This window comes from Lathamus discolor, chromosome W (assembly GCF_037157495.1).
Source record: "Lathamus discolor isolate bLatDis1 chromosome W, bLatDis1.hap1, whole genome shotgun sequence".
In the NCBI taxonomy this organism is placed as follows: Eukaryota; Metazoa; Chordata; class Aves; order Psittaciformes; family Psittacidae; genus Lathamus; species Lathamus discolor.
The window spans coordinates 2,556,429-2,833,925 of record NC_088908.1 but is presented as its reverse complement, the minus strand read 5'-3'; the positions used below and the strand labels follow the sequence as shown (position 1 = coordinate 2,833,925).

Below are 277,497 nucleotides of genomic sequence, written 5' to 3'. Positions count from 1 at the left end.
CTTGTCTGATTGTGGAAGCTAAGCAGGGTCTAGCTCAAGTCTTACCTAGGATTAGACAACAATATAGGAGGACCACCAAGAGAATTTCCCAGAGGATGGACAGCCATGAGTGGCAGGGTGTGTGGGATAGTATGGGGAAATATCTAGTCCAGTGGGTCAGTCAAATGCTTTGGAAGCATTGGAGATGGAAGGCAGCTGTATGGAGCCCCCGAAGACAAGTTTCAGAAACTGCTGAAGGAGAGGGCGAATTGAGTCACTTTGCAGAGGTGAAAGCCATCCAGCTGGCCTTGGACATTGCTGAACGAGAAAAGGGGCCAGTACTTTATACTGACTCATGGATGGTGGCAAATGCCCTGTGGGGGTGGTTGCAGCAATGGAAGCGAAGCAACTGGCAACGCAGAGGTAAACCCATCTGGGCTGCTGCGCTGTGGCAAGATATCGCTGCCCGGGTGCAGAACCTGGTGGTGAAAGTATGCCATGTATGTGGAGAGCTTTGCAAAGGACTGGCTGCGTGGCAGAGGACATGCAGATGGTGATACACTGCAGCTGGTGCAGATCTCAGGTGGAAAAGTACAAGGGAGCAAGATGAGCGCGCCCTGGAGATAAACCGCGGCAGAAGCAGAACGATAATTAAGTTTGTGACCTTCAAGTTGCTTAATGTTTACCTTACTGACCAGACTCCTTGTCCCTGGTTCTATTTTGTGCCCTGTTTTGCTGAATTCCTTTACTGTATCTTAAACCAATAATCTTGTAACATGTAAAAGCTATAAGCCAATAATCTTTCTGTAACCAAACTATAAACATGCAAGCAAGGTATATAAGTATCCAGCTGCTTAGCAATAAACGAGACTTCTAAAGCAAGTTATGCTCGTGTCTCCCAGCTCTTTGCGACACATGTAGATGCACATGTACCCAAGAGTCGGGCCATTGAGGAACAGCAGAAGAACCAACAAGCAGATAAAGCTGCTAAGACTGAAGTGGCTCAGATGGACTTAGATTGGCAACATAAAGGTGAATTATTGTTGGCCCGGTAGGCCCATGACACTTCAGGCCATCAGGGCAGAGATGCAATATATAGATGGGCCCATGACCGAGGGGTGGACTTAACAATGGACACTATTGCCCAGGTTATTCATGAGTGTGAAACATGTGCTGCAATTAAACAAGCCAAATGGTTAAAGCCTCTCTGGTATGGAGGACGATGGCTGAAGTACAAATATGGGGAGGCCTGGCAGATTGACTATATCACACTCCCACCAACCCGCCAAGGCAAGCGCCATGTGCTCACCATGGTGGAAGCAACCACCTGGAAACATATGCTGTGCCCCACGCCACTGCCTGGAACACTATCCTGGGCCTTGAGAAACAGATTTTGTGGTGACATGGCACCCCAGAGAGAACTGAGTCAGACAATGGGACTCATATCTGGAATAACCTTATAGATACTTGGGCCAAAGAGCATGGCATTGAGTGGGTATATCACATCCCATACCATGCACCAGCCTCTGGGAAAATGGAATGGTACAATGGGCTGTTAAAAACCACACTGAGAGCAATGGGTGGGGGAACTTTCAAGCATTGGGATACACACCAAAGGCCACCTGGTTGGTCAACACCAGAAGATCTGCCAACAGAGCTGGCCCAGCCCAGTCAGAACTTTTACATATTGTAGAGGGGGTCAAAGTTCCTGTGGTGCACATGAAGAATTTGCTGGGGAAGACAGTCTGGGTTATTCCTGCTTCAGGTAAAGGCAAACCCTCTCATGGCATTGCTTTTGCTCAGGGACCCAGATATACTTGGTGGGTAATGCGGGAAGATGGGGAAGTCCAATGTATACCTCAAGATGATTTGATTTTAGGGGAAAACAGCCAATGAACTTAACTTTATGGTGTTGCCTGCTGTGTAATATTTTTATAGCCCATCAACTAGATGTCTTCAGGTCACCAGTGACTGGCCCTGACTTCTCTTCAACCATCATCCCAACAGAGAATGAACTTTGATAGAACCAGATGAGTTCTGCGGTGAAGGAACAATCAGCATCAGCAGGCAACGATCCATCACTGCACACAGCCTTTCCTGCCCTGAAAGACTATTACAAGGGATGGAACCTGACATCATGGACCGAATGGACTCGACAGCATTATAGTGATTGGTCCATGCACTAAGGAAAGATCTCTGTGTGTGTGTGTGTTGATGCGGGAGTCACGGACAACGCAGAGATGATCAATGTGATCAAGCGATTTCCAAAGTTTATTGAGCATACACTGGGTTATATACCGATCTCGTTCTTCCAGCTTGCGTCATAACCTTAGATACAGCAATTCCATTGGCTAACGTTCAAAGGCTAACTTACATCACAAGCCTAGCAACAACAATTCCATTGGCTAAAGTTCTAACATTTAAAAGTTAACAATGTTGACTTGCTAAACATTGCTATTCAACATCTTAACTATACAGCGTCAGCAATCTTACTTCCCTAATATGCCTCCCCAGATGCTCTGGTTATGTTAAGGCCCAAGATCTCTTTATTTCAATCAAAGGAGCACAAGTTTTGTCCAAGGCCTCTTGCCTCTGCTCACAGCTATGACAAACATGCCCACATGTATGTGTGTGTATGTATATACATGTATATAAATGTTGTGGTTTAAGCCCAGCCACGCAGCTCTCGCTCACTCCCCCCCACTTCATCCCCCTGCTCCGAGAGGGATGGGGAGTAGAATCGAGAGAATTTAACTCCCACAGGTTGAGATAAGGACAGTCCAGTAACTAAGGTATAACACAAACCACTACAGCTACCACCAATAATAATAATGATAAAGGAAATAACAAGGGAAGAGAATAAAATGCTACCCACCGACCAATACTTAGCCCAACCCAGCAGTGAACTCGCCCTTCTGGGTAACTCTCAGTTTACATCCTAGGCATGACATGCTGTGGTATGGAATACCTCTTTGGCTAGTTTGGGTCAGGTGTCCTGTCTCTGCTTCCTCCCGGCTTCCCCTCCTCCCTGGCAGAGCATGAGACTCACAAAGTCCTCGGTCAGAGTAAACATAACTGAGCAGTAACAAAAATCATCAGTGTTATCAGCACTGTTCCCAGGCCAAAAGTAGAAAACACAGCGCTGCACCAGCTACTAAGAAGGAGAAAAAATGAGTGCTACTGCCGAATCCAGGACACTATCCACCCCTTATTCCATACCATTCACGTCATGTTCAGATCCCACATTTTCAATAAACCATCACTCTTATCTCATATATTGTCCTGGCTCAGTAATGTTTACTCTGACCAAGGACTTTTCTGAGTCTCCTGCTCTGCCAGGGAGGAGGGGAAGCCGGGAGGAAGCAGGCACAGGACACCTGACCCAAACTAGCCAAAGAGATATTCCATACCACAGCATGTCATGCTGTGTATAGAAACTGGGGGCAGTTACCCGGAAGGGTTTGATCACTGGTCGGGTCAGGCTGTGTATCGGTCGGCGGGTCGTGATGAATGGAGCATCTGGACCTTTCACAATAGGGTGCTTTTGCTACTTCTTCCCAGTTAGGCTGATTTCAGCCTCCAGTACAGTCAACTCTTGGGATCCTCCTGTCACTCCAGAAATATAGATGGGTTCCACCCCTTGACAGCTTGATGGCGTCAGGGTACACTGCACACCGGTATCTACTAGAGCCTTATACTTCTGTGGGACTGATGTGCCAGGCCATCTGATCCACGCAGTCCAGTAAATCCGATTGTCCCCTACCTCCACCTGGCTGGAGGCAGGGCCCCTCTAATAGTCATCACAATGTTGAACACTTAAGTCATGTTGAAAGGGATTATTCTTCGTTATCACAGGAGCTGGAGTAAAATCATCTCTTCCACTCCATCTGGGAAACTGCTCCCCAGAGACTGAAGACGCAGCTCTCATGGGATGACCAGTCTTGGCCCTTGCTCCCCTCTTGAATTCATTCACCCATTCCTCCAATGCTGAAGTAGGTTTTCCATCCCACTTTGTCATGTCTTCTCCGTGATCCCGCAGGTAAAACCATAGGGTGGCCTGTGGCGTACACCTCCTGTACCTTCTCTCTCAAAGAATAGGACACCTTTTGTTAATAGCTGAGACGTGTTGGTACACGTGAGGAGCTGGATAAATCAGATAGATCGTCCCTCAATTGTTTGAGATCCTGGGACAGTTTTTCCACAGCTGAGATGATGTAAGGGATGAGATTGTCATCAAACTCTCAGAGTTTATGAATCATTTCATCCACTGTTAATGGCAGTATGTCATTCCAGGTTTCTGTTGCCAATGAATGGTCATATGATGATGGTGCATTCCGTGTTAGTTTTCACCACATGGGTCGTGTACATTTGACTTCATCTGAGTCTATGGGTATTTCCCCATTATTTGGCTCAATGTGATAGATCATCTCTACAATGGCTGATTCCCTCAGAGACTGGATGCCTTTGTATAAAGTAGTACACTTGGCCAAACGACTCATAACATCATCCTTGTATGGAAACCTTTCTTTCACAGCTGACGAGAGCCACCTCCAAAGACTGAGGGACTTTTTCCTTCTTGCAATTGCTTTGTCAATTCCCCCTTCTCTAGCAAGTGATTCCAGCTGCTTGGCTTCCCTATCTTCTAGTTCGTGACCATCAGCCCCATTGTCTCAGCATCGGAGCAACCAGGTGATGATGTGCTCCCCTGGTTGACGGGTAACTTGCTTTTTCATATTCCGTAGCTCAGTTGAGTTCCAAGGTCAAGAAATCACCTCTTCTTCTGATTCATGTGATGATGACTCCTGATCAGATGTTGTCCTGGGTAGTAAGTGCATGGCCATTGCTTCTTCATCTTGTTCCTTCATCTTTCTTCATCTTTCTTGGCTTTTTTTTTGCTTTTCCCCTCACACACAGGGGCAACCAATATTGGCACGAATTGGTCCTCTGATTTAGCTGCAGTGATTATCACTGTGGTTGGAGTGGCTGCATTATCTGTTGTCGGGGTTTGGGTAGCTGCTGTACTTGTCACTGGGGCTGGCGTAGCTGCTGTGCTTGGAGATGGAATAGCTGCGCTGTCTGTTGTGGTTGAAGTTTGAATAACTACTGTGCTTGTCTCTGGGGCTGATGTAGCTGCTGTGCTTGGAGTTGGAGTAGCTGAGGTGTCTGTTGCTTTTCCCTCGGATCTAGGGACATTTTTTTTCCTTTTGAGGGTGCTGTATAATGTTGAACAGGGCTCTGTAAGCATAGGCCAAACACCAGTACGTTACCATGATTTTTCCCTCTCTGGTATCACCAGGATGACAACACACTTCATTTAAGTGTTTTACTAATTTTTCTGGATTTTGCACTTGTTCAGTGGTTGAATTTCCAAAGCACTGGAGGGGCCTACTGGCCTTGATACTTGCTCATACTATCCCACACACCCTGCCACTCATGACTGTCCCACCTCGGGAAAAATCTCTTGGTCCTCCTATATTGTCGTCTAACCCTAGACAAGGCCCAAACCCTACTCTGCTTAACTCTTGAGATCAGACGAAATGGTCGTGGGTAAAACACACTCCGTATGCCTACCAACGTCGTGATCCCTATCACAATCAGCAGGCAGGTCTCAAGGATACCTAAAGGCCATTCAAAACCTTCAGAACACTCAAATGATGCTGTAAATGGTCTGGTTGGGGGGCTGGGAGCATAAGGGAATATCTCCTTCAAGGGCTGACCACACGAGGAGGGGAAAAAAGATGTGTAATTGCTAAGCACTTCTATTATATACCTCCCAAAGTATAGAGGTGGTGACCGCAAGCCAGATCAGTTTCATGATCAATGATTCTATTGTATTACAAGTCATTACCATAAAGTATAATGAAACAAGAACCTTAGCCCAAGGCCCCCAGCCAGTAAACACTAACACAGCAAATACCAGCTGTAAGTTAAGTACGACATACTGAAACGGTGATATCAAGAGGAATAACTTTGAGAGCCAATAAATCAGCACTGTGACAAGTGACTATTAATCCGAAACAATGAATGCTTATCACAAATACGATTAGACACACTCCAGTCAGATCTGTCATTATCTCAACCCTTCATGCCCCACTTTGGGCGCCAAAAAGAACTGTTGTGTTTTAAGCCCAGCCAGTAACTCAGAACCACATAGCTGCTTGCTCACTCCCCCCTTTCCTCCCCCCCACTCCCGGAGGGATGGGGAGGAGTGAGACAAGGGGGGCACAGTATCCCAAAATGGAATATAGGAATATATAAACCTTTAGAATCAGTTCTAAGTAATGTTAAGTTTCATGGCTTTGTAACGGTAGCAATGGAAAATTACTGAGGTGCATAATACATAGAAAAAAAAATAGAGTACAGCTAGAGAACATACTGAGAATTCTTGTACAAGATAAATCATTATAGTTGACATAGTTTTAAGAAAAATAGTCTAGAAGAACAGGACACAGGGATAAGGAGTATCTGGGAATGGCAGGTGTCCAGGATGGGCTACAGTTAAACCTACTAATAAGTAGGAGGGCAGGAGGATTATTATGTCTCTGGTGCTAATGAACCAATTAAGCTGGTATAAGCATCTACTGCGTGTGTTACAAAGGCTGCCAGAAGTGATGAAGATTGTTGGAAGAAGTAAACGACCCTCAGAGACCACCACCACAATTTTGTACGCTTGCGGGAAACTTTCTGGAAAATCATGTAATCCATATGTAACCTCATGAATATGTATGTATGTCGAGGGACTATATAAGGACGGCTTGTGTAGCAACACGGGGACACACGTTAGGAGGAGTTATTCCCCTTGTCTCCCGGTGCTGCAATAAAGAATACCTGCTTGTCAGCTTGAAAACTTTGTTGGCAAGTTTGTTCCTGGAGTTTTCTCTGAATCAGGAGAATCGAAAGAATGTAACTCCCATGGATTGAGATAAGAACAGTCCAGTACCTAAGGTATAGCACAAAGCTACTACTGCTACCAGCAATAATAATAATTATAAAGGAAATAACAAGGGAAGGGAATACAACCCCTCACCACCCGTCGACCGATACCCAGCCTGACCCAAGCAGTGAGCTAACCCTTCCAGGTAACTGCCCCCAGTTTATATAGTGGGCATGACGTGCTGTGGTATGGAATACTCCTTTGGCTAGCTTGGGTCAGGTGTCCTGTCTCTGCTTCCTCCCAGCTTCCCCTCCTCCCTGGCAGAGCATGAGACTCAGAAAGTCCTTGTTCAGAGTAAACATTCCTGAGCAGCAACTAAAAACATCGGTGTTATCAGTGCTGTTTCCAGGCTGAAAGTCAAAACCACAGCACTGCACCAGCTACTAAGAAGGAGAAAAATGACTGCTACTGCTGATCCCATGACACTTCTCCAGTTTATTGAACTGTTGTACTTAAACTGGTACTTAGAATAGCAAGACTACATTAAAATAAATTTGCATTTCATACTAGTTAGTGTTCTTATCCTTCTTTTATTTTTAAAATATTGTCGTGGTTTAAACTGGGGAGCTGGAATATCTAGTGATCCCAAAGTGCAAATTTTAGTTCATGGGAAATAATGGAAGATATGAGGGAATGAAGAGGGAATGCAGTATTAAGTATGTGTTTAATAAGATGGGAAGCGAAAGAACACAAGACCTGTAGAAATCTAGAAAATAAATGGCTTTAAATATAGTCTAGAAATATGTAATAGAAAAGTTGTCATTCAAAGGATAGTAATGGCTGATGGGGTGATTTTAGTTTGTTTTACATTTAACGAATTGAAGGGAACTAACAGCATTTGGTAAAAAGCTGACACATTAGAGATTATTCACTTCATGAAACTTGATCACTTATTAAAATGCATAGGTTCTAGTCTTTGTTCTGTAATTGTTTTAGCATGTTGTGTTTCATAGTTCTACTTTATTATTAATCTTTAGGGGGAAAGGAATAATAGCTTTGATGTTCTTTATCACAACATGAAATATGGGCATTTGTCAACAAAAGGTTTGGCAGACTTTATAAGAGAAAGGCAAATATTCATCCTTGCTAATCCTGGCTCTTTAATATACTGTTGTTTTTATTTGTTTACCATTGTGTTACAGTAACAGGCAAAATATATAAAAATCAATGAGCATTTTAAAATATTTCATATCCTACAAGAACATTTAGGTTTATTCCATTCACTTAGAACTGAATAGTGACTCTTAAGCATCAATTAATAACAAGCTTCTAATTTTTATGTTAAATTAAAAAAACAAGAGTAAAAGGCTGGAAATTTCACATTAGGTGTCCATCATTTTATTTAAATTAATCCAATTTTTTCATAATTTCTTGAAGAAAAGCAATAATTTAAGTAGCAAAAATTATCAGTCTAAGTTTTTTACCACAGATGTAGAACTAGGATATTAGCAAGTTCTAGTACGATCTTAAGAAATATATACTTTAGGTTAATGTTGAGAAACTAGGTTGGTTAAAGAAAAGTGAGTGATATGTATGGACAAGAAAATAATATTCAGAAAATGACTCAGGTTGTTCTTTATGGGATGGAAGGGACAGAACTAAAATCTGCAAATGTGACAACTTCCTAAGCAGGTATTCTTTATAAAAGACAACTGTTGCTGCTACTTTAATCTTAAGAATTTCCATTTTGGATGAAATTAATGATATGCTTGCTTCAGAATTTTGACTTATTCAGGTAACAATAACAGATGACACATGGAAAAACTTGCAAGAGGCTAATTGAGGACATGTTTCAGGGAAGGTTTCTTGCAGTAAAAGATGTCAAAAAAACCCAGCCTTTGTTTTCTGTATTTTTTCTTCAAAATTCCAGTTTTGGCCTGAAATAGACTTCAACAAAGAATTATTTTTTTTAATTTCCACAAAATGTAAGAATCATGGATCTGGCAGGTACTCAGTGACACTGACATTTGCATGTTTCAGAGTGAGTTGAAATGGAGAAAATGACAAAAATCTTTCCACTAAGTGAAACAGGTGAATTCCTGAATCTATGTGATGGGCAGTCTCCTGTTGTAAGGACTGCACAAGCCACGGGATGTTGTGTTTCAAGAATCTCTGATTCCAGAAAATGCATTATGAAGCCAGACAGGGTTCTGGATTTAGTGGAGGGATATCATGCTGTTGATGTTTAGTATTTAATGCTTAGGGCTTCAAAGGCTGCTATAAAAAAAAAATAAAATTTGAAAGGTCTTACGTAAATGGGTGAACATAACTTGATGTCATGTATTCTTTGCTTTATTTTGGTGACAAAGCACAACAGTTCGTTCTACACATAATTACCAGTAAAAAGATTGTGCATTCTAGTTTATTTTTCCACTTTATCAGCTCCTTCAAATGAATTTTTAAATTAGTTGTGCCTTTACAATCAATAAGATATATGGACCTTTCTCCACATATTAAAAGTGTTTTAGCTGAAGTTTCTGCTGCAGTTTCTGAGAGATCAAGAAATGTAATTTCTTTTGTGAATAGATCAGGACATGCCAAAAACATGTGCAGCCATCTTACAGCATTTTTTGTAAAATACATGAAAAATTTCAGTTCCAGCTAACACACTGAGATTCACTAGAATCTTAGCACTACATTTTAATTTATTTGACAAGGCTTCAATATACTTCCTTAAGAACAAATTGCCTTGGGATTGGAAAATATCTATCAGTGATGCAAACCAGCAGCAATAAGTTCCATCCTTCCCAGTGATCTTCTCCCTGACAGATATTAATCCTGATATCCTGTTCCATTGTGTTATCTTCAGCTCTGCTTTATTGATCCATCTCAGTATGCCAGGCTGCCATTAAAAAAATAATAAAATGTAAAGTTGAATAACAAATTGCTGCTTCTTTTTCAAGTCACTGACAAATCTCAGTCTAAGCTACTGGTAGTTTGTGTCATACAGTTTGTAGTTTCAAAGAAATAGATGGCCTTGAAATATTTGGTGTCCTCACTTCAGTAAAAATGTTTGAGTATCCATATCATAGAATGGTTTGGTTGGAAGGGACCTTAAAGATCATCCAGTTCCAACCCCCTGCCATGGGCAAGGATACCTTCCACTAGAACAGGCTGCTCCAAGCCCTGCCCAACCTGGCCAGGAATGCTTCCAGAGATGGGGCACCCACAGCTTCTCTGGGCAACCTGTGCCAGTGTCTCACTACCCTCACAGGGAAGAACTTCTTCCTGAAAGATCTAGGCAGTGAAGCCCTTCTGCTACCATTGTGAGGTTATTGCAGTATGTCAGTCTATTTCCCAGGAAAGGAATATGGTTCAGTAGCACACATTAACATGGGTGAAATTCTTGATCTCAAAAGAAATTGTATTGGGCAGTATTTTGCAACAGTATGATCATCTTGACCATATTCTGTTTTGCATCTTTGTTTTCTGCAAAGAAATTGAGATGCTGCACACAACTGCTTGTTCCCCTCCTGTAGTCTGAATATTATTTTGCAGTACTCTTTTCTGCTAGAATTATGTATATATTGCTCATCATGGTAATTAAAAAAACCCACACATCTCTTCTTGGTGTCTATGCATATGTGCTTGTTGCTCTGCAGCAAGCAAGAATTCCAAACCTTGGAAACTTAAACTTTTTCAGATCATCAAGTATATTTGCATATGGGGAAATAGGAGAAAGTTTTGAATTTTTTTTTTTTTTAGTGACTTTGTAGTTGTTTGTAGGTGAGAGTTAAAATGTAATTGAATTATTGCATTTGACAACTTAATCCCCTGCTCCAAATTTATTGTCTGACTGGATTTTTATTTTGGAAGTTCAGTAGGTTTAAATACATGCTCCTCTGTCAAAGTTTCAGGTGACTGCTCCTACTTAGTTTCTTATTTTCATGAGAAAATTCCTTTTACTTGGAAAGTGTTGCTGTGAATGAGAAACCAAAACACCTGTCTCAGCAATAAGTGGTTATTGTCATGGTAACTTAGAATCATAGAATAGTTCTGGTTGGAAAGGACCTCAAGATCATCTAGTTCCAACCCCCCTGCCATGGGCAGGGACACCTCACACTAAACCATCCCACACAAAGCTTCGTCCAATCTGGCCTTGAACACTGCCACAAATGGAGCACACACAACCTCCCTGGGCAACCCATTCCAGTGCCTCACCACCCTAACAGGAAAGAATTTCTCCTTATATCCAATCTAAACTTGCCCTGTTTAAGTTTTAACCAGTTACCCCTTGTCCTGTCACTACAGTCCCTGACGAAGAGACCCTCCCCAGCATCCCTATAGGCCCCCTTCAGGTACTGGAAGGCTGCTATGAGGTCTCCACGCAGCCTTCTCTTCTCCAGGCTGAATAGCCCCAACTGTCTCAGCCTATCTTCATACGGGAGGTGCTCCAGTCCCCTGATCTTCCTCGTGGCCCTCCTCTGGACTTGTTCCAAAAGTTCCATGTCCTTTTTATGTTGAGGACACCAGAACTGCACACAATACTCCTGGTGAGGTCTCACAAGAGCAGAGTAGAGGGGCATCATCACCTCATTCAACCTGCTGGTCATGCTCCTTTTGATGCGGCCCAGGATACGGTTGGCTTTCTGGGCTGCAAGCACACACATGTTCATTTCCTCATTGACCAACAGCCCCAGATCTTTCTCCAGGGCTGCTCTGAATCTCTTCTTTGCCCATCCTGTAGCTGCGCCTGATATTGCTCCAACCCAGGTGTAGGACCTTGCACTTGTCATGGTTGAACTTCATAAGGTTGGCATCAGCCCACCTCACAAGCATGTCAAGGTCCCTCTGGATGGCATCCCTTCCCTCCAGCATATCAACAGGACCACACAGCTTGGTGTCATCGGCAAATCTGCTGAGGGCGCACTCAATCCCACTTTCCATGTCAGCTATGAGGATGTTAAACAAGACCGGTCCCAACACCGATCCCTGTGGGACACCACTTTTACCGGTCTCCAGCCGGACATTGAGCCATTGACCACAAATCTTTGTGTGCGGCCATCCAGACAGTGGCCATCCAGTTATCCACCGAGTGGTCCATCCATCAAATTGATATCTCTCCAATTTAGAGACAAGGATGTTGTGTGGAACAGTGTCAAACGCTTTGCACAAGTCCAGGTAGATGACATCAACTGCTCTACCCCTGTCCATCAGTTCCATAGCCCCATCGCAGAAGGCCACCAAATTGGTCAGGCAGGATTTCCCCTTAGTGAAGCCATGCTGGCTGTCACCAAGCACCTTGTTTTTCATGTGCCTTAGCATGCCTGCCAGGAGAATGTGCTCCAGGATTTTCCCATGCACGTAGGTAAGCCTGACTGGTCTGTAATTCCCCGGGTCATCCATTTTCCCCTTCTTGAAAATGGGGGTTATATTTCCCTTTTTCCAGTTGTCGGAACTTCACCTGACTGCCATGATTTTTCAAATATGATGGGCAGTGGCTTAACAACTTCATTTGCCAGCTCCTTCAGGACCATGGATTTCATCAGGTCCCATGGACTTGTGCGCATTCAGATTTTAAAAACTGTCTCAAACCAGATCCTCTCCTACAGTGGGCCCAAGGTCTTCATTCTCACAGTCCCTGCGTCTACCTGCCAAGACTTGGGTGGTGCGGTCAGAGCCTTTGCCAGTGAAGACCATGTCAAAGAAGTCATTCAGAACCTCAGCCTTCTCCAAATCCTGTGTAGCCAGTTCGCTTGAGAGCTTCCTCAGGGGGTCTATGTTATCCCTAGTCTGTTTTTTATTTGCTACATACCTGTAGAATCCCTTCCTGTTATCCTTAACTGGGCCTTAGCCTTGCTAACCTGGTCCCTAGCTTCCTGGACAACATCCCTGTACTCTACCCAGGCCGCCTGTCCTTGCTTCCACTTATGATAAGCCTCTGTTTTCATTTTAATTTTCCTCAGCAGCTCCTTATCCATACAATGAAGTCTCCTGGCCCTCCTGCTGCACTTCCTTCTAGTTGGGATGCAGCACTCCTGAGCTTGCAGTACATGACCCTTGAATATCAACCAAGAGTCTTGGGCCCCTCTGCCCTCCAGGGCTATATCCCATGGAACCTTACTAAGCAGGTTCCTGAAGAGGCAAAAGTCTGCTCTTTTGAAGTCCAGGGCAGTCAGCTTGCTGCACGCTCTTCTCACTGTCCTGGGGATCTCAAATTCGACCATCTCGTGATCGCTGCATCCAAGGCTGCCCTGGACCGTCACATTTCCAACAAGCCCTTCCCTGTTGGTGAGCACAAGGTCAAGCATGGCACTTCTCCTTGTCGGCTCCTTTATTACTTGCAGAAGGAAGTTGTCTTCCACACAATCGAGGAACCTCCTGGATTGCTTGTGCAGGGCCGTACTATCATTCCATCAGATGTCAGGGTGGTTGAAATCCCCCATGAGAACAAGGACCTGCGAGCGTGAGGCTTTTCCTATCTGTCTATAGAGTGCTTCATCCACAGGTTCTCCTTGATCAGGTGGTCTGCAACAGATCCCCACAGTAATGTCTCCCATACCTGTTTTCCCTTTAACCCTGACCCACAAACTCTCTGTAAACTGCTCACCTGCCCCCAGACAGAGTTCCATACTCTCCAGCCTATCCCTAACATAAAGGGCAACTCCCCCTCCCCACCTGCCTGGCCTGTCTTTTCTAAAGAGCCTGTAACCTTCCATTCCAACACTCCAGTCATAGGAGCCATCACATCATATTTCTGTGATGCCTATTATATCATACCCCTGTAGATGTGCACACATCTCTAATTCCTCTTGTTTGTTCCCCATGATACGGGCATTTGTATAGAGACATCTGAGCTCCAAATGAAGCCGGCTCATTGGCTGGAGCAGCTGGAATATATCTACATTGCTCCAAGCATTTATTCTAGGTGTTGGCAACTGACTGGGTGTGTTGGGATGGAATGATGCCCCCCCTCCCCCAACACATCTAGTTTAAAGCCTCCTTGACCAGTCTGGCAAGCCTCCTATCAAAACTATTCTTCCCCTTCTTTATCATCAGACCGGCTCCACCAGCCCCCAGTAGACCTGGCCTACAAACTTCGGTCTCATGTTCAAGACACCCAAACCCCTGACTATGACACCACCCTTTTAACCATTTATTGACCTGGCCAATCCTCCTAGCTTTTTCTTGGTCCTCCCTTGTGTCCTGGAAAATTGACGAAAAGACTATCTGAGCTCCAGAGCCCCTAACCACCCCTCCCAGGGCTCTGTAGTCTTTCTTTATGGTCCCCAGTCTACTACTATCTACATCCCTAGCACCCACATGGATCACCAGGAGTGGGTAATAGTCCGTGGGACTTACTAGAGCAGGTAGCCTCTCTGTAACATCCCTGATCCGTGCCCCTGGTAGGCAGCACACCTCCCTCGAGAGGGGGTCAGGCCAACAGACGAGTGCTTCTGTCCCTTTCACAGTAGAGTCCCCTATTACTACAACCCGCCACTTTTTCTTGGCAGTGCCATTAGAGATCTTTCCCCGTGCATCAGCCGGCTGTTTCTGGTGCAAGTGCGTTTCCTCATTAGCCTCCTGCAGGACAGCAAAGCGGTTCTGGGTAGGGACAACAGATTTAGGAGGAAGCCCCTTGCTTTTAATTGTCCTTTTCCTCCTTCTTTTGTTGTTTATTTTTGTCACTAATTCCCAGCTTCCCGAGGTAACGGCCTCCTTCTTTCCTTCATGAGCTGGAGGGGAAGCTTTGCACAGTTTGGGGCTGGAGCAAGCAGCCCTGCTTCCTCTCAGCTTCCCTGACATCTTGCAGTCTATTAATAGCATCCCACAGCTCAGCCACCTGCTGCAGGAAGACCTCCAGCAGGGAGCACCAAGTGCATCCCTGCCCATTGTGTACCTTTCCCTCACAAGACCAATGCAGGCACTCTCTACACTCTGAGCTCTGCACTGCAGCCTCCCCTCTCATCAGCTCTGTCTGGGTGCCTACGCTGGCCACCGCCGGGGCAGCCAGAGCAGAACTCCCAGACCGGGCCCTGGTCATACGACGGGTGCTCACCATCCCTCTCACCATCCTGCTCACCATCCCACTCACCGCATCCACACCAACTACCTCACCTCACTCCTGGTAACTCCTGCTCCCTGGGTCAGGTTTTTAACCACTCAGAAATGGTGCCGCTGCTCCTGGCTCCGCCCCCTGTGAGTCACCTGCTCGCATCAGCTGAGCTGCAGGCTCTTGGGCAGGTCCTGTCGAGGACTTGAGGCTCCCTTGGTAGCTCTTGCCGCTTTGAGTTGAGGCTTCTGGATGCTGATCTCTCCCCCGCTCCAGTGTTGAAGGCGTCCTCTCTCGAGCTAGTCACCTCAGCAATTGACCCTAATATTTGAAATTTAAAATGCTTATAAGTAGTCTTTAACTTCTGATGTTTGAAATGTATTTTTATTTTGCATACATTTAATTTGAGTCACTGTTTTTCTCAGTTTTGAGGTTTTCTGTCAATGAATAGTGGTCACAAGGGTCATGTTATTTATTTCTAAAGCATATGCATACTGCCTTGTTGGAAGAACTTATTAACGTGTGCTTGTCCCTTTGTCAAACCAAAAAACATCACAACAGTAATGCTTTTACTGAAGCTGGTGGGAACTGTGCTAATACAGTGGTAACAGTTCACACCCTTAACTGGTGCAAGCTTAAGAGATTGCATGTCTTCCTGACATTATAGTGGGACGTATTACTGACAACTTGAGAAAATTATGTGTTACAGAAGTGGTTTAGATCAAAGAAATGGAAGTAAATCCTAGATCCGTCATCAAGCTGTATTCTTTCATTCCTCATTTGTATTTGTATTATGCACACACTTGCTAATACTAAATCAGAGAAAGGATTTCCTTGGTAAAATGTCTGTTGGTTTATTTTTTGACTCCCTGTAATATATTTGAGAGGCAAGTATTTTGAACCTTAACTTCAGAGAAAAGAACTTTTTGAAATTAATTGTATTCTTGCAGTTACTGGTTTTAAAATTCCTTTTTGTGTTGTTTGTTGGTTTGTATTTTGGTTTTGAAGGTGCATGAAGAGTTTATTAATAAAATGACAAATACTATAGTTGAGAGTTTAATACAGAAATTTGCTGAGTCAAAAGGAACTGGCAGGGAAAGACCTGGTAAGAGACTACAAATAGGAAAGTAGGAAATGTTGTAGATTTCCACTCCTAATAAAAGTTCAAACTGTATTTGTTAGTGAGTTGTAAGGGTAATGTACTTAAAATTTCAAATTCTCAGAATTCATTAGCTTTGATATTAAATGATTCATAAAAATTTAACAACATAATTTCATAGAATGGTAGAATGGTTTTTGTTGGAAGGGACCTTAAAGCTCACCTAGTTACAACCTCCTGCCATGGGCAGGGACACCTTCCACACGACCAAGTTGCTTAAAGCCCCAACCAACCTGGCCTTGAACACTTCCAGAGATAGGGCAGTGTCATGACTTAAGCCCAGCTGGTAACTCAGAACCATGCAGCCACTTGCTCACTCCCCTCCTTTTTCCCCCCAGCTCCCAGAAGAATGGGGAGGAGAATCGAAACAATGTAAATCCTACGGGTTGAGATAAGAACAGTCCAGTAACTGAGGTATAATACAAAGCCACTACTACTACCACCAATAATAATAATGATAAGGGAAATAACAAGGAGAGAGAATATAAAACTAAAAGGGGATAGGAAAAAAAGCAATAAACACGTGATGCACAACACAATTACTTATCACTCACTGACCACTATCCAGCCTGATCGGAGCAGAAATCTGAGACATCTGGGTAACTCCCCCCAGTTTCTATACTGGGCATGACGTGCTGTGGTATGGAATACCCCTTTGACTACTTTGGGTCAGTTGTCCTGTCTCTGCTGCCTCCCGGCTTCCTGTGCCCCTCCTCGCTGGCAGAGCATGAGACAGACAGTCCTTGATCAGAGTAAACATTACTTAGCAAAAGCTGAAAACATCATTGTGTTATCAGCGTTGTTCTCAAACTAAAGTCAAAAACACAGCACTGCACCAGCTACTATGAAGGAGAAAAATAACTGTTACATCTAAACCCAGGACAGTATCCACCCCTTTTTCCATACCATTCATTTCATGCTCAGATCCCACATTTTTCAATATGCCATCGCTTTTTGTCTCTTGATGTGCATTTATATATATATATATACACACACATACACATAAAGAGACAGATATCATTCCTTAGTCCATGGACCATCCCTATAAAGCTCATTGAGTTGAGTCCATGATGTCAGGCTCCATCTATTGTAACAGTCTTTCAGGGCAGGAGAAACAGTGTGTAGTGTTGGATTGTTGCCTGCTGATGGCACCACTGAACTCGTCTGGTCACTGCTCAGCTCATCTGGTTTCATTGAAGTTCAGTCTTTGTTGGGGTGATGATCAGAGAGAAGTCAGGTTCAATCGATGGTGACCTGAGGACAGTTTTGGGAGACTCCTGATACTGCTCCTGGCTTTTCCCATGACTTTATTCTCTGCTGAGGAACATGACAGCACATATCTTCTTTTCAAAGCCCAGAGTGGCAGAGATGGGCGTCTAGCTATACATAGCACATAATTGAGTTCATTGCCTGTTTTCTCCCAAAATTAAATCTCCTTGAGGTACACACCAGATTTCCCCATCTTCCCGCATTACCCAGCAAGTGCATCCAGGTCCCTGAGCAAGAGTAATCCCACGAGTGGATTTGCCTTTATCTGAAGCAGGGATAACCCAGACTGTCTTCCCCAGCAAATTCTTTTTGTGCACCACAGGAACTTTATCTCCCTCTACAGTATGTAAAAGTTCTGATTGGTCTGTACCAGCCCTGTTAGCAGATCCACTAGTGTTGACTAACCATGTGGCTTTTGGTAAATGTGTATCTCAGTGTTTGAAAGTCCCACCACCCATTGCCCCAAAGCTGATAAACACTACTGGCTGCAAAAATAAGGTATGACACGCTGAAACTCTGAGACCAAGTGCGACAACTCTGAGAGCAAATAATTCAACATTGTGATGACTGTTAATCCAAAACAGTGAATGCTTATCACAAACACATTTTGACTCACTCTGGTCAATCTTGTTATCTCAGTCCTTCGTGCCTCACGTTGGGTGCCAAAAAGAACTGTTGTGGTTTAAGACCAGCCAGTAACTCAGAACCACGTAGCCACTTGCTCACCCCCCCCCCCCCCCCCCACAGCCTGTCCAGGTATGTTGCAGAGTCTCCCTCACTGGAGACATTCAAAAGTGACCTGGTTGTTTTACTGTGCAACTTTTTCCAAGTGGCCCTGCCTTGGCAGGGGGTTTAGACTAGTTGATCTCCAGTGGTCCCTTCCAACCCTAATGATTCTGTGACATCTGTGGGATCTGACGACATTCGTCTTGCCCAGCCCAAGCCGAGCAGTGATTGGTCCCTTCTGGGTAACTCCTCACAGTTTTATATACTGGACATGACGTGCTGTGGTATGGTATATGGTATGGTATATTGCTAAGTAATGCTCAAGGACTCTTGTCTCATGCTCTGCCAGTGAGGAGGGGCACAAGAAGCCAGGAGGAAGCAGAGACAGGACACCTGATCCAAACTAATCAAAGGAATATTCCATACCACAGCATGTCATGCCCAGTACATAAACTGAAGGGAGTTTCCCAGAACGCCCAGATCACTGCTCAGAGTGGGCTGGGTATTGGTCAGTGGGTGGTGAGTAATTGTATTTGCATCACTTGTGTTTGTTGGCTGGTTTTTTTTTTTCACTTTCCCCTTTTAGTTTTATATCCTCTCCCCTTGTCATTTCCCTTAGTAGTAGTACTGTACTTTAGTTATTAAACTGTTCTAATCTCAACCTGCGGGTTTTACATTCTTTTGAAGTCCACCACTAAACCATGTCCCTAAGTGCCACCTCAACATGTCTTTTAAACTTCTTCAGGGATGGTGACACTTCCCTGGGCAGCCTGTTCCAATGCTTGACAATCCTTTCAGTGAAGACATTTTTCCTAATATCCAGTTGAAACCTCCCCTGGTGTAACTTGAGGCTCTTATCTCCAGCCCTATCATTTGTTACTTGGGAGAAGAGACAGACCCCCAACTCACTACAATATCCTTTCAGGTAGTTGTAGGGAACAATAAGGCAATGAGCCTTCTTTTCTCCAGGCTATACAACCCCTGTTCCCTCTGCTGTTCCTCATCAGACTTCTGCTCTAGGTCCTGTACCAGCTTTGTTGCCCTTCTTTGGACACTCTCCAGCACCTCAATATCTTTCTTGGAGTAAGAGGTCAAAACTGAATGCAGTGTTTGAGGCGCAGTCTCACCAGTGCTAAATCCAGAGTGAAGATCACTGCCCTAGTCCTGCTACCCACACTATTGGTGATACGAGCCACGATGCTCTTGGCCTTCTTGGCCACCTGGGCACAAGCTGGCTCACATCCAGCCAGCTGTTGACTAACGCACCCAGGTCCTTTTCTGCCAGCAGGACAATGGTTTGATATGTTGTACTACTTAAAAACAAACCGAAGTTTGTAGTGGTTGTGGTTTTCAGTTACCACCTAATTTTTTAATTAGATTATTTAATATTTTCAGGAAGTATTAGTAGTTGTTAAAATATCTTAGGGTTTGACCTTCATTTGGGATTAAATTTAACCTATTTTTTATCTTCATTTTAATTTCTTTAAGGCTGTATTGAATTTGAAGAATGGAACACATCTGGTGCAGTTGAAGGTGAGTTGTTCTAGCATAGTTATTTACTTGACAATCCCATGGATAGGACCTGAAACTGAGGAGAGAAGGATATTCACATGTGGATTCATATAACTTAAAGTTATCCTAATAGACCAAAAAGCTGTTTTTCTTTTGAGAAACAAACTTATATGAAGGTGAGACCTACAATACTTTATAAGCACAATGGTCAGAGAATGTTAATGTTTCTTATAAATATACTTTGCCTAAGACCCTGTCTTTGCAGAGGTTTGGATTTGGTTCACTTATGACCGTGTAACTTAATTTACAAGTATCAAAACATGGCCCAGGCTCTTCCTATTTTTGCTATGTTAGTTATAACAATTGTAATGCATTATTATGGTTTCAAAGCCTTACTTTGTTGGTGTAGCTTATTTTGCTTAGGGGATTGGTTTAAGTGGTTAAGAATTGCTTTATTTGCATAGGCTATATATTTACTTTTTGGACAGAGATCTTTACAGTACAGCTATAGCAGTCAACAACTTTTAAGTTGCCAAGATTGTAGCTGAGACTTAAAATCTTTTTTGACTGAAGCAGAGAAGATTCATGTTCAGAAATTACTCTTATGTTCCATTTGTCATTGTCTTGGGCTGGATAAAGTATAGAAAGGAAATGAATTCCAGACTAGCATATAAAAAATAATTTTGGAGCAATTTCTGTCTCTATTGAACCATACAAAATGTTTATAGCTATCTGATTTGTGAGAAGTTTTGAGTTATATCACCCTGAAAATTTCTAAAGATGAAGAGATTATTTATTTCCTATGTAATATTTTTTTGTAAAGGGGAATATAGTGGGTGTTCAACAATGTATTCAAATTGACAGCTGTTAAATTTTGGAAAAACAAATTACTTACACTATTTTGCTCAAGAGTTTGCTCTAGGTAGTTATCTTACATGAAATAAAAACTGTACACTAGTTGCAACAGATGCTTGCACTCAGTCATCTTGTTTAAAGTTTGGCAGTCTACTTTGATTCAGAAAAAACTGAAGCAGACATGACAGTAAGTCTAATGGAATATTTAAATGTATCTTCATTTTAGTACGTTAAATGGGTATGAAAGCAAACTTTTTTTTCTGTACTAAATCTGTATGGCTCATGCGAACCTCATTAAGTTCAATGGGTCCAAGTGCAGGGTCCTGTTCCTGGGTCAGGCAACCCCCAGTATCAATACAGGCTGGGGGATGAAGGGATTGAGAGTACCCCAGAGGAGAAGGACTTGAGGGTACTAGTAGGATGAAAGATTGGACAAGAGCCAGCAGTGTGCGCTTGCAGCCCAAAAGGCCAATTGTATCTTGGGCTGCATCCAAAGGAGCATGGCCAGCAGGTCGAGGGAGGTGATTCTGTCCCTCTACTCTGCTCTCATGAGATCCCACCTGGAGTACTGCATCCAGCTCTGGACTCCTCAGTACATGATAGACATGGACCTGTTGGAGAGGGTCAGGAGGAGGGCCACAAAAATGATCAGAGGGATGGAGCACCTCTACTATGAGGAAAGGCTGAGAGAGTTGGGGTTGTTCAGCCTGGAGAAGGCTTCAGTGAGACCTTATTGTGGCCTTTCAGTTCTTAAAAGGGGCCTATAAGAAAGAGGGGGAGACACTTTTTAGCAGGGCCTGTTGCGATAGGATGAGGGGCGATGGTTTTCAACTAAAAGAGAGGAGATTCAGGCTGGATGTGAGGAAGAAATTCTTTACAATGAGGGTGGTAAAATATTTGTTGCCCAGAGAGGTGGTGGATGTGCCATCCCTGGAGACATTCAAGGCCAGGCTGGATGTGGTTCTGGGCAACATGATCTAGTTGAAGATGTCTGCTCATTGCAGGGGTGCTGGACTAGATGACCTTTGAAGGTCCTTTCCAACCCAAACTATTTTGTGATTCTATGTTAACTAGTCATCATAGGGAACTACAGCTAGTAGTACTGTATTTCTTTTCTCTGGGCAACTCGTGTGTCATGGTTTAAACCCAATCAGTCAAACAGTTTCTACTCCCTGCCCCCCCCCCCCCCCCCCCCCCCACTACCAGAGGGATGGGGAGGAGAATTGAGAGAATGTAACTCCCACGGGTTGAGATAAGAACAGCCCAGTAAATAAGGTATAACACAAATCACTACTGCTACCACCAATGATAAAATGATAATAATGAAAAAAGAAAATAACAAGAGAAGAGAATACAGTACCACTGCCAAATGAGCACTGAGCACATGGCGCTTACCTTATCGAGATGGTGGGAGCGTGATATAGTCAATCTGCCAGGCCTCCCCATATTTATACATCAGCCATCGTCCTCCATACCAAAGAGGCTTTAAGAGTTTAGCTTGCTTAATTGCAGCACATGTTTCACACTCATGAATAACCAGGACAATAGTGTCCATCGTTAAGTACACCCCTCGGTCACGGGCCCATCTATATGTTGCATCTCTGCCCTGATGGCCTGAAGTGTCATGGGCCCACCGGGCCCAAAATAATTCACCTTTATGTTGCCAATCTAAGTCCATCTGAGCCACTTCAATCTTGGCAGCTTTATCCACTTGTTGGTTGTTCTGGTGTTCCTCAGTGGCACGACACTTGGGTACATGTGCATCTACATGGCGTACCTTCACCACCAGGTTCTGCACACAGGCAGCGATATCTTGCCACAGTGCAGCAGCCCAGATGGGTTTACCTCTGTGTTCCCAGGTGCTTTGCTTCCATTGCTGCAACCACCCCCACAGGGCATTTGCCACCATCCATGAGTCAGTGTAGAGATAAAGTATTGGCCACTTTTCTCGTTCAGCAATATCCAGGGCAAGCTGGATGGCTTTCACCTTGGCAAACTGACTTGATTCGCCCTCTCCTTCAGCAGTTTCTGCAACTTGTCGTCGAGGACTCCATACAGCTGCTTTCCATCTCTGATGCTTTCCCACAATACGGCAGGACCCATCAGTAAACAAGGCATACTGTTTTTCACTTTCTGACAGTTTGTTATATGGTGGGGACTCTTCAGCACGCATCACCTCCTCCTCTGGTGACATACCAAAATCTTTGCCCTCTGGCCAGTCCATGATGACTTCTAGAATGCCTGGATGACTGGGATTTCCTATTCAAGCTCGTTGTGTAATTAGTGCAGCCCATTTACTCCAAGTAGCATCAGTTGCATGATGTGTAGAGGAGTCCCCGCCTTTGAACATCCAGCCCAGCATGGGCAACCAGTGTGCCAGGAGGAGCTGTGCTTCAGTGCCAATCACTTCCGAAGCAGCTCGAACCCCTTCATAGGCTGCCAGTATCTCTTTCTCAGTTGGGGTATAGCTGTCCTCAGATCCTATGTACCCCCGACTCCAAAAGCAGAGGGGTCGACCTTGAGTCTCCCCTGGAGCTTTCTGCCAGAGGCTCCAGGAAGGACCATTTTCCCCAGCTGCGGTGATCAGTACATTTTTGACATCTGGCCCGGTCCAGACTGGTCTGAGGGCTACTGCATGAACTATCTCGGGTTTAATTTGCTCAAAGGCTTGTTGTTGCTGTGGGCCCCATTTAAAATCATTAATCTTCCAAGTCACATAACAGAGAGAGCTTACAATCGAACCGTAATTTGGGATGTGCATTCTCCAGAACCCCACAGCACATAAGAAAGCTTGTGTTTCCTTCTTATTAGTTGGTGGAGACATTGCTGTTATCTTGTTGATCACATCTGTGGGGTCTGTCTACATCCATCTTGCCATTTTATTCCCCAAAATTGAATCTCTTGTACAGGTCCTTTGACATTAGCCCGTTTTATGGCAAAACCGGCTTTCAGCAGGATTTGGATTATTTTCATCCCTTTCTCAAAGACTTCTTCCGCTGTATCGCCCCACACGATAATGTCTTCAATGTATTGCGGGTGTTCTGGAGCTTGCCCCTGTTCCAGTGCAGTCTGTATCAGTCCCTGGCAAATGGTAGGGCTGTGTTTCCACCCCTGGGGCAGTCGGTTCCAAGTGAACTGGACACCCCTCCAAGTGAAAGCAAACTGTGGCCTGCACTCTGCTGCCAAAGGAATTGAGAAAAATGTATTGGCAATATCAGTTGTGGCATACCACTTGGCTGCCTTTGACTCTAATTCACACTGAAGTTCTAGCATGTCCGGTACGGCAGCATTCAATGGTGGTGTGACTTCATTCAGGCCACGATAGTCTACTGTTAGTCTCCACTCTCCATTAGACTTTCGCACTGGCCATATGGGGCTATTAAAGGGTGAGCAGGTCCTGCTGATCACTCCCTGACTCTCCAGTCTACGAATCAGCTGATGGATAGGAATCAGGGAGTCTCGGTTGGTGCGATATTGCCGCCAGTGCGCTGTTGTGGTCACGATTGGCATTTGTTGTTCAACTTTTAGCAACCCCACAACAGAAGGACCCACTGAGAGACCAGGCAAGGTGGACAGCTGCTCAATTTCCTCAGTCTCCAAAGAAGCAGTACCAAAAGCCCATCGGTACCCTTTTAGGTCTTTGAAGTACCCTCTCCTGAGGTAGTTTTAGCCGAGGATGCATGGAGCCTCTGGACCAGTCACAATGGGGTGCTTTTGCCATTTCCTCCCAGTCAGGCTGATTTCAGCCTCCAGTGCAGTCAACTCTCCTGATCTCCCTGTCACTCCAGAAATATAGATGGGTTCCGCCCCTTGACAGCTTGATGGCATCAGGGTACACTGTGCACCGGTATCTACTAGAGCCTTATACTTCTGTGGGACTGATGTGCCAGGCCATCTGATCCACGCAGTCCAGTAAATCCGATTGTCCCCTACCTCCACCTGGCTGGAGGCGGGGCCCCTCTAATAGTCATCACAATGTTGAACACTTAAGTCATGTTGAAAGGGATTATTCTTCGTTATCACAGGAACTGGAGTAAAATCAGCTCTTCCACTCCATCTGGGAAACTGCTCCCCAGAGACTGAAGACGCAGCTCTCATGGGACGATCAGTCTTGGCCCTTGCTCCCCTCTTGAATTCACTCACCCATTCCTCCAATGCTGAAGTAGGTTTTCCATCCCACTTTGTCATGTCTTCTCCGTGATCCCGCAGGTAAAACCATAGGGTGGCCTGTGGCGTACACCTCCTGTACCTTCTCTCTCAAAGAATAGGACACCTTTTGTTAATAGCTGAGACGTGTGTTGGTACACGTGAGGAGCTGGATAAATCAGATAGATCGTCCCTCAATTGTTTGAGATCCTGGGACAGTTTTTCCACAGCTGAGATGATGGAAGGAGTGTGGTTGTCTTCGAACTCTCGGAGTTTATGAATCATTTCATCCGCTGTTAGTGGTAGTATGTCATTCCAGGTTTCTGTTGCCAATGAATGGCCATATGATGATGGTGCATTCAGTGTTAGTTTTCGCCACATAGGTCTTGTACATTTGACTTCATCTGAGTCTATGGGTATATCCCCGTTATTTGGCTTGATTTGATAGATCATCTCTACGATGGCTGATTCCCTCAGAGACTGGATGCCTTTGTCTAAAGAAATACACTTGGCCGAACAACTCATAACATCATCCTTGTATGGAAACCTTTCTTTCACAGCTGACAAGAGCCGCTTCCAAAGACTGAGGGACTTTTTCTCTCTTGCAATTGCTTTATCAATTCCCCCTTCTCTAGCAAGTGATCCCAGCTGCTTGGCTTCCCTACTTTCTAGTTCGTGACCATCGGCCCCATTGTCCCAGCATCGGAGCAACCAGGTGATGATGTGCTCCCCTGGTTGACGGGTAAAATCTTTTTGCATATTCCGTAGCTTGGTTGAGGTCCAAGGTTGAGAAGTCACCTCTTCTTCTTCTTCGTCATGGGATGATAACTCCTGATCAGATGCTGGACCGGGTGGAGAATACATTGTTTCTTCATCTTGATTCACCCTTCTTGCCTCTTCTTTGCTTTTTCTCTTGCGTAGAGGGGCAACTGATATTGGTACGAATTGGTCCTCTGGTTTAGCTGCAGTGATTATAACTGCAGTTTGAGTAGCAACTGTACTTGTTGCTGGGGGTGGTGTAGCTGCTGTGCTTGGAGCTGGGGTAGCGTGCTGTCTGTTGCAGTCAAAGTTTGAGTAGCTGCCACACTTGTCGCTGGAGTAGCTGCACTGTCCTTTGCAGCCAAAGTTTGGGTAGCGACTGTACTTGTCGCTGGGGGTGGTGTAGCTGCTGTGCTTGGAGCTGGAGTACCTGCGCTGATTGTTGCTTTGCCCTCCGATGCAGGGGCATTTTTTTCCTTTTGAAGGTGCTGGATAGTGTTGAACAAGGCCCTGCAAATATAGGCCAAGCCCCAGCACATTGCCATGATTTGTCCGTCTCTGGTATGGCCAGACTGACCACACACCTCATTTAAGTGTTTTACTAATTCTTTCGGATTTTGCACTTGTTCGGTGGTGAAATTCCAAAGTCCTGGAGGGGCCCACTGACCTAGATACTTGCCCAAACTTATCCCACACGCCCTGCCACTCATGGCTGTCCAGCCCCAGGGAAAATCTCTTGATCCTCCTACATGGTTGTTTAACCCCAGACAAGGCCCAAACCTGACTCTGCTTAACTCTTGAAATCAGACGAAATGGTCGTGGGCAAAACACACTCTGTATGCGTGCCAACATGGTGATCCCCATCACAATCAGCAAACAGGTCTCAACAGTATTAAAAGGCCATTCAGGAACTTCACAACTGTTATAAATTGAGACCACAACGGATCATAATCCAATTAAAATTTTATTAATTATAGCAAGTAGAATATGAGCAAAGACAGCGCTGGACGACAGGGAGTCTGCGCTCCGCCAACTGCCATACTGAGCAGTTCAAACAGTCCCTTTTTATACATCTTTACTTCCGTGTTCATGAAGTAGTGGAGGTACTCTGTGCATGCTTCAGCTGTTGTTAGGGGGTCGTTTTCTGCCTCCTGATGGTCGTTGAGGCCGAAGTAAGAAGTCTTCCTCTTTTGTCCCATTGTTGACCCCTCTACTCCTATGTCCTTATATGGAGTTGTTTGTCTTATCTCTGCCAGTTCCTGGAACATCTTGCAGTTATCTTATGTTTGCATAAGCGGTCTCTGGTTTAGTTGGTGTAAGCGATTGTGGTTATCTTATCTTGTGTATGCTGTGTCTGGTGGCTGTTTGCCTAACCTTTACATTGGGCTTAACATAAATCTTAATAAACAATACCCTAGACTATAGTTTCTCACAACAACTCTCAAATGATGCTGTAAATGGTCTGAGAAGGGGGACTGGGAGGGTAAATGAATGTCTCCTTCACAGGTTGACCACCCAAGAAAGAGAAAAAAGATGCGTAATTCCTAAGCACCAGGACTCGGAAGCTCAGCTCCCGCGAGGGGCTGACTCACAGGGGGCGGAGCCAGGAGGCTCGGTGTCAGATTCAAACCGGCCATCAACGGCCACTCTCGATCAGTTGCTGAGGTGAGTAGCTTGAGAGAGGACGCCTGCAACACCGGAGCGGAGAGGGGAGAGATCAGCGTCCAGGAGCCTCACCTCAGAGCGACAAGAGCCACTGAGGAGGGAGCCTCAAGTCCTCAACAGGACTTGCCCAGGACTCGGAAGCTCAGCTCCCGCGAGGGGCTGACTCACAGGGGGCGGAGCCAGGAGGAGTGGCACCAGCTGGGAGTGGCTAAAAAACCTTCCCAGGGAGCGCGGCGAACAGAGCCGGCAAACAGAGAGCGTCGAGGCAGTTCGCGCGGCAGTTCGCGCGGGCAGGCGAGCGGGCAGGCGAGCGGGCAGGCGAGCGGGCAGGGAAGCGGGCAGGGAAGCATTCCAACCGCCTCATCGAGAGGACTCGCCTGGAGTACAGGAGGGGGAAGGAGTGCTGAGAGACGTAGACAGATTGATTGACCAGATAGATCATGGTTACAACACGATCGAAAGCTGTAGTGAGTACTAATGTGGGTATCCAGACTGAGCCTTCCTGCAGACATGCAGCTGTGCAGGTCTCTAGCTGCAGCGAATGCCTGAGCCTGGCACTTGTATTGGAGGGAGCCAGTGATACTGCTTGTGTTCGCTGTGAGCAAATAAATGACCTGCTCAGGCAGGTGGCTGAACTGAGGGAGGAGGTAGAAAGGTTGAGAGCCATTAGAGAGTGTGAAAGTGAAATAGATTGGTGGAACCACACCCTAAGGCAAGGGCAGAGGGAAGTGGTTCAACAAGTTATGGATCCCCTTCCCTCCTACCATCAGACAGAAGGAGAGAGCTTAATGGACAAGGATGGATGGAGGGAGGTTCCTCCTCAGAGAGGTAAGCGAAAACCCTCACAATCCCTTCCTCCCTCCCAATTGCCCTTGAATAACAGGTATGAGGTCTTGGAAATTCAGGGCCAGGTGAATGGAGATGGAGAGGCAAATCTATCTAGTGAGTCACCCAGGGCTAGTCACTCACCCCCATGCCTCAGAACTTCCCCAACCAAGAAGAAAAGAAGAGTAATTGTGGTGGGTGACTCCCTTCTGAGGGGAACAGAAGGGCCCATTTGTCGACCGGATCCACCCCACAGGGAGGTCTGCTGCCTGCCTGGGGCTCGGATTAGAGATGTTAAAAAGAAACTCTCTGAACTGTTGCAGCCGTCTGACTACTATCCGCTGCTGGTTTTTCAGGTTGGCAGTGGCGAAATTATTACGAGGAACGTAAGGGCAATGAAGAGAGACTTCAGGGCCCTGGGACGGCTGGTTAAAGGGTCTGGAGCGCAAGTGGTGTTTGCCTCCATACCTGTTGCAAGCGAGGGTGAAGGGATATATAAGAAGACTCTGCAGGTTAATGTATGGCTACGTGACTGGTGCCAAAGGCAGGGGTTTGGGTTTTTCAGTCACGGGCTGCTGTATGTGATACCTGGTTTGCTGGTGACAGGCGGGATACACCAGTCCCAGAGAAGAAAAAGGGTTTTGGGGCAGGAGTTAGCAGGGCTTATTGACAGGGCTTTAAACTAGTTATGAAGGGGGGAGGGGATTTAACTGGGCCTGTTGGGGACAAGCCCAAGAGGAACATGCTAGGGATTGAAGGATGGCGGGCTAAGGAGGACTATCAATCTCTTGTTTCACTTGTGGGAAAGGATAGCTTTTTAGACCCTGTCCCGCAGGGGAAAAAGGGTACTAGGACTGGCTCCCTGAAATGCCTGTACACCAATGCACGCAGCATGGGGAATAAACAGGAGGAGTTAGAAGTCTGTGTGCAGGCTAAAGGTTATGATCTAGTGGCAATTACAGAGACATGGTGGGACAGTTCACATGACTGGAATGTGGTCATGGATGGCTATGTCCTTTTTAGGAAAGATAGGTCAGCAAAGCGAGGTGGTGGAGTTGCTCTTTACGTGAGAGAGCAACTAGAATGTATTGAGTTCTGTCTGGGGTCGGATGAGGAGCAAGTGGAATGTCTGTGGGTACGAATTAAGGGACAGACTGGCACGGGTGATACAGTTGTGGGGGTCTATTACAGACCTCCTGATCAGGACGAAGGAGTTGATGAGGCTTTCTACAGGCAACTGGAAGTAGCCTCCCAACTACATGCCTTAGTCGTCGTGGGGGACTTTAACTACCCCGATATTTGCTGGAAGACTCACACAGCCAGTCATTCACAGTCTAGGAGGTTCCTCGAGTGCATTGATGATAATTTCTTAATGCAAATGGTGGACATACCAACTAGAAGAGCAGCACTGCTAGATTTAGTACTCGCCAACAAGGAGGGTTTGGTCGAAGTGGTGACAGAATCACAGAATCACAGAATCCCAAGGGTTGAAAGGGACCTAAAAAGATAATCTAGTCCAACCCCCCTGCAAGAGCAGGGTAACCTACAGTACATCACACAGGAACTTGTCCAGGCGGGCCTTGAATATCTCCAGTGTAGGAGACTCCACAACCCCCCTGGGCAACCTGTTCCAGTGCTCTGTCACTCTTACAGTAAAGAAGTTCTTCCTGATGTTAACGTGGAACTTCCTATGTTCCAGTTTACACCCATTGCCCCTTGTCCTATCACTGGATATCACTGAAAAAAGCCTAGCTCCATCATCCTGACACCTACCCTTTACATATTTGTAAACATTGATGAGGTCACCCCTCAGTCTCCTCTTTTGCAAGCTAAAGAGACCCAGCTCCCTCAGCCTCTCCTCATAAGGGAGATGTTCCACTCCCTTAATCATCTTTGTGGCTCTGCGCTGGACTCCTTCAAGCAATTCCCTGTCCTTCTTGAACAGAGGGGCCCAGAACTGGACGCAATATTCCAGATGCGGCCTCACCAAGGCTGAGTAGAGGGGGAGGAGAACCTCTCTTGACCTACTAACCACTCCCTTTCTAATGCACCCTAAGATGCCATTTGCCTTCTTGGCCGCAAGAGCACATTGCTGGCTCATGGTCATCCTCCTATCCACCAGGACCCCCAGGTCCCTTTCCCCTTCACTACTTTCCAGCAGGTCAACCCCCAACCTGTACTGGTACATGGGGTTGTTCTTCCCCAGATGCAAGACTCTACACTTGCCCTTGTTAAATTTCATCAAGTTTCTCCCCGCCCAACTCTCCAGCCTGTCCAGGTCTCGCTGAATGGCAGCACAGTCCTCTGGTGTGTCAGCCACTCCTCCCAGTTTTGTGTCATCAGCAAACTTGCTGAGGGTGCACTCAGTTCCCTCATCCAGGTCATTGATGAAAATATTAAACAGCACCGGTCCCAGCACCGACCCCTGGGGAACTCCACTAGTCACAGACCTCCAGCTAGATTCTGCGCCATTGACCACAACTCTCTGCCTTCTTCCTTTCAACCAGTTCTCGATCCACCTCACTACTTGATCATCAAGACGGTCAATGGCAGCCTTGGCTGCAGTGACCATGAGATGGTGGAGTTTAGGATCCTGTGTGGGAGGAATAGAATACCTAGCAAAGCCACAGTTCTGGATTTCCGAAGGGCCAACTTTGGCCTCTTCAGTCAACTGCTAAGGGAAGTCTCATGGGAAAGTGTACTAGGCGGTAAAGGAGCTCAAGATAGTTGGTTAGCATTCAAAGACCACTTCTTCCAAGCTCAGGATCGGAGCGTCCCAATGAGTAGGAAGTCAAGTAAGAGATCTAGGAGACCGGCGTGGTTAAACAAGGAGCTGCTGGGCAAACTCAAGTGGAAAAGGAGAATCTATGGATTATGGAAGGAGGGGCTGGCCGCTTGGGAGGAATATAGGACAGTTGTTAGAGGATGTAGGGAGGCAATTAGGACAGCTAAGGCCTCCTTGGAACTCAATCTTGCTAGTCGGGTTAAAGACAATAGAAAGGGCTTCTTCAAATACATAGCAAATAAAACTAACACAAGAGGCAATATAGGCCCACTGCTGAACGAAGTGGGTGCTCTGGAGACAGAGGATATAAAGAAGGCAGAGGTGCTGAATGCCTTCTTTGCCTCTGTCTTTACTCCTGCAGACTCTCCCCGAGGGCCCTGGATTTCTATAGCCCCAGAAGGAGTCAGGACAAAGGAGGAGTTTGCTTTGGTAGATGAGGATTGGGTTAGGGATCAGCTATGCAATCTGGACATCTGTAAATCGATGGGTCCAGATGGAATGCACCCACGGGTGCTGAGGGAGCTGGCGGAGGTCATTGCTAGGCCACTTTCCATCATCTTTGGTAAGTCGTGGGAAACGGGCGAGGTGCCTGAGGATTGGCGGATGGCAAAGGTCACACCAGTCTATAAGAAGGGCAAGAAGGAGGACCCGGGTAATTATAGACCGGTCAGCCTTACCTCCATCCCTGGAAAGGTGATGGAACAACTTATTCTTGACTCCATCACTAGGCATATCAAGGATGAGGGGGTCATTAAGAACAGCCAACATGGTTTTATGAGGGGGAAGTCATGTATGACCAACCTTATAGACTTCTATGAGGAAGTGACTAGGTGGAGGGATGATGGTAGAGCGGTAGATGTAGTTTTTCTTGATTTCAGTAAGGCATTTGATACTGTCTCCCACAGCATCCTCATAGATAAGCTAAAGAAGTGTGGGCTTGACGATCAAGTAGTGAGGTGGATCGAGAACTGGTTGAAAGGAAGAAGGCAGAGAGTTGTGGTCAATGGGGCAGAATCTAGCTGGAGGTCTGTGACTAGTGGAGTCCCTCAGGGGTCGGTGCTGGGACCGGTGCTGTTTAATATTTTCATCAATGACCTGGATGAGGGAACTGAGTGCACCATCAGCAAGTTCACTGATGACACAAAACTGGGAGGAGTGGCTGACACACCAGAAGGCTGTGCTGCCATTCAGCGAGACCTGGACAGGCTGGAGAGTTGGGCGGGGAGAAACTTGATGAGATTTAACAAGGGCAAGTGTAGAGTCTTGCATCTGGGGAAGAACAACCCCATGTACCAGTACAGGTTGGGGGTTGACCTGCTGGAAAGTAGCGAAGGGGAAAGGGACCTGGGGGTCCTGGTGGATAGGAGGATGACCATGAGCCAGCAATGTGCTCTTGTGGCCAAGAAGGCAAATGGCATCTTAGGGTGCATTAGAAAGGGTGTGGTTAGTAGGTCAAGAGAGGTTCTCCTCCCCCTCTACTCAGCCTTGGTGAGGCCACATCTGGAATATTGCGTCCAGTTCTGGGCCCCTCTGTTCAAGAAGGACAGGGAATTGCTTGAGGGAGTCCAGCGCAGAGCCACAAAGATGATTAAGGGAGTGGAACATCTCCCTTATGAGGAGAGGCTGAGGGAGCTGGGTCTCTTTAGCTTGGAGAAGAGGAGCCTGAGGGGCGACCTCATCAATGTTTACAAATATGTAAAGGGTAGGTGTCAGGATGATGGAGCTAGGCTTTTTTCAGTGATATCCAGTGATAGGACAAGGGGCAATGGGTGTAAACTGGAGCTTAGGAAGTTCTACGTTAACATCAGGAAGAACTTCTTTACTGTAAGAGTGACAGAGCACTGGAACAGGTTGCCCAGGGGGGTTGTGGAGTCTCCTACACTGGAGATATTCAAGGCCCGCCTGGACAAGTTCCTGTGTGATGTACTGTAGGTTACCCTGCTCTTGCGGGGGGGTTGGACTAGATGATCTTTTGAGGTCCCTTCCAACCCTTGGGATTCTGTGATTCTGTGATTATATACCTCCCAAAGTATAAAGGTGGTGACCACACTGGGAACATAAGCCAGATCAGTTTCATGATAAATGATTCTATTGTATTACAAGTCATTATCATAAACTACAATGAGACAAGAACCTTAGCCCAACTCCCACACTTGGAAAACACTACCACAGCTAATACTGAGACTGTGAGATCAAGAGGAACAACTCTGAGAGCCAATAAATCAGCATTGTGACGAGTGACTATTAAGCCGGTGTCCTGGGTTTACCAGTAGCTGTCGTTATCTCAACCCTTTGTGCCTCACCTTGGGCTACAAAAAGAACTGTCGTGATTTAAACCTAGTCAGCCACACTGTTTCTTCTCCCCCCGGAGGGATGGGGAGAATTGAGATAATGTAACTCCCACGGGTTGAGATAAGTACAGCCCAGTAAATAAGGTATAACACAAATCACTATTGCTACCACCAATGATAATAATAAGGGAAAATAACAAGAGAAGAGAATACAATACCACCGCCGAAAGAGTTCAACCCCCTCCTGAAGAGACACCGTACGCTTCCGGGTAACTCCCTGTTACCTCCCTGGGCATGACGTACTGTGGTATGGTGTTGAGGGCTCTTTAACAAACAATGGGCATGTGAACGATCCAGGACTCTTGCCATTGGTTAGAGTTTGTCATAAGGATTAATGGCCTAGTTCACAGGTTACTTCAGGGCAACGTTGTGGCCACATATATAGAAGTCTTGTTCAACATCTTCATCGCTGACATGGACAGTGAGATTGAGTGCGCCCTCAGCAAGTTTGCCAATGACACCAAGCTGTGTGGTCAGGTTGATATGCTGGAGGGAAGGGATGCCATCCAGAGGGACCTTGATGCGCTTGTGAGGTGGGCTGATGCCAACCTCATGAAGTTCAACCACTACAAGTGCAAAGTCCTACACCTGGGTCGGAGCAATCCCAGGCACAGCTACAGATTGGGCAAAGAAGAGATTCAGAGCGGCCCTGTGGAGAAGGACTTGGGGGTGCTGGTCGATGAGAAAATGAACATGAGCCGGCAGTGTGCGCTCGCAGCCCAGAAAGCCAACCGTATCCTGGGCCGCATCAAAAGGAGCATGACCAGCAGGGCAAAGGAGGTAATGCTGCCCCTCTATTTTGCTCTTGTGACAGCTCACTTGGAGTATTGTGTGCAGTTCTGGTGTCCTCAACATAAAAAGGACATGGAACTCTTGGAACAAGTCCAGAGGAGGGCCACGAGGACGATCAGGGGACTGGAGCACCTCCCCTATGAAGATAGGCTGAGACAGTTGGGGCTGTACAGCCTGGAGAAGAGAAGGCTGCGTGGAGACCTCATAGCACCTTTCCAATATCTGACGGGGGCCTATAGGGATGCTGGGGAGTGACTCTTCATCAGGGACTGTAGTGACAGGACAAGGGGTAATGGGTTAAAACTCAAACAGGGGAAGTTTAGATTGGAGATAAGGAGGAAATTCTTTCCTGTTAGGGTGGTGAGGAGCTGGAATGGGTTGCCCAGGGAGGTTGTGAGTGCTCCATCCCTGGCAGTGTTCAAGGCCAGGTTGGATGAAGCCTTGTGTGGGATGGTTTAGTGTGAGGTGTCCCTGCCCATGGCAGGGGGGTTGGAACTAGATGATCTTGAGGTCCTTTGCAACCCTAACTATTCTATGATTCTATGATCCTATGATTCTATGATCCTATGATTCTAACTTCTGCAGGAGGAAAACAACTCCCAGATGCTGAAGAAGGAACCAATCAGCTGTCTTTGCATCATGTGTAGAAACCAATCATTGTAAAGCTTAAGCGCGTGACCAAGCTTGGAAGCTATAAAAGGCAGTGCTCTGAAGTGAATAAAGGTCAGTTTCTGATTACAATAATCAGTGTGCTGTCCGTTGATCTTCCGCAAATGGCGCCCAAACAGGGACCCTCTTGCTGTTGCTTGACTGAGTGAAGAAAACAGCTGAATAGGAGGGGAGTGGAAAAGCTGACTGAAGGGGGTGCTTTCCTGGCAACTGAAAAAAAGGCAGAGTGCACTCTGAGGTATCCACATGGTAAGGGAAGCATGACGAGAGAGGGAATCTCACCCTTATCAGGTGAGCGGTCAGGAAGGAGATGGGTGTCTCACTGTCAGAAGAAGAGGCGGCAGCAGTAAAGCTCCTCCAACATATCCTTTCTAAGAGAGGACTGACATATGATGACGGTACCTTAAAAGCCCTTTTAAAATGGGCTAAGGACCGGGAGCTAATTTTGGGAGTGGGTGCAGCTTTTGAGCCACACACCTGGGATCAGATTGGTTCCGCTTTCTGGGAAGAAATTAGTAAGGGATCCAAGGAGGCTCATAAATTAGCTACCTTGTGGCGACTGATTCAAGAGACTTCAGAAGAAATGAAAAGTGAAAGGGCAGCCACTGCGTCTGTGTTCACTGCACTTTCGCCGAATTCCTCTGGGACAGAATCTGCTTCAAATGAACTATTTTCCCTGATATCAGTGCCTGGACCGGCGCCGATACAAGCCTTAATCGTAAACCCCCTTCAACCATCACAATCAACAGCTCCTGAAGTGAAGAAAAAAAAAAAAATATAATGGACCCATTCCCCCCCCACCCCCCCGAACCTCCGCCAGTTGCCACTGCGGCTGCGGAGACTGAGGACAGAGATGAAGATGATCCTTTGATCCAGGCCCTATTGACCCCGAGAAGGAGCCTGTGCACATTCATAGGACTGCTGTTGTTGCTGCTCCTGAGGTTCTGATGCCTGATAATTCTGATGCTGACCTGGATGATCCTTTTGACCTGGAGCCTATTCATCCAGAAAAGGAGTCTGATTTATATCCCCCAGATCCTCATGATAAATAGGCAGCTGTAAAGGGAGAAGCGAGATGGGTGGGGGATGCAGATGTATTGTGTGCTTTCCCTGTGATGTATGTGCTGGATCAATACCTGCGGTGGGAAGGTCTCTCGTATGCTCTTATCAGGGGGATCGGGCGGACAGTGGCGGACAGTAGCAGACAGTGGACTTGGGGCCCCATATACAACTCATTTGATACAGTCCCTCTGTGATACTCATGTACTGGAAGTTGGCAAATATGTCTATATTTCTATTGACGCTTCGAGACCTTTATAGATATTGCTGGCCACTTCTTCTGACGTAGGCTGGCCACCTGTGTCGGAATGAGTGTACATTTTGGTCAGTATAAAAGCCCAAGCCTCATGCAATGTGGGGGAGGCAGAGCCTCTGCGGGGACACTCGCTAAGGTTGAGCATGCCACCTCGCACTGCGATGATGCTTCTTGGAGCTGGTTTCCTGATAGTCTTCACAGGGTCCTTGTGCCATGTTCTGTACGTGGGACTGTGTAGTGCAAGTAATGATTGTCTGGATTTTGAGTTTCAAATATTGTAGTTGTGTGGAGTGTGCTTGTGGGATCCCATAGGTGGGTGTGTGTGTGTGTGATGAGGGCAGATGGTGTTCTATGTATTTTTTTGTTGTCGGGTTCATGAAAAAGTTTTTAACAAGTAGCGGTTTAACATTTCAGGCAAGAAAGGGTTAATGCAAAAGTGTGGTCGCTGTCATGTGTTTATGGTTGCTGCTGAAGCAGGCCTGCAGCTGTAGCTGCTGCGGAGTAGGCAGGCATTTATAGCTGCTGCCGAGCAGGCCGGTGTTTGTAGCCATGTAAAGCAGGGTGAAAAACTTCGGAAAAAAAAAAAAAAACCCAAAAAAAAACCCCCAAAAACCCCAAGAAACAAAAACCAAACCTCTCCATCTATTGAAGTATTGAGGCAATTTGTAGAGACACCACAGACAAAGCCTAAAGAGCGCCTGCAACACAGTGGGCACATACAAGACTTGGAGGAACAGATCGCTTGAAACAAGAACAGCTAACTGAAAAAGCAAGAGGGGTAGTGCAACCACAAGCTTTATCAGCCGTCACCTAAGCAGCATCAGGGTGGTAGAGAAAAAAGAAAAAAAAAGGGTAATGATGCAGCAAACTCCTTGACTGTTAAAAATGTGCAGTTTACTTCTGCAGCTGCTTTACATTCCTTTTGCATCAGAATGCCTCTGCTTTAAGGAAACACTTTAACCTGTCTACTTTTCAAGAGCTTATAACCTGGAAGAGTGGGTATATTTGTGTCCTCCTACCTACAGGTCCATGGCAGCTGCCTGCAAAATTTGTCAAGCCTTGCCATGAGTCGGACAGACGAGTGGAAAAACCCAATGCCTCAGCTACAGGAGCCGACCTTGAATACCCCAAGCAGAATCAGAGAAAAAGGAGTGATTACAAAACATCACTTGGAGGCAACTGAAAATTAACAACTTGAATAAGTGTACTTGTAAAGTAGCTATTATTAGAGGCTGTGATTTTGTGTATAAAAGCACCTGTATTTACTAGCCAGTTGCTAATAAGAAACTACACCTTGTATTGTATGGATTTGTCACTTGCAAAAGAGATATCAGAGCATGCAAATTTGCAGCAGCTGCTAGAAAAATGCTAAGGCAAAAGCTAGAAAGATTCTAATATGATGGTACTGTTATAAAGCAGGTAATGAAACAAATTAAGAGGGTGGGAAAACTCCACTGGTAAGAAATTTCTTTGGCTAGTTGGAGTAAATCCTAGAGGCATTTTACCGCTACAACTTTGGCAAATGGATGTCACTCATGTTCCAGAATTTGGATGCCAAAAATACGTTCATGTCTCTGTTGACACCTTTTCCATGGCAATTTGGGCTACCGCTCAAATTGGAGAAAACTTCTCACCATGTTGTGAAACACCTTCTTTTGCCATCTTAGGTGTACCCCTATCTCTTAAAACAGACAATGCTCCAGCCTATACTTCTGCTAGGTTTCACTGCTTATGCTTGCTTTGGGGTGTGAAACATCTCACTGGACTCCCTAATTCACCCACTGGACAAGCAATTGTTGAGGGGGCTCACCAGTCCCTTAAAAACCTGTTACTTAAACAAAAAAGGGGGGAGAGCGGTGTAGGACCTATTGAACGCTTGGCAAAAGCATTATATGTGTTAAATTATTTACGCCTGGCAGGAGAAAGGGAAGAACCTCCCATGGTAATTCACGGTAGTGCCTTAAAATTAGCGTTAACAAAAAAGGAAAAGATTTTTGTTCAATACAAAGATCTCAAAACGTGAGAATGGAAGGGGCCAGTTGAGTTCTGTATGACTGGTCGAGGCTATATGTGTCTACAGGAGAAGGCCCTCATTGGATTCCAGCATGATGGGTAAAACCTTGGAAATCACTGATCGAGGGAACCTCAGAATAGCCTCAATTATAAGTTGGTGGATGATGGCCATGACTATAGGTCAAGCATTACATACCATAGAACCACGAGATAACATGTGGATCACCTGGGCAAACCAAACGAACCAGTCATCCGTCTGTCTCTCCATGGCCACTCCTGGGGACCCTTTTCGTACTTGTTTAATGGGCATCCCTTACCTGCACCTGGCGGACTGGACCAATTGGATAAATAACAGGACGGTTTTAAATAGCTCTTTCATTAATCAGACATGTCATAGAATTTATGACTGTACTGTTCCAGAAAACAAACCAGCCTGCTGTTATGGGGAAGTGAATCAAACAGGGATGGCTGGAGCAATGATCATTAATGCCTTAAACGCCACAATGCCTTGGGACCCTCAGGAGTTGGATCTCTGGGGATCCTTAGCAGGCAATGGGTCATGTTTTTATTTTGGGGGATCGGCACCTACAGGGATAAACTTTCATAAGAAATATATTTGGACACAATGGACCAATACGTCGAGTAATTATGATTATAAAAATTATAGAAAAACAGATATTGTAATGGAGCAATAGGTGCTGAGACCCTTGGTAGTAAATTTTCTATTTGGAATAATAATTCGGCAAAACAATTTCCTAAAGGATATTTTTTAATCTGTGAATTTAGAGCTTGACAAGGCTTACCAAAAAATGTTCAGGGAGGGCCATGTTATATAGGGAAGATGACTATGTTTGCTCCCAGCATGAGGGATATGCTATCATTTTATAAAATTAAAACCGAACAACGAAAAAGAAGATCAGTAGAACAACTAGGACCAAACTGTAATGATAATGTTAATATGTTAGGTAAAGTTGGAAGAGTTTTTATGCCCATTTATATTCCTGGAACTTCAGCTGGGAGGGCACTAAAAGACATAGAACGTTTAGCTTGCTGGACTGCAAAGCAGATTAATATCACATCTAATGTCTTATCAGAATTATTAGAAGATTTAGACAGTGTTAGGCATGCAGTTTTACAAAATCGTGCAGCCATTGATTTTTTGCTTTTAGCACAGGGCCGTGGTTGTGAAGATTTTGAAGGGATGTGTTGTATGAATCTATCTGACCATTCTAGTTCAATTCATCAACAACTATCCCAATTAAAAGATAACATGAAGAAATTAATGATCAATCATGGTTTGGATGGTTGGCTCCAAAGTTTAGGTATTACTGGGTGGTTTGCAGATTTGTTTAGATCAGGCATTATGATATTATTAAGCATTATAGTCTTTGTTGTTATTATGAGTATAGTATGGCATTGCTTAATGTCTGTAGTATCGTGAATGATTAAAGGGGTCTGGATCGCTCAAAATAAAGAAGGAGGATTTGTTGAGGGCTCTTTAACAAACAATGGGCATGTGAGCGATCCAGGACTCTTGCCATTGGTTAGAGTTTGTAGTAAGGATTAACGGCCTAGTTCAGGTTACTTCAGGGCAAAGTTGTGGCCACATATGCGGAAGTTCTGCAGGAGGAAAACAACTCCCAGATGCTGAAGAAGGAACCAATCAGCTGTCTTTGCATCATGTGTAGAAACCAATCATTGTAAAGCTTAAGCGCGTGACCAAGCTTGGAAGCTATAGAAGGCAGTGCTCTGAAGTGAATAAAGGTCAGTTTCTGATTACATTAATCAGCGTGCTGTCCGTTGATCTTCCGCAGTATGGAATACCTCTTTGGTACTAGCTACTAAGAAGGAGAAAAACGGCTACTGGTGAACCCAGGACACTGCCAGTGTCTCACCACCCTCACAGGGAAGAACTTCCTAAGATCTCACCTCAGTCTCCCTTATGTCAGTTTGTCGTGGTTTAAACCGAACCACAAAAGCTCGTTCACTCACCCCCCCACCACCACCCCCCCCCGACCCTCCCTGCTCCCGGAGGGATGGGGAGGAGGATCGAGAGAATGTAACTCCCAAGGGTTGAGATAAGAACAGTTTAGTAACTAAGGTATAACACAAATCACTACTGGTACCACCAGTAATAACAATGATAAAAGAAATAATAAGAGGAAAGAATACAACACCTCAATGCCAGCCGACCAATAACTCTCCCCACTCCCCCCAGCCGAGCACCAACCAATACCTCCTCCAACCCTGCAGTCCTAGCCCTTCCGGGTAACTCCCCGTTACATCCTGGGCATAACGTGCTGTGGTATGGAATACTTCTTTGGTCAGTTTGGGTCAGGTGTCCTGTCTCTGCTTCCTCCTGGCCTCCCTCCTCCCTGGCAGAGCATGAGGCTCAGAAAGTCCTTAGCCAGACCAAACATTTGAGCAGCAACTGAAAACATCGGCATTATCAGCACTGTTGCCAGGCCAAAAAATCAAAACACAGCACTGCACTAGCTACTAAGAAGGAGAAAAATAACTGTTACAGCTGAACCCAGGACACAGTTTAAAGCCATTCCCCCTTGTCCTGTTCCTACAGGCCCTTGTCAAAAGCCCCTCTTCAGGTTTCTTTTTGGATCCTTTAGGCACTGAAAGCTGCTCTGAGGTCTCCCCTGAGCCTTCTCTTCTCCAGGCTGTTTCCATAGCAGAAGTGGAAGTGCCCTTGAAGCATCTTTGTGGCGTCCTCTGGACCCACTCCAACAGGTCCATATCCTTCTTATGTTGGGGGCCCCAGAGCTGAATGCAGTAATTCAGTTAGGGTTTTACAAGAGCAGAATAGAGGGGGAGAATCCCCTCCCTCAACCTGCTGGTCACACTGCTGGGGATGCAGCCCAGCACACAGGTGGTTCTGGGATGCAACTGCACACTGCCAGCTCCTATTGAGCTTTTCGTCAGCCAACACCCCTAATTCCTCCTCCTCAAGGCTTCCCTCAATCCATTCTCCACCCAGCCGATATTTGTGCTTGGGATTACCCTGACCCAGATGCAGGACCTTGTACTTGGCCCAGGTGAAGGACCTTGTTGAACTTCGTAAGAGAAGTAGATAAAACAATTTCTATATTTCTAAACAACACAAAGCTTTGAAGACAGGGATAATAAAGATAATATTTTAAAATATATATTATTTTTCTGACAGCTGTTTAGCCTGTCTTAAAATTACCTGAATTGCAGTTCCTAAAGTGAACTAAAACCATTTGATCAGACTTCTTTATTTGCCCCTTTTATGGCCAGTGATGCAGTCTTTTATTCTGCAGTTTGGCAACCTCCTTGAGTGTGTCAATGCAACCGTTTGCGTGGTTGTGTTATTAGCTCTTCAGTCAGCACAACTGAAGGGCTGTTAACAGTCATTGGGTCTGAGACAGTTGGCAGGGCATCAAAGTGAGATTTTCTGGTGCTGCCAAAGGTCCTAGAACTGGACCTGTGAGCTGGAAGGCAGCTTGAGATATAGCAAGTCCACCTTGGCACAGCTCTGTGACATCCCATCCCTCTGAGAACTCACAGCAGGCATGTGATACAGGCTGTTTCATCAGTGGTACAAAAAATTTGTAAGATGCTCTTCACTACACTACTGCAGTAATAAAAAGATAGACTTCCCAGTATTGTCTTTTATATTCAGTACACATATAAATCACTACTGAAAAGTAAAATCCCATAACAACCAGTTTTGTCAATTGCATGCATATTTCAAAAAGCCTTAGCTGAGGTCCGAGTTGATTTTTAATGCTATGCACTGGAACTTTGTTCTGTGGGCACAGGCATCTGTGAAGGCCTGTAACACAGGCCTGGTAATTATTTTTCTTGTAAACTGCTATGTATTTCCAGGTACCTCCAAGGTGCTTCCAGAACCTTTACTACGTAAACATTAGGAAAGTTTGCAAAATACTTCTCTAACAATTTCTGCTTGGTAATTATAATCTTTGTTGGCTGAAATAGTTAAAAAAATGTTCAACAGTTCACTTATGTGGGGTAATATTAGTGTATGTGCATTTATGTTCATACATACTGTAACTGAATTCTTTGCATTTCTATGACTATTTTATCATACATTTTTCCATACTATAAGCATACAATAGGGACTTTTTAAAAAGTATTGTAGTTAACATCTAATTTCTTTTGGATCTGTTGACTGCAGTTTCATCACTAGCCATTTTAATGCAATGTTCCTCTGTCTCATGTATTTCCTTGTGTCTGTTCATTTACAAAATGTCATACTGATAGTCCTGGGTTTTTAGACTGCTAATCAATGTTTTGATTGTGTGGCTGTACTGTACTATGTTTATATTTCTCTACACACTTCTCAAGTAATACTTCAGGCTCTGCTGTGACCTTGATGGCAGTAACCTCTTGTAAAAATGACAGGTGTAGGCAACCATTCTGAAATCTATTGCTAAGCTTTTTGAAAATTAAACCTATACACTATGTATTCTAGGTGCTTCACGTGGTCCCAGCCCTGTCAGACTTGGAATCCAGGACACCTTGTCTGTTGCAGTAGCCGTTACTGAATCTGTTAATACTTACTTTAAAGGAGCAAATCTCACAAAGTCAGTTAAATAGTGAATTGTTTTGAATGCAATAAGTTACAATAAGAAAACACACTGGTTTTACTTTTAATGGTTTTGGGGAAAAACATTAGAAGGGGGATTCACAGGGTATTTTCCCCTGATATAAGTGACAGCAGTGGCCTATCACTCTCTGTTGGCCTGAATCCCACTAGGAGTTAATCTAGGAGTTTGATTTACGAAAATGAGTTCAATGAGAACACTGAAAATGAGAAGGGGTTTTATTATAGTCAGATAGGTGCTACATGTAAATTTAGGCATCTTAAAAGCACCTCATTTGCTATGGCACATTGCTTGCTATGCTACTTAGGCCTTGCCTAAGCATAGTTGTTCCATGGTTTCAAAGACTGAAAAATATCCAGCCATGCTACTGTATGCTTAACCAGCTAAACTTTTTTCTTATTTCATCTGACTTCCAATTTGAAAGTGATAGTACATTGTCATAATACCACATTACCCTTATTTGAAATTGATTTTCTGTTTTGAATTCACTTCATCAGATTGTAAAAGTACAATGATTGTTTAAAAATTAGTATTAATTAGCCATTTAATTGGTTACAATAAAACTAATGTTTTCATTCTCTTCTAGATGTATTGTGAAGATCACTGGCGATATGACAGTATCATTCCCAAAAATAGTTTGCAAATATAGCTGTATTTTTTACACACATTTTAGAAATAGAATGATTTAATAAACCACTAAAAAAAAACCCAACACTTTTTTTCCAATCAAACTGCATGATCAACAGAACTAATTACAGATACAGAGAAAAATTAGATGTCAGAAAAAAAGACACATTGTCATTGGATTTCTTTATACAGTAGTAACAATGGTAAGATTAAATTATGAAACTGTCCTGGGTTTACCAGGAGCCGTTTTGCTCTTTCTTAGTAACTGATGCAAGCTCTGTGTTTTGACTTCCAGCCTGGGCAGAGAGCTGATAATACCGATTGTTTTTTAATTGTTAAGTAATGCTTATTCTGGCCAAGGACTTTGTGAGTCTCATGCTCTGCTGGGGACGAGGGGAGGCCGGGAGGAAGCAGAGACAGGACACCTGACCTAAGCTAGCCAAAGAGGTATTCCATACCACAGCACGTCATGCCCACGTTGGTAACTGGGAGTTACCCGGAAGGGCACAGTCTCTCTTTGGGGGGGGATCGAACTCGTTCAGCAGTGGTATCGTATTCTCTTCTCTTGTTATTTTCTCTTATCAATATTATCATTGGCAGTAGCAGTAGTCATTTGTGTTATACCTTAGTTACTGGGCTGTTCTTATCTCAACCCGTGGGAGTTACATTCTCTTGATTCTCCTCCCCATCCCTCCGGGAGCGGGGAGGGTCGGGGAGGAGGGGGAAGGAAAGAAAGAGGGAGAAAGAAAAGGGGGGGGGGGGGGGGGGGAGTGAGTGAGCGAGCTTTTGTGGTTGGGTTTAAACCATGACAGTTCTTTTTGGCGCCCAACGTGGGGCTCGAAGGGTTGAGATAACGACAGACCTGACCGGATTAATAGTCACTCGTCACAATGCTGATTTATTGGCTCTCAAAGTTGTTCCTCTTGATCTCACAGGTTCAGAACTCTGTACATTACAAACAGCCGGTATTTGCTGTGGTAGTGTTTTTCAAGTGTGGGGCTTGGGCTAAGGTTTTTGTCTCATTGTACTTTATTGCTACACTGACTCATGGATGGTGGCAAATGCCCTGTGGGGGTGGTTGCAGCAATGGAAGCGAAGCAACTGGCAACGCAGAGGTAAACCCATCTGGGCTGCTGCACTGTGGCAAGATATCGCTGCCCGGGTGCAGAACCTGGTGGTGAAGGTACGCCATGTAGATGCACATGTACCCAAGAGTCGGGCCATTGAGGAACAGCAGAAGAACCAACAAGCAGATAAAGCTGCTAAGACTGAAGTGGCTCAGATGGACTTAGACTGTCAACATAAAGGTGAATTATTTTTGGCCTGGTGGGCCCATGACAATTCAGGCCATCAGGGCAGAGATGCAACATACAGATGGGCCCGTGACCGAGGGGTGGACTTAACAATTGACACTATTGCCCAGGTTATTCATGAGTGTGAAACATGTGCTGCAATTAAACAAGCCAAACAGTTAAAGCCTCTTTGGTATGGAGGATGATGGCTGAAGTACAAATATGGGGAGGCCTGGCAGATTGACTATATCACACTCCCACCAACCCGCCAAGGCAAGTGCCATGTGCTTACTATGGTGGAAGCAATCACCGGATGGCTGGAAACATACACTGTGCCCTATACCACTGCCCGGAACACTATCCTGGGCCTTGAGAAACAAATTTTGTGGCGACACGGCACCCCAGAGACAATTGAGTCAGACAATGGGACTCATTTCCGGAATAACCTTATAGACACTTGGGCCAAAGAACATGGCATTGAGTGGGTATATCCCATCCCCTACCATGCACCAGCCTCTGAGAAAATCGAACGGTACAATGGGCTGTTAAAAACCACACTGAGAGCAATGGGTGGGGGAACTTTCAAGCATTGGGATACACACTTACCAAAGGCCACCTGGTTGGTCAACACCAGAGGATCGGCCAACAGAGCTGGCCCAGCCCAGTCAGAACTTTTACATATTGTAGAGGGGGTCAAAGTTCCTGTGGTGCACATGAAGAATTTGCTGGGGAAGACAGTCTGGGTTATTCCTGCTTCAGGTAAAGGCAAACCCACTCATGGCATTGCTTTTGCTCAGGGACCCAGATATACTTGGTGGGTAATGCGGGAAGATGGGGAAATCCTATGTATACCTCAAGGGGATTTGATTTTAGGGGAAAACAGCCAATGAACTTAACTGTATGGTGTTGCCTGCTGTGTAATACTTTTATAGCCCATCAACTAGATGTCTTCAGGTCACCAGTGACTGGCCCTGACTTCTCTTCAACCATCATCCCAACAGAGAATGAATTCTGATAGAACCAGACAAGTTCTGCAGTGAAGGAACAATCAGCATCAGCAGGCAACGATCCAACACTGCACACAGCTTTTCCGGCCCTGAAAGACTGTTACAAGGGATGGAACCTGACATCATGGACCGAATGGACTCGACAGCATTATAGGGATTGGTCCATGCACTAAGAAATTATTTCTTTTTTTCTTTGTCTGTGTGTGTATGTGGATGTATATATATATATATGTAAGAGAGAGGGTATATTGAAAATGTGGGATCTGAGCATGACATGAATGGTATGGAATAAGGGGTGGATACTGTCCTGGGTTTACCAGGAGCCGTTTTGCTCTTTCTTAGTAACTGGTGCAAGCTCTGTGTTTTGACTTCCAGCCTGGGCAGAGAGCTGATAATACCGATTGTTTTTTAATTGTTGTTAAGTAATGTTTATTCTGGCCAAGGACTTTGTGAGTCTCATGCTCTGCTGGGGACGAGGGGAGGCCGGGAGGAAGCAGAGACAGGACACCTGACCTAAGCTAGCCAAAGAGGTATTCCATACCACAGCACGTCATGCCCACGTTGGTAACTGGGAGTTACCCGGAAGGGCACAGTCTCTCTTCGGGGGGGGGATCGAACTCGTTCAGCAGTGGTATCGTATTCTCTTCTCTTGTTATTTTCTCTTATCAATATTATCATTGGCAGTAGCAGTAGTCATTTGTGTTATACCTTAGTTACTGGGCTGTTCTTATCTCAACCCGTGGGAGTTACATTCTCTTGATTCTCCTCCTCATCCCTCCAGGAGCAGGGAGGGTTTGGGGGGGGGGGGAAGGAAAGATAGAGGGAGAAAGAGAAGGGGGGGGGGGAGTGAGTGAACGAGCTTTTGTGGTTGGGTTTAAACCATGACAGAAACAGTAGTCATTAATAGAAAAAAAAAAAGTAGTAGGAGTTACACCTTATCTCATTTGTCAGTTATTAGTGTATTTTCTTAAGCTGTTTAATTTCTATGGTAGATCAGGTCCATTACATAACTGTATCTCTCAAACAGCATGTTTAGGAGAATTCTTAATAAAAAAAGCCACTAGTTGAGTAGGATAATGGTTGAAATGATAGCATTTAGATGTATTAAAAAAAAAAGGAGAAAGTGATATCTGTTTCAGATGAGCAGTTTCTATTTCATTTATTGGAGAAATTTGAAAACCAGTTAAACATTTCTAGATGCTACGCTTTTTAAATTACTGAAATAACTTGAAACAATCAAACCACATGCATACATTATTTCGTATTTCATTAAATTTTGTTCATTCATACTTAATGATTCATACAAAATTATTGTTCTTTGACATGACAGTTTATAACTGAAGTGTTAGCAGAGCCATATCTGACAGTGAATTATACTGAAAATTTATATTTTGAGGAAAAGTGAAAATGCATAGTATTCTTGTTTGAGTGCTGTAGCACTTCATCTCTAATTTGAAAAGATCCATGTAATTGATATTTATGAATTTAAACCTGTATGGTAATAATTTGACTTTTCATTATATACTGCAATGACTATCATTTGCTTAATACTTGTAGAGATGGAACTTTTAATGTGAGTGATATTTGTGGAGACATCAGAATTTCTGTTTTGAATTACACTTGGTTGTGGAGCAGCAGAAGGTTTTTCTACTGGTTTCATTTGTTTAAATTTTGAAGGACTCTGTGATAAGTGTTTATATATTTTACTGAAAGTTGAAATTGCATGAACGACAACATTGTATTGAGAACCAAGTTCTAAGTAAATTAGACAGCCTACTGGTATGTATTCAACCCATTGCAGTCATATTTACTGTGTTCCAGGTGTTTGTTTTCAGCTTTCACTCTGCATGCCTCTTTAGGGATGGATGCAGTTCCTCTATGTATCCACAGATGATGGGTGGAGCTCTTTGTAAAGTGATTTGAATTTTGTTTCTGAATAAGTTTTCTTAAAAGCATCATTTTTATTAAAAAATAAACCTGATGCAACCAGAGCTAAAAATATTCTTGATCTGCAAATCACCTTTTCATGCTCCAGTAGCACCCAACCAGGATTTTGCTTCTGCAGTCATGTGCACTCTTACATATAGAAATGATATAATAAATTGTTTCTAAGATTGAATATAACTCTAAGTATCTGAGAAAAAAAATAATAATTTGAAAATCACTTTTAATTGAAAAAATTTTGAAAGCTTACAGTCTATAAATATGTGAAAGTGTGGTAACACATACAGCACAAATCTTAATTCAGTGCATTAGTGAAGCTATATCATAATAAAAACTAATTATGATTTTAGGATTTATTCCAAATTGAATAACGTTCCTTTTCAAAGACCACTTTCATCCCCACCTCCCACACTTTCTCATGGAACCTGATTGATTGTATTAAAATAGTGTTTTATTAAATGTAAAATCCAAATTTGTCATTAACTCTGTCTTGTGATGCAGATCATCAGTATAGGAAATGCATTGCTCCACAAACTGGAAGGGGGATTTTTACCAGATACAACAAGCAGTTAATTTGTCTTAATATTTAGGAATGTACAATTATGTGTTATAAAGCATTAGAACAAATTCTTGCTTGAAATAGTGAAGAAGGTTAAAGATCTAATCTTAATTTTTAGATATTCAAAATAATAAAACTTGGTATTGCCTTCTGATTCCTACCTTCCTTTTTCTTTGTAGTGATCAATCACAAAGTGACTCCAGTACTAAGGATTTTTGGATGAACATGAAAGCCATAATTGTCTACCTCAAGAAATTATCAGAGCAGAATACATCTGCATCCTATTATAATGTGGATGTCTTAAAGTATCAGGTAAACACTTTGTTCCCTTGGGAATGTTTTAGGAACTCTGGCAGATTTCATATCTGTACAGGAATTATAAGAATTGTTCTTTGCCTGTTCACATGCAGGTGAAATGTCATCCCTCCTCTAGGCTGTTTCTGGCTATGTCACTGTTACTAATGCATAGGCTCTGCCCAGGCAGAGTACATTCATGTTATGTCTTCATGTCATTCCTTGTTGTCCTGAGTTCAGCTGTAAGTTATTTTTCTCCTTCTTAGTAGCTGGTGCAGTGCTGTGTTTTCAACTTTAGCCTGAGAACACTGCTGATAACATACCGATGTTTTTAGTAGTTGCTAAGTAATGCTTACCCTGATCAAGGACCTTTCATTCTCGTGCTCTGACAGTGAGGAGGAGCACGGGAAGCTGGGAGGAAGCAAAGACAGGATACCTGACCCAAACTAGCCAAAGGGCTATTCCATACCACAGCATGTCATGCCCAGTATATAAACTGGGGGGAGTTACTTGGAAGGCCCATATCTTCTCTGCTCATGTAGGGCTGGATATTGGTTGGATTTACATTCTTTTGATTCTCCTACCCATCCCTCGGGGAGCGGGGGGGGGGGGGGGGAAGGGGTTGGTGTGTGGTGAAAGTGGGGAGTGAGTGGCTGCATGGTTCTGAATTACTGCCTGGGCTTTAAGCATGGCACCTGTTCATTAATGACCTGTTTTAGCTTGCTCACAGTTCAGTCCAATTCATGTGTGCAAGCTTCAAATGCTGCTTCTTTAGGTATTTGTTAACAAAGTCATTTTTTCCTTAAATTTAGGGGGCTTGGTGTGGGTTTGTTTGAGTTTGTAATTATATTGTATTTTGATTTTATAATTGCATAATTTGTGGATGCTATAGTTCATCAACTGTAATATATGAGAATACATGATGTTCTCACCTCTCAACGTATAATGGAATAACTCATCCTGGAAACCATTTACAGGCACATGAAGGACAAGAATGTGATCAGTAGTCAGTGTGGATTTACCAAGGGGAAGTCATGCTTGACCAACTTGATGATAACCTTCTATGATGAAATGACTGGCCTGGTAAATGAGGGGACAGTAGTGGATATTGTCTACCTAGACTTCAGGAAGGCTTTCAACACTCTCTCCCATAGCATCTTCATGGAGAGGCTGATGAAATATGGGCTGGACGAGCAGACAGTAAGGTGAATTCAAAACTGGCTGAACCACCAGACACAGAATGTGATGGTCTCTCCTCAAAAGGGAGAAGAGGAATTTTGCCAGGCCTGCATTGAGATGGCTGAACATAGAATCATACAATGATAGAATGGTTAGGGTTGGAAAGGACTTTAAGATCACCTAGTTCCGACCCTCCTCCCAACTGTCTCTACATCAAAAAACCACAAGAATGAGGTCCAGTTGAAGGCCTGTAACTATCCAGTGTACCTCAGGGTCAATACTGTGTCAGAACCTGTTTAGCATCTTGTCCTAGGTTAATCTGTAAGAGTTATTTTTCTCCCTAGGAGCTGGTGCAATGCTGTGTTTTGGCTTTAGTCTGAGAGCAATGCTGATAACACAGCAATGTTTTAGTTGTTGCTAAGTAATGCTTACCCCGATCAAGGACTTTTCAGTCTCTCATGCTCTGCCAGTGAAGAGAGGCACAGGAAGCCAGGAGGGAGCAGAGACAGGACACCTGACCCAATCTAGCCAAAGGGGTATTCTATACCACAGTACATCATGCCCAGCATATAAACTGGGGGGAGTCACCTGGAAGACCCAGATCAGTGCTCGGGTTGGGCTGGGTATTGGTCAAAGGGTGGTGAGCAACTGCATTGTGCATCACTTGTATTTACTGTTTTTTTCCTTTTCCTTTTTAGTTTTATATTCTCTCCCCTAGTTATTTCCCTTATCATTATTATTATTGGTGGTGGTAGTAGTAGTTTTGTATTATGCCTTCGTTACTGGACTGTTCTTATGTCAACCTATGGGGTTTACATTATAGAATCATAGAATAGTTAGGGTTGGAAAGGACCTCAAGATCATCTAGTTCCAGCCCCCCGGCCACGGGCAGGGACACCTCTCACTAAACCATCCCACCCAAGGCTTCATCCAACCTGGCCTTGAACACCACCAGGGATGGAGCACTCACAACCTCCCTGAGCAACCTATTCCAGCACCTCACCACCCTAACAGGAAAGAATTTCCTCCTTATCTCCAATCTAAACTTCCCCTGTTTAAGTTTTAACCCGTTACCCCTTGTCCTGTCACTACAATCCCTGGGGAGTCCCTCCCCAGCATCCCTATAGGCCCCCTTGAGGTACTGGAAGGCTGCTATGAGGTCTCCATGTAGCCTTCTCTTCTCCAGGCTGAACAGCCCCAACGTTCTGACTGTCTTCATACGGGAGGTGCTCCAGTCCCCTGATCATCCTCGTGGCCCTCCTCTGGACTTGTTCCAGCAGTTCCATGTCCTTTTTATGTTGAGGGCACCAGAAATGCACACAATACTCCAGGTGAGGTCTCACAAGAGCAGAGTAGAGGGGCAGGATTACCTCCTTTGACCTGCTGGTCACGCTCCTTTTGATGCAGCCCAGGATACGGTTGGCTTTCTGGGCTGTGAGCGCACACTGCCGGCTCATGTTCATTTTCTCATCGACCAGCACCCCCAAGTCCTTCTCCACAGGGCCGCTCTAAATCTCACCTTTGCCCAATCTGTAGCTGTGCCTGGGATTGCTCCGACTGAGGTTTAGGACCTTTCACTTGTCATGGTTGAACTTCATGAGGTTGGCATCAGCCCACCTCACAAGCGCATCAAGGTCCCTCTGGATGGCATCCCTTCCCTCCAGCGTATCAACCAGACCACACAGCTTGGTGTCATTTGATTCTCTTCCCCATCCCTCTGGGAGAGGGGTTTGGGGGGGAGAAGTGGGGGAGTGAGTGAGTGGCTGCATAGTTCTGATTTACCAGCTAGGCTTAAACCACAACACATCTTCATTAAAAATATGGATGAGGGTGCAGAGTATGCTCATAGTGTTTGTTGATGATGCCAAACTGGGAGGAGTGGCTGATAAGCCAGAGGGTCCTGTTGCCATCCAGAGGCACCTTGACAACTTTGACAGAATGAAGTAATGGGCTGATGGGAACCTTATGCAGTTCAACAAGGGGAAGTGCGAAGTCCTACCTCTGGGAAGGAACAACCCCAAGCACCAATATATGATGGGGCCACCCAGCTGGAAAGCAGCTTGGCAGAAATGGTGCTGGGGTCCCTGGTGGACAGCAGGTTAAACGTGAACCAGCAATATGCCCTTGATGCTAAGATGGATATTGGTATCCTGGGCTGTGTTGGGCACAGTATTGCCAGCAGGTTGAGGGAAGTGATCCTTCCCCTCTACTCAGCACTGGTGAGGTCTCACCTGGTGTACTGTGTCCAGTTCTGGGCTCCTCAGTACAAGAGAGATATGGAGCTACTGGAGAGAGTCCAGCAACAGGCCACAAAGTTGATGAAGGGACCGGAGCCTTTCTCATATGAGGAAAGGCTGAGAGAGCTGAGGCTGTTCATCTTGGAATAGAGAAGGCTCAGGGGGGAGGGGGGATATCTCATCCGTGTGTACAAATGCATGAAGGGAGCATGTAATGACTGAGCCAGGCTCTTTTCTGTGGTGCCTGGTGACAGAACCAGAGGAAATGGTTTCTTCTGAACATTGTGAAGCACTTATTTACTGTGAGGGTGACCAAGCACTGGAACAGATTGTCCAGAGATGTGGCAGAGTCTGGATGTGGTCCTGAGCAGCCAGCTCTAGGTGGCCCTGCTTGAGCAGGGGGGGTGGACCGGATGACCTCCAGAGGTCCCTTCCAACCTCACAGTTCTGTGAATCTGTGGGAAGATGTCAACAAAAAATCTTCATGAAAACTCAAGACAAGACAGACTCTTCTCAAAAGAGAGAACAGGGATTTTCTAGGCCTGCATTGAGACGGCTGAACATCTGAGCCAACTGTCAACCCAAAATAAACTATCAGTGTAGCTATTGATATAATTGTAGTTTTCCACATCCTCCCAAAATAGTTTAAAATCCTGGCATACCATATCTATAAAAAGCATGTTAGGTACACAGAGAATTCTGAGAAAGATGAAAGGAACAGAATTTATCCTTCAATTGCAAAAATGAGTAATGTGGAAGAATGAGATCTATTTAAGATCTTTACCTTTGGAGGAGAATGAGGCAGTGGCATGCAGAAGCCCTGGCAGAAAGGATTTTGGGCTGCCAAGATAATGTGAGAGGGGACACCAGAACGTACAAGGTTCCTCAATTAGACTAGGAAGGTGGTAGAGGTGCAGCAGGGCAGTAGCAGAAGCTCAGCTACAGAAGCAGCAGCATCCAACCCTGCTGCAGCAAGAAAACAGTACATTTAACATGTAAGAGCTGTTTTGCTGGCCGCCTGTCAATTGTTAGGTATAACCCTCTTGTCCTGGGTTGAGCAGCAGCAGTCATTTTTCTCCTTCTTAGGAGCTAGTACAGTGCTGTGTTTTGATCTTTTGGCCTGGGAAGAGAGCTGATAACCCCGATGTTTTCAGTTGCTGCTTGAATGTTTGGTCTGGGCAAGGACTTTCTGAGCCTCATGCTCTGCCAGGGAGGAGGGGAAGCCGGGAGGAAGCAGACAGGACACCTGACCCAAACTAGCCAAAGAGGTATTCCATACCACAGCACGTCATGCCCAGGAGGTAACGGGGAGTGACCCGGAAGGGCTGGGGGACTGCAGGGTTGGAGAAGGTATCGGTCGGTGCTCGGCTGGAGGGAGTGGGGCGAGTTATTGGTCGGCTGGTGTTGAGGTGTTGTATTCTTTCCTCTTGTTATTTCCTTTATCATTATTATTATTGGTGGTAGCAGTAGTGATTTGTGTTACACCTTAGTTACTAAACTGTTCTTATCTCAACCCGTGGGAGTTGCATTCTTTTCGATTCTCCTCTCCGTCCCTCCAGGAGCAGGGGGAGGGCAAGAAGTGGGGGAGTGAGTGAACGAGGTTTGTGGTTCGGTTTAAACCACGACAGTTCTTTTTGGCGCCCAACGTGGGGCACGAAGGGTTGAGATAACGACAGAGATGATCGGATTAATAGTCGTCACAATGCTGATTTATTGGCTCTCAAAGCTGTTCCTCTTGCTCTCAGAGTTTCAGAATGTAGTACATTACTTAGAGCCGGTATTTGCTGTGATAGTGTTTATCAAGTGTGGGGCTTGGGCTAAGGTTCTTGTTTCACTGTGCTTTATGGCAATGACTTGTATACGGTTGGGCTCCAGCAGCAGGGTGGGATGGCCGTGGCCGTGGACTTGTACCTGGCCGTCCTGCTGCTCTTCACCGTCCTGGGCCTTGTCCTCGCCTCCGTCTTCGTGAGGCTGCGGGGAGCCGAGGAGGAGCGGTCCCGGGAGCCGGCGGCGGCCGAAGCGGCCCTGGAGAGCGGCCCCGGGGACCAGGCGGCGGCGGGAGCGGGGCAGGAGGCCGGGAAAGAGGCGGCTGCCGAGCAGCGGGAAGAGGCAGCGGAGCAGCCGAGCCCGGCCGAGGAGCCGAGCCCAGCGGAGGAGCCGAGCCCTCCGGCCGAGCCCAGCCCCGCGGCGGCCGAGAGCTTTCCCCGGAAGCCGCCTGCCGAGCCCCAGGAGGATGCAGGAGCCCAGGCAGCATTTCCCAGCAAGGCAGAGCAGGAAGAGCTGCACCCAGGAAAAGAGAAGCTGGTGGTGGGAGAGCCGGCAAGCACAGCAGCTACACCAGCCCCAGTGACAAGCACAGCAGCATCATTTGAGAGTTCTGAAGGGTTTGAATGGCCTTTGGGTACCCTTGGGACCTGCCTGCTGATTGTGATGGGGATCAGCATGTTGGCACACACACAGAGTGTGTTCTACCCACGACCATTTTGTCTGATCTCAGAAGTTAAGCAGAGTCAGGTTTGCTTCTTGTCTGGAGTTAGACAACAATATGGGAGGACCAAGAGATCTTCCCCAAGGCTGGACAGTCATGAGTGGCAGGGTGTGTGGGACAGTATGAGCGAGTATCTGGTCCACTAGGCCCCTCCAGTGTTTTGGAAGCATTGGAGATGGAAGGCGGCTCTATGGGGTCCCCAGCAACAAGCTGCAGAAACTGCTGAAGGGGACAGTGAATTATTTTGAGCCTGGTGGGGCATGACACTTCAGGCCATCAGGGCAGAGATGCAACGTAGAGATGGACTCATGATCGAGGGGTGGACTTAGCAATGGACACTATTGCCCAGGTTATTCACGAGTGTGTACACTGCACACAGCCTCTCCTGCTCTGAGAGACTGTAACAAGAGATGGAGCCTGACATCATGGACCAGATGGACTCAGCAGCATTATAGGTCCATGCACTAAGAAATGATGTTTTTCTCTGTGTATATGTAGACGTATATATATATGTAAGAGTGATGGCATATTGAAGATGTGGGATCTGAGCATGACGTGAATGGTATGGAATAAGGGGTGGATAATGTCCTGGGTTGAGCAGCAGCAGTCATTTTTCTCCTTCTTAGGAGCTAGTACAGTGCTGTGTTTTGATCTTTTGGCCTGGGAAGAGGCTGATGTTTTCAGTTGCTGCTTGAATGTTTGGTCTGGCCAAGGACTTTCTGAGCCTCATGCTCTGCCAGGGAGGAGGGGAGGCCAGGAGGAAGCAGACAGGACACCTGACCCAAACTAGCCAAAGAGGTATTCCATACCACAGCACATCATGCCCAGGATGTAACGGAGAGTGACCCGGAAGGGCTGGGGGACTGCAGGGTTGGAGAAGGTATCGGTCGGTGCTCGGCTGGAGGGAGTGGGGCGAGTTATTGGTCGGCTGGTGTTGAGGTGTTGTATTCTTTCCTCTTGTTATTTCCTTTATCATTATTATTATTGGTGGTAGCAGTAGTGATTTGTGTTACACCTTAGTTACTAAACTGTTCTTATCTCAACCCGTGGGAGTTACATTCTTTTCGATTCTCCTCTCCGTCCCTCCAGGAGCAGGGGGAGGGCAAGAAGTGGGGGAGTGAGTGAACGAGGTTTGTGGTTCGGTTTAAACCACGACACCTCTGCTGCTGGCTGTTTGGGCAGCTGAAATGGTGTGGCACACAACTGCTAAGGATGAAGTCATTTTGCCAAAAGCAGAACACAAGACTAAAAAAAACCTGTTTTGACTTATGAAAGATAGAACAGGAGAAGCCTCATGGCCTCATGGTTAGTTGAAACATTTTTTTTAATTATTTGAATTTAAAATTAAAATAATAGGAATTACTTTAGGCTACAACAGTCTTCAGAATTATGAGATTAACGGCTCAGAGGCTGATTGTTCTCTCGGTCATTTATCAGGATTCAGAGTTATACTTGTTACCTTCATTCCCTTATTCTGCCCAAAGAGGGAATCATAGAATAGTTAGGGTCAGAAAGGACCTTAAGATCATCTAGTTCCAACCCCCCTGACATGGGCAGGGACACCACACCCTAACCCATGTCACCCAAGACTCCGTCCAACCTGGCTTTGAACACTGCCAGGGATGGAGCATTCACAACTTCCTTGGGCAACCTATTCCAGTGCCTTACCACCTTCACAGTAAATAACTTCTTCCTTATATCTAACCTAAACTTCCACTGTTTAAGTTTGAACACGTTACCTCTTGTCCTATGACTAGAGTCCCTAATGAAGAGTCCCTTCCCAGCATCCTTACAGTCCCCTTTCAGATACTGGAAGGCTGCTATGAGGTGTCCATGCAGCTTTCTCTTCTTCAGACTGAACAGCCCCAACTTTCTCAGCCTATCTTCATATGGGAGGTGCTCCAGTCCCCTGATCATCCCCGTGGCCCTCTTCTGGACTTGTTCCGACAGTTCCATGTCCTTTTTATGTTGAGGACACCAGAACTGTACACAGTACTCCAAGAGAGGTCTCATGAGAGCAGAGTAGAGGGGCAGGATCACCTCCTTCGACCTGCTGGTCACACTCCTTTTGATGCAGCCCAGGATACGGTTGGCTTTCTGGGCTGCGAGCGCACACTGCCAGCTCATGTTCATTTTCTCATCAACCAACACCCCCAAGTCCTTCTCTGCAGAGCCGCTCTGAATCTCTTCTTTGCCCAGTCTGTAGCTGTGCCTGGGATTGCTCCGACCCAGGTGTAGAACCTTGCACTTATCGTGGTTAAACTTCATAAGGTTGGCATCAGCCCACCTCACAAGTATGTCAAGGTCCCTCTGGATGGCATTCCTTCCCTCCAGCGTATCAACGGAACCACACAGCTTGGTGTCATTGGCAAACTTGCTGAGGGTGCACTCAATCCCACTGTCCACGTCAGCGACAAAGATGCTGAACAAGACTGGTCCCAACATCAATCCCTGAAGGACACCACTCGTTACTGGTCTCCAGCCGGACATTGAGCCATTGACCACAGCTCTTTGCGTGTGGGCACCCAGCCAGTTCTTTATCCACTGAGTGGTCCACCTATCAAATTGATGTCTCTCCAATTTAGAGACAAGGATGTCATGTGGGACTGTTGTGGTTTAAACAAAGTCAGCCATAATTCACGCAGTCACTCTTTCACTCCCCTCCTTCTTGACCTGCTGCTTTTTCCTCGCAGCACCAGTAGAGATCTTTACTAGTGTATCAGCCGGTTGCTCATGTTGCGAGTGCGTTTCCTCATCAGCCCCCTGCAGAACTGCAAAGTGGTTCTGGGTGGGGACAACACACTTAGGAGGAAGCCCCTTGCTTTTAATTGTCCTCTTCCTCCTGTTTTTTGTTAGCTTTTTTTGTTACTATTTCCCAGCTTCCTGGGTTAACAGCCTCCTTCTTTCCTCCATGATCTAGTGGGGAAGCTTGAGGCCCTTGCACACTTTGGGCCTGGAGGACATAGTCCTGCTTCCTCTCAGCTTTCCTGACATCTTGCAGCCTATTAATAGCATCCCGCAGCTCAGACACCTGCTGTAGGAGAACCTCCACCAGGGAGCACTGAGTGCAGCCCTGCCCATTGTGCACCTTTCCCTCACAAGACCAGTGCAGGCACTTTCTACACTCCGAGCTCTGTACTGCAGCCTCCCTGGCTCTGTCTGGGTGCCTACGCTGGCCACTGGCAGGGCAGCCAGAGCAGAACTCCCAGACCGGGCCCTGGTCATACGACGAGTGCTCACCATCCCACACAAACTGCCGCATAAGCTGCCTCAACCTGCCCTAGTCGCCACGCTCCCTGGGGCAGGTTTTTAACCAGTCAGGGCTGGTGCTGCTTCTCCTGGCTCCGCCCCCTGTGAGTCAGCCGCTTGCGTCAGCTGAGCTGCTGGCTCCTGGGCAAGTCCTGTTGAGGACTTGAGGTTCCCTCAGTGGCTCTTGCTGCTCTCAGTTGAGGCTCCTGGACGCTGAGCTTCCCCCTGCTCCAGTGTTGAAGGCATCTTCTCTCGAGCTACTCACCTTGGGAATTCAATAGTTATTGCTCCATAACTTTCCTGGTCATTAACTCTGAGCATAAAATTGAAAAGAACAAGAAATCTGAAGACTTGTTAATAAAATGCTTTCACATTACTTTACACTCCCTAATTTAGGGACAGATTCGCCCCTTGGATAGATGTGAACAGCCCCTATCAGTGAATGGCACTGTGGACATGTGGATTTGACCTCAGAAAACTCAAGGTGAGATGTCATTGAGAGAAAGTGTCCTCTCTACACTTACTTTTAAGAGGATGTGAGATTGTGGATGTATCACACACACAGGCCCACTCTTGAAAATGCAACAGAGGGTAAAATCAGGCTGTGAAAGCTGAAGGAATAAGATATTGTCATTGCCAGGAAAAAAAAAAAAAAAAGAAAAAAAAGCACTTTGTGGAGCTTTAAATACAGAGAGAAGTCTACACAACTCATTGCTGGGATTCAAAGTCATGCAAAAGAGGAATCTTTACTAAACCATGCAATGCAAACAGCAGCAAGGACTACCATGGGGTTTTTTGATGCCTGGCTAGTTTATGTCCCAGAACAGCAACATGCCAGGGGGACTCAAAGCCACACCAATGGTGTTGTGTCCTGTGTGGGACTCAGGAACTGCCTGGGCCAAGGTGCATGGGCCAGCTCCTCTCTGCTTGACCACCCTGGGCATGCTCTGCAGTGGGGCATCCACAGTGCAACAGCACCTACCTTCACCTTCCCTTCCCTTTCCTCTTCTATTCCATTCTGTTCTCATTAATAAAATGAGGCTCCAAAATGGATGACCTGCAACATCTAAGACTTACTTTTGAAATTCCATAAGCAACAGTCTAGAATGAAGCAGAAGGGTTTAAGTCCTCTCCCAAATTTTGAATTCGGGTTTTAAAAAACTGCCCGTGAAAAGATATCTCTGAAAGGTTTCCAGGGGTTTAAGTGAAAAAAAATTTTTGCACACCCATAAAAGTGTCATTAAAAAAATTATATTTTACATCATAGTATTACAAAAATTGCATTCACACTTATTGATGAACCAACTATAAAACCAACAGGAGATCTCTATGGGATTTTCCCATACAAATAAATGTTTCACATTATTCTGTTCCGGGAATGGAGTTTCTAATGACATGAGCATAACTGTGAGCACTGACTGAACAAACATCAGGTTCATACACAAGATAATTTATTATATTAATTACATCTTGCTTGAAACTCATAGAATGAGAGATACTGGGAAAAGTTTTCCTTGGAATTTGAAAACATTGATAATATTGATTAATTTTAAGTGTGGTGATAAAAATTCTTCTGCCCCCTGAAACCTGTTTTTCTTTCCCCTTATCTTTTCCATCTTCCAATATTCATCTTTCATTTTAATTTTATTCTTTTATTAAAGGCAAAACAATTTCAGTTGCATTTGTTTTGTCTCTTATGACACAACCCTTGGAAAAGCAGATTTGGTTTCTTTAATGATCCCTGTGAAGGCAATGAGATTTGGGTGTGCCATGTACTGGGAAACACCCAAAAATAGATGTGCTGGAATAATTGTTGGAATAATTGTTCCCTAAGAGTTATTTTAATATACCCCTTCATGATCTCTTGCAATTTGAAATCATTATTTTTTCCCCACCTGTATGTGGAATGAGCTAAATATGAAAAAATAATAATTACAACCTAGAATAAATTTCCACAGGGGACCTCCATTTGAATAACTTTTTGTGAATAATTAGTCCATCACTGTTCTGCTGGCAAACTTCCAAGTACAGACAAGCTTTTATAGAGTGTTATTGAATTTATTTGCTAAGCCCCGTGCCAGTCAGGGGCACAACACAACCACTAGCTGGGGATACCTAAAGGGGCTTTCAGGTTTGCCCAGATGACCCAGCAGAGCCCTGCCTGGGGGCACACCTAAAGCCTCTGCAAGCAATACCCTCTGTTAGAAGATAATTCAGAGCATTTTTATTTGGTTCCTGCCCTTGTGTGTCACCCACAAGGGCTTAATTTTCTTCAGTCGCTGCAGAGGGAGCCGGTGGGGACTCCCTGCTGCCCGACCCCTGCACTTCCCTGGGATGAGCCCAGCACCAGCGACGGCAGTACTGCCAGAGCAGTATCATGGCCATCTGCTCACTGCACTGTATGGGACTCCCAAGCACAGGTTGGGAGATGCACTCTAAAGTGCTTTAAGGGTGCAAACTGTCACCAGTGATTTTAATTGTAAAAGCCAAATGCTACTACTTTTGGACTCCCACCACTGCCACAGTAATGCATCTATTAAGTGCTTAAAGAATATCTTACATGTGTTTCTCCACTTACTCAAACAAAAACTAGTGTGGCTATATAACACGACAGCAGGTCAGATGGGGAAAGAAAGGCCACGTCCTATGAGAGACAGAATTTTGAAAAATAAGAGGCATCTCTTCGCTGGTTGTTCAGAGATGGCAGCACAAAGGGAATATAACGTGATCCTCCACCTCATCATCCACAATACGGACTTCTGCAGCAGGCCAATAACCCCAAATGCAGCAGTTACTCACCAGCCCACCATGCCCGCCTGCTACAACCTCCAATAGTGTGGCTTGGCTGAAGGCCAATGAGGTGGCCAGCCTTCTCTCTACAAAGCAATTAAATTACCAGGAAAGACAGTCATGGGCCACTGCAGTGATGTGAGACTTAAGAGATGACAGGAAGTAAGAAGGCACCATAAGACCAGCTCTTGCTAAGCTGTCAACTCTTGCCATTTTGCAGAGCCTGACAGAGTTTCTGGGTTGAAATACATAGGATTGGGGACCACCAGAGATTTAGAATCCTTTATGAAAACAGAGTAATGCTAAATTATCCCTCGAACGGCTGATCTCTGGATTTGAGGATGCAAATCTGAGGAGCTTTTTGGCACACTAACTTCCCTGGAAACCTTTGAGAAGAGGTCATCACTGACAGGGGGAGGCAAGTGCTTATTTTTTTACTACAAATCTCCCCAAGGCAAATGTCAGTATAATCACTCAGAGACTAAAATCTGTCCTGATACAGGAATCAATACTTCTGTTTCAAGCCTCATTCACAGAGAATGAGTATGTGCTAAAATAGTCCATAATGAATTGAGTGTTGGCAGTTTATCATGTCAGCAAAACATTTCAGAAATATTTCACTCACACCCCAAAGAAAGACATTGTCGTTGTTTAAACAAAGTCAGCCATGAACCACACAGCTCGTCCACTCACTCCCCAATAACTCACCCCACTCCCCCCAGCCGAGCACTGACCGATACCTCCTCCAACCCTGCAGTCCCCAGCCCTTCCGGGTAACTCCCCGTTACATCCTGGGCATGACGTGCTGTGGTATGGAATACCTCTTTGGCTAGCTTGGGTCAGGTGTCCTGTCTCTGCTTCCTCCCAGCTTCCCCTCCTCCCTGGCAGAGCATGAGGCTCAGAAAGTCCTTGGCCAGACCAAACATTTGAGCAGCAACTAAAACTATCGGTGTTATCAACACTGTTCCCAGGCCAAAAATCAAAACACAGCACTGCACTAGCTACTAAGAAGGAGAAAAATAACTGCTACTGCTGAACCCAGGACAGATATGTATTAGACTGTTGATCATTATATAGGTATAAGAAGACTATTTTTTTTTTTTTAATTTACAAAACAGATGAAGAAAAACTGAAGATTGCTTATGGTTATTTGCTGAGCTGTACACACACTCAGAAATTTGTTTTCTATCATCATTTTACACTGCAGTAAGCATTATTCCATCTGCAGGATACAGCATGGGTTGGATTGAATTTGTCCTTCAGTCCTCAGACTGAAACTTTTCAAAGTGCATTTTGGTACACAGGCAGGGCAGTGCCAGAGGGAAGCACATATGAATCACACATTCAGCCTCATGCTAATGCAATCCCCTTTTTTGTTACTTTCAAAGTTTAAATTCAGCTGCATGGTCAAAATATCAAAAAAGGGTCAAAAATATTGAAACCATTTAAGAGGTGGCATACCCATTGCACTGGTTAGTACCTTAGAAGAAAGCCATGGGGCTCCAGCTGAAGCTGGAGCAAGAATGCAGAGCAGGAACCGTTAATGGGGTCAGGTGGAAACTTTTCAGCCCCACAGGTACAACACGAGTGAGAGCTCAACAACTCCAACCATCAAACCCTGATAAAGGCATTGTCTCCCTAAGGGTAACTCAGCGGGCAGGATAAGCTCCTTTTTCTTCCCAGGGTTCTTTTGGATCACGGGTGGGGGTTGCTGCGAGCTCTTGCGCGGCCCGCACTGCTGGAATGTGGACAGGGCCGGGCGCATGGGTTGGGCTGCACCGACCTCTACAGGCTTCGGTCCCAATTGCCACCTCAGCAACGAAGATTTTTCCGGTGGAAGGAAGGGGTTGCACGGGATGGAGGGGAAGTACCCCATCCATCGTGCTCTGCTGCCTCTGCTCGCTCCCCGCACCTGCAGAGCCGAGAGCCTCCAGCAGTGCCCAGGGAGGTGCTTGGACATTTTGTGGCACAAAGTAGGAAATAGGTAAGATTCCCCTAGGGAAGCCTAGGTACAAGCAGGCTACCTGAGACGCTGCAGGTGTCTGGACACCGTGTCTGACCAGTTGATCAGTCTCCTGCTGGAAAAAATAGGTACCATCATTACACAGTCCTAGACAACATGTTGCTGTGTAGGCTTGAATTACAGGTTTAAACTAACAATAGTGTGTGTGGCTTTAAACTAACATAGTAAAATACAGCAAACTGTTCTAACTTGATGACATGTCGTAGTTTAAGCCAAGCTGGTAACTCAGAACCACGCAGCCACTCACTCACTCCCCCACCTTCTTGTGCCCCCTGCTCAAAGAGGAATGGGGAGGAGAATCGAATGAATGTAAAACCCACGGCTTGAGATAAGAACAGTCCAGTAACTAAGGTACAATACAAAACTGCTACTACCACCACTGTCGTGGTTTAAGCCCAGCCAGCAACCCAGAACCACACAGCTGTCGCTCACTCCTTCCCCTTCCTCCCCCCACTCCTGAAGGGATGGAGAGGATAATTGAAAGAATGTAAATCCCAAGGGTTGAAATAAGAACAGTCCAGTAACTAAGGAATAACACAAAACCACTACTGATACCACCAATAATAATAATGATAAGGGAAATAACGAGGGGAAAGAATACAACTGCTCACCACCCGCTGACCGATACCCAGCCCGACATGAACAGTGATCTAGCCCTTCCAGGTAACTGCCCCCAGTTTATATACTGGGCATGACGTGCTGTGGTATGGAACACCTCTTTGGCTAGCTTGGGTCAGGTGTCCAGTCTCTGCTTCCTCCCGGCTTCCCCTCCTCCCTAGCAGAGCATGAGACTCAGAAAGTCCTTGATCAGACTATATATTTGAGCAGTAACTAAAAACATCAGTGTTATCAGCGCTGTTCCCAGGCCAAAAGTCAAAAACACAGCACTGCACCAGCTACTAAGAAGGAGAAAAATGACTGCTACTGCTGAACCCAGGACACCAGTACAAGACTCCCTTTTGCTAACAGCAGTGTTAACTCCCTTATTTTCAAGGTTGTGTTCCCACAACCCATGCCAAACAGTACTATTCCATTTCTGTGTGTTTCACCACAGACCATTGTCTGTTGTCACTGACACACCAGGACACATGTAGGGAGTAAAGAATATCCGGCTGATGGGGGAAGGAACATCACAGGACTGATAACACCTAAGGAGGCAGAAAGACCAAAGATGCTAGCCTTCAAGATAACAGAGTCTGGAAGAGAACAAAAGCAAGGACATAGCACTGCTAACTCAGCGCTAGGACCTTGCAGTCATGTGCAAGCACTTAGGTAAATATGTAAATGCAGTGAGGAAGACTATTGGAAACCACCAGAGACCCCCACTCAGCAAGAAAGCACATGCATAATTAAAATGCAGATATTAGTTCCTGGAAATATCATGAATATATAAATTATTTCCTGGGAGAGCTCTAAGTAGGCATGAGTATGCTAAATATATAGTTGCTGCTTGCAAGTAACTGGTGTGCTCACCCTTGCGTAACTATTCACGTGTGTGCCCAGCGTTGCAATAAATAATGCTGCTTTCTAAAATTCCAAATTGAGTCTTGGAGGGTTTCTTTGACTGACTTTTACAGCAACAATTTGGTGCCCAAACAGGGACCTTCTGCCATGTTTCCCACTGATACAGGGAGTCTCTGGGACCTTCATGCCAGTGTTGGGGAATTTCCCTGAAAGCAACCACATATCCCTGGACCAACCCAGGACCTCTATAAGACCCCTGGTTTTATTTCTTTAAAAATGTATTCTTTCTCATCCCTTATCCCCCTTAGTCGCAGGGGACGCCCTGTGCAGTGGGTAAGGTAGTCTGATTCTGGTTGTCCGGATACTGGTATCTGGGTGGAGGTCAGGATCACAGGTACCACTGACTCCAAGGGGGGAGTCCTGAAACGGTCCCCACAGGGTTGCCTTTTACAACACTAGAAACAAATTGGTGGACCCCTGGGTGGTTCAGTTATTCAGGACGTTCTGGTAAAATACTGTAATCAGTGGTGGCAGTTGTGCAAATGGATTTTGGGGAAAAGTGGTCTGTGAACAATTAATGATAATACTTTGTTATAATTGATGCTATTCTTGAGATGAGAAGGAAAGTGGGATGAAGTAACTTATGTGGAAATGTTTTTCACTTTGAGAAATCATCTGGAATGGTGAAAGGATTGTGATTTTAATCTTGCACCCCAGGACCCGTTAGTATTGTCCTTGGAGAAAGATAGTAAAATTTGCTTAAATGCTGTTGCTCTTTGTGCAGCATAGGACAGTTATGCACCAAACATTTGAGGAATCCAAAGGAGGATTAGGATTCGATGGTAGCCCCTTGGAGAAGTATTGTGAATACGGGGGCAGAAGGTGCTGACAATGAGAATCAAGCATAAGCACAAGCACAGGCACCAGAAAGGGAGATGTTAGAGGGGGCTGAAGGATTTAGCCCTATAGCATTGTGAACTAGGGGAAAATGAGGGGAAACTGTGATTGTACCTTTAAGACAAGTTGTGGGCAATGAAATAAGGCAAGATATAAATGAATTGCCTTCTGGATTTGTGGAAAGATTAAAAGAGGCGATGCATAAATATACTATTGATCCTGAATTGGAGGAAGGAAGGAGAGAATTAGGCCATTTAATAAAAGGTCAATCCATGGAAGATATAAGGAAAAAGGTACAAAAGCTTAAGGGAGAGGACCAATGTGATTTGGGAAAAATAACGAATGTGGCCTGGGAGACCTATCATAATTAGACCACCACTGCCCTGGTGCAAGTTCTATGAAATGGCTCAAATGGCAGTGGGAAGGGGTTTGAGTCCCCAATTCTTAATATTGTTGGTTGATATAATACAATATTGTGTCCTAGCCCACACCTATCCCAGGAAATCCTGCAGTAAGATCACCTGTCTCCCCACTTTTACATCTTTGTGCAGAAAAGAGAAGAGAGACTCCAAAGGCTACAGCAAAGCTCCCCCAGCATGGGCTGCAATGCAGGATGATACCTTACTAGACCTGGAGAAGCAGATGTTATTCTAACCTTGGAACTACTCTGACCTGCCAGGCAATTTAGTCTTTAAGCCCCCAGGGAAGTTAAGCAAACCTGTTCAGTTTTTTTGATTATTTCTGGGTTTTCTGATTAACTGTGAAAGACCCAGCTCGCTTCATGTAAATCTTTGCAGTGTTGTAGGCCACCCTGACATCCTACTTGCTTTGTCTGGATAGACAGAAACAAAACCAAGTTTTGGCCCATGCTGCATTCTGCACCAGACACTTTCCTTATAGTCTCACCTTGACTTCAAAGCAGAACTCTGTGAAGTCATGACGTATCTGGCCAAGGGAACACTGAAATATGAGCAGGGACGATCTTTGCTTAATCTATCCACAACACAGCAAATTTTCAACTGCTAGATTATAATAATTTATTTGTCTTTACAGTGACGACAGAAGAATGTACAGGTGTTTTCAGCCATAGGTATAAAAATCTGTTTATATATAGAGTCACAATAATCTTTAATTAGGAAATTATTTGGTTCTTCTGATCTATTCTTACTAAAAACCACAGGAAAAACAAATATTTAGTACAGGCAATATAATTCCAGTAAGTTTGCAACCTGGCATCAAAAGCTCAGCTTTAGATTAAGGGTAACATTCGATACTTAAAAAAGGACTTTAAGTCATAGGACACAAAATAAAGTTGCTTTTCAAATAAGATATATACATCAAAAATAGAAGTATAAAAAAGGCATTGGTTTTAATGATATTAGAAAGCTATAAAAATGTGCTTGGGTCCATTTATTTTTATAACGAAAGACCGAAGGAGAAAGTGCCTCTGTCTTTTAGGAAGTTCCTCCTGGGATAAGTCAGTTAAAAGTACCTGTAAAAGAGACAGAAATAACCCCTTGTGGAAAAGTAAAGGCTGATGGTGGCATCAATTAGAATAACTTAGTTGGAGCAGTTTTAGCTGTGTTTCATTCCCACACTAAGAGCACACCATAAATAGTTCGTAAGTGGGTAACAAACAATTAATACAATGTAAGTAGCTGCTCTGTTGTTAAGAGTCCTGCAGGTGCATAGTTACTTTTTCATTAAGCACAACCTGCATATATAACATGCTTTCACCATTCAGCCTCTTTCACCACACACCTTCCTGGCACATCACCCAGGCTTCTGCAGTACTGTATTACAGCCTTAAATCCCTTTCTGAATTCTTGGGGTTTAAGTACAGCACAATGTATATGTGAAAATTTTCTTAATATAAAAAGATCGTACTGGAACATTAGTCTGTAAAAAGGAAACAAAAACTTGCATATTTCAAGATATTTTACATTAATTAATCCACTTACTCAAAAATCTTGTTCAAGTCAATAATTAAAACCACTAGGGGAAAAAAAAGCAGTTTTGCAGAACACAGCCAACACATGCATGTCTACATGTACACTGGCTACATACATGTAAAAAAATAATGAGTTTACAAGTTGACGAAACTCAAGTTCTACTGATCCAACTGATTTTTGCAGAGAACCACAGTACCAATGCAAAAATAACCACTTCTACAAACAGATTTATGACTCCATTAGAAAATAATTATTTTATTCTAAATTAAAAAAAATCAAAATGAAAATTTGATTATAAAGTGGCAAATATTTGAAATGTCACAGCTTAAACTAATGTTCTTTCTTAATGTTCTTTAAAGTTATCCATAATTAGTTTTATAGGAGAAATACTCAGGGATTAGGAGTTTAATAGTAAATAGCTGTAACAAAGTAATTAAAAGATTCCAGTAGCCCAGAAATCATCAAGATCTCTGGCCTGTTAAGTTCCCAGTAAACAACACTGGGAAATAGCTTTTGTTCACATTTAAAGACCAAGTTTTCCTTTATGTGGCATTGACACTATAAGTAATAAAAGTGACTGTACGTTTTAAACACATTTTGTTTCTAGTTATAAGAATTTACTCAAGCAACACACCCTTGTACCTGAAGCAGTAACCTAGTGCACAGTCCTGATACTGAGTGCAAAAGCAACATCTGGCTGTTGGGTGCACCAGGCTTATATTATAGCAGAGAACCAAAATGCCATGGAATTACCCCTCTATGCTATGGGTTGAATACTGGTTTGAATGTTCAACAGCCTTGCTAAACAGGTCACAGCCTGGAAACTTCCATCCTATGTCTACAAGTTACCTGAACAAAGTATTCATAGTTGTGTAAAAGTTATCTCCACTGTACCTGTCAAATAAGAAGTACATATATTATTTCCCCTTGTGGCTAGTAAATACAGAACAAAAAAAAAAAAAAAAGAAGAAATTAATTCATTTAAAATTACACAACCATCTCCAAACACAATTCTTAGTTGTTAAAATTTCAGCTAACTCTTTATGAAAAGTTCAGATCTTAAAGTTATGCACTTTCATAAATGAGCACTGTGTGCTTAACAGAAACAGGAGAATGAATTATCATTCTTCTGCAGGTGATTTTAAAAGAAAAAACAAAGTGTTTGGCAAATCCACAGATCAGTACTGTAAAGAGGTATAAGATCATAGAATCATAGAATAGTTAGGGTTGGAAAAGACCTTAAGATCATCTAATTCCAATCCCCCTGCCACAGGCAGGGACATCTCGCACTAAACCATGTCACCTAAGGCTCTGCCCAACCTGGCCTTGAACACCACCAGGGATGGAGCATTTACCACTTCTTTGGGCAACCTATTCCAGTGTCTCACCACCTTCACAGTAAAGAACTTCTTCCTTATATGTAACCTAAACTTCCCCTGTTTAAGTTTGAACCTGTTACCCCTTGTCCTACCACTACAGTCCCTCCCCAGAATCCTTATAGGCCCCCTTCAGATACTGGAAGGCTGCTATGAGGTCTCCACGCAGCCTTCTCTTCTCCAGGCTGAACAGCCCCAACTTTCTCAGCCTATCTTCATATGGGAGGTGCTCCAGTCCCCTGATCATCCCCGTGGCCCTCCTCTGGACTTGTTCCAACAGTTCCATGTCCTTTTTATGTTGAGGACACCAGAACTGCACACAATACTCCAAGTGAGGTCTCACAAGAGCAGAGTAGAGGGGCAGGATCATCTCTTTCGACCTGCTGGTCATGCTTCTTTTGATGCAGATACAAGAATATACCTTGGAAAATTAATTTGTAGAGGCATTGATCATTTAAAAATAAGCAGAAAAGTTTCAGAACTTGTTATGTAATTTTACTAAATTAAATTTGAAGAACAGAAAAAGGCCAGTTACTTTGATTGCTTTACTCCAGTTTCAAGTATTAAGTGCCAGAAAAGATACCTGCAGTAGTTTCTAGAGACTGGGTCTTTGCTGTAAAGGATTAAAATCACTGTTTTTTCCTCCCTAGTGATCTGTGTTGCTTTTAACATGAGGTTGTTCACATCTATATCTGCAAATTCACCCTTGTGTTCTGCTGATAGAGGGCATGTCAGCTAATGTGTGTGGGGAGAAAGCAGGACTGCTTGTGTGTGGGGAGAAAGCAGGACTGCTTGTGTGTGATACACTACTGTCCACCAACTGACTGCTGAGACAGCTAAATCTCAGAGATTGGACTCACCTGATTTCTTTTTATACTTCATCTCTATTATCCATTTTTACATCTGTATCTTTTGTTGTATCAGCTGCTCGTGACAAGATGTCTGCCATTAGTGCTTCCTCCAGCTTTTTACGCACTTGTTGCACCCGCTCTTCTTGTTTTCTGAAGGGAGATAAGGGAAGAAGGGACAGAAATGTCAGTCCTTCAAGTGTACTAGTAGGTTGAGAGCATAATACTTCCAACAATGACTCAGGACTGGTTTCTCAACTCTTATTTTAACTGAGAACAGAATATGATAGAATAGTTCTAGTTGGAAGGGACCTACAATGATTATCTAGTCCAACTGCCTGACCCCTCCAGGGCTCACCAAAAGTTAAAGCATATTATTAGGGGCATTGTCCAAATGCTTGGGGCATCGACCACCTCTTTAAACCCTTACTGACTAGTTCTGTTACCTTTGCACATATTCAGGGACTAAAATGAGAGCACTCTAAGCCAAAACCCACTCTGGTTTAGCATGCATGGTTTCCTTTCCCTCACACAGTGACAGAAGTACTGAATGTGACGTATGATCTTCCACTCTCAGATTAGATACTTGAAAAGACCAAACACAAAGTTAATGGAGCAGTTTCCCACTGGGCTATCTTTACTAGACTGGCTTTTTTCTTTTTCCTTTTTATTTTTTTGGCAGAGATACTTTAGGGTAGATCACTAAAAATCACAGCAGAAGATTCCTGTCACAAGCACTGTAAAGGAGATCTGAGGCAATCTCCCTCTTTCCTTGAGTAAGGGTGTGTACACCAGAAGCACCTCTACAGGATGGTGGGGCACTGAGTAGGTTTCTAAGTGCTCAAAGAACCAACTCCAAGTCCTACATAAATGCATATGCAGTGGAAGAACCTCAAGGAACTTCACCATTTCCATTTTTTATTTAATTGCTCCTACCTATCTATTCAGCCTTATCTATTAGGCTGTCTGCTTACAGAGATATCAAAATGAAGGAAAAAAAAAAAAAACATCAAAAAAAGAACAAGCTAGCAGTTCAGTACAGAACATGTTTTCTATCTTCCAGCTGTTTTCTATCCTTGATTTTTATCTTCAGTATACAGCTTACTGTCCCAGAGCTGTTAACTTTCAATGCCTAGAGAGTGATCTTTCAAACCCCACGGCACAGAACCAAACAAAACCAAAGATGCCTTATCTTTTGCAGAACCTGTGACAAAGGAGAAATAAAAGAGTAGCAAATTCAGTATCTGTTAATGGAATGAAAATGATCCCAAGAGCACACATAAGATGAAATACTTTTTTTTTTTTAAATCAGTAATAAAACATTGTTACCATCTTTTAAGATCCATTTTTTAAGTTACTGAACTAATCAACTTATCAACAGGTAAAAGAAAAATGTTCATACCTCTCTTCCAGGACTGCACTGAGCCAGGAAGGAATCTACTTTAATTGAACTTGCTTTTAATTTTACTGAAGACTTTACAAAACTTACCTAATGTCATCATCTGTGACTATGAAAGCTTTGCAGAGGGGTTGAGATGTATTAAGCCAGACAGCTGGGTTCTTCTCAACAGCTGCAGAGAGCTGTCCCGTGATAGGTGCAGAACTGGTGTGCAAAGCACTAGCAACAGCTGATAACAGGGTATTGTCATTATTCCCAGGGCCAACTCCTAAAACAAAGATAACTGAATAATTTCACATAATAATTTCACATTTCATATGTAACTACCAGTGTCAGAGGTCTTCTCAGTTTGTAAGGTTAGGTACACTCATGATATAATTGCCACTGGACATGATTGTATAATCTAAACATTTAAATGCAAGTTCTTAAAAATGGATTTGTAGTACCACAGTTCTCATTTAAGATAACATTTCAAAAGTCATCTTGTTTCTAAAATTGTTTAGGTTATTTTGCTTACACTAACAATTACAATATCATATCTTTTTTAATCAAGATGATCAGATTATTATAAATTTATCAGTCACATATTGAAATACCTTCTTTGCAGCTTCATGGTATTAATCCACAACAGCACAGTCTTTGCTTTAACACTACAAGGTATTAAATTAATTCTGGAAAATAAACACTGGAGATATTTTACAACACTCAAATTCCCAAGAAAATCTCCCAAGCAGTGGAACAAAGTTATTAATTTTGAACTGTGACTTGAACATATTTTAAATCAACTTTCATAGAATCACAGAATTGTAGAATAGTTTGGGTTGGAAGGGACCTTAAAGATCATCTAGTTCTAACCCCCCTGCCATGGGCAGGGACACCTTCCACTAGACCAGGTTACTCAAAGCCACATGCAACCTGGCCTTGAACATTTTCAGGGATGGGGCAGCCACAACTTCCTTGGGCAGCTTGTTCCAGTGTCTCACCACCCTCGCCATAAAGAATGTTTTCCTAATGTCTAATCTAAACCTACTCTCTTTCAGCTTAAAGCCATTCCCCCATGTCCTGTTGCTATAAGTCTTTGTAAAAAGTCCCTCACCAGAATTCTTGTAGGCTCCCTCTAGGTATTGGAGGACTGTTATAAGGTGTCTCCAGAGCTTTCTCTTTTCCAGGCTGAACAAGCCCAGTTCTCTCAGCTTGTCTTCACAGGAGAGGTGCTCCAGCCCTCTGATCACCTTTGTGGCCCTCCTCTGGGCTCACTCAAGCAGGTCCTTGTTCAGCTCTGAGGGCACCAGAGTTGAATGCAGTACTCCAGGTGGGGTCTCACAAGAGTGGAGTAGAGGGGGAGAGTGCAGTCCTGCAGTGCAGGTGATGTTAACTACAGAAATGAACTAAAAATAATAAATTCCTGAAGTGAGTAGCTTGAGAGAGGATGCCTTCAACACCAGAGCAGGGGGAGATCAGCATCCAGGAACTTCAACTCAGAGCAAAGAAAGCCACCGAGGGAGCCTCAAGTACTCAACAGGACTTGCACAAGACCCAGCAGCTCAGCTGACACGAGCAGCTGACTCACAGGAGGCGGAGCCAGGAGAAGCGGCACCATTTTTGAGTGGTTAAAAGCCAGGCCCAGGGAGTGCAATGAAGAGAGTGGGTAAATAGGGTGGGTTGAGGAAGTTTGCTTGGCAGTTCATGTGGACAGGTGAGTGGGATGGTGAGCACTCGTTGTATGACCAGGGCCTGGTCTGAGAGTTCTGCTCTGGCTGCCTTGCCGATGGCCAGTGTAGGCACCCAGGCAGAACAGATGAGAGGGGAAGCTGCAGTGCAGAGCTCGGAGTGTAGAGAGTGCCTGCACTGGTCTTGTGAGAGAAAGGTGCACAATGGGCAGGGCTGCACTCAGTGCTGCCTGGTGAAGGTTCTCCCACAGCAGGTGTCTGAGCTGTGGGATGCTATTAATAGGCTGCAAGATGTCAGGGAAGCTGAGAGAAAGCAGGACTATGTGCTCCAGGCCCAAAGTGTGCAGGGGCCTCAAGCTTCCCTACTAGCTCATGGAGGAAAGAAGGAGGCTGTTAACCCAGGAAGCTAGGAATTAGTAACAAAAAAAAAAAAAAAAAACAAACAACAAAAAACAGGAGGAAGAGGACAATTAAAAGCAAGGGGCTTCCTCCTAAATCTGTTGTCCCTACCCAGAACCACTTTGCTGTCCTGCAGGAGGCTGATGAGGAAATGTACTTGCACCAGAAACAGCCGGCTGATGCACAGGTAAAGAAGTTCTCTACTGGTACTGCGAGGAAAAAGCAGCAGGTCGTAGTAGTAGGGGACTGTACTTTGAAAGGGACAGAAGCACTCATCTGTCGGCCTGACCCAGTCTCAAGGGAAGTGTGTTGCCTACCTGGGGCACGGATCGGGGATGTTGCAGAGAGGCTGCCTGCTCTAGTAAGTGACAAGGACTATTACTCACTTCTAGAGATCCATGTGGGTGCTAGGGATATAGATAGTAGTGGCCTGGAAAACATAAAGAAGGACTACAGAGCCCTGGGAGAGGTGGTTAGGGGCTCTGGAGCTCAGATTGTCTTTTTGTCAATTATCCAAGAAAAAGGGTAAGACCTTAAAAAAGCTAGGAGGATTGGCCAGATTAATAAATGGTTAAAAGGTTGGTGTCATAGTCAGGGGTTTGGGTGTCTAGAACATGGGACCCAAGTTTGTAGGCCAGGTCTACTGGGAGCTGGTGGAGTTCCTCTAATAAAGAAGGGTAAGAGTGGTTTTGGTAGGAGGCTTGCCAGACTTGTCAAGGATGCTTTAAACTAGATATGTTGGGGGAGGGGGGCATCATTCCATCCCAACACACCCAGTCAGTTGCCAGCACCTATAATAAATGCTCGGAGCAATGTAGAGATGTTCCAGCCGCTCCAGCCAATGAGCCGGCTTCATTTGGAGCTCAGCTCAGATGCCTCTGTACAAACGCCCATAGCATGGGGAACAAACAAGAGGAATTAGGGATGTGTGCACGTCTACAGGGGTATGATATAATAGGCATCACAGAAACATGGTGGGATGGCTCCTATGACTGGAGTGTTGGAATGGAAGGTTACAGGCTCTTTAGAAAAGACAGGCCCGGCAGGTGGGGAGGGGGAGTTGCCCTTTATGTTAGGGATAGGCTGGAGAGTATGGAACTCTGTCTGGGGGCAGGTGAGCAGTTTACAGAGAGTTTGTGGGTCAGGATTAAAGGGAAAACAGCCGTGGGAGACATTACTGTGGGGATCTGTTACAGACTGCCTGGTCAAGAGGAACCTGTGGATGAAGCACTCTACAGACACATAGGAAAAGCTTCACGCTCACAGGCCCTTGTTCTCATGGGGGACTTCAACCACCCTGACATCTGTTGGAACGATGGTACGGCCCTGCACTAGCAATCAAGGAGGTTCCTCGATTGTGTGGAAGACAACCTCCTTCTGCAAGTAATAAAGGAGCCGACAAGGGGAGGTGCCATGCTTGACCTCATGCTCACCAACAGGGAAGGGCTTGTTGGAAATGTGATGGTCCAGGGCAGCCTTGGATGCAGCGATCACAAGATGGTCGAATTCGAGATCCTCAGGACACTGAGAAGAGCGTGCAGCAAGCTGACTGCCCTGGACTTCAAAAAAGCAAACTTTGGCATCTTCAGGAACAGGAGGAGTTTGCTTTGGTAGATGAGGATTGGGTTAGGGATCAGCTATGCAATCTGGACATCTGTAAATCGATGGGTCCGGATGGAATGCACCCACGGGTGCTGAGGGAGCTGGCGGAGGTCATTGCTAGGCCACTTTCCATCATCTTTGGTAAGTCGTGGGAAACGGGCGAGGTGCCTGAGGATTGGCGGATGGCAAAGGTCACACCAATCTATAAGAAGGGCAAGAAGGAGGACCCGGGTAATTATAGACCGGTCAGCCTTACCTCCATCCCTGGAAAGGTGATGGAACAACTTATTCTTGACTCCATCACTAGGCATATCAAGGACGAGGGGGTCATTAAGAACAGCCAACATGGTTTTATGAGGGGGAAGTCATGTATGACCAACCTTATAGCCTTCTATGAGGAAGTGACTAGGTGGAGGGATGATGGTAGAGCGGTAGATGTAGTTTTTCTTGATTTCAGTAAGGCATTTGATACTGTCTCCCACAGCATCCTCATAGATAAGCTAAAGAAGTGTGGGCTTGACGATCAAGTAGTGAGGTGGATCGAGAACTGGTTGAAAGGAAGAAGGCAGAGAGTTGTGGTCAATGGCGCAGAATCTAGCTGGAGGTCTGTGACTAGTGGAGTTCCTCAGGGGTCGGTGCTGGGACCGGTGCTGTTTAATATTTTCATCAATGACCTGGATGAGGGAACTGAGTGCACCCTCAGCAAGTTTGCTGATGACACAAAACTGGGAGGAGTGGCTGACACACCAGAGGACTGTGCTGCCATTCAGCGAGACCTGGACAGGCTGGAGAGTTGGGCGGGGAGAAACTTGATGAAATTTAACAAGGGCAAGTGTAGAGTCTTGCATCTGGGGAAGAACAACCCCATGTACCAGTACAGGTTGGGGGTTGACCTGCTGGAAAGTAGCGAAGGGGAAAGGGACCTGGGGGTCCTGGTGGATAGGAGGATGACCATGAGCCAGCTATGTGCTCTTGTGGCCAAGAAGGCAAATGGCATCTTAGGGTGCATTAGAAAGGGAGTGGTTAGTAGGTCAAGAGAGGTTCTCCTCCCCCTCTACTCAGCCTTGGTGAGGCTGCATCTGGAATATTGCGTCCAGTTCTGGGCCCCTCTGTTCAAGAAGGACAGGGAATTGCTTGAAGGAGTCCAGCGCAGAGCCACAAAGATGATTAAGGGAGTGGAACATCTCCCTTATGAGGAGAGGCTGAGGGAGCTGGGTCTCTTTAGCTTGGAGAAGAGGAGACTGAGGGGTGACCTCATCAATATTTACAAATATGTAAAGTGTAGGTGTCAGGATGATGGAGCTAGGCTTTTTCAGTGATATCCAGTGATAGGACAAGGGGCAATGGGTGTAAACTGGAGCATAGGAAGTTCCACGTTAACATCAGGAAGAACTTCTTTACTGTAAGAGTGACAGAGCACTGGAACAGGTTGCCCAGGGGGGTTGTGGAGTCTCCTACACTGGAGATATTCAAGGCCCACCTGGACAAGTTCCTGTGTGATGTACTGTAGGTTACCCTGCTCTTGCAGGGGGGTTGGACTAGATGATCTTTTGAGGTCCCTTCCAACCCTTGGGATTCTGTGATTCTGTGATTAAGGTTCCATGGGATATAGCCCTGGAGGGCAGGGGGGCCCAAGATTGTTGGTTGATATTCAAGGGTCACGTACTGCAAGCTCAGGAGTGTTGCATCCCAACTAGAAGGAAGTGCAGCAGGAGGGCCAGGAGACCTTGGATGGATAAGGAGCTGCTGAGAAAAAAATCAAAGAAAAAAACAGGCTTATAAAAGGTGGAAGCAAGGACAGGCGGCCTGGGAAGAATACAGGGATGTTTTCCGGGAAGCTAGGGACCAGGTTAGGAAGGCTAAGGCCCAGTTAGAATTAAATTTGTTTAGGGATGTTAAGGATAACAGGAAGGGATTCTACAGCTATGCAGCAAACAAAAAACAGACTAGGGACAATGTAGGCCCCCTCCGGAAGCTCTCGGGAGAACTGGCTACACAGGATTTGGAGAAGGCTGAGGTTCTGAATGACTTCTTTGACATGGTCTTCACTGGCAAAGTCTCTGACCGCACCACCCAAGTCTTGGAAGGTAGACACAGGGACTGTGAGAATGAAGACCTCAGGCCCACTGTGGGAGAGGATCTAGTTCGAGACCATCTTCAAAATCTGAACGCACACAAGTCCATGGTACCTGATGAAATCCATCCACGGGTCCTGAAGCAGCTGCTGAATGAATTTGCTAAGCCACTGTCCATCATATTTGAAAAATCATGGCAGTCAGGTGAAGTTCCCGACGACTGGAAAAAGGAAATATAACCCCCATTTTCAAGAAGGGGAAAATGGATGACCCGGGGAATTACAGACCAGTCTGTCTCACCTCTGTGCCTGGAAAAATCTTGGAGCACATTCTCCTGCAAGGCATGCAAAGGCACATGAAAAACAACAAGGTGCTTGGTGACAGCCAGCATGGCTTCACTAAGGGGAAATCCTGCCTGACCAATTTGATGGCCTTCTAGGATGGAGCTACAGAACTGATGGACAGGGGTAGAGCAGTTGATGTCATCTACCTGGCCTTGTGCAAAGCGTTCGACACTGTCCCACGTGACATCCTTGTCTCTAAATTGGAGAGACATCAGTTTGATAGATGGACCACTTGGCGGATAAAGAAATGGCTGGATGGCTGCATGCAAAGACTTGTGGTCAATGGCTCAGTGTCTGGCTGGAGACCAGTAACGAGTGGTGTCCCTCAGGGACTGGTTAAACATCTTTGTCGCTGACATGGACAGTGGGATTGAGTGTGCCCTCAGCAAGTTTGCCGATGACACCAAGCTGTGTGGTTCGGTTGACACCCTTCGGGTGCCATACAGAGGGACCTCGACACGCTTGTGAGGTGTGCTGATGACAACCTCATGAAGTTTAACCATGACAAGTGCAAGGACCTACACCTGGGTTAGTGTAATCCCAGGCACAGCTACAGGATGGGCAAAGAAGAGATTCAGAGCAGCCCTGCAGAGAAGGACTTGGGGGTGTTGGTCAATGAGGAAAAGAACATGAGCCGGCAGTGTGCGCTCTCAGCCCAGAAAGCCAACCGTATCCTGGTCTGCATCAAGAGGAGCATGACCAGCAGGTCGAAGGAAGTGATCCTGCCCCTCTACTCTGCTCTTGTGAGACCTCACCTGGAGTATTGTGTGCAGTTTTGGTGTCCTCAACATAAAAAGGACATGGAACTCTTGGAACAAGTCCAGAGGAGGGCCACGAGGATGATCAGGGGACTGGAGCACCTCCTGTATGAAGATAGGCTGTGAAAGTTGGGGCTGTTCAGCCTGGAGAAGAGAAGGCTGCGTGGAGACCTCATAGCAGCCTTCCAGTACCTGAAGGGGGCCTATAGGGATGCTGGGGAGGGACTCTTCATTAGGGACTGTAGTGACAGGACAAGGGGTAACTGGTTAAAACTTAAACAGGGGAAGTTTAGACTGGATATAAGGAGCAAGTTCTTTCCTGTTAGTGTGGTGAGGCCTTGGAATCGGTTGCCCAGGGAGGTTGTGAATGCTTCATTCCTGGCAGTGTTCAAGGCCAGGTTGGACGAAGCCTTGGGTGCTATGGTTTAGTGTGCAGTGTCCCTGCCCATGGCAGGGGGGTGGAACTAGATCATTTTAAGGTCCTTTCCAATCCTAACTATTCTATGATTCTGTATTTTTTGAGACTTGAAATTGCCAAGGTGAGTAGCTCCAGAGAGGACACCTCCAGCACCGGAGTGGGGGGAAACACAATGGCCAGGAGCCTCAATTCTGACCGGCAAGAGCCACCAAGGGAGCCTCAAGCCGTCAACAGGACTTGCCCAGGAGCTGGCAGCTCAGCTGATGTGAGCAGCTGATTCGCTAGGGATGGCACCAGGAGGAAAGGCACTAGTACTGAACAGGTAAAAATCCATCCCAGGGAGTGTGAGCAACCAGGAGTGTGACGTTAGTCGGCATGGCACGGCAGGGCGAGCGGGTAGTGAGCAGGATGGTGAGCACTCGCCTCAGGGCCACGGCCCAGCCTGGGAGCTCTGCTCTGGGTGCCCGGACAGTGACCAGCATCGGCACCCAGACAGAACTGATGAGAGGGAGGCTGCAGTGCAGACCTCGGAGTGTAGAATGTGCCTCAACTTGTCTCTTGAGGCCAGGGTAGAAAATGGCCAGAGCTCAACTCGGTGGGCCCTGGTGGAGGTCCTCCTGTAGCAGGGGGCTGAGCTGAGGGAGATTGTCGGTGAGCTAAGAGATATCAGGGAAGCTGATAGGGAGCTGGACTGCTTGCCCCAGCCCCAAACTGTGCAGGGGCCACAAGTGTCCATCATAGCTCATACAAAAAAGAAGGAGGGCATTAACCCAGGAAGATTTGAACTAGTAACAAAAAAAGCCAACAAAGAGGAAGAGGACAATTAAAAGTGAGAGACTTCCTCCTAAATCTGATGTCCCCGACCAGAACAGCTTTGCAGTTCTGCAGGGGGCTAAGGAGGAAAGGCACACCTCACCAAATGAGTAACCAGCTGATGCACCAGTAAAGAGGATCAGTACTAGTGCCTACAGGGAAAAAGCAGTGGGTCATAGTAGTAGGGGACTGTCGTGGTTTAAACCCAACCACAAAGCTTGTCCACTCACTCCCCCCCTTCTTGCCCTCCCCCTACACCCGGAGGGACGGAGAGGAGAATCAAAAAGAATGCAACTCCCACGGGTTGAGATAAGAACAGTTTAGTAACTAAGGTATAACGCAAACCACTACTGCTACCACCAATGATAATAATGATAAAGGAAATAACAAGAGGAAATAATACAACACCTCAAAACCAGCCGACCCATAACTCGCCCCACTCCCCCCAGCCGAGCACTGACCGATACCTCCTCCAACCCTGCAGTCCCCAGCCCTTCTGAGTAACTCCCCGTTACATCCTGGGCATGACGTGCTGTGGTATGGAATACCTCTTTGGCTAGTTTGGGTCAGGTGTCCTGTCTCTGCTTCCTCCCGGCTTCCCCTCCTCCCTGGCAGAGCATGAGGCTCAGAAAGTCCTTGGCCAGACCAAACATTTGAGCAGCAACTAAAACCATCGGCATTATCAGCACTGTTCCCAGGCCAAAAAACCAAAACACAGCACTGCACTAGCTACTAAGGAGAAAAGTAACTGCTACTGCTGAACCCAGGACAGGGACTCTGAAAGGCTCAAAGGCACTTATCTGGCATGACATCTGTCAGCCTGACCAAGTCTCGAGGGAGGTGTGTTGCCTACCATGGGCTCAGATCAAGGATGTTGCTGAGAGGCTACTTGGCCTAGTAGAGTCCTGCTGAGTATTACCCACTTCTTGTAGTCCATGTGGGTACTAGTGACATAGACAGCAGTAGCCTGGAGAACATTAAGGACTACAGAGCCCTGGGAGTGGCGGTTGGGGGCTCTGGAGCTCAGATAGTTTTTTTCATCAGTTCTCCAGGTCCAAGGGGAGGACCTTAAAAAGGCCATGTGGATTTGGCAGGTTAATAAATGGTTAGAACGGTGGTGCCATAGTCAGGGGTTTGGTTATTTAGAACATGGGGACTTGATTTGAGAGCCTAGGTCTACTGGAGGCTGGTGGAACTGGTCTGACAAAGGGGAAGACCTGCTTTGGTAGGAGGTTTGCCAGGCTGGTCAAGGCAGCTTTAAACTAGGTGTGTTGGGGAAGGGGAGGAATCAATCCATCCCAGCACACCCAGACAGCTGCCAGCACCTATAATAAATGCTTGGAGAGATGCAGAGATATTTCAGCTGCTCCAGCCAATGAGTCAGCTTCATTTGGAGATTGTCTCAGATGCCTCTATACAAATGCCTGTAGCATGGGGAACAAACAAGAGGAATTAGAGATGTGTGCACGTCTACAGGGGTATGATATAATAGGCATCACAGAAACATGGTGGGATGGCTCCTATGACTGGAGTGTTGGAATGGAAGGTTACAGGCTCTTTAGAAAGGACAGGCCAGGCAGGTGGGGAGGGGGAGTTGCCCTTTATGTTAGGGATAGGCTGGAGAGTATGGAACTCTGTCTGGGGGCAGGTGAGCAGTTTACAGAGAGTTTGTGGGTCAGGGTTAAAGGGAAAACAGCTGTGGGAGACATTACTGTGGGGATCTGTTACAGACCCTTGATCAGGAGGACTCTCTGGATGAAGCACTCTATAGACAGATATGAGCAGCCTCACCCTGGCAGTCCCTTGTCCTAACGGGGAACTTAAACTATCCTGATATGTGTTGGAGGGGTGGTACAGCCCTGTGGGGAGTGAAGGTGATAAGATTTGTATGAAGAACAGTTTGGGAATGAGCTCTGAGGCCTTGGTGCTTTGACAAGCCCTGGGGCGATGAGTTGGGGCCAGAGGATGTAGGGGTTGTGAGAGGGTCTGCAGTACTGTGATAGGACTGTTTACCTGGAGAGTTTTACAGGGACCAGTTAGAATGAACGTTGTATGTATGTGCAGGTTGGGAAAGTACCGAATAGGGGAATAAAAAGGGGTTGGTTGTAATAAAATTGTATTTGAGTCTCTGCATCAACTTGAGTCTGTGTCGCGAATTGCCAAAAATGGTGCCCACCACATGGGGCATGAAAAGCGACTAGTCATCGATCCAGTTGCGTGGCTCAGCTGAACTGCTTGCTGAAAGTAAGCAAAGGTGTACACTGAAAGGAAGCGAATTTGCAGTGTGCACTTGCAGCCCAGGAAGACAACCGTGTCCTGGTCTGCATCAAAAGGATCGTGACCAGCAGGTCGAAGGAGGTGATCCTGCCCCTCTGCTCTTGTGAGACCTCACCTGGAGTATTGTGTGCAGTTCTGGTGTCCTCAACATAAAAAGGACATGGAACTCTTGGAACAAGTCCAGAGGAGGGCCACGAGGACGATCAGGGGGCTGGAGAGCCTCCCATATGAAGATAGGCTGTGAAAGTTGGGGCTGTTCAGCCTGGAGAATGCTGTGTGGAGACCTCATGGCAGCCTTCCGGTACTTGAAGGAGGCCTATAGGGATGCTGGGGAGGGACTCTTCATCAGGGACTGTAGTGACAGGACAAGGGGTAATGGGTTAAAACTTAAACAGGGGAAGTTTAGATTGGATATAAGGAGGAAGTTCTTTCCTGTTAGGGTGGTGAAGCACTGGAATAGATTGCCCAGGGAGGTTGTGAATGCTCCATCCCTGGCAGTGTTCAAGGCCAGGTTGGATGAAGCCTTGGGTGGTATGTTTTAGTGTGAGGTGTCCCTTCCCATGGCAGGGGGGTTGGAACTGGATGATCTTAAGGTCCTTTCCAACCCTAACTATTCTATGATTCTATGAATTCAAACCACATGGATTGCCTCTCGCAGGATGGGGGTAAATGGCTGAGAATTACGGGGTCTGATTTATCAAAAGAGCAAGGAAATGTTCTAGAAGTTTTTGCTATAATTCTTAAGCAGTATGCGAAAAAGTTGATAAGGAAGAATCGAAACGTATCCTTCTCTGGGCATCAAAAATTGATCCATCTATTTATTCCACTGTGTTACTGGGTCAAGCTGATTTTGGCACCAATGCTGCACAAGCTAAGATTTGCCAGGTAGGCTTGCAGCAAGTTAAACAGTTGGCACTGTGGGCTTTGAAAACTGTCCCTGACTCTGGTAAACAGAGACAGCCTTTTGTCCGAATCAAACAAGAGTCAAACGAGCCGTTTATGAAGTTTTTAGACTGAATTAATGAGGCTCTGAAGAAACAGATAGATAATGAGCAAGCACGCAAATGTATTTTCAAACAACTTGCTATTGAGAATGCTAACCCTGACTGTCAGAAATCACTGTGGCTATTACGAGATCCGAGCATAGATGATATGTTAAATGCTTGTATGAATGTTGGGTCTAGACAACACCATTTGTCTCTGATTGAGACATGGTGCTGTTGGAGCAAGTCCAGAGGATGTCCAAGAGGATGATAAGGGGGCTGGAGCACCTCCCGTATGAAGACAGGCTGAGAAAGTTGGGGCTGTTCAGCCTGGAGAAGAGAAAGCTGCCTGGAAACCTCATAGCAGCCTTCCAGTATCTGAAGGGGGCCTATAAGGATGCTGAGGAGGGACTCTTCATTAGGGACTGTAGTGATAGGACAAGGGGTAAAGGGTTCAGACTTAAACAGTGGAAGTTTAGGTTAGATATAAGGAAGAAGTTCTTAACTGTGAGGGTGGTGAGACACTGAAATGGGTTGCTCAGGGAAGTTGTGAATGCTCCGTCCCTGGTGGTGTTCAAGGCCATGTTGGACAGAGCCTTGGGTGAGTGACATGTTTTAGTGTGAGGTGTCCCTGCCCATGGTAGGGGGGTTGGAACTAGATGATCTTAAGGTTCTTTCCAATGCTAAGTAGGTATTCGATGATTCTACGACTCAGGCATTTTGCCAGCAAGAACATTTACAATTTCAAGTATACTTAATCTGACTGTAAACTGAAAAATTAAGTGCACCAAAAACTCTGTCCTTTTTAAGCACAAACATGGATCTGAAGCAACTGCAGTAGGTGAACACAATACCTTGAAGACCTTTAGGTAGCTCCATGGATTTTATGATTTGTTCACTGACATCCGAGGCGCTGAGGCCTTGTAGCCTCTTCTCCCAGAAAAGCTATAAAAGAAAAAAGATTGTTTATTCAAAATCACAATAATAATAATAATCCCATAAATCAGCTCATGGAAATAAACATGATCAAAACAGCATCAGAACAATAAAAGACAGACAGTGTCTAGCAGCGTACAAAATAATCAAACTAACAGTCACGTAAGCTACCAAAAATGTAATATCCTATCTGGTGGCAGAGTTATAGTCATAAGCATGCTTGTATGGCATTATGCAGAGTGCATTGAGACACTGGAGACAGCACTGCTCCTTGGAGCAGTAGAGCTGCACCAAGACTAATGCCAATGGGCAGCTATGCCACTTCAGATATGTGCTGGCTTGATGACCTGGCCTTCTCTGACTCCATATATATCTCTTGACTTATCTGGAAATGGAATCAAATCTTTCCAATTTTAGGAAGATACATGAACTAAATTTAGGTCCACTTCTTATTGCTGAACCCAGGACACTACCTTACTAGTCTGAAGATTCATCCTGAAGTTCTCCTCTGGAGATTAGCCACACCTATTCTTTAAAATGAGCCTTTTCAATTTACTATAATGATAATGATGTGTCCTGGGTTCAGCTGTAGCAGTCATTTTTCTCCTTCTCAGTAGCTGCTGCAGTGCTGTGTTTTTGACTTTAGTCTGGGAACAATGCTGATAAGACCTAGGTTTTTAGTTGTTGCTAAGTAATGTTTACTCCGACCAATGACTTTCTGAGTCTCATGCTCTGCTGGGGAGGAGGGGAAGCTCGGAGGAAGCAGGAAAAGAACACCTGTCCCAAAGAAGCCAAAGAGATATTCCATACCACAACACGTCATGCCCAGTATATAAACTGGGGGAGTTAACCAGAAGGCCCAAATCACTGCTCGGGTCGGGCTGGGAGTTGGTTGGCGGGTGGTGAGCGGTTGTGTTCTCTTGTTATCTCCCTTTTCATGATTATTATTGGTGTTAGTAGTAGTAGTTTTGTATTATACCTTAGTTACTGGACCATTCTTAACCAGCTGGAGTTACAAGAGGTGGGGGAGTGAGTGAGCGGCTGCATGGTTCTGAGTGGCTGGCTGGGCTTAAACCACAACAGTTCTTTGAAAATAGCGTGCAGCAGCCGGGATTGCCAGGCTGTCTCCCATCCAAATACTAACTGAGCCCGAATATGCTTAGCTCCTGAGATGACACGAGCTAGGGACTTCTCAGGCTGGTGTGGCCAAAGGCATGATGGATGGCAACAGATTCCCACAGATGTGATCAACAAGGTAACAGCAATGTCTCCTACTAAGAAGGAGAAAAAATGACCGCTACTGCTGAACCCAGGACACCACCAAATAGTGAGAAATAAACACAAGCTTTCTTAGGTGTTGTTGGGTTCTGGAGAATGCACATCCCAAATTACAGTCTGATTGTAAGCTCTCTCTATCACGTGACCCGGAAGAAGAATAATTTCAAATGGGACCCTGAGCCAACAAGCCATTGAATAAATTACATAAGAGAGAGTTCATGCAGTGGCCCTCGGAGCAGTCTGGACCAGGCGAGATGTGAAATATGTGACTTACACCACAGTGAATGGTCCTACCTGGAGCTTCTGGCAGAAAGCTCCAGGGGAGACTCCAGGTTGACCCCTCGGCTTTTGGATTTAGGGATACAGATGATCCGAGGCCAGCTATACTTCAAATGCAAAAGAGATACTGCCAGCCTAGGAAAGGGTTCAAGCTGCTTCAAAAGTGATTGGCACTGAAGCACAGCTCCTCCTGGCACACTGGTTGCCCATGCTGGGCTGGATGTTCAAAGGCAGGGTCTCCTCTACACATCATGCAACTGATGCTACCTGGAGTAAGTGGCCTGCACTAATTACACAATGAGCTCGAATAGGAAATCCCAGTCATCCAGGAATTCTAGAAGTCATCATGGACTGGCGAGACGGCAAAGATTTTGGAATGTCACCAGAGGAGGAGGTGATGCATGCTGAAGAGGCCTCACTGTATGAGAAACTACCAGAAACTTAAAAACAGTATGCCTTGTTTACTGATGGGTCCTGCCGTATTGTGGGAAAGCATCGGAGATGGAAGGCACCTGTACAGAGTCCCCAGTGACAAGCCGTAGAAGCTGCTGAAGGAGAGGGCGAATCGAGTCAGTTTGCAGAGGTGAAAGCCATTCAGCTGGCCCTGGACAATGCTGAACGAGAAAAGTGGCCAATACTTTATCTCTACACTGACTCATGGATGGTGGCAAATGCCCTGTGGGGGTGGTTGCAGCAATGGAAGCAGAGCAACTGGCAATGCAGAGGTAAACCCACCTGGGCTGCTGCAATGTGGCAAGATATCGCTGCCCGGGTGCAGAACCAGGTGGTGAAGATATGCCACGTAGATGCTCATGTACCCAAGAGTCAGGCCACTGAGGAACACCAGAACAACCAACAGCTGGATAAAACTGCTAAGGTTGAAGTGGTTCAGATGGACTTAGATTGGCAATATAAGGGTGTGGTTTCAGTCTCTGGTGAGCAGGTGCCTAGATGGAGTGGAAGAGCTGACTTTACTCCAGCTCCTGTGATAACGAGGAATAATCCCTTTCAACATGACTTAAGTGTTCAACATTGTGATGACTATTAGAGGGGCCCCGCCTCCAGCCAGGTGGAGGTAGGGGACAATCGGATTTATTGGACTGCGTGGATCAGATGGCCTGGCACATCAGTCCCACAGAAGTATAAGGCTCTAGTAGATACCGGTGCACAGTGTACCCTGATGCCATCGAGCTGTCAAGGGGTGGAACCCATCTATATTTCTGAAGTGACAGGAGGATCCCAAGAGTTGACTGTACTGGAGGCTGAAATCAGCCTGACTGGGAGGAAATGGCAAAAGCTCCCCATTGTGACTGGTCCAGAGGCTCCATGCATCCTCAGCATAGACTACCTCAGGAGAGGGTACTTCAAAGACCCAAAAGGGTACCGATGGGTTTTTGGTATTGCTGCTTTGGAGACTGAGGAAATTGAGTAGCTGTCCACCTTGCCTGGTATCTCAGTGGATCCTTCTGTTGTGGGGTTGCTGAAAGTTGAAGAACAACAAGTGCCAATAGCGACCACAACAGTGCACCGGCAGCAATATCGCACCAACCGAGACTCCCTGATTCCTATCCATCAGCTGATTCATAGACTGGAGAGTCAGGGAGTGATCAGCAGGACCCACTCACTCTTTAAGAGCCCCATATGGCCATTACGAAAGTCTAACGGAGAGTGGAGACTAACAGTAGACTATCGTGGCCTGAATGAAGTCACACCGCCATTGAATGCTGCCGTACCGGACATGCTAGAACTTCAGTATGAGTTAGAATCAAAGGCAGCCAAGTGGTATGCCACAACTGATATTGCCAATACATTTTTCTCAATTCCTTTGGCAGCAGAGTGCAGGCCACAGTTTGCTTTCACTTGGAGGGGTGTCCAGTTCACTTGGAACCGACTGCCCCAGGGGTGGAAACACAGCCCTACCATTTGCCAGGGACTGATACAGACTGCACTGGAACAGGGGCAAGCTCCAGAACACCCGCAATACATTGAAGACATTATCGTGTGGGGCGATACAGCGGAAGAAGTCTTTGAGAAAGGGATGAAAATAATCCAAATCCTGCTGAAAGCCGGTTTTGCCATAAAACGGGCTAATGTCAAAGGACCTGTACAAGAGATTCAATTTTGGGGAATAAAATGGCAAAATGGACGTATACAGACCCCACAGATGTGATCAACAAGATAACAGCAATGTCTCCACCAACTAATAAGAAAGAAACACAAGCTTTCTTGGGTGCTGTGGTGTCGTGAAAGGAAGACTTGGACGACTCAATATGAGTTAACAGCAAGCTTTGTTTATTGGGCTTCTACCTTCAGTTAATATAACAGTAAATATGCAAATACTAGGTGCTTGATTGGTTCTGGCACAAATAAGGCATTGCGTAAGCTCTGTATTTTTGCAGCTACACCGTGCACCCCCCCACCATCCTCTTTCTCATGCACTTATCGCTTAGTGTCCTTGGCTGTGATTGGACATAGTATGTTGCTGTTTGCCGGTGTCCTTCAGTTCCTCATTATCTGGCGTGAGAAGTCTGCACCATGTTCTACACAGATGTCTTGTTTCAGCTCGTTGATGGGAACGTGACCTTTTTCGACAAGCCAATCCCCCACAATTCCCCCGTTTTTCTTTATGAAGGAATAAGGATTGAGTCAGGAGTCATTGTAAACAAGTAGAATAACATTGCAAAGCACAACAAAGTAACAAACCCCCTATAATTATGAGACCTATAACGGCGAAGCAGCTTGTAAAGCAAACGTATATGCAGCTCTATGAAGTGAACCTCGATTTTCAAATAACTCGAGTAATTCAAAATCTGTACTTCTAAAATTAGCTAAATATTTCCGAAGTGTTATAAGCGGGTTATATAAAAGATAATTTGACAGACTATACAAAAAGTCTTTGTTTCAGTCAACTCTGGCGAAGATGCCTTATAGATTGATAACCACCACAATACAATTCTACTGTAGGGTTACACTGATGACAAAAGCTACAGAGTTATCAAAGCACTTGTTGTATCACCAATCTCAGTTGTACCACTATATGTCTGTAGAAAAAAACAGTTTGCCTTAACTGAGATAGCAATTTCCAATTTAAGGGATACATTTCAGCATTTACTGCCTGACCTTGAACATAATCTGGTACTTAACAGGAAAGGCGAGAATCTTTTCCTGTAACTTCTGCGAACAATCAAAATCATTGTTTGACAGAGCTTCTCTCTGAATAGATTTCCAATATATCACCTGGATTTGTATTTGTCTACCCGTGCTCTGCAACTTTATCTCTTTTCTAAAGTTGTTTACCCTGCTTTGCACGGTTACAAACAGCAGTCTGTTCGGCAGCAGTTAGAGCTGCCTGCCTGCTTCAGCAGCAACCAATATCTGTCAGCAACAGCACTTTTGCATTAACCCTTTCTTGCCTGAAATGTTAAACTGCTACTTGTTAAAAACTTTTACATGAACACGATAACAAAAAAAATACATAGAACACTATCTGCCCTCATCACACACACACACATACGTATGCATATGGGATCCCACAAGCACATTTCACACAACTACAATATTTGAAACACAAAATCCAGACAATCATTACTCGCACTATAAAGTCCCACGTACAGAACGTGGCATAAGGACTCTGTGAAGACTATCAGGAAACCAGCTCCAACAAGCATCATCGCAGTGTGAGGTGGCAGGCTCAGCCCTAGCGAGCTTCTCCGCAGAGGCTCTGCCTCCCTCACATCGCATGAGGCTTGGGCTTTTATACTGACCAAAATGCACACTCATTCTGACACAGGTGGCCAGCCTATGTCAGAAGAAGTGGCTAGCAATATCTATAAAGGTTTCCAAGCATCAATAGAATCATAGACATATTTGTCAATTTCTAGTACATGAGTATCACAGAGAGACTGTATCAAATGAGTTGTATATGGGACCCCAAGTCCACGGTCTGCCACAGTCCTCCCGATACCCCTGATAAGGGCATATGAGAGACCTTCCCACCGCAGGTCTTGATCCAGCACATACATCACAGGGAAAGCACACAATACATCTGCATCCCCCATCCATCTCGCTTCTCCCTTTACAGCTGCCCATTTATCATGAGGATCTGGGGGATATAAATCAGGCTTCTTTTCCGGCTCCATGTCAAAAGGACCATCCAGGTCAGCATTAGAATTAATAGGCCTCAGAACCTCAGGAGTAGCAACAGCAGCCTGATGAGCACGCACAGGTTCCTTCTTGGGGTGAATAGGGCCCGGGTCAAAAAGACTGTCTTCATCTCTGTCCTCAGTCTTTGCAGCCGCGGCGGCAACTGGCAGAGGCTCAGGGGTGGCCAGGGGACACTGGGTTCCACGATCTCACTTTCTGACTTTAACATCTCTAAAATAGTTCTCCAAATGACTAACAAATGTTTCACAGTGTCACTGCCTTTTGTGGCTGCGTCCCACAACTTAACTCGTGTACTATTCCACAAAGAGATCTCAGATACGGTAGACTCATCAGTCTCTGGATAATGCGTCTTCGACCATTTCAACATTAAATTTAAGTCTGTCTCTTTAAAGGTTGCTCCCTTCACCTTAAGGACTGAAAACATCCATAAAACAGAGACTTCTTCCTTAGCGATTTTTTCCCAAGTCCCAAGCTCAAAGGCTTCTCCAACCCCCTGGATTAAGTCCTTCTCTTTAATATTGCGCTTTTCTAAAAAGCAATTTAATAAATTTAGGGCAGCTTGCCTCTACATACCCCCTTTTAAGGTGCTTGCGCTCTGTTGCCCTACGAGGCTTTGGCTGCTCCTCCTCCTTTGTGCAACGCTGTCGATACAGCCACTGCAAGTCCAGCAGCGCCCAGATCCCGTCTATACGGTCGTCCTTTCGCACGATGCGCCGCTTTGACCCTCCGGGGCAAAATCGGAGCCAAGTGCCAGTTTTCACGGCCGTGGTGTTGTTACCATCCAAGCGAAGACAAGTATCACGTCGGGGTCACCATTTGTCGTGAAAGGAAGACTTGGACGACTCAATATGAGTTAACAGCAAGCTTTGTTTATTGGGCTTCTACCTTCAGTTAATATAACAGTAAATATGCAAATACTAGGCGCTTGATTGGTTCTGGCACAAATAAGGCATTGCGTAAGCTCTGTATTTTTGCAGCTACACCGTGCACCCCCCCACCATCCTCTTTCTCATGCACTTATCGCTTAGTGTCCTTGGCTGTGATTGGTCATAGTATGTTGCTGTTTGCCGGTGTCCTTCAGTTCCTCATTATCTGGCATGAGAAGTCTGCACCATGTTCTACACAGATGTCTTGTTTCAGCTCGTTGATGGGAACGTGACCTTTTTCGACAAGCCAATCCCCCACAGTGGCAAATGCCCTGTAGGGGTGTTTGCAGCAATGGAAGCAATGCACCTGGGAACACAGAGGTAAACCCATCTGGGCTGCTGCAGTGTGGCAAGATATCGCTGCCCAAGTGCAGAACCTGGTGGTGAAGGTACGCCATGTAAATGCACATGTACCCAAGAGTCAGGCCACTGAGGAACACCAGAACAACCAACAAGTGGATAAAGCTGCTAAGATTGAAGTGGCTCAGATGGACTTAGATTGGCAACATAAAGGTGAATTATTGTTGGCCCGGTGGGCCCATGACACTTCAGGCCATCAGGGCAGAGATGCAACATACAGATGGGCCCGTATGGTATGGAATAAGGGGTGGATACTGTCCTGGGTTCAGCAGTAGCAGTCAGTTTTTTTCCTTCTTAGTAGCTGGTGCAGTGCTGTGTTTTTGACTTTCAGCCTGGGAACAATGCTGATAACACACTGCTGGTTTTTGTTGTTGCTAAGTAATGTTTATTCTGATCAAGGACTTCTTCAGTCTCATGCTCTGCCAGTGAGAAGATAGAGACAGGACACCTGACCCAAAACTAGCTAAAGGGGTATTCCATACCACAGCACATCATGCCCAGTATATAAGCTGAGGGGAGTTACCCAGAAGGCCCAGATCGCTTCTTGAGTAGGGCAGCGTGTTGGTCAGTAGGTGGTGAGCACTTGTATTCTCTCCCCTTGTTATTTCCCTTATCATTATTATTATTAGTGGTAGCAGTAGTAGTTTTGTATTATACCTTAGTTACTGGACTGCTCCTATCTCAACCCATGGGAGTTACATTCTGTTGATTCTCCTCCCCCCTGGAGTGGGGGGAGAAAGAAGGGGACAAGTGACTGAGCAGCTACATGGTTCTGAGTTACCGTCTGGGCTTAAACCACATCAGTAAATTAACTGACCAATCCATAAATGGTGGGAGTGTTATGGGGAGTTACTAAGCTCCATCAAATTGTCTAAATATGTGAAATTAGGAAAGGGAAATCGGGGAAGATGCCATTGTAACTTCTGGGATCAGCCAATGGGCTGAACCTATCTTCTCCCCCATAGGATGCCTACTGGATAAGAACTTGATCTTATGCACACTAAATGAGTAACTCTTTAGTCTGGTTGTGTATCACTTCAAGCTTTTTTTTTTTGTAGACAGTATCTTATAACTGGCATTCTCTGAACCTTTATCTGCCACAAACTTGTATTTTGTGTAATAAAAGACTTCAGCTGAAGTCCGTTTTGTGCAAGTCTCTGGAGACTTGAATATTTGAAATAAGGGATTTGACTGTTGTCAGTGCCAGAATTTTGGGTTTTTTTGACCACGGGTCAGTTTATACAGCACCAGGCCTGTAATTTAAATGCATTTATGCCAATGCCTGCAGCATGGGCAACAAACAGAAGGAGCTGGAAACCATAGTGCAGCAGGGAAATTGTGACATAATCGCTATCACAGAAACGTGGTGGAATGATTTGCATGATTGGAGTGCTGCAGTGAATGGCTACAGGCTCTTCAGAAGGGACAGGCAAGGAAATAAGGTTGCATTGTATGTCAGGGACTACATCGACTGCCTTGAACTCAGTGTTGTGAATAAGAAGGCTGAATGTTTGTGGGTGAAGATCAGGGGGAAGGCCAACCAAGCAGATATCCTGGTAGGAGTCTGTTATAGACCACTCAGCCTGGATGAAGCTACAGATAAGGTGTTCTTCAAACAACTGGGAGAAGTTTCATGATTGCTTGCCCTTGTTCTCATGGGGAACTTCAACCTACCAGATGTCTGCTGGAAGTACAACAGCAGAGAAGAAACAAACCGGGAGGTTTTTGGAGGGTGTGGAAGGTGAGAACTTCCTAACCCAGCTGCTTAGTGAGCCAACTAGGGGAGATGCCTGGCTAGATTTGCTGTTCAGAGAAAGACTGGTGGATGATGTGATGGTTGGAGGCGTCTTGGGCAAAGTGATCACAAAATGATTGAATTTTCAATCTTTGGAGAAGTCAGGATGAAAGTCAGCAAAGCCTCCACCTTAGACATTTGGAGGGCTGACTTTGTCCTGTTTAGGACACTGGTTGGCAGAATTCCTTGTGAAATGTTACTGAAGGACAAAGGGGTCCAGGAAGGCTGGACACTCTACAAGAATGAAATCCTCAAGGCACAGGAGTGGGCAGTCCCTATGTGCCATAAATCAAACTGGCGTGGAAGAGACCAGCCTGGCTGAACAGGGAGATATTACTAGAACTCATGAAAAAGAAAGAGAATCTATCAATCACCTGTGGAAGAAGGGACAGTTAACCCATGAGAAGTACAAGGATGATGTTTGGTTATGTAGGGAGAAAGTTAGAAAGGCAAAGGCACAGCTGGAACTAAATCTGGCCACTGCCATTAAAGATAATAAAAAGTACTTTTTCAAATTTATTTGCAATAAAAGGAGGGCCAAGAGGAACCTCCATCGTGTACTGGATACTAAGAGAAACCTAGTGACTGAGGATAAGGCTGAGGTACTTCATGCTGCCTTTGCCTCAGTCTTTAATAGTCACACTAGCCATCCTCAGGGTACTCAGTTGCCTGAGTTGGATGGCAGAGATGGGGAGCTGATTGAAGTACCCATAATTCAGAAAGAAATGGTTAGCAACCTCCTGCTCCACTTAGATGTACACAAGTCTATGGGGCCGGATGGGTTCCACCCAAGAGTGCAACCTCCCTCCGAGGAGCTTGCTAAGCCACTCTCCATCATCTATCAGCAGTCCTGGTCTAGTGGGCAGGTCCCAGAGGATTGGAGGTTGGCCAATGTGGCACCTCTACAAAAAGGGTGGGAATGAAGACCCTGGAAACTACAGGTCTGTCAGCCTGACCTTAGTGCCAGGTAAGGTCATGGAGCAGATGATTCTAAGTGAGATCGTAAAGCATATGTGGGAAAATGGAGAGATAGGCCCAGTCAGCATGGTTTCATGAAAGACAGGTCCTGCTTGACCAACCTGATTTCCTTTTATGACAAGGTGACCTGCCTGGTTGATGAGGAAAAGGCTGTGGGCATTGTCTATTTGGACTTTAGTAAAGCATTTGACACTCTCTCCCACAGTGTTCTCCTGGACAAATTGGCTGCTCATGGCCTGGATAGGAGGATTCTTCGCTGGGTTGGAAAGTGGCTGGCTGGCCAAGCACAAAGAGTGATGGTAAATGGCATCACATCTAGTTGGCAACTGGTCACTAGTAGTGTCCCTCAGGGCTTGGCGTTAGGGCCAGTGTTGTTTAATATCTTCACTGATGATCTGGATGAGGGGATTGAGTGCACCCTCAGTAAGTTTGCAGACAACACCAAGTTGGGTGGGAGTGTTGATCTGCTGGAGGGCAGGAAGGCTCTACAGAAGGATCTGGACAATGTGGATTGATGGGGTGGCCAGTGGTATAAGGTTCAACAAGGCAAAGTGCCGGATCCTGCATTTGGGCCACAACAACCCCATGCAATGCTACAGGCTTGGGGAAGAGTGGCTGGAAAGCTGCTCAGCAGAAAAGGGTGCTGATTTACGGCCACCTGAACATGAGCCAGCAGTGTGCCCAGGCAGCCAAGAAGGCCAACAGTATCCTGGCTTGTATCAGAAATAGTGTAGCCAGCAGGGCCAGGGAAATGATCATCCCCCTGTACTCAGCACTTGTGAGGCCACACCTAGAATACTGCGTTCAGTTCTGGGCCACTCACTACAAGAAAGACATTGAAGTGCTGGAGCAGGTCCAGAAAAGGGCAACAAAGCTGGTGAAGGGTGTGGAGAATAGGTCTTATGAGGAACGGATGAGGGAACTGGGGTTGTTGGGTCTGGAGAAGGCTCAGGGGGTACCTTATCGCTCTCTACAACTACCTGAAAGGAGGTTGTAGGGAGGTGGGGGTTGGTCTCTTTTCCCAAGTAACAAGTGATAGGACAAGAGAAAATGGCCTTAAGATGCACCAGGGGAGGTTTAGATCAGATATTAGGAAAAATTTCTTCAGAGAGAGGGTGATCAAGTATTGGAACAGTCTGCCCAGGCCAGTGGTGGAATCACTGTCCCTGGAAGTGTTCAAAAACTGTGTACATGAGGGCCTCACTGATATGGTTTAGTGGCGGTCATGACAGTCCTGGGGTAATGATTGGACTTGATAATCTTAAAGGTCTTTTCCAACCTAGCTGTTTCTATGATTCTATGATTTGGTGACACTGCCGGTGAGGCTTCATGAATAGGTTAGACAAATCACCCTCCGACTGGGTGGGTTGTCCAGTAGGGTCCCCATAACGGGATGCAGACGGGCTGGTTTGGGATCCCAACAGATGACTGTACTGGAGGATGAAATCAGCCTGACTGTGAAGGAGTGGGAAAAGCACCCCACTGTGAGTGGTTCAGAGTCTCCATGCATCCTTGGCATAGACCATCTCAGGAGGGGGTATCAATGGGTTTTTGGTATAGCTACCTTAGAGATGGTGTCGTGGTTTAAACCAATCCACACAGCTCGTCCACTCACACCCCCCCGACCCTCCCCACTCCCGGAGGGATGGGGAGGAGAATCAGGAGAATGTAACTCCCACGGGTTGAGATAAGAACAGCCGAGTAACTAAGGTATAACACAAATCACTACTGCTACCACCAATGATAATATTGATAAGAGAAAATAACAAGAGAATACGATACCACCGCCGAACAAGTTCGACCTCCCTGAAGAGAGAGTGTGCCCTTCCGGGTAACTCCCAGTTACCAACGTGGGCATGACGTGCTGTGGTATGGAATACCTCTTTGGCTAGTTTGGGTCAGGTGTCCTGTCTCTGCTTCCTCCCAGCCTCCCCTCATCCCCGGCAGAGCATGAGACTCACAAAGTCCTTGGCCAGAATAAACATTACTTAGCAACAATTAAAAACAATCAGTGTTATCAGCTCTCTGCCCAGGCTGGAAGTCAAAACACAGAGCTTGCACCAGTTACTAAGAAGGAGCAAAACGGCTCCTGGTAAACCCAGGACAGATGGAGGAAATTAAGCAGCTGTCTACCTTGCCAAGTCTCTGAGAGGACCCATCTGTCCTGGAGTTCCTTAAGATTGAAGAACATGTGCTGATTACTACCACAACAGTGTACCAATGGCAATATAGCACCAACCGAGACTCGTTGATTCCCATCCATAAGCTGATCCATCAACTGGAGAGCTAAGGAGCGATCAGCAGGACCTGCTCACCCTTTAATAGCCCCATATGGCCAGTGCAAAAGGCTAATGGAGAGTCAAGATTAACAGCAGACTACCGAGGTCTGAATGAGGTCACACCACCATTGAGTGCTGCCATATGAAACATGCCAGAAATTAGATATGAATTGGAGTCAAAGGCAGGATGGACATCATCAGATTCCAGTGGATGTGACCAACAAGATAACAGAAGTGTCTCCACCAAGTAATAAGAAACACACACAAGCTTTCTTAGACATTGTGGGTTTCTGGAGAATGTACATCCCAAATTACAGCCTGATTGTAAGCCCTCTCTATCACGTGATCTGGAAGAAGAACAATTTCAAATGGGGCCCTGAGCAAAAAGTCTTTGAAGAAATTAAACAGGAGTTGGTTTATGCAGTGGCCTTTGGAACAGTCCCAACAGGGCAAGATGTAAAAAATATGGCCTACACCACAACCGGGGAGAATGGTCCTACCTGGAGCCTCTGGCAGAAAGCTCCAGGGGAGACTCGAGGTTGATCCCTCGGCTTTTGGAGTTGGGGATACAGAGGATCCAAGGCCAGCTATGCTTCAAATGCAAAAGAGATACTGCCAGCCTACGAAAGGGTTTGAGCTGCTTCAGAAGTGATTGGCACTGAAGCACAGCTCCTCCTGGCACCCCGGTTGCCCATGATGGGCTGGATGTTCAAAGGCAGGGTCTCCTCTACACATCATGCAACTGATGCTACATGGAGTTGCATTAATCGCACAACGAGCTCGAACAGGAAATCCCAGTCATACAGGAATTCTAGAAGTCATCATGGACTGCCCAGAGGGCCAAAGTTTAGTAATGTCATCAGAAGAGGAGGTGATGCATTCTAAAGAGGCCCCACTGTATGAAAAACTACCAGAAAGTGAGAAGCTATATGCCTTGTTTATTGATGGGTCCTGTAGTACTGTGGGAAAGCATCAGAGATGGAAGGCAGCTGTATGGAGACCTCGACGATAAGCTGCAGAAACTGCTGAAGGAGAGGGCAAATCTGTCAGTTTGCAGAGGTGAAAGCCATTCAGCTGGCCCTGGACATTGCTGAACGAGAAAAGTGGCCAGTACTTTATCTCTATACTGACTCATGGATGGTGGCAAATGCCCTGTGGGGGTGGTTGCAGCAATGGAAGCAGAGCAACTGGCAACGCAGAGGTAAACCCACCTGGGCTGCTGCACTGTGGCAAGATATCGCTGCCCAGGTGCAGAACCTGGTGGTGAAGATACGTCACATGGATGCTCATGTACCCAAGAGTCAGGCCACTGAGGAACACCAGAACAACCAACAGGTGGATAAACTGCTAAGACTGAAATGGCTCAGGTGGATGTAGATTGGTAACATAAGGGTGATTTATTTTAAGGCAGGTGGGCCCATGACACCTCAGGCCATCAAGGCAGAAATGCAACATATAGATGGAGGATGATGGCTGTAGTACAAATAAGGGGAGGCCTGGCAGATTGACTATATCACACTTCCACTGACCCACCAAGGCAAGCGCCATGTGCTTAGGATGGTGGAAGTAACCACCATATTGCTGGAAACATGCTGTGCCCCACCCATGCCACTGCCCAGAACACTACCCTGAGCCTTGAGAAACAAGTCCAGTGGTGACATGGAACCCCAGAAAGAACTGAGTCAGACAACAGGACTCATTTCCAGAGCAATATTATAGATACTTGGGCCAAAGAACATGGCATCAAGTGGGTATATCACATACCCTATCATGTACCAGCCTCTGGGAAAATTGAATGGTACAATGAACTGTTAAAAACTACACTGAGAGGAATGGGTGGTGGGACTTCAAACACTGGGACAAACATTTATCAAATGCTACCTGGTTGGTTAACACTAGATGGTCTGCAAAACAAGCTGTCACTGAGTAAGTGTAGGTACAAGGGGAAGTGATCCATAAAAAGATTGATTTGCAGCACCATTCCATTTGATCTAGTTAGGTACAGAATACTTGACAGACAAATAAGTCAAGTGATTGCATAAAAGATTTACTGCCTATAATAATTTCAAATAGTTACAGGACTTCATCTACTTCACATTCACTCTTCTCATTGATGAATGCTCAAATCTAGGAGCACAAGTGGAGCTTTAATGCTCCATGAAGTGCTGCTAGAGCTAGTGGCCTTTTTGATAAATAGGAGGGAGGGAGAAAACAATGTGATTTTAAAACAGTAATCAACACCACCTAAGAGGAAGATGACAGATACAGTTGTATGATTTTTTGATTAATCATTAATTTCAATTTTAGCAATGCTAATCTGACTTTGTAAAATCTAAACCACTACCCTTAAATTCATCAAGAATGTATCATATCTTATCAAAACCTTCTAAAGTCTAACAGTGGAGAGCAGGCTAAAACAAGGAGGCTTGTTGTTTTGGGTTTTTTTTGTTGTTTTTTTTCTTTTGTTGCAGGGCCCACTAGCAATCTTTCAGGATACCTTTTCTTACACTGATTTATCAGTGGACTCTGCGAGGGGGAAAAAACCCCAAAAGCCACAGGAATAGTAATAAAACCTATCTTAAGTAAGTTTATGGAGAGTCAAAACATTTTGAGCAGGCTGATAATTAAAAAAGAGATGTTAAAGCATTCTGAAGAAAACTGCAATTGAGGCTATTAGATTTGCTGTTTAGGAACTTGCAAATACTCTCATCACTCAATTAGATATAAGAATTCAAGAAATCTCCATGGATTGACTGGTACTGTTATTTGAAGAAAAGCCAAGCAGAGGAAGAAGACTGGATAGTTAAGAGAAACCTAGTACCAGAAGACCCCATCAGAGCATGCATGCATACATGCACAGCTCATGTTCTGACACTACCTACTTCCAGGATTCTCCAAAACATTTCCAGTTTTTCTTAGGTAAAGTTTACCACTTTGATAATCATATAAAACCTTTAAGAACGGTTTTGAAAGCTTTAAGATGCTGTCTTGCAGAGCTGTTGACTGAAAAAGGCTTAGACAACCTCATAACAGCTCCTGTGTGCAATGAACAAGCACCACAAATATATGGAAACAGCAGCTGACACAAAGATCTGTTTTAATTGACAGATTTACCTATATGAAGATCATAGGCATGTAGGCTTAAATTATAGGTTTAAACTAACAATAGAATCATAGAACAGTTAGGGTTGGAAAGGACCTTAAGATCATCTAGTTCCAACCCCCCTGCCATGGGCAGGGACACCTCAAACTAAAACATACCACCCAAGGCTTCGTCCAACCTGGCCTTGAACACTGCCAGGGATGGAGCATTCACAGCCTCCCTGGGCAACCCATTCCAGTGCCTCACCACCCTCACAGTAAAGAACTTCCTCCTTATATCCAGTCTAAACTTCCCCCGTTTAAGTTTTAACCCATTACCCCTTGTCCTATCACTACAGTCCCTAATGAAGAGTCCCTCCCCAGCATCCTTGTAGGCCCCCTTCAGATACTGGAAAGATGCTATGAGGTCTCCACCCAGTCTTTTCCAGGCTGAACAGCCCCAACTTTCACAGCCTATCTTCATACAGGAGGTGCTCCAGTCCCCTGATCATCCTCGTGGCCCTCCTCTGGACTTGTTCCAAGAGTTCCATGTCCTTTTTATGTTGAGGACACCAGAACTGTGCACAATACTCCAAGTGAGGTCTCACAAGAGCAGAGGGCAGGATCACCTCCTTCAAACTGCTGGTCATGCTCCTTTTGATGCAGCCCAGGATACGGTTGGCTTTCTGGGCTGCAAGCACACACTGCTAGCTCATGTTAAGTTTCTCATCAACCAACACCCCCAAATCCTTCTCTGCAGGGCTGCACTGAATCTCTTCTCTGCCCAACCTGTATCTGTGCCTGGGATTGCTCCGACCCATGTGTGTGTGACTATAAACTAACAGTAAAATACAGCAAACTGTTCTAACTTGCTGACACATAGGGAGTAAGGAATGTCTAGCTGATGGGGGAAGGAACATCACGGGACTGATAACAATTAAGGAGACAGTAAATAAGACCAAAGATGCTAACTTTCAAGATAACAGAGACTGGAACAGAACAAAAGCGAGGACATACCACTGCTTAACTCAGCATTAGGACTTTGTGAGCATGCGCAAGCACTGAGGTCATTCAGTACAGTGACGAAGACTATCAGCAACCACCAGAGACCTCCACTCAGCAAGAAAGCTCATACTTAATCAGGATGCAAATTTTATAATTAGTTCCTGGAAATCTAATGAATATGTAAATAATTTCATGGGGGGGGGGGGAAGTTGTGAATATGCATGAATATGCTAAATATATAGCCACTGCTGGCAAGTAACGGGTGCACTCACCTTTGCAAAACTATTTGCATGTGTCCAGTGCTGCAATAAAGAATGCCTGCTTTCTAAAACTCTAAATTGAGTCTTAGAGAGTTTCTCCAACCAACTCTTATGGTAACAAGCAAGCTGTTAATGAATTTATCTTTCCAAGAACTACCACAAGTTTGCTGCTTAAAGAATAGCTGCTGCCAAATATCATCCTTGCCAAAACACCAATAAGCATGCCTTCTCACTCTCAGGTCATGAAGAAAAACTACTGACTGCCAAAGGAACTACAGTACTCATTTATTTTGATCTCTACATAAAGAGGCAGGCCAAAGAGAATTTTCAGAGAAGTCTGGTTAGACTGCCATTTGAAAAGGGACATACAATAGATATAATCAAATACAGCTTTCAGAGATGGATATCTAGAACTACAGAATCAAGAATCCCTCGAGGGATTTGGGCCAAGGATTAAAGAAACAGAAAGGAATGACAGTGGAAGTGGTAACTGAATAAGCCTTACAAATAAGCAATTTAAGTCAGTGTTTCAGCATTTACTTGAATATCCAACATTGATGTACATGTACAGGAAAGTTTGCACACCTGAGTATGAGAGAAGACAGTGACACATGCAGTGATTATTTATGTAAGGAAAAGATAGGCTTTATTTGGAGGGGAAGAGAATTAAAATACACTTGCAAGGCTGCATTTGTCCAATATTTTGTTGTATCTGAAGTGACAGGTGCTCCACGTGGTTCAGGCTTTATTGAGAATAAATTTTTGCAGCAACTTCAGCCCTCACCCTGGCTTCTCTACTTTATCTCAACAGAACACATCAGGAAAGAATTGTTGCTTTTTGATAACCAAGCAAAAGTCGTATCTATTAATATTTATGCTCCAGCTAGTGAGTAAAACATCAGAATGAACTGCACGTTTATGTTAAAACAAGATGTGTATGTGTGTGCATCTATGTATGCATATGTGAAGGGTGTGCACATGATCAACAACTGAAGTTCCTCCATATTTTGGTTACTAATACCAAAGAAATATTGAAAATTGATGGAAATCTGTGTGTAAAGAAACCAGATTACTGGAAATTGTTTACAAAAGCTGTCAATTTGCTTAAGGTTCTCTGTTAAGTGACAGCATACTACATTAAATTGCTTTGTTGCAGATTTTTAAATGAAAATTTTACTGAAAACTCACTCAAATTTTATGTATAAACAACTGTAACAATCTATTCTCTCATTTCCCTGAGTCTCCCACCTATGTCAATCATCACTACTCAGAATGATAACAAACCATAAAAGAGCTCAAGGCATCATTCTAGCTTGAAGAAAAGCAAGAGCAAGACACACCAAGTTTTGCTTTGCTATTAGATATGTAAGATTAACTATTCCACATTCAATGAAAACAGAGCTAGCATTTCTTCCAAATAAAGTAAGGCAATATAGAATAAGAACAGTGTTTAAAGTGTCCTCTTCCAAAGATGCACTGTTGCAAGGAGAAAGGAGTTTGATTGAGAAAGAATGCTGACATGGTGACCAGCAGATGATGACTTCTTGAAGATCTTGCTATAGCTTTATCCTTTAGAACCTATCTTAAGGAGACAAAGATTTAATTTGGGTAGGTTTGAAAACAGCCTATTCTGCAAATCTTTACTGGATAGTCATTCTCAAAAGATAAATGCATTCCCAAAGATTTCAGTCACTATGCATTTGAAGAAAAGATTCTAGAAGAAAGAAAACAGAGAGGAAATAGTCAAGCACAAAAGGGTTTGGAATCCATCAAGATACGAACAGCCAGACATCTATTTCTCTTGCCACAAAGGTGCTGTAACTTTCATATGCTTTGGTGATTATTACTGGTTCAGCAGATATGTCCAAAAGGAAATTCCTGACACACCAAGTGTAGTAGTTCAAAAGGAAAACTCCAAGAATGTGAAGAGAATCAATAGACACATGCAGTTATGCATCTTTAGATCTGAACGTGATACACTTACATGGCCCCTGTTGAACTTCATAGGACTAAGAGTGAGGTTAGCTGAGGCCTTCAAATCTTGCTAAAATATCTCAACAAAATGATCCAATACAGCTCAATATTTCTTCTTTTTCTTTCACACCTGAATTTAGAGGATGCTGAGTCTAAATTCCTTATGTTATTTCTTACAAGCACAGTATTCAAGATGTTTGAAAGCTCAGTATTAGAGACAGCTTGAGTTTCAAAGGAAATGTTAAGTTAGTGACATATGAGTATACAAAAATTTTAACATGCTTATGCATTTTCCTCTCATCCCTGCACTCCTAAATTAGAATAAGATGTTTCAAATTGACTCAAAAAATACAAGTCAGACTTAAAAACAATACCTCAGTCCAGTATACACTACATTACCTACCTGATCGCTTGTTCATTAACTAGATTCCTGTTTCTTCTCAGCTCCCTCCTCCCCATTAAAAAAACCCAACAAAACCCAAACAAAAAAAGCACTGTGTGAACAGGCAATCTGTTATTAATATAAAGAAAAGCAGGTAAAGGATAACTTGTGCAAGATGAGTTTATGTTACTGTGGTTTGTATTTATAGAAGTAGCAGAGTGAAAAAGAGGGATTTAAAATATGATTTTTTTCATTGATTTTGCACTAAATTATTCTGGATAAAAGAGAGATTACTTCTTGATGAGAACCATGTATTTTATAGAAACTTCTATTAACAAGCTGCACATTAATTTTTTCTAATATTTGATGTCCAATTGCAACATATCTGAATTTCAGCACATATCTGAATTTCAAGAGGAATGTGGCAATGAAATATGAATGAAGATTTGGATTAGGAAATATTAATCTCCATATGAAATTACTGCTGTTTCTGTATTTTTTTTTAAATTCTATGTATTACACACATTTCTATAAGTAATCTTCAAGACGAGAATTCTTATCAGAATTTCACAGCTGAAAACAAGCACATTTTCAGCTTGTTTCAACCTTCTGAGCAGTAACAATGGAAATAGATAAATTCTTACCTGTTGTGGCTGCTCCATCACTCGCTGTGAGTCAGACCGTACTTTGTTACTAGGATGATTAGTAACTTTGGTGACTGGCTGTTTGAAAATTGATGCAGTTTGTCTGATTGGTAAAGCTGTATTTAAGTCTGGTTTTCCCTGTTAAAAAAAAAGGAAAAAAAAAAGAAAAAGTGAATTAACAAAAGTTATACATAAAAAGTATACAAATTAATGTTGGATTCACCCTCTTCTACTGATGTGCAAAACAAGGAAGTTTTCTTTGGAGTGAAGATTTCCAATAAATGCTGTACTTAACTAACCATTGCAGTCATCCATTTTAAAGAAAGGAGAAAAAAAAAAAAAGTAACATGCAACTGGTTCCACAGATTTTCACCTTCTTGGGAAGAATCAAACCGCTTGAAAGTCCATCTTTCGTTAAAATATTTATGTTAATTGCTCAAGTGAATTACATTCTGAAACAACACAGCTTCACAATCAGATGTCAAAATGAAATCTCCAAAGCTTCATGAATATATAGAATTCCAAGTCTTAGAGAACAACTTCCTACATAACTTTGGTCACTAATTTCCTAAGCAATCCCTACATCAAACAATCCTTAATTAAGTGCAGCAAGTTATTCCAGAAAGAAACTAAAACTATATCAACTTTAACAAGTCTTTTGACAAAGCTAGTTTTTATCAGGTTTGTGAAGTGATGACTCCCAGACATTGAAAATAACTTTACCAGTACTATCTTGTCACACATGTAACCCTTAGGCCTTTGGAGATATTAGTGCCTGAACCCTTCTCCATAGCAAAAACCCCAGAAGCATTTAGGGTGAGGGAATAGAATTCTCACCTGTACGCCATTCCAGTTTTCTAGATCTGTCTCTTTATCCAAAATCAGACTGAATTTGAAGTGCTGTGCCAACAGAACACCTTACAGCTTTCTGCTTGCAATTCCCATTTCTTCCCCAAGTCCTCAACACAAAATTTCAAACTTTTCTGATCTGCATTTTGCCTGATATTTTTCTTAAAAACTGAATTTTTTATTTTTATTTTTTCAAAGACACAAGGGTGTGACTGAGAAGACAGGTCATTATATTGAAACAGGAGAGACACTGAAAATAAATATCTTATGATACATATTTTCCCAATAAACGTGTATCAAAAAGCAAGTTCACTATTTTGCAGGAGAGTTTTAAGCACTTCAAAACATTTAGTAACCATATCTAGCTTCTGACAAAGAAAAATGGTTAAGCTTTTGCTTTTTAGAAGTTTATGGTTATTTGTTCAAAAGGAAGAAAAAAATTCTTATGTAATATTTCATACCTCAGAAGTTTTATAATTGGCTGTGAGATCATAGCTCAAAATTTACACAATGAACATTGACATTAGACTCCATCCAAAGATCATCTTAAAAGAGTTTTTCATTTGGATTTACTTAGACTCCTAAATTTGTGAGATAAATGAATCTTTCGGGTTTAGAAATGGGAATTAAATTTCAATCTTCAATCCCTCCATATTTAGAGTATACAATTTGGACTACACAACTTTAAAAAAGAGATTATTGTAAGAACCAGAGAGCCCATGCTTGTTTGAAAATCATTAATTCCTAAACTGAAGACTCTGGAATTCAAGATGATGAAAGTAAGAATACTGACTAGAGATATTCTGCAGTGATCTGTATAAAAATGAAATTAAAAGTATGGTGAGAGGCTTAGGCTTATTAAGCAACAAGACTTCACTGCATTGGTCTCAGATTAAATTCTTATTTTAAGAGTATGTATCCCTCTTTTAGAGCTTTGCTAGAGCAATCTGACAAGGTAGTTCCTTCGCCTTCAGAATGTCCTGTATTTTAGCATACATCTGTTATTGCAGGGTGGCTGATGAGAAAGGGAGTGTGAAGTCATTCTTTCTATATGTGTACAGCACATAATCTAAAACCCAGCAATAGAGTATCATCTTTGCACTCCCCAGAAAGTAATTTCCATCATGAAGACCATTCTACAGGCAAGCCACTTAATCCCAAAATACATCCTTACACACTACAGTGGTTATTGCATTGGCTGCTCCTATCCAAATATTTGTTTCATCTGATGGGTGAGGGGAGAGGCAAAGGAAGAAGCCTCTTTCTATCGCCTCTCCAGGGTGACACAGTGCTATTAGATCCATCCTGGCAGACAAAATAAGGAATTCCTCCATGCAATTCTAAGGATTGTAACTGTGTCATGGTTTAAACCCAGGGGGCAACCCAGAACCACGCAGCCGCTCACTCACTCCCCCCCTTCCTCCCCCCGCTCCTGGAGGGATGAGGAGGAGAATCAAAAGAATGTAACTCCCACAGGTTGAGATAAGAGCAGTCCAGTAACTAAGTGTCCTGGGTTCACCAGTAGCCGTTTTTCTCCTTCTTAGTAGCTGGTGCAGCCCTGTGTTTTGACTTCCAGCCTGGAAAGAGAGCTGATAACACCGATTGGTTTTAATTGTTGCTAAGTAATGTTTATTCTAGCTAAGGACTTTGTGAGTCTCATGCTCTGACGGGGACGAGGGGAGGCCGGGAGGAAGCAGAGACAGGACACCTGACTCAAACTAACCAAAGGGGTATTCCATACCACAGTACGTCATGCCCAGGGAGGTAACTGGGAGCTACCCGGAAGGGTACGGTCTCTCTTCAGGGGGCTCGAACTTGAATTGCTGAGGTGAGTAGCTCGAGAGAGGACGCCTTTAACACCAGAGCTGGGGAGAGATCAGCGTCCAGGAGCCTCAACTCAGAGCAGCCAGAGCTACCAAGGGTGCTTCAAGTCCTCGACAGGACCTGCTCAGAAGCCGGCAGCTCCGCTGACTCGAGCTGCTGACCCACAGGGGGCGGAGCCAGGAGCTGCAGCACCAATCCTGAGTGGTTAAAAACCTGCCCCAGGGAGCGCGAGCGACCAGGAGCACGGGAAGGCAGTTTGCGCGGCAGACGGGCAAACAGAGCGGGATGAGGCAGTTTGCATGGCAGACGGGCAAACAGAGCGGGACAAGGCAGTTTGAGCAGCAGGCGGGCAAACAGAGCGGGACGAGGCAGTTTGCGCGGCAGACGGGCAAACAGAGAGGGACGAGGCAGTTTGCACGGCAGTTCGCGCGGGCAGGCGAGCGGGATGGTGAGCACCCGTCGTATGGCCAGGGCCCGGCCTGGGAGCTCTGCTCTGGCTGCCCCGGCGGTGGCCAGCGTAGGCACCCAGATGGAGCAGATGACGGGGGAGGCTGCAGTGCAGAGCTCGGGGTGTAGAGGGTGCCTGCACTGGTCTTGTGAGGGAAAGGTGCACGATGGGCAGGGCTGCACTCGGTGCTCCCTGGTGGAGGTCCTCCTGCAGCAGGTGGCTGAGCTGCGGAATGCTATTAGCGGACTTCAAGATGTCAGGGTAGCTGAGAGGAAGCAGGGCTGCTTGCTCCAGCCCCAAACTGTGCAGGGGCCTCAAGCTTCCCCACCAGCTCATGAAGGAAAGAAGGAGGCCACCAACCCAGGAAGTTGGGAATTAGTGACAAAGAAAAATAACAAAAGAAGGAGGAAAAGGACAGTTAAAGGCAAGGGGCTTCCTCCTAAATCTGTTGTCCCAACGCAGAACAGCTTTGCTGTCCTGCAGGAGACTAACGAGGAAACCCACTTGCACCACAAACAGCCGGATTATGCATGGGTAAAGATCTCTACAGGCGCTACAAAGAAAAAGCGGCAGGTCATAGTAATAGGGGACTCTACTTTGAAAGGGACGGAAGCACTCGTCTGTCGGCCTGACCCCGTCTCGAGGGAGGTGTGCTGCCTACCAGGGGCACAGATCAGGGATGTTACAGAGAGGCTGCCTGCTCTAGTAAGTTCCATGGACTATTACCCACTCCTGGTGATCCATGTGGGTGCTAGGGATATAGGTAGTAGGAGCCTGGGGAACATAAAGAAAGACTACAGAGCCCTGGGAGAGATGGTTAGGGGCTACGGTGCTCAGATACTCTTTTCGCCAATTCTCCAGGACACAGGGGAGGACCAAGAAAAAGCTAGGAGGATTGGCCAGGCTAATAAATGGTTAAAAGGGTGGTGTCAAAGTCAGGGGTTTGGGTGTCTTGAACATAGGACTGAAGTTAGTAGGCCAGGTCTACTGGGGGCTGGTGGATCTGCTCTAGTAAAGAAGGGGAAGAACAGTTTTGGTAGGAGGCTTGTCAGACTGGTCAAGGAGGCTTTAAACTAGATGTGCTGGGGGAGGGGGGCATCATTCCATCCCAACACACCCAGTCAGTTGCCAGCACCTATAATAACTGCTCGGAACAATGAACATATATTCCGGCTGCTCCAGCCAATGAGCCGGCTTCAATTGGAGCTCGTCTCAGATGCCTCTATACAAATGCCTGTAGCATGGGGAACAAACAAGAGGAATTAGAGATGTGTGCACGTCTACAGGGGTATGATATAATAGGCATCACAGAAACATGGTGGGATGGCTCCTATGACTGGAGTGTTGGAATGGAAGGTTACAGGCTCTTTAGAAAGGACAGGCCAGGCAGGCGGGAAGGGGGAGTTGCCCTTTATGTTAGGGATAGGCTGGAGAGTATGGAACTCTGTCTGGGGGCAGGTGAGCAGTTTACAGAGAGTTTGTGGGTCAGGGTTAAAGGGAAAACAGCTGTGGGAGACATTACTGTGGGAATCTGTTACAGGCCTCCTGATCAAGGAGAACCTGTGGATGAAGCACTCTACAGACAGATAGGAAAAGCCTCCCACTTGCAGGCCCTTGTTCTCATGGGGGATTTCAACCACCCTGACATCTGTTGGAACGATGGCACTGCACGGCACAAGCAATCCAGGAGGTTCCTCGATTGTGTGGAAGACAGCTTCCTTCTGCAAGTAATAGAGGAGCCGACAAGAAGAGGTGCAATGCTTGACCCTGTGCTCAACAACAGGGAAGGGCTTGTAGAGAATGTGGTACTCCAGGGCAGCCTGGACAAGATGGTCGAATTCGAGATCCCCAGGACAGTGAGAAGAGCGTGTAGCAAGCTCACTGCCCTGGACTTCAAAAGGGCAGACATTGGCCTCTTCAGGAACCTGCTTAGTAAGGTTCCATGGGATATAGCCCTGGAGGGCAGGGGGGCCCAAGACTCTTGGTTGATATTCAAGGATCACCTGCTACAAGCTCAGGAGTGCTGCATCCCAACTAGAAGGAAGTGCAGCAGGAGGGCCAGGAGACCTCCTTGGATGGATAAGGAGCTGCTGGGGAAAATTCAAAGGAAAAAAGAGGCTTATAAAAAATGGAAGCAAGGACAGGCAGCCTGGGTAGAGTACAGGGATGTTGTCCGGGAAGCTAGGGACCAGGTTAGGAAGGCTAAGGCCCAGTTAGAATTAAATTTGTTTAGGGATGTTAAGGATAACAGGAAGGGATTCTACAGGTACGTAGCAAACAAAAAACAGACTAGGGACAACATAGGCCCCCTGAGGAAGCTCTTGGGAAAACTGGCTACATGGGACTTGGAGAAGGCTGAGGTTCTGAACGACTTCTTTCCCTCGGTCTTCACTGGCAAAGGCTCTGACTGCACCACCCAGGTCTTAGAAGGTAGACGCAGGGACTGTGAGAATGAAGACCTTGGACCCACTGTAGGAGAGGATCTGGTTCGAGACCATCTTCAAAATCTGAACGCACACAAGTCCGTGGGACCTGAAGGAATCCATCCACGGGTCCTGAAGGAGCTGGCGAATAAAGTTGCTAAGCCACTGGTCATCATATTTGAAAAATCATGGCAGTCAGGTGAAGATCCTGACGACTGGAAAAAGGGAAATATAACCCCCATTTTCAAGAAGGGGAAAATGGAAGACCCGGGGAATTACAGACCAGTCAGTCTCACCTCTGTGCCTGGTAAAATCTTGGAGCACATTCTCCTGGAAGGCATGATAAGGCACATGAAAAACAACAAGGTTCTTGGTGACAGCCAGCATGGCTTCACTAAGGGGAAATCCTGCCTGACCAATTTGGTGACCTTCTATGGTGGGGCTATGTTGTGGTTTAAACCGATCCACACAGCTCGTCTACTCACCCCCCTCCTGACCCTCGCCACTCCCGGAGGGATGGGGAGGAGAATCAGGACTCCCATGGGTTGAGATAAGAACAGCCGAGTAACTAAGGTATAACACAAATCACTACTGCTACCACCAATGATAATATTGATAAGAGAAAATAACAAGAGAATAAGATACCACCGCCAAACGAGTTCGACCCCCCCGAAGAGAGACCGTGCCCTTCTGGGTAACTCCCAGTTACCTCCCTGGGCATGACGTGCTATGGTATGGAATACCTCTTTGGCTAGTTTGGGTCAGGTGTCCTGTCTCTGCTTCCTCCCGGCCTCCCCTCGTCCCCAGCAGAGCATGAGACTCACAAAGTCCTTGGCCAGAATAAACATTACTTAACAACAATTAAAAACAATCGGTGTTATCAGCTCTCTGCCCAGGCTGGAAGTCAAAACACAGAGCTTGCAACAGTTACAAAGAAGGAGCAAAATGGCTCCTGGTAAACCCAGGACAGTATCCACCCCTTATTCCGTACCATTCACGTCATGCTCAGATCCCACATTTTCATTACACCATCACTCTTATCTCAGTACACTCTTAGTGCAAGGACCAGTCCCTATAAAGCTGCGGAGTCCATTCTGTCCATGATGTCAAGTTCCATCCCTTGTAACAGTCTTTCAGGGCCAGAAAAGCTGTGTGCAGTGTTGGATCGTTGCCTGCTGATGCTGATTGTTCCTTCACTGCAGAACTTGTCTGGTTCTATCAGAATTCATTCTCTGTTGGGATGATGGTTGGAGGCAAGTCAGGGCCAGTCACTGGTGACTTGAAGACATCTAATTGATGGGCTATAAAAGTATTACACAGCAGGCAACAGCACACAATTAAGTTCATTGGCTGTTTTCCCCTAAAATCAAATCCCCTTGAGGTATACATAGGATTTCCCCATCTTCCCGCATTACCCACCAAATATATCCGGGTCCCTGAGCAAAAGCAATCCCACGAGTGGGTTCGCCTTTACCTGAAGCAGGAATAACCCAGACTGTCTTCCCCAGCAAATTCTTCATATGCACCACAGGAACTTTGACCCCCTCTACAATATGTAAAAGTTCTGACTGGGCTGGGCCAGCTCTATTGACTGATCCTCTAGTGTTAACCAAACAGGTGGCCTTTGGTAAGTGTGTATCCCAATGCTTGAAAGTTCCCCCACCCATTGCTCTCAGTGTGGTTTTTAACAGCCCATTGTACCGTTCGATTTTCCCAGAGGCTGGTGCATGGTAGGGGATGGGATATACCCACTCAATGCCATGTTCTTTGGCCCAAGTGTCTATAAGGTTATTCCGGAAATGAGTCCCATTGTCTGACTCAGTTCTCTCTGGAGTGCCGTGTCGCCACAAAATCTGTTTCTCAAGGCCCAGGATAGTGTTCCGGGCAGTGGCGTGGGGCACGGCGTATGTTTCAAGTCATCCGGTGATTGCTTCCACCATAGTAAGCACATGGCGCTTGCCTTGGCGGGTTGGTGGGAGTGTGATATAGTCAATCTGCCAGGCCTCCCCATATTTGTACTTCAGCCATCGTCCTCCATACCAGAGAGGCTTTAACCGTTTGGCTTGTTTAATTGCAGCACATGTTTCACAGTCATGAATAACCTGGGCAATAGTGTCAATTGTTAAGTCCACCCCTCGGTCACGGGCCCATCTGTATGTTGCATCTCTGCCCTGATGGCCTGAAGTGTCATGGGCCCACCGGGCCAACAATAATTCACCTTTATGTTGCCAGTCTAAGTCCATCTGAGCCATTTCAATCTTAGCAGCTTTATCCACTTGTTGGTTGTTCTGGTGTTCATCAGTGGCCCGACTCTTGGGTACATGTGCATCTACATGGCGTACCTTCACCACCAGGTTCTGCACTTGGGCAGCGATATCTTGCCACAGTGCAGCAGCCCAGATGGGTTTACCTCTGTGTTCCCAGGTGCATTGCTTCCATTGCTGCAACCACCCCCATAGGGCATTTGCCACCATCCATGAGTCAGTGTAGAGATAAAGTACTGGCCACTTTTCTCGTTCAGAAATGTCCAGGGCCAGCTGGATGGCTTTCACCTCGGCAAACTGACTTGATTCGCCCTCTCCTTCAGCAGTTTCTGCAACTTGTCGCCGAGGACTCCATACGGCTGCCTTCCATCTCCGATGCTTTCCCACAATACAGCAGGACCCATCAGTAAACAAGGCATACTGCTTTTCACTTTCTGTCAGTTTGTTATATGGTGGAGCCTCTTCAGCAAGCATCACCTCCACCTCTGGTGACATTCCAAAATCTTTGCCCTCTGGCCAGTCCATGATGACTTCCAGAATTCCTGGACGACTGGGATTTCCTATTCGAGCTCGTTGTGTAATTAGTGCAGCCCATTTACTCCATGTAGCATCACTTACATGATGTTTAGAGGAGACCCTGCCTTTGAACATCCAGCCCAGTACGGGCAACCAGGGTGCCAGGAGGAGCTGTGCTTCAGTGCCAATCACTTCCGAAGCAGCTCGAACCCCCTCATAGGCTGCCAGTATCTCTTTCTCAGTTGGGGTATAGCTGGCCTCAGATCCTTTGTACCCCATACTCCAAAAGCCAAGGGGTCGACCTTGAGTCTCCCCTGGAGCTTTCTGCCAGAGGCTCCAGGTAGGACCATTTTCCCCAGCTGCGGTGTACAGTACATTTTTTACATCTGGCCCGGTCCGGACTGATCCGAGGGCTACTGCATGAACTATCTTGGGTTTAATTTGCTCAAAGGCTTGTTGTTGCTCAGGGCCCCATTTAAAATCATTCTTCTTCCGGGTCACATGATAGAGAGGGCTTACAATCGAACCGTAATTTGGGATGTGCATTCTCCAGAACCCCACAGCACCCAAGAAAGCTTGTGCTTCTTTCTTATTAGTTGGTGGAGACATTGCTGTTATCTTGTTGATCACATCTGTGGGGATCTGTCTACATCCATCTTGCTACTTTATTTCTAAAAATTGAATCTCTTGTGCAAGTCCCTTGACCTTACTCCATTTTATGGCAAAACCGGCTTTCAGCAGGATTTGGATTATTTTCCTCCCTTTCTCAAAGATTTCTTCCGCTGTGTTGCCCCACATGATAATGTCTTCAATGTATTGCGGGTGTTCTGGAGCTTGCCCCTGTTCCAGTGCAGTCTGGATCAGTCCATGGCAAATGGTAGGGCTGTGTTTCCACCCCTGGGGCAGTCAGTTCCAAGTGAACTGGACACCCCTCCAAGTGAAAGCAAACTGTGGCCTGCACTCTGCTGCCAAAGGAATTGAGAAAAATGCATTGGCAATATCAGTTGTGGCATACCACTTGGCTGCCTTTGACTCTAATTCACACTGAAGTTCTAGCATGTCCGGTACGGCAGCATTCAATGGTGGTGTGACTTCATTCAGGCCACGATAGTCTACTGTTAGTCTCCACTCTCCGTTAGACTTTCGTAATGGCCATATGGGGCTATTAAAGGGTGAGTGGGTCCTGCTGATCACTCCCTGACTCTCCAGTCTATGAATCAGCTGATGGATAGGAATCAGGGAGTCTCGGTTGGTGCGATATTGCTGCCGGTGCACTGTTGTGGTCGCTATTGGCACTTGTTCTTCAACTTTCAGCAACCCCACAACAGAAGGACCCACTGAGAGACCAGGCAAGGTGGACAGCTGCTCAATTTCCTCAGTCTCCAAAGCAGCAATACCAAAAGCCCATCGGTACCCTTTTGGGTCTTTGAAGTACCCTCTCCTGAGGTAGTTTAAGCCGAGGATGCATGGAGCCTCTGGACCAGTCACAATGGGGTGCTTTTGCCATTTCCTCCCAGTCAGGCTGATTTCAGCCTCCAGTACAGTCAACTCTTGGGATCCTCCTGTCACTTCAGAAATATAGATGGGTTCCACCCCTTGACAGCTTGATGGCATCAGGGTACACTGTGCACCGGTATCTACTAGAGCCTTATACTTCTGTGGGACTGATGTGCCAGGCCATCTGATCCACGCAGTCCAGTAAATCCGATCATCCCCTACCTGGCTGGAGGCAGGGCCCCTCTAATAGTTATCACCTCCCATCAGTGCTCAGCAAGGAGTGTGCGAAATACACTTTAAGCTTTATGATATAGAAACACTTATTTGGTGGACTACAACACAGCCCTCACAATATACTGAGCAGCTGAAAAAGACACAGTTGTACGGCAGAGCCATAGAAGCAGCTTAGAAGATAGCTGGAGCTATGTACTTCATAGTGTGGGCTCTGGCTGCTCCAGCTAGCACAAGAACTCTGCATTTTTCAAGGATTGTGAATCTCCAGTTCTGCTCACCAGAGACTGAAGCACAGCTCCTCCTGGCACCCTGGTTGCCCGTACTGGGATGGATGTTCAAAGGCAGGGTCTCCTCTACACATCATGTAAGTGATGCTACATGGAGTAAATGGGCTGCACTAATTACACAACGAGCTCGAATAGGAAATCCCAGTCGTCCAGGCATTCTAGAAGTCATCATGGACTGGCCAGAGGGCAAAGATTTTGGAATGTCACCAGAGGAGGAGGTGATGCGTGCTGAAGAGTCCCCACCATATAACAAACTGTCAGAAAGTGAAACAACAGTATGCCTTGTTTACTGATGGGTCCTGCCGTATTGTGGGAAAGCATCGGAGATGGAAGGCAGCCGTATGGAGTCCTCGACAACAAGCGGGTTTGCCTTTACCTGAAGCAGGAATAACCCAGACTGTCTTCCCCAGCAAATTCTTCATGTGCACCACAGGAACGTTGTCCCCCTCTACGATATGTAAAAGTTCTGACTGGGCTGGGCCAGCTCTGCAGATCCTCTGGTGTTGACCAACCAGGTGGCCTTTGGTAAGTGTGTATCCCAATGTTTGAAAGTTCCCCCACCCATTGCTCTCAGTGTGGTTTTTAACAGCCCATTGTACCGTTCAATTTTTCCAGAGGCTGGTGCATGGTAGGGGATGTGATACACCCACTCAGTGCCATGCTCTTTGGCCCAAGTGTCTATAAGGTCATTCTGGAAATGAGTCCCATTGTATGACTCAGTTGGGTAAAAGAATGTTTCCTTCGCAGGTTGACCATCCAAGGAGAAAAAAGATGTGTAATTCCTAAGCACTTCTATCATATACCTCCCAAAGTATAAAGGTGGTGACCACACTGGGAACGTAAGCCAGATCAGTTTCATGATCAATGATTCTACTGCATTACAAGTCATTACCCTAAAGTACAATGAGACAAGAACCTTAGCTCAAGCCCCCCACTTGATAAACGCTAACACAGCAAATACCGGCTCTAAGTAATGTACAATATGCTGAAACTGTGAGATCAAGTGAAACAACTTTGAGAGCCAATAAATCAGCATTGTGACGAGTGACTATTAATCCGGTTAGATCTGTCGTTATCTCAACCATTCGTGCCCCACATTGGGCACCAAAAAGAACTGTCGTAGCTTAAACCCAACCACAAAGCTCGTTCACTCACTCCCCCCTCCCCCCTTTTTTTTTTTTCTCCCTCTTTCTTTCCTTCTCCCCCTCCCTGGCCCTCCCCACTCCCGGAGGGATGGGGCGGAGAATTGAGATAATGTAACTCCAAGGGGTTGAGATAAGAACAGCCCATTAACTAAGGTGTAACTCAAATCACTACTGCTACCACCAATGATAATATTGATAAGAGAAAATAACAAGAGAAGAGAATACAATACCACCTCCGAACGAGTTCAACCCCCCTGATGAGAGACCGTGCCCTTCCAAGTAACTCTGTGTTACCTCCCTGGGTATGACCTACTGTGGTATGGAATACCTCTTCGGATAGTTTGGGTCAGGTATCCTGTCTCTGCTTCCTCCTGGCCTCCCCTCATCCCCGGCAGAGCATGAGACTCACAAAGTCCTTAGCCAGGGTAAACATTACTTAGCAACAATTAAAAACAGTCGGTGTTATCAGCTCTCTTCCCTGGCTGGAAGTCAAAACACAGCGCTGCACCAGCTACTAAGAAGGAGAAAAATGGCTACTGGTGAACCCAGGACAGTGTTTTACTAATTTTTCTGGATTTTGTACTTTTTCAGTGGTGAAATTCCAAAGCAGTAGAGTGGCCCACTGACCTAGATACTTGCCCATACTATCCCACACATCTGGCCACTCATGGCTGTCCAGCCTCAGGGAAAATCCCTTGGTCCTCCTATATTGTCGCCTAACCCCAGACAAGATCCAAACCTGACTCTGCTTAACTCTTGAAATCAGACGGAATGGTCTTGGGCAAAAAACCCACTGTATGTGTGCCAACATGGTGATCCCCATCACAGTCAATAAACAGGTCTCAAGGGTATTTAAAGGCCATTCAAAAACTTCAGAACTCTCAAACAATGCTGTAATCGGTCGGGGGTGGGGGGGGGGGGGGGGGCTGGGAGGGAAGACAATGTCTCCTTCACAGGTTGACCACCCGAGAAGGAGAAAAAAGATGTGTAATTGCTAAGCACTTCTATCATATACCTCCCAAAGTATAAAGGTGGTGACCACACTGGGAACATAAGCCAGATCAGTTTCATGATCAATGATTCTACTGCATTACAAGTCATTACCCTAAAGTACAATGAGACAAGAACCTTAGCTCAAGCCCCCCACTTGAATAAACACTAACGCAGCACATACCGGCTCTAAGTAATGTACGATATGCTGAAACTGTGAGACCAAGAGGAACAAATTTGAGAGCCAATAAATCAGCATTGTGACGAGTGACTATTAATCCAAAACAAGGAATGGTTATCACAAACACTCCAGTCAGATCTGTCGTTATCTCAAGTCTTCGAGCCCCATGTTGGGCGCCAAAAAGGACTGTACTGGTTTAAGCCCAGGCCGTAAATCCGAACCAAGCAGTCTACCTCCACTCCGCCCTTTCTTCCCCCCCCCCCCCCCCCCCCCCCCCAGCTCCCGGAGGGACAGGGAGGAGAATCGAAAGAATGCAACTCCCACAGGTTGAGATAAGAACAGCCCAGTAACTAAGGTATAACACAAATTACTACTGCTACCACCAATAATAATAGTGATAAGGGAAATAACAAGGGAGGAGAATATGATATCACCTGCCGACCGAGTGCCCTTCCGGGTAACTCCCAGTTACATCCCGGGCATGACGTGCTGTGGTATGGAATACCTCTTTAGCTAGCTTAGGTCAGGTGTCCTGTCTCTGCTTCCTCCTGGCTTCCCCTCCTCCCTGGCAGAGCATGAGGCTCAGAAAGTCCCTGGTCAGACTAAACATTTGAGCAGTAACTAAAAACATCGGTGTTATCAGCGCTGTTCCCATGCTGAAAGTCAAAAAACACAGCACTGCACCATCTACTAAGAAGGAGAAAAATGACTGCTACTGCTGGACCCAGGACACCAAGTTAGGAAAGCTAAGGCTCAGTTAGAATAAAATCTGTCAAGGGATGTGAAAGATAGTAGGAAGGGCTTCTATATGTATGTAGCAAATAATAGACAGAATAGGGACAATGTGGGCCATTTCCAGAAGCTATCAGAACGGGCTACCCTACCTACATGTGGAGAAGGCTGAGGTTCTTAATGACTTCTTAGCCTCAGTCTTCACCGGCAAGTGCTCTGACCACACCACCCAATATTAGGAAGGCAGGTACAGAGACTGTGAGAATGAAGACCTCAGGCCCACTGTAGGAGAGGATCAGGTTCAAGACCATCTTAAGAACCTGAACATGCACATGTCCTGGGACCTGATGAAATCCATCCGCGGGTCCTGTAGGAGCTGGCGAATGAAGTTGCTAAGCCACTGGCCATCGTATTTGAAAAATCATAGCAGTCAGGTGAAGTTCCTGACAACTGGAAAAAGGGAAATATAATCTCCATTTTCAAGAAGGGGAATATGGAAGACACAGGGAACTGCAGACCAGTCAGTCTCACCTCTGTGCCTGGCAAAATCTTGGAGCAGATTCTCCTGGAAGGCATGATAAGGCACATGAAAAACAAGGTGGTTGGTGACAGCCAACATGGCTTCACTACGGGGAAATCCCATCTGAACAATTAGGCAGCCTTCTATGATGGGGCTACAGAACTGATGGATAGGGGCAAAACCACTGATGTCATGTACCTGGACTTGTGAAAAGCATTTGACACTGTCTTGCACAAAGCCCTTGTCTCTAAACTGGAGAAACATCAATTTGATGGACACACCACCAAGTTGGTAAAGAATTGGCTGGATGGCCACACACAAAGAGTTGTGGTCAATGCCTCAGTGTCCAATTGGAGACCAGTAATGGGTGGTGCTCCTCAAGGATTAGTGTTGGGACCAATCCTGTTCAATATCTTTGTTGGCAACATGGACAGTGGGATTGAGTGTGCCCTCAGCAAGTTTGCCGATGACACCAAGCTGTGTGGTTCAGTTGATATGCTGGAGGGAAGGGATGCCATCCAGAGAGACCCTGACACGTTTGTGAGGTGGACCAATGCCAACCTCATGAAGTTCAACTAAGCCAAGTGCAAGGTCCTACACCTGTATCAGGGCAATCCCAGGCACAGCTACAGGTTGGGTGGAGAAGAGATTCAGAGCAGCCCTGTGGAGAAGGATTTGGGGGTGTTGGTTGATGAGAAACTTAACATGAGCTGGCAGTGTGAGCTTGCAGCCCAGAAAGCCAACCGTATCCTGGGCTGCATCAAAAGGAGCGTGACCAACAGGTCGAAGGAGGTGATCCTGCCCCTCTACTCTGCCCTTGTGAGACCTCACTTGGAGTATTGTGCACAGTTCTGGTGTCCTCAACATAAAAAAGACATGGAACTCTTGGAACAAGTCCAGAAGAGGGCCATGAGGATGATCAGGGGACTGGAGCACCTCCTGTATAAAGACAGGCTGAGAAACTTGGGGCTGATCAGTCTGGAGAAAAGGCTGCATGGAGACCTCATAGCAGCCTTCCAGTATCTGAAGGGGGCCTATAAGGGGGGGGGGGGGGGGGGGGGGGGGAGAACTCTTCATTAGGGACTGTAGTGATAGAACAAGGGGCAATATGTTCAAACATAAACAGGAGAAGTTTAGGTTAGATATAAGGAAGAATTTGTTTACTGTGATTTTGGTGAGGCACTGGAACAGGCTGCCCAAGGTATTTGTGAAAGCTCCATTCCTGGCAGTGTTCAAGGCCAGGTTGGACGGAGCCTTGCGTGGCATGGTTTAGTGCGAGGTGTCTCTGCCCATTGCAGGGGGGTTCGACCTAGATGATCTTAAGGTCCTTTCCAACCCTAACTATTTTACGATTCTATGATTCCATTTCCAGAAGCATCAATTTGCCCCAGACATAAAAACATTTTTAAAAACCAGCAACTTATTTCCAGGCCTTTCAAATCCTATTACCTAATAAGTCACTTATAATCAGACAGCATGTTTAGCCAGTACCCTCTATTATGTTTTCTTTTCAAAATAAGATGCCATTTATTGGGTTTTTTTCTCCTTTTCCCCTTTTAGTTTTATATTCTCTTCCCTTGTTATTTCCCTTATTATTATCATTATTTTTGGTGGTAGTAGTAGTGTTTTTGTATTATACCTTAATTACTGGACTGTTCTTAACCCATGGGATTTACATTCTCCCAACTCTCCTCCCCATCCCTCCGGGAGCCGAGAGGTAATAAGGTGGGGGAGTGAGTGAGCAGCTGTATGGTTCTGAATTACCGGCTAGGCTTAAACCATGACAGTCTTACATTCAGTATCATGATTTTTAATGTACTACTCCCTAGATCAAATAAGTTTATAGTACTAAATATAGTCATTATCTCCTTCCTCAACCTCGACTCTGGAAGAATTAAATTTTTTGCCATCACCATTAACAAGCATTGTGCAAACCAAGCCAGGCCTCTGGTGTCACCTGTGCAAGCCTACTGTCCTCAAATCAAGACACATGGCAATCTATTTCTTCTGACTGCCTGGATAAAAATAAGCAACTGGAGGCTTAAGTGAATTATTCTGAAGATGTACAAACTTAAAATGCAGTGGACATTTTTGCCATTGTCCTACAGCTGCCAAAAAAGTGAGGTATTACTCTTTAAGTAGTCAGGCCAAATCCTGACTATAGAATCATAGAATAGTTAGGGCTGGAAAGGACCTCAAGATCATCCAGTTCCAACCCCCCTGCCATGGGCAGGGACACCTCACACCAAACCATCCCACACAAGGTTTCATCCAACCTGGCCCCGAACACCGCCAGGGATGGAGCACTCACAACCTCCCTGGGCAACCCACTCCAGTGCCTCACCACCCTAACAGGAAAGAATTTCCTCCTTATATCCAATCTAAACTTCCCCTGTTTAAGTTTCAACCCGCTACCCCTTGTCCTGTCACCACAGTCCCTGATGAAGAGTCCCTCCCCAGCATCCCTACAGGCCTCCTTCAGGCACTGGAAGGCCGCCATGAGGTCTCCACGCAGCCCTCTCTTCTCCAGGCTGAACAGCCCCAACTTCCTCAGCCTATCTTCAGGCTTTTAGCGAATATCAGTCCGTATAAGGCACACAAACCAAAACCCACTTTGTACCCAACTCCATATTTTAACAATGTAGTATTTATTAACATTCTATTTTTTTTTTCCTCAAAAGAACTGGAGTGACATAACTCTTTTGAATGTATTTGGCTTGCTCTACTTAATGGATCAAATCAGATTTTTCATTTGTTTTAAATATAGCAGCGCTGAAATCTGCCTCATAGCTATAACAGAATGAAAATAAAATAAATAATAAAAAAAAAGATAAATTTCCTACGCCAGTCCTGCCTACAATCATAAAAATTTGTTTCACTTTGGTTGTGCAGAAGTATTCCTGTCACTGAACAGAAGTTATTTCTCTAGACATAAATGATTATTTATTTTCCCAAACCTGTAATCTGTAATGAAATCAACAAACTAAGCTATGAGTTGTCTGGTAAGGTTTTAGTTTCAATTTTGTGGAATTTTTTTGGCAGATCTGCATCACTGATAACCATGCTGGAAAGCATCCTAAAATTTGAAACATTTATTCCTACCTCTTACCCACATTTAAAACACAGAATTCTGGAGTCAGTGATGAGCAGATTACAGTTTTGCATCTTCAACAAAAATTGTGTTAAGGAGTTTCTTAACAGGGTTTTAGGCAACGGCAGTGGCAAAATCTGAAAGATGAAGGCTCAGATCACAGAAGGGGCTAACCTCAAAAGCTGCGTTCTGATCTAGTCCAGTATTTGTGAAGTATTTCCACCACACCCCTCTTTTAATAGCTTTTTTATGTTAATCACAAAGGTCAGAAGACTCATGGATATCTGTGAAGAGGGGAAAAAAACATCTTCCTAGAAACCACTGGAAGTGTTTAACTGAGCAACTGGTTCACATCTTCCTAAAGTATGACATGGTAAAAATACCATAAAGCAGCCCTGAAACAAGCAAGTTTAAAAATTCAAATAAGGTAGATTGCAACAGGTATTAATCTGGCAAGAGTTACTATTAGCATTATTTAGACCATCACAGTAAATGAGGCCTTGTCCAATCCCTTTGGGGTTTTTCTTTCTAGCCTTAAGAAATCATAAAAACATAAACCTTGTCTTTTTAGTCAGCTAACTAACGTACCTTAATGAACTTAATGAGGTTATATATTGTTTTTTGAAAAGCAAACATCTGTAAATACTAGAACTTACTACATTTTTCCCCATATTTTCATAGTTTAATTAAGGGTTTGTAAAACATAAAACACTGACACCCCTACATTCTGATGGGGCAAACATGTGGCTAAACTGTGTGGCTAAGTATTTTTAAAAGAGGTCATTCTGAGCAAATAGTTGAAGTTACTTGGGCCTTCTACATTAAATATATTCCAACAGAGTCAGCAGTGACTGTCTGGCTTGAGAGAAGTCTGGCATTTAATTCTGGAAAGAATAATCCTCTGCAGAAAGTTCAATTTAGCAATCTATAGAAAACCAGGAGTCCTCCAGAAAACAGGATTCAAACTGCGGACTCGAGTGCAATCTTCAAGACAGGCTTCACGAGGCAGCACTGAAGAAAGGAAAGGCAGCTGCAGAAAGACAGATACATGACAGATGCTACCCAATCATCTGCCACAATATTAGCATACGTTTAGGAGCACAAGTCAGACAAAAGTAGCAAGACAAAACCAGAATCTGTCTAAAAAAAGTTTTCAATCGGATTCATTCAAAAAGCTCACAGAAAATCAACATTCCTCCTCTATATCTAGCAATCCTTTTATCAGACATTTAATTTTCCTCAGCAGCAACATGTGATGGGTCAAACGATGCCATACTCAACACCAACAGAAACCGACTTTGCCGTTAGCTGGCATCAGAAAGGGAGCGAGCATGACTTCCTGCTCCTCCAGCCAGGCAGCAGGAAGACTGAATCCATTCACTGCAACAAAAGGAGACTGGTAGGCCTGCTCAGAAACAGCAGCGTTAGGGAGAGGTTTCAGGTGTAGCTCACAGAGGCATACAGAGCTATAAATAGAGGTGCTGTGGACAAGGGGTTAGCTGTTGCAGAAGACAGCTTCCTCTGCTGTGCAGCAGGCTAGACTTACAGAAGCACAGCCTAAAAACAAGACTTCAGAATTTACTTGATTTCTGCCTTGAGAACGATCTTCAGTTTCTGAAAGCAAGCGGGAGGGCAAAACAAAATTAGGTTGATGTTACTTCTCTTGGTTTTACTATAACCTGTGCAGTAGTAATTAGAACATTTAGCAGTGACAAGACTTCTCCAATTTTCACATGCTCTATTTTTGCTAAAATTTCAACTGTTATTACTAATGGTAAGCTTCCTCATGACTTCACTGTGGGGGGTGCGGGGGTGTGTGTGTCCCCAACAAATGACCAAACTATTTTGGTAGGGCATCTTGGGTAAGATTATGGCAACTCTGACTTAATTTAAATGCACGGGGGTATTCTTGTTAGACTGACCCTGCTCTGCTGAACAACAAGGCTCTAGAGGGCTCTCATGGACCAATGTGCAGCAGCACTAACACATGCCTCCCAAAGGAAAATCGGGCCGAGCGGCTCGTTACAAGCCCGGCTGTCTGCCCTACAATTGGCCAGCCCCGTGCCAGTAGTCGCCCAGTAGTGGCAGGGAACCGTGGGGCATGGCAGCAAGCAACCGGCACCTCCTCCAGAGCAAGAGGCACGGCTGCCAGCCTGGGGCTTCTGCACCCGGCGGCAGAAGGAGCAATGGCCCGGGGAGTCTGGTCTCCAGCCCGCCCTACAGGCGCGGTTCATTCGCTTCGCACAGCAGTGTGATGTATATACTGGATTCGTATTCATTTGTATCCCTTATTTCATTGTTTATTCAAAAGCACTTAAAATAAATAAACTTAATTTGCAAGTGAAATGTAAAAATGGCCACACAGACAACAATAGCTAGATTAGTAAAGACTGAAGCAAAACTCCTCCTGCAGCTCTATTGTAAATAAACCTATCAAATATACACTTATTGCCCATAATGAAAGATTTGCAATAATGCACAATGCTAAGATTGGATATAAATATTTTTCTAGAAGAATATTTCCCTGTTGTTTACACTGTTATACATTAACATCCCAAAATGGAGAGCATTCATTAACGTATAATATCCTCAGTCCCATTTTAAGTCAGGTAGCATTAGTATGTCAGTCTTGACACTGAGTTCTAACCTGCTAAAGATATGAATCTCAAAAATGAGAAGTATGGCAAGACAGCATTTCCATCCAACAGTTGCAGAAATACAACTGCCTCAACATGTCAGAGAAAGAAAACTCAAGTGTATTTTGACATTTCATCTTGAAACCTAAGGGGAGCCAAAGAATTTAGAAGCATTTGTAGTAAATTGTTTGTACAAAAACAAACAACCCATAAAATATGAGCAAGTTTACACACAAAGTTGCCTATGCAAGTCTGTCTTTTATGGACCCCAGCAGCACAGGTGGCAAGGTGGACTAGAAGGCAACCACAGCCAATCTCTCTCAGTGTCTGTGGAAGAAAACAATAAACTTCAGGAATAAGTTGAGATCTCCTTTTTAACTATCACAGGAATACTGCAGAAATTCTTGAAAGCTCATGAGTTACAGATTCAGTCACTTAGAAATAATAAATATTATTTATGTAAAAAGCATTTTTTTTTCTAATCCTGTATTTAACAGAGCTACTGTGAGCAACATTCAAATAATCTAAGATCATAGGAATACAAAGTGAGCACAAACTCAGATAGATTTTATATACCAAATTTTGTAATTTCTGCTCATGCAAAAAGTCTAACCAAACCCTTTCCTTGGACTACCCCCAAATGTTATATTATTTGAAAGCCTCGTGTGTAGGAAGAAAGTATTAAATAATTTGAACACATGCTTTAAATAAAAAGAAATCGACATGAAATGTGTAGTTCATGCATTACAAACGGCAGATGACAAAAAACATCAGTGCACAAGGCATAGCTGGAACTCGTTAGGTATTTTAATACACTACTGTAAGTTACGAAATCCTGAAGAATAAAACACTTTAAAAAGAAAACAGTGCAGGTTGTTACAGAAATCCTTTCAAACTGTTGTATGAGGTTTCTAAAGTCCAGGAACATGCTATCTGAGAGTCAGCTAAATTTACTTGTCATGCAACATCAGTTATTTCACTTCTGTATGCTTCAGCCTTTTATTTTTAATCTACCATACACATTTTCTTCAGTATTCAGAAAGATACACTGTTGTTCAAAAAGAAACAGACGATAAGCACAATCAGATCAATATAAATCAAAAGCCTCAATCTTAAATAGAAAAACGCATGGCCTTGTTAAGCTACATAGCTGTACACAGACATCCAGATTTGTACAGATTGATGCATTTGACTCAGAAAACAAGCTTCCTGGCACACACTGCATGCATTAAAAATAAAAATGTTAACTATTTCATCTCAGAACAGGAAGATGAACATAGCAATTTGAAGCCTTGCACAAGAGAAGCTCTTGGAGTCCTAACTTCTCCCATTGTAAAGAATATAGTTCAGGTAGATGACTAGCACTGAGGTTCTTAGTCCCAAGCCAATTCCTGAATTACTCACACTTTTGACTCATACTTAACCTTACCTTGATATTTTTTCTTGGTAGTAGCAGAGTATTCCTTCTGTTTATAAATTTATGTCTCTACCACTACTAAAAATTAAACATACATGTACATCTTAGAAGCAGACTGCTTTAAGCAGAAAAGAAATTGCTAAATGAACTACAGGAAAATAAATTCTTAGGATATCCTTAAACAGAGTATTTACTAACAAACCTTATTTTGATTGAGAGAATCATTCCTTAGTCTCTGTTTGTTCTTCTGCAATTTACTGGGCATCATCTTTCCCGTTCTGAAGTCAAAACTGCTGAGATCAACAGTGTTTCCCAAGTATCTTGCCAACTGAGGCTTGCTTCTGAACTTCTTACCACTTGGACTAAAAAGAAGAAAACACTTTAGTATGTTTTGTTGTACAAAAGGATACAACCTTGACTTATTTCAACAGGCTTTATACCTTGTTAAATATTTAAAAAGTTTCCATTATCTTTATTCCATGTGGCATGTTCAGTGATGTGTTGATCAGTGATGGTATACCTGCCCATATCCACTCCCATCCTTTGCACAGGATTTAATTTCTGTGTCAGGCTGTTGGACGCTAGGATACACTACACCTTGAGAAGTTGGGTTAGCAGGACAGCTAAACCAAATTTCAGTATAAGAAGTATAAATGTCAGGCTGTGGCCAAGCGTGGAACCCTCTGCATGCAACTGCTAGCTAAGGCCAACCTAGACTCAACAGCAAACCTTCTCCACTATCAGCAAGGCATTAAAGAGACATGCAGAACTAGGATTTGAGGGGCCATGACGTCTCTTATTCAGTCACTAAGACTGGTGAGCAAAGCCAGGTAAATAACTGAGCAACAGGCAACAAGCGGCAAGCAAGATGATACAGAATATGAAACAGGTCCAAAGCTGTAATTATGTACATAGATGCCAACATAACAAATGAAATCAGTTGTAGGGAAGTTATTTAAATAATCTTAATTTGAAAATATGGAATTATTATTACCCCAAAGTCCCAGCTGATGATTTGAATAACATCAGCAAATATACAATTTTCAGTTATCCTATGAAAGTGGTATGCCTACTGATATTGACATCACAGAACTTTCTATCCCCTCATATCTACTTCGTTCACAAGCATCCCAAACACCATCACACACATTGTGCATGCTGCCTGCATTAAATACACGTTTAATCCATGTGTATTTTCACCGACCTCACTGGTGATTCTGGTAAACTTATTAACTAGTCTGCATGCCCTGCGTGCAAGTCATTGCTAATAAGCACCTTATTGACAAGAAGCTCTACAGTTTGTTTCACTTTAAGGGACAATGGTTCTGCCTCCAGACTTAAAAACTCAGCAGAAATTTAAGTACCAAGACCTGCTATGTAAAACTCAGGCTGCAACACCAGTAGTGATAGTCTCTCACTATAGATAGTTGTGAAAATGGCTAAATACTCATCATGCGAAGTCAACAGTCTCTTGGTCTAAAGCAAATTTCTATCCAATGAAACAAACCAAGTGTCAGAATCCTCCCAACTACTGATACCCAAAAGGTTAACTGAGCTCAGAGCATTTTTCTTTCTGCAGAAAACTACTGAAGACTTTTTTCTTCACTTTTCAAGTGTTTTTGTTTGTTTTTAACTTAAAAACACCTTGAGGCAATAACTTCCCCACAGGATATGTACTGAATTCTGGGGGAAAAAAGCTAATTAAGACAAACCTATTTCAAACTCATTTAAATTAATCTATTTATTAAATATATGGAGAGACATAATTAATGAGAAGAGAAGGTAGAAGAAAAATACTTAAAACAGATCACAATCTGAAGCTAACCTCCTCAAGGATGGGTGTGGGAGGGGAAAAAAAAACAAGCCACCACACACATGTACATACACACCCCACCACAAAACTCTCTTCTACTTCTCATAAACCAAGAAATGAAGCTATGCTATAATCCAAACTAAATACAAAACCAGTTCTATTTTAGATAGTGGAGATTAACACCCTGGCTTGTAAGCAACAGGAAAATTCTGCACTGAAGGTTAGAGACAAAGCAAGTCTTCTGTGGGGCAAGTAAATTTGTTATTAAAATAATCTGACCCATTGTCTTTCATTCCTATTCAGGCACCTCAATGAGGAATTGGCCGGATGGTCGCATCCAGAGGGTAGTGGTCAATGGCTCAATGTCTAGATGAACACCAGAGACAAGTGGCCTCCCTCAGGGGTCCAGATTGGGACCAGTACTCTTTAATATCTTCATCAGTGACATAGTGGGATTGAGTGTGCCATCAGCAAATTTGCAGATGACATGAAGCTGAGTGGTGAAGTTGAAATGCCTGAGGGACAGGAAGCTATCCAGAAGGACTTGGACAGGCTTGAGAGGTGAACCCATGCAAACTTCATGAGGTTCAACAGGGCCCAGTGCAGACTCCAGCACCTGGGTCAGGGCAACTCGCAGTATCAATACAGGCTGGGGGATGAAGGGATTGAGAGTACCCCAGAGAAGAAGGACTTGGGGGTACCGGTGGATGAAAGATTGGACATGAGAAGGCAATGTGTGCATGCAGGCCAGAAGGCTGATTGTATCTTGGGCTGCATCCAAAGGAGCGTAGGCAGTAGGTCAAGGGAGGTGATTCTGCCCCTCTGTTCTGCTCTGGTGAGATTCCACTTGGAGTCCTGTGTACAGCTCTGGAATCCTCAATACAGGAAAGACATGGACCTGTTGGAGAGGGTCCAGAGAAGGGCCACAAAAATTATCAGAGGGATGGAGCACCTCTCCTATGAGGAAAGGATAAGACAGTTGGGGTTGTTCAGCCTGGAGAAGACTCCAGGGAGACCTTGTTATGGCCTTTCAGTCCTGAAAAGGGACCTAGAAGAAAGATGGGGAGAGAGACTTTTGAACAGGGCCTGTTGCAATCGGATGAGGGGTAATGGTTTTAAACTAAAAGAAGGGAGATTCAGGCTGGATGTAAAGAAGAAATTCTTTACTATGCAGTTGTAAAATACTGGAACAGGTTGCCCAGAGAGGTAGTGGATCCTTTGCTCTTTAAGGAATGCTTTTATCATATACCAGCAAACTGCTCTTAAATCTTTACAGATAAATGGACTATAAGAAAATTGCAGATTAAGTTTCAGAACATGGTTTAGTGTGAGGTGTCCCTGCCCATGGCAGGGGGGTTGGAACTAGATGATCTTGAGGTCCTTTCCAACCCTAACTATTCTATGATTCTATGTAAATTTTAATATTATTAAATAAATGTCCTCAATCATGCCAGGACTTCAGTCCATGGAAACAACAGACATCCCTATCAAGAGTTGGGCGAGGCACAATGACAACAAAACGTAGGGAAAGCTCCCGTCTCCATGAGCATAGTTTACACAAATTAAAAAAAAAATCACCAAAGTTAAAGGCAATGTGGAAGTTGAATTGACAGTGCTGTGAAATAGTGTATGTTCTGAATTCCAGTTGCTTGGGGCTTTGTCTCAGGCATTGTGGAAACAGAGAACTGGGAATTCCTCTGGAGAATATCAGTTCTGTGTTAGACAGCTTGAGAGAGATGGCCCCGTGCATGATGAAGTCTTGGAATGTATTACACACGTATGAATGACTCCAGGGTACTGAAAGTACTCCCTAAGCTGGGGGGGGTATATCCTCCTATTTTTATCATCCCTAAGCCTCTCCCTTTCCTCTGCTTGGATCTGCTGGAGTTGGTCAGATGTTAGGGTGTAGTGGTACATCCTTGTTTGCTTTTTTGGGTACTGATTTAGTTTAACAGATTATACACCTTTGTCCTAGAATGCAGTGTGCAATCTAGCATGTGTATCTTAAACAGGCATTCTGGCTCCACCAAACGTGGCTACTAAGTGTGCACATTTTTTCAGCGCAGAAAATATACTCCTGCCTCAAATCCAGGCCAGGCCATAAGGAACGGCAATGAATCCCTGACGGTGTTACTGGAAGATCCCTTTCATGGCTTTTATGTTAGTTCAGCACTAACTAGATCATAGAATCATAGAATGGTTAGGGTTGGAAAGACTTTAAGATCATTTAGTTACAATCCCACTGCCATGGGCAGGGACACCGCACATAACCATGTCACCCAAGACTCCTCGCTGCTTGGTGCTAGGAGTGCAGGCTGAGCATGCATCTGGTGGAGTGCTTGCCCGGCACCTGCTCCTACGGCCGAGCCTTGGAATCCGGTCAGCAGCCTAGAGTTAATACAGCGCAAGAATTAGTATAAAACTTGTAACTTTTATTTTGTTGTCATATCTGTTTATTACTATGTGTTTTTTTTGTTTTTTTTTTTTAATGGTGACATCACATGTAAGGTGGCTGGTTATTTTTAATCTGTTAATTTAGTGTCCAACCCCCCTGCCATAGGCAGGGGCACCTTCCACTAAACCAGGTTGCTCAAAGCCCTGTTCAACCTGACCTTAAAAACTTTACTGTGCAGGTTGTAAAATACTGGAACAGCTTGCCTAGAGAGGTGGTGGATACGCCATCCCTGGAGACATTCAAGGCCAGGCTGGATGTGGTTCTGGGCAATCTGATCTAGTTCAAGATATCCCTGCTCATTGCAGGGGGTTGGACTAGATGACTTTTGAAGGTCCCTCACAACCCAAACTATTCTATGATTCTATAGGAAAAGCTTAGGATAAAATCTTGTCGAGAATTACTGGCTGCCTAGCTAAATGCTTCCTAACAGACTGGAAGGGGTGAATTTACTGAATAAAGCCTCCTGTTATGAATTGCTTTTCCAACTTTCCTAATGAACATAAAACAGTGAATGAAAAGAAGAAAACAATGACTATAAGCAAACCCTGAAGTTAGTGTTAATATTCTCTGTTCCAGACCCTTTTTTAAAAATTAAAACATGCATACACTTTGTAATTTTAGCCCACAGATAAGTAACTACTAAAAGTATATAGAAAATTGACATTTCCTCCTATTATATCCTATTTTTAGTACCAAAGATGAAACATGCTATCTTTCATTTTGTCCATATTACCACCTTCTCTCGTTCTATAAGAAGCTAACAGACTGTGTCATCAAGGCAGCACTCTTTTTACTAGCTTTCAGCTTTCCTCTTCAGGCTCTCTGGAGAGAAATGCTTCACATACGCCTTGAAGGAATCAAAAATTCCAGCAGTGAGCAGTTATCAGCCTAGCTTCACTAAAAAGTCTTCCTGTAGAACTCTGAAAACAGATATCACAAATAAAAGAAAACTTTATAAATACATCAAACATTCTTGAATTCTATTATCTACACATCTAACATTCTGGCAGTCTTGTTTGTTTCGTTCAGTAATCCAAAAGCAAATCAAAACACATGATCCAATACTCCATATTAGCATCTGCATGGATCATGGGCAGGGGTGGTATTAAAAACTATTTCAATCCATGGCACAAAATCTACCATTTAACAATGAAACTCTTAGCAGGGACACAGACTGCAATCCACTAGCAAAATATCTACTTTCACCTTAATTTCAGTGTTAAGAAGACATGCATTTTCATGCCGAGATTAAAAAAAAAAAAATAAAAATTACAGAAATTAAAAAATTATCCAGGACAAAAAAAGAAGCAACTGAAAATAGGCTTTTTTTTCTTTTTTTTTTTGTTTTTTTTTTTTTTTTTACTAAAAAGTGTTTGACATTCTGTCCTGTAGCTTTTGCTTCCATGTTTTCCCACACTGGTGAGAAGAATAATAGACTTGATCTATCTGTCCTTGACCTGATATGGCAAGAGCAAACAAAAAAGGGCAGGCAGAGAGGAATCTGTCCACCTCAGCTTTGGTTGCCACTTTAGTCAAGTACTTATTCTGGACTTTTTTACATTTCCCTTATTCCACCATTCATTCTCTTTGTCCTGCACCTTCTCAAGATGTTGCTGCCTCCTGCCAGCACTTGGTAACCACAGCACCTCCTTGTGTCCACAGAAGTGTGTCACTCCCACTACATCCATATTGTTGTCAATATATCTTCTCCTTTTTAGTAGTGAACCAACTATCTGCCCTCTCTGACAAAAAGCAGAAATTGTATTCCTTAGTCCTTAAATGCATAGTCTTCTATTCCTTTTTATTTTCACCCTAAATAATCCCCTTATCTTCTAAATCATTCAATTTCTCCTGATTATTTTCTAATCCTCACTTGTTCTGATACTGTCCCAGGTATGGAATTTGCACATAATGCATACATAGCACACATCACTTGCACATGCCAAAGACAAAAATGTTGAACAGTGCCAGTCCCAATACCGACCCCTGAGAACACCACTTGTCACTGGTTTCCACTTGGACATTGAGCTGTTGACCACAACCTCATAGGTAAGCTTAGGAAATGTGGCTTAGATGAATGGACAGTGAGGTGGATTGAGAATTGGATGAACGGCAGAGTTCAAAGGGTTGTGATCAGTGGAGTAAAATCCAACTGGAAGCCTGTAGTCAGTGGTGTTCCTCAGAGATCAATACTGGGTCCAGTCTTATTTAACTTGTTTATCAATGACCTGGATAAAGGGATAGAGTGTATCATCAGCAAGTTTGGGAGGAGTGGCTGATACACCTGAAGGATGTGCTGCCATTCAGCGGGACCTTTATAGGCTGGAGAATTGGGTAGGGAGAAACTTCATGAGGTTCAACAAGGGCAAGCATAGGGTACTGCACCTGGGGAAGAAGAACCCCAAGTACCAGTACAGGTTGGGGGCTGACCTAGTAGACAGCAGTTCAGCTGAGAAGGACCAGGGAGTATTGGTAGATGATAAATTGACTATGAGCTGGCAGTGTGCGCTTGCAGCCAGGAGGTCCAATAATATCTTGGGGTGCCTCAGAAGTGTAGCCAGCAGGTCAAGGGAGGTAACCCTCCCCCTCTACTCGACTGTGGTGAGTGGTGCTGCGTCCAGTTCTGGGCTCCTCAGTACAAGAAAGACAAGGAGCTACTGGAGAGGGTCCAAGGGAGGGCCACAAGGATGATCAGGGGTCTGGAGCATCTTTCTTATGAGGACAGATTGCAGGAGGTGGGCCTGTGTAGTCTAGAGAAGAAAAGACTGAGAGGGGATCTCATTACTGCATATAAATATCTCAAAGGTGGGTTCCAGGAGGATGGTGCCAGTGGCACCCAGCAACAGAATGAGGATCAATGGCCATAAACTAAAACACAGGCAGTTTCACATCAACATGAGGCTGGAGACCGGTAACGAGTGGTGTCCCTCAGGGATCGGTGTTGGGACCGGTCTTGTTTAACATCTTCGTCGCTGACATGGACAGTGGGATTGAGTGCGCCCTCAGCAAGTTTGCCGATGACACCAAGCTGTGTGGTCCGGTTGATATGCTGGAGGGAAGGGATGCCATTCAGAGGGACCTTGACACGCTTGTGAGGTGGGCTGATGCCAACCTTACGAAGTTCAACCACTACAAGTGCAGGGTCCTACACCTGGGTCGGAGCAATCCCAGGCACAGCTACACACTGGGCAAAGAAGAGATTCAGAGCGGCTCTGGAGAGAAGGACTTGGGGGTGCTGGTCGATGAGAAAATGAACATGAGCCGGCAGTGTGCGCTCGCAGCCCAGAAAGCCAACCGTATCCTGGGCTGCATCAAAAGGAGTGTGACCAGCAGGTCGAAGGAGGTAATCCTGCCCCTCTACTCTGCTCTTGTGAGACCTCACCTGGAGTATTGTGTGCAGTTCTGGTGTCCTCAACATAAAAAGGACATGGAACTGCTGGAACAAGTCCAGAGGAGGGCCACGAGGATGATCAGGGGACTGGAGCACCTCCCGTATGAAGACAGGCTGAGGAAGTTGGGGCTTTTCAGCCTGGAGAAGAGAAGGCTGCGTGGAGACCTAATAGCAGCCTTCCAGTACCTGAAGGGGGCCTATAGGGATGCTGGGGAGGGACTCTTTGTCAGTGACTGTAGTGACAGGACAAGGGGTAATGGGTTAAAACTTAAACAGGGGAAGTTTAGATTGGATATAAGGAGGAAATATCCTTTCCTCCTATTCTTTCCTGTTAGGGTGGTGAGACACTGGAATCGGTTGCCCAGGGAGGTTGTGAGTGCTCCATCACTGGCGGTGTTCAAGGCCAGGTTGGATGAAGCCTTGTGTTGGATGGTTTAGTGAGAGGTGTCCCTGTCCATGGCAGGGGGGTTGGAACTAGATGATCTTGAGGTCCTTTCCAACCCTAACCATTCTATGATTCTATGATTCTATGTTGAGGGTAGCAGAGCACTGGAACAGACTGCCCAGAGTGTTCTGGAGTCTCCTCTGGAGACATTCAAAATTTGCCTGGGCATGTTGCTGTGCAACCTGCTCTAGGTGGCCCTGCATTGGCAGGGGGGTTGGATTAAATGATCTCCAGAGATCTCTTCCAGCCCTAATGATTCTATGATTCTATGATTCTGTGAGTGCGACTGTCCATCAAATTCATGCAGTGTGGAACAGTATCAAATGCCTTGCACAAGTCCAGGTAGATGTCATGGTTTAAACAAAGTCACACAGCTCGTTCACTCACTCCCCCCCTTCTTTCCCTCCCTCTACTCCTGGAGGGACAGAGAGGAGAACTGAAAAGAATGCAATTCCCACAGGTTGAGATAAGAACAGTTTAGTAAATAAAGGTATAACACAAATCACTACTGCTACCACCAATAATAACAATGATAAGGGAAATAACAAGAGGAAAGAATACAACAGCTCACCACCAGCCAACCGATAACTCGCCCCACCCCATCCAACCAAGCACCGACCGATACCTCGTCCAACCCTGCAGTGTACTCGCCCTTCCGGGGGTAACTCCCTGTTATATCCTGGGCATGACGTGCTGTGGTATGGAATACCTCTTTGGCTAGCTTGGGTCAGGTGTCCTGTCTCTGCTTCCTCACGGCTTTCCCTCCTCCCTGGCAGAGCATGAGGCTCAGAAAGTCCTTGGTCAGACTAAAATATTTGTGTTATCAGGTCTGTTCCCAGGCCAAAAGTCAAAACACAGCACTGCACCAGCTACTAAGAAGGAGAATCACAGAATCACAGAATCCCAAGGGTTGGAAGGGACCTCAAAAGATCATCTAGTCCAACCCCCCTGCAAGAGCAGGGTAACCTACAGTACATCACACAGGAACTTGTCCAGGCGGGCCTTGAATATCTCCAGTGTAGGAGACTCCACAACCCCCCTGGGCAACCTGTTCCAGTGCTCTGTCACTCTTACAGTAAAGAAGTTCTTCCTGATGTTAACGTGGAACTTCCTATGTTCCAGTTTACACCCATTGCCCCTTGTCCTATCACTGGATATCACTGAAAAAAGCCTAGCTCCATCATCCTGACACCTACCCTTCACATATTTGTAAACATTGATGAGGTCACCCCTCAGTCTCCTCTTCTCCAAGCTAAAGAGACCCAGCTCCCTCAGCCTCTCCTCATAAGGGAGATGTTCCATTCCCTTAATCATCTTTGTGGCTCTGCGCTGGACTCCTTCAAGCAATTCCCTGTCCTTCTTGAACAGAGGGGCCCAGAACTGGACGCAATATTCCAGATGCGGCCTCACCAAGGCTGAGTAGAGGGGGAGGAGAACCTCTCTTGACCTACTAACCACTCCCTTTCTAATGCACCCTAAGATGCCATTTGCCTTCTTGGCCACAAGAGCACATTGCTGGCTCATGGTCATCCTCCTATCCACCAGGACCCCCAGGTCCCTTTCCCCTTCACTACTTTCCAGCAGGTCAACCCCCAACCTGTACTGGTACATGGGGTTGTTCTTCCCCAGATGCAAGACTCTACACTTGCCCTTGTTAAATTTCATCAAGTTTCTCCCCGCCCAACTCTCCAGCCTGTCCAGGTCTCGCTGAATGGCAGCACAGTCCTCTGGTGTGTCAGCCACTCCTCCCAGTTTTGTGTCATCAGCAAACTTGCTGAGGGTGCACTCAGTTCCCTCATCCAGGTCATTGATGAAAATATTAAACAGCACCGGTCCCAGCACCGACCCCTGAGGGACTCCACTAGTCACAGACCTCCAGCTAGATTCTGCGCCATTGACCACAACTCTCTGCCTTCTTCCTTTCAACCAGTTCTCGATCCACCTCACTACTTGATCGTCAAGCCCACACTTCCTTAGCTTATCTGTGAGGATGCTGTGGGAGACAGTATCAAATGCCTTACTGAAATCAAGAAAAACTACATCTACCGCTCTACCATCATCCCTCCACCTAGTCACTTCCTCATAGAAGGCTATAAGGTTGGTCATACATGACTTCCCCCTCATAAAACCATGTTGGCTGTTCTTAATGACCCCCTCATCCTTGATATGCCTAGTGATGGAGTCAAGAATAAGTTGTTCCATCATCTTTCCAGGGATGGAGGTAAGGCTGACCGGTCTATAATTACCCGGGTCCTCCTTCTTGCCCTTCTTATAGATTGGTGTGACCTTTGCCATCCGCCAATCCTCAGGCACCTCGCCCGTTTCCCACGACTTACCAAAGATGATGGACAGTGGCCTAGCAATGACCTCCGCCAGTTCCCTCAGCACCCGTGGGTGCATTCCATCCGGACCCATCGATTTACAGATGTCCAGTTTGCATAGCTGATCCCTAACCCAATCCTCATCTACCAAAGCAAACTCCTCCTTTGTCCTGACTCCTTCTGGGGCTATAGAAATCCGGGGCCCTCGGGGAGAGTCTGCAGGAGTAAAGACAGAGGCAAAGAAGGCATTTAGCACCTCTGCCTTCTTTATATCCTCTGTCTCCAGGGTACCCACTTCGTTCAGCAGTGGGCCTATATTGCCTCTTGTGTTAGTTTTATTTGCTATGTGTTTGAAGAAGCCCTTTCTATTGTCTTTAACCCGACTAGCAAGATTGAGTTCCAAGGAGGCCTTAGCTGTCCTAATTGCCTCCCTACATCCTCTAACAACTGTCCGATATTCCTCCCAAGCAGCCAGCCCCTCCTTCCATAATCCATAGATTCTCCTTTTCCACTTGAGTTTGCCCAGCAGCTCCTTGTTTAACCACGCCGGTCTCCTAGATCCCTTACTTGACTTCCTACTCATTGGGACGCTCCGATCCTGAGCTTGGAAGAAGCGGTCCTTGAATGCTAACCAACTATCTTGAGCCCCTTTACCACCTAGTACACTTTCCCATGAGACTTCCCTTAGCAGTTGACTGAAGAGGCCAAAGTTGGCCCTTCGGAAATCCAGAACTGTGGCTTTGCTAGGTATTCTATTCCTCCCACACAGGATCCTAAACTCCACCATCTCATGGTCACTGCAGCCAAGGCTGCCATTGACCGTCACCACTTCGACCAAACCCTCCTTGTTGGCGAGTACTAAATCTAGCAGCGCTGCTCCCCTAGTTGGTACGTCCACCATTTGCATTAAGAAATTATCATCAATGCACTCGAGGAACCTCCTAGACTGTGAATGACTGGCTGTGTGAGTCTTCCAGCAAATATCGGGGTAGTTAAAGTCCCCCACGACGACTAAGGCATGTAGTCGCGAGGCTACTTCCAGTTGCCTGTAGAAAGCCTCATCAACTCCTTCGTCCTGATCAGGAGGTCTGTAATAGACCCCCACAACTGTATCACCCGTGCCAGTCAGCCCCTTGATTCGTACCCACAGACATTCCACTTGCTCCTCATCCGACCCCGGACAGAACTCAATACATTCTAGTTGCTCTCTCACGTAAAGAGCAACTCCACCACCTCGCTTTGCTGACCTATCTTTCCTAAAAAGGACATAGCCATCCATGACCACATTCCAGTCATGTGAACTGTCCCACCATGTCTCTGTAATCGCCACTAGATCATAACCTTTAGCCCGCACACAGACTTCTAACTCCTCCTGTTTATTCCCCATGCTGCGTGCATTGGTGTACAGGCATTTCAGGGAGCCAGTCCTAGTACCCTTTTTCCCCTGCGGGACAGGGTCTAAAAAGCTATCCTTTCCCACAAGTGAAACAAGAGATTGATAGTCCTCCTTAGCCCGCCATCCTTCAATCCCTAGCATGTTCCTCTTGGGCTTGTCCCCAACAGGCCCAGTTAAATCCCCTCCCCCCTTCATAACTAGTTTAAAGCCCTGTCAATAAGCCCTGCTAACTCCTGCCCCAAAACCCTTTTTCTTCTCTGGGACTGGTGTATCCCGCCTGTCACCAGCAAACCAGGTGTCCCATACAGCAGCCCGTGACTGAAAAACCCAAACCCCTGCCTTTGGCACCAGTCACGTAGCCATACATTAACCTGCAGAGTCTTCTTATATATCCCTTCACCCTCGCTTGCAACAGGTATGGAGGCAAACACCACTTGCGCTCCAGACCCTTTAACCAGCCGTCCCAGGGCCCTGTAGTCTCTCTTCATTGCCCTTACGTTCCTCGTAATAATTTCGTCACTGCCAACCTGAAAAACCAGCAGCGGGTAGTAGTCAGACGGCTGCACCAGTTCAGAGAGCTTCTTTTTAACATCTCTAATCCGAGCCCCAGGCAGGCAGCAGACCTCCCTGTGGGGTGGATCCGGTCGACAAATGGGCCCTTCTGTTCCCCTCAGAAGGGAGTCACCCACCACAATTACTCTTCTTTTCTTCTTGGTTGGGGAAGTTCTGAGGCATGTGGGTGAGTGACTAGCCCTGGGTGACTCACTAGATAGATTTGCCTCACCATCTCCATTCACCTGGCCCTGAATTTCCAAGACCTCGTACCTGTTATTCAAGGGCAACTGGGAGGGAGGAAGGGATTGTGAGGGTTTTCGCTTACCTCTCCGAGGAGGAACCTCCCTCCATCCATCCTTGTCCATTAAGCTCTCTCCTTCTGTCTGATGGTAGGAGGGAAGGGGATCCATAGCTTGTTGAACCACTTCCCTCTGCCCTTGCCTTAGGGTGTGGTTCCACCAATCTATTTCACTTTCACACTCTCTAATGGCTCTCAACCTTTCTACCTCCTCCCTCAGTTCAGCCACCTGCCTGAGCAGGTCATTTATTTGCTCACAGCGAACACAAGCAGTGTCACTGGCTCCCTCCAATACAAGTGCCAGGCTCAGGCATTCGCTGCAGCCAGAGACCTGCACAGCTGCATGTCTGCAGGAAGGCTCAGTCTGGATACCCACATTAGTACTCACTACAGCTTTCGATCGTGTTGTAACCATGATCTATCTGGTCAATCAATCCGTCTACGTCCCTCAGCACTCCTTCCCCCTCCTGTACTCCAGGTGAGTCCTCTCGATGAGGCGGTTGGAACGCTTCCCTGCCCGCTCCCCTGCCCGCTCGCCTGCCCGCGCGAACTGCCGCGCAAACTGCTTCGACCCTCTGCCTCGACGCTCTCTGTTTGCCGGCTCTGTTCGCCGCGCTCCTGGTCGCCGCGCTCCCTGGGAAGGTTTTTTAGCCACTCCCAGCTGGTGCCACTCCTCCTGGCTCCGCCCCCTGTGAGTCAGCCCCTCGCGGGAGCTGAGCTTCCGAGTCCTGGGCAAGTCCTGTTGAGGACTTGAGGCTCCCTCCTCAGTGGCTCTTGTCGCTCTGAGGTGAGGCTCCTGGACGCTGATCTCTCCCCTCTCCGCTCCGGTGTTGCAGGCGTCCTCTCTCAAGCTACTCACCTCAGCAACTGATCGAGAGTGGCCCTTGATGGCCGGTTTGAATCTGACACCCAGGACAGTATCCACCCCTTATTCCATACCATGCACGTCATGCTCAGATCCCACATTTTCAGTATACCATCTCTCTTATATATATATATATCCACATACACACACGGACAGAGAGAAAGAAATCATTTCTTAGTGCATGGACCAATCCCTATAATGCTGTTGAGTCCATTCGGTCCATGATGTCAGGTTCCATCCCTTGTTACAGTCTCTCAGAGCAGGAGAGGCTGTGTGCAGTGTTCACACTCGTGAATAACCTGGGCAATAGTGTTCATTGCCAAGTCCACCCCTCGATCATGAGTCCATCTCTGTGTTGCATCTCTGCCCTGATGGCCTGAAGTGTCATGGTCCCACCAGGCTCAAAATAATTCACAGTCCCCCTCAGCAGTTTCTGCAGCTTGTTGCTGGGGACTCCATACAGCTGCCTTCCATCTCCGATGCTTCCAAAGCACTGGAGGGGCCCAGTGGACTAGATAGTTGCTCATACTGTCCCACACACACTGCCACTCATGACTGTCCAGCCTTGGGGAAAATCTCCTGGTCCCTCTATATCGTCGTCTAACCCTAAACAAGACCCAAACCCGACTCTGCTTAACTTCTGAGATCAGACAAAATGGTCGTGGGTAGAACACACTCTGCGTGTGTGCCAACATGCTGATCCCCACCACAATCAGCAGGCAGGTCCCAAGGATACCCAAAGGCCATTCAAAACCTTCAGAACTCTCAAATGATGCTGCTGTACTTGTCACTGGGGCTGGTGTAGCTGCTGTGCTTGCCGGCTCTCTCACCACCAGCTTCTCTTTCCCTGAGTGCAGATCTTCCTCCTCTGCCTTGCTGGAAAGTGCTGCATGGTCTCCTGCATCCTCCTGGGGCTCGGGCTCGTGGAGCTCGGCGAGCAACTGCTGCGGGATGCTCTCGGCTGCCGCGGGGCTGGGCTCGGCCGTGGGGCTCGGCTCCTCTGTCGCCTCTTCCCGCTGCTCAGCAGCCGCCTCCTTCCCGGCCTCCGGCCCCGCTCCCGCCGCTGCCTGATCCCCAGGGCCACTCTCCTGGGCTGCTTCAGCCATCGCCGGCTCCCGGGGCCGCTCCCCCTCGGCTCCCCGCAGCCTCACAAAGACAGAGGTGAGGACAAAGGCCAGGATGGTGAAGAGCAGCGGGACGGCCAGGTACAAGTCCACGGCCACGGCCATCCTGCCCTGCTGCCGGAGCCCACCCGTTTTACAAGTCATTGCCATAAAGTACAGTGAAACAAGAACCTTAGCCCAAGCCCCACACTTGATAAACACTAACACAGCAAATACCGGCTCTAAGTAATGTACTACATTCTGAAACTGTGAGATCAAGAGAAACAACTTTGAGAGCCAATAAATCAGCATTGTGATGAGTGACTATTAATCAGGTCAGATCTGTCGTTATCTCAACCCTTCGAGCCCCACGTTGGGCGCCAAAAAGAAATGTCGTGGTTTAAACAAAGTCACACAGCTCGTTCACTCACTCCCCCCCTTCTTTCCCTCCCTCTACTCCTGGAGGGACAGAGAGGAGAATTGAAAAGAATGCAATTCCCACAGGTTGAGATAAGAACAGTTTAGTAAATAAAGGTATAACACAAATCACTACTGCTACCACCAATAATAACAATGATAAAGGAAATAACAAGAGGAAAGAATCACAGAATCACAGAATCCCAAGGGTTGGAAGGGACCTAAAAAGATCATCTAGTCCAACCCCCCTGCAAGAGCAGGGTAACCTACAGTACATCACACAGGAACTTGTCCAGGCGGGCCTTGAATATCTCCAGTGTAGGAGACTCCACAACCCCCCTGGGCAACCTGCTCCAGTGCTCTGTCACTCTTACAGTAAAGAAGTTCTTCCTGATGTTAACGTGGAACTTCCTATGTTCCAGTTTACACCCATTGCCCCTTGTCCTATCACTGGATATCACTGAAAAAAGCCTAGCTCCATCATCCTGACACCTACCCTTTACATATTTGTAAACATTGATGAGGTCACCCCTCAGTCTCCTCTTTTGCAAGCTAAAGAGACCCAGCTCCCTCAGCCTCTCCTCATAAGGGAGATGTTCCACTCCCTTAATCATCTTTGTGGCTCTGCGCTGGACTCCTTCAAGCAATTCCCTGTCCTTCTTGAACAGAGGGGCCCAGAACTGGACGCAATATTCCAGATGCGGCCTCACCAAGGCTGAGTAGAGGGGGAGGAGAACCTCTCTTGACCTACTAACCACTCCCTTTCTAATGCACCCTAAGATGCCATTTGCCTTCTTGGCCACAAGAGCACATTGCTGGCTCATGGTCATCCTCCTATCCACCAGGACCCCCAGGTCCCTTTCCCGTTCACTACTTTCCAGCAGGAAGAATACAACAGCTCACCACCAGCCAACCGATAACTCGCCCCACCCCATCCAACCAAGCACCGACCGATACCTCGTCCAACCCTGCAGTGTACTCGCCCTTCCGGGGTAACTCCCCGTTACATCCTGGGCATGACGTGCTGTGGTATGGAATATCTCTTTGGCTAGTTTGGGTCAGGTGTCCTGTCTCTGCTTCCTCACGGCTTTCCCTCCTCCCTGGCAGAGCATGAGGCTCAGAAAGTCCTTGGTCAGACTAAAACATTTGTGTTATCAGGTCTGTTCCCAGGCCAAAAGTCAAAACACCAGCTACTAAGAAGGAGAAAAATGACTGCTACTGCTGAACCCAGGACAGTAGATGATGTCACTTGCTCTTTCCTTATCCACCAGTGCTGTGGCCTCATCGTAGAAGTCTACCAAATTTGTCAGGCATAATTTGACCTTAGTGAAGCCATGTGGGTTGTCACCAATCACCTCCTTACTGTCCATGTGCCTTACCATATTTTCCAGGAGGATCTGCTCCCTGAACTTACCAGGGGACAATACCTCCTCTATCAGTTGGAGAAAGAAACTGTCATCAATGCATTCCAGGAAAATCCTGGATTGCTTGTGCCTTACTGAGTTATCCCTCCAACAGATATCAGGGCGGCAAGTTCATGATGAGGTTCAGGGCTTGTGAATTTGAGGCCACACCTATCTATCTACAGAGGGCCTCATCCTCTCAGTTTTTCTGGTCTGGTAGCCTATAGCATTCCCCCACCATAATGTCCCCTCTCCCTGCCCTATCTTTAATCCTGACCCATAAACTCTCAGTCAGCTCCTCATCCATCCCCAGGCAGAGCTCTGCGCACTCCAGCTGGTCACTGATGGCAACACCCCCTCCTCTTATTTTATAACAAGGAGAAAAATGATTGCTACAGCTGAACCCAGGACAAAGTGAGAGGTAATATGCCTTGTTTACTGGTGGGTCCTGCCGTATTGTGGGAATGCATCGGAGATGGAAGGTAGCTGTATGGAGTCCCCTACAACAAGTTGCAGAAACTGCTGAAGGAGAGAGTGAATTGAGTCAGTTTGCCGAGGTAAAAGCCATCCAGCTGGCCTTGGACAATGCTGAACGAGAAAAGTGGCCAGTACTTTATCTCTACACTGACTCATGAATGGTGGAAAATGCCCTAGGAGGGTGGTTGCAGCAAAGGAAGCAGAGCAACTGGCAACGCAGTGGTAAACACATCTAGGCTGCTGCACTGTGGCAAGGTATCGCTGCCTAGTGCAGAGTCAGGCCACTGAGGAATACCAGAACAACCAATATAAAGCTGATAAGACTGAAGTGGCTCAGATGGACTTAGATTGGCAACATAAAGGTGAATTATTGTTGGCCCGGTGGGCCCATGACACTTCAGGCCATCAGGGCAGAGATGCATCATATATATGGGCCTGTGACCGAGGGGTGGACTTAACAATTGACGCTATTGCCCAGGTTATTCATGAGTGTGAAACATGTGCTGCAATTAAACAAGCCAAACGGTTAAAGCCTCTTTGGTATGGAGGACGATGGCTGAAGTACAAATATGGGGAGGCCTGGCAGATTGACTACATCACCCTCCCACCAACCCACCAAGGCAAGTGCCATGTGCTTACTATGGCGGAAGCAACCACCAGGTGGCAGGAAACATACGCTGTGCCCCATGCCACTGCCCGGAACACTATCCTGGGCCTTGAGAAACAAATTTTGTGGCGACACGACCACAACACCCACACCAAGGAAAGAACTGAGTCAGACAATAGGACTCATTTCTGGAATGACCTTATAGACACTTGGGCCAAAGAGCATGGCACTGAGTGGGTATATCCCATCCCCTATCATGCACCAGCCTCTGGGAAAATCAAACGGTACAATGGGCTGTTAAAAACTACATTGAGAGCAATGGGTGGTGGGACTTTCAAACATTGGGGTACACATTTACCAAAAGCCACCTGGTTGGTCAACACAAGGGGATCTGCCAACAGGGCTGGCCCAGGCCAATCAGAACTTTTACGTACCATAGAGGGGGATAAAGTTCCTGTGGTGCACATAAAGAATTTGCTGGGGAAGACAATATGGGTTATTCCTGCTTCAGGTAAAGGCAAACCCACCTGGGGGATTGCTTTTACTCAGGGTCCCGGATATACTTGGCAGGTAATGTGGGAAGATGGGGAAATACAGTGTGTACCTCAAGGGGATTTAATTTTGGGGGAAAACAGCCAATGAACTTAACCATATGCTGTTGCCTGCTATACAACACTTCTATACCCCATAAGCTAGATGCCCATCTCTGCCACTCTGGGCTTTGAAAAGAAGATACGTGCTGTCACGATCATCAGCAGAGAATAAAGTCATGGGAAATGCCAGCAGCAGCAGAACTGTCCTCAGGTCACCATTGACTGACCTCAACTTCCCTCCAATCATCACCCCAACAAAGTATGAACTTTGACGAAACCAGATGAGCTCAGCAATGTCATCAGCAGGCAACAATCCAACACTACACACGGTCTCTCCTGCCCTGAAAGACTGTTAGAACTGATGGAGCCTGACATCATGGACTGAATGAAGTCAGCAAACTTTATAGCGATGGTCCATGGACTAAGGAATGATATCTCTGTGTGTGTGTATGTGTGTGTGTATGAGACAGAAAGCGATGGTATAATGATAAATATAGGACTGTTACATGAGATGGAGCCTGAGATGGACTGAATGAATTCAGCAACTTTATAGGGATTGGTCCATGGAATAAGGAATTATATCTCTGTTTGTGGAGATATATATATATATGAGACAAAAAGCAATGGTATATTTAAAAAAAAAAAGGATAGGAGCATGACATGAATGGTATGGAATAAGGGAATACTGTTCTGGGTTCTACTGCAACAGTTATTTTTCTCCTTCTTAGTAGCTGGTACAGTGCTGTGTTTTTGACTTTAGTCTGAGAACAGTCCTGATAACACACCAATATTTTTAGGCTTTGCTAAGTAATGCTTACTCCCATCAAGGACTTTTCGGTCTCATGCTCTGCCAGTTAGGAAGGGCACGGGAAGCTGGGAGGAAGCAGAGACAGGACACCTGACCCAAAGTAGCCTAAGGGGTATTCCATCCCACAGCACGTCATGCCCAGTACATCAACAGGTGAGGAGTCACCCGGAAGGCCCAGATCACTGCTTGGGTCAGGCTAGGTATTGGTTGGCGGGTGGTGAGCAATTGCATTGTGCATCACTTGTGTTTATTGGGTTTTTTTCTCCTTTTAGTTTTATATTCTCTTCCCTTGTTATTTCCCTTATTATTATTATTATTTTTGGTGGTAGTAGTAGTGTTTTTGTATTATACCTTAATTACTGGACTGTTCTTAACCCATGGGATTTACATTCTTTCAATTCTCCTCCCCATCCCTCTGGGAGCCGAGAGGTAATAAGGTGGGGGAGTGAGTGAGCAGCTGTATGGTTCTGAATTACCGGCTAGGCTTAAACCATGACAGTCTTACATTCAGTATCATGATTTTTAATGTACTACTCCCTAGATCAAATAAGTTTATAGTACTAAATATAGTCATTATCTCCTTCCTCAACCTCGACTCTGGAAGAATTAAATTTTTTGCCATCACCATTAACAAGCATTGTGCAAACCAAGCCAGGCCTCTGGTGTCACCTGTGCAAGCCTACTGTCCTCAAATCAAGACACATGGCAATCTATTTCTTCTGACTGCCTGGATAAAAATAAGCAACTGGAGGCTTAAGTGAATTATTCTGAAGATGTACAAACTTAAAATGCAGTGGACATTTTTGCCATTGTCCTACAGCTGCCAAAAAAGTGAGGTATTACTCTTTAAGTAGTCAGGCCAAATCCTGACTATAGAATCATAGAATAGTTAGGGCTGGAAAGGACCTTAAGATCATCCAGTTCCAACCCCCCTGCCATGGGCAGGGACACCTCACACTAAACCATCCCACACAAGGTTTCATCCAACCTGGCCCTGAACACTGCCAGGGATGGAGCACTCACAACCTCCCTGGGCAACCCATTCCAGTGCCTCACCACCCTAACAGGAAAGAATTTCCTCCTTATATCCAATCTAAACTTCCCCTGTTTAAGTTTTAACCCGTTACCCCTTGTCCTGTCACTACAGTCCCTGATGAAGAGTCCCTCCCCAGCATCCCTATAGGCCTCCTTCAGGTACTGGAAGGCTGCTATGAGGTCTCCACGCAGCCTTCTCTTCTCCAGGCTGAACAGCCCCAACTTCCTCAGCCTATCTTCAGGCTTTTAGCGAATATCAGTCCGTATAAGGCACACAAACCAAAACCCACTTTGTACCCAACTCCATATTTTAACAATGTAGTATTTATTAACATTCTATTTTTTTTTCCTCAAAAGAACTGGAGTGACATAACTCTTTTGAATGTATTTGGCTTGCTCTACTTAATGGATCAAATCAGATTTTTCATTTGTTTTAAATATAGCAGCGCTGAAATCTGCCTCATAGCTATAACAGAATGAAAATAAAATAAATAATAAAAAAAAAGATAAATTTCCTACGCCAGTCCTGCCTACAATCATAAAAATTTGTTTCACTTTGGTTGTGCAGAAGTATTCCTGTCACTGAACAGAAGTTATTTCTCTAGACATAAATGATTATTTATTTTCCCAAACCTGTAATCTGTAATGAAATCAACAAACTAAGCTATGAGTTGTCTGGTAAGGTTTTAGTTTCAATTTTGTGGAATTTTTTTGGCAGATCTGCATCACTGATAACCATGCTGGAAAGCATCCTAAAATTTGAAACATTTATTCCTACCTCTTACCCACATTTAAAACACAGAATTCTGGAGTCAGTGATGAGCAGATTACAGTTTTGCATCTTCAACAAAAATTGTGTTAAGGAGTTTCTTAACAGGGTTTTAGGCAACGGCAGTGGCAAAATCTGAAAGATGAAGGCTCAGATCACAGAAGGGGCTAACCTCAAAAGCTGCGTTCTGATCTAGTCCAGTATTTGTGAAGTATTTCCACCACACCCCTCTTTTAATAGCTTTTTTATGTTAATCACAAAGGTCAGAAGACTCATGGATATCTGTGAAGAGGGGAAAAAAACATCTTCCTAGAAACCACTGGAAGTGTTTAACTGAGCAACTGGTTCACATCTTCCTAAAGTAGGACATGGTAAAAATACCATAAAGCAGCCCTGAAACAAGCAAGTTTAAAAATTCAAATAAGGTAGATTGCAACAGGTATTAATCTGGCAAGAGTTACTATTAGCATTATTTAGACCATCACAGTAAATGAGGCCTTGTCCAATCCCTTTGGGGTTTTTCTTTCTAGCCTTAAGAAATCATAAAAACATAAACCTTGTCTTTTTAGTCAGCTAACTAACGTACCTTAATGAACTTAATGAGGTTATATATTGTTTTTTGAAAAGCAAACATCTGTAAATACTAGAACTTACTACATTTTTCCCCATATTTTCATAGTTTAATTAAGGGTTTGTAAAACATAAAACACTGACACCCCTACATTCTGATGGGGCAAACATGTGGCTAAACTGTGTGGCTAAGTATTTTTAAAAGAGGTCATTCTGAGCAAATAGTTGAAGTTACTTGGGCCTTCTACATTAAATATATTCCAACAGAGTCAGCAGTGACTGTCTGGCTTGAGAGAAGTCTGGCATTTAATTCTGGAAAGAATAATCCTCTGCAGAAAGTTCAATTTAGCAATCTATAGAAAACCAGGAGTCCTCCAGAAAACAGGATTCAAACTGCGGACTCGAGTGCAATCTTCAAGACAGGCTTCACGAGGCAGCACTGAAGAAAGGAAAGGCAGCTGCAGAAAGACAGATACATGACAGATGCTACCCAATCATCTGCCACAATATTAGCATACGTTTAGGAGCACAAGTCAGACAAAAGTAGCAAGACAAAACCAGAATCTGTCTAAAAAAAGTTTTCAATCGGATTCATTCAAAAAGCTCACAGAAAATCAACATTCCTCCTCTATATCTAGCAATCCTTTTATCAGACATTTAATTTTCCTCAGCAGCAACATGTGATGGGTCAAACGATGCCATACTCAACACCAACAGAAACCGACTTTGCCGTTAGCTGGCATCAGAAAGGGAGCGAGCATGACTTCCTGCTCCTCCAGCCAGGCAGCAGGAAGACTGAATCCATTCACTGCAACAAAAGGAGACTGGTAGGCCTGCTCAGAAACAGCAGCGTTAGGGAGAGGTTTCAGGTGTAGCTCACAGAGGCATACAGAGCTATAAATAGAGGTGCTGTGGACAAGGGGTTAGCTGTTGCAGAAGACAGCTTCCTCTGCTGTGCAGCAGGCTAGACTTACAGAAGCACAGCCTAAAAACAAGACTTCAGAATTTACTTGATTTCTGCCTTGAGAACGATCTTCAGTTTCTGAAAGCAAGCGGGAGGGCAAAACAAAATTAGGTTGATGTTACTTCTCTTGGTTTTACTATAACCTGTGCAGTAGTAATTAGAACATTTAGCAGTGACAAGACTTCTCCAATTTTCACATGCTCTATTTTTGCTAAAATTTCAACTGTTATTACTAATGGTAAGCTTCCTCATGACTTCACTGTGGGGGGTGCGGGGGTGTGTGTGTCCCCAACAAATGACCAAACTATTTTGGTAGGGCATCTTGGGTAAGATTATGGCAACTCTGACTTAATTTAAATGCACGGGGGTATTCTTGTTAGACTGACCCTGCTCTGCTGAACAACAAGGCTCTAGAGGGCTCTCATGGACCAATGTGCAGCAGCACTAACACATGCCTCCCAAAGGAAAATCGGGCCGAGCGGCTCGTTACAAGCCCGGCTGTCTGCCCTACAATTGGCCAGCCCCGTGCCAGTAGTCGCCCAGTAGTGGCAGGGAACCGTGGGGCATGGCAGCAAGCAACCGGCACCTCCTCCAGAGCAAGAGGCACGGCTGCCAGCCTGGGGCTTCTGCACCGGCGGCAGAAGGAGCAATGGCCCGGGGAGTCTGGTCTCCAGCCCGCCCTACAGGCGCGGTTCATTCGCTTCTCTCCCTACACCGACACTCCTCAACATCGCCTAGAGGACAGTTTCCTCCTAATGGCCCCTAACAAGAGGCGGTGGGAGGGCATTGGCCCCACCCTCCTGACAAGGGAAGCCGCGCCGGGAGGGCACTAGTCTAGCTCCCCACGGACTGGCTGGCGGGTGGAGATCGATTCCCGACACGCGGAAGGCAGGAGCAGACTGAGGTCCCCAGCCGCTCCCAGCAGTCGAGGCGCGGCGGGAGGGAGCAGCACCTCTTTGGCAGACAGACGGCGACAGCGGACCAGCCCTCTAACAGGCGGGCCGGCGGGAGCGGACCAGGATTCCCTGCGGCCACTGACAGGTGGGCAGGGGGAGGGAAGCGGGAGGGCACCGGGAGCAATTCCGACGTTTCTCGCCGTCCCTAACGAGGGGGGAACTAGGGGAGCAGGTGGCGGCCCCGAGGTACGGGGCCGGGGAGGGGCGGAGGAGCTCTAGCGCTGAACTCTATCCGGGCCGGCCTCGACCCACCGGGGGAGGGGACTGTCACGGGCCGGGCGGTCTCGCCGGCACGTACCTGAAGTAGTATACGTCACTCTTGCCGGCGCTGAGGCCCGACTTGCGGATCACCTCTTCCTTCTTCCAGCCCGGGGGCAGCGCGGGGCAGTCCATCCTGCCCTGCTTCTCCATGCACTGGGAGCGGAGCCCGAGGAGGAAGGACGAGTGGAGAAAAGGCTCACCCGACCTCCAGCAACAAGAGCCTTATTGTTCCCAGACACGGCCAGGGCCGGGACAGCCTGACGATGGCGGCCGCGGCGGGCTGCTCGAGGCCGGGAGTGCAGGCTGCGCGCGCATCCAGCAGAGCGCTCGCTCGGCGCCCTCTTCCGCGGCCGAACCCCGAAATCCGCTTCAGCAGCCTAGAGTTAATACAGCGCAAGAATTAGTATAAAATTGTAAATCTTATTTTGTTGTAATATCTGTTTATTACTATGGATTATTAATTTTTTTAATGGTGACATCACATGTAAAGTAGCTGGTGATTTTTAATCTGTTCATTTACTGTCATTGCAGCTGTTATTGCCATGGCTTCTGTATCCAGGTTTAACCTCACTTCTATCTCCCAAAAACCCTGGTAAAAGGGGGACTGCTGCTGGCCACAACCATGGGAGCATAATTTTTAGGGAGTATTTAAAATATAATATACAATATATTGAGATGGTAAAGTGCTAAATATCACAGATTCTTGTACCAATGTAACTAAAGTAGAGATTTACAAATCTTTCATTTAGAGGGCTGCCTTCTAGCTAAGCCTTTGTTACTCCCATGCAAATGCCAAATGAGGAAGGATTATTGAGGTAGTTCCCTGCTCTCCAAACCATATTCAAAGCCGTCACAATAGCTCAAAGTCCAGGAAAAATCCAACTGCTTTCCTTCCTAGTGCACGAAAGGATTATCACGGCATAGCTACTGCATTCGCAGTTGACAATGTACAAAGCAGCTCAGTTAGCTACTTCAGTCTCAGTACGTCTATTCCTGACCTAACAGCTGTAGCAAAAAATTTAGTTTTGTTGGGGTTTATTCATTTAAAAATATTCAATTTTGCCAATTGACAACAACACTGAAGCAGAAACAAAATTCTTTGTCTTACTACAATAAAATACTTTGAAGAAAAAAAAGGGTGAAAATCTATTCCCCCAAATCATTGTACATGTTTATCTACCAGAGATTTATTTTTCATACAATCTAATTGGAATGCTGGTTAGCATTTGAGATACACGTACTCTGAAATACAGAAAACAAACACAGAGCACTGCAAGTTTCCAGCTATTCAGCTCCGGACAATACTTAGAAGCAGATAGACACTTTGTACTAAACTTCACAAACGATTACCCTATTTTTCAACAAGAAAAATGTTTAACTTGGTCATTGTACACGTGGCCAGATGCATGGACTTCAGAATATCTACTTTGCTGTAGCTGGTTTAGTCAAACCCAGGCCTTTCTACCAGTGAACAAAATCCCCCCAACAGCTCTAGGAGGAAAAGATCAAGGATAACATGCACACAACTAATAACACAAGGTTTTATGTCTGCATCAGTCCTTAGCTGATTTCCCATGGATTCAAGTAGGATGCTTGCATGAAGAGAAACTCTTCTAGATAAAACAATAAGGCACTTATTTTAGAAAGTTGAACAATAGGAATATTTCTTCATCACACAACTACCTCTGTCATCTGCTTTTCTTCTCCCCAAATCTCTTCTTTCTTTCCTAATTTCTTTTTGAAATTATAGTTCTTAATCTCTGCAGTACTTTCTCCTAAGGAAACCCATTACCCAGCTAGGCAGGCTTTCACTTTTAAGTCATTACTATTTCACGTGCTAATGGTGCTAATGACAAAAGCAGTAATCAATGACAATGCTGGCAAATAATTTCATTAAGATACACTGGAGTTCACACACTCAAAGGCTTCAGCTTTATGTCCTCCACTGCTTCACATTTAGAAATACATTACTGCAGTCAGTATTTAAATAAGAAAAATTGTTCATAAGAATTACATGGGCACAATCCTAATATAGCATACAGATCACATATAACATCATCAGTATGATCCATTTGTCATGTCTGACCCAGGCTGCAACTAAGTCTGATAGCTTTTTTAATGAAATATTTATAGTGTATAACTAAATATTATTGCAATGGTGTGAGGCTCATTGTAGTAAGAACTTTTAGAGCAGGAAAATGTCAGACGCTATTGCAGACAAGTGCACGTGCACACAGAGTTTAATAGAAAGCCTTTGTCCTCTACTGAAAAACTGTTAATTGTGTACTGAGACAAGGGGGACAGAAAATCACAAAATGGAATATATAAACCTTTAGAATCAGTTTTAAGTAATGTTAAGTAATGGCTTTGTAACAGTAGCAATGGAAAATTACTAAAGTGCATGATACATAGAAAAAAAAATAGAGTGCAGCTAGAGAACACACTGAGCATTCTTGTACAAGATAAATTGTTATAGTTGACACAGTTTTAAGAAAAACAGTCTAGAGAAACAGGACACAGGGATAAGGAGTATCTGGGAATGGCAGGTGTCCAGGATGGGCTACAGTTAAACTAACTGATAAGTAGGAGGATAGGAGGATTATTATGTCTCCTGTGCTAACGGACCAATTAAACTGGTATGAGCATCTACTGCGAGTGCTCCAAAGGCTGACAGAAGTGATGAAGATTGCTGGAAGAAGTAAACGACCCTCAGAGACCACCACCACAATTCTGTACGCATGCGGGGAACTTTCTGGAAAACGACGTAATGTACGTATGACCAGGGACTATATAAGGACAGCTTGTGTAGCAACAGGGAGACACACATTAGGAGGAGCTATCCCCCGTATCTCCCGGCGCCGCAATAAAGAACACCTGCTTGTCAGCTTGAAAACTTTGTTGGCAAGTTTGTTCCTGGAGTTTTTTCCGAATCAATCTGGCAACTCTGGTGGGCCCCTCTCTGCTCGGCTGCAGGACCCGCTGAGGACAGGGCTCCCTAGGGCCCTCAGGAATTTTTCCCGGACGGACCCCTCCACTCATTCAGATCACTGCAGGAGCAGACAAGGACCATCTTCATAAAAGGTATTCTTTTCTTTTGTATGGTCTGTAAGGTGCAGGGGGCATCTTGCATAAAGACTGCATTGGTAATTGGGTTGGTTTGGTAAGCGTACGCAAGGTTTGGAAGCCTTCCGTAAATCGAGATAGGAAATCTCGTAGGTAAAGGCGTATACCCGGCTGCTAGCGTCCATTTGGTATACACCCACAAGAAGCAGGGGGCTTCTTGTGGTTCGGGTCCTACAAGATGCAGGGGGTGTCTTGTGGAAATGGTTTTGGATCTTGTTGGTATTTGATTTATTTTGTGGCTTGTTACATTAAGGATTTTGGTCGTGTGATTTGGTATTGGTGAGAGGATAATATAACCGTGTTATTAACTGTTGTTTGTTTGATAGAATTTTAGTCTCTGTCTCAAGTGTTGTAACTGTGTGGAGTGTGTCTGTGGAATCCCGTGTGTGTGTGTGAATGTGAGACTGATAATGGAAAATCAGCAGAGTGAAGAGATCTTGTAAAAGAGTCTTTTAGGGTGCATTTTGGCACACTGGAAGGAACTTGGAGGGTCTCCTGGGGGCTCGGTAAATAAGAAAACATTGGTAAAATATTGTAACCGATGGTGGCCTTTGTATATTTTGGAAGATCAGGGAAAATGGCCTGAAAATGGCCTAAAAATGGAACTCTGAACTATAATACATTGTTACAATTAATGTTGTTTTGAGGTGGCAAGGAAAATGGGATGAAGTAATGTATGCAGATATGTTTTTCACTTTAAGAAACCACGTGGAGTGACAGACTGAATGCAAAATTAATATAGCTCTGCCAGATCCCTTAATTTTGGCTTTGGAAAAGGACAGGGAAAAACTGAAAGTTAAGATGGAGAGATGTTGTTCAGCCTGTGATATTGGGGAAAGATGTTTAAAGTTAAAAAACAGTAATCAGGAAGATAGGTTGGAAAATTATGTGTCACAGGTACCTCTGAGAGGAGCACCCTCTGCACCTGTCTTGTCTGATACTGATAAGGAGGAAGAGATTTCTTTCACTGGCAAAAAGTGGCAGATTCACATTCAGAATTAAGAAAGGGTTAAAACAGAAGTGCTGTTGCAGAGGCAGGCATCTGCAGCCCCTGCAGAGCAGGGTGAGCCACTGTGAGGAAAAAAAAAAAAAAGAAAAAAGGGAAAACCAAGGGGGAAAGGAGGGGGGCTCGAGCAACTCCTGTGTTTGAGCCTGGGAGGAGGGATGTGGGGCAGAGGTGGGGGAGTGGGCTCTTCTTCTGTGGAAGCGGATCGGTGTGCGTGCTATGGGGAGTTTCGACCTTGGAAGTGAGACTGCCCTGGGTGGGGGGGGCAGTGCCATGGGGTGGCTCCAGTGACTGAATTGCAACTAGACTGACGGGGACCTGGGGAATCTACCCTACCAGATCCACTGGTTAAATTAAAACTAGGGACTAGAGGAAATAAAGTGGAATTTTAGTGGTTACAGAAGCAAGTTATTTGGCATTAAATCAGAGAGAAAAGAATTCGTTACAGATGTGAGAGCTACTGGCTACCAGGAAAAAGAAAAAAAAAAAAAAAATAAGAGAGACATTCTTTCTGAAACCTTTAAAGTACAAATTGGGAAAACAAATAGGAATGCATAAATTTTTATGCATGCCAAATTCTCTAAAATCTTTATTAGGGCGAGAAGCAACATTTAAAGAAGGCGAAATGGAATTTAGAGTTAAAAATAATCAATTAATTGCAGTTTTGAGTTTATCTTTAATTCAGCAGAAAAGCAAACAGGAGGACCTCCCTGAAATAGAAGAAAACCTTAATCAGGTATATTTGGGAGTATGGGCATCTGAAGTTCCAGGTAAGGCGAAAAATGCTTTGCCTCTTAAAGTGTAAATAAAAAAGGGGGGGCTTGCTCAATTAGAATAAAACAATATCCCTTAAAATTAGAAGATCAAAGGGAATCAAAAAATCACTGATAAATTTTAAAATATAGATTATTAATTGAATGTGAATTGGAATATAACACTCCTATCTGGACAGTAAAGGAATATGATGGGAAAAGTTGCAGATTGGTTCAGGATCTCAGGGCAATCAACAAAACAGCAGAGGATATTTGTCCAGTAGTAGCTAATTCGTATGACTTATTGACTAAATTGAGTAATAATCAGGAATGGTTTGCCATCCTGGATTTAAAGGACACTTTATTTTGCTTACCATTGGCCAAAGAAAGCCAAAGTTATTTGCTTTTGAATGGGAAAATCCTGACACAGGAAGGGAAACTCTATTAACTTGGACAGTATTACCTAAAGGGTTTAAAACAGTCCAGCAATTTTTGGAAATCAGCTAGCATGAGAACTAGAATCATGGAAGCCACCTACTCAGATGGGGACTCTGTTACAATATGTGGATAACCTATTAATTGCTATAGAAACAAAGGAAGAATGTATCCAGTGGACAGTGGAATTATTCAATTTTCTGGGACTGAATGGTTATTGGGTATCCAAATGAAAGGCCCAACTAATCCAAACCCGAGTTTCCTACCTAGGATATGAAATAGCAGGACAGACAGAACTTGGAGCTGCTAGAAAAGAAGCCATTTGTCAGACTCCATGACCATTGACCGCCAAGGAGCTCCAGACATTCCTGGGAATGACTGGATGGGTGCAGACTTTGGATCCATGATTATGGTGTTCTGGTAAGACCACTATATGAACTGTTGAAAAGAAACCCTCCCTCTTTAAAATGGACTGATACGGTAGATGGGGCTTTTAGAAATTTAAAAACAGAGATAATGAGAGCTGCAACTCTGTGACTTCCGGATGTGACTAAATCCTTTAGGCTATATTCCTATGAAGAACAGAGAATAACTTTGGGGGTCCTTGCTCAAAAACTAGGACCATACAGAAGGGCAGTGGCATATTTTTCAAAACAGCTGGATGAAGCGAGCAAAGGATGGCCCAGATGCCTAAAGGCTGTATTGGTGGTTGTCATGAAGATGCTCACAAAATCACCTTGGGACAAAAGATTACTGTGCTAGTGTCCCATGTGATATCAGCAGTCCTGGAACAGAAAGGAGCCCACTGGTTATCTCCTTCACGTTTTTTAAAAATACCAGGACACCCTTGTAGAATGGGATGATATAGAAATTGTGGTCACTAATGTTGTGAATCCAGCATCTTTTTTGCAGGAACAACTGACAGAACTACTAACACACAACTGCTTGGCCACCATAGAGACTGTGTATTCGAGCCGACCAGACTTGAAAGAAAAACCTCTAGGAGATGCTGATTCTTGGTTTACTGATGGTAGTAGCTTCATGAAAAATGGTGAACAAAAGGCAGGATATGCCATTACCACCACTTCACAGGTAATAGAAGCTAAACCTTTACCAGCAAACACCTCTGCCCAGAAGGCAGAAATACTAACATTAACAAGATCCCTGGAATGGGCTATAAATATTTCGACTGATTCTAAATACGCATTTGGTGTGGTCCATGCACATGGTGCTATCTGGAAAGAGCAAGGACTTTTGAACACACAAGGGAAACAGATTAAACATGCTACAGAAATTCTGCAATTACTAGAAGCTGTTCAGCTACCTGAAGAAGTAGCTATTACGTACTGTAAAGGACATCAAGGTGACTCTGATCAGGAAATTGGAAATAATTTGGCTGATTTTGAAGCCAAACGAGCAGCTGAACAATCTAAAATCATGTCCTTAATCCCTGATGGCAAAATAACAATTGAGAAATCTAAACCTAGGTATTCAAAAGAGGATAGAAAATTGATTCAAGATATAAAAGGACAGGAAAATAAAGAGGGTGGGGTTCAGATACCTGATGGGAGAACTGTAACCCCCTATAACCAACTCTGGAAGTTAGTTCAGGAGGAACATAATAAAACTCATTGTGGTAGTAACTCTTTGTATAAACACTTAAACAAATTGTAGGAAGAAATCTATATACTATAGTTCAATTAGTGACAAAACAATGTCAGCTATGTCTTAAGAATAATCCTAAAACTGAAAATAGAAATCAAATTGGGACAACTGTGAGAGGAAGTTATCCAGGACAGCAGTGACAAACAGATTTTTCTGAATTATCAAGAAAAGGAGGTTATCGATATTTGTTGGTGTTAAAGGATACTTTTTCAGGCTGGCCAGAAGCATTCCCTTGTAGGATAAATAATGCAAGACAAGTGATTAAAATATTATTTAACGAGATCATACCTTGTTTTGGAGTACCAGAGGCAATTTCTTCAGACCAAGGTTAACACTTCAGTGCAAAATTGTTACAACAAATTAGCAAAAAAATTTGAAATTGATTGGCAACTACATGTTCCATACAGGCCTCAGGCCAGTGGGCAAGTAGAAAAGATGAACCATCTGATTAAACAGATTAGTAAAATATGTCAGGAAACAAATGTATTTTGGTACCAAGCTTTACCACTGGCTCTATTAAGAATTTGAACTAAACCTTGGTCAAAAGAAGAGGTTAGCCCATTTGAGATTTTGTATGGAAGACCATAGAAGTCCCAGTTTAAAGGAGAAAGTCTTCAGGAAGTGGGGGAAGGCTATCTCCGACAGCTTCTGATCAATCTGGAAAAACAGTTAGAGGAGATAAATAAGAAAACAGTAGGGACAAGAGCAAGTGGTCTGGATTATCTGATTCACCCTTTCAGATATGGAGATTGGGTTTATCTTAAGAATTTTTCAGGAGATCCTCTACAGGAGAAGTGGAGCGGACAGTACCAGAGATTACTGACCACCTTTACAGCAGTTAAGATAAAGGAACAACCTGCTTGAATACATTACTCAAGAATAAAGAAAGCACCAGAGCCAGAGAAGACATGGCAGGTCAAACCTTCAGGACCCTTGCGTATGAAATCTCATAATTAGGACTCATATTGATAACTGGAGCACAAGCTTGGGACCAGAACTTATACCTGAAATTAGTGCAGAATGTCACTAAGGTTTTCAATCATAGTGACTGTTGGGTGTCTGCACAGTTGCCTAAATCAGGAGAAAGCCTGGATCTGCCATTAATTGGAGTTCCAATTCCTAAAACTGTCTCATGGACAAATTTGTGGGTGAACACTAGCAATCTGTATTCGAAAGAGAGGTTAAAATTTGGAATAGTTAATCGTAATCCAGGTAATAAGTATTACACCTGTACACAAAGATGTATTACACCAGGAACCAGGGTAGGAGATCATGCTTGTTTAAATGCCACAGATGTAGGTCACCATTCAAACTGCAACCACACTATTAATATAGATCGTATCGTAGTTCAGTGGTGGCCCGTTCCTAAAGGGAAAGGATGGTATTGGTTATGTGGAGAAAATGCTTATAAGACTCTAGCCCCCAACTAGAAGGGGGCATGCACCTTAGGTGCTGTAATACCCAATTTCACTATTATCAACAGGTATCCTTCCGGGACCTCGATTAGAAGTTTTGCTAAACAGATTAAGCAAGGGTTTAACCCTATTATTTAACAGCACACTGCATTTCATAGTTTTGTAAGAGGGCTAATTCCATCTTTGGGAATAAGTGAATTAGAGAAGGCAATTATAAATATCTCAGCAACCACAGAGGAAATGGAAAGTGAAAACATTGATATAATCCAGGCAGAACGAGAGATAACTAGCCTATCTAAGGTGGTATTACAAAACCGAATGGCTCTAGACATGTTATTGACATCACAAGGAGGGGTTTGTTCCATAATCAGTGAAAGTTGTTGCTCCTATATAGACCAAAGTGGCAGAATTGAAACAGATCTGGAGGAAATTTGGAAACAAACTAAGATATTTCATGAAATGGCCATGGATGACACCTCCTGGGGTTTTGAAAAAATATGGAAAAAGTTAAGTTCATGGTTACCTGATCTCTCCTGGTTGAGGCAACTGGTTGCAGGTATATTGGTGTTAATTATTTTAATATTGATTACTTGTGATATGATACAATGTTCCCTCTGGTGTTGTAAATGACCTATGATAAATTATGAAGACTGGAAAAGGAATGAAATTAAGCACCAAGTAGAAACGGGAAATTATTTCAAAAAGACTTTTGATGGTAATGGTAATATATAAAATGTTGCAAACGAATTTGCAAAAGGACAGAAAAAGGGGGGATTTGAGACAAGGGGGACAGAAAAATCACAAAATGGAATATATAAACCTTTAGAATCAGTTTTAAGTAATGTTAAGTAATGGCTTTGTAACAGTAGCAATGGAAAATTACTAAAGTGCATGATACATAGAAAAAAAAATAGAGTGCAGCTAGAGAACACACTGAGCATTCTTGTACAAGATAAATTGTTATAGTTGACACAGTTTTAAGAAAAACAGTCTAGAGAAACAGGACACAGGGATAAGGAGTATCTGGGAATGGCAGGTGTCCAGGATGGGCTACAGTTAAACTAACTGATAAGTAGGAGGATAGGAGGATTATTATGTCTCCTGTGCTAACGAACCAATTAAACTGGTATGAGCATCTACTGCGCGTGCTCCAAAGGCTGACAGAAGTGATGAAGATTGTTGGAAGAAGTAAACGACCCTCAGAGACCACCACCACAATTCTGTACGCATGCGGGGAACTTTCTGGAAAACGACGTAATGTACGTATGACCAGGGACTATATAAGGACAGCTTGTGTAGCAACAGGGAGACACACATTAGGAGGAGCTATCCCCCGTATCTCCCGGCGCCGCAATAAAGAATACCTGCTTGTCAGCTTGAAAACTTTGTTGGCAAGTTTGTTCCTGGAGTTTTCTCCGAATCAGTACCTGTAACCTTGTAGGACATTTCCCTGTAGAGACTTAGATCTTCTCCATTAGCCAGCACCAGCTGAGGACACTTCTCTTTAGCATCCTTGACAGTCATCAGTTTCTTAACTCCAAGTTTTCTGTCTTCATAGTTACAGGTAATTACAATGTATTTCTGATGCACACCTAAAAAGAAAGGTTAAATGGTTTTTAAACTTTAGATTTCTTGGTGCTTCACAGATGACCACAGGACTTCCGTGCTGCTGCAAAGCATATGCTTTGATCCAAACGCAATACTGCAGAGCAAGCTAACAAGCCCACACAAATCTTATTTTACAAGACTGTTAGAAGGACAGATCTGGATTTAGATTACAGGATGGTAAGTAAATTTTAAAATCTTATAGATTTTTTTTTCCCCACTGTAATATTACTCTTACTTTGGGGCCTTTTCAGGCAATCTTACCCATGAAAGCTCTCTTTATGTAATAGTCATTTTACAATGTACTTTCTCCACTGATCACAGACACTACTGCCTGCCTTACATTTCTTCTTAACTTCTGGATGGAATAAAGCGTGCCTTAAGCATGACTATGTCAAAAGGCTCAGGATCACCTGTGGAGCTCAGTCCTCACTGTGCCCACATATCATTACAAACCAGCTTCAATTCCCCAGAACCACTTAGACATGTCGGCAAGTGCCTGTACTTGTGCTCAAGAGGATTTATTAATCTTGTAGGTACAGCTACATGGCATCCACACTGCACCTTGCTCGCTTTGGATGTGGTGTATCTTACCACAGAGGCATGTCCTTATTTTCTTCTGCCTGAATACACAATCCCCAAATTAACAGCAAAGTAACTCACACCTACAGGCTTGTCTCTTAATTCAGGATTATCTATTTGTGTGTAAAAACAGTCCAAGTCAACATGCAAAATCACTGCTTACTGCACTTCTTGCCAATACAGACTTGTTCTGGCCTGCTGCAATGACAGTAAATGAACAGATTAAAAATCACCAGCTACTTTACATGTGATGTCACCATTAAAAAAATTAATAATCCATAGTAATAAACAGATATTACAACAAAATAAGATTTACAATTTTATACTAATTCTTGCGCTGTATTAACTCTAGGCTGCTGAAGCGGATTTCGGGGTTCGGCCGCGGAAGAGGGCGCCGAGCGAGCGCTCTGCTGGATGCGCGCGCAGCCTGCACTCCCGGCCTCGAGCAGCCCGCCGCGGCCGCCATCGTCAGGCTGTCCCGGCCCTGGCCGTGTCTGGGAACAATAAGGCTCTTGTTGCTGGAGGTCGGGTGAGCCTTCTCTCCACTCGTCCTTCCTCCTCGGGCTCCGCTCCCAGTGCATGGAGAAGCAGGGCAGGATGGACTGCCCCGCGCTGCCCCCGGGCTGGAAGAAGGAAGAGGTGATCCGCAAGTCGGGCCTCAGCGCCGGCAAGAGTGACGTATACTACTTCAGGTACGTGCCGGCGAGACCGCCCGGCCCGTGACAGTCCCCTCCCCCGGTGGGTCGAGGCCGGCCCGGATAGAGTTCAGCGCTAGAGCTCCTCCGCCCCTCCCCGGCCCCGTACCTCGGGGCCGCCACCTGCTCCCCTAGTTCCCCCCTCGTTAGGGACGGCGAGAAACGTCGGAATTGCTCCCGGTGCCCTCCCGCTTCCCTCCCCCTGCCCACCTGTCAGTGGCCGCAGGGAATCCTGGTCCGCTCCCGCCGGCCCGCCTGTTAGAGGGCTGGTCCGCTGTCGCCGTCTGTCTGCCAAAGAGGTGCTGCTCCCTCCCGCCGCGCCTCGACTGCTGGGAGCGGCTGGGGACCTCAGTCTGCTCCTGCCTTCCGCGTGTCGGGAATCGATCTCCACCCGCCAGCCAGTCCGTGGGGAGCTAGACTAGTGCCCTCCCGGCGCGGCTTCCCTTGTCAGGAGGGTGGGGCCAATGCCCTCCCACCGCCTCTTGTTAGGGGCCATTAGGAGGAAACTGTCCTCTAGGCGATGTTGAGGAGTGTCGGTGTAGGGAGAGAAGCGAATGAACCGCGCCTGTAGGGCGGGCTGGAGACCAGACTCCCCGGGCCATTGCTCCTTCTGCCGCCGGTGCAGAAGCCCCAGGCTGGCAGCCGTGCCTCTTGCTCTGGAGGAGGTGCCGGTTGCTTGCTGCCATGCCCCACGGTTCCCTGCCACTACTGGGCGACTACTGGCACGGGGCTGGCCAATTGTAGGGCAGACAGCCGGGCTTGTAACGAGCCGCTCGGCCCGATTTTCCTTTGGGAGGCATGTGTTAGTGCTGCTGCACATTGGTCCATGAGAGCCCTCTAGAGCCTTGTTGTTCAGCAGAGCAGGGTCAGTCTAACAAGAATACCCCCGTGCATTTAAATTAAGTCAGAGTTGCCATAATCTTACCCAAGATGCCCTACCAAAATAGTTTGGTCATTTGTTGGGGACACACACACCCCCGCACCCCCCACAGTGAAGTCATGAGGAAGCTTACCATTAGTAATAACAGTTGAAATTTTAGCAAAAATAGAGCATGTGAAAATTGGAGAAGTCTTGTCACTGCTAAATGTTCTAATTACTACTGCACAGGTTATAGTAAAACCAAGAGAAGTAACATCAACCTAATTTTGTTTTGCCCTCCCGCTTGCTTTCAGAAACTGAAGATCGTTCTCAAGGCAGAAATCAAGTAAATTCTGAAGTCTTGTTTTTAGGCTGTGCTTCTGTAAGTCTAGCCTGCTGCACAGCAGAGGAAGCTGTCTTCTGCAACAGCTAACCCCTTGTCCACAGCACCTCTATTTATAGCTCTGTATGCCTCTGTGAGCTACACCTGAAACCTCTCCCTAACGCTGCTGTTTCTGAGCAGGCCTACCAGTCTCCTTTTGTTGCAGTGAATGGATTCAGTCTTCCTGCTGCCTGGCTGGAGGAGCAGGAAGTCATGCTCGCTCCCTTTCTGATGCCAGCTAACGGCAAAGTCGGTTTCTGTTGGTGTTGAGTATGGCATCGTTTGACCCATCACATGTTGCTGCTGAGGAAAATTAAATGTCTGATAAAAGGATTGCTAGATATAGAGGAGGAATGTTGATTTTCTGTGAGCTTTTTGAATGAATCCGATTGAAAACTTTTTTTAGACAGATTCTGGTTTTGTCTTGCTACTTTTGTCTGACTTGTGCTCCTAAACGTATGCTAATATTGTGGCAGATGATTGGGTAGCATCTGTCATGTATCTGTCTTTCTGCAGCTGCCTTTCCTTTCTTCAGTGCTGCCTCGTGAAGCCTGTCTTGAAGATTGCACTCGAGTCCGCAGTTTGAATCCTGTTTTCTGGAGGACTCCTGGTTTTCTATAGATTGCTAAATTGAACTTTCTGCAGAGGATTATTCTTTCCAGAATTAAATGCCAGACTTCTCTCAAGCCAGACAGTCACTGCTGACTCTGTTGGAATATATTTAATGTAGAAGGCCCAAGTAACTTCAACTATTTGCTCAGAATGACCTCTTTTAAAAATACTTAGCCACACAGTTTAGCCACATGTTTGCCCCATCAGAATGTAGGGGTGTCAGTGTTTTATGTTTTACAAACCCTTAATTAAACTATGAAAATATGGGGAAAAATGTAGTAAGTTCTAGTATTTACAGATGTTTGCTTTTCAAAAAACAATATATAACCTCATTAAGTTCATTAAGGTACGTTAGTTAGCTGACTAAAAAGACAAGGTTTATGTTTTTATGATTTCTTAAGGCTAGAAAGAAAAACCCCAAAGGGATTGGACAAGGCCTCATTTACTGTGATGGTCTAAATAATGCTAATAGTAACTCTTGCCAGATTAATACCTGTTGCAATCTACCTTATTTGAATTTTTAAACTTGCTTGTTTCAGGGCTGCTTTATGGTATTTTTACCATGTCATACTTTAGGAAGATGTGAACCAGTTGCTCAGTTAAACACTTCCAGTGGTTTCTAGGAAGATGTTTTTTTCCCCTCTTCACAGATATCCATGAGTCTTCTGACCTTTGTGATTAACATAAAAAAGCTATTAAAAGAGGGGTGTGGTGGAAATACTTCACAAATACTGGACTAGATCAGAACGCAGCTTTTGAGGTTAGCCCCTTCTGTGATCTGAGCCTTCATCTTTCAGATTTTGCCACTGCCGTTGCCTAAAACCCTGTTAAGAAACTCCTTAACACAATTTTTGTTGAAGATGCAAAACTGTAATCTGCTCATCACTGACTCCAGAATTCTGTGTTTTAAATGTGGGTAAGAGGTAGGAATAAATGTTTCAAATTTTAGGATGCTTTCCAGCATGGTTATCAGTGATGCAGATCTGCCAAAAAAATTCCACAAAATTGAAACTAAAACCTTACCAGACAACTCATAGCTTAGTTTGTTGATTTCATTACAGATTACAGGTTTGGGAAAATAAATAATCATTTATGTCTAGAGAAATAACTTCTGTTCAGTGACAGGAATACTTCTGCACAACCAAAGTGAAACAAATTTTTATGATTGTAGGCAGGACTGGCGTAGGAAATTTATCTTTTTTTTTATTATTTATTTTATTTTCATTCTGTTATAGCTATGAGGCAGATTTCAGCGCTGCTATATTTAAAACAAATGAAAAATCTGATTTGATCCATTAAGTAGAGCAAGCCAAATACATTCAAAAGAGTTATGTCACTCCAGTTCTTTTGAGGAAAAAAAAATAGAATGTTAATAAATACTACATTGTTAAAATATGGAGTTGGGTACAAAGTGGGTTTTGGTTTGTGTGCCTTATACGGACTGATATTCGCTAAAAGCCTGAAGATAGGCTGAGGAAGTTGGGGCTGTTCAGCCTGGAGAAGAGAAGGCTGCGTGGAGACCTCATAGCAGCCTTCCAGTACCTGAAGGAGGCCTATAGGGATGCTGGGGAGGGACTCTTCATCAGGGACTGTAGTGACAGGACAAGGGGTAACGGGTTAAAACTTAAACAGGGGAAGTTTAGATTGGATATAAGGAGGAAATTCTTTCCTGTTAGGGTGGTGAGGCACTGGAATGGGTTGCCCAGGGAGGTTGTGAGTGCTCCATCCCTGGCAGTGTTCAGGGCCAGGTTGGATGAAACCTTGTGTGGGATGGTTTAGTGTGAGGTGTCCCTGCCCATGGCAGGGGGGTTGGAACTGGATGATCTTAAGGTCCTTTCCAGCCCTAACTATTCTATGATTCTATAGTCAGGATTTGGCCTGACTACTTAAAGAGTAATACCTCACTTTTTTGGCAGCTGTAGGACAATGGCAAAAATGTCCACTGCATTTTAAGTTTGTACATCTTCAGAATAATTCACTTAAGCCTCCAGTTGCTTATTTTTATCCAGGCAGTCAGAAGAAATAGATTGCCATGTGTCTTGATTTGAGGACAGTAGGCTTGCACAGGTGACACCAGAGGCCTGGCTTGGTTTGCACAATGCTTGTTAATGGTGATGGCAAAAAATTTAATTCTTCCAGAGTCGAGGTTGAGGAAGGAGATAATGACTATATTTAGTACTATAAACTTATTTGATCTAGGGAGTAGTACATTAAAAATCATGATACTGAATGTAAGACTGTCATGGTTTAAGCCTAGCCGGTAATTCAGAACCATACAGCTGCTCACTCACTCCCCCACCTTATTACCTCTCGGCTCCCAGAGGGATGGGGAGGAGAATTGAAAGAATGTAAATCCCATGGGTTAAGAACAGTCCAGTAATTAAGGTATAATACAAAAACACTACTACTACCACCAAAAATAATAATAATAATAAGGGAAATAACAAGGGAAGAGAATATAAAACTAAAAGGGGAAAAGGAGAAAAAAACCCAATAAACACAAGTGATGCACAATGCAATTGCTCACCACCCGCCAACCAATACCTAGCCTGACCCAAGCAGTGATCTGGGCCTTCCGGGTGACTCCTCACCTGTTGATGTACTGGGCATGACGTGCTGTGGGATGGAATACCCCTTAGGCTACTTTGGGTCAGGTGTCCTGTCTCTGCTTCCTCCCAGCTTCCCGTGCCCTTCCTAACTGGCAGAGCATGAGACCGAAAAGTCCTTGATGGGAGTAAGCATTACTTAGCAAAGCCTAAAAATATTGGTGTGTTATCAGGACTGTTCTCAGACTAAAGTCAAAAACACAGCACTGTACCAGCTACTAAGAAGGAGAAAAATAACTGTTGCAGTAGAACCCAGAACAGTATTCCCTTATTCCATACCATTCATGTCATGCTCCTATCCTTTTTTTTTTTAAATATACCATTGCTTTTTGTCTCATATATATATATATCTCCACAAACAGAGATATAATTCCTTATTCCATGGACCAATCCCTATAAAGTTGCTGAATTCATTCAGTCCATCTCAGGCTCCATCTCATGTAACAGTCCTATATTTATCATTATACCATCGCTTTCTGTCTCATACACACACACATACACACACACAGAGATATCATTCCTTAGTCCATGGACCATCGCTATAAAGTTTGCTGACTTCATTCAGTCCATGATGTCAGGCTCCATCAGTTCTAACAGTCTTTCAGGGCAGGAGAGACCGTGTGTAGTGTTGGATTGTTGCCTGCTGATGACATTGCTGAGCTCATCTGGTTTCGTCAAAGTTCATACTTTGTTGGGGTGATGATTGGAGGGAAGTTGAGGTCAGTCAATGGTGACCTGAGGACAGTTCTGCTGCTGCTGGCATTTCCCATGACTTTATTCTCTGCTGATGATCGTGACAGCACGTATCTTCTTTTCAAAGCCCAGAGTGGCAGAGATGGGCATCTAGCTTATGGGGTATAGAAGTGTTGTATAGCAGGCAACAGCATATGGTTAAGTTCATTGGCTGTTTTCCCCCAAAATTAAATCCCCTTGAGGTACACACTGTATTTCCCCATCTTCCCACATTACCTGCCAAGTATATCCGGGACCCTGAGTAAAAGCAATCCCCCAGGTGGGTTTGCCTTTACCTGAAGCAGGAATAACCCATATTGTCTTCCCCAGCAAATTCTTTATGTGCACCACAGGAACTTTATCCCCCTCTATGGTACGTAAAAGTTCTGATTGGCCTGGGCCAGCCCTGTTGGCAGATCCCCTTGTGTTGACCAACCAGGTGGCTTTTGGTAAATGTGTACCCCAATGTTTGAAAGTCCCACCACCCATTGCTCTCAATGTAGTTTTTAACAGCCCATTGTACCGTTTGATTTTCCCAGAGGCTGGTGCATGATAGGGGATGGGATATACCCACTCAGTGCCATGCTCTTTGGCCCAAGTGTCTATAAGGTCATTCCAGAAATGAGTCCTATTGTCTGACTCAGTTCTTTCCTTGGTGTGGGTGTTGTGGTCGTGTCGCCACAAAATTTGTTTCTCAAGGCCCAGGATAGTGTTCCGGGCAGTGGCATGGGGCACAGCGTATGTTTCCTGCCACCTGGTGGTTGCTTCCGCCATAGTAAGCACATGGCACTTGCCTTGGTGGGTTGGTGGGAGGGTGATGTAGTCAATCTGCCAGGCCTCCCCATATTTGTACTTCAGCCATCGTCCTCCATACCAAAGAGGCTTTAACCGTTTGGCTTGTTTAATTGCAGCACATGTTTCACACTCATGAATAACCTGGGCAATAGCGTCAATTGTTAAGTCCACCCCTCGGTCACAGGCCCATATATATGATGCATCTCTGCCCTGATGGCCTGAAGTGTCATGGGCCCACCGGGCCAACAATAATTCACCTTTATGTTGCCAATCTAAGTCCATCTGAGCCACTTCAGTCTTATCAGCTTTATATTGGTTGTTCTGGTATTCCTCAGTGGCCTGACTCTGCACTAGGCAGCGATACCTTGCCACAGTGCAGCAGCCTAGATGTGTTTACCACTGCGTTGCCAGTTGCTCTGCTTCCTTTGCTGCAACCACCCTCCTAGGGCATTTTCCACCATTCATGAGTCAGTGTAGAGATAAAGTACTGGCCACTTTTCTCGTTCAGCATTGTCCAAGGCCAGCTGGATGGCTTTTACCTCGGCAAACTGACTCAATTCACTCTCTCCTTCAGCAGTTTCTGCAACTTGTTGTAGGGGACTCCATACAGCTACCTTCCATCTCCGATGCATTCCCACAATACGGCAGGACCCACCAGTAAACAAGGCATATTACCTCTCACTTTGTCCTGGGTTCAGCTGTAGCAATCATTTTTCTCCTTGTTATAAAATAAGAGGAGGGGGTGTTGCCATCAGTGACCAGCTGGAGTGCGCAGAGCTCTGCCTGGGGATGGATGAGGAGCTGACTGAGAGTTTATGGGTCAGGATTAAAGATAGGGCAGGGAGAGGGGACATTATGGTGGGGGAATGCTATAGGCTACCAGACCAGAAAAACTGAGAGGATGAGGCCCTCTGTAGATAGATAGGTGTGGCCTCAAATTCACAAGCCCTGAACCTCATCATGAACTTGCCGCCCTGATATCTGTTGGAGGGATAACTCAGTAAGGCACAAGCAATCCAGGATTTTCCTGGAATGCATTGATGACAGTTTCTTTCTCCAACTGATAGAGGAGGTATTGTCCCCTGGTAAGTTCAGGGAGCAGATCCTCCTGGAAAATATGGTAAGGCACATGGACAGTAAGGAGGTGATTGGTGACAACCCACATGGCTTCACTAAGGTCAAATTATGCCTGACAAATTTGGTAGACTTCTACGATGAGGCCACAGCACTGGTGGATAAGGAAAGAGCAAGTGACATCATCTACTGTCCTGGGTTCAGCAGTAGCAGTCATTTTTCTCCTTCTTAGTAGCTGGTGTTTTGACTTTTGGCCTGGGAACAGACCTGATAACACAAATGTTTTAGTCTGACCAAGGACTTTCTGAGCCTCATGCTCTGCCAGGGAGGAGGGAAAGCCGTGAGGAAGCAGAGACAGGACACCTGACCCAAACTAGCCAAAGAGATATTCCATACCACAGCACGTCATGCCCAGGATGTAACGGGGAGTTACCCCGGAAGGGCGAGTACACTGCAGGGTTGGACGAGGTATCGGTCGGTGCTTGGTTGGATGGGGTGGGGCGAGTTATCGGTTGGCTGGTGGTGAGCTGTTGTATTCTTCCTGCTGGAAAGTAGTGAACGGGAAAGGGACCTGGGGGTCCTGGTGGATAGGAGGATGACCATGAGCCAGCAATGTGCTCTTGTGGCCAAGAAGGCAAATGGCATCTTAGGGTGCATTAGAAAGGGAGTGGTTAGTAGGTCAAGAGAGGTTCTCCTCCCCCTCTACTCAGCCTTGGTGAGGCCGCATCTGGAATATTGCGTCCAGTTCTGGGCCCCTCTGTTCAAGAAGGACAGGGAATTGCTTGAAGGAGTCCAGCGCAGAGCCACAAAGATGATTAAGGGAGTGGAACATCTCCCTTATGAGGAGAGGCTGAGGGAGCTGGGTCTCTTTAGCTTGCAAAAGAGGAGACTGAGGGGTGACCTCATCAATGTTTACAAATATGTAAAGGGTAGGTGTCAGGATGATGGAGCTAGGCTTTTTTCAGTGATATCCAGTGATAGGACAAGGGGCAATGGGTGTAAACTGGAACATAGGAAGTTCCACGTTAACATCAGGAAGAACTTCTTTACTGTAAGAGTGACAGAGCACTGGAGCAGGTTGCCCAGGGGGGTTGTGGAGTCTCCTACACTGGAGATATTCAAGGCCCGCCTGGACAAGTTCCTGTGTGATGTACTGTAGGTTACCCTGCTCTTGCAGGGGGGTTGGACTAGATGATCTTTTTAGGTCCCTTCCAACCCTTGGGATTCTGTGATTCTGTGATTCTTTCCTCTTGTTATTTCCTTTATCATTGTTATTATTGGTGGTAGCAGTAGTGATTTGTGTTATACCTTTATTTACTAAACTGTTCTTATCTCAACCTGTGGGAATTGCATTCTTTTCAATTCTCCTCTCTGTCCCTCCAGGAGTAGAGGGAGGGAAAGAAGGGGGGGAGTGAGTGAACGAGCTGTGTGACTTTGTTTAAACCACGACATTTCTTTTTGGCGCCCAACGTGGGGCTCGAAGGGTTGAGATAACGACAGATCTGACCTGATTAATAGTCACTCATCACAATGCTGATTTATTGGCTCTCAAAGTTGTTTCTCTTGATCTCACAGTTTCAGAATGTAGTACATTACTTAGAGCCGGTATTTGCTGTGTTAGTGTTTATCAAGTGTGGGGCTTGGGCTAAGGTTCTTGTTTCACTGTACTTTATGGCAATGACTTGTAAAACGGGTGGGCTCCGGCAGCAGGGCAGGATGGCCGTGGCCGTGGACTTGTACCTGGCCGTCCCGCTGCTCTTCACCATCCTGGCCTTTGTCCTCACCTCTGTCTTTGTGAGGCTGCGGGGAGCCGAGGGGGAGCGGCCCCGGGAGCCGGCGATGGCTGAAGCAGCCCAGGAGAGTGGCCCTGGGGATCAGGCAGCGGCGGGAGCGGGGCCGGAGGCCGGGAAGGAGGCGGCTGCTGAGCAGCGGGAAGAGGCGACAGAGGAGCCGAGCCCCACGGCCGAGCCCAGCCCCGCGGCAGCCGAGAGCATCCCGCAGCAGTTGCTCGCCGAGCTCCACGAGCCCGAGCCCCAGGAGGATGCAGGAGACCATGCAGCACTTTCCAGCAAGGCAGAGGAGGAAGATCTGCACTCAGGGAAAGAGAAGCTGGTGGTGAGAGAGCCGGCAAGCACAGCAGCTACACCAGCCCCAGTGACAAGTACAGCAGCATCATTTGAGAGTTCTGAAGGTTTTGAATGGCCTTTGGGTATCCTTGGGACCTGCCTGCTGATTGTGGTGGGGATCAGCATGTTGGCACACACGCAGAGTGTGTTCTACCCACGACCATTTTGTCTGATCTCAGAAGTTAAGCAGAGTCGGGTTTGGGTCTTGTTTAGGGTTAGACGACGATATAGAGGGACCAGGAGATTTTCCCCAAGGCTGGACAGTCATGAGTGGCAGTGTGTGTGGGACAGTATGAGCAACTATCTAGTCCACTGGGCCCCTCCAGTGCTTTGGAAGCATCGGAGATGGAAGGCAGCTGTATGGAGTCCCCAGCAACAAGCTGCAGAAACTGCTGAGGGGGACTGTGAATTATTTTGAGCCTGGTGGGACCATGACACTTCAGGCCATCAGGGCAGAGATGCAACACAGAGATGGACTCATGATCGAGGGGTGGACTTGGCAATGAACACTATTGCCCAGGTTATTCACGAGTGTGAACACTGCACACAGCCTCTCCTGCTCTGAGAGACTGTAACAAGGGATGGAACCTGACATCATGGACCGAATGGACTCAACAGCATTATAGGGATTGGTCCATGCACTAAGAAATGATTTCTTTCTCTCTGTCCGTGTGTGTATGTGGATATATATATATATAAGAGAGATGGTATACTGAAAATGTGGGATCTGAGCATGACGTGCATGGTATGGAATAAGGGGTGGATACTGTCCTGGGTGTCAGATTCAAACCGGCCATCAAGGGCCACTCTCGATCAGTTGCTGAGGTGAGTAGCTTGAGAGAGGACGCCTGCAACACCGGAGCGGAGAGGGGAGAGATCAGCGTCCAGGAGCCTCACCTCAGAGCGACAAGAGCCACTGAGGAGGGAGCCTCAAGTCCTCAACAGGACTTGCCCAGGACTCGGAAGCTCAGCTCCCGCGAGGGGCTGACTCACAGGGGGCGGAGCCAGGAGGAGTGGCACCAGCTGGGAGTGGCTAAAAAACCTTCCCAGGGAGCGCGGCGACCAGGAGCGCGGCGAACAGAGCCGGCAAACAGAGAGCGTCGAGGCAGAGGGTCGAAGCAGTTTGCGCGGCAGTTCGCGCGGGCAGGCGAGCGGGCAGGGGAGCGGGCAGGGAAGCGTTCCAACCGCCTCATCGAGAGGACTCACCTGGAGTACAGGAGGGGGAAGGAGTGCTGAGGGACGTAGACGGATTGATTGACCAGATAGATCATGGTTACAACACGATCGAAAGCTGTAGTGAGTACTAATGTGGGTATCCAGACTGAGCCTTCCTGCAGACATGCAGCTGTGCAGGTCTCTGGCTGCAGCGAATGCCTGAGCCTGGCACTTGTATTGGAGGGAGCCAGTGACACTGCTTGTGTTCGCTGTGAGCAAATAAATGACCTGCTCAGGCAGGTGGCTGAACTGAGGGAGGAGGTAGAAAGGTTGAGAGCCATTAGAGAGTGTGAAAGTGAAATAGATTGGTGGAACCACACCCTAAGGCAAGGGCAGAGGGAAGTGGTTCAACAAGCTATGGATCCCCTTCCCTCCTACCATCAGACAGAAGGAGAGAGCTTAATGGACAAGGATGGATGGAGGGAGGTTCCTCCTCGGAGAGGTAAGCGAAAACCCTCACAATCCCTTCCTCCCTCCCAGTTGCCCTTGAATAACAGGTACGAGGTCTTGGAAATTCAGGGCCAGGTGAATGGAGATGGTGAGGCAAATCTATCTAGTGAGTCACCCAGGGCTAGTCACTCACCCACATGCCTCAGAACTTCCCCAACCAAGAAGAAAAGAAGAGTAATTGTGGTGGGTGACTCCCTTCTGAGGGGAACAGAAGGGCCCATTTGTCGACCGGATCCACCCCACAGGGAGGTCTGCTGCCTGCCTGGGGCTCGGATTAGAGATGTTAAAAAGAAGCTCTCTGAACTGGTGCAGCCGTCTGACTACTACCCGCTGCTGGTTTTTCAGGTTGGCAGTGACGAAATTATTACGAGGAACGTAAGGGCAATGAAGAGAGACTACAGGGCCCTGGGACGGCTGGTTAAAGGGTCTGGAGCGCAAGTGGTGTTTGCCTCCATACCTGTTGCAAGCGAGGGTGAAGGGATATATAAGAAGACTCTGCAGGTTAATGTATGGCTACGTGACTGGTGCCAAAGGCAGGGGTTTGGGTTTTTCAGTCACGGGCTGCTGTATGGGACACCTGGTTTGCTGGTGACAGGCGGGATACACCAGTCCCAGAGAAGAAAAAGGGTTTTGGGGCAGGAGTTAGCAGGGCTTATTGACAGGGCTTTAAACTAGTTATGAAGGGGGGAGGGGATTTAACTGGGCCTGTTGGGGACAAGCCCAAGAGGAACATGCTAGGGATTGAAGGATGGCGGGCTAAGGAGGACTATCAATCTCTTGTTTCACTTGTGGGAAAGGATAGCTTTTTAGACCCTGTCCCGCAGGGGAAAAAGGGTACTAGGACTGGCTCCCTGAAATGCCTGTACACCAATGCACGCAGCATGGGGAATAAACAGGAGGAGTTAGAAGTCTGTGTGCGGGCTAAAGGTTATGATCTAGTGGCGATTACAGAGACATGGTGGGACAGTTCACATGACTGGAATGTGGTCATGGATGGCTATGTCCTTTTTAGGAAAGATAGGTCAGCAAAGCGAGGTGGTGGAGTTGCTCTTTACGTGAGAGAGCAACTAGAATGTATTGAGTTCTGTCCGGGGTCGGATGAGGAGCAAGTGGAATGTCTGTGGGTACGAATCAAGGGGCTGACTGGCACGGGTGATACAGTTGTGGGGGTCTATTACAGACCTCCTGATCAGGACGAAGGAGTTGATGAGGCTTTCTACAGGCAACTGGAAGTAGCCTCGCGACTACATGCCTTAGTCGTCGTGGGGGACTTTAACTACCCCGATATTTGCTGGAAGACTCACACAGCCAGTCATTCACAGTCTAGGAGGTTCCTCGAGTGCATTGATGATAATTTCTTAATGCAAATGGTGGACGTACCAACTAGGGGAGCAGCGCTGCTAGATTTAGTACTCGCCAACAAGGAGGGTTTGGTCGAAGTGGTGACGGTCAATGGCAGCCTTGGCTGCAGTGACCATGAGATGGTGGAGTTTAGGATCCTGTGTGGGAGGAATAGAATACCTAGCAAAGCCACAGTTCTGGATTTCCGAAGGGCCAACTTTGGCCTCTTCAGTCAACTGCTAAGGGAAGTCTCATGGGAAAGTGTACTAGGTGGTAAAGGGGCTCAAGATAGTTGGTTAGCATTCAAGGACCGCTTCTTCCAAGCTCAGGATCGGAGCGTCCCAATGAGTAGGAAGTCAAGTAAGGGATCTAGGAGACCGGCGTGGTTAAACAAGGAGCTGCTGGGCAAACTCAAGTGGAAAAGGAGAATCTATGGATTATGGAAGGAGGGGCTGGCTGCTTGGGAGGAATATCGGACAGTTGTTAGAGGATGTAGGGAGGCAATTAGGACAGCTAAGGCCTCCTTGGAACTCAATCTTGCTAGTCGGGTTAAAGACAATAGAAAGGGCTTCTTCAAACACATAGCAAATAAAACTAACACAAGAGGCAATATAGGCCCACTGCTGAACGAAGTGGGTACCCTGGAGACAGAGGATATAAAGAAGGCAGAGGTGCTAAATGCCTTCTTTGCCTCTGTCTTTACTCCTGCAGACTCTCCCCGAGGGCCCCGGATTTCTATAGCCCCAGAAGGAGTCAGGACAAAGGAGGAGTTTGCTTTGGTAGATGAGGATTGGGTTAGGGATCAGCTATGCAAACTGGACATCTGTAAATCGATGGGTCCGGATGGAATGCACCCACGGGTGCTGAGGGAACTGGCGGAGGTCATTGCTAGGCCACTGTCCATCATCTTTGGTAAGTCGTGGGAAACGGGCGAGGTGCCTGAGGATTGGCGGATGGCAAAGGTCACACCAATCTATAAGAAGGGCAAGAAGGAGGACCCGGGTAATTATAGACCGGTCAGCCTTACCTCCATCCCTGGAAAGATGATGGAACAACTTATTCTTGACTCCATCACTAGGCATATCAAGGATGAGGGGGTCATTAAGAACAGCCAACATGGTTTTATGAGGGGGAAGTCATGTATGACCAACCTTATAGCCTTCTATGAGGAAGTGACTAGGTGGAGGGATGATGGTAGAGCGGTAGATGTAGTTTTTCTTGATTTCAGTAAGGCATTTGATACTGTCTCCCACAGCATCCTCACAGATAAGCTAAGGAAGTGTGGGCTTGACGATCAAGTAGTGAGGTGGATCGAGAACTGGTTGAAAGGAAGAAGGCAGAGAGTTGTGGTCAATGGCGCAGAATCTAGCTGGAGGTCTGTGACTAGTGGAGTCCCTCAGGGGTCGGTGCTGGGACCGGTGCTGTTTAATATTTTCATCAATGACCTGGATGAGGGAACTGAGTGCACCCTCAGCAAGTTTGCTGATGACACAAAACTGGGAGGAGTGGCTGACACACCAGAGGACTGTGCTGCCATTCAGCGAGACCTGGACAGGCTGGAGAGTTGGGCGGGGAGAAACTTGATGAAATTTAACAAGGGCAAGTGTAGAGTCTTGCATCTGGGGAAGAACAACCCCATGTACCAGTACAGGTTGGGGGTTGACCTGCTGGAAAGTAGTGAAGGGGAAAGGGACCTGGGGGTCCTGGTGGATAGGAGGATGACCATGAGCCAGCAATGTGCTCTTGTGGCCAAGAAGGCAAATGGCATCTTAGGGTGCATTAGAAAGGGAGTGGTTAGTAGGTCAAGAGAGGTTCTCCTCCCCCTCTACTCAGCCTTGGTGAGGCCGCATCTGGAATATTGCGTCCAGTTCTGGGCCCCTCTGTTCAAGAAGGACAGGGAATTGCTTGAAGGAGTCCAGCGCAGAGCCACAAAGATGATTAAGGGAATGGAACATCTCCCTTATGAGGAGAGGCTGAGGGAGCTGGGTCTCTTTAGCTTGGAGAAGAGGAGACTGAGGGGTGACCTCATCAATGTTTACAAATATGTGAAGGGTAGGTGTCAGGATGATGGAGCTAGGCTTTTTTCAGTGATATCCAGTGATAGGACAAGGGGCAATGGGTGTAAACTGGAACATAGGAAGTTCCACGTTAACATCAGGAAGAACTTCTTTACTGTAAGAGTGACAGAGCACTGGAACAGGTTGCCCAGGGGGGTTGTGGAGTCTCCTACACTGGAGATATTCAAGGCCCGCCTGGACAAGTTCCTGTGTGATGTACTGTAGGTTACCCTGCTCTTGCAGGGGGGTTGGACTAGATGATCTTTTGAGGTCCCTTCCAACCCTTGGGATTCTGTGATTCTGTGATTCTCCTTCTTAGTAGCTGGTGCAGTGCTGTGTTTTGACTTTTGGCCTGGGAACAGACCTGATAACACAAATATTTTAGTCTGACCAAGGACTTTCTGAGCCTCATGCTCTGCCAGGGAGGAGGGAAAGCCGTGAGGAAGCAGAGACAGGACACCTGACCCAAGCTAGCCAAAGAGGTATTCCATACCACAGCACGTCATGCCCAGGATATAACAGGGAGTTACCCCCGGAAGGGCGAGTACACTGCAGGGTTGGACGAGGTATCGGTCGGTGCTTGGTTGGATGGGGTGGGGCGAGTTATCGGTTGGCTGGTGGTGAGCTGTTGTATTCTTTCCTCTTGTTATTTCCCTTATCATTGTTATTATTGGTGGTAGCAGTAGTGATTTGTGTTATACCTTTATTTACTAAACTGTTCTTATCTCAACCTGTGGGAATTGCATTCTTTTCAGTTCTCCTCTCTGTCCCTCCAGGAGTAGAGGGAGGGAAAGAAGGGGGGGAGTGAGTGAACGAGCTGTGTGACTTTGTTTAAACCATGACATCTACCTGGACTTGTGCAAGGCATTTGATACTGTTCCACACTGCATGAATTTGATGGACAGTCGCACTCACAGAATCATAGAATCATAGAATCATTAGGGCTGGAAGAGATCTCTGGAGATCATTTAATCCAACCCCCCTGCCAATGCAGGGCCACCTAGAGCAGGTTGCACAGCAACATGCCCAGGCAAATTTTGAATGTCTCCAGAGGAGACTCCAGAACACTCTGGGCAGTCTGTTCCAGTGCTCTGCTACCCTCAACATAGAATCATAGAATCATAGAATGGTTAGGGTTGGAAAGGACCTCAAGATCATCTAGTTCCAACCCCCCTGCCATGGACAGGGACACCTCTCACTAAACCATCCAACACAAGGCTTCATCCAACCTGGCCTTGAACACCGCCAGTGATGGAGCACTCACAACCTCCCTGGGCAACCGATTCCAGTGTCTCACCACCCTAACAGGAAAGAATAGGAGGAAAGGATATTTCCTCCTTATATCCAATCTAAACTTCCCCTGTTTAAGTTTTAACCCATTACCCCTTGTCCTGTCACTACAGTCACTGACAAAGAGTCCCTCCCCAGCATCCCTATAGGCCCCCTTCAGGTACTGGAAGGCTGCTATTAGGTCTCCACGCAGCCTTCTCTTCTCCAGGCTGAAAAGCCCCAACTTCCTCAGCCTGTCTTCATACGGGAGGTGCTCCAGTCCCCTGATCATCCTCGTGGCCCTCCTCTGGACTTGTTCCAGCAGTTCCATGTCCTTTTTATGTTGAGGACACCAGAACTGCACACAATACTCCAGGTGAGGTCTCACAAGAGCAGAGTAGAGGGGCAGGATTACCTCCTTCGACCTGCTGGTCACACTCCTTTTGATGCAGCCCAGGATACGGTTGGCTTTCTGGGCTGCGAGCGCACACTGCCGGCTCATGTTCATTTTCTCATCGACCAGCACCCCCAAGTCCTTCTCTCCAGAGCCGCTCTGAATCTCTTCTTTGCCCAGTGTGTAGCTGTGCCTGGGATTGCTCCGACCCAGGTGTAGGACCCTGCACTTGTAGTGGTTGAACTTCGTAAGGTTGGCATCAGCCCACCTCACAAGCGTGTCAAGGTCCCTCTGAATGGCATCCCTTCCCTCCAGCATATCAACCGGACCACACAGCTTGGTGTCATCGGCAAACTTGCTGAGGGCGCACTCAATCCCACTGTCCATGTCAGCGACGAAGATGTTAAACAAGACCGGTCCCAACACCGATCCCTGAGGGACACCACTCGTTACCGGTCTCCAGCCTCATGTTGATGTGAAACTGCCTGTGTTTTAGTTTATGGCCATTGATCCTCATTCTGTTGCTGGGTGCCACTGGCACCATCCTCCTGGAACCCACCTTTGAGATATTTATATGCAGTAATGAGATCCCCTCTCAGTCTTTTCTTCTCTAGACTACACAGGCCCACCTCCTGCAATCTGTCCTCATAAGAAAGATGCTCCAGACCCCTGATCATCCTTGTGGCCCTCCCTTGGACCCTCTCCAGTAGCTCCTTGTCTTTCTTGTACTGAGGAGCCCAGAACTGGACGCAGCACCACTCACCACAGTCGAGTAGAGGGGGAGGGTTACCTCCCTTGACCTGCTGGCTACACTTCTGAGGCACCCCAAGATATTATTGGACCTCCTGGCTGCAAGCGCACACTGCCAGCTCATAGTCAATTTATCATCTACCAATACTCCCTGGTCCTTCTCAGCTGAACTGCTGTCTACTAGGTCAGCCCCCAACCTGTACTGGTACTTGGGGTTCTTCTTCCCCAGGTGCAGTACCCTATGCTTGCCCTTGTTGAACCTCATGAAGTTTCTCCCTACCCAATTCTCCAGCCTATAAAGGTCCCGCTGAATGGCAGCACATCCTTCAGGTGTATCAGCCACTCCTCCCAAACTTGCTGATGATACACTCTATCCCTTTATCCAGGTCATTGATAAACAAGTTAAATAAGACTGGACCCAGTATTGATCTCTGAGGAACACCACTGACTACAGGCTTCCAGTTGGATTTTACTCCACTGATCACAACCCTTTGAACTCTGCCGTTCATCCAATTCTCAATCCACCTCACTGTCCATTCATCTAAGCCACATTTCCTAAGCTTACCTATGAGGTTGTGGTCAACAGCTCAATGTCCAAGTGGAAACCAGTGACAAGTGGTGTTCTCAGGGGTCGGTATTGGGACTGGCACTGTTCAACATTTTTGTCTTTGGCATGTGCAAGTGATGTGTGCTATGTATGCATTATGTGCAAATTCCATACCTGGGACAGTATCAGAACAAGTGAGGATTAGAAAATAATCAGGAGAAATTGAATGATTTAGAAGATAAGGGGATTATTTAGGGTGAAAATAAAAAGGAATAGAAGACTATGCATTTAAGGACTAAGGAATACAATTTCTGCTTTTTGTCAGAGAGGGCAGATAGTTGGTTCACTACTAAAAAGGAGAAGATATATTGACAACAATATGGATGTAGTGGGAGTGACACACTTCTGTGGACACAAGGAGGTGCTGTGGTTACCAAGTGCTGGCAGGAGGCAGCAACATCTTGAGAAGGTGCAGGACAAAGAGAATGAATGGTGGAATAAGGGAAATGTAAAAAAGTCCAGAATAAGTACTTGACTAAAGTGGCAACCAAAGCTGAGGTGGACAGATTCCTCTCTGCCTGCCCTTTTTTGTTTGCTCTTGCCATATCAGGTCAAGGACAGATAGATCAAGTCTATTATTCTTCTCACCAGTGTGGGAAAACATGGAAGCAAAAGCTACAGGACAGAATGTCAAACACTTTTTAGTAAAAAAAAAAAAAAAAACAAAAAAAAAAAGAAAAAAAAGCCTATTTTCAGTTGCTTCTTTTTTTGTCCTGGATAATTTTTTAATTTCTGTAATTTTTATTTTTTTTTTTTTAATCTCGGCATGAAAATGCATGTCTTCTTAACACTGAAATTAAGGTGAAAGTAGATATTTTGCTAGTGGATTGCAGTCTGTGTCCCTGCTAAGAGTTTCATTGTTAAATGGTAGATTTTGTGCCATGGATTGAAATAGTTTTTAATACCACCCCTGCCCATGATCCATGCAGATGCTAATATGGAGTATTGGATCATGTGTTTTGATTTGCTTTTGGATTACTGAACGAAACAAACAAGACTGCCAGAATGTTAGATGTGTAGATAATAGAATTCAAGAATGTTTGATGTATTTATAAAGTTTTCTTTTATTTGTGATATCTGTTTTCAGAGTTCTACAGGAAGACTTTTTAGTGAAGCTAGGCTGATAACTGCTCACTGCTGGAATTTTTGATTCCTTCAAGGCGTATGTGAAGCATTTCTCTCCAGAGAGCCTGAAGAGGAAAGCTGAAAGCTAGTAAAAAGAGTGCTGCCTTGATGACACAGTCTGTTAGCTTCTTATAGAACGAGAGAAGGTGGTAATATGGACAAAATGAAAGATAGCATGTTTCATCTTTGGTACTAAAAATAGGATATAATAGGAGGAAATGTCAATTTTCTATATACTTTTAGTAGTTACTTATCTGTGGGCTAAAATTACAAAGTGTATGCATGTTTTAATTTTTAAAAAAGGGTCTGGAACAGAGAATATTAACACTAACTTCAGGGTTTGCTTATAGTCATTGTTTTCTTCTTTTCATTCACTGTTTTATGTTCATTAGGAAAGTTGGAAAAGCAATTCATAACAGGAGGCTTTATTCAGTAAATTCACCCCTTCCAGTCTGTTAGGAAGCATTTAGCTAGGCAGCCAGTAATTCTCGACAAGATTTTATCCTAAGCTTTTCCTATAGAATCATAGAATAGTTTGGGTTGTGAGGGACCTTCAAAAGTCATCTAGTCCAACCCCCTGCAATGAGCAGGGATATCTTGAACTAGATCAGATTGCCCAGAACCACATCCAGCCTGGCCTTGAATGTCTCCAGGGATGGCGTATCCACCACCTCTCTAGGCAAGCTGTTCCAGTATTTTACAACCTGCACAGTAAAGTTTTTAAGGTCAGGTTGAACAGGGCTTTGAGCAACCTGGTTTAGTGGAAGGTGCCCCTGCCTATGGCAGGGGGGTTGGACACTAAATTAACAGATTAAAAATAACCAGCCACCTTACATGTGATGTCACCATTAAAAAAAAAAAACAAAAAAAACACATAGTAATAAACAGATATGACAACAAAATAAAAGTTACAAGTTTTATACTAATTCTTGCGCTGTATTAACTCTAGGCTGCTGACCGGATTCCAAGGCTCAGCCGTAGGAGCAGGTGCCGGGCAAGCACTCCACCAGATGCATGCTCAGCCTGCACTCCTAGCACCAAGCAGCGAGGAGTCTTGGGTGACATGGTTATGTGCGGTGTCCCTGCCCATGGCAGTGGGATTGTAACTAAATGATCTTAAAGTCTTTCCAACCCTAACCATTCTATGATTCTATGATCTAGTTAGTGCTGAACTAACATAAAAGCCATGAAAGGGATCTTCCAGTAACACCGTCAGGGATTCATTGCCGTTCCTTATGGCCTGGCCTGGATTTGAGGCAGGAGTATATTTTCTGCGCTGAAAAAATGTGCACACTTAGTAGCCACGTTTGGTGGAGCCAGAATGCCTGTTTAAGATACACATGCTAGATTGCACACTGCATTCTAGGACAAAGGTGTATAATCTGTTAAACTAAATCAGTACCCAAAAAAGCAAACAAGGATGTACCACTACACCCTAACATCTGACCAACTCCAGCAGATCCAAGCAGAGGAAAGGGAGAGGCTTAGGGATGATAAAAATAGGAGGATATACCCCCCCCAGCTTAGGGAGTACTTTCAGTACCCTGGAGTCATTCATACGTGTGTAATACATTCCAAGACTTCATCATGCACGGGGCCATCTCTCTCAAGCTGTCTAACACAGAACTGATATTCTCCAGAGGAATTCCCAGTTCTCTGTTTCCACAATGCCTGAGACAATGCCTTTTACCTCGGCAAACTGACTCAATTCACTCTCTCCTTCAGCAGTTTCTGCAACTTGTTGTAGGGGACTCCATACAGCTACCTTCCATCTCCGATGCATTCCCACAATACGGCAGGACCCACCAGTAAACAAGGCATATTACCTCTCACTTTGTCCTGGGTTCAGCTGTAGCAATCATTTTTCTCCTTGTTATAAAATAAGCTGTCGCTGTCTGGATGTAACAGATAGTTAGCCGGCAGGGCTAGGGACTGCAGGATTAGACGATTTATCGGTCATGTATACAGAAATGTGATGGTAGTCTTTAAAGGTCGTTTACTTCTCCCAACAATCTTCATAACTTCTGGCAGTCTTTGAAGCACCAGCTTAGTTAACATTACAGACATAGCAATCATCCTGTCCTTCTACTTATCAGTTAGTTTAACTGCTCCCATCCTGGACATATGCTACTCCCAGATACTCCCCATCCCCAGGTCTGGTTTTTCTATTCTGCTTTTCATACACTTTTTGTACTAAGGTCCTAAGGACCTAAAACTATGTCAACTGCCTTCAAGCACCACAGTTACTTTCCATTACAAAGCCTTCAAACTTAACCTTACTTAGAACTGATTACATTGTGCTTTTGTGCCTCCTTGTCTCAATGCAGTTAAACTAACTGAGAAGGACAGGATGATTGCTATGTCTGATGTATTAATGAACCCATTAAGCTGGTGTAAACAGCTACCAAGGAGTATCCCCGGATTAGCTGATGTCCAGGATGGGAGCAGTTAAACTAACTGATAAGTAGAAGGACAGGATAATTGCTATGGTTGTAGTGTTAATTAAGCTGGTGTAAACATCTACTGTGTGTGCCTCAAAGACTGCTAGAAGTGATGAAGATTAAAAACCTGCCCCAGGGAGCACAAGCGACCAGGAGCGCAGCAAACAGAGCAGGCAAACAGAGCGGGACTAGGCAGTTTGCACGGCAGTTCGCGCGGGCAGGCGAGCGGGATGGTGAGCACCCGTCGTATGGCCAGGGCCCAGCCTGGGAGCTCTGCTCTGGCTGCCCTGGCGGTGACCAGCGTAGGCACCCAGACAGAGCCGATGAGAGGGGAGGCTGCAGTGCAGAGCTCAGAGTGTAGAGGGTGCCTGCACTGGTCTTGTGAGGGAAAGGAGCACGATGGGCAGGGCTGCGCTCGGTGCTCCCTGATGGAGGCCCTCCTGCAGCAGGTGGCTGAGCTGCGGAACGCTATTAGTGGGCTTCAAGATGTCAGGGTAGCTGAGAGGAAGCAGGGCTGCTTGCTCCAGCCCCATACTGGGCGGGGGCCTCAAGCTTCTCCTCCAACTCATGAAGGAAAGAAGGAGGCCACCAACCCGAGAAATTTGGAATTGGTGACAAAGAAAAATAACAAAAGAAGGAGGAAAAGGACAATTAAAAGCAAGGAGCTTCCTCCTAAATCTGTTGTCCCAACGCAGAACCGCTTTGCTGTCCTGCAGGAGACTAACGAGGAAACGCACTTGCACCACAAACAGCCGGATTATGCACGGGTTAAGATCTCTACTGGCGCTACAAAAAAAAGCGGCGGGTTGTAGTAATAGGGGACTCTACTTTGAAAGGGACAGAAGCACTCGTCTGTCGGCCTGACCCCGTCTCGAAGGAGGTGTGCTGCCTACCAGGGGCACAGATCAGGGATGTTACAGAGAGGCTACCTGCTCTGGTAAGTACCACGGACTATTACCCGCTCCTGGTGATCCATGTGGGTGCTAGGGATATAGATAGTAGTAGACTGGGGAACATAAAGAAAGACTACAGAGCCCTGGGAGAGGTGGTTAGGGGCTCCGGTGCTCAGATAGTCTTTTCGTCAATTCTCCAGGACACAGGGGAAGACCAAGAAAAAGCTAGGAGGATTGGCCAGGTCAATAGATGGTTAAAAGGGTGGTGTCATAGTCAGGGGTATGGGTGTCTTGAACATAGGACTGAAGTTTGTAGGCCAGATCTACTGGGGGCTGGTGGAGCTGCTCTGGTAAAGAAGGGGAAGAACAGTTTTGGTAGGAAGCTTGCCAGACTGGTCAAGGAGCCTTTAAACTAGATGTGCTGGGGGAGGGGGGCATCATTCCATCCCAACACACCCAGTCAGTTGCCAGCACCTATAATAAATGCTTGGAACAATGTACATATATTCCAGCTGCTCCAGCCAATGAGCTGGCTTCAATTGGAGCTCGTCTCAGATGCCTCTATACAAACGCCCGTAGCATGGGGAACAAACAAGAGGAATTAGAGATGTGTACACATCTACGGGGGTATGATATAATAGGCATCACAGAAACATGGTGGGATGGCTCCTATGACTGGATTGTTGGAATGGAAGGTTACAGGCTCTTTAGAAAGGACAGGCCAGGCAGGTGGGGAGGGGGAGTTGCCCTTTATGTTAGGGATAGGCTGGAGAGTATGGAACTCTGTCTGGGGGCAGGTAATCAGTCAATAGAGAGTTTGTGGGTCAGGGTTAAAGGGAAAACAGCTGTGGGAGACATTACTGTGGGAATCTGTTACAGGCCTCCTGATCAAGGAGAACCTGTGGATGAAGCACTCTACAGACAGATAGGAAAAGCCTCCCACTTGCAGGCCCTTGTTCTCATGAGGGATTTCAACCACCCTGACATCTGTTGGAACGATGGCACTGCACGGCACAAGCAATCCAGGAGGTTCCTCGATTGTGTGGAAGACAACTTCCTTCTGCAAGTAATAGAGGAGCCGACAAGGAGAGGTGCCATGCTTGACCTTGTGCTCACCAACAGGGAAGGGCTTGTAGAGAATGTGGTACTCCAGGGCAGCCTTGGATGCAGCGATCACAAGATGGTCGAATTTGAGATCCCCAGGACAGTGAGAAGAGCGTGTAGCAAGCTCACTGCCCTGGACTGCAAAAGAGCAGACTTTGGCCTCTTCAGGAGCCTGCTTAGTAAGGTTCCATGGGATATAGCCCTGGAGGGCAGGGGGGCCCAAGACTCTTGGTTGATATTCAAGGATCACCTGCTACAAGCTCAGGAGTGCTGCATCCCAACTAGAAGGAAGTGCAGCAGGAGGGCCAGGAGACCTTCTTGGATGGATAAGGAGCTGCTGAGGAAAATTCAAAGGAAAAAAGAGGCTTATAAAAAATGGAAGCAAGGACAGGCAGCCTGGGTAGAGTACAGGGATGTTGTCCGGGAAGCTAGGGACCAGGTTAGGAAGGCTAAGGCCCAGTTAGAATTAAATTTGTTTAGGGATGTTAAGGATAACAGGAAGGGATTCTACAGCTATGTAGCAAACAAAAAACAGACTAGGGACAAAATAGGCACCCTGACGAAGCTTTCGGGAGAGCTGGCTACACAGGATTAGGAGAAGGCTGAGGTTCTGAATGACTTCTTCGCCTCGGTCTTCACTGGCAAAGGCTCTGACTGCACCACCTAGTTCTTAGAAAGTAGATGCAGGGGCTGTGAGAATGAAGACCTTGGGCCCACTGTAGGAGAGGATCTGGCTCGAGACCATCTTCAAAATCTGAACGCACACAAGTCCGTGGGACCTGATGGAATCCATCTGCGGGTCCTGAAGGAGCTGGCGAATTAAGTTGCTAAGCCACTGGCCATCATATTTGAAAAATCATGGCAGTCAGGTGAAGTTCCCGACGACTGGAAAAAGGGAAATATAACCCCCATTTTCAAGAAGGGGAAAATGGAAGACCCGGGGAATTACAGACCAGTCAGTCTCACCTCTGTGCCTGGTAAAATCTTGGAGCACATTCTCCTGGACAACATGCTAAGGCACATGAAAAACAACAAGGTGCTTGGTGACAGCCAGCATGGCTTCACTAAGGGGAAATCCTGCCTGACCAATTTGGTGGCCTTCTATGATAGGGCTACAGAATTGATGGATAAGGGTAAAGCAGTTGACGTCATCTACCTGGGCTTGTGCAAAGTGTTTGACACTGTCCCACACGACATCCTTGTCTCTAAATCGGAGAGCCTATAGGGATGCTGGGGAGGGACTCTTTGTCAGGGACTGTAGTGACAGGACAAGGGGTAATGGGTTAAAACTTAAACAGGGAAGTTTAAATTGAATATAAGGAGGAAATTCTTTCCTGTTAGGGTGGTGATGTTATAAAAACTTTCCACAGACGTGAATTTGTTTAATTTTATTTACAATTGATTAGTATTGAGAGGCAATAAGCAAGCAGCGCTGGGTCCGCCGGGGAGTCTCTGCTCCACCTACGACGCACACCTATTCCCAAAGATTCTGTCTTTTTATACTCTTTTGTATCTGGTATACGTGTCCTTTCACATATTGTAAAGTGTCCTTTTATGGTATGATCCGAGTCTGCGCCAGTCTGCTGCTAGAGGTCTTTATCTTCCTTCCTTGAAGATTGCTGAATCGAAGGTCTCAAATCTTCCGGTTTTGTGACTTCTACACAATAGGTGTCAAGCCTTGTTTAAATTACCGGATATCTGCAGTTAGCATCAGGCTTAGCATCAGCATATCTATACATCCGTGCTTGAGGTTACAACCTTGCATAAGCTTGTGTTAGTTTAAAGTTTATCTTGGTTAATACAGTTAAATGCAAAAATAAATTCAGTAGTTTTCTAAGTTACTGACATGAATCACACCCATATTCCTCACAATTCCCCCATTTGTCTTTTTGTGACTTATTGATGCGTGTTTTATTTTCTAATTTTGATAACTGCCTTTTGGGCTGCAGACAAAACCGGTATTGTCTCTGCCTTTAATACCATTAAGGAATGAGTTTTCCTGTTATATGCAGTCTCTGGGTCTAATGGTACAGCTGTGAATTGCATTTTTTTGTACAATTGTATGTATTAATTTGGTAAAGCATGGAATTATACAAGGGATTATCAATAAGCCTCCAAATATTCCCAGTATTACTATACCTATTTTTGTAATCCAATCTCCATTGAAGAATTGTCCCCAAGATCCTAATCCTCCAAAATTGACTCCATTCCAGGTTTGCACCGGAACATGGGCTACCTTCTTCATTTCTTTTATTAGCTCGCTTATAGCTTTACCTTCGTCGTCTATTTCTAAACAACAGTTACTAAGATTAAATTTTCCACAGACTCCTCCTTCTTGAGCTAATAGATAATCAAGAGCTAAACGATTTTGATATATAGCGGTCCTCATTTTAGTATTCTGTTTTGCAATTAATCCTAATGCATTTCCGGTTTTGTTTACTACTATTTCTACTACAGCTTGTAATCTTATAATCCTATTCAACATATATATAGGAGTCCTGTATCCCCAGGACCCATCTTCGGCCCAAGTTGCCGGGTCATAATAAGAGTTTATTTGTTCGGGTGGCCATTCATTATCTTTTCAGTTACCAATTTGTAGCTCTCTTTTATATCACTTTTTTTCTCTTAATTCATCAGTTTCTGTATATAACTGGACCCCCAAGCGCTCTCCTCGGCTAATAGGTAATAAAAAGAAACTAGGTCTGATCATTCCTAATATACATGATCCTGTCCAATTTTGGGGTAAAAATGCAAAGGCTATTTTACCACAGATCCAATAGTGTCCATCTGGAGGGGGCCAACCGTTTGGTATGTTAGTTCCATTGGTCCAGTTTTTGAATTGGTTATTCATTTCTATAGGATTTCCCCATCTTTCCCAGTCTTTCTTCATTCTGTTCCATATATAACCTCCTTCACAAAGTAAATTCCCTACTGGTTTTCCACCATTTTCTTAATTTTGCCAGCAACTTTTCCCGATTATACTTGTTTGCAAGATCCATTGTTGTTTCCTTTTGTTCCTTTTTTGATTTTTCCAAATTGCAGGATCACTTATATTACTTTCCATTGCCTCCCAGGGCCATCTGTCTCCCTGGTTAGTTCCTCCACAAACATAGCAGTTAGTTACACTTAGTGCTTTAGCTATATTTTCAGCAAGATTCACAAAAAGATTTTTAGTAACTGTGGGAATTTCATATTTGACTCCAGTTTCCATCTCATGATAAAATGAATTGAATAATAAGTGATGTTGTACTGACTCTCTAAATTTTTCTTTAATTATTATTTGTAAAACCACCCCTGGATCTTCTCCAGGTCCATAAATCAATAGTCCCATTTTTACTTCATCATCAATAGCGTCACAGGCATCAAAAGTCACCCATACAGGGTGACTTAGATTAGTTATTATTTGGCTTTCTGCTATCAGTCTTCCTTCTGCCGAGTTTGTTCTTATTTCTACCCAATATTGATAGGGGAGTTCTTCTGGATTAAAACATACCGTTTTAGTTTTTCCTTCATTACAAAGTTCATATTTAGTTTGATTATATACACAAATACCTACTTTTGTTCCTTTGCATTCATAAACAGTGTGATATACCAATGTCTTTGAAGTTATCCTCCCTCTTCTAGTTGTGGTTATACATTCACTACAGTTGCTATGGATACTTTCAAAAGCCGCGGCATTTTCCCATATGGTTCCGATCAGAACCAACACCAAAAGAGGTCCGGTCAGGCTCATAATGCTCAGCGGTCACAGCCCCAGGGGTTGCAGCCCTCGGCAGACCTTTTTTTTCAGCTGCAGCACCGATTCCCTCCGGCCTTGCCCTCTCTGGTAACTTAAAGGTATATTCCCCGTCGGCTATAGCAACAATAGTGTTTGACCCACACTAATTGTTCCAGGGAGATAGTAATTTCACACCGAATGCAAAGGAACTTCTACTGATCTTTCAAATATTATTCATGGTTATTCCCTCAAATAATGATATATTTCAAACTGCTATAACACTTGGCTCTTAAATAATTATAACTATTTCTGCATGTCTCTCTTCAAGTTTGCAGGAGTCAATATGGATTCCCTCAGTTACTTGTTTAAGTCCTTTTGAGGGTCAGCTTGATGTCTCCGGGTTCAGTCACAACTTTCCATTCTTTTACGGGTCCTTTTACTCGTGACGCGTGTGTCCACCCTTTTTCCGCGGTTCTTATCGCCGTTTCTGTAGTTAAGAGAACAAGAAATGGTCCTTCCCAACAAAGGGATAAACTCTCTTCTTTCCAGCTTTTTATTAACACCCTGTCCCCAGGTTGAATGTTATGTATAGAAAATTCCAAGGGGGTGTTTTGTGCTAGCATTCCCTTGGCCATGAGTTCTTGTATGTTCTTATTCGGAGTGGTAATATAATGTTGGATACTAGCATCTTCTATCCTGGGGTGCCCTATAGGTAGTCCCTGGGTATAGGGCATCCCATATAACATTTCAAAAGGTGAAATCCCAGTAATTGAGTTTGGCATGGTCCTAATATTTAACAGGGCCAGAGGAAGACATTTGATCCATGACATCTTAGTTTCAATCATTAATTTTGATAGCTGATGTTTTAGAGTTTGATTCATCCTTTCTACTCTCCCAGAACTCTGGGGATGCCATGGGGTGTGATAATCCCATTGGATTCCCAAAGCCGTTATGATACTTTTAAGAATTTTAGAAGTAAAATGTGATCCTTGATCTGAATCTATTACCTCGATCATACCATATCTTGAAATGATATTTTCGAGTAATTGTTTTGCTACTACTTGAGCCGTAGCTCTAGCAGTGGGTATGGCTTCGACCCAATGTGTTAAGTGATCTATTATTACTAAAAGATATTTATATCGTCCTGTTTTTGGTAACTCGGTAAAGTCGACCTGTATCCTTTCAAAGGGTCGGTGGGCCAAAGGTCTTCCTCCCTTTGGAGCTTGTCTCATTTGCTTTTTATTAACTTTCTGACAAGTTAAACAACTCTGAGTTTCTTGCTTAGCTATTTCAAAAATTCCCATACACCCGTAGAACTTTAAAAATTGATCAGTGAGTGCCCTCGATCCCCAATGTGTCTGCTGATGTAGTCTGTGTAATATTCTTCTGGCATATCCCTTAGGTAACATCTCTCTCCCATCAGGTAATATCCATTTATTATTTTCTAATTTTGCTCCTAGTTTTTCATATTCTTTTATCTCACTTTGAGAATATGCCTTTGGTTCATTTATCTGTTTATCCTCTTCCTCTACATTTTTAGTAATCATCAAAATTAATAGAGCTGCTTGTTTTGCTTCTTCATCCGCTAAATTATTCCCTCTGGTCCTGAATTGTAACCCCTTTTTATGTCCCCTCATGTGAGTTATAGCTATCGCTTCAGGTCCTCTTATAGCCTGTAATATTTGTTTTATTAATCCTTCATGTATTAACCCTTTTCCCTGGGTATTTATCAACCCTCTTTCTTCCCATATTTTTCCAAAGGTGTGTACTATTCCAAAAGCATACTTTGAGTCTGTAAATATGGTTCCCTTCTTATTTTGTAATCTTATTAATGCTCTTAATAAGGCGTATAGTGCACATGCTTGTGCTGACCAACTTGCACTCAATGGACCGGATTCTATTATTTCCCATGTTCTTCCATCCACAATTGCATAGCCCGATTTTCTTTTCCCATCAACCACCCGTGAGGATCCATCTACAAACAATTTTTCTCCTTCTTGTAATTCTTCCTCCTCTAGGTCAGGTCTGATTTTTGCTTGTAACTCGACCATATCTATACACTTATGATTGAGTATCAAAGCTTCTTCCCATTCCCCAAATAAGAATTGTGCCGGATTTTGAGCTGTTGTGGTTCTTAGTTCTAGTTCAGGGGAAGGAAGCAAAATAGCTTCATATTTCAGTAGTCTATTATCCGTTAACCACTTATCCGCTTTTTGTTGAAGGATCCCTCGAATGTCATGGGGGGTATAGACAATTAAGGATCCTCCAAAGGTCACTTTTCTAGCTTCTTCAACTAGTAAAGCTACTGCTGCTACTGCCTGTATGCAGGTAGGCCAGCTCCTGCTTACAGGGTCTAGCAATTTTGAAAAATATCCTACAGGCTTTTTGCTCCCTGCCCAATCCTGGGTTAGTACTCCATATGCAGCATGAGTACTTGTGTTCACAAATAATTGAAATGGTTTATTTAAGTCTGGGAGAGTTAACACAGGAGCTTTTATTAAAGTATCCTTCAAGTGTTGGATTTTTTCCTCATCTTGTGGGGACCATTTCACTAAATCTAGTGTGAGTTTTTTATATAAAAATTTTACTTTCTCAATATATTCTTCTATCCATTGTCTGCAATAACCTAATAATCCTAACAACTGTCGAATTTCCCTTTTTGTTCTTGGAGCGGGCAGGGCTATAATTCCTGCCACCCGGTCTGGGTCTAGCTTCTTTTTCCCTTTACTAATCCAGTGTCCCAAATACTTTACTTCAGGTTCTGTGAATTGCAACTTTGATTTTGAAACTTTTAATCCTTTTTCTCCCAGAAAATTCAATAGTCCTATTGTGTTTTCTCGGACCTCTTCCTCTAGTTTCCCAGCTATTAGTAAATCGTCTACGTATTGTAAGAGTTTTACATTTCCCTCAGGTTTGAAGGGCATTAATAAATTCTCTAGAGCTTGACCAAATAAATTTGGCGACTCAGTGAAGCCCTGAGGTAATGCTGTCCATCTCAATTGTTGCTTTCTACCCGTTTCTGGGTCTTCCCACTCAAAGGCAAAAAAATCTCTACTTTCTTCAGCTAAAGGGCAGGTCCAGAAAGCGTCTTTTAAATCGATTACACTATACCAAGTATGTTCTGGTGATACTTGATTTAATAAAGTATATGGGTTTGCTACTACAGGGAACCGGGTGACTGTTCTCTGATTGACTGCCCTTAAATCTTGAACTAACCTATAACTCCCATCTGGTTTTCTTACCGGGAGAATTGGAGTATTATGTGGTGACATACAAGGTTCTAAAGTCCCCTTTTGTATCAGGTCTTCAATTATTGGTTTCAAGCCTTTTCTTCCTTCCAAGGAAATTGAGTATTGTCTGACCCTAATAGGTTCCCTTGGATTTGTTATTTTTACTTTTAATGGTTCAATATTTAATTTTCCTACTTCCCCTTTATTATGCCAGACTTTCAAATTTATGCGTTCCTCATCCTTTTCTGTTAATTGATATAAGTTTATCGTTATTACTCCTTCTCCCACCTCCAGATTTATCCCTAATTTTATAATTAAATCTCGGCCTAATAGGTTATATTCTGCTTCCTCTACTATCAAAAAATCACCTAAACAAATTTTCCTTTCAGATTCGATTTCTACATTCTTGATAATGGGCACCCTAAAAGGTTCTCCTTTTGCTCCCACTACTAGAGTGGATTCTTTGCTTACTTGGCATCCCGTAGGGACACACCGGACTGTAGATCTCTCGGCTCCAGTATCAACTAAAAACGTTATCTCTTCTCCCTGGGGGCCTATCTTTAAATTTATCAAGGGCTCGGATGGTGTTTTTGTCCCCAGGATGTATAGCCCCTGACACCCCTTTTCTTCCTCTTTGAACATTTTCCCATCTCGCATCCGCTTCTTACAATTCCTCTTAAGGTGTCCTTTCTTACCACAATAATAACATTCCGGGATTTCCCCAGAAACAGTCTTAATTTCTTCCCTTCGTTTTGTCTGTTTTCTTTCTTGATACCCAAATCCTGAAGCCTTGGGTCTTGGTTTAGACTGTTCTCGTTTTTGAGTTTCTCGTATTGCTGCTACAAATATTTTTGCCTTTGCTTTCTGCTTTTCTTCATCCCTGCGTACGTAAATTTTCTGAGCCTCCCTTAACAATTCCTGGAGCCCACGATCTTGCCAATCATCTAGTTTTTCTAACTTCCTCCTAATATCTCCCCAGGATCGTGCCACAAATTGGGTTTTTAACAGGGCTTTCCCTACTGGGGAAGCTGGATCTACACCAGAACACATTTGTAATGTTTTTCTTAACCTTTCTGACCAGTCTGTAGGGGACTCATCTTTCTCCTGATGTTCACTAAAGGCTTTATTAATATTTTGTCCCCTCGGGACCGCATCCTTAATTCCTTGTATGTGGGAATCGCCGAGAGACGAGCTCATCCGATGATGACCGACAAGTCTCAGTTTATTGCTAAGCAGATGGATACTTATATACCTTGCTTACATGTTTATAGTTTGGTTACAGAGAGATTATTGGCTTATAGCTTTTACATGTTACAAGATCATTGCTTTATAGCTTCTACATTTTTGCAGCTACACCGTGCACCCCCCCACCATCCTCCTTCTCATGCACTTATCACTTAGTGGCCTTGGCTGTGATTGGTCATAGTATGTTGCTGTTTGCCGGTGTCCTTCATTTCCTCATTATCTGGCCTGAGAGGTTTGCACCATGTTCTACACAGATGTCTTGTTTCAGCTCGTTGATGGGAACGTGACCTTTTGACCTTTTTCGACAAGCCAATCCTCCACAATTCCCCATTTTTCTTTATAAAGGAATAAGGACTGAGTCAGGAGTCGTTGCAAACAAGCAGAACAACATTGCAAAGCATAACAAAGTAACAAACCCCCTATAATTATGAGACCTATAACAGCGAAGCAGCTTGTAAAGCAAACGTATATGCAGCTCTATGAAGTGAAACTTCTAAAATCAGCTAAATATTTCTGAAGCGCTATAAGCGGGTTACATAAAATAATTTGACAGACTATACAAAAGTCTTTGTTTCAGCTAACTCTGGCGAAGATGCCTTATAGACTGACAACCACCACAATATAATTCTACTGTAGGGTCACACTGATGACAAAAACTGCAGAGTTATTGAAGCACAGAATCACAGAATCACAGAATCCCAAGGGTTGGAAGGGACCTAAAAAGATCATCTAGTCCAACCCCCCTGCAAGAGCAGGGTAACCTACAGTACATCACACAGGAACTTGTCCAGGCGGGCCTTGAATATCTCCAGTGTAGGAGACTCCACAACCCCCCTGGGCAACCTGTTCCAGTGCTCTGTCACTCTTACAGTAAAGAAGTTCTTCCTGATGTTAACGTGGAACTTCCTATGTTCCAGTTTACACCCATTGCCCCTTGTCCTATCACTGGATATCACTGAAAAAAGCCTAGCTCCATCATCCTGACACCTACCCTTTACATATTTGTAAACATTGATGAGGTCACCCCTCAGTCTCCTCTTCTCCAAGCTAAAGAGACCCAGCTCCCTCAGCCTCTCCTCATAAGGGAGATGTTCCACTCCCTTAATCATCTTTGTGGCTCTGCGCTGGACTCCTTCAAGCAATTCCCTGTCCTTCTTGAACAGAGGGGCCCAGAACTGGACGCAATATTCCAGATGCGGCCTCACCAAGGCTGAGTAGAGGGGGAGGAGAACCTCTCTTGACCTACTAACCACTCCCTTTCTAATGCACCCTAAGATGCCATTTGCCTTCTTGGCCGCAAGAGCACATTGCTGGCTCATGGTCATCCTCCTATCCACCAGGACCCCCAGGTCCCTTTCCCCTTCACTACTTTCCAGCAGGTCAACCCCCAACCTGTACTGGTACATGGGGTTGTTCTTCCCCAGATGCAAGACTCTACACTTGCCCTTGTTAAATTTCATCAAGTTTCTCCCCGCCCAACTCTCCAGCCTGTCCAGGTCTCGCTGAATGGCAGCACAGTCCTCTGGTGTGTCAGCCACTCCTCCCAGTTTTGTGTCATCAGCAAACTTGCTGAGGGTGCACTCAGTTCCCTCATCCAGGTCATTGATGAAAATATTAAACAGCACCGGTCCCAGCACCGACCCCTGAGGAACTCCACTAGTCACAGACCTCCAGCTAGATTCTGCGCCATTGACCACAACTCTCTGCCTTCTTCCTTTCAACCAGTTCTCGATCCACCTCACTACTTGATCGTCAAGCCCACACTTCCTTAGCTTATCTATGAGGATGCTGTGGGAGACAGTATCAAATGCCTTACTGAAATCAAGAAAAACTACATCTACCGCTCTACCATCATCCCTCCACCTAGTCACTTCCTCATAGAAGGCTATAAGGTTGGTAAAGCACTTGCTGTTGGTAAGCACTTGCTGTATCACTAATCTCAGTTGTACCACTATATGCCTGTGGCCATGGACCGGATCTAGGAGGGCAACCGTGCTCAACGAAAGCTCTGTGTTGACTAAGGAGTTAAGTTCTTCTATTAGTGGCTGTAGCGCTCGGCGCAAGCAACGCTCCTCCCGGGTCTGCGAGTCAGGGTCCATACACTAGCTCGGAGACGCCGTCACTGGAGCTTCTGCAACAGCCGGTCTTAGTCACTTGGATGGTACCCACAGGGGTCCTGCAGGAGCACAAACACAGGCGTAACCACGGCCCAGATATATTACTTCTGCCGGTCCCTGCCACAAATCTGTATTAGGATCTCGATAGTACGCCTTAAAAGAAGGCTTTATCTTCTGTTTGTACAAAGTGCTTAATAACCGCTGGAGTTTGTTCATCATTAAAGATGCATAAATAATTTTACGTAATTTCACCCATATAATCAGCATCGATGACACCTGGAACAATGAATAGTCCTTTCAACGCAGATGATGATCTCCCCAGTAGCAAGGCTAGTCTCATAGATTCTTTTAACAATTCTGGACCTAGCTGGACTTGAGTCTTCTTAGTGGAGAACTGTCCAGTTCCCATCAGGTGTTGTAATTGCACCCCAATCAGGGGGTCTCCCTGGCCTCGCTGAACTGCAACTGCCTCTTGACAGGTTTTCTGCCAATACATGTTCCATAACAACAGCTGCGAAGGGGTGAGGATTAATTTCACAATACTTTTAATATAACAGCAAATCTGTTCCCCAAATATATGACAACATCTGCCTAGTGGGTTCAAACTGAATGCCTGTAGAAATAACAGTTTGCCTTAACTGAGATAGCAATTTCAATTTAAGGGAGACATTTCAGCATTTACTGCCTGACCTTGAGCATTAATCTGGTACTTAACAGGAAAGGCGAGAATCTTTTCCTGCAACAATCAAAATCATTGTTTGACAGAGCCTCTCTCTGAATAGATTTCCAGTCTATCACCTGGATTCTCATTTGTCTACCTGTGCTCTGCAATTTTACCTTCTTTTCTTCTCTCCCCCCCCCGCCCCTTTTTTTTTTTTTTTTTTTTTTTTTTTTTTTTTTTAAGTTGTTCACTCTGCTTTGCACGGCTACAAACAGCAGCCTGCTCGGCAGCAGCTACAGCTGCCTGCCTGCTTCAGCAGCAGCCATAAATACCTGTCAGCAACCACACTTTTGCATTAACCCTTTCTTGCCTGAAATGTTAAACTGCTACCTGTTAAAAACTTTTACATGAACATGTTAACAAAAAAAAAATACATAGAACACCATCTGCTCTCATCACACACACACACATACGTATGCATATGGGATCCCACAAGCACATTTCACACAACTACAATATTTGAAACACAAAATCCAGACAATCATTACTCGCACTATAAAGTCCCACGTACAGAACGTGGCACAAGGACTCTGTGAAGACTATCAGGAAACCAGCTCCAACAAGCATCATCGCAGTGTGAGGTGGCAGGCTCAGCCCTAGCGAGCGTCCCCGCAGAGGCTCTGCCTCCCTCACATCGCATGAGGCTTGGGCTTTTATACTGATTAAAATGCACACTCATTCTGACACAGGTGGCCAGTCTATGTCAGAAGAAGTGGCCAGCAATATCTATAAAGGTTTCCAAGCATCAATAGAATCATAGACATATTTGCTAACTTCTAGTACATGAGTATCACAGAGAGACTGTATCAAATGAGTTTTATATGGGACCTCAAGTTCATGGTCCGCCACAGTCCACCACAGTCCTCCCAATACCCCTGATAAGGGCATACGAGAGACCTTCCCACCGCGGGTCTTGATCCATCACATACATCACAGGGAAAGCACAGAATCACAGAATCACAGAATCCCAAGGGTTGGAAGGGACCTAAAAAGATCATCTAGTCCAACCCCCCTGCAAGAGCAGGGTAACCTACAGTACATCACACAGGAACTTGTCCAGGCGGGCCTTGAATATCTCCAGTGTAGGAGACTCCACAACCCCCCTGGGCAGCCTGTTCCAGTGCTCTGTCACTCTTACAGTAAAGAAGTTCTTCCTGATGTTAACGTGGAACTTCCTATGTTCCAGTTTACACCCATTGCCCCTTGTCCTATCACTGGATATCACTGAAAAAAGCCTAGCTCCATCATCCTGACACCTACCCTTCACATATTTGTAAACATTGATGAGGTCACCCCTCAGTCTCCTCTTTTGCAAGCTAAAGAGACCCAGCTCCCTCAGCCTCTCCTCATAAGGGAGATGTTCCACTCCCTTAATCATCTTTGTGGCTCTGCGCTGGACTCCTTCAAGCAATTCCCTGTCCTTCTTGAACAGAGGGGCCCAGAACTGGACGCAATATTCCAGATGCGGCCTCACCAAGGCTGAGTAGAGGGGGAGGAGAACCTCTCTTGACCTACTAACCACTCCCTTTCTAATGCACCCTAAGATGCCATTTGCCTTCTTGGCCACAAGAGCACATTGCTGGCTCATGGTCATCCTCCTATCCACCAGGACCCCCAGGTCCCTTTCCCCTTCACTACTTTCCAGCAGGTCAACCCCCAACCTGTACTGGTACATGGGGTTGTTCTTCCCCAGATGCAAGACTCTACACTTGCCCTTGTTAAATTTCATCAAGTTTCTCCCCGCCCAACTCTCCAGCCTGTCCAGGTCTCGCTGAATGGCAGCACAGTCCTCTGGTGTGTCAGCCACTCCTCCCAGTTTTGTGTCATCAGCAAACTTGCTGAGGGTGCACTCAGTTCCCTCATCCAGGTCATTGATGAAAATATTAAACAGCACCGGTCCCAGCACCGACCCCTGAGGAACTCCACTAGTCACAGACCTCCAGCTAGATTCTGCGCCATTGACCACAATACATCTGCATCCCACACCCATCTCGCTTCTCCCTTTACAGCTGTCCATTTATCATGAGGATCTGGGGGATATAAATTAGGCTTCTTTTCCGGTTCCATGTCAAAAGAGTCATCCAGGTCAGCATCAGAATTAACAGGCGTCAGAACTTCAGAAGCAGCAACAGCAGCCTGATGAGCATGCACAGGCTCCTTCTTGGGGTCAATAGTGTCCGGGTCAAAAAGACTGTCTTCATCTCTGTCTTCAGACTTTGCAGCCGTGGCGGCAACTGGCAGAGGCTCAGGGGTGGCCAGGGGTGGGGGGGGGACACTGGGTTCCACGATCTCATTTTTTGACTTTAACATCTCTAAAATAGTTCTCCAAATGACCAACAAATGCTTCACAGTGTCACTGCCTTCCGTGGCTGCGTTCTTCGGAGCTTTCCCGATCCCTGCTGTCTTCCCAGCCTTTTGTTTTAACAGGGTATTATATATAGCTTGCCAAATCTTATCTCCAAATTTTCGCCATTCTGCTAATTCATGGACAGTGTGAGGGTTAACAAAACATCCCTTAGACTGTCCATAAGCTAACAGTCCCTGCAGGTCTTTCTGCAGGTCGATCCCTTTAACCTGCCGCTTTTGTAAGAAGGCAGTAAATAAATCATACGCCGCTTGCCTTTCCATACCTTAGCGCGCTTGTTGCAGCCCCTTCAGGTTTCGGCGGCGCGTATCGGCCGGGCTCGTCTATACGGTCACCCAGGGTCCGGCGCTTAAAATCCCGAGATCTTGGTGCTTTGACCGTCCTGTGGCTGCGATCAGGACCCACGCATAACTTACGTCGTCCCACCGTGGCGTTCGAGGGATCACGTCGGGGTCACCATTTGTGGGAATCGCCGGGAGACGAGCTCATCCGATGATGACCGACAAGTCTCAGTTTATTCCTAAGCAGATGGATACTTATATACCTTGCTTGCATGTTTATAGTTTGGTTACAGAGAGATTATTGGCTTATAGCTTTTACATGTTACAAGATCATTGCTTTATAGCTTCTACATTTTTGCAGCTACACCGTGCACCCCCCCACCATCCTCCTTCTCATGCACTTATCACTTAGTGGCCTTGGCTGTGATTGGTCATAGTATGTTGCTGTTTGCCGGTGTCCTTCATTTCCTCATTATCTGGCCTGAGAGGTTTGCACCATGTTCTACACAGATGTCTTGTTTCAGCTCGTTGATGGGAACGTGACCTTTTGACCTTTTTCGACAAGCCAATCCTCCACACTTGTATAATCATTCCTCTTAAATCCATCATATTTTGTCGGTGAGGGCCATTCTGATTATTCCAATTAGGATTTTGACTCGGCCACTTTTGTTCTCCGGGAGGACCTTGCTGATGTTGTCTCTCCCAATTTCGCATTCCAGCTTGTCTGATCATAGATCTCTCCTCTGCAGTAAATAGTATCCCCAGTATTGACTGTATTTCTTCACAGGTATAAGTATTAGGACCTAGGAATTGGTCTAGGCGTTCAGAAACCCCTAAAGGGTCATCTAACAATCTGCCCATTTCCTTTTTAAAAGATCTTACATCATTCGTGTTTAAAGGCACCGCCACAAATCCAATTCCTCCTGCTCCTCCTCCCATCGGAACCTCTCGGAGGGGTGCCAACGTTACTGTTTCTTCTACTTTCTCCAATTTTTCATTTTTCTTTGTTCTTACTTTGCTCCTAGTATGGGCAGAAGGGGGGGAGGATGGGGGATCCTACCGGACAGGGTCAGGTGAACTTGGAGGATTAGTATTCCTTTGTTCACCTTCCATGTTTTGTCCCTGATAAGGAGGTGGTAAGTGGTCTAATGGCTCCCAATATGGTTTGTTTAGTTTGTCCCCTTTCACTTTCCTTTCTTTTAGGGGAAATAACCAGACCGTTACAGACGATCCCTTCCATAAGGCTGCATACTCACTCTCTTCCTGACTAAAAGGTTCTTTCCCATTTACATATAAATTTAAAGCCTGACATATCCAATCATCAAAAGACCCAAATATTGGCCAATACAAATGGTCGGGTCGGATTTCCTCTTTTGTCCATACTTCCATGCAGTAGTGGACCATTTTTTCCTTACTTTTTCCCTCCTGGGATGGCCAAGAGCCCCAGTATTTAAGCATTAACCCCAAGGGACTGTCTGGGGGTATATCTGGTAATTCGCTCCCTGTCTTATTCCTGGGACCTCTCCGTGGGCCCCGTTCTGGGTTAGAGTTACGACTCTTACTCTGACCCTTTTCCCGCCGGGTGTATCTCCTTTCAATCAACCGCTACCACTTTTTCACTATCGCTTCCCTCCTTCAGCGGCCAAGTCCCTCGCGGGAGATTGGAAACGTGCTTAGAAGAGGTCCACACTCGCTTCACAGATCCGATATCCTGGCCCGTGCTTTACAGACCCAGGATGCTCGGTCTGTGTCTCAGTTACACCTATTATCATGCAATTACGCAACTTTGTTGCGTTTCAGTCATACACACACAAACATTCACTCTGTCGCTACACCAACCAGTTCCCTCAAGGATGCCTGGAATTACGGCGAGAGGAACACACCGGCCTTCCCACCCAACCGAATGATACTTACAGTCCATTGTTCTCGTCCGGGTCTTCGTGCACAAGAATTATGGGTATTTTATACTGTAGTTTTCCGGGAGCTCGATTTCCTTGGTTATTGCCTCTGTTCGTTGATCTCTTGAGACTACCCGAGACTACAACTCCCGAGCCACAATTTGTGGGGGCGACCCTCGTAAGAGCTACAGTCCCAAGCAGCCACACAGAGATCACATCGGGGTCACCAATTTTGTTATAAAAACTTTCCACAGACGTGAATTTGTCTGTTTAATTTTATTTACAATTGATTAGTATTGAGAGGCAATAAGCAAGCAGCGCTGGGTCCGCCGGGGAGTCTCTGCTCCACCTACGACGCACACCTATTCCCAAAGATTCTGTCTTTTTATACTCTTTTGTATCTGGTATACGTGTCCTTTCACATATTGTAAAGTGTCCTTTTATGGTATGATCCGAGTCTGCGCCAGTCTGCTGCTAGAGGTCTTTATCTTCCTTCCTTGAAGATTGCTGAATCGAAGGTCTCAAATCTTCCTGTTTTGTGACTTCTACACAATAGGTGTCAAGCCTTGTTTACATTACCGGATATCTGCAGTTAGCATCAGGCTTAGCATCAGCATATCTATACGTCCGTGCTTGAGGTTACAACCTTGCATAAGCTTGTGTTAGTTTAAAGTTTATCTTGGTTAATACAGTTAAATGCAAAAATAAATTCAGTAGTTTTCTAAGTTACTGACACGAATCACACCCATATTCCTCACAGTGAGACACTGGAATCGGTTGCCCAGGGAGGTTGTGAGTGCTCCATCCCTGGCGGTGTTCAAGGCCAGGTTGGATGAAGCCTTGTGTGGGGTGGTTTAGTGAGGGGTGTCCCTGTCCATGGCAGGGGGGTTGGAACTAGATGATCTTGAGGTCCTTTCCAGCCCTAACTATTCTAAGATTGCTGGAAAAAGTAAACAACCCTCAGAGACCACTACCATGTTTTTGTACACATGCAGAGAAACTTTCTGGAAAATGATGCAATTCATACATAACCTACATAATTCATACATAACCTCATGAATATTCATATATGCCTAGTGACTATATAAGGATGGCTTGTGTAGCATTATGGGGACACACGTTAGTAACATCTTCATAAAAGGTATTCTTTTATATAGTCTGTAAGATGCAGGAGGCATCTTACATAAAGAGTAAATTGAGTTGGTAAGTGTACCCAAGGTTTGGAAGCCTTCTGTAAATTGAGATAGGAAATCTCATGGGTAAAGGCATATACCCGGCTGCTAGTGTCCGTTTGGTATACACCCACAAGAAGCAGGGGGCATCTTGTAGTTTGGGTCCCACTGATACGGGGATTGACTCCACAACTCGTTAAAAGTTGTAAAGTAGGTATGCTTTTATTCAGCGCTGAGGTGCATGGGCATAGTTCCTCCAAAGTATGCACACCCAGGGTTGTTTTTCCCTCTACATTTTTTCTCTTAAGGTATACATATGCATTAGATTACTCGATATGCCTATACATATTTAGTATCTATCCCCACTTCGTATTATAATGAGCTAGAAGGTCCTTTGTGCCTGCGCAGTGCCCCCTCTGGTCATGGGCAGGGGTCTCAAGATGAAGTAAATGAGTCTTCCTCCTGTGGGTAGGGGTCTTCAAGATGAAGTAAATGAGTCTTCCTTTTCTTAAACTTTTCACCTTTTAATCTTCATACATGGCCTTAGGGTTTGGTCGGTGTCCCAGCCATAAACCATCTGCTTCTCCCCCTTATCAGTAGAATCAGGTGTCTGCTTTTCCTTATCAATAGCTGCTTTGATACGCGGATTGACTCCACAACTCGTTAAAGTTGTAAAGTTTAAGTGATCTCGCCTCCTTTGAAAGTAATGGTCGCTCCCAAGTGTTCTAACAAATCTCTCCCCAAAAGAGCTTTTGGGGAGTTAGGCATATACAAAAACTTATGGAGTTCCATTTTTAGGCCATTTTTCCTGATTTTCCAAAGTATATAAAGGACACCATTGGTTACAATATTTTACCAATGTTTTCTTGTTTACCGAGCCCCCAGAAGAACCTCCCAGTTCTTTCCAATGTGCCAAAATGTAACCCAATGGGCTTTTCTTCAGAATTCCCTTGTTTTGACCGGCTCCCATTTCAAACAATCTCTTACAAATCACTATAGCTTCTCTTTCCCAGTGCTCTGCAAATGCACTTAGAATATGAGAGCACCTACACACAAGTTTTATGATATTCTCAGGGGATTCAGTAAGATAGTATCTCTGGGTTCTGCAGATCAACTCCCCTGTCGTTAGAACATAGTTTCAGTTCCAGCAAAATTTACACTGCCCTAGTATCCACAGCAGGTTCCACTGTTCAAAATTTATTATGCACTCATATGTCAGGTTACAAAGTTTTTCCTAATATCCCCCATTGATTGTCCCAAAAAGAGAGACATTAATTGTTGTATTCCCATTTTATTTTCTCCTTTGTAACCACATCTTCTCAAATTTTCTTTGATACCTTTTATAAACCCTTTCTCAGTTTTCCTTTCTAACTTCCTGGAAGTCCTCCAGGATTTTGTGGCTTTTCTCCACAAACCCACCAGCATTTCATAAGACACCCCGAGCAGTATCTGCCCCACTACCCTGAGTGGCTATAAAAGTGGGATACACACTAAAAGCACTGCCACAATATCCACGTGAAATGCCACCCATCACATACAGTTACACTCCCATAAGGCACACACTCCCACAGGGCACACAGCCACAACATCCACGTGGAATGCCACCCGTCACATACAGTTACACTCCCACAAGGCACATACTCCCACAGGGCACACAGCCACAACATCCACGTGGAATGCCACCCGTCACATACAGTTACACTCCCACAAGGCACATAGGGAATTCCCTTGCCCTTGTATTTCGTAAAGCTATCCACTGCGGGAGGGGTAGCCGGACCTTCCCCCGCTTTCTGAGCTGCTTGACGGTTATACACAGACAAGACACAGGACAGAAAAACATAAACGCTTCGTCCGTCTCCGGCCGCTCCCCTCGCGGAGACTCGGAACCGCGGATTAGGACTCCACACTCGCTTCATAGCTACGCTACGTCTCAGTCACACAGAAACACATGGGATCCCACACACTCACACTATGGTTCCGCTTACCCTTCTCCTGCTTCCTACACAGTCATTAGCAGGTCCGTCCTGGCTCCCAAAACCTGGGATGCAGCGGAGACCTGGTGGGTTCGCCTACCCTTCACCTGCTTCCCTTAGCAGGTCCGTCCTGGCTTCCAAAACTTGGGATGCAGCGAAAACCCGGGCTCGCCCGTTCCGCCTTCAGGATTGCTCGCAGCCGCGCTATCGGTCGACGAGCCCCCAGCTTGCAAGCCCTATCTGCCAAGGGGAACTCCGCTGTGTGCCAGACGTCTCTGCACGCCTTACCAGCAGCCCCGGGCCACGCGTACGCCTTACAGGCCCCCTAAAGTACCTAAATTCCAAGCATACCGTTTCTCCGCAGCCGGCACAGGTTGTTGTCTGTCCCTGCAGTGAGCGGATGAGAAGCGGAGCTCCTCCAGGCAAGCGGCCTGGGGTGCCTAGGATGTCCGCTCCTCACCCGATCCTGCAGCTGAACAGAGGTCTCCTGCCTGGCTCGCCAAATTGATACGCGGATTGACTCCACAACTCGTTAAAGTTGTAAAGTAGGTATGCTTTATTCAGCGCTGAGGTGCATGGGCATAGTTCCTCCAAAGTATGCACACCCAGGGTCGTTTTTCCTTTACATTTATTCCCTTAAGGCATACATATGCATTAGATTACTGATGCGCCTATACATATTTAGTATCTGTCCCCGCTTCGTATTATAATGAGGTCCTTTGTGCCTGCGCAGTGCCCCCTCTGGTCATGGGCAGGGGTCTCAAGATGAAGTAAATGAGTCTTCCTCCTGTGGGCAGGGGTCCTCAAGATGAAGTAAATGAGTTTTCCTCTTCTTAAACTTTTCACCTTTTAATCTTCTGGCATGGCTTTTAGGGCTTAGTCAGTATCTCATCCATAAATCATCAGCTTCTCCCCCTTATCAATAGACCCAGACATTCGTATTTCCTTGTCAGTAGTTGCTTATCAGTAGAATCAGGCCTCTGTCTCCTCCCCTTATCAGTAGTTTGTGCCTTGTTCTGTTTAGTAAGCATGATAGGTGTTTACAACAGACAATACTTTTGTTTAAGCAAGGGATTCTTCTAACTCTCTTATACAATCCCCTGTATTGTTCCCTTGTACATTTATTAACCCTGTATCAGCTTATCAATAGAATCACTTGTCTGCTTTTCCTTATCAGTAGAACCAGTAGTTAGTGCCTTTGTTCTGCTTAGTAGGCATGATAGGTGTTTACTACAGACAATACTTTTGTTTAAGCAAGTGAATTCTTCTAACCCCCTTGTATATTGTTTAACCCTCTGCATCACTACAAGATGCAGGGGGCATCTTGTAGAAAGGGTTTTGGATTTTTTCTGGTATTTTGTGGGGAGTGAAGGCAATAAGATTTGCATGAAAAAGAGTTTGGGAATGAGCTCTGAGGCCTTGGTGCTTGACAAGCCCTGTTGTGATGAGTTGGAACCTTGAAGGACAGGGAAGGTAAACAAGCATGTCTTGGGAGGATGGCCCAGGATGTAGTTGTGGTGGGAATCTCAGTTGGAGGACAGAGGATGTGGGGGTTGTGAGAGGGTCTGCAACATTGTGATTGGACTATTTACCTGGAGAGTTTCACAGTGTCCAATGAGATTAAACATTGTACGTATGTGCAGGTTGGGAAAGTACCGAACAAGGGGATTAAAAGGGCTTGGTGATAATAAACAAGGATTTGAGTCTCTGCATCAACTTGAGTCCGTGTTGTGAAATGCCACAGTATTTGACTTATTTTGTGGCTTGTTATAGTGATGATTTTGGTCTTGTGATTTTGGTATTGGTGACAGGCTGTTATATCTGTGTTACTAATTGTTGTTTGTTTGATAGAATTTTAGTCTCTGTCTCAAGTGTTGTAGCTGTGTGGAGTGTGTATTTTGTGGCTTGTTATAGTGATGATTTTGGTCTTGTGACTTTGGTATTGTAGCAGACTGTTATAACTGTGTTATTGTTTGTTTGTGTCGTGGTTTAAACCCAATCACAAACCTCTTTCACTCACTCCCCCACTTCTTGCCCTCCCCCTGCTCCTGGAGGGACAGAGAGGAGAATCAAAAAGAATGCAACTCCCACGGGCTGAGATAAGAACAGTTTAGTAACTAAGGTATAACACAAACCACTACTGCTACCACCAATAATAATAATGATAAAGGAAATAACAAGGGAAGAGAATACAACACCTCAACACCAGCTGACCAATAACTCGCCCCACTCCCCCCAGCCGAGCACCGACCGATACCTCGTCCAACCCTGCCGTCCCCATGCCCTTCTGGGTAACTCCCCGTTACATCCTGGGCATGACGTGCTGTGGTATGGAATACCTCTTTGGCTAGTTTGGGTCAGGTGTCCTGTCTCTGCTTCCTCCTGGCCTCCCTTCTCCCTGGCAGAGCATGAGGCCAGACCAAACATTTGAGCAGCAACTGAAAACATCGGCATTATCAGCACTGTTCCCAGGCCAAAAGATCAAAACACAGCACTGCACTAGCTACTAAGAAGGAGAAAAATAGCTGCTACTGCTGAACCCAGGACAGTTTGATAGGTTAGTCTCTGTCTCAAGTGTTGTAACTGTGTAGAGTGTGTCTGTGGGATCCTGTGTGTGTGTGTGAATGCAGGATTGATAATGTAAAATCAGCAGAGTGGAGAGATCTTGGAAAAGAGTCCTTTAGGGTGTATTTTGGCACATTGGAAAGAACTGGGAGGGTTTCCTGGGGGCTCCGTAAATAAGAAAACATTGATAAAATATTGCAACCAATGGTGGCCTTTGTATACTTTGGAAGATCAGGAAAAATGGCCTGAAAATGGAACTTTGAACTATGATACATTGTTACAATTAATGTTGTTTTTGAGGGGGCAAGGAAAATGGGACGAAGTAATGTATGCAGTTATGTTTTTCACTTTAAGAAACCGCCCCAACTGACAGACGGAATGTGAAATTAATATACCTCCACCTGATCCCTTAATTTTGGCTTTGGAAAAGGACAGGGAAAAGCAGAAAGCTAATCTGAAGAGATTTTGTTCAGCCTGTGATATTGAGAAAAGATGTTTAAAGTTAAAAAAAAAAAAAAAAAAAAAAAAAAGTAAAACCAAGGGGGAAAGGAGGGGAGGTCGGGCAGCTCCTGTGTTTGAGCATGGGATTGTTATAAAAATTTCGTCTTAGCCATGATCTGATTCAATTATTTTATACTGCAGTTTTCCGGGAGCTCAAATTCCTTGGTTATTGCCTCTCTGTTCATTGATCTCACGAGACTGTCCAGGCCTACCACTCCCGAGCCACAAGTTGTGGGGTGCCCCTCATAAGAGTTATAGTCCCGAGCAGCCACAGAGATCACGTCGGGGTCACCAATTTTGTTATAAAAATTTCGTCTTAGCCATGATCTGATTCAATTATTTTATTACAATTGATTATATTACAATTGATTAATATCGAGAGGCAATAAGCAAGCAGCGCTGGGTGCGCCGGGGAGTCTCCGCTCCACCAGAGACGCACCGGAGTCTTTGGGGTCTAGTCTCTTATACTTCTTGGTCCGGGGTCTCAGCCAATCCCTTCTTCTGTACCCGGATGCCGACGTGGCCCCTTTCCATTACGAAATGGAAACACGAATATATACACAAATCATTCCTGTATACCTTACAGGATGAGTGCTGGGGCAGGTGGGCAGGTGGACAGGTAGGAACAGACAGGTTGACAGACTATGGTCCTGAGGGGATTGAGGGCTTGTCGGATAAATGCGGACGGGAATGAAGGAGGAAGCATGGAGAGCATGTGGGAGTCGGGAACAGGTATAAAATAAAAAGCTGAGTCGTGCTGTAGCCTCGGCTATGGTGGCTGCTTTGGGACAAGTAGAAACTGGTGGACGAGGGATGTCGGGCAGAGGTGGGGGAGTGGGTTCTTCTCCTGCCGGACTGGATTGCTGTGCGTGCTGTGGGGAGTTTGGATGTTGGAAGTGAGACTGCCATGGAGGGAGTTGCATAGGGTGGCTCCAGTGACTGAACTGGAATTAAACTGATGGGGACCTGGGGAATCTACCTGTCCTGGGTTCAGCAGTAGCAGTCATTTTTCTCCATCTTAGTAGCTGGTGCAGTGCTATGGTTTAGACTTTCAGCCTGGGAACAACACTGATAACACCGATGTTTTTAGTTGTTGCTCAGTAATGTTTACTCTGACCAAGGACTTTCTGAGTCTCATGCTCTGACAGGGAGGAGGGGAAGTTGGGAGGAAGTAGAGACAACACACCTGACCCAAACTAGCCAAAGAGGTATTCCATACCACAGCACGTCATGCCCAGTATATAAACTGGGGGCAATTACCCAGAAGTGCTAGATCACTGCTTGGGTCGGGCTGGGTATTGGTCAGCAGCTGATGAGGGGTTGTATTGTCTTCCCTTTTTATTTCCCTTATCATTATTATTATTGGTGGCAGTAGTAGTGATTTTGTGTTACACCTTAGTTACTGCACTGTTCTTATCTCAGACCGTGGGAGTTACACTCTTTTGATTCTCCTCCCTGTTCCTCCAGGAGTGGGGGGGAGGAAGGGGAGGGGGGGGAGTGAGCGACCGGCTGTGTGGTTCTGGGTTGCTGGTTGGGCTTAAACCACGACAGTTCTTTGTGGTGCCTAAAGTGGTGCCCGAAGGGTTGAGATAATGACAAATCTGACCAGAGTGTGTCTAATCGTATTTGTGATAAGCATTCATTGTTTTGGATTAATAGTCACTCATCACAATGCTGATTTATTGGCTCTCAAAGTTGTTGCTCTTGATCTCGGAGTTTCAGCATTTCGTGCCTTACTTACAGCCGGTATTTGCTGTGTTAGTGTTTATCGGCTGGGGGCCTGGGCTAAGTTTCTTGTTTCACTATACTTTATGGTAATGACTTCTAATACAATTGACATTGTATTACAAGTCATCATGAAACTGATCTGGCTTGCGTTCCTAGTGTGGTCACCACTTCTATACTGTGGGAGGTATATAATGGAAGTGTTTAGCAATTACACATCTTTTTCTCCCTCCTCGGGTGGTCAACCTGTGAAGAAGACATTCCCTTACATTCACAGCTCCCCACTGATGTGAGGAATAGTAACGGACTAAGGAAAGGGTTAAGAGTTTTCTTCAAACTATGTATTGATTGTCTTAACTTAGTATAGGGAAGAAGTATGTTCTTGTTCTTGCTAGTATTGTGGTTAAACTATAACACAGAATAGAATAGGTAGCCAAAACATATTGTTTAAAATCAGGGACCCTTTTCCCTCAAGAAGATGAATGTCTGAAAAGAACCTGTTTCAGCTAGTCTCTATAAGACTTGAGGTTGCCAGCTGATGAAACTGTGCCAAGGGTGAAAAGTGCATGGTGAGGAAGACCTCTTACTTCATCCAGAAGACCCCAGGCCGAGAACACCAGATGGCAGTGCACAAGCATAGAGGGGAGCGGAATGGTATTAATGAGTTCTTGGAACTAATTGTAATAATCTCCTCCTATGCTTGTGAAATCTGATGAATATGTATGTGTGTAATAAATATCTAGCTTGTTGAGCTCTCGGTGTGCGAGTTAGGAGGAGGGATCCTCCTTGCACCCAGCGCTGCAATAAGCATACCTGCTTTATAACTCTTTGTGAGTTATAAAGTTCTGTTCCATAAATCACCACCAGACTATTTACAGCATCATTTGAGAGTTCTGAAGGTTGTGAATAGCCGTTGGGTACCCTTGAGACCTGCCTGCTGATTGTGATGGGGATCAGCATGCTGGCACACACACAGAGTGTGTTTTACCCACGACCATTTCGTCTGATCTCGAAAGTTAAGCCTAGTTGGGTTTGGGTCTTGTCTAGGGTAAGACGACGATATAGGAGGAGCAAGAAGTTTTTTCCCAGGGCTGGACAGTCATGAATGGCAGGGTGTGTGGGATAGTATGCTCAAGTATATCAGCCAGAGGGCCCCTTCAGTGCTTTGCAACTTCACCACTGAACAAGTACAAAATCCTGAAAAACTAGTAAAACGCTTAAATGAGGTGTGTTGTCATCCTGGTCATACCAGAGAGGGACAGATCACGGCAACGTGCTGGGGCTTGGCCTATGCTTACAGAGCCCTGTTCAACACTATCAAGCACCTTCAAAAGGAAAAAAAAATGTCTCTGGCTCTGATGGCAAAGCGCAGACAGCACAGCTACTCCAGCTCCAAGCACAGCAGCTACACCAACCCCAGTGAAAAGGATAGCACAGCTGCTCCAGGTCCAAGCACAGCAGCTACACCAATCCCAGTGAAAAGTACAGCACCTACTCAAACCCTGACAACAAATACTGCAGTCACTCCAACCACAGTGATAAGCACTGCAGCTAAACCAGAGGACCAGCTTGTGCCAATATCGGTTGCCCCTGTATGCAAGGGGAAAAGCAGAAAGGAGGCAAGAAAGATGGAGAAACAATGTACTAACTACCCAGGACATCATTTGATCAGGAGTTACTATTACATGAATCAGAGGAAGAAGAAGAAGAAGAGGTGACAGCTCAACCCAGGACCTCAACCAAGCTACAGAATATGCAAAAAGATTTTACACATCAACCAGGGAAGCACAACATAACCTGGTTGCTCCGATGCTGGGACAATGGGGCCAATGGTCACAAACTAGAAGGTACAGAAGCCAAGCAGCTGGGATCACTTGATAGGGAAGGGGGAATTGACAAAGCAATTGCAAGAGAGAAAAAGTCCCTCAGCCTTTGGAAGCAGCTCTTGTCAGCTGTGAAAGAAAGGTTTCCATACAAGGACGATGTTATGAGTCGTTCGGCCACGTGGACTACTCTAGAGAAAGGCATCCAGTCTCTGAGGGAATCAGCCATTGTAGAGATGTTCTCTCGCAGGCTGGATGCTGAGAATGCACCCACAGATCCAGATGAAGTCGAATGTACACAACCCATGTGGCTGAAATTTACATGGAATGCACCATCATCACATGCCCATTCATTGGCAACAGAAACCTGGAATGACATAGTACCACTAACAGTGGATGAAATGGTTCATAAACTCTGAAGACAATCTCACCCCTTCCATCATTTCAGCTGTGGAAAAACTGTCCCAGGAGTTCAAATAACTGAGAGATGATCTATCCGAACTATCCAGCTCCCCACATGCACCAACATAAGTCTCAGCTATTAACAACTATGTCCTACTGCTTGAGAGAGAAGATATGAGGTATATGCCATGGGCGACCCTATGGTTTTACCTGCGGGATCACGGAGAAGATATGAGGAAGTGGGATGGAAAACCTACCTCAGATCTGGAGAAACGGGTGAGTGAATTGAAGAGGAGAGCAAAGGTCAAGGCTGATCATCTCATGAAAGCTGTGACTTCAGTCTCTGGTGAGCAGGTTCCCAGATGGAGTGGAAGAGCTGATTTTAATCCAGCTCCTGTGATAAAGACTAATCCCTGTCAACAGGACATAAGTGACCAGTGTTGTGGTAACTATTAGAGGGGCCCTGCCTCCAGCCAGGTGGAGGTAGGGGACAATCGGATTAACTGTTCTATTTGGATCAGATGGCCTGTCACATCAGTCCCACAGAAGTATAAGGCTCTAGTAGATACCAGTGCACAGTGTACCCTGATGCCATCAAGCTGTCAAGTGGTAGAACCCATTTATATTTCTGGAGTGACAGGAGGATCCCAAGAGTTGACTGTACTGGAGGCTGAAATCAGCCTGACTGGGAGGAAATGGCAAAAGCACCCCATTGTGACTGGTCCAGAGGCTCCATGCATCCTCGGCTTAAACTACCTCAGGAGAGGGTACTTCAAAGACCCAAAAGGGTACCGATGGGCTTTTGGTATTTCTGCTTTGGAGACTGAGGAAATTGAGCAGCTGTCCACCTTGCCTGGTCTCTCAGAGAGAGACTTCTTCTGTTGTGGGGTTGCTGAAGGTTGAAGAACAACAAGTGCCAATAGCGACCACAAAAGTGCACCGGTGGCAATATTGCACAAACCGAGACTCCTTGATTCCCATCCATAAGCTGATCCGTAGACCAGAGAGCCCACTCACCCTTTAATAGCCCCACATGGCCAGTGTGAAAGTGTAACGGAGAGTGGAGACTAACAGCAGACTATCATGGCCTGAATGAAGTCACACCACCATTGACTGCTGACCATACCGGACGTACTAGAACATCAACATGAACAGGAGACAAAGGCAGCAAAGTGGTATGCCACAACTGATATTGCCAATACATTTTTCTCAATTCCTTTGGCAGCAGACTGCAGGCCACAGTTTGCATTTACTTGGAGGGGTGTCCAGTTCACTTGGTACCAACTGCCCCAGGGGTGGAAACACAGCCATCACAACCATCTGCCATGGACTGATCCAGACTGCACTGGAACAGGGGCAAGCTCCAGAACACCTGCAATACATTGATGACATTACTGTGTGGGGTGATACAGCGGAAGAAGTTTTTTGAGAAAAGGATGAAAATAATCCAAATCCTGCTGAAAGCCAGTTTTGCCATAAAACGAAGTAAGGTTAAGAGACCTGCACAGGAGATTCAATTTTTGGGAATAAAGTAGCAAGATGGATGTCGCCAGATCCCCACAGATGTGATCAACAAGTTAACAGCAATGTCTCCACCAACTAATAAGAAAGAAGCACAAGCTTTCTTAGGTGCTGTGGGGTTCTGCAGAATGCACATCCCAAGTTACAGTTTGATTTTAAGCCTTCTCTATCATGTGATCTGGAAGAAAAGTGGTTTTAAATGGGGCCCTGAGCAACAACAAGCCTTTGAGCAAATTAAACGAGAGAGTTCATGCAGTAGCCCTTGGACCAGTCCAGACTGGGACAGATGTAAAAATTATATTCTACACCACAGCCAGGGAGAATGATCCTACCTGGAGCCTCTGGCAGAAATCTTCAGGGGAGACTCGAGGTCAACCCCTCGGCTTTTGGAGTTGGGGATACAAAGGATCTGAGGCCAGCTATAACCCAACTGAAAAAGAGATACTGGCAGCCTATGAAGTGGTTCGAGCTGCTTCAGAAGTGATTGGTACTGAAGCACAGCTGCTTCTGGCACCCCGGTTGCCTGTGCTGGGCTGGATGTTCAAAGGCAGGGTCTTCTCTACACATCATGCAACTGATGCTATGTGGAGTAAATGGGCTGCACTAATTACACAACAAGCTCGAATAGGAAATCCCAGTCGTCCAGGAATTCTGGAAGTCATCATGGACTGGCCAGAGGGCAAAGATTTTGGAATGTCACCAGAGGAGGAGGTGATGCTTGCTGAAGAGGCCCCACCATATAATAAACTGTCAGAAAGTGAAAAGCAATATGCCTTGTTTACTGATGGGTCTTGTCATATTGTTGGAAAGCATCGGAGATGGAAGGCAGCTGTATGGAGTCCCCAGTGACAAGTTGCAGAAAGAGCTGAAGGAGAGGGCGAATCGAGTCAGTTTGCCGAGGTGAAAGCCCTGGCCCTGGACATTGCTGAACAGGAAAGGTGGCAAGTACTTTATCTCTATACTTACTTCCAGGTTAAAGGTGGGACCTGCTGCGAAATCATGGCCCCTAGGAAAAATCCATATTTAAATGTACTCCCCATTGGCTTAAACAGTCTCTGCCCCATAGGGTAGGAGATCCACGTAACACATAAGGCCTGATCAAGGCAGATCTACCTTCTGGTCCAAAAATAACAACAAGCTCTCTGCTCTGCTTTGGAGAGGTTTGACCACCAATTCCCAATAAGGAAATACAGAGATACATGAAATTTATTGGACTCAACAATTAACTTTGGACCGACCCCAGTTCCCCTCTACTTTAAAATCATGGGGGACAAACATTACTTTTGCAAGGAATTGTTGATAGTGGAGCAGATGTTACAGTCATTTCTGCATCACAATGACCCCATCATTGGCCATTAATGGACGCTCAGGCCTCATTATCGAGAATTGGTGATCAAACCTCTCCTATACAGTGCCATTTTGGGGGTTCTAAGAAGTTTGAACAGGGGAAAGATCATGTTAAGGTACGTAATCTTGAAACTCATGAATGGTTGGCCTGTTCCCTTTAATAACCTGGGGACAAGGGTATGCTTGTGTTTCCACAGATAAAGGACCTCATTGGGTCCCTGTAGGATGGGTTCATCCCGCCTTGTCTTCTGTCTCTTCATCACAAGAGGACTGACCCTATTGTGGTTTCCTGTCCAACCAAAAGAGAACATTAGCCTATACGACAGGACAAGATGTTCTGTGCCTGTTGGTTGCCACACCTACGAGTCCTCTCAGACTGCTGTTGGAAGCAATGGCAGCCTTGAATCCTGTGGACACATGGGATGTGGCTGTGTTGTTATACCCCCCAGCCAAGAAATTGATTTGTTAAGATCTGTAAAAATGGATATGTATCTGTATTTTCATTATATAGTTCGAAGCCAATTGTTAGTGCAGAATGTTAACTGCTCTTTAACTGTTTATTTGCTAGGCTAGGAGCACGAGTGAGAAAATTGTATTGAGTGTTTGTTACTTTTTATTAGCTTATACAGTTTCTTATTAATCGATCCTTAAGCAGGTGTTGATAGTGAATATACAAAACAAAGAAGGGGGAGATGTGGGGAGTGAAGGCGATAAGATTTGCATGAAGAACAGTTTGGGAATGAGCTCTGAGGCCTTGGTGCTTTGACAAGCCTTGGGGCGATGAGCTGGGGTGTTGAAGGCCTGAGGATGTGGGGGTTGTGAGAGGGTCTGCAACATTGTGATAGGACTATTTATCTGGAGTGGCCAATGGGATTGAATGTTGTAAGTATGTGCAGGTTGGGAAAGTACCGAATAAGGGGGTAAAAAGGGCTTGGTGGTAATAAACAGAGATTTGAGTCTGCATCAACTTGAGTCTGTGTCATGAAATGCCACACTCCTCAGAGGGCGAATCTGTGGAGGAGACATCCTCCCATATCTTCCCCCTCTTCACCAGGCTATTTACAGTAGCATTTGAGAATTTTAAAGTTTTCAATATCCTTTGAATACCCCTGAAACCAAACAGGCCACCACAATGTGCTGGGCCCTGCCCCATGCCTACTGAATCCTGCTCAATACTATCCAGCACACTCAAGGGGTAAAGAAGGTCTCTGGATCTGATGGCAAAGCAACAGACACTGCAGCTACTCCATCCCTGGCAACAGGCACTGTGGCCACTCTAACCCTGGTAGCAGGCACTGTGGCTGAATGAAAAAACAATCCATGCCACTATTAGTCACCCCTGAACAGAAGAAGAAATGGATACAAAAGACAGCTCGTGTAGTGAAACAGGACAAAGCAGTGCCAGCACAAGAAACAGAAGAAGAGGCAGAACCAGAGGTAACCTCTTGATCCCTGTCCCTGAGTGAGCTGTGGCATATACAAAAAGATTTCAGCCATCATCCAGGTGAGCACATTATCACCTGGCTGCTCCAATGCTGGGACTTAGAGGGTAGGGAACCCAAGCAGCTGGGATCACTTTCTAGGGAAGCAGACATTGACAAGGTGATTGGACAAGAGAACTGAACCCTCAGCCTCTGGTGTCAATTTCTATCAGCTGTGAAGGAAATGTATCCCTTCAAGGAAGATGTTATATGTAACCCAAGGAAGTGGACAGCAATGGAGAGAGGTATTTAGTACCTTAGGGAATTAGCTGTACTAGAGATGGTTTACTTTGATCCAGAGAATGTACAGATACCACAGATCCAGACAGAGTCCAGTGCATACTAGTCATGTGGTAGAAAGTGGTACAAAGTGCATCATTGTCATACGCCAACTCACTGGTAATATTGATCTAGAAAGACCCAGGTGAACCAAGGGTGAATGAATTAGCTTTTTTGTTATGAATATGGAATACAGGAAAAAAGCTCCCCAACTTCATTTAGCCACATTATGAATGCATGCTTGAGGAAAACAGTTTTCTGTGCAAAAGCAAAAATAACTCCAAGAACTGAAAAACCTAGTGGAGGCATAGAAAACTTGTTTGGCTATCCCCGAGCAATATTTTACAGCAATTTCCATTTACTTGCATGACAAAACAAGGCCAGAGGAGAGCTTACTTTTCCAAGGGGTCAGTCCTTTTTTCCAAATTCTTATGGAAGCATAAGGCTTGAATGTCTTGCGCATCTATTTTAGGAGGTAGAAGTCCTTGCAACCCAAGCATTTGTTGTTCATATAACATAAAGGCCACACCCTGAAAACAGGAGAGGTGAGAAATAACTAGCGATTCTTCCTCTAGAATTTCTACTTATAATGTATTTCTATTTGCCATTTCAAACTATCCATTGCATCCTTTTCTCATGGCAGGTGCCACAACAGGCAGGGTTTGGATATATTTGCCTCTGCTGGGGTTCTCTTCATCCTTTGTGGGTATACCTTTTGACCACAGCTTTTCCACATCTCTGAGACCTCATGCCCTTTGCCAGATTTCATTTTCCTCTGTGAAACTAGAGAACAACTAAGAGATCCCACTGCAGGCAGGCTAAAGTTTTAAAGTAAAATAACAGCTGCTTCTCAAATTGTTTCATAGGAACATAAGGTTGATCGAGAACATGTGCACAACCCAGTCTGGTCCCCTCAATCACAGACAGTAATATTTAGTCCACAGAGGTTTATCTGAATTGCTCCATTTGATGCTTTTTTCTACATGCTTTCAGTAATCCAGACAGATCCCAAAGTTACTGAATTGCCCTAATGCTTCTATTGAGATCACAATTTGACCCAAATACTTAATTTTTACTCAGGGATAGAACTAATCTATTTGTATTCATCTGTAATGGTCTACTAGCAGAAAGTGTAATTTGGAACAAATTTCAGAAGAGTTAAACTGCAAAAATATCCCATTTCCATTCTTCTCTGTTTCAAGGTGGATGAAGAGTTTAATTTATTGTTATTTAAATACTAATTTGAATTACTTAAGAATAATATTCTATAAAACTGCCTTTTCACTTAGTACACAAAACAGCCTGCTGTGAGCTACCTGCTAGTGGAAACGGACAGGCATCTTCATGGGGCAGTTACTTCCTAGGCATAACTTTTCAAGGAGTTAACTAATCTGAGTCCAGATTCACAGCCAACATGTCTCAAAGAGCTGACCCAATTTCCCACAACAACTGATCCCACTTTAAGTTTGCTTCTTCTAAAAGAGCAGTAATAAACTTTCCTTATTTCTAACTGAGTCAAGTTCAGTGAATGACTAAATCACTATTTGCAAATGCAGGAGCTGACAATGCAAAAAAGCCTTTGCTGTGCCAAGGCTGTGCATCCATCTGTGAGTAAAAGTAGAATCTGAAAGGGAAAGGTCTGCTAGTTGCAGTGTTCTGAAAGAGATGGAAACAATAAACATCAGTTCTGCTCCCAAACAATACTTCATTTTTTTACTAAAGTGCAGGTTTAAATCACAGGTTTAAACTAACAATAGTGTGTGTGGCTTTAAACTAACATAGCAATACAGCAAACTGTTCGAACTTGCTAACACATAGAGAGAAAGGAATGTTCAGCTGATGGAGGAAGGAACATAATGGGATTAATAACAGCTATTAATAACAAATAAGACCAGGGATGCTAGCCTTTAAGATAGCAGAGTGGCACCCAATGTGGAGAGAGACTGAAAGAGAACAGAAGCAAAGACTTACCAACTGCTGACTCAGCACTAGGACCTTGTGAGCATGCGCAGGCACTGAGGTCATTCAGTAAACACATTGAGGAAGACTATCAATGGCCATCAGAGACCCCCACTCAGCAAGAAAGCACATGCTTAATTAGGTTGCAAATATTATAATTAGTTCCTGGGAAAGCTATGAATATGCATGAGAATGCTAAATACACAGCCACAATTTGGCACAGGGACCCTCTGCCGTGTTTCCCGTGGATATGGGGAGTCTCTGGGACCTTCACGCTGGCACTGGGGGAATTTCCCTGAAAGGTACCACAGCTTGTCGGACTGACTCTGGACCTCGCTAAGACCCCTGATTTTATTTCTTTAAAAAGGCATTCTTTCTGGTTCCTTACCACATTAGTTGCAGAGGATGCCCTGCACGGTGGGTAAAAGGTAGTCTGGTTCTGGTTTTGGTTGTCCAGATTCTGGTATCTGGGTGGAGATCAGGATCATGGGTACCACTGCCTCCAAAGGGGGAATCCTGAAAAGGTCCCTGTTGGGTTGTGTCATGAAAGGAAGACTTGGACGACTCAATATGAGTTAACAGCAAGCTTCGTTTATTGGGCTTCTACCTTCGGTTAATATAACAGTAAATATGCAAATACTAGGCACTTGATTGGTTCTGGCACAAATAAGGCATTGCGTAAGCTCTACATTTTTGCAGCTACACCGTGCACCCCCCCACCATCCTCTTTCTCATGCACTTATCGCTTAGTGTCCTTGGCTGTGATTGGTCATAGTATATTGCTGTTTGCCAGTGTCCTTCAGTTCCTCATTATCTGGCGTGAGAAGTCTGCACCATGTTCTACACAGATGTCTTGTTTCAGCTCGTCGATGGGAACGTGACCTTTTTCGACAAGCCAATCCCCCACAGGGTTGCATTTTGCAACACTGGAATCTGGGTGGAGGTCAGGATTTTGAAGAAATCCTCATTGGGTTGCATTTTGCAACACTGGAAACAAATTGGTGAACCCCCGGGTGGCTCAGTTATTTTGGAGACTTTGAAACAAAATGGTGGACCCCCAGGTGGTTCAGTTACTTGGGAGACTTTGGTAAAATACTGTAATCAGTGGGCAATCATTGAACAAACTTGATTTTGGAGAAAAGTGGCCTGTGAACAGCACAATTAATTACAATACTTTGTTACAATTGATGTTATTCTTGAGATGAGAAGGAAAGTGGGATGAAGTAGCTTATGCAGAAATGCTTTTCACTTTGAGAAATCATCTGGAATGGCAAAAGGATTGTAATTCTAATCTTGAACCCCAGGACCAGTTAGTATTGTCCTTGGAGAAAGATAGTAAAATTCACTTAAACGCTGTTGCTTTTTATGCAGCATAGGACAGTTATGCACTAAACATTTGAGGAATGTGGAAGAGGATTTGATGGTAGCCCTCCGGAGAAGGGGTACTGTGAATAACAGGGCCGAAGGTGCTGACAATGAGAAACAAGCACAAGAACAGGCACAGGCACTGGAAAGGGGAGATGTTAGAGGGGGCTGAAGGATTTTGCCTTACAGCAAGGCAATCTAGGGAAAACAAGGGGAAACTGTGATTGCGCCTGTAAGACAAGCTGTGGGCAATGATGGTCTGGTCACGGTAAAGACTCCCTTTACCATTATAGATTTGAATATTTGGAAACAAGTGGCTGGTAATTACGCATCATGTTTTTGAGAGTGTTGACAGGGATATGATAATCTGTATGGTTTGGACCGCAGTAGAGTAAAAAATAATGGCAAGCACATTGGCAGGTATAATGAATCTTCACGTACCTACTGCCGATCCTAACTGGGACCCTAATCAGGACCAGGATAGGCAGGCTTTGAAACAATATCAGAGGTGGATTTTATTCAGTATTAAGAATGCGGTCCCCAAGGCAGTGAACTGGTCTAAGCTATATGAAATAAGGCAAGATATAAATGAATCAAAGGACAGAAGGAAGGAAGGAAGGAAGGAAGGAAGGAAGGAAGGAAGGAAGGAAGGAAGGAAGGAAGGAAGGAAGGAATTAAGCCATTTAATAAAAGGTCAATCTACAGAAGATATAAGGAAAAATGTACAAAAGCTTAAGGGGCAGGACCAATATCATTTGGGAAAAATAATGAATGTGGCCTGGGAGACCTATCAATTGGACCACCATTGCTCTGGTGCAAGTTTCCTGAAATGGTTCAAATGGTGGTGGAAAGGGGTTCAAGTCCCTAATTATTAATATATATTATTAATATAATTATTAATATAATACGGTATTGTGTATTGTGGGTTATAGTGTGTCAAGTTTCAACTAGGAATCACTCATTGTATATGTGGGGATATAAGATAAACTCTGGAGTAAAATCAGAGTGTTTAGAAAAAAAATATAAATATTGTTTTCTGTAACTCTCACCCAGGAAAACAGGAAAAAAGGGAGCAGCCCAGGAGGAAAGAGTTGGAAAGAGGGATTACATGGAAAAGTTTATGAACAGACTCCACTGGCTGCACTGGAAGAGAGAATGCCATCAGAATCAAAATAAACACTGGAGATTTAGTGGGATTTCAGGACAGGCAGAGAAAATGATTGCTTTAGAGGAAGATTAAGGAGGACCGGGGGAAGATTCAAAACTCTCCACAACAGCCCCTGGTTACAGTTAGGTGAGGAGTGATAAGGTAAAATTTCTTGTAGAAACAGAAGCTACTTATTCTATTATAAATACTTGTAAAGAGTAATTAAGCAAACAAAGACCTTCAGTCATTGGTGCCACAGGGTGGACAGGAACCCGGCCTTTCTTTAAATTTTAGAAATTGGCAACCAGATGTTGAACCATCAATTTCTTTCCATGCCTGAGTGCCCCGTGCTGTTATTGGATAGAGATATACTGAGTAAATTACATGCATAAATTAGGTTTAAAGAAAGAAAATTCAGATACATGTTTGTTGTGGTTTAAACAAAGTCAGCCATAAATCATGCAGTCACTCTCTCACTCCTCCCTTCTTGCCCTCCCCCTACTCCCAGAGGGACGGAGAGGAGAATCAAAAGAATGCGAATCCCATGGGTTGAGATAAGAACAGTTTAGTAACTAAGGTATAACACAAACCACTACTGCTGCCACCAATAATAATAATAATAATAATAATAATAATGGAAATAACAAGGGAAGAGAATACAACACCTCACCACCAGCCAACCGATAACTCGCCCCACCCCACCCGACCGAGCACCGACCGATACCTAGTCCAACCCCACAAGTCCTAGCCCTTCCGGGTAACTCTCTGTTACATCCTGGGCATGACATGCTGTGGTATGGAATACCTCTTTGGCTAGTTTGGGTCAGATGTCCTGTCTCTGCTTCCTCCTGGCTTTCCCTCCTCCCTGGCAGAGCATGAGGCTCAGAAAGTCCTTTGTCAGACTAAAACATTTGTGTTATCAGCTCTGTTCACAGGCAGAAAGTCAAAACAGAGTGCTGCACCAGCTACTAAGAAGGAGAAAAATGACTGCTACTGCTGAACCCAGGACAATATTCCTGATGAAAAGTCTGTGTAGACCCAAGTTTTTATGCTAAAGAAACCAGCCACTGATCCGGATATACCAGAGGAAGTGGAGAATACACACCACAAGTATGGGCTGCTGAAGCACCAGGACGATCATGAAATGCAGAAGCAGTAACTATTCATCTGAAACCAAACATCAGATTGGTAAGAGAGAAACAATATCCTATAAAACTGGAAGCAAGAAAAGGACTAGAGCATCTAATACAAAATTTTATTGAATACTTTGGGACAAAAATGGACTGTATTTGTACCTCACATGGTAACAACCATTCTGGAACAGAAAAGCAGTCATTGGCTTTCCCCAAGCAGGCTGTTAAAATATCAGGCTGTGCTTTTAGAACAAGAGGATGTAGAATTGAAAGTAACTAACCTTTTGAACCCAGCAGTGTTTTTGACAGCTGATCCAGAAGCAGGAAAGCTGACTCACAGCTGTTTACAGACTATTGAGCAGGTGTATTCTAGTCATACTAACCTGCAAGATACATCCCTGAAGGATGTGAATTATGAACTGTTTGTGGATGGTAGCAGCTTTATGAAAATGGAAACCGGAAAGCAGGATACACTGTGGTAACCAAACATAAGATAATAGAGGCTAAAACCCTGCATTCCCCTCCCTCCTCCCCCAACACATCAGCACAGAAAGCCAAGCTGATGGTGCTACTGAGAGTTCTGGAATTGTCAGAAAGTCAAAATTTGCTTTTAAGACACAAGCCTTAACAATTACTTAACAGTTACAAGCCCTACCAATTACTTTAAGGACATGAATACAGCCAGGAAGGAATCATGTGAGTCCATATGAACTCCATATGAACGTATGAGTGGCCTTTTGTTCCTGGTGATATGTCTTTGCAGGGAAAACATGATCTCAGACAATACCTGCTGGCACTGGGTAAAACTTAGTTCTGCTAATATCTTGGTAGGACATTACACACACTGTAGCTGGAAAATGCAATTCCAGATTAAGGGACCCCAAACTGGCTATTGGAATGATCCAAAGGGAAAGGGTGGTATTGGTTGTGTAATAATACTGATAGAAAAGCTCTTCCTCCAGGATGGACTGGAAAATGTACATTGGGTGTTGTACTCCTGGCTGCTATACAGGCATTACAGGTAGAGGTATCCAGCCTATCCCAAGTAACATTGCACATAGACCAGAACAGCAGAATATCCACAGACCTAGCAGAAATCTGGAAGCAGATGAAGATCTTGCATCAGGCCATGTGAGATGATACTAACTGGGGATTTAAAGAATTATGGCATGGACTTACTTCTTGGCTACCAAACTGGATATTGTTAAAAAACATGTTTGTGATCATTATAGTAATAATTTGTGTCTGTATCCTAGCATGTATCATAACTCAATTTTGCAGTTGCTGATCACAATGGTGTATTAGAATCAAATATGGGTAAAGGGTATAGAATAAAACTTACAGAGAGCCTGTAACTCAGAACCACGCAGCCGCTCGTTCACTCCTCCCCTTCTTCCTCCCCCTGCTCCTGGAGGGATGGGGAGGAGAGTCGGAAGAATGTAACTCCCACGGCTTGAGATATGAACAGCCCAATAACTAAGGTATAATACAAAACTACTACTGCTACCACCAATACTAAGGATAAGGGAAATAACAAGGGGAGAGAACACAATTGCTCCCCACCCGCTGACAGATACCCAGCCCAACCTGAGCAGCAATCTGGGCCTTTCGGGTATCTCCCCTCAGTTTATATACTGGGCATGACATGCTCTGGTATGGGATACCCCTTTGGCTAGTTTGGGTCATGTGTCCTGTCTCTGCTTCCTCCTGGCTTCCCCTCCTCCCTGGCAGAGCATGAAACTCAGAAAGTCCTTGGTCAGAGTAAACATTACTTAGCAACAACTAAAAACATTGGTGTTATCAGCATTGTTCCCAGGCTGAAAGTCAAAAATACAGTACTGCAACAGCCACTAAGAAGGAGAAAAAATGACTGCTACTGCTGAACCCAGGACAAAACTCCACCACCTCGCCTCTCTAACCGGTCCTTTCTACTGGTTAGTACATAGCTGTCCATGACAACATTCCAGTCATGTGAGCTAACCCACCATGTCTCAGTAATTGCAATGAGATCATAGCCTTGCAACCACACATAGATTTCCATTTCATCCTGTTTATTTCCCATGGTACGTGCATTTGTATACAGGCACTTCAGAGAATTAATTTTACAATTAGGTTCCCTTGAAGGTGTGCAAGACCCACCATAAACACCCTCGATACAATTAGCCCTACGATCCTCATTTTGAGAGGCAGTCAAACAACACCTATCCCTGTACTGGTTAGCAAGTTCTATCCCCCAGGAGGAAGCAACAGTGTGAGCAGTGACACTCTAGACCCTACACCTCCACTCCCACACCTCTGAATCCTTCAGTTTAAAGACCATCTCACCAAACTGTCCAGCCTGCTGCCAAAGATTCTCTTGCCCCTGCTAGACAGATGTATCCCATCTCTCCTTAACAGTCTACAATCATAAACACTGCCATAAAGATAATAAAAAATATTTTTACAAATATGTTAGCAATAAAAGGAGGGCCAAGAAGAACCTCCATCCTTTACTAGATACTAGGGGAAACCTAGGAAAAGGTTGAGGTACTTGATGCCACCTTTGCCTCAGTCTTCAATAGTCAAACCAGCCATTCGCAGAGTACTCAGTCCCCTGAACTGGATGACAGAAATGGGGAGCTGATTGAAGTTCCTATAATCCAAGAAAAAATGGTTAGCCATCTCCTGCTCCACTCCATATACAAGTCTATGGGGCCAGATGGGTTCCACCCAAGAGTGCTGAAGGAACCAGCAGAAGAGCTCACCAAGCCACTCTCCATCATCTATCAGCAGTCCTGGTCTAGTGGGCAGGTCCCAGAGGATTGGAGGTTGGCCAGCATGATGCCTCTCTACAAAAAGGGCAGGAAGAACCCAGAAACTACAGGCCTGTCAGCCTGACCTCAATGCTGGGGAAGGTCATGGAGCAGATAATCCTAAGTGAGATCACAAAGCACATGCAGGAAAACTTGGGGATCAGGTCCAGTCAGCATGGGTTCATGAAGAGCAGGTCCTGCTTGACCAACCTGATTTTCTTTTATGACAAGGTGACCTGCCTGGTTGATGAGGCTGTGGACGTCATCTGTTTGGGCTTTAGTAAAGTATTTGACACTGTCTCCCACAGCTTTCTCCTGGAGAAACTGGCTGCTCATGGCCTGGACAAGTGTGTTCTTCACCGAGTTAAAAACTGGCTGGATGGCAGAGCCCAAAATAGTGGTAGTAGATGGTGTCACATCTAGTTGGCAGCTGGTCACTAGTGGTGTCCCTCAGGGCTCGGTGTTAGGGCCAGTGATATTGTTTAATATCTTCATTGATGATCTGGATGAGGGGATTGAGTGCACCCTCAGTAAATTTGCAGACAACACCAAGTTGGCTGGGAGCGTTGCTGTGCTGGGGGATAGGAAGGCTCTGCAAAGGGATCTGGACATGCTGGATCGATGGGCTGTGGCCACTGGTATGAGGTTCAACAAGGCAAAGTGCTGGGTCCTGCATTTGGGCCACAACAACCCCATGCAACACTACAGAAGAGCAGATGGAAAGCTGCTCAGTGGTAAAGGACCTGGGGGTTCTAATTAATGGCCACTGAATATGAGCCAACTTGTGCCCAGGTAGCCAAGAAGGCCAACAGCATCCTGGCCTCTATCAGTAATAGTGTGGCTGGCAGGACTAGGGAAGTGATCATCCCCCTATACTCGGCACTGGTGAGGCTGCACCTCAAATAATGTGTTCAGTTCTGGGCCCTTCAATACAAGAGAGATATTGAGATGCTGGAGCAGGTCCAGAAAAGGGCAACAAAGCTGGTGAAGGGTCTGGAGAATAAGTCTTATGAGGAACAGCTGAGGCACCTGGGGTCCTTTAGTCTGGAGAACAGAAGGCTCATGGGGAGACCTTATTGCTCTCTACAACTATCTGAAAAGAGGATGGAAAGAGGAGGTGGCTGATCTCTTTTCCCAAGTTACAAGTGATAGGACAAGAGGTAACAGCCTCAAGCTGTGCCAGAGGAGGTTTAGATTGGATATTAGGAAAAATTTCTTCACAGGGTGATCACATACTGGAACAGGCTTCCCAGGGAAGTCATAGAATCACCATCCCTGGAAGTGTTCAAAAACCGTGTAGATGAGGCCCTCAGTGACATGGTTTAGTAGTGGACTTGGTAGTCCTGGGGTAAAGGTTAGATTTTATGATCTTAAAGGTCTTTTCCAACCTAGTTGATTCTATGAAATGAACAGTGTTCTAAGCACCCAGTAAGCTTAAAATGTTGCCTTGTCACAGCAGGGATCTCCAGCAGAATAAAAGTTCCTGAAGCCAATTAACTGTAATTTGAATCCCTGTCACAGAGCAGAAATCAGTCACGGAAGATTGTAAAGACATGTGGATGCCAGCGAGGCAGTTACAGTACCTTCTACAATTGTTCAGCTGCAACACCAAGGTCATTACTGATATAGCTCATTACCTTTTCTGAGCCACCCTGGCAATAAACACAAGCTGGCCTTCATACATAAAACCCCTAGCCCATTGATCATAGAATAGTTTGGGTTGGAAGGGACCTTTAAAAGTCATCTAGTCCAACCCCCTTGCAATGAGCAGAGACATCTTCAACTAGGTCATGTCGACCAGAACCACATCCAGCCTGGCCTTGAATGTCTCCAGGGATTGCACATCTACCACCTCTCTGGGAAACCTGTTCCAGTATTTTACAAATCCTCATTGTAAAGAATTTCTTTTTCATATCCAGCCTGAATCTCCCCTCTTTTAGTTTAAAACCATTACCCCTCATCCTATTGCAATAGGCCCTGCTCAAAAGTCTCTCTCCCCATCTTTCTTCTAGGTCCCTTTTAAGGACTGAAAGGCCATAACAAGGTCTCCCTGGAGTCTTCTCCAGGCTGAACAACTCCATCTCTCTTAGCCTTTCCTCATAGGAGAGGTGCTCCATCCCTCTGATAATTTTTGTGGCCCTTCTCTGGACCCTCTCCAACAGGTCCATATATATCCTGTACTGAGGACTCCAGAGCTGGATTCAATACTCCTGGTGGGGTCTCATCAGAGCAGAGCAGAGGAGCACAATCACCTCCCTCCCTCAACCTGCTAGTCATGCTCCTTTGGATGCGGCCTAAGATACGACTGGCCTTCTGAGCTGCAAGCATACATTGCCTTCTCATGTCCAATCTTTCATCCACTGGTACCCCCAAGTCCTTCTTCTCTGGGGGACTCTCAATCCCTTCATCCTCCAGCCTGTATTGATACCAGGGGTTGCCCTGACCCAGGTGCAGAACCCTGCACTTGGCCCCATTGAACCTCATGAAGTTCGCGTTAGCCTACCTCTTGAGCCTGTCCAAGTCCCTCTGTATAGCTTCCTGTCCCTTGGGCATGTGAACTGCACCACTCAGCTTCATGTCATTTACAAGCTTGCTGATGGCACACTCAGTCCCACTGTCTATGTAGTTGATGAAGAAATTAAAGAGTACTGGTCCCAGTGTGAGGTTTGCCACTTGTCACTGGTGTCCATCCAGACATTGAGCCACTAACATCCAGACACTGAGCCCTCTGGATGTGACCATCCAGCCAGTTCCTCATCCCTGAACACTCCACCCATTGAATCCATATATCTCCAGTTTAGGGATAAGGATGTTGTGGGGTACTGTGTCAAAGGCTTTACAGAAGTCCAGATAGTCCTTTGTCCACTGATGTTGTAACTCCCTCATAGAAGGCCACTAGGTTGGTCAGGCAGAACTGATGTAGGTGTGAGTATGCACATGCAAAAAACAGGTAAGGAGGGCAAAAAAAAAAAGGCAACCAAAACCAAACAACAAATGGGAAGAGAAAAAGCCCACTCCAATGGCAAAGAACAAGAGCAGATTAATTTACACATGGGGAAGGTGTGGTTTTCTGTTAGTGATGCTGCCATCTTGCAGTTCTTATTTCAGGGCCCATGTATATTAAAGGACACCAAATGTTCTGTAGAGCTGATAAGGTACTCTAAAAGCTAAACATAAGTAACTAAAACGCAAGTCATAAAATTATGATCTCAAGCCGCCAGCAAAAGATAAATCCCTTTATCTGTGCCTGTATATGTACGATACATATATATATGCACATGAGGCACTGTGGGCAAGAAAAGCGCAAAGAGTAAAGTACTTTGCATATTTAGTCAATCATTTATTTCTCTGCTGAATTGCCAAAATAGATTTCTGTATAGATACTCCATTCAATAGCAAGCAGTATCACTTAAATAGCTTACAGAGCCAAACAAACAAGGCAAGTTATTTTTCCTCTCACAAGTATAATTTCTTGGAGACATTCTAAGATTAAAAAAAAAAAAAAAGAGGAAAAAGTCAATTGTTATTACTCAGCAGCTCTCTGCTCTTTCTTCCTGAAAAAGAAAAACAACAAATCAAACCACAGCATAGGAAATTACTGTGTTGTGCTCAATCCAACAGAAAATTCCAGGCTTATAAAGATTAAAAAGATATTACCACTAGGAAAACAGTAAGAAATTACCTATTCTTGTTTCATCACTTGGAAAAGCTTACAGGGCTTGAAATAATTTCCACTGGCATGTCAAAGTTTTTATAGCTCAGAAAAGTCTCAAGATAATCTGATCTTGACAAATCACACCAATCTACTCTTTTTTTCCTTCCCTGATACAGCAATCCCAATTTTACTTTTAAGTCAGCCAGTCTCCAACTTTTACAGTTCTCCCTCTAGGCAACCCGCATTCATGCTGTATCAAGGCATCTAGCACTATACTACGCTGTACAAGAAACAGTAAGAAACATGACTGCAGGTCTACATTTTGTCATCTTCCTTTCTTTTCAGGACATTTGAGAGTCACACTTGCTAAAAGACACACTGGAGTAATTCTCCCCATAGTTACAGCAGAACACAAGGAGATACAGCTTGCAGTTTCTAACTTGACATCCTCTCCAGATATTTTGAGCCTACTGGCCAACTTCTAATTCTGCCAAAAAGAGAGGGAGAGGGAGTCCTGCTGCTGAGAGAAAGGCTCAGCATTACATGTCTGGCTTGCCATCTGGCCATCTTATAGCAGCATGTGCTTCTTCATATCTAGCAAATGGGACATAGGAAGGAGCTAAGAACACGGAGAGAAAAGGAGTTGGGGCCATGGGCAGAAAAGGAAGGGAAGGAAATTTACAGTGAAGGGGAAATATAAGCATTAAAGGAGGGGAAAAAATAAAATCAGAAAATGGGGAAGAGGAGAAAAGCCAGACATTAAAACCAAGATAAAACTATAGAAGTCCAGCTTCCATAGCTCCATTGCTAAATCATTTTTTTTTTTTAAATTGTAAAAGGAAAAAGCCAGGACTAGGACAGAGAGGCTAACACTTTCTATCACTAGCAAGACTGATTTCAGAGTCAACTTTTGCAAACTATGAAATAAGACTCTTCAAACCAAAGTAAAGCTTTAGCAGTTAACCAGCCCAAAAACTAATCCAGTAACCAGCAAGAATAAGTGACTCTTCATTTGGCACAAGCAATCAGCAGTACTGCTTGCATACACCACAGCACACAAGGGGAAGCACAAGTGGGCAGAAACAGAAGATGTTATTGGAAGTCCTTGTACTGTAGGCATCCAGGTAGTAAACCCAAAATGATTGCCAACTCCTGTGTCTTCTGTACTCTTTTTTAGCTGTGGCCCAGTACACCTCCTGGAGGTGGTTTAACTCTGGAACAAGCTCCATTGGACAATTACCAGATGAAGATATTTGATAATCACACCCTACCAACCTTGTTTGTTTGTGGCTTGCCTTTTTCTTTCTTACATGCACCATGATGCGCCATCATACAGGGAGCGGCAGCTGCTCTTCATCAGAAGAACATTTTTCTTTTTATACTGCACCTGGGAAAAGGAAAACAAAATCATTCAAATACAGGGGAAGTGGAACTAATGTCCATATTTGTAAGCCATCTGTTGTAAAAGAAATAGGAAAATGCTAGATAAGACTCCTGGCTCTAACAACCCAAACTTGCCTTGCGGCAGCCAGGAAAACAAAACAGGAAGAAGCCTTTACAAAGACAAGAGCACATAAGTGAGTGGATAGAGCATACAGGGATAGTGATGTGAGCTAGCATTATAGAGTGGGCTGCAGTCAGCCAGAATTCACTAAGTATAGTCTTATAGCTGCGCCATAAACCAAGAGGAGAACTGCCATTAGCAAATATTAACTTTCTGTAGCGACCCATGCAACTGGCACCAGTGCAAACACCAGGCAGGACAGAATGACTCAGACTAGTGCAGCAAGGAAATTTAAGCTGAGTTTTTCCAATACCTTCTGACAATGAAATCTTGTCACTTGGACAACAGAAAAGAAAGAAGCTATGTCTGTTAGCATATTAAGACTATATGAGAAAAAAAATGTAGAAATGTCAAAAATTCACTCATTTCATGCTTAGATATTTTTAAATTCCAAACCTAAAAAAAAAAAACCGCAAAACCCCTATTTTTGGAAAGAATATGTCATTTTCAATTAAAAAAAAAATATATCTCTTTAGCAACAGGCTTATATAGTCAGAGGAGGAAAGCAGAGATCCAGGGTCAGTATGGCATCATGAGAAACCTCTGCAGCCGGTGTTGCATCATCCCCTGGCCCAGCTATATGCTCACATCCAAGACACAGGCAAGGACAGTAAAGCAGGTTATGAGATATTTCTTAAGGAATGAAACAATGTAGGGTTTGGATTTTTAATTTTTTCCAGATGGAAGCCAAAATTAGATTACGGAACAAAACTTCATTAGCTTAAATATAGAATCATAGAATAGTTAGGGTTGGAAAGGACCTTAAAATCACCTAGTTCCAACCCCCCTGCCATGAGCAGGGACACCTCACACTACACCATACCACCCAAGGCTCTGTCCAACCTGGACTTTAACACCACCACAGATGGAGCATTCACAACTTCCTTGGGCAAAACATTCCAGTGTCTCACCACCCTTACAGTAAAGAACTTCTTCCTTATATCCAATCTAAACTTCCCCTGTATAAATTTTAACCCATTACCCCTTGTCCTATCACTACAGTCTCTAATGAAGAGTCCCTCCCCAGCATCCTTATAAGCCCACTTTGGACAGTGTAAACATGCTATGAGGTCTCCATACAGCCTTCTCTTCTAGAGGCTGAACAGCCCCAACTTTCTCAGTCTGTCATATGAGAGGTGCTCCAGCCCTCTGATCATCTTCGTAGCTCTTCTCTGGACTTGCTTCAACAGTTCCATGTCCTTTTTATGTTGAGGACACCGGAACTGCACACAGTACTCTAAGTGAGGTCTCACAAGAGCAGAGTAGAGGGGCAGGACCAGCTCCTTCGACCTGCTGGTCATGCTCCTCTTGATGCAGCCCAGGATATGGTTGGTTTTCTGGGCTGCGAGAGCACACTGCCAGCTCATTTTAAGTTTCTCATCCACCAAAAGGAGGGCCAGGAGACCTCCTTGGATGGTTAAGGAGCTGCTGGGGAAAATTCAAATGAAAAAAGAGGCTTATAAAAAGTAGAAGCAAGGACAGGTGGCCTGGGAAGAGTACAGGGATGTTGTCTGGGAAGCTAGGGACCAGGTTAGGAAGTCTAAGGCCCAGTTAGAATTAAACTTGGCTAGGGATGTTAAGGATAACAGGAAGGGATTCTACAAGTACATAGCAAACAAAAAACAGACTAGGGACAACATAGGCCCCCTGAGGAAGCTCTCGGGAGAACTGGCTACACAGGCACCACTGTTCTAACCTTTTATTAACCTGGCAAATCCGCCTAGCCTTTTTAAGGTCCTCCCCTTTATTCTGCAGAATTGATGAAAAGGATTCTTTGATTTTATTCCATTTATCTAACTTGGAGGACTACCAGTAGTAAAGTTAAGTGCATCTATGTGGGACAAAGGCTTTATCCTGCAGTATCCTCCCAAAGATTGCAGAAATAAACAGAAAGCCACTGATGCTTTATTCTGGAGACCCAGTACATCTCTGTATTAGAGCTATATTCAGTTCAAAAATTATGGATTTGTTAAATTGCAAAAGCAATAGCAGTAATTTTTCTCCTTCTTAGTATCTGTTGCAGTGCTGTGTTTTTGACTTGAGTCTTGGGACAGTGCTGATAACACACCAGTGTTTTTAGTTCTTACTAAGTAATGTTTGCTCTGATCGAGGACTTTTTCAGTCTCATGCTCTGCCAGTGAGGAGGGGCACAGAAATCTGTGGAAACTGCAACTGTATATTTACTTGCTGTGTGACTGTATTAATGGAGAAAAAAAGGGGGGAGAAGATGGCCATTGGTCAGGAGAAGTAAAGTAGTATGACGTACTGTGGAAGGTGGATTGAAGGATCTAAAAATTGAAGAAAACGGAGGAAGAACCAGAAAAGCAAGATGAAATACCACCTGGTTAGACCATCTCAGGTTTTGTCACCATGTTCCTCGCTGTTCAGGAGCTCAGCAGAGCAGAAGCAATTGATGTTCTGAGGTCAAATGGATCACCAGTCTAAAAAGAGACTCCAGATCAAAAATAGAGTAAGTAAAACATAAATTAAAAAGCAGTAAATGTCAGACCTCTTAACCTGTGATGACAGCTAGAATAGTCAGTGACAAAGGAATTCACCAGAACTACAGAGAGACTGGTATCCATGCAGGCCAAAGCCCCCTGTGAGAAATGGTCTCTAGGTTCAGGCAGGCCTCAGTAAGACACAGCAGTGAAGCAGCTATTTATTTAACATTTTTGCAAAAACAGGTGTCCTAGCAAGTAGGCACACACAGCAAAAGCAGAACTTTGTTTTATATTTCCTATCCCGTCCACAGCTTCTCTCCCTCATTTCCCCATTGGTTGGGTACTCCAAGGTTTACAGCCTCTCCGACGTGGATAATCTACATGCTAACTGTCCCATCTCTGTTTACATCTCCCCTTACTCGATTTCATATGCCCCTTCCTCTTATGTATTTATCTCCTTTTACGGTTTGATTTCATAACACTCTGGCAGACATGTGGCACCCCAACTTAATGTTTAACTACAGAACCGGTTTGCACTGTCTTAGCTTCATAGGTTGTACAAAGATAGCAATTTTTTTAACCACAGAGTGTGTCTGTCGCCCAAAGATGATGTTGTCGTTAACCACAGAGTGTGTACGTTTAAGTCATGGTATTTCAAGCCCTTTGTTTTGTTCCCTTAGTAATTTCCAAGCCCCCTGACATGGGCAGGGACACCTTCCACTAGACCAGGTTACTCAAAGCCCTGTCCAAACTTGCCTTGAATGTTTCCATGGATGGGGCATCTACAACCTCTCTGGGTAACCTGTTCCAGTGCCTCAGAACCCTGAGAAGAACTTCTTCCTGATATTTAATCAAAATCTACCCTCTGTCAGTTTAAAGCTATCCCCCCTTGTCCTATCCATACATGTCCTAGTAAAAAAATTCTCTCCAGCTTTCTTGTCATCCCCTTTAGGTACTGGAAGGCTGCTCTAAAGTCATCCCGGACCCTTCTCTTCTCCAGGCTGAACAGCCCCAGCTCTCTCAGCCCATCTCCATAGGAGATGTGCTCCAGCCATCTGATCACATTCATGGCCCTCCTTGCTCTAGTTTCAGCTGTAACAGTTATTTTCTGTTGACGCGGGAGTCACGGACAATGCAGAGACGATCAAAATGATCAAGCAATTGCCAAAGTTTATTGCGTATACACTGGGTTATATACTGATCTCGTTCTTCCAGCTTGCGTCATATCCTTAGATACAGCAATTCCATTGGCTAACATTCAAAGGTTAACTTACATCATAAGCCTAGCAACAACAATTCCACTGGCTAACATTCTAACATTCAAAAGTTAACAATGTCGACTTGCTAAACATTGCTTGCCGACCACAACTTTTCAACATCTTAATTCTGTGGTTTCGCATCCTGTTTCTAGCTGTAAGACTATACAGCATCAGCAATCTTACTTCCCTAATATGCCTCCTCAGACGCTCTGGTTATGTTAAGGCCCAAGCTCTCTTTATTTCAACCAAAGGAGCACGAGTTCTGTCCAAGGCCTCTTGCCTCTACTCACAGCTATGACAAACCTGCTCACAATTTTCCTTCCTAGTTCTGGTTCAGTGCTGTATTTTGGCTTTAGTCTGAGAACAATGCTGACAACACCAATGTTTTAGTTGTCGCGAAGTAATGCTTACTCCGATCAAGGACTACTTTTCCATCTCTCATGCTCTGCCAGTGAGGAGGGGCACAAAAGGCTGGGAGGAAGTGGAGACAGGACACCTGACCCAAACTAGCCAAAGGGGCATTCCATACCACAGCATGTCATGCCCAGTATATAACCTGAGGGGAGCTACCCAGAAGGGATCAATTGCTGCTCAGATTGGGATGGGTACAGGTCAGCAGGTGGTGAGCAATTGTATTGTGCATCACTTCTGTTTTCTGAGTTTTCTTTTTTTGTTGTTCCCTATTACTGTTATCACTATTGTTATTGTTGGTATTCTTTCTATTATCCCTATTATCATCCCATGGTGATCAATTCTCCTCCCCATTCTGCCTGGGTGGGGGTGGAGGAGGGGGGAAGCAAGCAGCTGCGTGGTTCTGAGTTACCAGCTGGGTTTAAATGAGGACACTCCTCTGGACTTGCTTCAACAGGTGTCATGGTTTAAGCCCAGCTGGTAACTCAGAACCACACAGCTGCTTGTTCACTTCCCCACTTCTTCCCTCTCCCCCACTCCCGGAGAGATGGGGGGGAGAATTGAAAGAATGTAAATCCCATGGGTTGAGATAAGAACAGTCTACTAACTAAGGTATAATACCAAACCAGTACTACCACCAGTAATAATAATTATAAGGGAAATAACAAGGGGAGAGAATATAAAACTAAAAGGGGAAAAGGAGAAGAAAACAACAAACACAAGTGATGCACAATACAATTGCTCACTACATGCCAAATGACATGCAGCCTGACCCGAGCAGCAATCTGTGCCTTCTGGGTAACTTCCCCCAGTTTATATACTGGGAATGATGTGCTGTGGGATGGAATACCCCTTTGGCTAGTCTGGGTCAGGTGTCCTGTCTCTGCTTCCTCCCAACTTCCCGTGTCCCTCTTCACTGGCAGAGCATGAGAGACCAAATAGTCCTTGATCGGGGTAAGCATTACTTAGCAACAACTAAAACATCGGTATGTTATCAGCATCGTTCTCAAACTAAAGTAAAAAACACAGCACTGCACCAGCTACTAAGAAGGAGAAAAATAACTTATAGCTGAACCCAGGACAACAGGTCCACATCCTTCTTATGTTGGGGGCCCCAGAGTTGGATTCAGTACTCCAGGTGGGGTCTCATGAGAGCAGAGTAGAAGGGGAAAATCACCTCCTTTGACTTGCTAGTCATGCTTCTCATGAATCAGTCCAGGACACAACTGGCTTTCTGGGATGCTCGACTCACACTGCTGGGTCATGTTGAGCTCCTTGTCAACCAACACACCCAAGTCCTTCTCAGGGCTGCTCTCAATCCATTCTCCATCCAGCCTGCATTTGTGTTTGAGATTTCCCCAACCCAGCTGCAGGACCTTGTACTTGGCCTTATTGAACTTCATTGGGATGTAGAGGAGATGGACAAAGTCTCAGGTGAGCTGAGAGGTCAGGTTTTATACTGCTGTACCTTCCCTCTCTAAACACTGTGAAAGCTTACCTGGGAAAGAGTATAGAATCATAGAATAGTTAGGGTTGGAAAGGACCTCAAGATCATCTAGTTCCAACCCCCCTGCCATGGGCAGGGACACCTCACACTAAACCATCCCACCCAAGGCTTCATCCTGTCGCAGCAGGGAGGAATCAAGACATGACCATTGTGATCTATAAGCGTGATTTGTTTATTGGGCTTCTACCTCCGGTTAATATAGCAACAGTAATACATGAATATGCAAATACTAGGCGCTTGATTGGTTCTGGCATAAGTAAGGCATTGCATAAGCTCATTATTTTTGCAGATAAACTGTGTACTTTTATATCCTCTACTTTTATGTGCTTGTTTATTAGTTAGTGTCCTTGTCTGTAATTGGCCAGAGCATGGCGCTTCCCTCCAGATGTCCCTCAGTTCCTCATTATCTAGTGCTAGTAAGTCTGCACCATTCTCTAAACAAATGTTCTATTTCAGCTCGTTGATGGGAACGTGACCTTTCTCTGTTAGCCACGTCTCCACATCATCCAACCTGGCCTTGAACACTGCCAGGGATGGAGCATTCACAACCTCCCTGGGCAAACGATTCCAGTGCCTCACCACCCTAACAGGAAATAATTTCCTCCTTATATCCAATCTAAACTTCCCCTGTTTAAGTTTTAACCCGTTACCCCTTGTCCTGTCACTACAGTCCCTGATGAAGAGTCCCTCCCCAGCATCCCTATAGGCCCCCTTCAGGTACTGGAAGGCTGCTATGAGGACTCCATGCAGCCTTCTCTTCAGGCTGAACAGCCCCAACTTTCTCAGCCTATCTTCATACGGGAGGTGCTCCAGTCCCCTGATCATCCTCGTGGCCCTCCTCTGGACTTGTTCCAACAGTTCCATGTCCTTTTTATGTCAAGGACACCAGAACTGCACACAATACTCCAGGTGAGGTCTCACAAGAGCAGAGTAGAGGGGCAGGATCACCTCCTTCGACCTGCTGGTCACGCTCCTTTTGATGCAGCCCAGGATACGGTTGGCTTTCTGGGCTGCGAGCGCACACTGCCGGCTCATGTTCATTTTCTCATCGACCAGCACCCCCAAGTCCTTCTCTGCAGGGCCGCTCTGAATCTCTTCTATGCCCTACCTGTAGCTGTGCCTGGGATTGCTCCGACCCAGGTGTAGGACCTTGCACTTGTCATGGTTGAACTTCATAAGGTTGGCATCAGCCCACCTCACAAGCGTGTCAAGGTCCCTCTGGATGGCATCCCTTCCCTCCAGCATATCAACCGGACCACACAGCTTGGTGTCATCGGCAAACTTGCTGAGGGCGCACTCAATCCCACTGTCCATGTCACTGACAAAGATGTTTAACAAGACCGGTCCCAACACTGATCCCTGAGGGACACCACTCGTTACTGGTCTCCAGCCGGACATCGAGCCATTGACCACAACTCTTTGTGTGCGGCCATCCAGCCAGTTCTTTATCCACCGAGTGGTCCAACCATCAAATTGATATCTCTCCTATTTAGAGAGAAGGATGTGGTGTGGGACAGTGTCAAACGCTTTGCACAAGTCCGGGTAGATGACATCAACTGCTTTACCCTTGTCCATCAGTTCTGTAGCCCATCATAGAAGGCTACCAAATTGGTCAGGCAGGATTTCCCCTTAGTGAAGCCATGCTGGCTGTCACCAAGCACCTTGTTGTTTTTCATGTGCCTTAGCATGTTGTTCAGGAGAATGTGCTCCAAGATTTTACCAGGCACAGAGGTAAGAGGACAAGACCAGTGTTAGGATGTAAAGCCTTATGCTATTATGAAAAGTATATTTTTTCAGACTACAGTTCATTTCTGGGCCTGGCAATTTTAATGCTGACTGGCAGCATTAGCTGCTTTGCTGTCTTGTTTTAATCCAAGGATACTTCAGCCCTTCAGACTCTGTATGGCAGCACACAAGAGTGAGGTTAACTCCTCAGCGTGTTGCTCTGCACACTTTGAAGACCCCTAATCAGTGTAGGGGATCCAGCACCTGTCCCGGCTTCCCCTCCATCAGGGTGGGAAAGAAAGCTCATTGGTCAAATGAGGCCATTGGCTGGTGAGCCAGCTTCCTTTTCACTGGGTTTGTCAGTTTGTCAGTCATGGAGATTACCCATCCCTCTGGGCTTTCCTTCCTTTTGGTTGTTCCCATCAGTAGTGGGTTCCTAGGTGGATGGAGTTTTGTTGGGTGGGTGGTGTTGTACAGTAGAAGCAGTTTCTCAGCCAGCATTACTCAGAGGGCAGCAGCCGCAGGAGGAGGTAGATCCTGTTCTCGTAACAATTTTACAATTTCACAATTTCAATCATAAAGGTGTAAGAAAGGCCTCTGTCTCTTTACAAACTTGGGGGCGTTTTCTCCAGAGCCTCGACCCTAGCCGCCTTCTCCCTATGAAATCTCTCTCCCAGCTCTGCTGCCTGTGTGTTGCCAGGGTGGGGAGAGGGCGTTCATTTCGTTCCCTTGCCCAGTGTGCTACCAATCAGTATTCAGAGGTGTGCGGTGGGCAGGACCAGGGCTGGGAGGGCCCAGACATGGGGCCAGCCCCATCCTACTGTGAGGGGGTACGAGGTTCAGCAGGGAGCGGGGTGGAGGGAGCTCCAAGCATGCAACTGACTCAATTCTTTGATCCCTGGTGGCTACAAATTCTGCAAGACAGATCAAAGCAGAAAGAGAAAAATTATACAATTTCTACAATGTTAGGGGAAGAAGCTATCTGCACAATATGGAGATATGACCCAGAATTGGTGGGTCGCACATTGGATGGCAGAGCTGTTGTGTTTCTGTACATACTAGATACAACACACTGGATTAAGTGGATAAAGCAAGGTATGAAACATAGAAGGAAAATAAAACCGGCCAATACACAGAGTCCATAAAACAATATCCTTTTAACCCAGAGTGCCTGGAAGCCATGAGAAGGGGTCACACTCCCAACCCAGGTTTGTACTGGTACATGGGCTATCTTTTGTATACCTGATGTAATTTGCTTAATGACTTGGCCACTGTCATCTATTTTTAAACAACAGTTTGAATCATTTAATTTTCCACAAACACCTCCTTCTTCAGCTAGCAGGTAATCGAGAACCATACGATGATGCAAAATTGCTGTTCACATTTGTGTAGCCTGGTCTGCTAATAAATCCAAGGCACGCACAGTTTTGTTAACAATGATTCCTAAACCAGCTTGTAGTCGACTAATGCAATTTAAATTATATATGGGTTCTCAAGCACCACTAGCTAATTCGTTTGGATTCCAGGTAGCCCGTGAGGCTGAATAATTCATTCTGGTGGCCACATATCGTTCCCCAACTTCTGAGTGCTCCCACCAGTAATGAAAGTATCAATTGACCATTTTTGTCTTACCAGATCACCATATATTTTGATTGCCAATGTGTTTCCTTGGGTTTGGGGTAATAAATAAAACAAGGACCAAATATAGCCTATGTAATGTGGGAGCTGCAAGCCATTCTGTTCCAGCTGTGTAGATGATTAAATAAAAATAATTGCTGATAGTGCACCTGGGTCTTGAGCAAGCCAAGGAGTGTTTGTGTGCATGAGTACGGTACAAGGTCAGGCTGGAAAACCGCACGGGGAGTGATTGTTTATAGAATGGAATTTATAGTGACTGAAAATAGTCACTGTGATTGATGCGGTTCCTGTTTGGCTTCATAGCTCAGACCTGTATCTGTATGCTATATATTACAATGCAGTAGCAAATAAGGGGAACTAGTTGTGCAAGCACGGGGGTGAGTGTGGGTGTTTAGCTTCTTTCTTTACAGACACTGCAATGTAACATATTCTTGACCAATTGGAGGGTAACTTTCTGTAGGTGTGCTGACCACAAATCCAATAATGGCCTTGTAGGGCCAAAGTTCCATTTGGGAAAAGATCATCCCAGGTTTCCTCACTTTTGGGGGCATGATAATATTAAGTATTTCTATTTCCTAGTGGCCTGCCTGCAACACCCTGTTGGGTATTATAGCTACATCTCCATGCCCCTGCGCTTGGGTTCCAAATACAATTACGTATTAAGGGATGTTCCGTTCATGTTGGACAAGAATTTTTTAAAATAGGTTCTGGTTCCATTTTGGTGTTGCCAAGCCCAAAAAAACACTTGCACTACATACCTCTCCCCAGTGGTGTTGCCTTGCTAGCACATCATAATAGTCATATCAAAGCCTAGATCTTTAATAACTATGTCACAGCCTTGGCCAGAATGTTTACCATATGCACATTTTTTCCAGCTACCTGGGGATAGCTGAACATGGCTCTGATTCCACTTTCCCTTATATCTTGAACAATTAATAGGTTTACACCCTGGGTATACACAATTATAACTGGGCAATAGTGTCCATTTGCAAGCACTTTGTCCCACCTATACACCCTTTTCTCTTGTCCGGTTTAGACAATAAGTTCCTTCCCCATTAATTAGGTTGACAGGGAAAATGACATGGGTTCTTAGAATGGTCAGGGTTCATGAGAACAGGAATTATCATTGGAGCTTTTGGGAAAAATGCCGTCATCTTGGAGTCTTGGGTGACATGATTTAGTGTGCGCTGTCCCTGTCCATGGCAGGGGGGTTGGAACTAGATGATCTTAAGGTCCTTTCCAACCCTAACTGTTCTATGATTCTATGATTCCCCGTCGGTTTTTTACACAGTTAACAGCACCCTGCAAACGTTCCATCCATCCGGTTTCATGCAGCTTAAGGAAGCATTTGAGAAAGCCATTAGTCCTTTCCACTCTGACATTTGCCTAAATGGGCAAATGAAAACCCCAGACAATTCCTTCTCCCGCTGCCCATTCTAGAACAACTTTAGCAGTAAAGTGGGAGCCATTGGCTGACTGTATTGACTGTGGTTTAGGGAAGATGCTAAACAACCATTTCAAAGCTTTTACTGTTTTCCCCAGTCGCCTGAGCAAATGCTTCTGCTTGAACTAGTCTGGACACAATTTCCACCCCCTACCAGTACATAATGTTTTGCTTCCAATATTCGGAAAGGACCAACATAACCCACCTGCCAAGCCTCCCACAAACCTTTTCTGTGTCTGAAGTGGAGGGAAGCATCTTCCATGATGTGTCACTCTATGCGAGTGTGACACCTCATAGCACCACAAACTTCCTTAAGTATTACAGGGTTCTAGAGAATGCACAGCCCAAATTACAGTCTGATTGCAAGCCCTCTCTATCACATGACCCAGAAGAAGAATGATTTCAAATGGGCCCCTGAGCAACAACAAGCCTTTGAAAAAATTAAATGTTAGATAGTTCATGCAGTAGCCCTTGGACCAGTCCAGACTGGGACAGATGTAAAAAATGTACTGTACACCGCAGCTGGGGAGAATGGTCCTACCTGGAACCTCTGGCAGAAAGCTTCAGGGGAGATTCGACGTTGACCCCTCAGCTTTTGGAGTTGGGGATACAGAGGATCTGAGGCCAGCTATACCCCAACTGAGAAAGAGATACTGGCAGCCTATGAAGGGGTTCGAGCTGCTTCAGAAGTGATTGGCACTGAAGCACAGCTTCTCCTGGCACACCGGTTGCCCGTGCTGGCCCGTTCAAAGGCAGGGTCTCCTCTATGCATCATGCAACCGATGCTACATGGAGTAAGTGGGCTGCACTAATTACACAATGAGCTCAATAGGAATGTGCAGGCACCATGACAGTGTTGAACATGAATAGTTATTTCATAAGGATACTGTTGGAATACTCATAAGTGGCATTTTCTGTATGAAATATAACGCATTAACAGAATGAGGTAGATTGAAACTCAGTAGAAAAGAGAAAATAAAATTAAATTATGAAATTTAATCGCATTTAAATTCCATGAAGAGGGGGGCATCATTCCATCCCAGCACATACAGTCAGTTGCCAGCACCTATAATAAATGCTCAGAGCAATGTAGAGATATTCCAGCCACTCCAGCCAATTAGCCGGCTTCATTTGGAGCTTGGCTCAGATGCCTCTATACAAATGTCCATAATATGGGGAACAAACCAGAGGAATTAGAGATGTGTGCACATCTACGGGGGTATGATATAATAGGCATCACAGAAACATGGTGGGATGGCTCCTATGACTGGAGTGTTGGAAAGGAAGGTTACAGGCTCTTTAGAAAAGACAGGCCCAGCAGATGGGGAGTGGAGTTACTATTTATGTTAGGGGTAGGCTGGTGTCATGGTTTAAACAGAAGTCAGCCATAAATCACACAGTCGCTCTCTCAGTCCCCCCCCTTCTTGCCCTCCCCCTGCTCCTGGAGGGACGGAGAGGAGAATTGAAAAGAATGCAACTTCCACGGGTTGAGAAAATAACAGTTTAGTAACTAAGGTATAACACAAAACACTACTGCTACCACCAATAATAATAATGATAAAGGAAATAACAAGAGGAAAGAATACAGCACCTCACCACCATCCAACCGATAACTCAACCCACCCCACCCAACCGAGCACCGACCGATACCTCGTCCAACCCTGCAGTGAACTAGCCCTTCTGGGTAACTCTCCGTTACATCCTGGGCATGATGTGCTGCGGTATGGAATACCTCTTTGGCTAGTTTGGGTCAGGTGTCCTGTCTCTGCTTCCTCCCGGCTTTCCCTCCTCCCTGGCAGAGCATGAGGCTCAGAAAGTCCTTGGTCAGACTAAAACATTTGAGCAGTAAGTAAAAACATCAGTGCTGTTCCCAGGCCAAAAGTCAAAACACAGCACTGCACCAGCAACCAAGAAGGAGAAAAATGACTGCTACTGCTGAACCCAGGACAGCCGGAGAGTATGGAACTCTGTCTGGGGACAGGTGAGCAGTCAACAGAGAGTTTGTGGGTCAGGGTTAAAGGGAGAACAGTAATGGGAAACATTACTGTGGGGATCTGTTACAGATGACTGGATCAAGAGGACTCTGATCAAGAGGTGCCATGCTTGACCTCGTGCTCACCAATAGGGAAGTGATGGTTGGAAGTGTGACGGTCAAGGGCAGCCATGCTTGTAGTGATCATGAGATAGTCGAGTTCGAGATCCTCAGGACAGGGAGTAGTGCATGCAGCAAGCTCACTGCCCTGGACTTCAAGAGAGCAGACTTTGACCTCTTCAGGAACCTGCTTAGTAAGGTTCCATGGGATATAGCCCTAGAGGGCAGGGGGGCACAAGACTATTGGTTGAAATTCAAGGATCACCTGCTACAACCTCAGGAGTGTTGCATCCCAACTAGAAGGAAGTGCAGCAGGAGGGCCAGGAGACCTTCTTGGATGGATAAGGAGCTGCTGAGAAAAAATCAAAGGAAAAAAGAGGCTTATAAAAGGTGGAAGCAAGGACAGGTGGCCTGGGAAGAATGAAGGAATGCTGTCTGGAAAGCTAGGGACCAGGTTAGAAAAGCTAAGGCCCAGTTAGAAGTAAATTTGGCTAGGGATGTGAAAGGTAACAGGAAGGGATTCTATAGGTACATTTCAAATAAAAGACAGTCTAGGGACAACGTAGGCCCCCTCCGGAAGCTCTCGGGAGAACTGGCTACGCAGGTTTTGGAGAAGGCTGAGGTTCTGAATGACTTCTTTGACTTGGTCTTCACTGGCAAAGGCTCTGACCGCACCACCCAAGTCTTGGAAAGCAGACACAGGGACTGTGAGAATGAAGACCTTGGGCCCACTGTAGGAGAGGATCTGGTTCAAGACCATCTTAAGAACCTGAACGTACACAAGTCCATGGGACCTGATGAAATCCATCCGCGGGTCCTGAAGGAGCTGGCAAATGAAGTTGCTAAGCCACTGGCCATCATATTTGAAAAATACTGGCAGTCAGGTGAAGTTCCCGACAACTGGAAAAAGGGTAACGTAACTCCCATTTTCAAGAAGGGGAAAATGGATGACCCAGGGAATTACAGACCTGTCAGTCTCACCTCTGTGCCTGGCAAAATCTTGGAGCACATTCTCCTGGAAGGCATGCTAAGGCACATGAAAAACAACAAGGTGCTTGGTGACAGCCAGCATAGCTTCACTAAGGGGAAATCCTTCCCGACCAATTTGGTGGCCTTCTACGATGGGGCTTCAGAACTGATGGATAAGGGTAAAGCAGTTGATGTCATCTACCTGGACTTGTGCAAAGTGTCTGACACTGTCCCACACCACATCCTTCTCTCTAAATTGGAGAAATATCAATTTGATATCAATTTGATATCAATTTGATATTTTCCCCGGCCGCCTGTCTTTGCTTGCATGTTTTATAAGCCTCTTTTCCGCCTCTAAGTTTCTTCAGCAGCTTCTTATCCATCCAAGGTCTCCTGGCCCTCCTGCTGCACTTCCTTCTAGTTGGGATGCAACACTCCTGACCTCGTAGCAGGTGATCCTTGAATATCAACCAAGAGTCTTGGTCCCCCCTGCCCTCTAGGGCTATATTTGGCTATATAGAGCCGGCAGTCTGCGCTTGCAGCCCAGAAAGCCAACCATACCCTGGGCTGCATCAAAAGGAGCGTGACCAGCAGGTCGAAGGAGGTGATCCTGCCCCTCTACTCTGCTCTTGTGAGACCTCACCTGGAGTATTGTGTGCAGTTCTAGTGTCCTCAACATAAAAAGGACATGGAACTGTTGGAACAAGTCCAGAGGAGGGCCACGAGGATTATGATCAGGAGACTGGAGCACCTCCCATATGAAGATAGGCTGAGAAAGTTGGGGCTGTTCAGCCTGGAGAAGAGAAGGCTGTGTGGAGACCTCATAGCAGCCTTCCAGTATCTGAAGGGGGTCTATAACGATGCTGTGAAGGGATTCTTCTTTTGGGACTGTAGTGACAGGACAAGGGGTAATGGGTTAAAATTTAAACAGGGGAAGATTAGATTGGATATAAGGAGGAAGTTTCTTACTGTAAAGGTGGTGAGACACTGGAATGTGTCGCCCAAGGAACAATGCTCAGTCCGTGGTGGTGTTCAAGGCCAGGTTGGACAGAGCCTTGGGTGACATGGTTTAGTGTGAGGTGGCCCTGCCCATGGCATCGGTGTTGGAACTAGATGATCTTAAGGTCCTTTCCAACCCTAACTGTTTTATGATTCTAAGTTACGTCTTCCTCCGATTCCTCTAGTAATTCCTCTCCTTTAGATGTTGCTCCCTCTAGTTCATGTGATGTGTCTTCATCTTCCTTCACTCCAGAAGTTGTTTTTTTTTGCCTTCCATTTGCTTTTCATCTTGCTTATAGGGACAACTGATACTGGCATGGATTGATCCTTTACTTCAGCTGCAGCGTCTTTCACTAGAGCTGGATTGCCTGTGCTGCCTGTCACTGGGGATGGAGTGGCTGCACTTCTTGTTACCGGGGTTGGAGTGGCTGCGGTGTTTGTTGCTGTCAGGGCTTGAGTACCTGCTCTGCTTGTCACTGGGGTTTGTGTAACTGCTGTGCTTGGTGTTTGAGTAGTGTCTGTTGCTTTGCCATCAGATCCAGAGACTTCTTTTTTTTGCTCCCTACATAACAGGCCAAGCCCCAGAACATTGCAATAAGTTCTCCCTCTCTGGTATTGCCAGGAAGACAGCACACCTTGTCTAAATGTTCTGCTAACTGTTCCGGATTTTGCATTTGTTCAGGAGTGAAGTTCCAAAGCACTGGAGGAGCCAACTGGCCTAGGAACTTGTCCATACGATCCCACACACCCTGCCACTCATGACTGTCCAGTCTCAGTGAATATCTCTTGAATGTATTCTTAAATAGTCATTTAACCTTAATCAAAACACAAGCTGGACCTGGTTTAGCTTCCAAGATTGGCCAATTTGGTGTTCTCAGGATGGCTGTAGGCAAAACACAAAGAGCATATTCAGCAACATGCTAGTTCCCAGCTGTCGTGGTTTAAGCCCAGCCGGCAACCCAGAACCACGCACCTGCTCACTCACTCTCCCCCTTCCTCCCCCTGCTCCCAGAGGGATGGGGAGGAGAATTGAAAGAATGTAACTCCCACCAGTTGAGATAAGAACAGTCCAGTAACTAAGGTATAACACAAAACCACTGCTGTTACCACCAATAATAATGATAAGGGAAATAACAAGGGAAGAGAATACAACTGCTCACCACCTGCCAACCGATACCCAGCCTGACCGAGCAGTGATATAGCCCTTCCGGGTAACTGCCCCCAGTTTATATACTGGGCATGACATGCTGTGGTATGGAATACCTCTTTGGCTAGTTTGGGTCAGGTGTCCTGTCTCTGCTTCCTCACGGCTTTCCCCTCTCCCTGACAGAGCATGAAACTCAGAAAGTCCTTGGTCAGAGTAAACATTACTGAGCAACAACTAAAAATATCAGTGTTATCAGCACTGTTCCCAGGCTGAAAGTCAAAAACACAGCACTGCACCAGCTGCTAAGAAGGAGAAAAATGACTGCTACTGCTGAACCCAGGACAGGTAGTCACCTAAATTTATGCATAACTGTGGTCACAGGGATACTTGAAGAAGCCAGAGGCACCATGAGCCAGGAGGGGAGAGTCTGCTCCTGGTGGTGATGGAGGTTATCTGGACAACTGGTGACCCACCAGAGAGATCAGCAATGTCCTCCAAAACAGAGCAGCTGAATGCTGGTGATCAGGAATTTGTGCTGCCAGTGCTTTTTTAGCATCTTTTTTTTTTTTTTTTTAATTGGAAGCCTCTGCAGGAGAGGTAGCTTGTCCAGGATTTAAACTCTCTGAGATTCAAGGCAACCCAAAAACCCAGCAGAAACTGGCTGAAGGTCAGGCATCTTGAATCTTAACATACTTAATCTCTGGAGCACCTGGATATCAGTGTTGGAGATAGATAGGTGTTGGTTCCAGTGCATGCTGAAACAAGGAATTGGTATTGACAGACACTTTTTCAGGATGGCCAGAAGCATTCCCTTGTAGGGTAAATAATGAGAGACAGGTAATTAAAACATTATTAAATGAAATAGTACCTTGTTTTGGGGTGCCAGCAGCTATATCTTTTGACTGAGGCTCACATTTCAGTGCAAAATTGTTGCAAGAAATCAGCAAGAAATTGGAAATTGATTATCAATTACATGTTCCATATAGGCTTCAGGCCAGTGGACAAGTAGAAAAAATGAATCATCTAATCAAACAACAAATTGTAAGATTTGTCAAGAGACAAATTTGTACTGGTATCAGGCGTTACCATTGGCCTTACTAAGAATCAGAACAAAACCTCAGTCAAAGGAAGGAATTAGCCCATTTGAGATTCTATATGGGAGGCCATATCAATCCCACTTTAAAGGGGAAGATCTTCAGGGAATAGGAGAAGGCTATCTCTGACAGTTTTTGATAAACTTAGGAAAACAATTGGAAGAGACAAATAAAAGAATACTAGGAACCAGGGCAAGAGGCTTGGATTACCCTATCCATCCTCTTAAACCAGGAGATTGGGTTTATATTAAAAATTTTTCAGGTGACCCTCTTGAAGAGAAATGGAGTGGACCGTACCAAGTTTTGCTGACTACTTTCATTGCAATTAACATAAAGGAGCAGCCTGCCTGGATATACTACTCAACCAAGAAGGCACCAGAATCAGAGAAAATATGGCGCATTGAGTCTTCAGAACCTACACGTATGAAACTGTGGCATTCATAATTTGGATTCGTATGACTATGAACATAGAAGCATGGGATCAGAATAGGTATTTGACATTGGTATAAAATGTAACTAGCTTCATTAATAGGAGTGAATGTTGGGTCTGTACTCAACTGCCTAAATCAGGAGAGGGGTTTGAAATCTCTTTGACTGGAGCTCCCATTCCTCAAAATACATCTTGGACCAATCTATGGAGAAATATTAATTTTTTGGGAAACCATATCTCAGACCAAGGACTTAAAATAGTAAAATCTCCGCCCAGAGGAAAATTATTGTACTTGTGTACAAAGATGTAACCCACCAATAAGGATGGGAAAAGTTGATTGTTTAAGCTGGACAACTTTCGTAGGAAATTTCTTGAAATGTTTGTAATAAGACTATAAGTATTGTCTTCCCATAGCAGTGGCTAGTCCCAGCAGGAAAAGGATGGTATTGGCTGTGTGAAGAACACGCATATAAAGTGTTACCCTTTAACTGGAAAGGAGTAGGCACCTTGGGTGCAGTAGTCCCTAATCTCACAATCTTTAACACACATCCCTCTGGAATGTGTATTAGGAGCTTTATTAAACGAATCAAGCTCCTACATAGATCAGAGTGGAAGAATCGCAACCGATTTAAAAGATATATGGGAACAGGTTAAGGTGCTGCATGAGGTCACTAAGGATGACACCTCATGGGGATTTGAGGGAATTTGGGAAAAAATGACATCTTGGTTACCAAATCTCTCCTGGTTGAGACAGTTGTTCATAGGAGTAGTGATATTGATAATTCTAGTTGTAGTCACTTGTATTTCAATCCAATGTTTCTTTTGGTGTTGCAAGCAGTCAGTGATGAATTACAAAGAACGGAAAAGAAACAAAATTAAGCACCAGGTAGAAACGGGGAAATATTTCAGAAAAACTTTAAATGGCAATGGAATAATTTAAAGGATCTTTCAAAAGAATTTGCAAGAGGACAGAAAAAGGGGGGAATTGAAACAAGGAAACACAAAATGAAGTATAATCTTTTGTAAATAAGTAAAATCAGTTCTGCTTTGTGGCTAAGTAACATTGAGCTTGGTAACTTTGCAACAATAGCAATGGGTAAGAAAGAGCTTTGTGACAGATGACAGTGAAAAAGTATCTTAGGTAAATGTTTCGCAATAACCAGCTAGAACCAAACTAGTGTTTGCTGGCATGACAACAGGACTTTCCAAACCTGAAGTTCAACCAAAGGATGAAGTGATGAAGATGATGAAGAAACAACCACCAGGGGTCCCAAAGACCACTACCACATTATTGTGCACATGCAGAAATGGGCGTGGAATTATGTAAAGCGGTTCTCAGAAATGTAATGACTATGTATGACATTTACTGGAAATGTAATGAATATGTATGTTAAACAACAATATAATCACAGTCTGTTTGACACTCAGAAGAGACACGCTAGGAGGAGATATCCCCCGTCTCCCAGCACTGCAATAAAGAATATCTGCTTGTCAACTTAAACTTTGTTGGTGAGTTCTTAGCGAGTTCTATGAATCAATGCTTAGCAACAGATGCAGGGCTGCAGGTGATGCTCTGTGGGGTCAGGACAAGCCCAGTGCCCACCCAGAATTTGCTATGTGAATGGAATATGTCCTCAAAGCAATGCAGTAGCATTTCTTCTAGCTCTTTGGGCATCCCACCTTTCTCCATCTGTAAGAGGGTCAGGGCTGGAGTCATAAAAAGCTCATTTCAGAGTAACTTCTACTGCATGCTAAGTTCACACAGTCCCTTTATTTGGGGATTGAAGATTAAAATTTGCAAGTGCAAAGAAAGACATAGGATAAACAAAAGATTTGTAAGAGAAGCTGCTATGGTAACTTTTCTGAGACAACTTTCCTCAAAATACTGCAGCATAGATCAAAATAATAATGTTAACAACATGCTGGAAGTCCTCCAGGGTGTGTGGGATAGTATAGGCAAGCATCTAAGGCCAGTGGGCCCCTCCAGTGCTTTGGAACTTCACCACTGAACAAGTGCAAAATCCTGAAAAACTAGTAAAACACTTAAATGAGGTGTGTTGTCATCCTGGTAATACCAGAGAAGGACAAATCGCGGCAATGTGCAGGGGTTTGGCCTACGCCTACAGAGCCCTGCTCAATACTATCTAGCACCTTCAAAGGGAAAATGATGTCTCTGAATCTGATGGCAAAGCAACAGACAGTGCAGCTACTCCAACTACAAGCACCGCAGCTACATCAACCCCAGCAAGTACAGCAGCTACTCAAACCCCAACAGCAACAGATAATGCAGCTGCTAGTGTTACTGAACCCCCAATCACAGCAGCTGCACCAACCCTGACAACAGATACTGCAGCCACTCCAACCACAGTGATAGACACTGCAGCTAAACCAGAGGACCAATCCATGCCAATATCGGTTGCCCCTGTAAGCAAGGGGAAAAGCAAACGTGAGGCACAAAAAGCAACCCGTGCAGCGAAGAAAGATGAACTTACTACAGGGGACAGCATCTGAACAAGAGTTATTAACACATGAATCAGAGGAAGAGAAAGAGGAAGAAGAGGTGACTTCTCGACCCTGGACCTTGACCGTGCTGAGGAATATGCGAAGAGATTTCAGCTGTCTTCCAGGGGAGCACATCGTCACCTGGTTGCTCCAATGCTGGGACAATGGGGCCCATGGTAATGAACTAGAAGGTAGGGAAGCCAAGCAGCCGGGATCACTCACTAGGGAAGGAGGAATTGACAAAGTGATTACAAAAGAGAAACGAGCCCTCAGCCTTTGGAGGCTTCTCTCGGCAGCTGTGAAGGAAATGTTTCCTTCCAAGGATGATGTTATGTGTCACTCAGCCAAGTGGACCACAATAGAGAGGCATCCAGTCTGAGGGAATCAGCCATTCTAGAGATCACTCGGTTTGGGCTGGGTATCAGTCAGTGGGTGGTGAGCAATTGTATTCTCTCCCTTTGTTATTTCCCTTATCATTATTATTATTGATGGTAGCAGTAGTAGTAGTATTGTATTATACCTTTGTTACTGGACTACTCTTATCTCAGCCTGTGAGAGTTACATTCTTTTGATTCTCCTCCCCATCCCTCCAGGAGGAAGAAGGGGGGGAGTGAGCAAGCAGCTGCGTGGTTCTGAGTTACCAGCTGAGCTTAAACCATGACAGTTCCCTAGAAGGTATACAGTAAAATTGGGTAAATACTCACTTTGCAAAGTAGTTTCAGCATGTTTGTGGTACTGGACATAACTGTTCAGAGATAAGAGCCATGATGAGAGGTGAGATGGCACGATGTGATAGATGTCTGTGTGGATGACTTGATGGTCTTACTTTGACTACTTGATCACTGAGAGGTCTTCATCAATTGCCACTTGTCATTAATGAACTGCAGAATAATAGTTTGATTACACAATTAGGAGAAGAGTTTTCCCCTACCTACTAGCATGTGTGAGAGTTGCTCTGATAAATATCCTCTATGTTGCTTCCTAGTGCTGTACAACGATTTCAGGGATAATTATAAGAAATGCTGAGTAAGACCCAGTTATATCCAATACTGTCAACAGGGAAATTTATATCCACCTATATCCTTAAACAGCCTTTTTATAGGCAGGAAAAAACATTTTCCCTATTTATTTGTAGTACCAATTATTAGTTGCAGTTTATCATTATGTTTGGGATGTTGTTTCCTCACCACCTTAAATCTCGCCCATTGCTACAGGACATGAGAAATCCTGTGATGAAGATGAGAAATGATTATATTGGCTCAGATACTACAGAGTCAAGACAGCCAGGGATTTGCATTACTGCTGGCCACTTTTATTGCTTTATTAACTGGATGCAAAGCGTGCACCACAGTACAGTCTGACTTTTAAACCATGGTGTTTCATTCTAAAATGCCTGCTTGCATACTTAGCTGTTGCAGAAAAACTGCAGCTTAGGAACAGAAAACCTTAGGCATAAGGTTTTCTATATATTTATATATCAGAAACCTGTTTGATATAATCCTTCATCTGTAGGGTATTTGGTGAAATTAATTAGGATGAGTCATTTCAGGATGTACTTGTGCAATGAGCACGAACGTCTGTGTTAGTTCTGCTGAGCTGCTGGACAGGGTGGTGGAGCAGCAGTATTAATTTTATTCCCCCCCTGCAATTCCTTGCCATTTACTGCTAGGAAAAGTGTGGGGGTGAAGCTATGAAGAAAAAACAATCTTTAGTAGGCAGAGATAAAGGGCTGGAGCACATCTTGATCTCCCTCAGTCTTCATGCAGACCATTTTGAAGGAGTTGCTTTGATGCTTTATGTGTAACTTTTTGCCCTGGGTTCAGTTAATTTTCTCCTTCTTAGTAGCTGGTGCAGTGCTGTTTCGGCTTTAATCTGAGAACAATGCTGATAACACACCAATGTTTTAGTAGTTGCTAAGTAATGCTTACTCCAATCAAGGACTTTTCAGTCTCCCATGCTCTGACAGTGAGGAGGTGCACAGGAAGCAGGGAGGAAGCAGATACAGGACACCTGACCCAAACTACCTAAAGGGGTATTCCATACCTCAGCACTTCGTGCCTAGTATATAAACTGTGTTTTTCCCCTCAGAGGGTCAACCTATGAGGAAGACACTCCCTTACACCATCTGCTCTCCCAGCAGGCTATTTACAGTAGATTCTGGGAATGCTGATGATCTTGAATAACCTTTCAGTGCCCTTGAAACCAGCCTACTCCTTTTGCTGGGATCCAGCATTTTGCTGAATATGCTCTTTGTGTTTTACCTACGTCGAGACCACCCTGAATAAGCCCGAAACCATCTTATCTTAGAAGCTAAGCAGGGGAGGGCTCGGTTAGTCCTTGGATGGGTGACTTACCTTGAATTTAAGACCTCCCTGGGTGGGAGACGCACTGTGGAAGGCCGGGTGCTGTATTTTCAAAGGACTGCCATGTATTAAGTCCAGCTGGTAACTTAGAACCACACAGCCACTTGCTCACTCCCCTACTTCTTCCCTCCTCCCTCCCCGCTCCTGAAGGCATAGGTAGGAGAATCAAAAAAATGTAAATCCCACAGGTTGAGATAACAACAGTCAGGTAACTAAGGTATAACACAAAACTACTACTACTACCACTAATAATAACGATAAGGGAAATAACAAGGGGAAAGAATATAAAACTAGGAGGGGAAAAGAAAAATACAATAAACACAAGTAATGCACAATACAATTGCTCATAACCCGCAAACCAATACCCAGCCTGACCTGAGCAATGATCCGGGGTTTTTGGGTGACTCCCTCCAGTATATATATATTGAGCATGATGTGCTGGGGTATGGAATACCCCTTTGGCTGGTTTGGGTCAGGTGTCCTGCCTCTGCTTCCTCCCAGCTTTTTGTGCCCCTCCTCACTGTCAGAGCATGAGTGATTGACAAGTCCTTGATCACAGTAAGCATTACTTAGCAACAACTAAAACATCTTGTTGCTGCTTGTCCTGACACCTTTTGTTCTACTGACCATTTACCTAAAATACACAAGACAACTGATCTGTTCATCCCAGGAATAGCTATGGGAACTGCTCACCAAAGCTGCAGTGGCTATCCTGACAAGTTTTCCTAGCAGGGAGGGATGTGTTTTTAGTGGGTCGAAAGGATGCTATTTTTCAAAATAAAGGCATATGTCGCAAAGAGCTGGGAGACATGAGCATAACTTGCTTTAGAAGTCTCATTTATTGCTAAGCAGCTGGATGCTTATATACCTTGCTTGCATGTTTATAGTTTGATTACAGAGTTATTATTGGCTTATAGCTTTTGCATGTTACAAGATCGTTGGCTTATAGCTTTTACATGTTACAAGATTATTGGTTAAAGATACAGTAAAGGAATTCAGCAAAACAGGATACAAAATAGGATCAGGGATAAAGAGTCTGGTCAGTAAGATAAACATTAAGCAACTTGAAGGTCACAAACTTAATTATCGTTCTGCTTCTGCCGCGGTTTATCTCCAGGGCACACTCATCTTGCTCCCTTGTACTTTTCCATCTGAGATTTGCACCAGCTGCAGCTTATCACCATCTGCATGGCCTCTGCCGCGCAGCCAGTCCTTTGCAAAGCTCTCCACATTTCCCCTTTCTTTCTTAAGAACAATAAGCGACGTATTGAGATTGTTCATAGCTTTGTTAATCTGTATTTGGATACATTGAAGCAAGCAAGGTAGACAGGTTATTAGTAATATAATGACTAAAACTATGATTATTCCATGCTTAACGACATCTAGTAACCATCCAGTGATTCCCCAAGAAGACAACCAAGAATCTAACCAACTAGAAGCGAAAGTAATATCCTTAAATTGACTGCGTAGTTTTTCTATTTAAGAGTGTATACTACTTGAGTGATCAGAAAGATTTAAACAACACATACCTTCAAATTCGTTACATCCGTGACCTTGTGCTAAAAGTAAAAAATCTATGGCAGCCCGATTTTGTAACACAGCATGTCAGATACTGTCAACATTATATAAGAGGTCATCTAATATGGTTGATGTGATATTAAATTCTTGGATAGCAAAGCATGCTAGGCTTTTAATATTTCTCCAATTAGTGGCAGCCATCACACCAGGGGTAAAAAAGGCCATTGAGACACCTTCAAGCATGCATGTGACTATTTACAGACCTTCTTCTCAGCAAGCCTTGCATTTTCCCAGCCGCCACATAGTCTGTTTTGTTCTTGTTAACATAAAACAGACTCCCTCTTGACCTTCGGAGTCTTGGCCCTAAATCAGACATGTTTTACCTACAATTCCCCTTTTTTCTGTTTGGGCAAACGAAACTGACTGTGTTAGGCGCTCAGCCGTCCTTTGTAGCATAGATTGAATACAGGAACAAAAACAGGGAAGACACAATAAAATCAATAAAAATACAACAACGATGATTAATCCAGATTTCAATAAGGATATCATCCATTCAGTAAGACCTAATGATCGAAGCCATCTTTCAAATCCCCAATCTTGTTCAACCCATAATTTATCTGTAAGCTGTCATAGGGTATCTATTTGTGAGTAAATGGATTTTGAATGATCAGAAAAATTCATACAACACATTCCTTCAAATTCTGCACAGCCATGACCTTGGGCTGACCACATCCAAAACATCGAGGACCCTTGACCATACCGGTGGCTTGCAAAGGTGCCAGGGCTGCTAATACTTGCGAATGACTTTTTTGAATTGTCTCTCCCACTGCTTTTACTGTCTCAACCAACATTGTTTGATGCCCCATAGGTACCCGTGCCATTCATTCTAACATCTCTTCTACAGTAGCATTTGCAGGTAACTGAACAAGTATCTGCCTTACAGCATCATTACAGTTCTGTATTGTACACTGACGCAGTAAAATACCATGCATGTATTCTGGAGTACCTGACTTCCTTATAGCATCAGCTACCCTATTCACAAAGGTACTGAAGGGCTCGTCCTTTTTCTGTATCACTTTCATGTAGGCAGGAGCTGCAGTAGTATCTTTAATCTGTGATAGAGCTCGCAAGGCTGGTCTCATAGATTCTTTTAACAATTCTGGACCTAGCTGGACTTGAGCCTCCTTAGTGGAGAACTGTCCAATTCCTATTAGGTGGTGTAATTGCACCCCAATCAGGGGATCTCCCTGGCCTCGCTGAACTGCAACCGCCTCTTGACAGGCTTCCTGCCAATACATGTTCCATAACAACAACTGCGAAGGGGTGAGGATTAATTTCACAATACCTTTAATATCCTCAATTAACAGCAAATCTGTTCTCCAAATATATGACAACATTTGCCTAGTGGGTTCAGACTGAATGCCTGTAGAAGAAACAGTTTGCCTTAACTGAGATAGCAATTTCCAATTTAAGGGAGACATTTCAGCGTTTAGTGCCTGACCTTGAGCGTTAATCTGGTACTTAACAGGAAAGGCAAGAATCTTTTCCTGCAATGCCTGTGAACATTCAAAATCATTGTTTGACAGAGCCTCTCTCTGAATAGATTTCCAGTCTATCACCTGGATTCGCATTTGTATATCCATGCTCTGCAAGTTCACTTTTTTTTTTTCTTTTTTCTAATGTTTTTCTTCACCCTGCTTTGCACGGCTACAAACAGCGGCCTGCTCAGCAGCAGCTACAGCTGCCTGCCTGCTTCAGCAGTAACCATAAATACCTGTCAGCAACCGCACTTTTGCATTAACCCTTTCTTGCCTGAAATGTTAAACTGCTACCTGTTAAAAACTTTCACATGAACACGATAACAAAAAAAAATTACATAGAACATCATCTGTTTTCATCACACACACACACATACGTATGCATATGGGATCCCACAAGCACACTTCACACATCTTTTGGAACAATATTTGAAACACAAAATCCAGACAATCATTACTCCCACTACAAAGTCCAATGTACAAAACGTGGCACAAGGACCCTGTGAAGACTATCAGGAAACCAGCTCCAACAAGCATCATCGCAGTGTGAGGTGGCAGGCTCAACCTTAGCGAGCATCCCCGCAGAGGCTCTGCCTCCCTCACATTGCATGAGGTTTGGGCTTTTTGTCCTGGTTTGAGCAGCAGCAGTCAGTTTTCTCCTTCTTAGGAGCTAGTACAGTGCTGTGTTTTGATCTTTTGGCCTGGGAACAGTGCTGGTAACGCCGATGTTTTTAGTTGCTGCTCGAATGTTTGGTCTGGCCAAGGACTTTCTGAGCCTCATGCTCTGCCAGGGAGGAGGGGAGGCTGGGAGGAAGCAGAGACAGGACACCTGACCCAAACTAGCCAAAGAGGTATTCCATACCACAGCACGTCATGCCCGGAGAGGTAACTGGGAGTTACCCGGAAGGGTTGGGTCTGCAGGGTTGGAGAAGGTATCGGTCGGTGCTCGGCTGGGGGGAGTGGGGCGAGTTATCAGTCAGCTGGTGTTGAGGTGTTGTGTTCTTTCCTCTTGTTATTTCCTTTATCATTGTTATTATTGGTGGTAGCAGTAGTGATTTGTGTTATACCTTAGTTACTGAACTGTTCTTATCTCAACCCGTGGGAGTTGCATTCTTTTCGATTCTCCTCTCCGTCCCTCCAGGAGCAGGGGGAGGGCAAGAAGGGGGGGAGTGAGTGGACGACCTGTGTGGATTGGTTTAAACCACGACAGCTTTTATACTGATCAAAATGCACACTCATTCTGACACAGGTGGCCAGCCTATGTCAGAAGAAGTGGCCAGCAATATCTATAAAGGTTTCCAAGCATCAATAGAAACATAGACATATTTGCCAACTTCTAGTACATGAGTATCACAGAGAGACTGTATCAAATGAGTTGTATATGGGGCCCCAAGTTCATGGTCCGCCACAGTCCACCCGATACCCTTGATAAGGGCATACGAGAGATTTTCCCACTGCGGGTCTTGATCCAGCACATACATCACAGGGAAAGCACACAATACATCTGCATCCCCCACCCATCTCGCTTCTCCCTTTACAGCTGCCCATTTATCATGAGGATCTGGGGCATATAAATCAGGTTTCTTTTCTGGCTCCATGTCAAAAGGATCATCCAGGTCAGCATCAGAATTAACAGGCGTCAGAACTTCAGACGCAGCAACAGCAGTCTGATGAGCACGCACAAGCTCCTTCTTGGGGTCAATAGGGTCCGGGTCAAAAAGAGTGTCTTCTTCTCTGTCTTCAGTCTTTGCAGCCGCGGCAGCAACTGGCAGAGGCTCAGGGGTGGCCAGGGGTGGGGGGGACGGGACACTGGGTTCCATGATCTCACTTTTTGACTTTAACATCTCTAAAATAGTTCTCCAAATGACCAACAAATGTTTCACAGTGTCACTGCCCTCCGTGGCTGCGTCCCACAACTCAACTCGTGCACCACTCCACAAAGAGACCTCAGATACGGTAGACTCATCAGTCTCTGGACAATGCGTCTTCGACCATTTCAACATTAAATTTAAGTCTGTCTCTTTAAAGGTTGCTCCCTTCACCTTAAGGACTGAAAACATCCATAAAACAGAGACTTCTTCCTTAGCGATTTTTTCCCAAGTCCCAAGCTCAAAGGCTTCTCCAACCCCCTGGATTAAGTCCTTCTCCTTAATCCAGAGCAACAATCTTTTTAGCATAGCTTCATCATACGCTATCCCTCTCGCAGAGAGGATATGTCGGAAGAGTTGAAGTACTGCATACTTATGTAGGCAATTAATAACTGTCCTTCTGGCGGCGAGCCAAGTAAAATCTTGCTCAGGCTCTTGGAACCGACGCTGCCAGCAGCGAAGCGTTCTTTGCCTTCCAAAGGCTGCATTCTTCGGAGCTTTCCCGATCCCTGCTGTCTTCCCAGCCTTTTGTTTTAACAGGGTATTATATATAGCTTGCCAAGGTTTACCATATTTCTTTGCAACTTTATCATCATTAATCGTTCTATCCCACAAAATATCCCCGAATATTCGCCATTCCGTTAAAGTATGTACAGTATGCGGATTAATAAAACAACCCAATGACTTAGCATAATCTAGTAAACTAAATAATTCCTTCTTATAATCTAAATCCGCCCCTTTAACTTTCAAAAAGTCCTCAAACAGTTTATATGCCGCTTGCCTTTCCATACCGTATCGTCAGTGCTGTTGCAGCTTTTCCAAGGTTTCGGCGGCACGTAACAGCCTGATTCACCGTTGTGACATCAGGAGCCTCGAGACAAATCTTCTTGTCTTTTTTAGGCCACCCCTGCTGTGACGAGGTCTGTCCACTTCAGCACCTTGTTCTGTACAAAGTCCCTGGGTCCCTGTTCGGGCGCCAAATGTCGCAAAGAGCTAGGAGACACGAGCATAACTTGCTTTAGAAGTCTCGTTTACTGCTAAGCAGCTGGATGCTTATATACCTTGCTTGCATGTTTATAGTTTGATTACAGAGATATTATTGGCTTATAGCTTTTGCATGTTACAAGATCATTGGTTTATAGCTTTTACATGTTACAAGATTATTGGTTTATAGCTTTTACATGTTACAAGATTATTGGTTAAAGATACAGTAAAGGAATTCAGCAAAACAGGATACAAAATAGGATCAGGGATAAAGAGTCTGGTCAGTAAGATAAACATTAAGCAACTTGAAGGTCACAAACTTAATTATCGTTCTGCTTCTGCCGCGGTTTATCTCCAGGGCACGCTCATCTTGCTCCCTTGTACTTTTCCATCTGAGATTTGCACCAGCTGCAGCTTATCACCATCTGCATGGCCTCTGCCACGCAGCCAGTCCTTTGCAAAGCTCTCCACAGGCATATTGGAGATTTTGGAGAACACATGCTCACACTGACATATTTATCTGATGCTAATTAATAAGAATAGGGGAAATACATTGTCAGACTGAGCTGTGTGTTAGCTCACCCCTTGCAATCCTGAGCTGGATGGATGGTTTATATCTTTAAACCTAAAGGATCTGTAAGCAAAGCTGCATTTTCTTCCCATGGGATTACCACTGACTCTACTTGTTCTAACATTTTTAAAGCCTGAATCAAAGATGGTTTTAGTTCATTACTGTTAAATGTTCATGATGCTCTGACTTGACAAAAATGCAACATACTTCTAAATTTAGTGTCACCCTGTTTCAACTTCTTCCCGGTCTCTGTGCAACCAAAGGGATCAAACCTTTGTGCTTCTCCAGAACAGAAATTGTTCAAATTTAAATTAAAGTGAGATCAGCTTGTATCCACACAGTAAGTGTGGACTGATTTCTGTTTAAAAATCAGGTGGAAAGAGCAGCATACTTTGACATTAGGAAATGTTCTGAACCTCAAAGTACTCTTCAAAGATGCATTGGAGATAAAAAAACCTTAGATTTTATGTTGCAAAAGTACACATGAGCATCATACCATTTTCATAGAATCAATTAGGCTGAAAAAGACCTTTAAGATCAAGTCCAACTGTTATCCCAGGACTGCTAAATCCACCACTAAATCACGTCACTAAGGGCCCCATCTACACATTTTTTGAACATTTCCAGGGGTGGTGATTCTACCACTTCCCTGGGAAAGACTGTTCCAATACCTGATCACTCTCTCAGTGAAGAGGTTTTTCCTAATATCCAGTCTAAACTTCCCCTGGTGCACCTTGAGGCCATTATCTCTTGTCCCATCACTTGTTACTTGGGAGAAGAGACCAACCACCTCCTCTCTCCATCTTCCTTTCAGGTAGTTGTAGAGAGTGATAAGGGTTCCCCCTGAGCCTTCTGTTCTCCAGACTAAACAACTCCAGTTCTCTTAACTGTTCCTCATGAGTCTTATGCTCTATGACCTTCACCAGCTTCGTTGCCCTTCTGTGTATAGGAAAGAGTTACATAGAACACAAGGTATCATTTTTACTCATTTCAGTCATCATGAGACTTTATTTGGGGCAGACCTAAAGCATGGTTTTATGTACTTACTACCTATTCTGATTTTTGCTGGAGGAATGGACTCAAAATTCCATTCCTACCTTATTTTCAATTTTTTATGGAGAATTTTTTTTTTATGGAAATCACCTAATAACCACAGGAAGCCAGCAGTCCCAGATGGATTACTTCTGTTATCACTTGGAATTAGTCAGTTTTTGCTTTCACCTAGAAGCTAAGTCTCTTCATCATCCAATTTATGCTGCAGGTGCCTGTAAGAACTTGGAGCAATTAATTACCTGTGTATTTCTTCCTGTCACAGGAGAAACATCAATTGCTGGAGTGCTCTTAACACACACAAATCTGAACAGTCTCAGCAGCCCATAAATCACTACTAGCTCCCATATTCAGAGCTACACAGCCATGAAAGTCAGTCTTACCTTGGTATAAAGTAGCTGCTCTCTCCCTTCCAGGCAGTCTGTCTGCAGGTGTCCTTTGTTACTGACAGCATCTTCAGAATTAGCACCAGAAGATGCAACTCAGCTGTAAGGAAAAATACTGGTGGGTTGTTTCTGAACACATCTACAATTAATTACCTGCTGAGTGGTGTGTATCTCTCTGTCAGCAGGGGATGTGTAGCTTTGTTTCAGAAATCCAAATGCAATCAAAAAGTCAGAAAAAATCCTTGGTGAAGATGTGGCAAGTCCACCCCTGTGAACAGGAACATCACTGAGCTCACCAAGCTCAGGGCAATATGTTCATCTTGAGTTCAGGTACACAGGTAGAAAATTGGAAGTGAAAATAACCCTGTAGTAAAACCACTGCCCACAGGCAGTTGACCCATTTATGTGCCACTGAGTGCACTGTGCTGTTATTGGATAAAGATACACTGAGTACATTACATGCATAAACTATGTTTAAAGAAAGAAAATTCAGATACATGTTCCTGATGAAAAGGCTGTGTAGACCCAAGTTGTTATGCTACAGAAAACAGACAGATATACCAGAGAAAGTGGAGAATACAACCCCCAGGTATGGGCTGCTGGAGCACTGGGATGATCATGAAATGCAGAAGCAGTATCTACTCATCTGAAACCAAAAACCAGATTAGTAAGACAGAAAAAATATCCTATAAAACTGGAAGCAAGAAAAGGACTAGAGCCTCTAAAACAGAATTTTATTGAACACTTTGGGACAAAAATGGACTGTATTTGCACCTCACATGGTAACAACCATTCTGGAACAGAAAAGCAGTCATTGGCTTTCCCCAAGCAGGCTGTTAAAATATCAGGCTGTGCTTTTAGAACAAGAGGATGTAAAATTGAAAGTAACTAACCCTTTGAGCCCAGCAGTGGTTTTGACAACTGATCTAGAAGCAGCAGAGCTGACTCACAACTGTTTACAGACTATTGAGCAGGTGTATTCTAGTCATACTAACCTGCAAGATACATCCCTGAAGGATGTGAATTATGAACTGTTTGTGGATGGTAGCAGGTTTATGAAAAGGGAAACCAGAAAGCAGGATACGCTGCGGTAACCAAACAGAAGATAATCATAGAATAGAATCATAGAATAGTTAGGGTTGGAAAGGACCTCAAGATCATCTGGTTCCAACCCCCCTGCCGTGGGCAGGGACACCTCATACTAAACAATCCCACCCAAGGCCTCGTCCAACCTGGCCTTGAACACTGCCAGGGATGGAGCATTCACAACCTCCCTGGGCAACCCATTCCAGTGCTTCACCACCATAACAGGAAAGAATTTCTTCCTTATACCCAATCTAAACTTCCCCTGTTTAAGTTTTAACCAGTTACCCCTTGTGCTGTGACTACAGTCCCTGATTAAGAGTCCCTCCCCAGCATCCCTGTAAGCCCCCTTCAGATACTGGAAGGCTGCTATGAGGTCTCCACGCAGCCTTCTCTTCTCCAGGCTGAACAGCCCCAACTTTCTCAGCCTGTCTTCATACGGGAGGTGCTCCAGTCCCCTGATCATCCTCATGGCCCTCTTCTGGACTTGTTCCAACAGTTCCATGTCCTTTTTATGTTGAGGACACCAGAACTGCACACAATACTCCAAGTGAGGTCTCACAAGAGTAGAGTAGAGGGGCAGGATCACCTCCATCAACATGCTGGTCATACTCCTGTTGATGCAGATCAGGATACAGTTGGCTTTTTGGGCTGAAAGCGCACACTGCTGGCTCATGTTCATTTTCTCATCAACCAACACCCCCAAGTCCTTCTCTGCAGGGCAGCTTTGAATCTCTTCTTTGCCCTACCTGTAGCTGTGCCTGGGATTGCTCTGACCCAGGTGTAGGACCTTGACTTGGCATGGTTGAACTTCATAAGGTTGGCATTAGCCCACCTCACAAGTGTGTCAAGGTCCCTCTGAATGGCATTCCTTCCCTCCAGCGTATCAACCGGACCACACAGCTTGGTGTCAGCAGCGAATTTGCTGAGGGCGCACTTAATCCCACTGTCCATGTCACTGACAAAGATGTTGAACAAGACCGGTCCCAACACCGATCCCTGAGGGACACCACTCTTTACTGGTCTCCAGCCGGACATTGAGCCATTGACCACAAGTCTTTGTGTGCGGCCATCCAGCCAGTTCTTTAGCCACCGAGTGGTCCACCTATCAAGCTGATATCTCTCCAATTTAGAGACAAGGATGTTTTGCAGGACAGTGTCGAATGCTTTGCACATGTCCAGGTAGATGACATCAATGGCTCTACCTCTGTCCCTCAGTTCAGTAGCCCCATCGTAGAAGGCCACCAAACTGGCCAGGCAGGATTTCACATTAGTGAAGCCATGCTGGCTGTCACCAAGCACCTTGTTGTTTTTCATGTGCCTTTGCATGCCTTCCAGGAGAATCTGCTCTAGGATTTTGCCATGCACGGAGGTAAGACTGACTGGTCTGTAATTCCCCGGGTCTTCCATTTTCCCCTTCTTGAAAATGGGAGTTACGTTACCCTTTTTCCAGTTGTCGGGAACTTCACCTGACTGCCAGTATTTTTCAAATATGATGGCCAGTGGCTTAGCAACTTCATTTGCCAGCTCCTTCAGGACCCGCGGATGGATTTCATCAGGTTCCATGGACTTGTGCACGTTCAGGTTCTTAACATGGTCTCGAACCAGATCCTCTCCTACAGTGGGCCCAAGGTCTTCATTCTCACAATCCCTGTGTCTGCCTTCTAAGACTTGGGTGGTGAGGTCAGAGCCTTTGCCAGTGAAGACCAAGTCAAAGAAGTCATTCAGAACCTCAACCTTCTCCAAAACCTGTGTAGCAGGTTCTCCCAATAGCTTCCGGAGGGAGCCTATGTTGTCCCTAGTCTGTTTTTTATTCACTACGTACCTATAGAATCCCTTCCTGTTATCCTTAACATCCCTAGCCAAGTGTCGTGGTTTAAACCCAACCACAAAGCTCGTTCACTCACTCCGCCCACCCCCCTTTTTTTTCCCTCTTTCTTTCCTTGCCCCCTCCCCCCCCCCCAACCCTCTCTGCTCCCGGAGGGACGGGGAAGAGAATTGAGAGAATGTAACTCCCACGGGTTGAGATAAAAACAGCCCAGTAACTAAGGTATAACACAAATCACTACTGCTAGCAACAATGATAATAATGATAAGAGAAAATAACAAGGGAAGAGAATACGATACCACTGCCGAACGAGTTCAACCCCCTCAAAGAGAGCCCGTGCCCTTCCGTTTAACTCCCAGTTACCTCCCTGGGCATGACATGCTGTGGTATGGAATACCTCTTTGGCTAGCTTGGGTCAATTGTCCTGTCTCTGCTTCCTCCCGGCCTCCCCTCATCCCCGGCAGAGCATGAGACTCACAAAGTCCTTAGCCAGAATAAACATTACTTAGCAACAAATAAAAACAATCGGTGTTATCAGCTCTCTTCTCAGGCTGGAAGTCAAAACACAGAGCTTGCACCAGCTACTAAGAAGGAGTAAAATGCTTACTGTTGAACCCAGGACACCAAGTTTCATTCTAACTGGGCCTTAGCTTTCCTAACCTGGTCCCTAGCTTCCCAGACAACATCCCTGTATTCTTCCCAGGCCACCTGTCCTTGCTTCCACCTTTTATAAGCCTCTTTTTTCTTTTGAATTTTCCTCAGCAGCTCCTTATCCATCCAAGGAAGTTTTCTGGCCCTCCTGCTGCACTTTCTTTTGGTTGGGATGCAATACTCCTGAGCTTGCAGTAGGTGATCCTTGAATATCAACCAACAGTCTTGGGGCCCCCTGCCCTTGCAGTAGTTGATCCTTAAATATCAACCAACAGTCTTGGGCCCCCCTGCCCTCCAGGGCTCTATCCCATAGAACATTACTAAGCACGTTCCTGAAAAGGCCAATGTCTGCTTTCTTGAAGTCCAGAGCAGTGAGCTTGCTACACGCTCTTCTCACTCTCCTGAGGATCTCGAATTCGACCATCTCGTGATTGCTGCTTCCAAGGCTGCCCTGGAGCGTCACATTTCCAACAAGCCCTTCCCTGTTGGTGAGCTCAAGGTCAAGCATGGCACCTCTCCTTGTTGGCACTTGTATTACTTGCAGAAGGAAGTTGTCTTCCACACAATCGAGGAACCTCCTGGATTGCTTGTGCCAGGCCATACCACCCCTCCAACAGATATCAGGGTGGTTGAAGTCCCCATGAGGACAAAGGCCTGCGAGCGTGAGGCTGTTCCTATTTGTCTATAGAGCGCTTCATCCAGAGTCCTCTTGTTCAAGCGTTTTTTAACAGATCTCCACATTTATGTCCCCCATAGCTGTTCTCCCTTTAATCCTGACCCACAAACTCTCTGTTGACTGATCACCTGTCCCCAGACAGAGTTCCATACTCTCCAGCCTATCCCTAACATAAATAGCAACTCCCCCTCCCTGCCTGCTGGGCCTGTCTTTTCTAAAAAGCCTGTAACCTTCCATTCCAACACTCCAGTCATAGGAGCCATCCCACCATGTTTCTGTGATGCCTATTATATCATACCCCTGTAGACGTGCACACATCTCTAATTCCTCTTGTTTGTTCCCCATGCTACGGGCATTTGTACAGAGGCATCTGAGCTGAGCTCCAAATGAAGCCAGCTCATTGTCTGGAACAGCTGGAATATCTCTACATTGTTCCGAGCATTTATTATAGGTGCTGGCAACTGACTGGGTGTGCTGGGATGGAATGATGCCCCCTTCCCCCAACACATCTGGTTTAAAGCATCCTTGACAAGTCTGGCAAGCCTCCTACCAAAACTGTTCTTCCCCTTCTTTATCAGAGCAACTCCACCAGCCCCCAGTAAACCTGGCCTACAAACTCCGGTCTTGTGTTCAAGACACCCATACCCCTGACTATGACACCGCCCTTTTAACCATTTATTAACCTGTCCAATCCTCCTAGGTTTTTTAAGGTCCTCCCCGTATCCTGGAGAATTGCCGAAAGGACTGTCTGAGCTCCAGAGCCCCTAACCACCTCTCCCAGGGCTCTGTAGTCCTTCTTTATGTTCCCCAGGCTACTACTATCTATATCCCTAGCACCCACATGGATCTCTAGAAGTGGGTAATAGTCCTTGTCACTTACTAGAGTGGGCAGCCTCTCTGCAACATCCCCGATCCGTGCCCCAGGTAGGCAACACACCTCCCTTGAGACCGGGTCAGGCTGACAGATGAGTGCTTCTGTCCCTTTCAAAGTATAATCCCCTACTACTAGGACCCACTGCTTTTTCTTGGCGGCACCAGTAGAGATCTTCTTTACCTGTGCATCAGCTGGATGTTTCTGGTGCAAGTGCTTTTCCTCATGAGCCCCCTGCAGGACAGCAAAGCAGTTCTAGGTGGGGACAACAGACTTAGGAGGAAGCCCCTTGCTTTTAATTGTTCTCTTCCTCCTTTTTTTTGTTAGTGTTTTTTTTTTTTTTTGTTACTAATTCCCAGCTTCCTGGGTTCATGGCCTCCTTCTTTCCTCCATGAGCTAGAGGGAAAGCTTGAGGCCCCTGCACACTTTGGGCCTGGAGCACATAGTCCTGCTTCCTCTCAGCTTCCCTGACATCTTGCAGCCTATTAATAGCATCCCACAGCTCAGACACCTGCTGCAGGAGAACCTCCACCAGGGAGCACTGAGTGCAGCCCTGCCCATTGTGCACCTTTCCCTCACAAGACCAGTGCAGGCACTCTCTACACTCCGAGCTCTGCACTGCAGCTTCCCCTCTCATCTGTTCTGCCTGGGTGCCTACACTGGCCACTGCTGGGGCAGCCAGAGTAAAACTTCCAGACCGAACCCTAGTCATAGAAGTGCTCACCATCCCGCACAAACTACCTCAACCCACTCCACTCACTTCCTTCTTGATCACTCGCTATGCCTGGGGCAGGTTTTTAACCAGTCAGGGCTGGTGCCGCTTCTCCTGGCTCCGCCCCCTGTGAATCAGCTGCTCGCGTCATCTGAGCTGCTGGCTCCTGGTCGAGTCCTGTTGAGGACTTGAGGCTCTCTCGGTGGCTCTTGCCGCTCTGAGTTGAGTCTCCTGGACGCTCTTCTCCCCCGGCTCCGGCGTTGAAGTCATCCTCTCTCAAGCTACTCACCTCAGCAGTTGACCGGCAATAGAGGCTAAACCCCTGCATTCTCCCCCCCCAACACATCAGCACAGAAAGCCGAGCTGATGGTGCTATTGAGAGTTCTGGAATTGTCAGAAAGTCAGAATTTTCTTATAAGGCACATCAATTTGATAACACTCCAGTGAATATTGGTAATCACATTGCTGAGAAGGGAGCTGAAGAAGCTGTGGGTGGGGACCTTTTATTAATATTGCCTCATTAGTATCAGTGCTTGGATAATGAAGTTCCCAGTTATCAAACAGAGGATGAGAAATTACCTAGTCTATTAGGAGCCAAGAAGAATGATGAAGGATGGTGGGTTACACCAAACAGGGACTTCTTATGAGAAGCACACCACCAGGCAACTCATGGGGGAACAGAATCAGTGACTGAGGCTTTAAAGCTCCAAGTTCAGAGTATGCAAATGGCTGGAATTATAAAAGTGTTATAAAGAAGTGTGAACCTTGTTTACCATGCTAAGAGACCCCCACCTGGAAAAACAAAGGCAATTGTCCAGGAGACTATTGGGAAGTGGACTTTACAGAATTGCCACAGCATAACAGACTCAGGTGTGTGTCTATATATATTTAGGTACTGATAGGTATAGTTTCTGGTTGGCTGGATGTTTTCCCTTGTTGCACCAATATGGCTCATGAAGTAGTAAAACATTTATTAAATCAGATAATACCCTGATATGGTGTACCAGCAGGCTTGTCCTTGGACAGAGGTCTGCACTCTGTTGAAGAAATACTTAGGAAGGTGGGAAAGTGAAATGTATGAATCAGACGCTCAAGTTACAATTATGTGAAATATGTCAAGAAACTTGTTTAACTTGGTTATAAGCCCTACCATTTGCTTTGTTAAGGATATAAATACAGCCAGGAAGGAGTCACGTGAGTCCATGAGAACTGATGTATGGGCAGCCTTACAGTAAGAGTTTGTGTCTGTATACTTGCATGTATCATGACTCAATTTTGTAGTTGCTGGTCATGATGGTGTATTAGAATCAAATATGGGTAAATGGTATAGAATGAGACTTGCAGGATATATGTATATCCTATAAGTCTCAAAGGGAGTAAATGTAGGCTTAAATTTTAAACTAACAGTAGCGTGTATGCCTTTAACATAGTAGAATAGACCAAACTGTTCTAACTTATTAACACATACAGAGAAAGGAATGTTCAGCTGATGGGGGAAGGAACATCATGGGATAGATAACAACTAAGGAGACAGAAAATAAGACTGAGGATGCTAGCATTCAAGATAAGAGTGATGCCCAACATGAAGTGAGACTGGAACAGAAGCAAGGGCATACCAACTGCTAACTCAGCACTAGGACCTTGCGAGCATGCGCAAGCACTGAGGCAATTCAGTAAACACAGTGAGGAAGACTTTTGGTGACCACCAGAGACCCCCACTCAGCAAGAAACCACATGCTTAATTAGGATGCAAATATTATAATTAGTTCATGTGAAAGCTATGAATATGCATGAGTATGCTAAATATATAGCTGCTGCCAGCAAGTAGCGGGTGTGCTGACCTTTGCAAAACTATGCGCTTGTGCACCCAGCACTGCAATAAAGAATGCTGCTTTCTAAAACTCCAAATTGAGTCTCAGAGAGTTTCTCTGACTGACTTTTTTATTGGTCGGTGGGTGGTAAGCAACTGTATTCCCTGACCTTGTTATTTCCCTTATCATTGTTATTATTATTGGTGGTAGCAGTATTAGTTTTGTATTATACCTTAGATACTGGACTGTTCTTATCTCAACCCATGGGATTTACATTGTCTCAGTTCTCCTCCCCATCCCTCTGGGAGCAGGGGGAGGGTGAGGGAAGAAATGGGGGGGAGTGAGCAGTTGCGTGGTTCTGAGTTACCAGCTGGGCTTAAACCACGACAGTTCTTTTTGGCACCCAAAATGGGGCTCAAAGGGTTGAGATAACGACAGATCTGACCAGAGTGTGTCTAATCGTATTTGTGATAATCAGTTATTGTTTCGGATTAATATTCACTCATTAAAATGTTGATTTATTTGCTCTTGGAGATGTTGCACTTGATCTCAGAGTATCACCATGTCATGCCTTATTTGCAGCCAGTGTTTGCTGTTATCAGCTTTGGGGCCTGTGCCAAGGTTATCATTTTGCAGTACTTTATGTTAATGATTTGTAATACAATAGAATCATTGGTCATGAAACTGGGCTGGTATGAGTTTTCAGTGTGGTCATCACACCTAATACTATGGGAAGCATGTAATGGGAATTTTTAACAATTACACATCTTTTTTTTTCCATCCCTTGGGGGGTCAACCTATGGAGAAGATATTCCCTCACAACCTCCCCTTCCCCACCAGGCTATTTACAGTAGAAGTAGATTCTGGAAAAGTTAAAGATCTTGAATATCCTTTCAATGCCCTTGAAACTGGTCTGCTCTTTTTGCTGGGAAACAGCCTGTTGCTGCATATGCTATGTTTTGCCTACAGTCATACCACCCTGAGGACCTGCTCACCCTTTAATAGCCCCACATGGACAGTGTGAAAATCTAAAGGAGAGTGGAGACTAACAGTAAACAATTGTGGCCTGAATGAAATCACACCACTATTGAGTGCTGCTGTACCAGACATGCTATAACTTCAGTATGAACTGGAGTCAAAGGCGGCCAAGTGGTGTGCCACAGCTGATATTGCCAATGCATTTTTCTCAATTCCTTTGGCAGCAGAGTGCAGGCCACAGTTTGCTTTTACTTGGAGGAGCATCCACTACACTTGGAATCGACTTGAAATTGACTGGGTGGAAACACAGCTCTACCATCTGCCATGGACTGATCCAGACTGCACTGGAACAGGGGCAAGCTCCAGAACACCTGCAATACATTGATGACATTACTGTGTGGCGTGATATAGTAGAAGAAGTTTTTGAGAAAGGGAGGAAAATAATCCAAATACTGCTGAAAGCCAGTTTTGCCATAAACCGGAGTAAGGTCAAGGGACCTGCACAGAGATTCAGTTTGTGGGAATGAAATGGCAAGACAGGCATCACCAGTTCCCCACAGATGTGATTAACAAGATAACAGCAATGTCTCCACCAACTCATAGGAAAGAAACACAAGCTTTCTTGGGTGCTGTGGGGTTCTGTAGAATGCACATCCTGAATTACAGTCTGATTGTAAGCTCTCTCTATCACATGACTCGGAAGAAGAATAATTTCAAATGGGGCTCTGAGCAACAACAAGCCTTTGAGCAAATTAAACGAGAGAGAGTTCATGCCTTGCCCTTGGACCAGTCCAGACCGGGCAAGATGTAAAATATGTTCTTCACACTGCGGCTGAGGGGAGCAAGAAAAATGGCCAGTACTTTTTCTCTGTACTGACTCATGGATTGTGGCAAATGCCCTGTTGGTTGCACCAATGGAAGCAGAGCAACTGGCAATGCAGAGGTAAACCCATCTGGGCTGCTGCATTGTGGTAAGAGCCGGACCACAGAAAAACATCAGAACAACCAACAGGTGGATCAAGCTGCTAAGATTGAAGTGGCTCAGATGGATTTAGATTGGCAACATAATGGTGAATTATTTTTAGCCTCTCTCCTGCCCTAAAAGGCTGTTACAACATGAGGAGCCTGTTGCAACAAAATGACTGTACGCTGGCTGTATAACATGCGCAGTTTATTAAGCAAGCGCACTAAAGCAAATAAGCACGGTGTCGTGGTTTAAGCCTAGCCAGCAACCCATAACCACGCAGCCGCTCACTCACTCACTCCTCCCCCTTCCTCCCCCCGCTCCCAGAGGGATGGGGAAGAGAATTGAAAGAATGTAACTCCCAAGGGTTGAGATAAGAACAGTCTAGCAACTAAGGTATAACACAAAACCACTACTGTTGCCACCAATAATAATAATGATAAGGGAAATGACAAGGGAAGAGAATACAGCCACTCACTACCTGCCGACTGATACCCAGCCTGACCCGAGCAGTGATCTAGCCCTTCTGGGTAATTGCCCCCAGTTTATATACTGGGCATGACATGCTGTGGTATGGAATACCTCTTTGGTTAGTTTGGGTCAGGTGTCCTGTCTCTACTTCCTCCCGACTTCCCCTCCTCCCTGGCAGAGCATTAGACTCAGTCCTTGGTCAGAGTAAACGTTACTGAGCAACAACTAAAAACATCGGTGTTATCAGCATTATCGGTGTTATCAGCATTATTCCCAGGCTGAAAGTCAAAAACACAGCACTGCACCAGCTACTAAGAAGGAGGAAAATGACTGCTACTGCTGAACCCAGGACACATAGTAACATGAATCTGGTATATATTTAGTAAATAAGTGCAATAAAACAAATCATATATATATAAGTGCAGAGGAAAAGTAATAATGCATCAAATCATTACTGCATGGAGAGAACAGAGATTAAGAAGAAATACATCACCAGTTAGCAATGAATCATCATACAGGCCCACATTTCAAGCTGAGAATCCCCATTGCAGCCAATACCAGGAGTCTCAGATAACTGGGAAAATTCCTACGTGGTGCATCCACCCATAGGTGAGGCTTCGGGTTCAGCTACAAGTGGGTCCTGCTTTTATACCCTTAGAAAAATAACTGGCTTTATACCAGATCTCTAACTGTTTACTAGTGGTGCTGTGCAGTTTCTCATGATCTCACCGTTGTCCACTCTGAGTGGTGGCCAGGTGCTCCAGTACGACCAAGTTTGAAGGTCATAGAACACCTGCACACTTTTCCTTCCTCTTTTCAACAAATAGTCACAATGAATATAAACCTGGAGGACAGGGGATGGAGGCTGTGCTTCCCTGGGGCAGTAATTTAACCTGTGCTTGTGTGCATACATATTTAGTAGGTACCATAGGGAACTGGGATTTGTTGATGGGTTTTGTGACCTGGCTGAATCTCCTTGCTTTTTCAATAATTTAATTTCCCTTCCCACACTTCCTATTGCTACTTTATGCAATGTGATCCCTGGAGAAGTGACTCTTTATTTAGTGGGTACCTGTATAACACCTGGAAAAATGGGATTTTGATCTATTTTGAGTCCTCTAAGTTCTGCTGTCTTTCCCATATGAATTAAATCCCCCTGGAAGAAATTCATCTCTATTATGCAAGGTGATCTACAGCCATCTCTCTATATTCTCTTTATACTGAGCAGCAGGAATAAAGAAAACCAGAGAGAAAACAAATAAGCCCTGCCAGAGCCAAATGGATTTCATATGGAGTTAATTTGCTGTTGTACACACTGTAGTGATTTTTGCTTTCCTTTAATTAATCTCTCTCTCAAACAGCACGGGCTTGCACAGGTGCAGATGAAAGTAGAATGAGGCCCATGGTCCATAAACACTTCATCCAAGATCAGAAATACTCCATAAATGCAGAGTATGTTTTGTAAGGTGTTTCCAGATGAGAGGAAAATGGATTATCCTTCAACTCGGTCAATAAAAATATCATATTACAAAGCCAGATTCTGGAAGATTGGTTTGAAACAAAACAAAAACTGGTTTATGAGACGCAAAGAAAAATAAGTTATCTTGTTCTCCTTGGTAGCTATTAGGGTTCAGATGCTACAGTGTCAGTGACTGATACAATATCTTCAAGATTTCTTCCATTTTTTTCTTTTTTTTTTTTTTTTATTTAATGCATGGCAGTGTTTTTACTAATTCCTTGCTTGTTCTTCCCCTGTTTTAAATATGGAAACCCCGTAGCTTTGCTCCCAGTCTTCTGCCAGTGCAGACCAGTTCACTGGCTTAGTGAAGACCTGATCATACCCACAGGTGACTATTCACCAGCAAAAAGTGGTGTCCTCGGTTTAGCAGTAGGAGTCAGTTTTTCTCCTTCTTAGTAGCTGGTGCAGCACTGTGTTTTGACTTTAGCAAGGTATCGTACCACATTTTTCAAGTGTGGGGCTTGGGCTAAGGTTCTTGTCTCATTGTACTTTATGGTAATGACTTGTAATACAATAGAATCATTGATCATGAAAATGATCTGGCTTATGTTCCCAGTGTGATCACCACCTTTATACTTTGGGAGGTATATAATAAACTGTCAGAAAGTGAAAAACAGTATGCCTTGTTTACTGATGGGTCCTGCCGTATTCTGGGAAAGCATCAGAGATGGAAGGTAGCTGTATGGAGTCCTCGACGACAAGTTGCAGAAACTGCTGAAAGAGAGGGCAAATCGAGTCAATTTGCCGAGGTGAAAGACATCCAGCTGGCCTTGGACATTGCTGAACGAGAAAAGTGGCCAGTACTTTATTTCTCTACTGACTCATGGATGGTGGCAAATGCTGTGTGGGGGTGGTTACAGCAATGGAAGCAAAGCAACTGGCAACTCAGAGGTAAACCCATCTGGGCTGCTGCACTGTGGCAAGATATCGCTGCCTGGGTGCAGAACCTGGTGGTGAAGGTACGCTATGTAGATGCACATGTACCAAAGATTCGGGCCACTGAGGAACACCAGAACAACCAACAAGTGGATAAAGCTGCTAAGATTGAAGTGGCTCAGATGGACTTAGACTGGCAACATAAAGGTGAATTATTTTTGGCCTGGTGGGCCCATGACACTTCAGGCCATCAGGGCAGAGATGCAACATATAGATGGGCCCATGACAGAGGGGTGGACTTAACAATGGACACTATTGCCCAGGTTATTCATGAGTGTGAAACATGTGCTGCAATTAAGCAAGCCAAACAGTTAAAGCCTCTTTGGTATGGAGGCCGATGGCTGAAATATAAATATGGGGAGGCCTGGCAGATTGACTATATCACACTCCCACCAACCCGCCAAGGCAAGTGCCATGTGCTTACCATGGTGGAAGCAACCACCGGATGGCTGGAAAGATATGTTGTGCCTCATGCCGCTGCCCGGAACACTATCCTGGGCCTTGAGAAACAGATTTTGTGGCGACACGGCACCCCAGAGAGAATTGAGTCACACAATGGGACTCATTTCCGGAATAACCTTATAGATACTTGGGCCAAAGAGCATGGCATTGAGTGGGTATATCACATCCCATACCATGCACCAGCCTCTGGGAAAATGGAACGGTACAATAGGCTGTTAAAAACCACACTGAGAGCAATGGGTGGGGGAACTTTCAAGCATTGGGATACACACTTACCAAAGGCCACATGGTTGGTCAACACCAGAGGATCTGCCAACAGAGCTGGCCCAGCCCAGTCAGAACTTTTACATATTGTAGAGGGGGACAAAGTTCCTGTGGTGCACATGAAGAATTTGCTGGGGAAGACAATCTGAGTTATTCCTGCTTCAGGTAAAGGCAAACCCACTCATGGCATTGCTTTTGCTCAGGGACCCAGATATACTTGGTGGGTAATGCGGGAAGATGGGGAAGTCCGATGTATACCTCAAGATGATTTGATTTTAGGGGAAAACAGCCAATGAACTTAATTGCATGCTGTTGCCTGCTGTGTAATACTTTTATAACCCATCAACTAGATGTCTTCAGGTCACCAGCGACTGGCCCTGACTTCCCTCCAACCATCATCCCAACAGAATGAATTTTGATAGAACCAGACGAGTTCTGCAGTGAAGGAACAATCAGCATCAGCAGGCAACAATACAACACTGCACACAGCCTTTCCTGCTCTGAAAGACTGTTACAAGGGATGGAACCTGACATATTGGACCAAATGGACTCGACAGCATTATGGGGATTGATCCATGCACTAAGAAATTATTTCTTTCTCTCTGTCTGTGTGTGTATGTGGATGTATATATATGTAAGAGAGATGGTATACTGAAAATGTGGGATCTGAGCATGACGTGAATGGTATGGAATAAGGGGTGGATACTGTCCTGGGTTTAGCAGTAGGAGTCAGTTTTTCTCCTTCTTAGTAGCTGATGCAGCACTGTGTTTTGACTTTTATCCCAGGAAGAGAGCTGATAACACCGATTGTTTTTAATTGTTGCTAAGTAATGTTTATTCTGGCTAAGGACTTTGTGAGTCTCATGCTCTGCCAGGGATGAGGGGAGGCCAGGAGGAAGCAGAGACAGGACACCTGACCCAAACTAGCCAAAGGGGTATTCCATGCCACAGCATTCCATGCCCAGGGAGGTAACTGGGAGTTACCTGGAAGGGCACGGGCTCTCTTCGGGGGTTCGAACTCGTTCGGTGGTGGTATTGTGTTCTCTTCCCTTGTTATTTTCTCTTATCATTATTATCACTGGTGGTAGCAGTAGTGATTTGTGTTATACCTTAGTTACTGGGCTGTTCTTTTCTCAACCCGTGGGAATTACATTCTCTCGATTCTCTTCCCTATCCCTCTGGGAGTGGGGTGGGGGAAGGAAAGAAAGAGGGAGAAAAGGGGGGGGGAGTGAGTGAATGAGCTGTATGGCTCGGTTTAAACCACCACAAGTGGGTAAACTGGCTAAGTAAAGATGAAAGTATAGTTTTCTTGTGATGCTGAAGCAGGCTTGATCATGAGCGAGCCATTGAGTAAATTACTTGTGTTAAAATGCAGAGCAAAGATTTGGCACTATTAAATGGTGTGCTCCTCACTCCCATATGGTAGATTTTTGTCAAAACAGCCCTATTCATTCCTTGGGGAGATTATGGTTTTGGTAGGTAAAGGAAATATATCGATAGAAGAATGACTTTGGAAAGGTCTTTTTGTACTATGTGGAAACTGATAAAACTTTCAGTGCTTTTCCGGTACCCATGAAGAATATTTTTAAGTGGGCTGTTATTTGGGTGAGATGGAGTAGCCTTTATTAAATTCAAGAAAGTTAAATATTACATCCTCATCTTACGTATTTGTCCTGGGTTCAGCAGTAGCAGTTATTTTTCTCCTTCTTCATAGCTAGTACAGTGCTATGTTTTGCTTTTTTGGCCTGGGAACAGTGCTGATAACACCAATGTTTTTAGTTGTTGCTCAAATATTTGGTCTGGCCAAGGGCTTTCTGAGCCTCATGCTCTGCCAGGGAGGAGGGGAAGCCGGGAGGAAGCAGAGACAGGACACCTGACCCAAACTAGCCAAAGAGGTATTCCATACCACAGCACGTCATGCCCAGGATGTAACGGAGAGGTACCCAGAAGGGCTGGGACTGCAGGGTTGGAGGAGGTATCGGTCGGTGCTCTGCTGGGGGGAGTGGGGTGAGTTATTGGTCGGCTGGTGTTGAGGTGTTGTATTCTTTCCTCTTGTTATTTCCTTTATCATTATTATTATTGGTGGTAGCAGTAGTGGTTTGTGTTATACCTTAGTTACTAAACTGTTCTTATCTCAGCCCGTGGGATTTGCATTCTTTTCGATTCTCCTCTCCGTCCCTCCAGGAGCAGGGGGAGGGCAAGAAGGGGGGTAAGTGAGCGAACGAGGTTTGTGGTTGGGTTTAAACCACAACAGTATTTAAGTTGGATCTAAAATTTCACCTTAGACTTTTATGTTGGATTTAATATTTTGCTGTCATAAGAGCTGAGGAGGTGACTGTGATTTCCTTATTTTTATTTATTTATTTATTTTTTTAAGTGGTGAAGACGTCAATATAGAAACTGCAGATGAATTATAGGAGTAACTATTTTTTTATCACTGTGTATATCTATGGCTAGATGGATATTTCGGCTCCAGACACCATACCCCACAGGATGTTGATAATTTAGATAAGGTGTGTGCATGCACCTTCCCCTTTCTACCATGCTGGGGCTGAGCACACGTGGCCCATGCATCCACATGCTCCAAAATTCATCCTGAGGTTTGCTCCTGTCTCTATTATTCTTTCAAGCCTGTTTTCCATACCTGTCATTGAGGTCTAATGGCAAAAAATGTGCTTCTTGCAGTAGTTGTTGGTTGGGGAGCGCCTTCAGGTTTTCGTGCTCTGTCCTATATGCAGAGAGCCCTAGCCAAGGGCAGAACCCCTTTGTGATGGGAGGATGTGTCCTGGTTTCAGTTGTAACATTTATTTTTCTTCCTAGTAGCTGGTACAGTGTTGTGCTTTGGCTTTAGTCTGAGAATAATATCCTGCACCTGGATCAGGGCAACTCCCAGTATCAATACAGGCTGGAGGATGAAGGGATTGAGAGTACCCCTGAGGAGAAAGACTTGGGGGTACCGGTGGATGAAAGATTGGATATGAGATGGCAATGTGCACTTGCAGCCCAGAAGGCCAATCGTATCTGGAGTCCTCAGTACAGGAAAGATATGGACCTGTTGGAGCAGGTCCAGGGGAGGGACACAAAAATGATCAGAGGGATGGAGAACCTCTCCTATGAGAAAAAGCTGAGTTGGGGTTCTTCAGCCTGGAGAAGAGAAGACTCTGGGGAGACCTTATTGCAGCCTTCCAGTTCTTAAAAGAAAGATGGGGTGAGACTTTTTAGCAGGGGCTGTTGTGATAGGGCAATGGATACTAGTTTTAAACTAAGAGAGGGGAGATTCAGGGTGGGTGTGAAGAAGAAATTCTTTACAATGAGGATGGTAAAACAATGGAACAGGTTGCCCAGAGAAATGGTAGATGCACCATCTCTGGAGACATTCGAGGCCAGGCTGGATGTGGTTCTGGGCAACCTGATCGAGTTTAAGATGTCCCTGCTCACTGCAAGGGGGTTGGATTAGATGACCTTTGAAGGTCCCTTCCAACCCAAACTATTCTATTATTCTATGCTAATGCTGATAACACCCTGATGTTTTAGTTATTGCTAAGTAGTGCTTACCCTGATCAAGGGTTTTTCACTGTCCCATGCTCTGCAAGTGTGGAGGGGCACGAAAAGCTGGAAGGAAGCAGAGAGAGGACACCTGACAAAAAACTAGCCAAAAGGGTATTCCATACCACAGTGCTTCATGCCCAGTATATAAACTGGAGGGAGTTACCTGGAAGGCCCAGATTACTGCTCAGGTCAGGCTGGGTATCGGTTGGTGGGTGGTAATCAATTTCATTGTGTACCACTTGTGTTTTCTGAGTTTTCTTTTGTTGTTGTTGTTGTTTCCTATTATTATTATTGATATTATTATTGTTGGTATTCTTTCTATTATCACTATATTTTATTTTTGTTATTAAACTATTCTTAACCCATGTGTTTTACATTGTTTTGATTCTCCTCCCCATCCCACGCAGGGAGGGGGGGAAGGGGGGTTGAGCAAGTGGCTGTATGGTACTTAGTTGACAGGTGGGTTTAAACCACAAGATGGCAGACACAGGGTATGAAGCACTCCCCACCGTATAAGACTCTTGGAACTTGTCCTGGTTTTCTTCACTGAAAGGGCAGTCAGGCATTGTAACAGGCTTCCAAGGGAAGTGATGCAATCACCGTCCCTGGAAGTGTTTGAAAAAATGTGCAGATGAGTGTCTTAGTGACATGGTTTAGTGGCGGACTTGGCAGTCCTGGGGTAACAGTTGGACTGGATCTTAAAGGTCTTTTCCCACCTAATTGATTCTATGATTCTATTCTATGAAAACGTCAATTCACAAAGTCCATAAAATGCCAAGTTCTGGCAGCACATGCAACCATGCTGGAGAACTGATCTGGGGCTTCGGGTTTAGGTATGGTATGACCTCCTCTGCCATAGGGCTTTTTTGCAGGGAGTATTATCATCTTAGATTTGGTTTCTGAGTGTTTTGAAGAATAAGGGACATAACAGCAGATCATGAATGCAAAGGGAAGGCCATCAAGGGACAGACAGGGTGGCCATGTTCCCTGCATACCTGGGTGTATCCTTTGAAGACAACCCTTCAGAAAAGCCCACTCTTCTCCCACCTGCTTTCTTTGGCACCTGTACACTTTAGAAGTATTCAGCTGGGTTATTTTAGGATGCTGAACTGTAGCATAAAGCCCAATATGGATAAGATCAGACATGTTGTCACAGGCAAAGTGCTTTATCTGTGGTCTTACTGCACAAATTATTCTTTTTGATATTTTGTGTGTGTGTCTTTGTCTTCTCTGGACTTTTTGTGTTATTAGAAAGTGGTTGAGCAGGAAAAAGGATGACATCTATTTTCCCCTAATCCTTCCTCACTTACTTTGCAATGCTAGTTGGCTAATTGTACTTAGAGGGTGGTCCAAAAATACCAGTGGTCTATAGAAAATTACTCTGTTCCTAGTCACTTCTTTGGTTTTGGCTTACAGTCTGACACCAAATGGCCCCTCCAATTTGATGCCCCCCAACCTGACCACCCCCAAACTGGAGGTGCTTAGGTAACAGACAAGGGGTGCATTCCCCAAGAGGTCTGGTCATGGATGAGTGGAGCAAGTTGGTTTTATTCCAGTAACTGGGAGGAAGTTGCCCTGCATCTTTACAGGATTAACAAGGGACCTCAGCAGCAATGTTGTCTTTCTGGTATGCTCCCTTGAGGGTGCATGTAACATGCTGGGGATCAGATTGTACCCAGAAGCTGGGAATTCAAAGCTACCACTTGATGACCTAACATCAGGAACTATTTTTTTTTTTTTTTTTCAGACTTCAATGAGGTAGGAGCCCTGATAACATTCTGTTACTATTGAAAAAGGCTGTAGTTGCCAAAACAAGCATGTAATTTTTTTTCACCCTTGGTCAACTCCGGTTCTTGATGTCACACATGAGGTTGAGAGGGACTATGTCTTTCTGCTTATTCTAACCTGTGGTTACACATGGCTGTGTACAGGATTGCCACATGGATAGCTGGGGTCACACTTGGCACATCCCTTGGTAGCCTTTGTATGCTCCACAACCTTCTGCATTTGCTGTGGATCTGCAATATAATTGTCTTAAGCCATCAGACTTTCAGCTCAAAGAAAGAAACCAAAAGCTCAAGATGGGGACAGCACAAATGTTTGTCTTTTAAATAGATTTCACCCTTGAAAATCACCTTCAGCCAGGCTGAAGGCAGGTTGCTGGCAAAATCTTTTCCCACCTCTCAAGCATCAACAAGAAACTCATGTCCAGACCTGAAGCAGATTCACTTATAATGGACAGTAGGTTCACTGAGAGCAGTGAGTTATGGGCATGCTGTTGATGGATTTCTGGGCTCAAGACCCAAATACCTTGGTAGGTGTCCTGGGTTCAGCAGTAGCATTCATTTTTTCTCCTTCTTAGTAGCTGGTGCAGCGCTGTGTTTTTGACTTTCGGCCTGGGAACAGCACTGATAACACCAATGTTTTTAGTTACTGCTCAAATGTTTAGTCTGACCGAGGAATTTCTGAGACTCATGCTCTGCCAGGGAGGAGGGGAAGCCAGGAGGAAGCAGAGACAGGACACCTGACCCAAACTAACCAAAGAGGTATTCCATACCACAGCACATCATGCCCAGGATGTAACAGTTACCCGGAAGGGCTAGTTCACTGTGGGGTTGGACTAGGTATCAATCGGTGCTCAGTCAGGCAGGGTGGGGTGAGTTATCGGTCAGCGGGTGGTGAGCAGTTGTATTCTCTTCCCTTGTTTTTTCTTTTATCATTATTATTATTGGTGGTAGCAGTAATGATTTGTTACTGGACTGTTCTTATCTCAACCCATGTGAGTTGCATTCTTTTGATTTTCCTCCCCATCCCTCCAGGAGTAGGGGGAGGGCAAGAAGGGGAGGGGGGGTGTGGGGCGTGTGAAAGAGACTGCGTGGCTGACTGTGTTTAAACCACGACAGTAGGTTTCAAACATTATGCAAGAACAGAGACCAACAACTTCGTAGTTTGGTTTTGGCAGTTTGTCAAAGGTTTCATAGCATATTTGGTATGTCTAGGCAAGTCTGTAACCTTAAGGTTGTCCTTAAGTATCAGTACTTTGCTGTTCTGTGCTATAACCAGTGACCCTTTTTGTGGTCAGCCAGCCAGTCAAAATATTATAACTGTGGTTGCTTCAGCATCATCCCCAGAGACTCTGGATAGTTGTTGTGGTTTAAGCCCAGACGGTAACACAGAACCACACAGATGCTTGCTCACTCCCCATTTACCCCCTTACCTCCAGGCGGGATGAGGAGGAGAATCAAAAGAATGTAAACCCCTTGGGTTGAGATAAGAACGGTTCAATAACTAAAGTATAATACAAAACTACTGCTATTGCTACTACTAATGGTAAGGGAAGTAACAAGGGGAGAGAATATAAAATTAAAAAGGGAAGGGAAAAAAAAACAAAAACAAAAAACCACAAGTGGTGTACAATACAAGTACTCACCATCTGCCAACTGGTACCCAGCCTGACCTGAGCAGCAATCTGGGCCTTCCAGATGACTCCCCCCAGTTTATATACTGGGCATGATGCACTGTGGTATGGAATACCCCTTTAGGTAGTTTGGGTCAGGTGTCCTGTCTCTGCTTCCTCCCGGTTACTTGTGCCATCTTCCCCATCTTCCCTCATTACCCACTGTAACGGATAGGAACCTAGCTGAGAGTTGATTCCCTCTCATGACTGAGAGACGTAACAAAGTATGTTGTTCGCCACAGTGTGTTCAATAGAGTATATATGTTTAAGTTCATTGTGAGTGTGGGAAAGAGACAGGGAAACATAAGTGTGCAGCTATTCTATGACCTTCATACTTGGCTGCACTGGGGTGCCTGGCCAACGCTCTCAGAGTGGACAACAGTGAGATCATGAGAAACTGCATGCACCCACAAGTAAACAGATAGAGATCTGGCATAAAGCTGGTTGTTTTTCTAAGGGTATAAAAGCAGGACCCTCTTGTGGCCATGAGAGTAGCCTTACCTATGGGTGGATGCACCGCGTATGAATTTTCCCATTTACCTGAGACTCCTGGTATTGGCTGTACCAGGGCTTCCCAGCTTGAAATGTGGGCCTGGATAATGATTCAGTGGTAATTGATGATGTATTTCTTAATCTCTGTTCTCTCTATACAGTAATAATTTAACTGAACACGAGCCAGTAGTGTGTTCTTGCAGCCCAGAAAGCCAACTGTATCCTGGACTGCATCAAAAAGAACGTGACCAGCAGGTCAAAGGAGGTGATCCTATGTGGAATAATTAGAAATTAAACTTATATTTAAAATGTAGCATTGTTCACACATAAAGGAAAAATGGACTTTCAGGGGAAGATGCAGCTACACCTGGTATGCCAGGAACGTGCACTCCACAGCGGTTCCTGTGGCAACCTTGATGGAGGATGGAACAGAGTGGAGATTCTGCGGCCACGCTCTGTCCTAATGTTAGCGTAAGAATAAACACATAACCACGGGAATGGTTATATGAGGTGCTTTATTGCAGCGCTGGGAAACCAGGGGCACTCACCCAAATCTGGCTTTGACCTCGTCACATCACGCTCGCAATTTATACACTAAAAATTTGGTCACTAATACATATTCAACACGGATTACATCATTAACTAATACATATGCATCAAGGATTACCACATCAATTAGGACATCGGCCTCTTCCGCGCTTGCGCAGCCCCCTCTGGTGGTCGCATTGATGAAGTAAGGAGTCTTCCTCAGATGAAGTAAGAAGTCTTCCTCGCTCTGTCCTTTTCACCTTTTCGTTCTTTGGATATATCCCAACCATTGTGTGGACGCCAGCATTCTCTTATTCTCACTTGACTACCGTGGTGTGTCCATTAATTTCTGCTTCGATAGACTTTCACAATACTTTCTTAAATCCACCCATATGCCCTTCACCATATGTGGTTATGTTAGCTCTTGCCACCTAGCCTACCATTGTTAACATTGGTTACTGAATAACTATGGTACAAAACTACAAACAATACTGCAAAATTACAGTATTTCCAAAACCACACTATTGATTTATAAATTTTTCAAATATAATCATTTCTAATATTTAGTTATCATAAAAATTTTGCCCCTTTCTCTAACACTAACACCAGCAGAGATGGGAACTAGGTGGTACTAGAAACTGATAAGCTGCATAATTACTACCCTGAGCCAACAGTCTGTCATCTTTTGACAAGGCACTGTCCTTTGTGCAAACTTTGCTTCATTATAATGCATTTTAATACATTATACTACAAAAACATACCTCCATCTCTAATGCTACCCGCCTCCAAAGTGAGATCACCCCTCTTTGAGCATGCTCTTTGAGTTCTTTGTGGTATATACCTTTAAAAGTGAAGTGAAAGAATTTTACATCAATAATAATAAAGGTATGTATGACTAGAGTCACTCAAGCTCCACCTTGAAGGTGAAAAATAGTATAAAATCTCCCAACAAAGGGGAAATATTAGGGAAGACATCATTGTGGGCGAGTCGAGGAAAATTCCATTAGCAGATTACCCTTGACTCCTGGGACCGGTCAGCAGGCTGGACCTTTCTTCCCCCCTCCATAGGGATGCCTTTGGGTAAGACTTGCACTGTATTAAGTATTTCCCTGGGAAAATCAGGAATCTCCATATGGAGTTACTTTCCACTTTTTACTTTTATATTTTAAAGCCAGGCTGTGTTATTCATAACTTTATCACGTTTGTATAACCTATTATTTGCATGTGCTTTTGCAGACAGCGTATTTATCACAGGCAATCCATTAGAACCTGTATCTGTTGCTTTAATGAACTGCACTGTTTAAGTAGGTAATTGTAATAGTTTTCTCATTGAACGCAACCAAATCCTTCAGTGTGGCTGTGTTAGTTCATGAGCATGATTAGACTGAAGGTGCAGTGAGCTATTAGTGCATCCAGAATCATGATTGTTTAATATATCAAATGCAGCCGGACTGATAGTGGTAAATTGGGCATGACTCAGAATCTAAGCCTAGCCACACCCAGCCCCTCTATCTGAGGACCAGCTGGAATGCAAGGGGGTTTATTTTCTGCCAAATTGTCTTGCCTTTTAATGCAACATCCTGCCCCTCTACTTTGCTCTTGTGAGATCACACTTGGAGTATTGTGTACAGTTCTGGTGTCCCCAACATAAAAATGATATGGAACTGTTAGAACAAGTCCAGAGGAGGGCCATGAGGATGATCAGGGGGCTGGAGCACCTTCTGCATGAAGACAGGCTGAGAAAGTGGGATCTGTTCAGCCTGGTGAAGAGAAGGCTGCGTGGAGACCTCAGCAGCCTTCTAGTATCTGAGGGGGTCCTATACGGGTGCTGGGAAGGGACTCTTCATTAGGGACTGTAGTGGTAGGACAAGGGGTAAAAGGGTTAAAACTTAAACAAGGGACCTTTAGATTAGATATAAAGAAGTTCTTTACTGTGAGGGTGGTGAGGCAATGGAATGTGTTGCCCAGGGAAGTTGTGAATGTTCCATCCCTGGATCCCTGTCAGTGT

The 277,497-nt window shown here is 45.0% G+C and overlaps 2 protein-coding genes and 6 long non-coding RNA genes across 17 annotated transcripts; 4 read left to right on the top strand and 4 right to left on the bottom strand.

Moving 5' to 3' along the window:
* The first annotated feature begins 44,868 nt into the window (after window positions 1-44,868).
* On the top strand, window positions 44,869-50,486 carry LOC136004404 (uncharacterized). The gene is made up of 3 exons (XR_010608446.1): window positions 44,869-45,905; window positions 47,957-48,089; window positions 49,049-50,486. It is a non-coding gene; the product is annotated as an uncharacterized LOC136004404 (long non-coding RNA).
* Window positions 50,487-51,600: 1,114 nt separating this feature from the next.
* On the top strand, window positions 51,601-54,903 carry LOC136004284 (fibrous sheath CABYR-binding protein-like). Its single transcript, XM_065660642.1, has 2 exons — window positions 51,601-52,896; window positions 53,366-54,903. Exon 2 carries the CDS (start codon window positions 53,375-53,377, stop codon window positions 54,119-54,121), a length of 747 nt encoding a protein of 248 aa, XP_065516714.1. The 5' UTR covers window positions 51,601-52,896; window positions 53,366-53,374; the 3' UTR covers window positions 54,122-54,903.
* Window positions 54,904-65,421: 10,518 nt separating this feature from the next.
* On the bottom strand, window positions 65,422-158,147 carry LOC136004469 (methyl-CpG-binding domain protein 2). 8 transcript variants are annotated; one of them, XR_010608468.1, is made up of 12 exons: window positions 157,698-158,138; window positions 157,109-157,415; window positions 155,970-156,197; window positions 153,479-153,847; window positions 146,247-147,822; window positions 122,910-123,069; window positions 101,654-101,791; window positions 82,167-82,257; window positions 70,064-70,241; window positions 68,587-68,727; window positions 67,200-67,244; window positions 65,422-65,890 (listed from the first exon to the last, which is right to left on the bottom strand). XR_010608468.1 is itself a non-coding variant. In XM_065660963.1 (11 exons), the coding sequence occupies exons 5-10, from the start codon at window positions 146,357-146,359 to the stop codon at window positions 68,598-68,600; spliced, it is 810 nt and encodes a 269-aa protein (XP_065517035.1). In that variant the 5' UTR covers window positions 146,360-147,822; window positions 153,479-153,847; window positions 155,970-156,197; window positions 157,109-157,415; window positions 157,698-158,139; the 3' UTR covers window positions 65,422-65,890; window positions 68,587-68,597. The 8 variants fall into 8 exon arrangements, 2 of the variants coding, with proteins under 2 accessions (XP_065517035.1, XP_065517036.1); XR_010608469.1 differs by having other exon boundaries at window positions 146,247-146,586; XR_010608472.1 differs by having other exon boundaries at window positions 156,033-156,197.
* LOC136004293 (uncharacterized) lies at window positions 119,315-120,816 on the bottom strand. The gene is made up of 2 exons (XR_010608364.1): window positions 120,577-120,816; window positions 119,315-120,268 (listed from the first exon to the last, which is right to left on the bottom strand). It is a non-coding gene; the product is annotated as an uncharacterized LOC136004293 (long non-coding RNA).
* On the bottom strand, window positions 144,592-146,234 carry LOC136004471 (uncharacterized). The gene is made up of 2 exons (XR_010608478.1): window positions 145,379-146,234; window positions 144,592-145,070 (listed from the first exon to the last, which is right to left on the bottom strand). It is a non-coding gene; the product is annotated as an uncharacterized LOC136004471 (long non-coding RNA).
* On the top strand, window positions 145,548-217,649 carry LOC136004470 (uncharacterized). Of its 3 annotated transcripts, none has more exons than XR_010608476.1 (5): window positions 145,548-146,033; window positions 146,316-149,290; window positions 156,252-156,390; window positions 157,145-157,484; window positions 216,078-217,649. It is a non-coding gene; the product is annotated as an uncharacterized LOC136004470 (long non-coding RNA). The 3 variants fall into 3 exon arrangements; XR_010608477.1 differs by lacking the exon at window positions 216,078-217,649 and adding an exon at window positions 159,245-160,735; XR_010608475.1 differs by lacking the exon at window positions 216,078-217,649 and adding an exon at window positions 158,661-160,735.
* An 8,777-nt stretch (window positions 217,650-226,426) lies between these two features.
* LOC136004473 (uncharacterized) lies at window positions 226,427-242,958 on the top strand. The gene is made up of 2 exons (XR_010608481.1): window positions 226,427-226,768; window positions 241,290-242,958. It is a non-coding gene; the product is annotated as an uncharacterized LOC136004473 (long non-coding RNA).
* A 4,184-nt stretch (window positions 242,959-247,142) lies between these two features.
* Window positions 247,143-252,653, bottom strand: LOC136004472 (uncharacterized). The gene is made up of 2 exons (XR_010608480.1): window positions 252,038-252,653; window positions 247,143-247,615 (listed from the first exon to the last, which is right to left on the bottom strand). It is a non-coding gene; the product is annotated as an uncharacterized LOC136004472 (long non-coding RNA).
* Between the last annotated feature and the right edge of the window lie 24,844 nt (window positions 252,654-277,497).

What these genes read in the sequence shown, in the direction of transcription:
- LOC136004284 (XM_065660642.1), top strand. Translation starts at nt 53,375, where the DNA reads ATGGCCGTGGCCGTGGACTTGTACCTGGCCGTCCTGCTGCTCTTCACC.
- LOC136004469 (XM_065660963.1), bottom strand. Translation starts at nt 146,359, where the DNA reads ATGGAGAAGCAGGGCAGGATGGACTGCCCCGCGCTGCCCCCGGGCTGG. An exon ending in AGTGACGTATACTACTTCAG is followed by an intron (nt 123,070 to 146,246) that starts GTACGTGCCGGC and finishes TCTTCTTTTTAG; the next exon opens with TCCAAGTGGTAAGAAGTTCA. An exon ending in GCTACCTAAAGGTCTTCAAG is followed by an intron (nt 70,242 to 82,166) that starts GTATTGTGTTCA and finishes TCTTTGTTTTAG; the next exon opens with GAGTTGGCCCTGGGAATAAT.